Source organism: Macaca mulatta, chromosome 14, assembly GCF_049350105.2.
Source record: "Macaca mulatta isolate MMU2019108-1 chromosome 14, T2T-MMU8v2.0, whole genome shotgun sequence".
Classification (NCBI taxonomy): Eukaryota; Metazoa; Chordata; class Mammalia; order Primates; family Cercopithecidae; genus Macaca; species Macaca mulatta.
In genome coordinates this window covers 32,485,086-32,773,443 of record NC_133419.1, presented here as the reverse complement: position 1 = coordinate 32,773,443, position 288,358 = coordinate 32,485,086, and the positions used below count along the sequence as shown (strand labels likewise).

Sequence of the window (288,358 nt, the reverse complement as noted above, 5' to 3'; positions counted from 1 at the left end):
CAAGCTCCAACACACCCAAACCTGGTGCCTATGCTGGGTACCACCTCAGCCAGCTAAAGAGGATGCTCTCTGATAAGCCTATATTGGGTAAGGCATCATTGATCAGGGTCTAGGATTATTTGGGAGTTTCTATACTGCAACTGGAGACACTGGGGACTTAAAAGCCTCCAAGACACAGGGGAATGGATCTATATGGATGACATTTCATTTATTGTGACAGGATAAGACTTTTGGATAGAAGGGTAGTTTTGTGTTTCACTGTCTTATCCTGTGATGAAGTCCTGTGATCTTCTTTCTTTCTTTCTTTCTTTTTTTTTTTTGAGAGAGAACCTTGCTCTGTCACCCAGGCTGGAGTGCAGTGACATGATCTTGGCTCACTGCAACCTCCACCTCCTGGGTTCAAGCAATTCTCCTGCCTCAGCCTCCCAAGTAGCTGGGACTACAGGCGTGCACCACCACGTCCAGCTAATTTTTGTATTTTTAGTAGAGATGGGTTTCACCATGTTGTCCAGGCTGGTCTCAAACACCCGACCTTAAGTGATCCACCCCCCTCAGCCTCCCAAAGTGCTGGGATTACAGGTGTGAGCCACTATGCCCGGCCTCCTGTGGTTTTCATATGTTCATCCTGCATTTTTAAATTTTCCTTCCTTTTTTGCTTTTTGAGACAGGGTCTCACTCTGCCGCCCAGGTGAGAGTGCAGTGGCTGATCATGGCTCAGTGCAGCCTGAAACTCCTGGGGTCAAGTGATCCTGCTGCCTCAGCCTTAACCTCCCTAGTGGCTAGGACTACAAGTACATTCCATCACACCCAGCTAATTTCTTTTCCTTTTTTTTTTTTTTTTTTTTTTGAGACAGGGGTCTTGCTTTCTTGCCCAGGCTAGTCTTGAACTCCTGACGTCAGCCTCCCAAAGTGCTAGGATTACAGGCTTGAACCACCGCACCCAGTTGATTCATCTTGCAATTAAAAAAAAAATATGATTTTGTAGCTCCCTCTGCAATCTTATCTTCTGTAAATGGTGTAAACAATTACTGCTGTGCAAGGACTCTGATTTCTGACTTCTTCCATGAATTCTGTTGTCATATATTCAACTCATTGCTGGATGCTTCCAACTGGATATACAGTCAGCTCTCTCTATCCCTGGGATCTGCATTTGTGGATTCAACCAACTGCGGATCAAAGATATTTGGAAAAAATAAAAAATAAAAAATAAAAAACTATGACAATTTAAAATAATACAATTTTTAAAAAATGCAATGTAACAATTATTTATATAGCATTTACATTGTATTAGGTATTGTAAGTAATCTAGAGATGATTTAAGGTATATGGGAGGATGTGCCTAAGTTATATGCAAATAAGATGCCATTTTATATAAGGGACTTTGATATATAAAGGATTTTGGTATCTGCTGTGGGTTGTGGAATCAATCCCCTGTAGATACCGAAGGACAACCGTACTCATGGAATCTCAAATTCAATGTATATACAACCAAAGATATCATCTTTTCCCTCACATCAAGTGCTCTTTCTGATATTTCTATTAATGGCACCATTCTCCGTCACCTTCATGTTTACAACCTTCATAAGATCCCTGGTTCTTTCCTTTCCCTTGCTTCCCATATCTGGATAATTGGAACATTCTACAGGCTTGACCTCCATAAGACCTCTCAATCCACTCCTTCCTTTTCATCTCTACTATTAGTCATCTGGTTCTGGCCCTCCTGAGCTCCTCCCTGGACAGTAGCCTCCAAGTTGGTTTATTCACATTGGTGCCTGGTCTTCCCACTATAATCTAAATCAGTCTTCGTGGGTATATTTGTAATTATGTTACTAAACTGTAAGCTGCTTGAAGGCATGGACTGCATTTTACTCATTTTTGTATCCCTAATGCCTAACATAGTACCTGGTACATGGTATATATTCAGTAAAGGCTGAATTGAATTTATGTTACCTTCCGGCTGAAAAATAAAAAATGTTCAATGACCTTGTATTCACTACTGAATGAAGTTGCCCCCTGGCATTTAGAGCTCTCCATGGTATAGTTGCCATTTAACTTTCTGTTCTTTTTTTTGCCATTAATACTGTATTTGCAGAGCAAAACAGAACGACTTGCTTTTCTGCAAACATTCTTTCCTACCTCACTATCTTTGCGGGTACTTTTCTTCCTTTTTTGGAATGCACATCTATTAAAATTCTAGTAATTCTTTTTTTTGTTTGTTTTTTTTGAGACAGAGTTTTGCTCTTGTTGTCCAGGCTGGAGTGCAATGGCGTGATCTCAGCTCACTGCAACCTCCACCTCTCAGGTTCAAGTGATTCTCCTGCCTAAGCCTCCTGAGTAACTAGGATTATGATGCCCACCACCACGCCCAGCTAATTTTTGTATTTTTAGTAGAGACAGGGTTTCACCATGTTGGCTAGCCTTGTCTTGAACTTCTGACCTCAGGTGATCCACCCCGCTTGGCCTCCCAAAGTGCTGGGATTACTTTGGGAGTAACAAATACTATAGAAGGCAATGACTTAGTTGAAAGTGTCCAAGGCTGGGTGTCAGCACCTTGGATTCTGGGTCTGTTACCAGCTAACCACATAGTTAGTTTTAAGTCATTTGTTCTCGGGTTCCTTATTTGTGATATCAGCAACAGGCAGCCCCTTCTGACTCTGAAATTCCATGAATTAAAGGGGCTTGCCTCTTACATTCAGTCATTCAGTGATTTCGCATATATTAAACTCCTACTATATGGCAGTGTGCAAAAGGCTGGGCATATAGTGGTGAGCAAGCTTGGCATAGTTACTGCTTCATGGAGCTGCCAGTTGAGAATAATTTTCTACAGCCCACAATCAGAACACCATTTTGATTTCCAGAATGAAATTTCTTCAGGTTAAAAACTGGTAATTTGCCATCTCATTCATTATGTGTTTCAAGTTGTGACATGAAGCTTTAGAATCTAAACTTACGGTCTATCTAGGTTTATCATTCTGTTTCACCAAAGAGTTCCATTGTAAGAATAAAAAATTTAACGTGATCTCTTAGGTGCATCTAGTTTTTAAATTTCATCTTTAACTTTCTTTGTAAAGATTCAATCCTCTACAATTTAGAAAGCAAATTCTAATGATAGAGCATCAACTGAGAGCTACTGGGCAGGCTCTGTTCTAAGCATTTTGCATGTAATATTACCTCACAAGTGATAATACCATTTCCATTTTGTAGAAGTTAAATAACTTGCCCAAAGTCACACAGCTGGTGAAGCTGGGCTTTGACCACAGGCAGTATGTCTCCCACGCCTGAGCTCTGAGCTCCAATATTAAACTACTACTGTTGTTAATAATTAATTGAATATTGTCCAGTAGATTTTCTGCTGGAAATATAAGGGTTAACAGCTTTGGAACAGCTGAACAGTCATATGGGATTTTTAAATGTCTCTAACTCCAGCCAGGTAGTGTACAAAGGAGGTAATGAAACATTAAAAGCTTTTATTTTTTTGGCTGAGAACTGATCTTCAAGGTTATGGATATATCTATATGCCAGAGAATATTGCACTTTAGATAATAAGTAACTATAAAATTGGTGGTACTGTTTTAAACCCGACAGCTCCATATGTCTGATGTGTTTTCTGAAAGTATTTCAAAGATAAGACTTTACTCTCAAATCTGAAATAGGTTCTTTAAAGATTTCCAACGCTATACAGTATTTATATAATTGGATCAAATATATGGGGAAAAACTATAGTACTAAGAGTAGAAGAGTATTTTAATCATAAAAATATCTTCCTGTCAAAGAGAAACAAAATATAGTCAAGGAAATGCAAACCACACCATGTCAGTGAGAATTCTTGGCATTTCATTTTAGAAGCCATTTTGCATGGAAATGAATAAAATATAAACACAGTACTTTATCTTGGATATGACAAGAAACTTCAAGATTGTAATGTGCATTAAGATAACATTCCAAACCTATCCTTTCAAGTTTTCAGCCAAGAATTTGTTTTTATAATTTCTTTGCAGTTGGCAAACAGCTAACCTCTACTTGAGATATCAATTTTCATGCTTATGATCCCAATCCCATTGTGTGTAACTATTAACTTGCTGTGTGACCTTGACTAAATCGCTCCCCTCCACCCCGACTCAAATGAAGGGGTTAGATCTCTCAGTCTCCTTCCAGTCTTAAAATTCTGTGATTCTAGTCTATAGATTATGACACATGCCATAAAAAATACTATAGAGATTGAATTTTTTTAAACTTGGGCTATGTAAGTATTTTGTAAATGACCAAGCATCAGCTATGAAGAGAATATGAACTGTGGCATCCAGGGTCTGCCGGCAATTTACTTGTCTTTGGTGTTGGTTAGCAGCTGCTGTGCCTATTTCAAGTCACCAAGCACTTTCTTTTTTTCTTTTTTTTTTTTTTTTTTTGACAGAGTCTTGCTCTGTTGCCAGGCTGGATTGCAGTGGCGTGATCTCGGCTCACTGCAACCTCCACCTCCCGAGTTCGAGCGATTCTCCTGCCTCAGCCTCCCAAGTAGCTGGGCTTACAAGCATGCACCACCATGCCCAGCTAATTTTTGTGTTTTTTGTAGAGACGGGGTTTCACCATGTTAACCAGGATGGTCTCGATCTCCTGACCTTGAGATCCACCCGCCTTGGCCTCCCAAACTGGTGGGATTACAGACGTGAGTCACGCACTTTCTGTAGTTTACAGAAACAGTAGACCATCCATGTGCTTCCTAGACTGCCTGACATAGTGGAGTCTGAGAGATTCGGGACAAAAAGAGCAGTGATCACACCCTACTTGGTCCATGAGCTTACTTTGAACACCTTCCTCCTAAGCTGCAGCGGGATGTGGACCTTGTGATATGCTGCTCACATTCCCCTGTGAGACTGAAGCACTGTGCCTGCAGCTGCTGGGAGCCTTGGCAGTTAAGAGCCTCGCTGGAGCTAGCTGTTGGCTGAAAGGAGCTGCTTTGCCCAAAGCCACATACCCTTCTGAGGCAGCCTACATCCAAGGACTGAAGATTCCATGGAAGAGTTGGTTAACCGCAGGCCTCTTGTCCCAGTGGGTCCAACTCTGAAGGGTAACGCCCGTGCCAGAGCTCCTACAAGGTAGGCCGAGGCCTTCATTGTGGCCACTCCCACCACATTGCAGCTCAGCGTTTCCCTCTGGCCACAGGTATTACCCGGAGCACTCCCCACTGAACTCCCTGCACAGAGATCTCTGTCTCACAGTCTGCTTCCTGAGGATCCGGACCTGCTACAGAGACGTACAGACCTGAGTTCCAAATTAACCTCTGCTTACTTCTAGCTGTGGGGCTTGAAGTAAATTCCTTCTTCAATAAAATGGGAATAACAATAACTACCTCATAGCATTTTTTATTATAAGGAAATCACTCCAAAGCACACGGTAGATGATTCATAACAATAAGTTAGCATGCATTGAGGCATACTTCACATTTATCATGTGTCATGCATTGTTTTAAGTACTTTACTACCCAAGAAGAAGTGTGAAGAAGATAATATCCCTATTTTGCAGATGAGAAACAAGTACAGAGAAGTTAAGTAGCTTCCCCAAGTTCACACAGCCAATCAGATGTAGTCAAGAATTCAAACTCAGGCAGCCAGACTGCAGAGCCAGTGTTCATAGTTAAAACTCTGCTGCATCTCATTGGTGAAGAAAAAGTAAAAAAAAAAAAAAAATTTGGATGATGATAAACAAAAGCCCGGTAATGTCACCTTATTTCAGAAGTAGCTTTAAAACAAGGCAACAACTTCCCTTCTGCTCCCTTTAAACTGGTTGTCCATTGGCAGCCGGTAGAAGGTGTTCGTTTCCCATTCCCCTTTTAGTCCAGGCAGTTTTATATCATAATTTTTCTCACATAGAAAAAATGTGTTAACAATGCTGGTTTGGACCCCTGTTATACTTTTAAGGTCAGAGAGATCTCTTTTACTGCTTAAGCCACAAGTCTGTTAAGGTTTTTATGATTTGCAAACGAAGTGGTTTTTTATCTTTTGCTATTAGACAGCTAGGGTATAAGAGAGTGCCTTCTACACCAAATAAATTAATCATTTAAATAATTTACAGCTCCAGGTATGTTTGCCAGACTAGCATAACTGAATAAAGTCAACAGATTAAATGTTCCCTTGGCAATTGGCGAGGGTCTGAGACACAGCACCTGGGCTGCACCACTGGGCCTCTCATTAAATCATAGGTAAGAGTTCAGAATGCTGGGGTCCCAGGTGACAGACAGGAGCTGATTTGGGAGGATAGAGCTTTTGTTCCCATCTAGGCGTCATGGCAGTCATTACCCTTAATTCTAGGCAGTGGAAAACTCTCAGAAAAATTGAGAGAAGGGAAAGAGAGGAGAGAGAAAGGAAAGAGAGACAGAGGTAGAGGTGAGACTTCTTTCTCTTTCTTTTTCTTTTTTCTTTTTTCTTTTTTTTTGAGACGGAGTCTTGCTCTGTTGCTCAGCTTGCAGTGCAGTGGTGTGATCTCGGCTCACTGCAACCTCTGCCTCCTGGGTTCAAGTGATTCTTGTGCCTCAGCCTCCTGAGTAGCTGGGATTACAAGCATGCGTCATCACACCGGGCTAATTTTTCCATTTTTAGTAGAAACAGGGTTTCACCATGTTGGCCAGGCTGGTCTCACATTCCTGACCTCAGGTGATCTGCCCGCCTCCGCCTCCCAAAGTGCTGGGATTACAGGTGTGAGCCACCACACTTGGCTGTGAGTCTTCTTTTTTTTTATTTTGAGATGAAGTCTTGCTCTGTTGCCCCCATTGGAATGCAGTGGCACGATCTTGGCTCACTGCAAACTCTGCCTCCAGGTTGAAATGATTCTCCTGCATCAGCCTCCCAAGTAGCTGGTATTACAGGTGCCTGCCACCATGCCCAGCTAATTTTTGTGTTTCTAGTAGAGTGAAAACACTTTATTTATGTCACTAAATTTGGAATTTATCAATATAATAGTGTCTGTTCATACAATCTCAGAGTAAAAGTCAAACATAATTTGGAAATATTTTGTATACGAAATCACTATTTATCACTGTCATGGTCAGAACAAGAACTAGGCAGAAAAATTGAGAATATTTCCCTCTCTCCAATTTCTAGGTTTTGACCAGAACCTGCTTGTGCCTAGGAAGAAAAGTGTAGTCTATCAAACTGATAGCAACAGCAGAAAAACATCAGAGGACAGGATCCAGGAACCTATGCATAATATCCAGTTTACTTCTTGGGAAGGTTTTAAGTGTCAGAAACCAGTCATTTGATCTGTAGCAAATGGAATTCTTACATGAAAATATGGTTTTAAATTTGCCCATTTAATGATGGGAGGGTTCAGATGACCAGTGAGAAGTTGGGGCGGGGCGGCAGCAAATATATGCGTTTAGCTGGGGGAAATTCCACTTTTAGATCATATTCATTGCACCCAGTAGACACACAAGGCCCTCTCTCCAGGTATCATAGGAAGCTAAGTGCTTTAGGGAACATATGAGAGGCAGAGCTGTGCTTACACTTCTTAACCACTGTTGGCACAGCTTCTCTGGAGATGAACGAGATAGGAAAAATAAAGGAAAAAGCCATTCCAGGTATATTGTACACTGACACTTCTAGTGATTACTAGACCTGGTCCTCTGATTGTCCTTTTAGCGAGGAGGTGAGAATTGGAGGGAAAGAAAGTAAGAGTGGTGGTGGTGATGATTTAGAGTACCTGACTCGTAAAGCATCTGAATTTAAGGTAAAAACATTAAATTGGATTCATTGTTGAATTCTCACTGAACACACAAACCTTGTTATTTTCCCTTAGAAAGAAAAGGTGGAAGAGAAACTTCCCATGCCTGGTTTATGAATATGGCCTTGAAAATGACAACAGATGTATTTTCTTGTTGAGTCTGCAGCCAGGAAGGCAGAAATCAACTGCAGCAAAACAGGTGTGAATGTCCCCCAACTTCAGAGGCAGTTCACTTTGAAGCTGGAAAATCAAGGACGCTGGTACCTTCAAGGAAACAAGAATATAATTATCACAACACCCAATTTGCCAGTGACCTTCCATTCCTCAGGCCTGCCCTACTCCCTTTGCTGGCACCAACCCAGGTCCTCACAGACTGAACTCTGTGTCCCAGGCTGCTCAGATGGAGGAGCAACCCACTCAAGCACCCTTTGAAAGTGTTCTTAATCTCTTTCTACTACACTGCTTTCGCTGACATAAATCCGCCAGCCCAAGGGGCCTCAGACCCCTCCACAGACGGAGGCCCATTCAGGCCAAGTGGAGTCAGAGCGGTTAAGCTGTAGAATTTATGCTTCCTCTCACCTGTGCCGTCTGTCTATGGCCTCAGCCCCGGTCTGTTTTTGAAGGTTTGAGCATAACCCTGCAGCTTCTTGCCAAGTCGGCCATCATCACCTCCATCATAGAAGCAGATTTCGCAAGGCCATTGGAAGCTAATAACAGTGACTCTTAACTTCATTATTGTGTTTGAAATGTTGAAAGCAGAACCCTAATAAAAATGAGTACAGGAAAAAAAGAAGAGCTATAAATTATTATTTGAAAGGAGTGACTAAAAAATTCATCTACTCAAAATATCTAGGGGCCATTTCTCAGTTACAACAATAATTTAATATTTGGTTTCCTTTCCTTCACAGTGCAAAAAGCCCTTTCTCTTAGCATGTACTCTTTTCTGCTTCTACAAGTCAAGTGTCCAGAGTCAAGAGGTACATAACACTCCCTACCCAGCTCCTTTGCACACACATGCACACACACACGTGTGCACATACACACATGCACACATACACACAACCTTGGTCTCAAGGGGTTCACTAAATTGTACCAATTCTTTTAGACTACCAGCAACTTATCCTGCATTGTTACCAGTGAATACATGTTGCAGTTTAACATTTTATTTGGTTTAAAGTAAGAGTAAAATTCTATTTACTTGATTTCACAAAGACTGCCTGTGCTAATCCATATATTCAATGTAAAAATGCCAGAAGCATTTGTGCCCTGTAAAATACAAAACAAACTGTGGATGGCCATATCACTATTATTATTATATAGGGTTTTGAAAAGCACAGATTAGGTCTGGCATGGTGGCTTATGCCTGTAATCCCAGCACTTTGGGAGGGCGAGGTGGGTGGATTACAAGACAAGGAGTTTGAGACCAGCCCGGCCAATACGGTGAAACCCCGTCTTTACTAAAAATACAAAAAAATTATCCGGGCATGGTGGTGCCTGCCTGTAATCCCAGCTACTCCGGGGGCTGAGGCAGGAGAATCGCTTGAACTGGGGAAGTGGAGGTTGTAGTGAGCCGAGATCACGCCACTGCACTCCAGCCTGGGCGACTGAGCGAGACTCCGTCTCAAAAAAAAAAAAAATTTTTTTTTGATTATGTGACAGAGAATAAGTCTTTAATTTTCCTATGAGTTTAATTTATTGTACAAAAATTTTCTGAGAATAAAAGGAATAGTTTTACAAAAGAATACTTAGGAGGTAAGATCACAGTTTTTATGAAGTTATAAGTTACAGTTATACAAAAGTTATAATGCATTTCAAAACTATGAGAATAATTTAGAAATTTTAATGACCTAGAGCAGGGGTCCCGAAGCCCAGGGCTATGGATAGGTACCCATCTGTGGCCTATTCGGAACCTGCCTACACAGCAGGAGGTGAGTGGTGGGCAAGCAAGCATTACTGCCTGAGCTCTGCCCCCTTTCAGATCTCCTGAGGCGGCAGGAGAATCTAAATTCTCATAGGAGAGCAAACCCTACTGTAAACTGCATATGCGAGGGATCTAGGTTGGACAGACACTCTTTATGAGAATCTAACTGATGATCTGCCTGATGATCTGAGGTGGAACAGTTTCATCCCGAAACCGTCCCATCCCCCCACCCCACCCCCTGGTCTGTGGAAAAATTGTCTTCCACGAAACTGATCCCTGATGTCAAAAAGGTTGGGGACTGCTGACCTAGAGTACAACACTGGAATATAAAACATTATAGGATACCCAGTTAGACATAAGTTTCCAAACCATAAGTTAGACTTGAGGACATTTTTTAAAAGGTTGTTTAGGCCTGGTACGGTGGCTCTCGTCTGTAATCCCAGCACTTCGGGAGGCCGAGGTAGGCAGATCACCTGAGGTCGAGACTGAGACGAGCCTGGCCAACATGGTGAAACCCTGTCTCTACTAAAAATACAAAAATTGGCTGGACTTGGTGGCAGACGCCTATAATCCCAACTACTCAGGAGGCTGAGGCAGGAGAGTCGCTTGAACCCGCAAGGTGGAAGTTGCAGTGAGCTGAAATCACACCATACACTCCAGCCTGGGTGACAGAGCAAGACTCTGTCTCAAAAAAGAAAAAAAAATAGGAGGAGGTAGCGAAGGTATGCATATGTGTGTGTATATATGCATGTACACACACACACAAATATACATATATACATACACACACACGCACACATACATACACATACATACATATAAATATATAAATATGCACGTATAGTGTACACATACATACACATGTAAACATCTCTTTTAGAAGAGAACCATTTCCCAAGTGTTTTTGAATGACAGTAGTCTTCCAACGCATCGTTGGAAATCAAGAGATAGTCTACAGCAATAGATCATGATGATCCAGTAGACATAAACTTTTTTAGGGGAAAGCCCATATTTTATTCATCTTTCTGTCTCCATAATTGACACATATCAGGAACCCAGTCAATGTCCACAAATTAATGCAACAATGGAGTTCTCACTACAGCGATGGAGAGGTTCGTGATGCCTGTTAGATATCCAGGAGGAGTAGAGCAAGCCAGGCTGCAGGGATCAATATGCCTCAAGGCCCAGGCTCTAGTTAATACCTTCAGAACTTGAAATTTGAGGATTTGTACCTGTTTACAGGGGTGGAAGGAACAGATTTCCAGAAGTAATGAGAATTAAAAAAAAATTAGAAAAGTTCAAAATCTCAACCAGGCTTGGTGGCTTATGTCTGTAATTCCAGCATTTTGGGAGGCCAAGGCAGGAGGATCACCTGAGGCCAGGAGTTTGACAGTAGCCTGGGCAACATAGTGAGACCCTGTCTCTAAAAAGAGAAAATTAGCTGAGCATGGTGGCACACACTTATAGTCCCAGCTACCTGGGAGACTGGGGTGGGAGGATGGCTTGAGCCCCAGGAGTTTGAGGCTGCAGTGCATTGTGATTGCACCACTACACTACAGCCTGGGTGACAGAGACCCCACGGAAGGAAGGAAGGAAGGAAGGAAGGAAGGAAGGAAGGAAGGAAGGAAGGAAGGAAGGAAGGAAGGAAGGAAGGAAGGAAGGGAAGGGAGGGAGGGAGGGAGGAAGGGAAGGAAGGAAGGAGGGAGGGAAGGGAGGGAGGGAGGGAGGAAGGGAAGGAAGGAAGGAGGGAGGGAGGGAGGGAAGGAAGGAAGGAGGGAGGAAGGGAAGGAAGGAAGGAGGGAGGGAGGGAGGAAGGGAAGGAAGGAAGGAGGGAGGGAGGGAGGGAAGGAAGGAAGGAGGGAGGAAGGGAAGGAAGGAAGGAGGGAGGGAGGGAAGGAAGGAAGGAGGGAGGGAGGGAGGGAAGGAAGGAGGGAGGGAGGGAGGAAGGGAAGGAAGGAGGGAGGGAGGGAGGGAGGGAAGGAAGGAGGGAGGGAGGGAGGAAGGGAAGGAAGGAAGGAGGGAGGGAGGGAGGGAAGGAAGGAGGGAAGGAGGGAGGAAGGGAAGGAAGGAAGGAGGGAGGGAGGGAGGAAGGGAAGGAAGGAAGGAGGGAGGGAGGGAGGGAAGGAAGGAGGGAGGGAGGGAGGGAGGGAAGGAAGGAAGGAGGGAGGAAGGGAAGGAAGGAAGGAAGGAGGGAGGGAGGGAGGGAAGGAAGGAAGGAGGGAGGGAGGGAGGAAGGGAAGGAAGGAAGGAGGGAGGGAGGGAGGGAAGGAAGGAAGGAGGGAGGGAGGGAGGGAGGGAGGGAGGGAAGGAAGGAGGGAGGGAGGGAGGGAGGGAGGGAGGGAGGGAGGGAGGGAAGGAAGGAGGGAGGGAGGGAGGGAGGGAAGGAGGGAGGGAGGGAGGGAGGGAAGGAAGGAGGGAGGGAGGGAGGGAGGGAGGGAAGAAAGAGAAGAGAGAGACAGAAAAGGAGAGGACAGGAGAGGAAAGGAAAGAAAAGGAAAAGGAAAGGAAGAAGGAAGAAAAGAAGTAATGAAGGAAGGAAGGAAAGGAGGGAAGGGGCATGGGGGAAGGAGGGAGGGGAAAGAAAGAAAGAGAGAAAGAAAGAAGAAAATCTCAAAATCTCATTTGAGCTATGACTTTTAAACTTCTGATCTTCCCAAGCTTTTTCTAATTATCTAGGCTTTTTTCCTACCCTAATTGCTACCTCCTCCCACCCCAAATAAAATCTATATATGTTCAAGTTCAAGTTGGTTCCGGCATGGTAACAACAAGGCCATCACTGCCAGCAACACTGAATGGACCTTTTACAGTACACTCCAGAAACCAGTGATTCTCTGTTTGCTGACACTTTCTTAGGACCACCATGAACTCAGGCACTCCTTCCACAATTCAGTTTGTTGGGTTACTGGCTGCCTGGGACTTCTTAGTCATTTCAGAGTTTTTCTAGGTTGGCAAAGGAGGAAGATTGGGGGTCGATCTTATTCAAACAAACCTGCAATGTGTCAGGAGATTCATCAGTGTCCTTATCACTTATGTTTTCTTATATGGGTTGTAAGTCAGGGTCACTGTGATTTTTTTAGACAGCATATGAAAGGGGAGAGGCAATAGATCATTGCAGAAATAAAAGACAGAGCTACCCCTAAAAGCAGATGTCTTTTCTCATGAATGTGGGAGATTTATGTGCCCAACTCTTCACTATTCATTGCTTGGGAGGTGGGTAAGAGATTTGGCTTCAATATTTATTGACCTATGCAGCATAGGGTAAGTACTCTTGCTTATGTTAATTTCATTTAATTCTCAAAGCCACACTGAGGTGGTATTATTATTTCACATGAAAGTAAGAGAAAATGAGGCTCTGAGTGTGAGCAGTTTACCCAAAGCCAAGCCACCTGTGAGTGGCAGAAGCCGGCCTTTGAACCCAGGAATTTAGGGGCTCTTACCCCCATGTCATATTTTAGGCTCACAATATGAGCAAATAATGAAATATCTAAGTGCAAAACAGATAGTTCCTAAGCCCAGTGTTAGCCAAAAATGACCTGTCTTCTCCTTTAAAAGGAAATATCTATGCAGGAACAACTTCACTTTTAAATATGAAGATTACACTCTTAGTTACCAGGAGAAAGTGGGTAAACACTTCATTAAATGCCTGAAAGATATGATAATGAAGACAAGAATTTTCCTTTTTCCATTTGCTCAAAAGCATGTCCAAATTCACACCCATAAGACACACGCACACACACACACACATACACACACACACACAGAATGAGAGAGAGAGAAAGAACTAAAGAATTAATATTCATTAAGTGCATGCTTGGGGAAAATACCATATTAAATGCTTTCCATGCCTCAATTTTTGCATCAATCCTGTGAGGCAAATATTATTATCTCCCCTATTTTATAGATGAGGAAACTGAATCTTTAAGGTCAAATATCTTATTGGCAGTACCCAAAGCTTGTGAGGCCGGACTCCAGATTCCAACCCAAGTGGGCCTAAGTAACATCCCATTTTCTCTGCAGCCTTTTGCACACCATTTGAAAACAGAACTCCTGTTGAAACGGCCACTCTCAAATTTTTACTCATGGTGTGAAAGTTGGTAACTTTCAGGCTGACTCCTTAGTGGTTTTGATCTAATCATAAAAACAGGCTTACTCTTTTGGCCTAGCAATTTCATTTCTAGGCGTTTTTCCTGAGGGAATAGTCAGATACATAAGTGCAAACATTGTACAAGTAAATTCTATACATTGTTACTTAAGTTATTTATTATAGAGTTATTTATATTGTTACATTGTTACTAAGCTATTATTTAAGCTATTAGACTCAAATGTCTAATAAAAGATAGGGCTAAATTCATTATGGTACATTTATACTGCTTTTTTCTTTTTTTTTTATTTTTGGTTTTTTGTTTTTCTCTGAGACGGAGTCTTGCTCTTGTTGTCCAGGCTGGAGTGCAATGATGCGATCTCAGGTCACTGCAACCTCTGCCTCCTGGGTTCAAGTGATTCTCCTGCTTCAGCCTCGTGAGTAGCTAGGATTACAGGCATGCACCACCACGCCCGACTAATTTTGTATTCTTAATAGAGATGGGGTTTCTCCATATTGGTTAGGCTGGTCTTGAACTCCTGACCTTGTGATCCGCCCGTCTCGGCCTCCCAAAGTGCAGGGATTACAGGCTTGAGCCACCACGCCCGGCCTGCATTTTAAAAATGTATATGCATATATGTGTTTGAGATGAGGTCTTGCTCTGTTGCCCAGGCTAAAGTGCAGTGGTGCACTCTTGGCTCACTGCAGCCTTGATGTCATGGGCTCAAGTGATCTTCCCATGTCAGCCTCCTGAGTAGCTGGGACTACAGGTGCACACCTCTATGCCTAGGTAACTGTGATTTTTTTTGTAGAGATGGAGTCTCGCTGTGTTGCCCAGGCAGTCTCAAACTCTTGGTCTCAAAAGAGCCTCCTAGCTCAGTCTCCCAAAGCACTAGGATTACATGTGTGAGCCACTGTGCCTGGCCTTGAAAAAAATATTGAAAGAGATACACTACACTTTATGAAAACATATGACTATGTTTAATTTGGTTCAAGGCTGACAACAGGCCTTCTTTTAGCCAGCGGTTCGATGCAGGGTTTTTATAAGGTTCTGTAAGGGTCAGCATGTCTCCCCATTGCACATGGGAACAAAGTCCATACTGCTTAATACAGGATGCAAACCTTAAATGAATCTGGCCTTCTGACCACCTATGCACTTTTGCATTGTTCATGATGCCTCAGCCACAAGGCCTTTTTGAGCTCCTGGGTTGCACCTGCTCAACCTTACTCCTGTGCAGCGTCTTTGCACATGCTGCCCCTTCTGCCTAGGGCACGTTCCCCCATTCTCCCAAGGCTGCCTTATTTCTTCAGGTCTCAGCTTACATGGCACCTCCTCAGGGCGTCCTTCCCTGACTGCCTACTGTAACGTAGGCTTCCCCTTTTATTCTCTCACACAGCATCCTGTTCCTTTTGTTTTCAAGCACAGACCACAGTTTGTAATTTTTTCATGTGTTTACTTATTCAATGCCTACTTTTCTGTAGAATCTAAGCTCAGTGAGAGTAAGAGCCATGACTTTTTCTTCAGGTGCCTACTAAGAGGTTATTAATGGTAGGCACTCAATAAATATTTGTGGAATGAATGTACAAAATTACTATGAAGTTATTAGGCACTGACTCCATAGCTTGTTGGAGAAAAGGCCAGGTGCGGTGACTCACACCTGTAATCCCAGCACTTTGGGAGGCCGAGGCAGGCAGATCACCTGAGATCAAGAGATCAAGACCATCCTGGCCAACGTGGTGACATCCCGTCTCTACTGAAAATACAAAAATTAGCTGGCCGTGGTGGTGTGCGCCTGTAGTCCCAGCTACTCGGGAGGCTGAGGCAGGAGAATCACTTAAATCCAGGAGGCGGAGGTTGCAGTGACTCGAGATCACACCACTGCACTCCAGCGTAGTGAAAGAGTAAGACTGTCAAAAAAAAGAGAAGGAAGGAAGGAAGGAAGGAAGGAAGGAAGGAAGGAAGGAAGGAAGGAAGGAAAAGAAAAGAAAAAAAAAGAAGCAACTTGTTGGAGAAGGAAGGCAGGGACTAGACAGTAGTAGGCTGTATAATCAGAATAACACACAGGCTGCAAACAGCCCTGCAAGGAAATGCTTCACTTATTTCTAAACCATTCTCCAAAAATGGCTCATTGGATCTGAACTGTCTTAAGTCCTACAAGTAATATGAACTGAAGAGAAATATCACTGAGCACAGGCCTCCCATTATTCTAAAGTGTCTAGGGCCAGGTACAGACACGATGTGGAACCAGCCTGTGCTGCTCTGGAAGTGCTCACAGCTCCTTTTGTCCCACGCAGTCCCTCTAAAGCTGACTCCCTTCTTTGAGCAAGGAGAGAGAAGCTGCTAGACTATAGTCCGAGGGCTTCTCCCCAAATCCTTGAAAACCACGGTGCTTCTCTAGGACCCCGGTTCTCAAGCAGACATCATCACGTGCCTTGAAGAGCCACATGGAAAACTAAAACGGTGGGAAAAGGAAAAGATAAATCCCCTGGGCGGGGCGCAGTGGCTCACACCTGTAATCCCAGTGCTTTGGGATGCCGAGATGGGCAGATCATTTGAAGTCAGGAGTTCAAAATCAGCCTGGCCAACACGGTGAAATCCCATCTCTACTAAAAATACAAAAATTAGTCAGGCGTGGTGGTGCCTGCCCAGCTATAGTCCCAGCTACTCGGGAGGCTGAGGCAGGAGAATCATGCGAACCTGGGAGGTGGAGATTGCAATGAGCAGAGACTGCACCACTGCACTCCAGCCTGGACGACAGAGCAAGACTCCGTCTCAAAAACAAAACAAAACAACAACAACAACAAATCCCTTTTGTGCTGAAAGAAAAAACTTCACATGTAAAATCCCGTAGCAGCTTTAAGGACAATTATGGGAAGAAATAAAACAGATTAAGCTAAACATTAACTTAATACTTTTTCTCCTGTAGATTGGAAAATGACAACCCATATCTGACTCCAGAAGCTAAACATGTAGGAGCAACTTAAGGCCCATCAGTGTTCCTGGGGAATGTTGTCCATAGACTAGAAACTGGGTGTGGGGTGGGGGCTGGGGATGACGTTAATATTTTCCAAGCCTCATTCAAATAGCAACTTCTATCTCCTACCATGTACTCTATGATGCTATCAATTTTTCCAGCAGTTGATGGCAAATTCACCTCATAAATCAATCTATACAAGAGGTCAGAGGCCAGCCACAGCCAATTAAAACCTCTCTGCAATAATTCATCCAAGATCTGAGTAAGGATTTTTTTCAAGTCCTAGGAGGCTCTTGTTTATTCTAATCAGATCAGTAGAGGAAGAACTAAATTCTAATCAGAATCAGTAGGGCAGAACTTGCATTTTTCTCTTATCCTAGAGCACGAAGTCAGATATTTTTATAAGAGAAGGAAGAGGAAAAGGAGAAAGATATGAGGAAAGAGTGGGCTGAAGAAATAGAGGCCTTTTCTCTACGTTAAGAAAAAGCTCTCCCCCAGGTTGGACCTGTTTCTAGTGGTTTCATCCTGGAGAGGTTCTATTCCAACCTGCTGGAGCTCTGAGTCCTGCCAGTGTTATGTTCCACAAATACAACAAAACTGCTATTTAGTGAGTGCCTGCAACATGGAAGGGACCCTGGAAGATTAAAGAGTCCAGTAAGTTTGTTGCTTTTTAGGAAACTTCACACTATAGGTTACCCAGGTGTGAGAAAGTACTGGAAAGCTAGGAGGCTATATGGCATATGCTATAAGTATATAAATATATAACTGCATACACACACACACACACACACACACACACACACACACACACACACACTATAGCGATATGATCATAGCTATATTTTCACCTGGACAAAATACTTAGCTTTTGAAACTTGTGTTTCTCATCTGTAAGATGGGGAGTAATAACAGTACAAACCTCCAGGCATGTGGTAGATTAATGAGATGTTTGCAAAGTTCTAGCATGCTCTCTACCCCTCAGAGTGCTCACTGAATGCTGGCTATACCTTAAAACAACATTAGACTCTAGGCTCTGCTGCAGGGCTCCCTGGTTATCAGTTCATTCGGATTCAAGTTCTTCCCTCCAGCCCCAGGTCCAGCCTGCCTCTTGACTGAGCTCTCCTGGTATTTGCAATGATATCTACTGGAGGTCGGGACTGAGGAACTGCAGGCTCCTGCAGGAGAGTTGGCAATAGCCAACCTCAACCTCCTCCCTGTGGCAGAGCAGACCAATGGACAGCCCAGCACACCCCCATGTGATTTGCAAGGCTCTGATTTAATCTGTCTCCCAGACAGCCTCAGACACATAAGCAGACCTTCTAGCTACTTTTCAAAACAAAATACCTTATTTTTATTTTCTAAATGTAAATATTTTTTAAATTGCTTATTATAACAGTTTGCCCAGATTTGAGGTGTATAATGAAAAAAGTTAAGTTTCTCTATCTCCTCCCCTTTTCTGTTACCTCCCATTCCATTACCCCCATCCTGTGAGTCACGGGTAATGGTTTTGTGAATATCCTTCCGTGACTTGTAAATACTTTTAAAATACTTCTAAAACGTCGATACACACACATGTAATCATGTAGACGTATGACAAATATTACTCTGTAGCTTGCTTTCTTTCTCCCCACTGGCCCAAGTATCATGGACATCTTTCCCAGCTATTATCTAGAAATTCCAGGCAAAGCTGTGAGGTCTTTACCAAGTTCTACAAGAGGCTCAACAAAGTAACTCGAAACATCCGCTTTGTCTTACTCATTGTTACTATCTTCAGTTTCATCCAAGGAGGTCCAGGGCATTAGGTTCCAAAGCCTAGTTTGGGATGAGGAATTACGTCGAAGAACTCATAACTATTTTATTTCTCTATAAAACTAGAGAAGCTATGGCTATTCACAGTCTGTTTCTCTCTTTCCTGGGAAATATTCATTGACATCAGCTTTTCTCTAGATTTTAAGACATATGCAAGGGAAAAGTGGGAGCAAGAGACACTCTTCCTCTTAGAGGTCTCTCTGCAACTACCAACACCACATGGCCCTATCTGAGGGCGAGGAAGTGGTGTGTGTGCTTGTGCAGACAAGTTTCGCCCACTCTGGGGTTGCCATGTACAGGATGGGTAGGACCTGAAAGACATCAGTCAAGTATGCACGGCCCTTAGAAAGCACATCACAATAAAGAGTACAGCCAAGACTTTACTCCGATGTCAGAATAGCTAGCATTTTAATGAAACTGGCTGGAGTGAGTCCAAGAGTAGACTTAGAAGTCACCTTTCTCTTCAAGTCATAGGCAATTTCTGAAAAAGCAAACATGAGGTGGAATCCTGTCCTACACCCAGGACTCCAGAGAGGGAGGAGGAAGAGCAGAAATTCACAGTGGTTGTGCCAACCCAACTGTTCTCTTCTCTTGTTCTGTATCAAGTCAACACCATCAGGAGGGAAAGACCCATCTAGAGGGATAAGGATGTTTTTGGGATGAGAACGTGAGTGTCTCTCAACTCTGCCAGGAAGACAAGATACCAACACACCCTCACATCCACCTCGTGTTGGTACAGGAGAATATGTGAAGAGACACTGGGTGAACCAAGACATACTGGAGACATATGAAAGAGACACAAAGGAGAGTATGTAAAGAGACACACCTGAGTGAATCAAGATAAGAGTAAAAAAAAAAAAGTAAGTATCTTGGGAGAGAAAAGAGTGCTCTGACACCAAACTCAAGCCCCTAAATCCTACCTAGCTCTAACAAGGAGGAGGAGGCTCCTTCCCACTGGAAACAAACCAGCCTTCGTAGAGTTATCACCCATCCACCTTATTTATTATTGTCTGAGAGCCAGAGAAAGGGGCTGTGTTTTTGGTAGGCTAAAGGGAAATCAGAACACTTCACATGGGATTCATGAGCATCGTGGAGCCTGATAGAGACTAAAAAGCAAAGGTCACATGGCATGGAGAACCTCGGCAACAAACACACATGTACATTCTCTAATCACACTCTGGGTCTATGTTTATCACTAGGCCATAAGTTTCCCAAAGAGGGATGGGTGTTTCACTCCCTGTCCACCCTGGGTCAGTCATCCTTTAACAGGAAATGAGATTTATGAATCAGGAGCTCAATAAACATTTGTGAAATGAACTCAGCCAGAGAAGAGGCTCTGTTCTGATTGTCAGTAGAAACAACTTCATCTTCAGCTAATAATGTTCAGAGTCTGGCATATAAGGGACTAGACTAGCCAGGGCATGAGGAATAGACAAGCAAAAGTTAAAGCAGATGTTGCCTCCAGCCTTCCCAATGGATTGAATAGAGTAGCCATCTGCTACTTTGTGGATGACTTCATCTGTTTAAATTTTTTTTTTCAACTTTCTCATTGAAATTATTTTAACATGGTGGTCAAATCTCCTTCATTCCCAATTTTGGACATGAGACTTAAAATATTTATTTATATAATTATTTATTTTTGAGACAGGGTCTCGCTGTGTTGCCCAAGCTGAAGTGCAGTGGTGCGATCACAGCTCACTGCAACCTCAACTTCCCAGGCTCAGGTGATCCTCCCACCTCAGCCTCCTGAGTAACTGGGACTACAGACACACGCCACCATGCCCAGCTTACTTTTTGGGTTTTTTGGAGAGATGGGGTCTCACTATGTTGCCCAGGCTGGTCTCAAACTGCTGGGCTCAAGTGATCCACCCACCTCAGCCTCTCAAAGTGTTGGGATTCCAGGCAAGAGCCACCATGCCTAGCCTAAAAATATGTATATCTTTATAAATACATAAAATATTATTTATAACTATTATAAAATACATATATATATATTTTAAGGAATATGTGTAGGTCCCTTAGCCTAGAACCTGATGTGTGCTCTCAAATCCTGGTTTCCTTCTCTTTCTCCCATGCTTTGAGCTTTACTTCATGAAAATTTGAGTAAAGGCATGCAGATTCTTTCCTGAGAGCATGATTTGACAGGAGAAAGAGGCATGAAGGCCAAAGAGGAGTTCAGTGGGGAGCTGGGGGAAAGGTGCTGTTTTGGTGAGTGCTCCTAGCTTGCTAGCAGACAAGGAGTACTCATGGGAACAGCTGCAAAATCAAGGTCACTGGATGCTTAGAAGCCAGACTGAAGGAACATACACAAGACCGTGTTTCAAGAAAAGTCCAACTGACCAGAACCTAACTCAGACTCTCCTCAGAAAACTCCTTCTGTAGTAGACTTTGTTATGGTTATCATGTATCTAGTTCATTCCCCACTGTAAAAAACAAAAACAGGCCGGGCGTGGTGGCTCACACCTGTAATTCCAGCACTTTGGGAGGCCGAGGGGGGCGGATCACGAGGTCAGGAAATCAAGACCATCCTGGCTAACACAGTAAAACCCCATCTCCACTAAAAATACAAAAAATTAGCCAGGTGTGGTGGTGGGCGCCTGTAGTCCCAGCTATTTGGGTGGCTGAGGCAGGAGAATGGCGTGAACCCTGGAGGCAGAGCTTGCAGTGAGCCGAGATCGCGCCACTGCACTCCAGCCTGGGCAACAGAGCAAGACTCTGTTTCAAAAACAAACAAACAAACAAACAACCTGTTGACACACTTAATGAAGAATGCTGTGCTTACTTTCTCCAAACATGACCCAGAAAAAAGTGACAATGGAAGATGTCCCACTGTAGCAGATAATAGAAAGAGGTGAAATGTTTCTCCAATCCCACCCCCATTTTTAACAATGACATTTACATTATTTAGAAATTTAAATTATCTGTGGCCAATTATAACATTTTCTTTCCACAGATTTATAATGTGAAATAATTAAATGTGTTATTTTGTTTGAAAGTGTTTAAAGTTCTACCGTGAGACACAGGAAACGAGAGGAAGACTCTTCAGTTTCCTTAGAAATAAGGAAACATAAGGATAAGAAAATGGTGTGATGGGGCTGGGTGCGGTGACTCACGCCTGTAATCCCAGCACTTTGGGAGGCCGAGGTGGGTGGATCACGAGGTCAGGAGATCGAGACCATCCTGGCTAACACAGTGAAACCCCATCTCTACTGAAAATACAAAAATTAAGTGGGCATGGTGGTACACACCTGTAATTCCAGCTACTTGGGAGGCTGAGGCAGGAGGATTGCTTGAACCCAGTTGGTGGAGGTTGCAGTGAGTCAAGATCATGCCACTGCACTCCAACCTGGGTAACAGGGTGAGACTCCATCTCAAAAAAGAAACGGGGAAACAAAAAAAAAAGAAGAAGAAAAATGGTATGATGGGTAATTCTGCCTTCTGGCCAACTTAAACTCTGATATAGGCACTACCCAGTCTTTGTGAAGGCTTTGACAACCTGGCATTTCTCAAATTTGTGCAAGATTCCTCAGAACTCCTGGTTGAAAAGGTATAAAATTCAGTGAGGAACTCCAAAGTAAGAATCTCATATTTTTTTTTCCTCTGATTTTGTTTGATTCTGTTAACATTTGTTCTCCTAGTATTTTTTCTTTCCCAGCCACATTTTCCCATGTCATCATTTTAGTTTCCTATACTGCTGCAACTATGCCTTTAGAATATCAAAATTGTTGGCCGCGTGCGGTGGCTCACACCTGTAATCCCAGGACTTTGGGAGGCTGAGGTGGGAGGATCACGAGGTCAGGAGATGAGACCATCCTGGCTAACACGGTGAAACCCTGTCTCTACTAAAAATACAAAAAAAAAAAAAAAAAAGAAAGAAAGAAAACAAATTAGCCGGGCGTGGTGGTGGGCGCCTATAGTCCCAGTTACTTGGGAGGCTGAGGCGGGAGAATGGCATGAACCCAGGAGGCAGAGCTTGCAGTGAGCTGATCGCGCCACTGCACTCCAGCCTGGGCGAGTGACACAGCGAGACTCCATCTCAAAAAAAAAAAAAAAAAAAAAAAGAATAAAAAATTTTTATTCACATATTAATTCTTTTTTTCTTTTTTTCTTTCTTTTTTTTTTTTTGAGACAGAGTCTCATTCTGTTGCCCAGGCTGGAGTGCAATGGCACAGTCTCAGCTCACTGCAACCTCTGCCTCCCAGGTTCAAGTGATTCTCCTGCCTCAGCCTCCCAAGTAGCTGGGACTACAGGCGAGTGTCACCACACCCGGCTAATTTTTATATTTTTAGTAGAGACGGGGTTTCACTATTTTGGCCAGGCTGGCTTCGAACTCCTGACCTCGTGGTCCACCCACCTCAGCCTCCCCAAGTGCTGGGATTACACTGCACCCGGCCCGCATATTAATTCTTTTTTTCTCATTAGAATCACCTAGGAGGCTTTTATTTTTCTCCTAGCTTTATTGAGGTATAGTTAACAAATAAAACTATATAAATTTCAATTATACAATGTGATGATTTGATATACATATACATTGTGTAATAATTACCACAATCAATCAACACATCCATCTCCAAGCATAGTTTGTGTGTGTGTGTGTATGTGTAGTACACTTAAGATATACTCTCTTAATAAATTTCAGGTAAACAATACATTAATTGATTCTTTTATTCTATATATAGTAATTGAATTTCCAAGTACTGTGTCAATAACTGAGTTTTAAAATATTAATAACATCTCTGAATCCATCCGGATATAGAGGGAATTTAGGTTGGGTATGGTGGTTCACGCCTGTAATCCCAAAACTCTGGGAGGCTGAGGTGGGAGGATTGCTTGAGCCCAGGAGTTTCAGCCTACTGTGAGCTATGATTGTTCCACTGTGCTCCAGCCTGAGTGCAATGAAAACTTGAGTAACTGTGGAAAACAGTATCTTGACTGAATACAGTCAGGGTAAAGACAAAAAGAACTATACATAAATGCTGTACTCTATTTAGTAAATGTGTTCCTCATTAAGCATTTACTCTAAACGAACAAAAAAGTAAATAGATTGTAAATAATTGCAGCCAGGTTTCTCAATGTTGGAGAAGGAAGTTTTAAACAAGGAAAGGGGAAAGGTTAAAATGAAGCCTCTGGTGTTGGACTGGAATAGAAGGAATCAGTATTAACCCATCATCATCATTATATATAGAAATTGCATATTAATATATGAAATTATATGTTACTATATATTAATAACAGATACTAATATATTATATATACATATATACACACATACAGAAAGATAGGTGGCATTGATGGATATCTATGCGTGGTTTATACATATATAGTTTTTATTATTATAGACAGCACTTTGGGAGGCCAAGGCGGGTGGATCACCTGAGGTCGAGAGTTCGAGACCAGCCTGGCCAACATGGTGAAACCCCCGTCTCTACTAAAAATACAAAACTTAGCCGGGCACGGTGGAGTGTGCCATGATATATCTCATGTGGCCCAAACAGTGCCTGCTACATAGAAGACATGCAATAAATATTTGCTAAAAGAATTAATATAAAATATTTTTATTAAATGGGTACAAATTACACATCTGAAATTTAAGTAGTGTTTGAATTGTATAAACACTGCTATATTGACTTATACAACACTACAGGTGCATAAAACTAAATTTACTTGCCAGCTACTCGGGAGGCTGAGGCAGGAGAATCACTTCAACCCAGGAGGCGGAGGTTGCAGTGAGCAGAGGTGGTGCCACTGCACTCCAGCCTGGGTGACAGAGAGAGACACCATCCCAAAAATAAAAATAAGGCCGGGCGCGGTGGCTCATGCCTGTAATCCCAGCACTTTGGGAGGCCGAGGCAGGTGGATCACGAGGTCAGGAGTTCAAGACCAGCCTGGCCAAGATGGTGAAACCTCGTCTCTACTAAAAATATCTGGCACAGCGTGAGCAATCAATATATTTGTGTTTAATAAATGAATGAGTAAATATTTGTAAAAGAAATAAATAAATACAAGAAAAACATGTATAGAAGAATGCTGCAAAGTCAAATGCCTTCAGGGGTTGGCCAGGTAACTAAAATATGTGAAGGGGTTTCTGTTTTGTTCACTGATATAGCTCATGTGGCCCGAACAGTGCCTGCTACATAGGAGACATGCAATAAATATTTGCTAAAAAAATTAATATAAAATATTTTTATTAAATGGGTACAAATTACACACCTGAAATTTTAGTAGTGTTTTAATTGTATAAACACTGCTATGTTGACTTATACAACACTAAAGGTGCATAAAACTAAATTTACTTGCCAAGACAAAGATATTCTAAATATTTTTTATTCGATTTGATCCACACTAAATATTTCACTTTTTTTTTTTTTTTTTTTTTTTCAGACGGAGTTTCACCCTTGTTGCCCAGGCTGGAGTGCAATGGTTCGATCTCAGTTCACTGCAACCTCCACCTCCCGGGTTCAAGTGATTCTCCTGCCTCAGCCTCCTGAGATTACAGGTATGCACCACCACGCCCAGCTAATTTTGTATTTTCAGTAGAGACAAGGTTTCTTCATGTTGGTTAGGCTGGTCTCGAACTCCCGACCTCAGGTGATCTGCCGGCCTTGGCCTCCCAAAGTGCTGGTATTACAGTCATGAGCCACCAGACCCAGCCTAAATTTTACTTTCTTTAAGAAAACAAACAAAAAAAAAGTTTGTTGGAAGAAGATATTTCTCAAAAATGCTATAGTAGGCCAGGCATGGTAGTTCATGCCTGTAATCCTAGCACTTTGGGAGGCTGAGGTGGGAGGATCGCTTGAAGCCAGGAGTAACCAACCTGGGCAACAAAGCAAGACCCTGTCTCTACAAAACAAGAAAAGAAAAAAAATAGTGGGACATGGTGGCATGCATCTGTAGTTCCCAGCTACTAGGAGGCTGAGGCAGGAGGATTTCTTGAGCCCAGGAGTTCAAGGCTGCAGTGAGCAAGGATGCACCATTGTACTCCAACCTGGGGGACAGAGCAAGTCCTTGTCTCAAAAAAAAAAAAAAAAGCTTTACTAAGGTGTGGTGACAATATCATATATTGCTGGTGGCAATATTAATTGCTCCTGCCTTTCGAGAGCACAATCCAGCCCAATGTAAAAGATCGTTAAAAAAAAAAAGTGTTTAAGCTTTCACAAAGCAATTCCTCTTCTAGAATCTATCTTCCGAATTGAATCACCCAGCTACAGTCATCTCAGAGTTATACAAATGAAAGAGTGACCAAAAAAGTGAATCGACAATGTGAAAATGGATAAGTAAATAATAATATATCTGAATTACGGACCATTTTGCGGGTGCTAAAATGCGTGTCTATAAAGAGCTTTTAGTACCATGGGAAAGTGCTTGTACCGGAATGTTAAGCAATAAAGAGGAGGATATACAATTGTGTAAGCAGTATTATCATCATAATGTAAAATATGATTTTAAAAAATTAAAATATGCACATATGCAAAATCTTTGGAATTTTTTTCTGCTTTTTACTTTTATCTTCATTTGTCTATAATTAACATATAACACTTAAACTCAGAAGCGAAATCAATAATAAAATATGAAAACACTGAATGGATTAATCCTGAAATATTATGAAATAAACATCAAATGCCAAATTAAAATTGGTTTGAAAAGTTACAGTATTACTGAAATAAATGCTAAATGGATCCAACACCTAAATGTAACAAATAAAATCAGAGAATTACTAAAAGGAAACATGGGCAAATTGCTTCATAACTTTTCTAACTGTGACTCAAAGCGTAGAAGCAATAAAAAAATGATAAATTTAAATGCATTAAAAACTTCTTATGGAGAAACAAAAGAACACCATATGCAAACAGCGGCAATAACAACAAAAGACAAATGGTGGGAGGTATTTGCAACTCTTATTACAAAGGGTCAATTTCCCTAATACATAAAGGCCTCTTAAAATTGAGAGGAAAAACTGCAAAACCTTATAGAAATATGAACATAAAACATGACCATGCAGTTTATAGAGAAAGATATGCAAACAACTCTTTAATATATGAAAAGATGCTCATCTTCTTTCATAGTAAGAAGTCTGCAAATTAAAACTACACTGAGGCTGGGCAAGGAGGCTCACACCTCCCATCCCAGCACTTTGGGAGGCCAAGGCCAGAGGATCACTTGAAGCCAGGAGTTTCAGACCAGCCTGGCGAACATAGCGAAACCCCGTCTCTACTAAAAAATACAAAAATTAGCTAGCATTGGTGGCGAGCCGAGATCGCGTCTCTGCACTCCAGTCTGGGCGACAGAGCGAGACTCCATCTCAAAAATCATAATAGTAATAATAAAACAAAAACAAAACATAGTTCCGATGGGTACAGTGTCTCACATCTGTAATCCCAGCACTTTGGAAGTTCCGGGTTGGTGGGTCACTTGAGCTCAGAAGTTTGAGACCAGCCTGGGCAACGTGGTGAGACCTCTTCTTTACAAAAAATATCAAAATTAGCTGGGTGTGAGGGTGCAGCCTGTAGTCCCAGCTACTCAGGAGGCTGAGGTAGGCAGATTGAGCCTGGTAGATTGAGGCTGCAGTGAGCCATGATTTCACCACTCCACTCCAGCTTGGGTGACAGAGCAAGGCCTCGTTTCAAAAAAAAAGAAGACTTCATCTCATTTTGCTAAACAGGAAACTGAGTCTCAGGCAGGAAGCCAAGTGATGAAAGCAGAGACTGAGAACCACCAGCTCTGGTTGTGACAGTCTTGGGGACCCTGGATGCATCTCTCCACACATGTGGAGCAAAGCTCACCTTTCCTCAACCATTCCAGCCCTGCTGGCCCCTTGCCTACAGGTCTGATATGCTCAGGAGTCATTACAACTCACTGCAGCCTCTTATTCCTAGGCTCAGGTGATCCTCCCACCTCAGCCTCCTGTAATCCCAGCTCTTCAGGAGGCTGAGGCAGGAGAAACACTTGAACCTGGGAAGCAGAAGTTGCAGTGAGCCAAGATGGTGCCACTGCACTCCAGCCTGGGTGACAGAGCAAGACTCTGTCTCAAAAAAAAAAAAAAAAAAAAAAAAGCACAAAAGAATTGGCAAAAATCTGAATGTCCACCAATGGGTGAATGAATAAACAAATTTTGGTAACATCCACATGATGGAATACCGCTCAGCAATCAAAAAGAAGAAACTACTGATGCATGTGGCAATGCGGATGAATTTTAGAAAACATTTTTGCTGGCCGGGCGTGGTGGCTTATGCCTATAATCCCAGCACTTTGGGAGGCCAAGGAAGGCAGATCACCTGAGGTCAGGAGTTTGAGATTAACCTCACCAACATGGCAAAACCCGGTCTCTACCAAAAATACAAAAATTAGGTGAGCGTGGTGGTGGGCACCTGTAATCCCAGCTATTAGGGAGGCTGAGGCAAGAGAATCACTTGAACCCGGGAGGTTGCACTCCAGCCTGGGTGACAGAGCGAGACTCTGTCTCGAAAAAAAAAAAAATTTTGCTGAACGAAAGAAGTCTAATATTAAAGAGTACACACCATGTGCGTCTATGTATATGAAATTCTAATTTATCACAATGGAAAACAGTTGCCTGGGGCTGGAAAGTGGGATGGATTGTGGGGATTGACTGTGACAGAAGTGTGTTGTATCTTGATTGTGCCAGTGGGTTCACCACAGTGTGCATGAGTGTCAAGACTCAGAACTACACACCTAAAATAATGCACTTAATTAAATGTCAATTATGCGTCAATAAAGTCGAATTTTTAAAAAAGCACTCTTGAGTCTCGTTTTCTTTTTATTCCCCCTTGCTGTCAGAACCATGAGCGTGGTTCGTGTTCACGTGTTGTAAAGGTGTTCTGAAGAGATTGAGTGTCAGAGTCGCCACATCCTATAACCCACATCATTCTGGGAAAGATCAGACGGGTCTGTTTGGAAGTCAGTGCTGTTTTCCATCACCAAGGGGACTGCTGCGGAACGCCGCCCCCAAAGTTCATTATCTCAGCACTTCATGTTTTGTTTTTGTTTTTTCAAAATACAGAAAAGTAATTAGAAGACATGATGAGCAATAACCTCTGTGCCAAATTACCTTGTTTTAATTTGATGATGCTTTTGAATTGTTCAAGCTCAAATAATTAATTTTATAACTGCCAGGTCTTGATAGGATTTTTTTTTTTTTTTTGGAATGTGCATGCCAAGAATCATAAGGAATGTTTTTCACAGTAAAATCTTAACCCCCTAAGACACACAATGACCACCGGACCACTGATCTGCTTCAAATATTCGAAAGATAATAAGCCACAAGTTCACAGGAGGAAATTATTGCCTGGCCAACCTCTAGCAGTTGAGGTTTCATGATTTCTTTAGTGACATTTATAAAAGCCCATTGCTTTAATCAGACCATAAGAAGACTGAATCAGGTTTCAGATTCACTCGGGGTTGATAATTGAGCTCATTCCTGAAAGGCCTCAGGAGCACTAAAGCACTGAAGTGAAACCATGGAAATTAGGGATTTGAATAGGAGAATCGTGAACTTTGGTAAAGAAAACATTCCCCATGGAGGGTGCTCCTGGAACAAACTTTGCCAAAACCTATTAATAAGATTAATGAAGATAAAATTAGGGAAAACACTATGAATCTTGTGGTCTATGGGAGGAAAGAAGACAAAGGGGTAAAAAATCAGGCTCATTTACACCCTTGACTATGTCATCACCAGCCCACAAGGAGGGGCCCGATACCATCTTCCTTTCTGCAGAGAGAATGCAATGTCCAGTTCTTTCTCCTGCTGCTGCTAGGATTTGCCTTTGGCATAGTTGGCCTGTCTAAATGAAACCGGAACAAAATTCCAAGCCATCTTTTACAAATGTTTGTTCTCCACAAGGGCAGGGGAACTTCCTAAGTGGGTAAGCTGGCTGAAGATCTGAGCCAAGCTTACAAAAGAGGAGCCAGGCCTGCCCTTGAACTCGCAGAGCTGAGCACAGCAGCACACACATGGTCCACCCTGGCTTGGAGCCCCGAAGTGGAGCCCAGCCCAAAACTTCTCTGGAAAGGTTATGGTGCATTCGAAGCACAGGCCTCACGTCTACCTCTAAGTGTTAGCCATTATTGGTAAGGGCAAGTAGGGGGCAAGCCTTTTTAAATCAGGTTTTTACTGACACAACCTTAGAGGATGGCCTCACAACCCCTAGACACTGCTATTAACTGAAAGAGTGGCCAAGTTTTAATCTCACCTAGAAGATGGCTGACAACCACTGGGGCATCTCATGAAAAATGGATCTGTAAACCACATGCAATCCATCACACTTTCAGACTATTTATCTATTCTATACATTTCTTTCCTTTTCTTTTTTCTTTTTCTTTTGGTGCTTTTTTTTTTTTTTTGAGATGGAGTCTCGCTCTGTCACCCAGCAATCTCAGCTCACTGCAACCTCCACCTCCCGGGTTCAAGTGATTCTCATGCCTCAGCCTTCTCAGTAGCTGGGATTACAGGCATGCAGCCACCACGCTCGGCTAATTTTTTGGATTTTTAGTAGATAAGGGGTTTCGCCATGTTGGCCAGACTGTTCTTGAACTCCTGACCTCAAGTGATCCATCCACCTAGGCCTCCCAAAGTGCTGGGGTTACAGGTGTGAGCCACTGCGCCCAGCCCACTGGCCTTTTTCTATTTTTGTAATGCATATAAGGCATATTTGCACCATAGGGCCTTTGCACATGCTACTCCCTCTGTAGATAACTCCTTTGCAATGGGTCTTCAAACGTCAACCCCTCAACCACTCCATGGCTTTGAGGCCACATACAAATGGAACGAAAGAATGAGTTCATATTTTGGTACTGGTTCCATGCCCAAAATTTGATTATTCTTAAGGATGGATAAGCTGATGTTAGATAAGGAAAAAACAGTCCTACTTACAATAGTCTATCCCATTGTTAGATCATTTTATTCTAGTATGGAGTTCAGAAATCTTAGACATATTACTTCAAAAATCATAAGATCATTAAGATCTACAGAGGTGATAAAAATCACAGAGTTGAAAAAATGTCTTTTATGGAGTTAGTGAGAATTGACTGAAAAGTCTCTGCTCTTTTATTCAGAGTCTTTATCTAAATAGATCACTATCACGGTTTCCAGCAGTGGATGCCTGCGTGACCAATCAAGACCTCTTGAAACGATGGACTGAACTTTTGTCAGTTTTCACATCAGGGTTAAGAATGGCTTAATTTTAAAAGCACCTCAGCAAGATGCTTTAATAATCTTTTCCTTGATTTGTATTTTTAATGTTCTTACTTCTTTAAGAACTTGTGAATATTTGGCTTTGATAACTCTTCACTGCCAAACCTACCAATTTCCTGGTGGGCCAAGGATGCCCATGTTTTACTGATTCTGTTTTCAGTCATTAAAGTGTGCTGTAGCTGACCACATTCTGTTTTCTGTTTTTTTCTAGTCATCTTAACTAATTCAGAAAAAGCTAAGTTGAAGTGGCCTTTGCTGGCTGGTTGGTCCTGGAGCCACTTCCCTGGCTCCTCCAAATCATCAATCCTGTCCCATGCTGGGTCACCAAGCACCACTAAGCAGCCTCTGGGGGCGTGGACAAGTCTCCTTAGACAGAGTGGCCTATCCCAGGTTGGATCCAATCCAGAAATGTCCAGTACAGGCTCAGCCAAGTTGAGGATGGAGTAGAAGCAATGTTAGACCAGGTGGTCTGAGAGTGTGACATTGAAGACCCAAAGTAAAGTAATTATCTGCAGAGGGAACAGCATGTGCAAAGGCCTTACAGAGCAAATATGCCTTATGTGCAAAAAAAAAAAAAAAAAAAAGAAAAGAAAAGAAAAGAAAAAGGCCAGTGGACCATGCACGGTGGCTCATGTCCTGTAATCTCAGCACTTTGGGAGGCTGAGGCAGCAGATCATTTGAAGTCAGGAGCTGGAAACCAGCCTGGCCAATGTGGCGAAACCCTGTCTCTACTAAAAACACAAAAGATTAGCTGGGTGTGGTGGCATGCACCTGTAATCTCAGCTACTTGGGTGGTTGAGGCAGGAGAATTGTTGCACCCAGGAGACAGAGGTTGCAGTGAGCTGAGATTGCACCACTGCACTCCAGCCTGGGCAACAGAGTGAGACTCCATCAAAAAAAGAAAGAAAGAAGGAACGAAAGAAGGACAGGAGAGGAAGGAAGGAAGGAAGAAAGGAAGGAAGGAAGGAAGGAAGGAAGGAAGGAAGGAAGGAAGGAAGGAAGGAAGGAAGGAGCCAGTGAGACCGGTGTATGGTGACTAGAGGTCACATGGACGAATCAATCTAAATACATTCTGATACCCTTTTTTTTTTTTTTTTTTTTTTTGAGGAGTCTCACTCTATCGCCCAGGCTGGAGTGCAGTGGTACAATCTCCACTCACTGCAAGCTCCGTCACTTCCTGGGTACACGCCATTCTCCTGCCTCAGCCTCCCGAGAAGCTGGAACTACAGGTGCCCACCACCACGCCCAGCTAATTTTTTTGTATTTTTAGTAGAGACGGGGTTTCACCGTGTTTGCCAGGATGGTCTCAATCTCCTGAACTCGTGATCCGCCCACCTCAGCCTCCCAAAATCCTGGGATTACAGGTGTGAGCCACTGCGCCCGGCACATTCTAATACTCTTAGTAATAATACAGTCTTGATACAGATGACAGGACCAGCAATGACAGAACTGAAAATTTTGCACTCAGGTTGGGACTCCCCAAGACAGTTAATGGGTCAAAATCCTATTTCTGAACTTCCTGGATTGACTAATCTTTAACTGGTGGTTGTTAAAGTTTCTCTATCATGGCCTCACTTCTGCGTAGTCCCTTTGCATTCTAATACCTGCCTCTCTTTTTCCATCCTGGCCACTTGGGGCTTCCAGCATCCCTACAACGTTCACAGTTCCAGAACCACTCAGGACAGCTTGTATCTCTCTCTTGACCTGCCAGAGCTTCTTATGGCCTAGTAAGTAATTTTCCTGATTATTACCTCTCCTTATCCCTAATATCTAGTAGTTTCTACCCATTGTTCAGCTTCCACTTCTTTGGTTTTTCCCCCAAGCTCCACACCTCTGGAGCAACATAAATACTCTACCTGGCCCAGCCTGCTTCTAGATACACTACTCTACACCTGATGGAGAGCTCGTGCCTAGAGCTCACTACCCAACCCTTAGGACCAGAAAGATGGCAAGGCACTTAGGGAACCAATAATGGTTTATAAGCAATGCCAGAATCAGGATAAAGAATTTGGGCTGCAAGGCCGGGCACGGTGGCTCATGCCTGTAATCCCAGAACTTTGGGAGGCCGAGGTGGGCGGATCACGAGGTCAGGAGATCGAGACCATCCTGGCTAACACGGTGAAACCCCATCTCTACTAAAATACAAAAACATTAGCAGGGCATGATGGCAGGTGCCTATAGTCCCAGCTGCTTGGGAGGCTGAGGCAGAAGAATGGCATGAACCCGGGAGGCGGAGCTTGCAGTGAGCTGAGATCGCACCACTGCACTCCAGCCAGGGCAACAGAGCGAGACTCCATCTCAAAAAAAAAAAAAAGAATTTGGGCTGCAATATCTAAATATGTTCTCAGAAACAACCTGCACAATATTTGCCGACAAATGAATACCAGTCACCTCTACAGCAAAAATTTATTCAGCTCAATCAACTTCTCTAAACTCAGCACCTCCTTATTTTCTGAACCACTCAATTCAATATTGTGTTATTTATAAAGTTTTGCACTTTTTGTCTTGTGAATATTTTAATATTAAACCTGAAAAGATTTAAAGTTCTCAAAGAGCAAGAATGGTGCACTGCATTTTATTTGTAAATTTTGTAAGTTTCACAAGAGTGTTGCACACACATACAGTTAGTGCCTGACAAACACTGACTGATGGATATTTCACTGTTTTAATTCAGCTTTAAGTTTTTGGCAGTAGAGTAGAGGTTATACAAAGTGTAAGCCTCATTGGTAGATTCGTGTCACTGGAGCTAAATGCTACCTCTGAAGTGGTGGCTAAAGTTAGAAAGATGGGAGGCAGAGCAGGACAGCACTCCCACATCCCTGGAAGCCCACAGTTTCACAATTGTGGACAAAAGGGCAGCCCTTCCTGATTTATGTGATGATTAGATTGTTCATTCATTTGTTAATTCAGTGAATTATTTTTGAGTCATGAGCATGCACTATGCATAAGGCAATGTACACATTATGGAAGATACACAAAAAAATTCCAAACCATGATGTCTGTGTGCCCTAGCTCAGCCTGAATTACGATCAGTTAAAAATCCCAGCTCTTCCCCGTGAAGAACCTTGGGAACAGGATCTGCAAACAATGGGCATCCCACGTCAGTGTCTGGGCTGTTGTCCGGACCCCTACCTCCATGCTGGAACAGGTTGTCCTGGTGGAAGTAGAAAGCATGGATCAGGACCTTTGAGTCAGGACACTTCAGAACTTTCCTCTTCTTTTGTAGCAAGATGTCAAAAGCATTCTAGTAAACCACAAGAAACCAGAAGGAGTGAGAAATAAAGATTTTAAGCTACTTCATGTACACCGACTTTATCTTAAGTTGTATTTGGGAATTAACCAATGATCACAAATCAAATGAAAATAAAAAGAACTTAAAAATCTGTTTTGCTACTTCATGGGTGCCAACAGATCAAAGGCAGTGGTAACTACACTCAGCACGCATGCTACATAGAGTTTTCTCTCCCCTTCCTTCCTTCCTTCCTTCCTTCCTTCCTTCCTTCCTTCCTTCCTTCCTTCCTTCCTCCCTCCCTCCCTCCCTCCCTCCCTCCCTCCCTCCCTCTCTCTTCTTTCTTTCTTTCTTTCTTTCTTTCTTTCTTTCTTTCTTTCTTTCTTTCTTTCTTTCTTTCTTTCTTTCTTTCTTTCTTTTTTTCACAGAGTATCACTCTATCACCCAGGCTGGAGTGCAGTGGTGTGATCTCAGCTCACTGCAACCTCCACCCAGCAGGTTCAAGCAATTCTCCTGCCTCAGCCTCTTGAGTAGCTAGGATTACAGGTGCGTGCCATGACATCTGGCTAATTTATAAATATATACATATATATATATATGTATTTTTTCAGTAGACAGGGGGTTTCACCATGTTGGCCAGGTTGGTCTGGAACTCCTGGCCTCAAGTGATCTGCCCGCCTCTGCCTCCCAAAGTGCTGGGATTACAGGTGTGAGCCACCTAGAGTTTTCATTCATGGATTCATTCATTCATTTGTTGGTTCATTTGCTCTTTCTTTCACATATTCATTTATTTAACAAGTGCGTATTAAGTGCATACTCAGTGCCAGGTACTATAGTAGGACCTGAGGGTGATATAAAGATGAATAAGATACTATTAATACCTCTGGCCTTAAAGCACTTGGAGGAAAGAAGAGGTGATAAAATGTGCATTTAAAAAATAGGGATTTAAAATGTGATAAGTTAAAGAGAATTAAAGTGCTACGGGGACAAAGATCTGGCTAAAAAGAAGGGCTTCCCACTTTGGGAGTCCAAGGCGGGCAGATCACCTGAGGTCAAGAGTTCGAGACCAGCCTGACCAACATGGCAAAACCCCGTCTCTACTAAAAATGCAAAAATGAGCTGGATGTGGTGGGCGCCTGTAATCCCAGCTACTCTGGAGGCTGAGGCAGGATAATCACACCACTTCACTCCACCCTGGGCATAAGAGTGAAACTCCGTCTCTGGGAAAAAAAAGAAGGACTTCATAGTGGAGTTAGCTGGGACATTGGAGAAAGGGCAGGAAACGGTTACGTGGATGTGGGAATGGGGCTGAAGATTGCTTACTTGGATGTGGAAAAGTGAATAGTTCCATTTGACAGGAGCAGAATGGGTATTAAAAAGCAGAGATTCATGAATACCCAACTATGGAAGTTTGTGTTACATTCATAGACCAGATGACTATATAATATATTATCCAGATCATGACACATTTGAGAGTGAAAAGGGTCTTAAAAATCATTAACATTGGCCGGGCACGGTGGCTCAAGCCTGTAATCCCAGCACTTTGGGAGGCCGAGACGGGCGGATCACGAGGTCAGGAGATCGAGACCATCCTGGCTAACACCGTGAAACCCCGTCTCTACTAAAAATACAAAAAACTAGCCGGGCGAGGTGGCGGGCGCCTGTAGTCCCAGCTACTCTGGAGGCTGAGGCAGGAGAATGGCGTAAACCCGGGAGGCGGAGCTTGCAGTGAGCTGAGATCCGGCCACTGCACTCCAGCCCGGGCTACAGAGCAAGACTCCATCTCAAAAAAAAAAAAAAAAAAAAAAAAAAAGATTAACATTATATATATATAAATTTATTGACTAAAAAATTTTTATTATATTGGTAATTCTTTTTTAAAAGTTCTTTTTGAAAACTATTTTCAAAAGTGAAATTATTTTAAAATACTAAAACGTATCTATCTACATCTAGATATGTAGATAGATAGTAGGGGACATTCAAGCAGAATTTTTTAAACTTTTAATATATTGATCATCAAAACATTAATAAATAACATAATCAGAACAATCATCCTTGGTGAATGGTCACATACTTGAATCGGTTCCTTGGGTGGAATTTGTTTTTAATACCACAGCACTAGTATTTTTCTGAAAACGGTATTATTTTTAAATTTTTCAGAAAATTATTCTTCAAAGTTGCATTTTAAAGTTAGTTTGTAACTTTTGAACTTTTAGTTGATTACTTTTTGTAGACTGTAATGTTTTTTAAAAAACAGGTTTTCTCGGCTGGGCACAGTGATTCACACCTGTAATCCGAGCACTTTGGGAGGCCAAGGCAGGCAGATCACAAGGTCAAGAGATCAAGACCATCCTGGCCAACATGGTGAAACCCTATCTCTACTAAAAATACAAAAATTAGCTGAGTGTGGTGGCACACACCTGTAGTCCCAGCTACTCAGGAGGCTGAGACAGGAGAATCACTTGAACCCAGGAGGCAGAGGTTGCTGGGAACTGAGATCACGCCACTGCACTCCAGCCTGGCAATAGAGCAAGACTCCATCTCAAACAAACAAACAAACAAACAAAAAAACATGCTTTTTCTGCAGGTCCTGAGGTGCCTGTTAAATCACAGAAGAAAGTATACTAAATGGAAGATATTATCAATTCTATTTTTTAAAGTAAAACTTGTGACTATTTTATCCCTATTGTATAAAATTAGCAATTTATAAAATGCCTTTTTAATCAACTTCAATGAGGTGTAGTTTATCTATAATAAAATAACCTATTTTAAGTGTACAGTTTGATAAATTTTGACATATGCACCTACCCATGACACTACCAACACAATTAAGGTATAGAGTATTTATATCACAAATAATTTTTTCTTTGTTTTTGGACGGAGTCTTGCTCTGTTGCCCAGGCTGGAGTGCAGTGACGTAATCTGCCTTAGCCACCCGAGTAGCTGGGACTACAGGCATGCACCACCACGCCCGGCTAAGTTTTGTATTTTTAGTAGAGAGGGGTTTTCACCATGTTGGCCAGGCTGCTCTCGAACTCCTGACCTCAGGTGATTCACCCGCTTCGGCCTCCCAAAGTGCTGGGATTACAGACCTGAGCCACCATGCCCGGCCGTATTACAAATAATTATTTCGAGAAGTCATTTCCATAATTAGTTTCACCACCCCGTGTCCCCCTCTCAGAACCATTATTTCTTTCCCTTACTGTAGATAAGTTTTGCCTGTTCTGAAATTTCATATAAATGGAATTATACATGATATAGTCTTCTGGATCTGGCTCCTTTCACTCAACATAAACTGTTGTTTTTGTTTTAAGACGGAATCTCACTCTGTCACCCAGGCTGGAGTGCAGTGGCATGATCTCACCTCACTGTTACCTCCGCCTCCCAGGTTCAAGCGATTCTCCTGCCTCAATCTCCTGAGTAGCTGGGACTAGAGACGTCTGCCATCACACCCAGCTAATTTTTGTATTTTTAGTAGAGTTGGGGTTTCACCATATTGGCCAGGCTGGTCGCGAACTCCTGACCTTGTGATCCACCCGCCTTGGCCTCCCAAAGTGCTAGGATTACAGGCATGAGCCACCACGCCCAGCCAACGTAACGTTTTTATTTTCCTCTGTCCCCCAAGCTGGAGTGCAGTGGTCTGATCATGGCTCACTGCAGCCTCAACCTCCTGGGCTCAAAAGATCCTCCCACCTCAGACTCCCAAGTAGCTAGGACTACAGACAGAAGCCACCATGCCTGACTAATTTTTGTATTTTTGTTATTATTATGTAGAGACTGGATTTAGCCATGTTGCCCAAGCTGGTCTCGAACTCCTGGTCTCAAGTGATCTGCCTGCTTCAGCCTCCCAAAGTGCTGGAATTACAGGTGTGACAACATAATGTATTACGATTCTTTCATGCCGTTGCATACTTCATGCAGTTCTTTTTTATTGCTGAGTTGTATGGTTACCGCACAATTTATCCATTCACTCGTTTTCCAACTTTGAATTATAAATAAAGCTGCTATGATTATGGATAATAAATACCTAGGAGCAGAACTGCTGTGTCATACAAAAAAATGAATGTTTAATTTTGTAAGAAACAGCCAGACTCTCTTCCAAAGTAGCTATACATTTTACACTCCCACCATCAGTGTACAGGCGGAGTGAAGAGAATTCCAGTTACTTCACCTGCACTCACACTTGGTATTGTGTCTTTCTATTCTAGCCCTTTTAACAAATAAGTAGTGCCATATCATTGTGGTTTTAATTTGCTTTTCTTTGATGCTAATGATGGTGAGTATTTTTTCATAGGCCTGTTGGCCATTCATATATCTTCTTTAATGAGGTTCCTATTCCAATCTTTTGCCTTTTTTGTTTGTTTGAGATGGGTCTACTCTCATTCCCCAAGAGTGCAGTGGCACGATCACAGCTCAATGCAGCCTCGGCTTTCTGGGATCAAGTGATCCCCCAACCTCAGCCTCCCAAGTAACCAGGACTAAAGTCACACACCACCATGCCCGGCTAATTTTTGTATTTTTAGCAGGGATAGGATTTCGTCATATTGCCCAGGCTGATTTTGAACTCTTGAGCTCAAGTGATCCACCTGCCTTTGCGTCCCAAAGTGAGGAGATTACAGGGGTGAGCCACCACACCTGGCCATTTTTGCCCATTTTAAATTGTTTTCTTGTCTTACAATTGAGTTCTAAAGACCCATTATGTATTTTAGATACGAGTCCCTTTTCAGGTATACGTATTATAAATATTGTGTTTTAGTCAGTAGTTTACCTTTTCTTATTTATTTATTTATTTATTTATTTATTTTTGGAGACAGAGTGTCACTCCGTTACCCAGGCTGGAGTGCAGTAGCACAATCATAGCTCACTGTCATCTCAAACTCCTGGGTTCAGCGATCTTCCCACCTCAGCCTCCCAAGTAGCTGGGACTCCAGGCATATGTCACCACACCTGGCTAATTTTTTTTTTTTTAGAAATGCAATCTTGCTATGTTGCCCAGGCTGGTCTTGAACCGCTGGCCTCAAGCAATCCTCCCACTTCAGTCTCCAAAGTATTGGGTTTGCAGGTGTGAGCCACTGTGCCTGGCAAGTTTCTTAATTTAACACCAGTTTTGTTTCTACCTCAATACTGTGCTCCACCAAAATTCAGATTTGTATTATCGCCAGAAACATAAATAATTTTATCTTCAATGATGGATTTTTAAACTGAATTTATAATAACATTTAGAATAATGGCAGATGTTTCACCTTTGACCAAATGAACTTTCAAATATTTTACTGATTTCATGAATTGAATTAAAAAGTGGAACCACCATTGAAATGAATTTAACTGGGTTTCTAGTTGAAATATCTGATTCACGCTTGAACCCGGGAGGCGGAGCTTGCAGTGAGCTGAGATCGCACCACTGCACTTCAGCCTGGGTGACAGAGCAAGACTCCGTCTCAAAACAAAAAAAAAATAAGAAAGAAAAGAAAAAGAAATATCTGATTCAGTCCCTATAATCAGGTATCATCACTTGACTATAAAGTTTTTATTCATCTAATGGAGCCAACACATTAACAGATTTTGCTGTATATTTTTTACACATGCACAAGAAAAACACACACATATATATATGTATCAGGTACCTGTTGTGCACTGCTTCAGTTTCTCAGCCTCACCAGTTCTGCTCACTCATCACATCAGAGCATCTAAACTTTCACCTCAGCCCTGCACCTTTGGTTTCAGTTTCTTACTTTCTTTCCCAAATCTTCTCTATGAACATCTGGACAGAATGTTCGACATGCACGCACAGCCTGGAAGTGAGAGGAGGTAATTAACCAACAGGGAACAAGGGCCAGTTTTTTTTTTAGACGGAGTCTCGCCGTGCCGCCCAGTCTGGAGTGCAGTGGCGCGATCTTGGCTCACTGCAAGCTCCGCCTCCCAGGTTCACGCCATTCTCCTGCCTCAGCCTCCCGAGTAGCTGGGACTACAGACATGCACCACCACGCCCAGCTAATTTTTTGTATTTTTAGTGGAAACAGGGTTTCTCCATGTTGGTCAGGCTGGTCTCAAACTTGTGACCCCAGGTGATCCCCTGCCTTGGCCTCCCAAAGTGCTGGGATTACAGGCATGAGCCATGGTGCCTGGCCTAGATTCTTATAAGGAGTGTACAACCTAGATCCCTGGCATGCACAGTACACAATAGAGTTTGCACTCCTGTGAGAATCTAATGCTGCCACTGATCTGACAGGAAGTGGTGCTCAGGTGGTAATGCGAGTGATGGGGAGCGGCTGTAAATACAGATGAAGCTTCACTTGTTCGACCACTGCTCAACTCCTGCTATGCGGTCTGGTTCCTAACAGGCCATGGACCTGTACCAGTCCATCAGGTACCAGTCTGTGGGGACCTCCCCTTTGAAGAGTGACACATGAATACAACTTCCACAATTGCCTGTGTTATCGTCTTAAAATGATCACTAACTTAATATTTCTTCAGCAGACTTGTGTCTTCTGGTTTTCATTAGTCAATGATATCACTATGGACTCGGTAACAGACAGTAAATATTCACAGACATTATGTGCAAGTTATAAGTTCATCAACTTTCTTGAAATACAGAAACTCAGTATTTAATTTTTCATGAAACCTTCCTTCTTCCTTTCCTTCCTTGTTTTCTTTCTTCTCACTGTTACTGTAGTGAATACTGTGGTGCACTGCCCAGATCCCCACTGCAGGACTGTGGCAGCTGCTGATGGCTGTTGGCGGCTCACAGTTGATTCCATCTCTAGGAATTGCCCTGGGCTGAAACGAGCTGCCTTATCTAAATATGCTCCCTCCCTGGGGGCAGCCTCCATCCCATAGTGGGTCAATGGCAGGGGTGGGAGGTGGTGATAAAATATAAAGGCCTGGCCCGTGTGCCTCACTTCAGGACAACCCTGATAGGCCATCCCAGCTCTGGGACTCCCACAGGCTCAACGGAGGCCTCTGCAGCACCAGCACTGCAGGTCAATTTCTCCCTCTGCCCAATCCGGCTACCTTCACCCCCTCACAGGCGTTGTTCCCAAGAGTAATCCCCAGTACACTTCCTGCAGGCAAGCCTCCATTTCAGAATCTACTTCTCAGAAACCCAATCTAGGCAACTGCTGAAAAGGTTTATTGCAACATTTTGTTTTTATTTATTTATTTATTTATTTATTGAGACAGAATCTGGCTCTGCTACCCAGGCTGGAGTGCAGTGGTGTGATCTCGGCTCACTGCAACCTCTGCCTCCTGGGTTCCAGGGATTATTGTGCCTCAGCCTCCCAAGTAGCTGGGATGAGAGGCAGGCGCCACCACGCCCAGCTAATTTTTGTGTTTTTAGTACAGACAGGGTTTCACCATGTTGGCCAGGCTGGTCTCGAACTCCTGACCAAGGGTGATTCACCCGTCTCAGCCTCCCAAAATGCTGGGGTTACAAGCCTGAGCCACCACACCCAGCTAATTTTTGCATTTTTAGTAGACAAGGTTTCACCATGTTGCCCAGGCTGGTCTCAAACTCCTGGCCTCAAGTGATCCGCCTGCCTCGGCCTCCCAAAGTGCTGGGATTATAGGCATGAGCCACTGTGCCCAGCCAGTTGCCCACTTTTTAAATGGGATTGTAAAACAACCATTTTAGATGAGATTTAATTAAACAGTTGAATGTGCTGGGTTGAATTCTATTTTTGTTAGAAAAATAGTAAATACTTCAAAGTGCCAAAAAATCAAACAGAGTTTGTTTTATTAACATAGGTTCTGGGCCTCTGTACTAAGAATATGAATTGGTTGTTTAAAATCAAAGCCCTCTGTAGCAACTGTAGAAATATCTAACTTATGCTCTTAGAAGACTAGGAAATAATGTCATTCCCCACTCTCAAATTTAGAAAGGTATCAACTAAATCCTTTAATTTAATTATAGATACAGATTTCCATGTTTGTGTAAGAATTTTACACACTTCTATTATTTTTAGTTATTTATTTATTTTTAGACAGAGTCTTGCACTGTCACCCAGGCTGGAGGGCAGTTCACTGCAGCCTCCGCCTCCCAGGTTCAAGCGATTCTCCTGCCTCAGCCTCGTGAGTAGCTGGGATTACAGGCGCCCACCACCACGCCCAGCTAATTTTTTATATTTTTAGTAGAGACGGGGTTTCACTGTTTTGGCCAGGCTGGTCTCAAACTACTGACCTCGTGATCTGCCTGCCTCTGCCTCCCAAAGTGACACTTTTACCTTTATGGCAATCTCATAGTATTGTGAGAATTACCATTATTAGTTTTCTATTTGGAAGATTTAGAAACAGTGACAAATTTCAGAATAGACATAGTTTACTGGAAACTTTTCAAGCAACCATTCAGACATCTGTTTGGGTTTTTTCTACTCATTATTCATTTACTCAGCAAGCATTTGTTGAGCACCTATTCATTATAACTATTCTGATTATTCGAAGTTGGTTGTCATGCAATCAATATAGTTTAATCACATCAACATATGATCAGTACAATTCTATTGTTGCATCTCATTCTTTTACCAGTCTTAACTGAATCAGATAAACCATATAATAATAAATACTTAGGAATAAATTAGTTTTTAGATTAAATGAACTCACTCTGATGTTCAATTTCCAGACAATAATCGCCCTTCAGAAATGCCAGCAGGACACAAGAAGCTGTAAAGTCAGAGAAATGTGAATATTAACTGAACAGCGGGGTCAGTTATGATGTCATTAAATAAAACCCACACTCACATAACCAAAGCCAAATAGACCATAAAACAGCTGATTTCTTTCCACATGGAAAGACCAAATGCATCTACCTTAAGAGTGAGCACTGGTTTTACCAATTAGGTTGTATATGGTAATTTCCATAAATTAAATGAGTATAATCTGAAGCTCCAAAGATTTGGTAAAAATATATTGAAAGCATGTGGCAATATAAAATAAGTTTAGACCAAAAAAAGCACTAACAAAGGAGTATTGAAATAGAAAAAATTGATATTACCAATGCTTTCTGAATCGATGGTTGAATAGGATACATGATGACATCATAATCAAGAGAATAACAAATATAATTAATAGTCATTTGATAAATTTTGGCCAAAACTTTGGGTTTACCTCCCAAATTAAGACGTCAAATGATTCTAACAGCTGAAGCATAAGTCCTTTTACAGAATTAAAACAGACATAATCTAGTTGTTAGCCAATACAACAGTTTTTTTAAAATTTTGATGCTAGATAATTATGTTATTTTTAACCCATAGTTTGGAAAGAGTTTAAAGTATTAAATGACATTGCCCAAATAAAACTTGTTTTCTTCAATCTGTAAGTGAAGTTTTTTGATGCTTACATACAAAAGAAAAATTAGAATAGAAATATTTCAGAAATTCTGTTTCATTTTAGTCATAATAGTCATCCATGGATCTATAAATTGTTATAAATGTCTATCTGGGTCAGGCATGGTGGTTCCTGCCTGTAATCCCAGGACTTTGGGAGGTCGAGGCAGGCAGGTCACCTGAGGTCAGGAGTTTGAGACCAGCCTGGCCAACATCGCAAAACCCAGTCTCTACTAAAAAAAAATACAAAAATTAGTTGGGCATGACTATGTAATTGTAATGAAGACTTTATCGAGAAAAAAAATTTTAACTCATAGAGGTTTATGATTATAGGAATTTTAAAAATGTTTTCTTTCAATTTACCTATTTCTATGGTAGAGAAATATGAAGGAATGATCAATGAAAGAATTTTGAGGTTAAAATAATTTACATATGATGAAATTCTGTGGCGGGGGAAGTAGAATGAAATATAAGTTCGAAGGCTGGGCGTGGTGGCTCACACCTGTAATCCCAGCACTTTAGGAGGCCAAGGGGGGATGGATCGCTTGAGGTCAGGAGTTCAAGACCAGCTTGGCCAACATGGCGAAACCCCATCTCTACTAAAAATACAAAAATTAGCCCGGCATGGTAGCACACGTCTGTAGTCCCAGCTACTTGGGAGGCTGAGGCACAAGAATCCCTTGAACCCAGGAGGCGGAGGTTGCAGTGAGCCTAGATCACAACACTGCACTCCAACCTAGGCAACAGAGCAAGACCCCATCTCAAAAAAAAAAAAAAAAAAAAAAAAAAATCCATTGGATACACTTACAAGAATAACAGTTTATTTTTAAATGCCAATGTTTAAAATAAGTTAGAAATTACATTCTTTGCAACTATCTAAATGTATGATGACACTTTCTGATGATCAATCAACATAAATTGTGCAAGGGGTACATTGCCTTTCAAAATAAATTCGGTAGATATGAGAGCAAAAGTATTGGAAGATCCCCGCTGTGGGATGTAATATCCACCCTGAGTCTGAAACGGTGAGGGAAGGCTGGCCAGGGAAAAGAGGCTGGGGGCTGGGTGGCAGTCCCTGTAGGGCATGAGCCAAGGCTGGGAGACTGAGGAGAGAGACTGCTGATACGTTTAAAGGAACAGGATTTTAGTAAGACTTGGGGAGGTCTCAGACAGGTGGCCGATGCCATGGGAATAGACAGATCATCTGAGTGAAACATTAGAATAAGCAGAGCAGCAGTCAAAGAACAGAGCCTAAAGCCACATGTGGAGAGGAACCCCTGAGAGCACTAAAGTACAGTTCAAGGGGTGGGAAGAGAATGGGAAGGGATATCCGAGATGGGCTGAATCCGCCAATTCAGAACTCCACAGATACAGAGGACTGAGCTAGTAAGTGACAGGATCAGGACCGACCCAAGCTTTCCTGATTTTTCCTAATCTTGTGTTCGTTCCATTTAGTATGCTACTTCTAGTATTTGACTTATGTGTTGAAGTATAACATGCTATTTCTTCTATATCATTTGTGACTTTTTCCAGTCTTTCCATTACGGTCAAATCTACTTCTTTGGAAGTAAAGAGAGGTCTGGACTGCATAGTCTCAAATGGGAAGAGAAATTTGTGTTAGATCACGAGTCCTTGCCTTCCAATGAGAAGATAGAGAAGTCACACTGGTATAGCTAAAGGGCATGGCTACTCAGGGCCAACAGCAGCTCCAAAATATGCAGCCTTCTTGGGAGCACTGGTCTGAATCTTGGCAGGTTCAGCGTGAGAGCTTAACCTTTTAAGACAGATAAATTGGGTCCTTGGAATGCCCCTGTTTAGTGGGCTCATAGGAGTCTTTCGGATGAGTCCCTTGCTAAGTAAAGCTCAGTCTGTTTTGTGTCAGCTCTACGCAGTCTCAAGATAATCTCAGACTGGATTTTCATGAAGCCAAAGCCAGCAATAGGAAATTCAGTCTGTCAACTCTTTATTTGTCATGACAGAAATTGCTATACTGTTTGCTGCAACACAACCTATCATAGTGAAGTTTGGAAACTGCCTATGCATCCAAAAATTAATAAATATTTGAATAAATTGTGATCCATTTATAGGAAGAAATAACATGCAGCTAGTGAATATTAGACTTTCTGAGAATCCCAGAATCTTACATGGCTAATTTTTAAAATGGCCAAACTTATATATATGTATATATATTTTTTAAACAAGATCTTGCTCTGTTGCCCAGGCTGGAGTGCAGTGGTGCAATCATGGCTCACTGTGGCCTCAGCCTCCTGGGCTCAACTGATTCTCCTGCCTCAGCCTCCCAAGTAGCTGGGACTACAGGCACTTGCCATCACACATGGCTAATTTTTGTATTTTTCATAGAGGTGGGGATCTCCCTATGTTGCCCAGTCAGGTCTTGAACTCCTGGCCTCAAGTGATCCTCCTTCCTCAGCCTCTGAAATTCCTGGGATTATAGGCATGAGCCACCCTGCTCAGCCCCTGAACTTACATTTTTTTTTTTTTTTGGAGACGGAGTCTCGCTCTGTTGCCCAGGCTGGAGTGCAGTGGCTGGATCTCAGCTCACTGCAAGCTCCGCCTCCCGGGTTTACGCCATTCTCCTGCCTCAGCCTCCCCAGTAGCTGGGACTACAGGCGCCCGCCACCTCGCCCGGCTAGTTTTTTTTGTATTTTTTAGTAGAGACGGGGTTTCACCGTGTTAGCCAGGATGGTCTCGATCTCCTGACCTCGTGATCCGCCCGTCTCGGCCTCCCAAAGTGCTGGGATTACAGGCTTGAGCCACCGCGCCCGGCCTGAACTTACATTTTTGACACATATTGTCAACAGTATTTACACAGCATTGGTGAGTACCTTTATAACATCTCCATTTACCAAACATGGTATTAATTTGGCATATCCTGTAGCCTCTTAACCATGACTATGATAGAAAACGTCTAGGTTCCAATGGATTCATGGAATGGGAGGAGTGTAGTTAACTTTAGAAGTGGGGTTTTAATCCTTTACAGTATACTAAAAGATGTGAAACTCTTGAAAAGTTAAAAGTGCCATATAAATGTGTTATCTCTGTTAAATGCTTTTTCTAATCTAATTAAATAATTATTTTTTTGGCCAAGTAAACACTTTTCTAGCATAATGCTTTTTCAGTGTCCAATTCTGACATTGTAACAATAGCGCAAGTGAAGTCAGAGAGGCTATAATGAAAAGACTGTAATGAGTTTCATGGAGGATGTGGAGAAATTGGAGCCCTCATTCATTGCTTGTGGGAATGTGAGATGGCACAACTGTTTTGGAAAACAGTTTGACAGTTCCTCAAAATGTTAAATGTAGAGTTACTGTACAACTTGGAAATTCTACTCCTCAGTATACCTAAGAGAAATTAAAATGTATATCCAAGAAAAATCTTGCATATAAATGTTCACAGCAGCATTATTCATGATAGCCAAAAAGTGAAAACAACCTAAATTTCCATCAACTGATGAATGAACAAACAAAATATGGTCTATCCATATAGTGGAATATTATTTGGCCATAAAAACGAATGAAATACCAATACATGCTACCATGGATGAACCTTGAAAATATTATGTTAAATGAAAACATCTAGTCAAAAAAGACAACACACTGTATGATTCCATTTCTGTGAAACATCAATAGTCAATTTATAAAGACAAAAGGTAGATTAGGGCTGCGTTAGTCTGTTTTTCTCGCTATAAAGGAATACCTGAGGCCGGGTGTGGTGGCCCACACCTGTTATCCAGCACTTTGGGAGGCTGAGGCAGTGGATTACTTGAGCCCAGGAATTCAGTACCAGCCTGGCCAACATAGTGAAACACCGTCTCTACTAAAAATGCAAAAATTAACTGGGCGTGGTGGTGGGTGCCTGTAATCCCAGCTGCTTGGGAGGCTGAGGTAGGAGAATCACTGGAACACAGGGGGTTGAGGTTGCAGTGAAATGAGATTGAGCCAGTGCACTCCAGCCTGGACGATAGAGCGAGACTCCGTCTCAAAAACAAAAAAAAAAAAAAAAAAAAAAGGGGGAATACCTGAGACTGAGTAATTTATAAAGAAAAGAGGTGTATTTTGGCTCACTGTTCTGCAGGCTGTATAGGAGTGCTGCCAGCATCTGCTTCTGGTGAGGGCCTCAGCAAGTTTATAATCATAGCAGAAGGTGAAGGAGGAGCAGGCATCACCTGCCCATAGAGGAACCGAGAGAGAGAGGTGGGGGAGGGGCCACAGGGCCACACTTTTTTTTTTTTTTTTCTCCTGTCACCCAGGCTGAGGTACCATGGTGCGATCTCAGGCTCACTGCAACCTCTGTCTCCCAGACTCAAGCGATCCTCCCACTTCAGCCTCCCAAGTAGCTGGGACCTCAGGCACGCACCACCATGCCTGGTTAATTTTTGGCATTTTTTATAGGGATGGGGGTCTCCTGATGTTGCCCAGGCTGGTCTCGAACTGTGGAGCTCAAGTGATCCGCCCATCTCAGCCTCCCAGCTGTGAGCCACTGCGCCTGGCCTGCACTCTTTTAAACAACCTGCTATTGAGTGAACTCTGAGTGAAAACCATAAAGTGAACTCATTACCATGAGAAGGGCACCACGCCATTTATGATGGATCCTCTCGAAGGACCCAAACATCTCCCACCAGGCCCCACCTCCAACACTGGGGATGACATTTCCACATGAGATTTGAAGGCAACAAAACATCCAAACCACGTCAAGTAGTTGCACAGAGCTGGGGGAATTTGGGGAAAAATCGGAGTGACTGCTAGTGGGTATAGAATTTACTTCCGGGGTTATGACCTGTTCAAAAATTGATTGTGGTGATGGTTACACAACTCTGTGAATATATTAAAAATGATTGAATTGTACACTTTATTTGGGTGAATTCTGTGGTATGCAAATTTGGTAAGAAATACACTCAGAGACAAAATGCTGTTTGATTAAATGCAATGGAAAGTGGAGCATTTGTTTCTTCTCTGAACTTGAAAGCTTAGAAGTACACGAAAGCCAAGATTTCAAAGGAATGGGAAAATGTATATTTGCAGCCACCAGCAATTGGGGACAATACTCACTCTAGAACTTGGATCAGAAATGTAACACATTCAGACTAATTTTATTCATTTATTTATTTTTATTTTTTATTATTTTCTGAGACGGAGTCTCGCTCTGTCACCCAGGCTAGAGTGCAGTGATGCGATCTTAGCTTACTGCCAGCTCCGCCTCCCGGGTTCATGCAATTCTCCTGCCTCAACCTCCCTAGTAGCTGGGACTACAGGTGCCCACCACCACACCTGGCTAATTTTTTGTATTTTTAGTGGAGACAGGGTTTCACCGTGTTAACCAGGATGGTCTCGATCTCCTGACCTCATGATCCACTCGCCTCAGCCTCCCAAAGTGCTGGGATTACAGGCGTGAGCCACAGCACCCGGCCTATTTATTTTTTGAGATAGAGTCTTGCACTGTCACCTGAGCAGGAGTGCAATGGCACGATCTTGGTTCACTGCAACCTCTACCTCCCACATTCAAGTGATTCTCCTCATCTCAGCCTCCCCAGTAGCTGAGATTACAGGTGTGCACCACCACGCCTGGCTAATTTTTTTGTATTTTGAGTACAGATGGGGTTTCACTATGTTGACCAAGCTGGTCTCGAACTCCTGACCTTGTGATCCGCCTGCCTCGGCCTCCCAAAGTGCTGGATTACAGGCATGAGCCACTGTGCCCAGCCATTCAGACTAATTTTTAAGGCACCATCCACAAAGTTGATGCAATTAAACAAACTAAATATAAACCCAAACTGAAGTTTTAGACCTCCCCAGTAAAAATAATTTAAACTATCACCCATCTCAGTGGAAAATCATAATTTGCATGGTATTTAGAAATGCCAGCTCTGCCTATCACGGGAGCCTAATCTGCCTATCAGAAGTGGATGCAATCTTGATTTATCTTTGACTTTAGCCAGGGGGAGGAAGACATTCCCACATAATAATCACATCCTTATAGAAATTGAAAACGTATGTTCGAGCCATGGTGGTCCTGCAGAAATATAACTCAGAAAGGGTCCCTTGATTCATTGTCACCATTCGTTTTGTTCATTGGAATAACCAGAGTTTCACCAGCCTTATACCATGACTGATAGCTCTTTCATAAAAGGATATTTTACAAAATATTGAAATGTACCCTATTTCTACCTGATAAATGCCTGGACCTGTAAACTTTGAACCCTCGTTGGCCTTTGTTGCTTGTGACCTTGTTTAAATGATTAATGTTCTTTTAACGACTGCAGGCTTTATAAGGCAGCACGCATTCGCCATACGCAGGTCCTTTATTCGAGGCAAAATGAAGTTGTTCAAGCACAAAACTGCTGATAATATGCACTCTAGTACATAGTTGCATCATTTTTTAATTTCAGATATCCTACTAAAGAGGAAGGTTTTGTAGGTTATGTATTCTTCAGATATATACTTTTTATTTTAAAGAGTTGTAAAAGGTCCTTCAGTTTTTTAATTTCTGAAAAAAAATATGAACACTATGTTGACACAACTTATTCATCATCTCTAAACTCAAAATGAATGGATAATTAGGATTACTTTATCATACTTTTTTTTTTTTGGACAGGGTCTTACTCTGTTGTCCAGGCTGGAGTTCAGTGACGCGGTCATGGCTCACTGCAGCCTTGACCTCCCAGGCTCAAGTGATCCTCCCATCTCCATCTCCCAAGTAGCTGAGACTACAGGCTGCGCCACCATAGTGGCTGATTTTTGTATTTTCTGTGGAGATGCAGTTTCACCATGCTGCCCAGGCTAGTCTTGAACTCTTGGGCTTAAGGTATTCTCCCACCTCAGCCTCCCAAAGTGAGGGGTTACAGTCATGTCAGAGCCCGTCCTTATCAGACATTTAAAATTTTTATTGTTTGATCAAGGTTTTGCAGCATTTTGTACCACTTTGGTATTATCATCAAAGTTGGTGAGTTATATGATTATTGAACTATGTGAAGTCTCAATCCTCCGCCCAACTCCATCTCCTGTTAAAATTCAAAACTTAAATATCAAAGGTCTGCATTTATCAGAAGTCACTAGAATTATTTTCAGGGACTGGATGAAAAATGGACTGGATCTTTCTTAACTAACGTGTCTCTGGAAATGGTGAAGACATAACAAATTTTTGTCATTGGCTTTATACTAGCCTTGAAAACAAAAGCCAAAAAAAAAAAAAAAAAAAGGAAAAGTAAAGGAAGAAAAAAGGAAAAGAAGTTCTATCAGCCTACTAAATGTTTTATGAGCCCAGTGTCCCCTGAAAAGGTTCACAGGAAACTTTTTTTCAAATAAAATAAGTCTTTAGCAACTTGCTTGGTATATGTCATTATTCTCAGTGGGTAAAAGGATATTTGCAGCTCTGAAAATGAATGTGTTTCATAAAATACATTTTCTTATGACTATGGTAAGAAAAACCCTTTTGTTTATGGATGGGGAGCTGGGTGGAGAGAAGCAAGGGGGTTACCCTGTCACAATTAGGGAGAATGGCTTTGTTTTAAAGAGCCCATTTCCCCTGAAATCAATAGATTATTACCTCAGCACTACAAACAAGGTATTTCCTACCTCACCCAGGATCCACACCACTATTTGTAGGGTTTTTCTTTTTTTTTTTTTTTTAGCAGTTTACATAAAATATTACTAGAGGTAAGTTTTTTTTTCTCTAATGGCTCCAAGGTTAAAGTTGAAAATACCAGCTTGATGTTGTGCAGAGATGTGGCTATATTGAATGTCATTTCCACAGTTTCCAGTAAATCATTTCATTATCCATAATAATAATCTTCACTGGCTTTACAAATAATTGCTTTGCTAAACTTAAAGGAAGTCTGATTTTAATTTGCTATCTACATCTGCATTCTTATATTCTTTTTATAGATTTTTAACAAGTTATCAGTAGAATCTTCCTTCACTCAAACATAAGTGAAAGTTTTATCTATCTTGAGATATCACTGAAATAATTTATTGCTGGGGAAACAAAACCTTTTGTCTCAAAATATATTTCTTCCCGACAGCTGTGGTATTTCAGGGAAAGCACCAAAACTATGATGGTCTGGACTGCAATCAACTGTTCTTAATAGGAAATTTCACAGACTTTTAATAAGATATCCTCAAGTAATTTATGGAGAGAGGTTTTGAAGTGAAGCGGCATTGTTTGGCAATATGTTCTTCCTCTAATCTCAGGAAATTTAAATAAAAGAGTGCTCATTTCCTCTGAACTCAGCAGTTCTCCTTTCATGAAAGACTTAAAAAAAACACCTGCTGCAAGAGTCCCAAAACATGGTTTACTTGCTTCAAACAAAACTGTACAGAAATAAACAAATAAACAAACAAACAAATACACCAGCACTGCAATTCTCTTGTAGATTTCCTGATCTGTGACAGGTTAGGAGTTTTCACTAAGGAATCCAAAAGGACAGGGCTGTTTGAAAATCAGAAGAGAAATATCCTCTGTTTACACACTGTATGTAATCATCCCCAAGTATCCTGTTCCCTCGGTCAGGGGTTTCCAATCTGTCCCATATGGCAGGGATCCCCAACCCCTGATCTGTGGCCTGTTAGGAACCCGGCACCACGGAAGGAGGTGAGCAGCGGGCAAGCAAAGCTTCATCCATATTTACAGCCACTCCCCATCGCTTGCATGGCCACCTGAGCTCCGCCTCCTGTCAGATCAGTGGCAGCATTCGATTCTCATAGGAGCATGAACCCTACTGTGAACTGTGCATGTGAGGGATCTAGGTTGCACGGTCCTTATGAGAATCTAATGGCTGATGATCTGTCACTGTCTCCCATAACCCCCAGATGAGACTGTCTAGTTGCAGGAAAACAAACTCAGGGCTCCCACTGATTCTACATTATGGTGAGTCGTATAATTATTTCATTATATATTACTATGCAATAATAATAGAAACAAAGTGCACAATAAAAGTAATGTGTTTGAATCATCCCAAAATCATCCCAGCACCCTCCACACTCCAAGCTGTTGGTGGAAAAATCGTTTTCCACGAAACTGGTCCCTGGTGCCAAAAAGGTTGGAGACCGCTGCCTATGGGGATCCCTATCCCCCACCAAGCTGTTTTCTTGATGTTATGTTGATACTATCGCTAATTCTTCCCATTAAAGCTTCTACACTCATCTTATTTGATTTATCACCATTTTGTTGCAAGTTTTGTTTGTTTGGTTTGGTTTGGTTTTGGTTTATAACATTGTTGTTTTCCGACTTAAAAATTGAACTTTAGGCTGGGCGCAGTGGCTCACACCTGTAATCTCAGCACTTTGGGAGGCCGAGACGGGCGGATCACGAGGTCAGGAGATCGAGACCATCCTGGCTAACACAGTGAAATCCCATCTTTACTAAAAATACAAAAAATTAGCCAGGCATGGTGGTGGGCGCCTGTAGTCCCAGCTACTCGGGAGGCTGAGGCAGGAGAATGGTGTGAACCCGAGAGGCAGAGCTTGCAGTGAGCTGAGATCACGCCACTGCTCTCCAGCCTGGGCAAGATAGCAAGATTCTGTCTCAAAAAAAAAGAAAAAAAAAATTGAACTTTAAACTCTATTTACCTGTATTTGTAATGATAAGTTCATTATCAGGTTAAGCCAACATTCATTCCATTTGGTTCCTGAATGGTATAGCCAGCAGATGGACTAGATCTGTGCCTGTCATGCTTTAACACAGCATGTGTGCACAAATCACTTAGGCCTTGTGTTTAAAAAGGTGATTCTGTCTTAGCAGGTCTGATTTGAGGCCAGAAACTTCTCATTCCTAACAAGCTCTTGAGTGATGCCAATGGTGCTGGCCCTCAGACTGCACTTAGAGTAGCAAAGAAAGGTCCCTTCCAACTTCAGATGTCATTTCCTAGGGTTCCGGGGGGGTTCTTGCAGAGTCACTGGAGAGTTTGTGAAATGGTCCCAAATCCTGATGAGAAAAGTTAAAAAGTTTTGGCAGCTACATATATTCCCCTTCTTTAGGAAGTGCAAACAGGAGAAGAAAAAGAAGCCCAGCGTTCACTGATGAGCAGCAAGTGTGATGTCTTGGGTCAAGAGAAAACGGCTTTGTTCATTTTCATGTTATCACCTTCTCTCCGTCTCTCCCTTTTCTTCCAATAACCTTGACCTCTCTCCCCCACACACATCCAGCTGCGCAGCTCCTGTACTTACATAAATTTTGCTTTTATTCACCAAGCATCATTCAGAAACTCACAACTGCACTGTTAAAAGAAAAGAAAAAAAGACACTGAGCTGTGCCTCTGATAAGATATATACGAAGTTCCTCAAAGCTTCACTGTGTTCTCAAAGAAGGACGGGAGGCAATGTAGATTCACCATATATGTTCCCGAGATATCCTGAGGCTTTAGCCACTAATACACGAGGCTTCTTTCTCCAATGTAACTCATTCCTACCTTATTCATGGTATACCTGTAGCTAGGGATGAATGATTCTTAAGCCTGCAGCCAAGATATGAATCAAAAAGTTTCCCCAAGGTTAAAAAATAATTGGCTAGCCTAGAATCTACTGTTGTGGGCCAGGTTTCATGGATTATTCTTTTTTTTTCCCTTTAGGGCAAGAGGTATACTAATTTAGAAAGGTAGAAAACTTGTATCTTAGTTTTCTGATATCTTGTTTCCATTTTTCTTTCTTTCTTTCTTTTTTTTTTTTTTTTTTTTTTTTTTTTTTTTTTTTTTTTTTTTTGAGACAGAGTCTCGCTTGGTCGCCCAGGCTGGAGTGCAATGGTGCGATCTCAGTTCACTGCAAGCTCCACCTCCTGGGTTCACACCGTTCTCCTGCCTCAGCCTCCCGAGTAGCTGGGACTACAGGCACCCACCACCACGCTCAGCTAATTTTTTGTATTTTTGGTAGAGACGGGGTTTCCCGTGTTAGCCAGGATGGTCTTGATCTCCTGACCTCGTGATCAGCCTGTCTCAGCCTCCCAAAGTGCTGGGATAACAGGCGTGAGCCACCACGCCTGGCCTTGTTTCCATTTCTCAAAGGTAAAGGTCAAGTGACCAGGCATGGTGGCTCACACCTATAATCCCAGCACTTTGGGAGGCTGAGGCAGGCAGATCACCTAAGGTCAGGAGTTCGAGACCAGCCTGCCCAACATGGTGAAACCCATCTCTATTAAAAATACAAAAATTAGCTGGGCATGGTGGCGGGCACCTGTAATCCCAGCTACTCGGGAGGCTGAGATGGGATGATAGCTTGAACCCAGGAGGTGGAGGTTGCAATGAGCTGAGATTTCACCACTGCACTCCAGCCTGGGCACAAGACTCCATCTAAAAAAAAAAAAAAAAAAAAAGGGCTGGGCATGGTGGCTCATGCCCATAATCCCAGCACTTTGGGAGGCCGAGGCAGGCAGATCACAAGGTCAAAAGGTCGAGACCATCCTGGCCAACATGGTGAAACCCCATCTCTACCAAAAATATAAAAATTAGCTGGGCGTGGTGGTGCACACCTGTAGTCCCAGCTACTTGGGAGGCTGAGGCAGGAGAATTGCTTAAACCCAGGAGGCAAAGGTTGCAGTGAGCCGAGATCACACCACTGCACTCCAGCCTGGTGACAGAGCGAGACTCTGTCTCAAAAAAAAAAAAAAACAAAAAACGAAGTACAGGTAAAGGATAACGACCTGAATTTCCCATTCCACTTTGTAGATGAATACCCAGTTTAATGAAAGAAGAGACTTCAAGAACATTCATGTTACATTGGGTGAATGTAAGTGGAAATAATTTTTAAATCTTTCAAGATACTATTTTTTCTAAAATTCCAAATCCATTCATGTAAGCCTTAGACCAGATCATTTGAATCATTGAGAAACTACAACAACGAATGTCTGACATAAATTCGAAAGCTCTTCAGCAACTGCAACAAAGCAAACAAAATGATGGAGAATGCAGCAGGGAATGAGGGAGGAAAAAGCAGGCTAGAGTTAAATAGTTATCTCTTTCTGGGAAGGTTTCCTGTTGGAGGAACATTTAGAGCTACGAGGGAGAGAGGGAATGCCCACTCAGCCGGTATAATCAATTCAAAGGGTCAGTAGTGTGGCAGAGGATACCGACAGATGACCCTCAGTTCCAGTTATTTATTGCTGCATAACAAGCGATCCCAAGACTCAGTGGCTTAAAACAATAGCTCTTTTTCTTACATCTCACAATTTTGTGGGTCAGGATTTTGACCAGGGTATAGCTGTTCCATGTGGTGTCAACAGAGGTCACTTGGAAGTATTCAGCTGGTGGGTGAGCTTATCTGCAGGATCCAAGATGGCGTCACTCAAATGTCGGGAGACTTGACAAGAGGACATGAGGGATGGCTGTAAGACAAGGCTCAGCTACATTTGTCGACTAGGATGCCTTCATGGGGCTTCTTCAGCATGGCAGCTTGAGGGGTGGGACTTCTTACAAGAGCCACCGCATGAGTGATCAAGCGGGAATCTATATGACTTTTTATGATCTATCTTTGGAGGTCACATAGCATCACTTTCCTGTACTTTTTGTCAAAGCAGTGATAAGCCTGCCTGTTTTCAAACAGAAGTGATACAGACCCCATCTCTTGAAGGGATAGCGTCAAAGAATTTGTGGCCTCTTTAAAAACTGCCACACCGTAAAACTCATGAAATACTTCTAGAAATGGTGGAGCTCAGTAATTAACTATTGGTTACCAAGTGAATGTAAACTCAAACAAATGTACCTTAGTTCTCAGTGTATGCATAAAAATATATATTTAAAATAAAAGCTGCTGCTTCTTTGTCTCATTCTGTCACCCAAGCTGGAGTGCAGTGGAATAATCTTAGTTCACTGCAGCCTCCAACTCCTAGGCTCAAGCAGTCTTCCCACCTTAGACTCCTATAGAACTGTATAGGAATGTGCCACCACACCTAGCTAATTGAAAAATGTTTTTTCTAGAGATGGGGTCTCCTTATGTTGCCCAGGCTGGCCTCAAACTCCTGGCCTCAGGCAATCCTCTGGCCCTGGCCTCCAAAAATACGGGGATTACAGGCATGAGCCACCATGCCCAGGCAAAAATTGGATATTCTTATTCACATTATATTCAGATGTACAAAATAAGTCCTTTAAAATTTTGTTATTCAATTTGGCAAAAATTCAGTTACTTTTTAAAATATTACATCACAGCCCTGTCTTATTTTATTGCCATCTACTTTGTAAAATAAGCAAACAATGGTATCTACTATCAATTACATGACAATAAATTGTAGCTTTTGCTAAGAGCAATACACTATCGCTTATTGTAAAGTATTTTTTGTGTTAGGATTTTATGCACTTCCTCTGAAAAATAGATAATGAGTGGATTACAAAGTGTTTCCATGTCTATGAATTTCATTACATGGGGGAACAAATTCGTGTTGTTAGAAGCAGTAGTCATAGTTTGTTTAAAGGCTTTGTACCACATATCACCTTCATTTCTTTACTAACCATTTCTGAAATCCTGCCCACAACTTTGCAAGTAAGTTATTAAATTTTATTAACTAACAAAATAAATTAAAATTTGGAAAAGATTTTTTTGAAAGAGAATGATGTAAAATGAGGTTCTTACACATCAAGTTATTCACTGTCATATTGGTCTCTCTGCTCTGGCAGCAGCTGAGATTTGCATACAGTTAATAAAAATAAAATTGGCAAGAATGTGAAAAATCGAGACCCTGGAATAGTCTGGCTCATCAGAGAAAGTGGCAGCCTCACACCATCTTAAGGGGACTGCCTAAGCACTTGATTCTCTTAGATGATGTGATCCTAGATAACCTCTCTCTAGCCTTTTATATGTAGGTCAATTAAATATAAATATTCTTGGGGAGTGACTGCTAATGGGTACAGGGTTTCTTTGGGGGGTGATGAAAATGAAATTAGATGGTGGTGATAACTGCGCAAGCTTCTGAAAAAAATACTGAACTGTACATTTTTAAAAAGTAAATTTTATAGTATGCGGATTATATCTTAATAAAAATATAAACATTCTATTAATAATACAGGATCCTTATAGAAAAATGTGGAAAAGAAATGTTAACAACTGAAAACCTTTAAAAATACTTTAACATGTGAAGTTATTATATATAATCTATGTAGAACACAATCTAATTTATATTTTCTACCATGTGTTGACAGTACCGGCAACAGTGAGGTATTAAATTCTGCAGTCAGGGAAAATGAATAGTGAGTTAATCTTTGCCACTTGTCCCCACTTACAATCACCACGCCAACCACCCTCCCTAAACTGCTCATTAAAATGTCATGGAAAGAATGTGACCTGGCCTCTACAGCCTTGCTTTAATAAGACTATCGGCACCACCAAATCAATATGTAAACCCACATACTCCATTTTTATCAACTATTCAAAGCAGTGTTTATGTTGAAACTCATTTGAAGCCACAGCACCCAAAAACTGCCCACTAACCTGAGAATTGCTGCTCGTAGCTGTTAGCATTTGCTTGTTTGTGTAACATGGATAGCTTCCCTTTTTGTCATTTTTTCACTTCAACGGTTTTATCCATTATTAAGGCTCACTTTGTGTTAAAAGTACATTTTTATCAGTCTCTTCACTCCAAAAGGGCCACAAGAATGCCTGCCAATAACTAGTACTTAGAGAATATGATTTGCTACTAAAGTACTGAGGTGATCAAAAAAAAATATCTTTCAAATTCCAAGCATAAATTGTCAAAGAAAAGTTCATGAATTAAGTCATCAAAAACTGGCGTTGTAGCCATAATACAAAAGCCTCCACCATACTCTTCCACCACAAAAACACTGGCCCATTTTCACCACTGGAAATCAATCTATGCTGGATTTGCTTCTGAAAATAGAAGGGACCATGGTGCTGCTAAGAGCACTGAGAGGGCAGGTCAAAGTCATGTACAGCAGCGCAGCCAGCAGGGCAGCAGCTCACTGTGAGTCCGGGGCACAGACACTGAAGTAGCGAAGTCATCGGGGGTGTGCTTTTGCCTGCAGCGCTCCCTCTCTGGTGTTCTCAGAACCCCTGGGGGCTCTGACTACCCTTGTGATGCCTGGAGCCCTTTGATGTGTCTCCCCACCCAAGCTGTCACCTCTGACCATGCCCCGTGCTTCCAAATGAGTCCTCCCATATCCCTATCAAAGCTCCAATTTCCTCATTGACCCCTCCCCATCGATGTTAGAAAAGTGATATAGAACACGTACATGATGATGTTTTGAAAACTGCACAGCTCTATATAAATGGCCTTTGTTATTGTAACCAACATGTTAATCCTCAGTGTGGTTTATGTGCATATTAAAAGGGGCTGCTTGTGGTGATACCGTGACCCAAGGAATAAATCTCTAGTGGTAGAATGGTAAATGGGAGGAACGTTTTGGGAAACAGAGGTTTCCCAGCCAGTCAGCCAGTCAATTAGCTATAAATCACAAGGTATAGGTGTTACCTACTCTGCAACTTTGTTAAACAGACAAGGCTTCTGTATTTCACTGGTGTGTGGTTAGACGCTGAACTTGGCATCTTGAGTGTTAAATTGTTTATTACTGGGTGGATACTATCCACATGGCTTAAAAAATGTCTGTCACCTCAGTGAGTTTTCCACTATATTTATCAAAAATTTATTATTTTCTTGGAGCATTGGTTGTCCAAGGGTGTCCCTTGTACCCTGGCCCTTTGTTTAACCCACCAGGCACCATGACCTCACTCTTCCTGAAAGGAAGGCACAAACAGCAGCAGCCTCCTGGGTCCCAGATTGTCTCATCACTTCTGTCATCTTTCACTCTACTGTCTCAGATTCTTGGCTCCACATCCTGACTTCAGTTATGCTAGTTATGCTGCTGTCTCTTCTGTTTGAAGATCCACCCACACACATCTCCTGGTTTTTTGAGCTTTGGATTTTCACAAGATTCTAAACTCCATTCCCTCTCTTAGTTTTGGTACCCCACTTAGTTTCTGATGAGAAACTCCTTTATATTCACTCATTTAAATTCAGTCTTACCTTGGCCTGGCACAGTGGCTCACACCTGTAATCCCAGCACTTTGGGAGGCCGAAGTGGGCGGATCACTTGAGGTCAGGAGTCCGAGACCAGCCTGGCCAACATGGTGAAACTCTGTCTCTATTAAAAATACACAAAAGGGCCGGGCACAGTGGTTCACGCCTGGAATCCCAACACTTTGGGAGGCCGAGGCGGGTGGATCACGAGGTCAGGAGATCGAGACCATCCTAGCTAACACAGTGAAACCCCGTCTCTACTAAAAATATAAAAAATTAGCCGGGCATAGTGGCAGGTGCCTGTAGTCCCAGCTCCTCGGGAGGCTGAGGCAGGAAGTGGAGCTTGCGGTGAGCCGAGATCGCATTACTGCACTCCAGCCTGGGCGACAGAGCGAGACTCCGTCTCAAAAATAAATAAATAAATAAATAAATAAATAAATAAATAAATATACACCAAAGGTCAGGAGAGGTGGCTCATGGCTGTAATCCCAGCACTTTGGGAGGCTGAAGCAGGTGGATCACCTGAGGTCAGGAGTTCAAGAACAGCCTGGCCAACATGGCAAAACCCTGTCTCTAAAATACAAAAATTAGCCAGGCATGATGGTGCATGCCTGTAATCCCAGGTACTGGGGGGCTGAGGCAGGAGGATCGCTCGAACCTGGAGGGCAGAGGTTGCAGTGAGCCGAGATTGTGCCACTGCACTCCAGCTTGGGCAACAGAATGAGACTCTGTCTCAAATACCACAAAACTAGCTGGATGTGGTGGTGCATGCCTATAATCCCAGCTACTTGGGAGGTGAGGCAGGAGAATCACTTGAACCTGGGAGGCAGAGGTTGCAGTGAGCCAATATCATGCCACTGCATTCCAGTCTGGGTGACAGAGCAAGACTCTGTCTCAAAAAAAAAAAAAAAAAAAAAAAAAAAAGGAAAAAAAGAAAAAGAAAAAGAAACAAAATCTTACCTTTAACCCTGTTGATGGTTACATGAGACAATAATTTGTTATATAATGGCCTACTTAACCTCATTTTACTGGGACAACCTGAGAAAATGATTCTTTTATTTTGTAACATTATAAACACCATTTACCAAACTTATATGGTGCCAAAAGCGTGACATATTTTTGCACGTCTTAAACAGAAAGTATTTTCATCATATGGTATTTAATGCCTCACATTTAACTTGAGGAGACATTCTGTCATTACCATTTGCGCTTGCTGTGCAAGCAGCAGTGGAAATAAAGAATGCCCACGATTTTTTTTTTTGTTTCTTTTGGCAAAAATAAGTTGCTTTTTGACACTTCAAATATCAAGGTAAATTCAGCCAATTTAGACTTGGCCCATCTTTATACAACATTTTTAAAGGAAGAGGGCATGTTATTGGTATTGTACTTTATGTGTGCATGGTTGGTGGCAGTTCTTTTGAGGGGTAAACATCAAGGCTAAATCTGTGGTTTTATAAATGTAAACAGGCCGGGCGCGGTGGCTCAAGCCTGTAATCCCAGCACTTTGGGAGGCCGAGATGGGCGGATCACGAGGACAGGAGATCGAGACCATCCTGGCTAACACAATGAAACCCCGTCTCTACTAAAAAATACAAAAAAAAACTAGCCGGGCGAAGTGGCGGGCGCCTGTAGTCCCAGCTACTCGGGAGGCTGAGGCAGGAAAATGGCGTGAACCCGGGAGGCGGAGCTTGCAGTGAGCTGAGATCCGGCCACTGCACTCCAGCCTGGGCAAGAGAGCCAGACTCCACCTCAAAAAAAAAAATTTAAAAAAAAAAATAAATAAATAAATGTAAACAAACTGGTTTGATTTTAGCTATGACCAAACAGATGTGCTCAGAAGAACTCTTTGTTCCATCCCGATCCATATAACTTCCAATTTCCAAGTGGTACACACGATAGATTAGCACTCCGCATCTGTCCGAGTTCCTTCTAAATAGTAGCGTTCTCATACAGCAGAGGCCAGGAAGCAGAAATGACACCTCCTAGAGTCACTTGAAGCTAAGTTTGTGATTTCCTAGCGTTGCTGTAACAAATTACCACAAATTAGGTGGCTTAAAACAATAGAAATGGCCCAGGGCAGTGGCTCACTCCTGTAATCCCAGCACTTTGGGAGGCTGAGGTGGGTGGATCACGAGGTCAGGAGTTCAAGACCAGCCTGGCCAAGATGGTGAAATCCCGTCTCTACTAAAAATACAAAAATTAGCTGGGTGTGGTGGTGCATGTCTATAGTCCCAGCTACTCAGGAAGCTGAGGCAGGCGAATCACTTAAACCCGGGAGGCAGAGGTTGCAGTGAGCCGAGATTGCCATTGTACTCCAGCCTGGGCAACAGAGCAAGACTCCGTTTCAAGAAAAAGGAAAGAAAAGAAAAGAGAAGAGAAAAGAAACGCAAAGCAAAGCAAAGCAAAGAAAAGAAAAGAAAAGAAAAGAAAGAAAAGAAAAGAAAAGAAAAGAAAGGAAAAGAAAAGAATGATGTCACAGCTCTGGAGGCCAGAGGTCCAAAACCAATGTGTTGTCCAGGCTGTGTCCCTCTGGGGGTTCTAAGGGAGATTCCTTCCTTGCCTCTCCCAGTTACCTGTGCCTCCAGGCATTCTTTGGTTTGTGACTGCATCACTCTAATTTCTACCTCGTCTTCACACACCCTTCCCTCCTCTCTGTGTCTTCTCTTCTGTCTCCTATAAGGACACTTATCATCGGATTTAGGGCCCACTCAGGTAATCAGGATGATCTCATTTAAAATCCTTAACACAAATGCATTTGCAAAGGCCTTTTCCTCCCCAAATAATGCCACATTCTCGGGTTCCCGGTGGACCAGACTTCCGGGGAGCCAGCCTTCAACCCAGTGCGCCAGAGCTTCTGGATGTAAACGAGGCTCTGTCTGTGAGATGCACTGTGTGGAGTTGCAAGGCGGAAGTGAGGAGGGAGCTGTCTTTCTACTGCTCCGGCTGAAGCTGTTGGCAATCATGGGTATGGTGACCTTGGGATTTACTGAAACAAGTTAACAGGAAACAGCCTTTAAATTAGTGAAGGTCAAAGGCAGTTGCAGGACTGTGGGGTGGCTTCTTGATTTCAAGAGTGCAGCTCCAGCTCTGTGTTCTTCAAATCAACAGGGGCCTGATGATCCCCGCCTTCCCAAGTGGAGCAGATACAGCTCCCTTTTGAGTCAGTTCTTCGGTGTTGTGCTGGGAGCTTCTGGGGTCCAACCTAGAACCTACAACTTTAGTATATAATTCCCTGTATTCAATCCCTTTCTGCTTAAAATAATAAGTTAGTCCTGTTTCCTGCAACTGAACTCTGCCAATACATTTTTTTTTTTTGCAGCTGAAAGTAATTTTTTAATATTTAAAATAGTATAATTTTACCCAGCACTTTGGGAGGCCGAGGCAGGTGTAACACTTGAGGTCAGGAGTTCAAGACAAACCTGGCCAATGTGGTGAAACCCCGTCTCCACTAAAAATACAAAAATTAGCCAGGCGTGCTGGTTTGCACCTGTAATCGCAGCCACTCGGGAGGCTGAAGCAGGAGAATAGCTTGAACCAGGGAGGTGGAGGTTGCAGTGAGACGAGATAGTGCCACTGCACTCCAGCCTGGAGGACAGATCAAGACTCTGCCTCAAAAATAAAGTAAAATATAATAAAATAAAATAGCATCACCTTAGATTCAGCTCTATACACTCTCTTAGGTTTGGCTCATGGTGAGCAGGCCAAAAAATGATTTGAATAATGAAGCATAAGAGTTTTTTGTTTTTTTTTTTTTTCTTTAGACTGAGCCTCACTGTGTCACCAGGCTGGAGTGCAGTGGCGCGATCTCAGCTCACTGCAACCTCCACCTCCCAGGTTCAAGCAATTCTCCTGCCTCAGCCTCCCAAGTAGCTGGGACTACAGGAGTGTGCCACCACACCTGGCTAATTTTTGTATTTTTAGTAGAGACAGGGTTTCACCATGTTGGCCAGGCTGGTCTCTAATTCCTGACCTCAGGGGATCTGCCCACCTTGGCCTCCCAAAGTGCTGGGATTACAGGCATGAGCCACCACGCCTGGCCAAAAGCAGTAACTTTTTTATGACAACCATCTAAGCACCATAGGCCTATTCTTGCCCACAAGAGTTTACCTCACTATTCTACCTACTTATGAGCTAGGTGTTAGGCATATTCTCTGTATTGAAGCTTGAGAGGTAGTATGTTCTTAATTAGAATCAAGATTCTCTTTTTTTTCCCTTAAAATAGGTGTAATAACAGTGAAACAGACCAACTAGTGAGTCTTTATCGCTGAAACTACTTGTTAAATTTATTGGTTCTTTGATGTCCAATTCATGGCAAACTCTCATGGTTATTTTGCCAAAGGAAGTCAAAGTCATCAAGTTGCATTTTTTAATGGGGATTGATACACTTTTATGAAAGGAACTTAGTGGGATTTTTAAAGAACATCCATTTCTCTTCTTCCTAAGTACAATAACCTTGCCGTGGCCCCTCTAGGCCACTCAACACCAATGTGAATTTGTTGTTCACAACCCATCTGACAAAGTGTTCTGACTTTTTCACCTAAATATCAACAACTTTCAATTATCCAGGAGAAAAAAACATCATTATCAAAAGTCTTTCTCGTACTGATTCTACGGAAACCACTGGCCATATAGAGGAAAAATAACAAGCAGCAGAATTTTAGATTGGGACATTCATCTTTCCTTTGTGATAAAAAGTTAGGCTGTGACTTGGGAACTCACTACACGCTTCATTGGCAGAAACCCTCTCTTTCTGCTTGAAAGCGTGGGTACTTCAGAAGTGCCTCCCCTTGCTAGGACGAGTAAAAACAATATCATTTTCCCTGATAGCTGCTGAATTGAAGTGAAGGCTTATTTATTTAAACTTTTGAAGCATGAAGCAAAACGCAGCCAGTATGTACAATGTCTGTCTTAGAGACCATAAGTCAGAGATAAGAGTTTATGAAGCGTTGGGTCAGCAGGATGAGTCCTGCTTTCTCATGTAAACCACACAGCGCCCAAGCTTGCAGCATCAGCCTCTGAATCCCCCTTAAAAAGCAATGGTTTCAGCTCCATCATTCCCACTATTACACAATTCCATTACTGCTCCTTTCTTTACAAAAATATGTTTTGAATTATTCCACTACTGATTGTTGGTGAAAAGCTCTTTTATTACTTGCTAACAGCATTTGTTATTACCAAGAGTAGTGAGTCTGAAAGCCTTGCTCTTCATCCATCCGAAGGTCAGCCCCACACAACACCGTGGGGTTGCCAAATCCCATCACATCAGCACCTGACTGCTCCTGTGAGCTTCACATATTTCTTAAAACCTGGCTTGGAGGCCTGCAGCCTGACCTCCTGCAGTGGAACCTCCTAGCGAGTTATCTCCAGAGCTGCTTGAGCAAAAGTTCAAGTTGCTAAAACAGGTGTAAAAGGTGAACTTTAACAACTGCCCTGTTAATTAGTCCTTTTACTTTCACCTAAACACAAGCCCTGCACTAGACCTCAGGAACCTTCTAAGGCGCACAGTTTTTCTTAATTTTTTTGTTATGCTCCAAAATACACTGTCCTACCTCCCATCCCTCATTTTAGGATGAGATTCTACATTCCTTTCCTATTGTGGCTGTAACAAATGGCTACAAATATAATGGCTTAAAATAACAGAAATTTATGCTCTCCAAGTTCTTTGTTTGTTTTTATTTGTTTTTTGTTTTGAGACAGAATCTCACCCTGTTGCCCAGACTGGAGTACAATGGCATGATCTCAGCTCACTACAATCTCTGCCTCCAGGGTTCAAATGATTCTCCCGACTCAGCCTCCCGAGCAGCTGGGATTACAGGCGCCCTCCACCATGCCCAGCTAATTTTTGTATTTTCAGTAGAGACAGGGTTTCACTATGTTGGCCAGGCTGGTCTCGAACTCCTGACTTTGTGATCTGCCCGCCTCGGCCTCCCAGACTTCTGGGATTGCAGGTGTGAACCATCGAGCCCGGCCTAGTCTCTCCTAGCTCTGAAAGACAGAAGTCTAAATTGAGTTTTATGAGGCTAAAATCAAAACGTCCACATGGCTGGTTCTTTCTGGAGGCTCTGGGGGGAGTTTGTTCCGTGTCTGTCCGGCTTCTGGAGTCTCAGGCGTCCTTTGGTTTGTGGCCACAGCACTTCAGTCCCTGCTTCCTTTGTCACACTGTCTTCCCTTTCTGTTGTCAAATCTCCATCTCTCTCTCTCGTAAGGACACTTGGGATTACGTTTAATGTCTACCCAGATAATCCAGGATAATTTCTGCATCTCAAGATCTTTAACTTAATGACATCTGCAAAATGTCTTTTGTCATATAAAATGACATTCACAGGTTCCAGGGATTAAGTTATGGACATCTCTGGTGGGAATGGGGATGCCACACACAATTGGCCTATCTTACGCCCTAAGTGCAAATTAATGCTATTGCTATTATTTTCTTTTATGTGGTACGTTTTCTTTTTAAACTTGGATGTTCAAAGAACACGATGCTTTATTAATGTAGCAATTCTCTAACGAAAAAATCTTCAGGAGTCTGTGGATCCTTACAGATGGATGGAACTCTAAATAGCCAAAGGTTTTGATATTAAATCTAAAAAAATTTAATTCAATTTTAAAAAATTTAATTCCCCTACTTCTCAGATTGTGGTTTCTAAATACCATTTTCCTCTAAAATGACCCAAACCTTCTTGGAGAAATAGCTGATTCCAGGTCCATGGTTGGAAATCCACAAGATGAGCCTGCAGCATCTTTCTGTGAAAGTTAGAATGCCTTCAAAGATGTCTGAGGTGTCTTAAAAGGACCGAAGAGACAACTTGAAAAAGCTCCCACTGGCCAATAATCCCAATGGATGGAAATACATCAAATATACATAAATTCGTGAGTTTAAACTGATATTTTATTTTATTTTATTGTGACAGAGTTTCACTCTTGTCACCTAGGCCGGAGTGCAATGGCATGATCTCAGCTCACTGCAACCTCTGCCTCCTAGGCTCAAGCAATTCTCCTGCCTCAGCCTCCCGAGTAGCTGGGATTACAGGGGTGCACCACCACATCCAGCCAATTTTGTATTTTTAGTAGAGACAGGGTTACACCATGTTGACTAGGTTGGTCTCAAACTCCTGACCTCAGGTGATCCGCCTGTCTCAGCCTCCCAAAGTGCTGGGATTACAGGCATGACCCACCACACAGGCCTCAACTGCTATTTTAAAAAGACCTCCCTTGTTAGCTTTGAAGAATGCTGGGGAATCAATTTACTATTTAAAATTTGGTAGATAAAGGGAAAGAAACAAGAATTTATCGTGCTTTTCTTGTGTGAACTATATCCCAGAGTAATCAAATAGTTGATGAGAGCAAGTTTCTTTTTATAGAATTATTTCGGCCGGGCGCGGTGGCTCACGCCTGTAATCCCAGCACTTTGGGAGGCCGAGGCGGGTGGATCACAAGGTCAGGAGATCGAGACCATGGTGAAACCCCATCTCTACTAAAAATAGAAAAAATTAGCCGGGCGCGGTGGCGGGCGCCTGTAGTCCCAGCTACTCGGGAGGCTGAGGCAGGAGAATGGCGTGAACCCGGGAGGCGGAGCTTGCAGTGAGCCGAGATTGCGCCACTGCACTCCAGCCTGGGCGACAGACCGAGACTCCGTCTCAAAAAACAATAAAAAAAAATAGAATTATTTCAGCTGATACATGATGAAGGAATTCTGGAATTAGAACATCAAGCTAACCCCTAATTAATTAGAGGATTGTGCAACACCTAATGGATTAATAGATCTAGAAAATGTTGATTTGTGGCTGCTAATATCACAAAAACTAAAATAACCAGGCACAGATGCCTGCTGGTAGAAATACACACCCACAAACTATTACCTATAAAGCATCCCTCACACCTGTAATCCCAGCACTTTGGGAGGCTGAGGCAGGGGAATCACAAAGTCAGGAGATCGAGACCATCCTGGCAAACACAGTGAAACCTGGTCTCTACTAAAAATACAAAAAATTAGCCGGGCGTGGTGGCAGGCGCCAGTAGTTTCAGCTACTCAGGAGGCTGAGGCAGGAGAATTGCTTGAATCCGGGAGGCGGAGGTTGCAGTGAGCCGAGATCGCACCATTGTACTCCAGCCTGGGCGAAAGAGTGAGACCCCGTCTAAAAAAAACACCAAAATGAATCTAATCAAAACTCTAGACCTAATTACCATATATATACAGGAAATGCAGGGGAGAAAAGAACATGCTAAACAATACTAGATAGGTGCAGTTTATAACATTCATATGGGAAATACTCTACAGAACCAAATTGCAAGGAAAAAAAAGATGGAGGGGTAAATTTATAAACTAAAAGAGATTCAATGACGAATCACAAAGTTTACATTCTAGTGCATCCTTGTTCAAAAATATGTGAAAATTAAACAATAAGACAATCAAGGAAATGTGGACTCTGACCAGATAGTTGATGATGTTAAGGAATTGTGATTCATTTATTTAAGAGGTTTTTTTTGGGTTTTTTTGTTGTTGTTGTTTTGGTTTTTTTTTTTTTTTTTCAGACAGAGTCTCACTGTGTCATCCAGGCTAGAGTGCAGTTCTTCTGTCTCTGATCACTGCAATCTTCGCCTCCCGGATTTAAGCGATTCTCGTGCCTCAGCCTCCTGAGTAGCTGGGATTAAAGGTGCACGCCACCACACCAAGCTAATCTTTTGTATTTTTAGTAGAGATGGGGTTTCACTATATTGGCCAGGCTGGTCTGGAACTCCTGGCCTCAGGTGATCCTCCCACCTCACCTCCCAAAGTGCTGGGATTACAGGTGTGAGCCACCGAGCCTTGCCTTAAAAGACTTTTTTTTTTTTTTTTTTTTTGAGGCGGAGTCTCGCTCTGTCGCCCAGGCTGGAGTGCAGTGGTGCGATCTCCACTCACTGCAAGCTCCAGCTCCCAGGTTCACACCAGTCTCCTGCCTCAGCCTCCCGAGTAGCTGGGACTACAGGTGCCCACCACCATGCCCGGGTAATTTTTTGGTATTTTTTAGTAGAGATGGGGTTTCACGGTGTTAACCAGGATGGTCTTGATCTCCTGACCTCGTGATCCGCCCGCCTCAGCCTCCCAAAGTGTTGGGATTACAGGCGTGAGCCACCGCACCTGGCCAAAATACTATTTTTAAGTGTAGTTCTAGGTTCACAGCAAGATCCAAAAAACGTACAGAGATTTCCCATATCTCCCGCCATCTCCACACAATCACAGCCCACTCCATTATCAACACCTCCCACCAGAGTGGTACATTTCTTACAACTGATGAACCTACGTGGACATATCATAATCCCCCAAAGCCCCTAGTTGACTTCAGGGTTCACTCTTAGTAAATTCTACGGGTTTGCACTAATATATAATGGCATATATCCAGCATTATGGTATCATCCAGTGTATTGTCACTGCCTTAAACAGTCTGTGCTCTTCCTATTCATCCCTGCCCCACACCCATCCCAGACCCTGGCAACCACTGAGGTTTTACTGTCTCCATTGTTTTGCCTTTTCCAGAATGTCATGTAGTTGGAATCATACAGTATGTAGAGCTTTCAAATTGGCTTTCTTCTCTTAGAAGTATGCATCAAAGTTTCTTCCACGCCTATTCATAGCTTCATAGCTCATTTCTCTTTAGCACTGAATAATATTCCATTGTCTGCATGTGCCACAGCTTACCTGTTCACTTACTGAAGAAAATCCTGGTTGCTTCCAAGTCTTGGCAGCATGAATAAAGCTGATATAAACACTTGTGTGCAGGCTTTTGTGTTTTCAGTTCATTTGGATAAATATGAAGGAGCACAACTGCTGAATCATGTGACAAGAATATGTTTGGTTTCTTAAGACACCACCAAACTGTCTTCCAAAGTAGCTGTAGCAATTTGTAATGGTATGGAGAGTTCTGTTGCTCCACATCCTGGCCAACATTGGGTGTTGTCAGTGTTCTGGGTCATTCTAATAGTTTAGTAGTGGAATCTCCCTACTGTTTTTTGTTTGTTTGTTTTGTTTTCTTTTTTGAGATGGAGTCTCACTGTGTCACCAGGTTGGAGTGCAGTGGTGCAATCTTGGCTCACTGCAACCTCTGCTTCCTGGGTTCAAGTGATTCTCCTGCCTCAGCCTCCTGAGCAGCTGGGACTATAGGTGCGTGCCACCACGCCCAGCTAATTTTTGTATTTTTTAGTAGAAATGAGGTTTCACCATGTTGGCCAGGATGGTCTCAATCTCTTGATCTCATGATCCACCTGCCTCGGCCTCCCAAAGTGCTGGGATTACAGTTGTGAGCCACTGTGCCCGGCCTCTCCTTACTGTTTTAATTTTTATTTCCCTAAGGACATATGATGGGGAGCATCTTTCCACATGCTTACTTGCCACTTTCTCTAGTGAGGAATTTGTTAAGGTCTTTGGCCCATTTTTTTTTTTTTTTTTTTTTTTTTGAGACAGAGTCTTGCTCTGTCCCCCGGCTGGAGTGCAGTGGCGCGATCTCGGCTCACTGCAAGCTCCGCCTCCCGGGTTCCTGCCATTCTCCTGCCTCAGCCTCCCAAGTAGCTGGGACTACAGGCACCCGCCACCACGCCCGGCTAATTTTTCTGTATTTTTTGTAGAGACGGGGTTTCACCGTGGTCTCGATCTCCTGACCTTGTGATCCGCCCGCCTCGGCCTCCCAAAGTGCTGGGATTACAGGCGTGAGCCACCGCGCCCGGCCTTTGGCCCATTTTTTAATGGAGTCTTTTTGTTTTCTTATTGTTAAGTTTTATAATTAAATTTTTAGACGTGGTAAGTTAAAAAAAGGAGTCCTTCTCATTGAGAGCCACCTACATAAATATTTATAGACAAATAACATAGTGTTTGGGATTTGCTTCAGAATAATCTGGGTTGGAGTGAGGACCAATGCATGAAACAAAACTGGCCATTAGTTAATAACTTGTGAAATACTATTATTTTCACTTCGGGGAATCTTGCTTTAACTCTTGGCTTAAACCTAATAGCAACAATGTAACCAAACACAGATCATTGACGACATTCGTTTTAAGTTATACACAGTCAAGCATCATTAGCTGCAGCACATTAGTAATCCAAAATTCCCCATGAACTTGTTAGCAGGCAACATAAGATTCCAAGTTCAGGTGTTGGGGCACCAACTAGCTCTTCCATGTACCTTACATTTTACATGAATTTCACTTGAATGTCCCACTGTGTTTTGTCATATATTAGGACTAAACACAAGATTTAAACATGTTATAAATCTTAATCAAGTTCATAGATTGCTCTTATTACCTGTTCTCAAATGTCTTGATAATAGTCAAGGCTATAAATCTCAGATTGGTTTCTCCCCTACTGTGCCTTGACATTGGAAAGAAAATTACAAGCAAAATTCAGATCATCTCCTAATGTAAACTTTTATTAAGAAGAAAGGATATGGCCGGGCACAGTGGCTCATGCCTGTAATTCTAGCACTTTGGGAGGCCGAGGCAGGGGTGGATCGCCTGAGGTCAGGAGTTCAAGACCAGCCTGGCCAACATGGTGAAACCCCGTCTCTGCTAAAAACACAAAAATTAACCTGGCACGGTGGCATGTGACTGTAATCCCAGCTACTCCAGAGGCTGAGGCAGGAGAATCACTTGAACTGGAGGGGCAGAGGTTGCAGTGAGCTGAGATCGCGACACTTCACTCCAGCCTGGGCATAAGAGCGAAACTCTGTCTCAAAAAAAACAACAAAAAAACCAAAACAAAAAAAAAGGCCGGGCGCGGTGGCTCACACCTATAATCCCAGGACTTTGTGCTGAGATGGGCTGATCATGAGATCAGGAGATCGAGACCATCCTGGCTAACACAGTGAAACCCCATGCCTACTAAAAATACAAAAATTAGCCGGGCGTGGTGGTGGGCGCTTGTTGTCCCAGCACTTTGGGAGGCCGAGGCAGGTGGATCGCGAGGTCAGGGGATCGAGACCATCCTGGCCAACACGGTAAAAACCCATATCTACTAAAAATACAAAAAATTAGCCGGGCATGGTGGCGGGCGCCTGTAGTCCCAACTACTTGGGACGCTGAGGCGGGAGAATGGCATGAACCCAGGGGGCGGAGCTTGCAGTGAGCTGAGATCGCGCCACTGCACTCCAGACTGGGTGACAGAGCAAGACTCATCTTAAAAAAAAAAAAAAAAAAGGAAGGAAAGAAGGAAGGATTAAAAAATTTAAAATGTTCAAAACAATAACATGCTTATTAAATATAAAGATCTTCCAACTAAAGAATTAGCTGTCTCTCAAGAGTTACACCATTCTCTCAGTAAACCAGACTCAACATATTGCAGTCATCATTGATGTATCTTGTGTGCTATTTTGGTTAAATATTTTTTAAGTGTTTTAAGTGGTTACTATTTACATAGCACTGATGATACAGAGGGAATAAACACACTCTTGTCGGTGAAGGAGTAAGCCTAGTGGGCGGGAGAGATGGATGAACAAAACTATCTGGCACTCATTTGACTCAAATGCTTATGGGGAGATGTTGATCAAAGGTACAGACTTTCAGTTATAAGACAAACAAATTTGGCTGGGTGCTGTGACACACACCTGTAATCCCAGCACTTTGGGAGGCTGAGGTGGGAGGATTACTTGAGGCATGGAGTTCACACCAGCCTGGCCAATGTAGCAAGACCCTGTCTCTACAGAAAATTTAAAAATTAGCTGGGTGTGGTGGCACGTGCCTGTGGTCCTAGCTACTCAGGAGGCTGAGGCAGGAGGATCACTTGAGTCCAGCAGTTAGAGGTTACAGTGAGTGGTGATCACATCACTGCACTCTAGCCTGGATAACAGAGTAAAACCTTGTCTCAAAAAAAAAGAAAAGAAAAAAAGATGAACAAACTCTGGGGATATAATGTGGGTGGCAATGGATGTGTACATCGAGGGTTCTGCCACTTTTTTTTTTTTTTTTTTTTTTTTTTGAGATGGAGGCTTGCTCTGTCGCCCAGGCTGGAGTGCAGTGGTGCAATCTCGGCTCACTGCAACCTCCGCCTCCTGGGTTCCAGTGATTCTCCTGCCTCAGCCTCCTGAGTAGCTGGGATTACAGGTGCCCACCACCATGCCTGGCTAATTTTTGTATTTTTAGTGGAGATGGGGTTTCACCATGTTGGTCAGACTGGTCTTGAACTCTTGACCTTGTGACCTGCTGGCATCAGGATCCCAAAATGCTGGGATGACAGGTGTGAGCCACCGTGCCTGGCTGGTTCTGCCACTTTTACAAAGATATATACTTTGTCATAATCTATAAAGGAATTTACAAATGTACATACAATGGAAAATGTAATAATAATACACCTATGGAATTACTTGAGATAGTAGGGGATAGAAAGATATTATTCAAAGGATATTATTACTCAAACTTGACTTCAAAAAGAAGCCTAAGACATAATTTAATGGGGAGTAACTAATTAGTGTAGGCTTTATTTTGGGGATGATGAAAATGTTCTAAAACATAGTGGTGTTCTTTGCACAACTCTGTGAATATATTAAAAACATTGAATTGTAAAAAAAAAAAAAAAGGACATAATTTAATATGCCTAGGATCTGTTTATACCCAGCAAATACCAGAGAAGAAAAGCACTCGGTAGACTGAGCCAAGGTGTTTCTGTAATGAAGCTTACTCAGGTTCGTTACCAAGAAACTCACGATCTTGAAAATATCAAAATGTCATCATTTGTTTATAAAGTATTGCTTTTGGGGAAAAAAATGGATTGCATCATGCAACCAGTTATAAAGTTTTCTACCTGGTAAAATGTCTTCCTGTTTTCTCCTCCCACTCTGCCTCAGCTAAGGGAGTGGAGCCATAGAGGTATTTTCAGCAAATCATCATCACCTAATTAGGGCAAATTACGTGACTTCCATTTCTTCTTTCTTTCTTTCCTTCCTTCCTTCCTTCCTTCCTTCCTTCCTTCCTTCCTTCCTTCCCTCCCTCCCTCCCTCCCTCCCTCCCTCCCTCCCTCCCTCCCTCCCTCCTTCCCTCCTTCTTTCTTTCTTTCATTTCTGTCCTTCTTTCTTCTCTTTCTCTCTCTCCCTTTCTTTATCTCTCTCTCTCTCTCTCTCTCTCTCTCTCTCTCTTTTTTGAAACGGAGTTTCACTCTGTCACCCAGGCTGGAGTGCATTGGTATCATCTTGGCTCACTACAACCTCTGCCGCGGGGCTCAAGTGATTCTCCTGCCTCAGCCTTCCAAGTAGCTGGGATTACAGGCATGTGCCAACACACCTGGCTAACTTTTTGTATTTTTAGTAGAGACAGGGTTTCACCATGTTGGCCAGGCTAGTCTCAAACTCCTGACCTCAAATGATCTGCCCGCCTTGGTCTCCCAAATTGCTGGGATTACAGGCGTGAGCCACTGCAGCCAGTTGACTTTTTTTTTTTTTTGAGACGGAGTTTCGCTCTGTTGCCCAGGCTGGAGTGTGGTGGTGCAATCGCAGCTCACCACAACCTCTGCCTCCCAGGTTCAAGCGATTCTCCTGCCTCAGCCTCCCTAGTAGCTGGGACTACAGGCACACGCCGCCATGCCTGACTAATTTTTGTATTTTCAGTAGAGACAGGGTTTCATTATGTTGGCCAGGCTGGTCTCGAACTCCTGACCTCAAGTGATCTGCCCGCCTTGGCCCTCCAAAGTGTTGGGATTACAGGTGTGAGCCACCACGCCCGGTCAGGGCTTTGCTTTCTTTTAGGGAGTCCAAATGCCCCCAATCTCCATCCCTCTCTAGCTTCTTCCTCTTGCATTGGATCATATCGCCATGTACCTGGGTTTTCTTTGAGTGGGTATGTTTTCCTTTCCTTGAGGTACTGCATCTCTCCAGACTATAATCTCCCCCAAGGGTGGTTTTCTCTCATTTCTGTAAAACTTCCTTAGCTCTTTGTACAGGGGAGTGATGAAATAGGCATTTAATAAATTAAAGTATCACTGGGTTTGATTGTTCTAGGGAGATAGGAATGGGGTTATTCCTCTGCTTCTCTCCTTGATTCTGTGGGCTTCTCTAAAACAACATTCCCAAACACAGCACAGCTGAAATAACAACAGCACCAGCTTGCAGTTTTACAGTACCATATACTTTTCAAAGTGTTTCACATCTCTTATCTCATTTATTTCTCACCAAAGTCCTAGGAGGTAAGCAGAGCAGATATGGTTCTTCTTTGATAGATGGTAAAACAGAGGAAGAGAGAGGTTAAGTGACTTGTCTAGTCTCTCACCACTCCAGTACATCTGCCAGAATTATCTTCCTCAAAATAAATATAAACATGTCATTCTGCTGCATAAAATCATCAACAGGATTCTGGCTGTCTACAGGGTAAAGTGCAAACTCCTTAGCAGGACATGTGAGTCCCTCCGCATCTTGGCCCCTGATCCTCGCCAGTTTCATCTTCCATGACTTCACACAGCCTTCCACACTCTCCCAGCCTCACAGAGCTCCCACCAGCACCCCCGCATCATCAGCTCTCAAGACTGCATGCTTTTGGACACGTGGCTTCTTCCTCTGCCTGGAACACCCTTTTGGGTTTAAAACTCCCACTACCACCTTCCGAACTAAGAAATTCCTGCTGAGTCCCCTACAGGTAGTAAATGAAACCTCCTTTACATTCTCCATTCAGACATCCCCTCTGCTGGCTAAGCTGACCCTTAATTGCAACTCCTACTTTGATGCTTCCCCTGACCCTGTTCTAGTTTTTTCTCCCATAGAAATTACTATCTTCTCACATACTATAGGAGTTGCTTATTTTGTAAGTTTTCTTGTCTGTGTTCCTCTGCTACAATGGGAACCCCACAAATAATGCGGGGCCCTTCGCTGGTCTTGCCCACTGGTGTATCAAAAGCATCTGGAATGGTATCTGACCCATAAGACGTGTACAGTACATTCCAAAACCATTCATTAAGGAACTGCTGCTCTGACACTGATGCTACACTGGTGGAACACAGTCCCTTTGGTCTAGGAGAGAGAGAGAAGTGAATGAAATCATTGCAATACACAGGGTAAAGGCAGGACAGAGGCATGCACGCTGGTGATGGGAACCCAGCTAAGGAGCAGCCCAGGAGACAGGGGCTGGGGGCAGGGTGTAGAGGAAAGCAGCAGTCAGGAAACACTTAGGCTTCATCCAGAGGGCCATATGTGAAGACAGGCTTGACAACCATATATAAGTCAACCAACTTCAGAAGGAGGTGGGGAGAGTCTTTGCATTTGAGGAATTACAAGTAATTTTTAATAGTATAATTAGGTTGTATATGGGAGTAGGATATAAAACCAAAGAAGTGACATGTTTTTATCATTAAGGAAAAGGGAAACAAAACTTCTAAGCAAGAAGGACTGTGTGTGTGTTTGCCTCAGATTCAAATGTAATTGCGTTGTTTCTACCTCCAAAACAACTATGCTTTACTACACACTTTCTCTGTAATGAAAAACTGCCAGATATTGGGAGGCCGAGGTGGGTGGATCACCTGAGGTCAGGAGTTTGAGACCAGCCTGGCCAACATGGTGAAACCCCATCTCTACTAAAAATACAAAAATTAGCCAGGCGTGGTGGTGGGCGCCTGTAATCCCAGTTACTCCGGAGGCTGAGACAGGAGAATCACTTGAACTCAGGAGGTGGAGGTTGCAGTGAGCCGAGATTGTACCACTGCACTCCAGCCTGGGCAACAAGAGTAAAACTCCATCTCAAAAAAAAAGAAAGAAAGAAAAGAAAAGAAGGAAGGAAGGGAGGGAGGGAGGGAGGGAGGGAGGGAGGGAAGGAAGGAGAGAAAGAAAAACTGCAAGATAAGATTAAAGATTAATATTGATGTTAATAGTTTAGAGACAAAAACTGTCTGGATAGGGGCATTTCATCTTGATCCCTGGAGACTTTAGAAGAAAATCCTAGAGCACATATCTTGAAATGTTAATCCTGCTCATTCAAGGAGCTTCTGGATCAGCAGAAATTTGATATATTTTGCCTTATTAGGCCCCTTCTTTTGCCCTTTTTAGTTTGAAAAGAGCTTTCATAGCTAGAGATCTACTGAGTTAGAGATGAATTGTGGTATGTGGCTTGATTTCAAGAAGGTAGTATTTTTATTGTTTGATTGGCCCAATATTTTTAAGCCATCTCATGAATATCAAGGCCCCTTGCTATAAGGGTGAATAACACAGGGGCACTGCTGTTAAGGGCTCATAGACTGGTAGGGAGAGGCATGCTGTAGAGATCAATGCAGAGGGCAGATAAAACAGGGAGTGCTTCATTCCTCTGGGGAGAGGGAGAGAGGGAAGTGGGCATACAAGGTGTTCTAGAGGAGTGTGCTTAATCTGAGTCTTGAAAGTTAGTGTGCATTCATCAGTGGACATTGGACAGTGAATGTCACGGTAAAGAGAGAAGTGCAAGCAAAGGCTTGAGGATCTGAAACAGGCTGCTGTGTTCGGGCAAGTACAAACAGTTCAACGTGTATGTGTGTGTTTGTGTGTGTGTAGGCACTGAGGCATGTGAGTGCTGTATACACTACGTTAAGGAGTTGGGATTGTATTCAATAGGCCAATATTTCTCAAATTGAAATCCAAGAAACACCTGCATCAGACTCTTTTAGAGCTGCCTCCTTAAAATACAAATCCTGGCCAGGCAGGATGGCTCACACCTGTAATCCCAGTACTTTGGGAGGCCAAAGCGGGTGGATCACCTGAGGTCAGGAGTTCGAGACCAGCCTGGACAACATGGCAAAACCCTGTCTCTACTAAAAATACAAAAATTAGCCGGGCATGGTGGTGCGTGCCTGTAATTCCAGCTACTGGGGGGCTGAGGCAGGAGGACCGCTTGAACCTGGGAGGCAGAGATTGCAGTGAGCCGAGATCGTGCCACTGCACTTTAGCCTGGGGAACAAAACAGAGTGAGACTCCATCTCAAAAAAAAAAAAAAAACAAATCCCTGGCTGGTCACGGTGGCTCATGCCTATAATCCCAGCACTTTGAGAGGCCAAGGCGGGCAGATCGCTTGGGTCTAGGAATTTGAGACCAGCCTGGACAACATAGTGAGACTCTGTCTCTACAGAACTTTTTTTTTTTTAATTAGCTGGGCATGGTGGCACAAGCCTATAGTACAAGCTACTCAGGAGCTGAGGCAGGAGGGTAGCTAGAGGCCAGGAGGTTGAGGCTGCAGTGAGCCATGAGTGCACCACCGCACTCCAGCCTGGGCAACAGAGTAAGACCCTGTCTCAAAAAAATTTGCAGATAGCCAGCCGGGCATGGTGGCTCACGCCTGTAATCCCAGCACTTTGGGAGGCTGAGGCAGGCGGATCATGAGGTCAGGAGATCGAGATTATCCTGGCCAACACAGTGAAACCCCGTCTCTACTAAAAAAAAAAATACAAAAAATTAGCCCAGCGTGGTGGCGGACGCCTGACTATAGTCCCAGCTATTCCGGAGGCTGAGGCAGGAGAATCGCGTAAACCTGGGAGGCGGAGCTCACAGTGAGCCGAGATCGTGCCACTGCACTCCAGCCCAGGCCACACAGGGAGACTCCGTCTTGGGGAAAAAAAAAAGTTCCAGGTCACCAAAAAATATGAGAAAAAAATCCATGATACCACACCTGTCAGCTATTCAACATCAATAGGTCCTTATTCTATAAACTTTTTTTTTTTTTTTGAGACAGAGTCTTACCCTGTTGCTCAAGTTGGAGTACAATGGAGCAATCTCAGCTCACTACAGCCCCCACTTCCCAGGTTCAAATGATTCTCCTGCCTCTCAGCCTCCCGAGTAGCTGGCATTACAGGGGGCTGCCATCACACCTGGCTAATTTTCGTATTTTTAGTACAGAAGGGTTTCACCATGTTGGCTAGGCTGGTCTCGAACTCCTGACCTCAAGTGATACACCTGCCTCGGCCTCCCAAAGTGCTGGGATTACAGGCATGAGCCACCGCACCTGACCCTCTATACTTAAACTTTTTCTCTTTTTTTTTTTTTTTGAGACAGAGTCTTGCTCTGTCGCCAGTCTGGAGTGCAGTGGCGCGATCTCAGCTCATTGCAACCTCCGACTTCCTGGTTCAAGTGATTCTCCTGCCTCAGCCTCTCCAGTAGCTGGGATCTCAGGCATGCACCACCACGCCCAGCTAATTTTTGTATTTTTAGTAGAGACGGAGTTTCACCATGTTGGCCAGGATGGTGTCAATTTCCTCACCTTGTGATCCGCCTGCCTCGGCCTCCCAAAGTGCTGGGATTACAGGCGTAAGCAACTGCACCTGGTCTATACTTAAACTTAATAACAACACAAGAACAATGACAAGAAAATTCTCCCATCTAACATAATGCAAGTATGCCTCATACAAATAAAACACACTCACTCTCTGTCTAAAAGAGAGACAATCTTAAAAAAAAAAAAAAAAACTCATCCAAATATTGCATCTAGCTTGTAATCTTAGTGAACGATGTGCAGATCCAGATGTGTTTCCTCAGGGCATAGTGAACTTAGTGCTAAAAGATAAAGTAACTGTCTCCAACACACTGACTGGATAAGAGGAAGGAGCAGGAAGGAGTCACAGCTCCAAGTGAGAACAAGACACTGGGAAACGCATGGCAGTCGCAGCAAATCTCAAACCATGGCTTCTGGCAGAGAGAATGAGGAATCCTTGCCTTGGTGGTGATAAGATCTTGGTTAGTATATTAGGCTGTTTTTGCATTGCTATAAAGGAATACCTGAGATGGGGTATTTCTAAAGAACACAGGTTGAACGGTTCACAGTTCTGCAGGCAGTACAGGCATGGCACTAACACGTGCTCTGCTTCTGGTGAGGGCCTCAGGAAGCCTTCAATCATGGCGGAAGGTGCAGTGGGAGCAGGCATGTCACACGGTGAGAGCAAGAACAAGAGACAGGGAGAAGGGGCAAGTCTCACACTTTTACACAACCAGATCCCTTGTAATGGAGCAAGAACTCAGTGATCACCAAGGGGATGGTGCTAAACCATTCACGAGGGATCCACCCCATCATTCAGTCACCTCCCACCAGGCCCCACCTCCAACACTGGGGATTACATTTCAACATGAGATTTGTAGCAGACAAAGATCCAAACCCTATCAGTTAGCATGTCTGGTAGCCCCTGGTTCTGCCCTCTGAAGGAATCCTCGGAGTTCATTATTATCCATGACCTCATCTGAGAAGAGCTTTGGAAAGGATGCCTTTCCCAGGGGCATCACGGAGCCTTCACAGCCTACTTCTAATTAGTGTGAGTTTAGCGGCCTGGTGTGGCCTTAGGTGTTGAAAAACCAAAGGCTGTTGCCCAACAAATCTGGAGTTTCTTTGCTAATGTACTGCAGGGAGACAGTTTTCCATGGGTCTCTTGTATCTCTACGTATCCTGAGATCAGAATCACTATTTTTTGTTTCAGACTATGTTTTCAAGGATGTTTGTATAGTAGATAGTCTAGGATGATAGAGACGTTTTCATACCGAGCAAAGGGCAGGCAAGCTTACTGTTCATCATAAAATATTTGGGTTCCCTAAGCTTGTGGCTCCTTATCTGTAATGCAGCCTATAGTGTGTATGGACACATGTCTGGGCACATCCACATAGCCCCTGTGGGACTTGGGGATTAGGGAAACCGATGCAGTGTGCTGTTGTGCTCTGTTGCTTACTCTGCTATAATAAAGCCCTTTGTCTCTGATCCATGGATCTTTTGTCTTCTACCAACATCCTTGAAAAATCAGCCGGCCGGGTGCAGTGGCTCATGCCTGTAATCCCAGCACTGTGGGAGGCCAAGGCAAGCGGATCATGAGGTCAGGAGATCAAGACCACCCTGGCTAACACAGTGAAACCCCGTGTCTACTAAAAATACAAAAAATTAGCTGGGCATGGTGGCAGGAGCCTGTAGTCCCAGCTACTCGGGAGGCTGAGGCAGGAGAATGGCGTGAACCCGGGAGGCGGAGCTTGCAGTGAGTGGAGATCACGCCACTGCACTCCAGCCTGGGTGACAAAGAAAAATCAGCCTCGGCAGGGCGTGGTGGCTCACGCCTGTAATCCCAGCACTTTGGGAGGCCGAGGCGGGCAGATTGTGAGGTCAGGAGATTGAGACCATCTGGCCAACATGGTGAAACCCCGTCTCTACTAAAAATACAAAAATTAGCTGGACGTGGTGGTGGGTGCCTGTAATTCCAGCTACTTGGGAGGCTGAAGCAGGAGAATGGCTTGAATCCGGGAGGCAGAGGTTGCAGTGAGCCAAGATCACGCCACTGCACTCCAGCCCAGTGACAGAGTAAGACTCTGTCTCAAAGAAAAAAAGAAAAGAAAAGAAAAATCAGCCTGGTACAGTGGCTCATGCCTGTAATCCCAGCACTTTGGGAGGCCAAGGCGGCAGATCACCTGATGTCAGGAGTACCAGACCAACACGGCCAACATGGTAAAACCCCATCTCTACTAAAAATACAAAAATTATCCGGGCGTGGTGGCACACGCCTGTAGTCCCAGCTACTCGGGAGGCTGAGGCAGGAGATCACTTGAACCAGGGAGGTTGCAGTGAATCAAGATCATGCCATTGCACTCCAGCCTGGGCAACAGAGTGAGACTCTGTCTCAAAAAAGAAAAAAAAAAAAGTGCAAAGCTTCCTGTAAGCTTCACACAACACTAGCCATGGACAAAGATCTTTCCTAGAGTCTTTATGCCTTTTCTTCTACCTACCAGACAACGTGTTCTGCATTCCTCTTGCCCTTAGATTAACAGTTTTTGAGCCAATTTGAAACCATAGGCCCTGGTGGGAAAAGATGTTTAATCTAATTGTTATTAGTAGGTTCAGATGTATTCTGGCTGAGAACTCCTACAAGGAGATTCTTTAGAAAGGCCTGAAGCCCTGTTTTTATCCACTTTCTGCAGCTAGCCTTGCCAATTTCAGGCAGGGGCCATAAACTGGCATTTCAACCCACAGGGCTCTAGAGCAAGGAGTTCTCAGTCAGTTGAGATTGGAGGCTCTAGGCAGAGAGTGGCTCTCACCCTAGCATGCTATTCACCATCCCTTCTTACAAAGTAGCTTTTTACCCCTATCCTTTGGGACTTTGCTGAAAGTGGCAAGAAGTAACCAGGATCTGTCAACATAAATTATATCTACTTTTTCCCCTAACAGCAACATAAAACATCATGGTTTATGTTCCAAGAAACAAAAGGAGACAGGTTTCCATGAAGAATGTTTTGATGTTCTATAACAAGGCTCCTTCTAGCCAGTGAAATCCTTGTGCTCATTGTCAAAGCGTGACTTCTTTCACTAAGCCAGTGCCAAATTTTAGGTTCTATTACTTAAAGCACCCCACTTCTGGGGCCAAATCTGTTGTCCATAACAAAACAAAATTGACATATAGTGGCTTAGGCAAATAAGGTGTACTTTCCTTACAAAATGAGAAATCTAGAGGTAAATTCTGCAAGGCTTAAAAGGCGGTTCTGTAATGAACAGACCCAGGTTCCTTGTAGCTTTCTAGGTGATCCTTTAGCATGTGGAATGCAGCCTCCTCAGCGTGTTACCACCAGGCTGCAAAATGGCTGCCCCACCTCCAGCTCCACCTCTACATCTAAGGTAGGAAGAAGGGGAAAGGCAAAAGGGTAAAGCCTCCTCTAAGTATACCTCAGTTTAAAAGCTTAGCCAGGCGTGGTGGCTTATGCCTGTAATCCCAACACTTTGGGAGGCCGAGGCAGGGGGATTACCTGAGGTCAGGAGTCCAAGACCAGCCTGGCCAACATGATGAAACCCCTTCTCTACTAAAAATACAAAAATTAGCCGGGAATGATGGCGGGGCCTGTAATCCTAGCTACTCTAAGGCTGAGGCAGGAGAATCGCTTGAACTTGGGAAGAGGAGGCTGCAGTGAGCTGAGATCGCACCACTGCACTCTAGCCTGGGTGATGGGAGTGAGACCCTGTCTCTACAACAACAAAAAAAGAGAAAAACTTTTATATGATAGCCATTCTTGCTATTGTCTTTTTTATGAAGTGGTATCTCACTGTGATTTTCATTTGCCTTTCCCTGATGGCTAATGAATGTGTTTTTTTTGTTTTTTAAACCTGAATGATGAGTACTTGTGTATGTTCACTGTGATAACTCACCAAAGGGTACGCTTATTATAATTTGTGCATCTGAATATAGTTATACTTCAATACAAAAGTTTATTTTTAAATTACATGTTTTATATCAAGAAGTCTTACATTCTATTTTTAAAGTGAAATCACCGAAAAGGAAAGAGACAACAGCAGCGGCTATTAAATGAGACAGACCTGAACAGGAATTGCTGGCCAATGCTCTGCATCTCTTAGTAGCAGAGGTGCCTAACTCCTCTGAACCTCTATTGCTTCATCTTCACACACACACACACACCCCCCAAAACAACAACATTAGCTGGGCGCAGGGGCTTGCACCTGTAATCCCAGCACTTTGGGAGGCTGAGGCTGGTGGATCACTTGGGAGTTCAAGACCAACTTGGCCACCATGGTGAAACCCTGTCTCTATTAAAAATATGAAAATTAGCTGGGCGTGGTGGCACGGAATCCCAGCTACTTGGGAGGCTGAGGCAGGAGAATCACTTGAACCGGGAGGTAGAGTGAGCTGGGACTGCACCACTGCACTCCAGCCTAGGTGACAGAGACTTTGTCTCAACAACAACAAACCCTCACAGGGTTGTGGTTAATGTGGCACCTACAGGAACTCAAAATAATAAGATTTTTTTCCCAAAAACTTAAAAATTATTAGCTCATAAAATTACTCTTGCATTCGCATTGTTTGCAGTTGCTAAACCTTTTCCCTAGCACATTAAGTTTCCTACTCTGGTATAGACAAGCCTTGCTAAAATCATTTGAAAAGCATGAATGATGAATATGTCTTCCTCGGATTCAACAAATTTATGCATGTTTCAATAAATGCCTATATCACTTGAAGTGAGGAGGTTAACCTTATGAATTTTCTCTTAATACAAAGACTAATGTGAAGATGAACGCTTTCTAATGGTCAAAGTGTTTGAGATTTATGGTGCTGCATGAGTTCTGCTGCTGGATCTACTGCTCAGGTGCAATATATTTCAGTAAGTCACCAATTAACAGACTTAAATATCCTTTGTTTCACCTATAAAGTCAGTACAATCACATGTTGCATCGCTAGTATACAATTTAATTATTAGCTATAAACCTCTGAGATCCTAAGATGGTAGCTTTGTTAATTCAGTGTGATATTGCAACAGCACTAAGACAGATTCCAAGATTTCCACCATCAATATGCATTATACAAATTTGTTAACTTGCACTAACATAAACCTTTTATGTACAAAATTATGACTTTAGACTTCAAACTTTTCTCTCTGTGTCAATCAAGATTAGTTTCACCTGTATAGAAGAAAAAACCAATATAATAATGCACTAAACAATATGGAGGTTTATTAAATTCATGGGTAGGCCGTCATGGGCTGGCATCACACTCTCCTAATGTCATCAGGGATATGGGCTCCTTCCATCTTTCCTCTCCACCACATGGCCTCCACCAAGGCCAAATCTTAGTTTTAGTTTGGTTGCTGTAGCACCCACCATCAAATCCATGTTTTAGGCAGGAAAAAAAAAAAAATAGTGGGGGGTGGCAGGGGGGCAAGGGCAAAAGAGTCAGTTCCAAGAAAGAGCTTTCCTAGAAACTGCTCTCAAAATTTCCATCCACATCTCACCAGCTACACCTAGGTATAGGAAGGTTGATCAATTTCGTCTCATAGACGGGTGCATTGTGGCACCTACAACTATACCTTAGTTCTGCTCTTAAGGAATAAGAGGGTGGATATCAGGTTGACAGTCTTTGTCACACTTAAAAATCTTTTCCATGTGTTCCTAGAATGTTGTGATCACTCATTTTGATTCAAAATTAAAATTTTTTCATTCAAAATTAAAATTTAAAGCAATTTTCAGAGATTTGTCGCAAATCAATCTAGTGAGTTAACATTTACAGTATCATTCACTAATACAACAAATACTTTTGCACCTTCTCTGTATCAGGCACGTTGATAAAAAAGGGATGGGATGCAATAATGAACACATCTCCACTTTTTCAGAGCTCGCAGTTTATCAGCTCAGTAAAAGTATGATGTGCTAATATATTATAAAAGACACCCATTTAGAATGGATTACCCTCTATACATAGTATTTAGGTAATCCACTACATATACTATTTTTTCTTTCTTCGAGACAGAGTCTTGCTTTTGTCGTGCATGCTGGAGTGTAGTGGCGCGATCTCAGCTCACTGGAACCTCCGCCTCCCGGGTTCAACCGATTCTCCTGCCTCAGCCTCCCAAGTAGCTGGGATTACAGGTACTCACCATCAAGCCCGGCTAATTTTTGTATTTTTAGTAGAGACGGAGTTGCACCCTGTTGGCAAGGCTGGTCTTGATCAAACTCCTGACCTCAGGTGATCTGCCTGCCTCAGCCTCCCAAAGTACTGAGATTACAGGCGTGAGCTACAGCGCCCGGCCACATATACTATTTTAGCATAAAAATATCCTTTCATTTATCAGATGAATAATTCCATTGTTTTGAGATGCTGATACAGACTTGAAAACAAATTTTAGATGTTACTGTCATGCAAAGCATTCTTGTAAAAAAATACAGCTTTGCTCCAATAATAAAATTTCAAGTGAATATATTAATATGGCTCTTGCAAATAGAATACTTAAAAACACAGTTAAATCCACATTTTCCAGAATTTTTAATCAGAAAGGAGATAACAAATGGAACACAGACAAATTGAACAATAAAGAAAAACTGTAAATATTTGGTTGTATTTTTCAGGTAAAAATTAAACTAAGAGAATACCGCCTTGCAGATGATGGGGCTTTGATGGGGCTTTGTTCAACTCCCTGGTGATTTCTTTTGTTTTCCTTTTTTTTTTTTTTTTTTTTTTTTTTAGATGGAGTCTCACTCTGTCGCCCAGGCTGGAGTGCAGTGTCTTGATCTCGGCTCACTGCAACCTCCACCTCCTGAGTTCAAGTGATTCTCCTGCCTCAGCCCACCAGGTCCCGGCTAATTTTTGTATTTTCAGTAGAGACAGGGTTTCGCCATGTTGGCCAAGCTGGCCTGGAACTCCTGGCCTCAAGTGATCCACCTGCCTTGGACTCCCAAAGTGCTGGGATTACAGGCATGAGTCACCGCGCCAGCCAAGCTTTTAAAGAATTAAAGTTAGGTTTATTCAGAGGTCTTACTGAGGATTGCAACCTGGGAGAGTCTTCCAAAGTTTCTGTTAGACTGCTCCAAAGCAGTGTTTCAGCACACAGCTTGTGTACGTCAGTGGTGGCTCTGCCTGTGCTCAGAAGTTACATTAAATGTGCTCAGAAGTTACATTAGAGCGAAATCTCATAATGGTTTGGGTGCCAGGGTCCATCTGGTTACAGATTTTGGAGGCATAATCATTATTGCTGTCAGACATTACCTCATGCACACGAAGAGGCAGAGGCTAGGATCATTGAACTTATCTTTTCTAAAACTGCAGTGATTCAGGCAAGAGAATGGGGACCTGTGCTCTATCCCGTTTATCTTTAGGGTATTCTTCCAGAGGGTTGCCCTCAGTCACAGAGTCAGAGGCTTTGCCAAATTCTCCAGCAAACAGAATGAGCAAACATACCTTCTTAGGTTTGCTACTTTGTCTCACAAGATTCATCCTGACCTAGGTGAGGACAGGCATTTCCTGCCCAAATGTTGCATTTCCCAAGACTACTGGGCCTGCCACACCCTCATCCTGTGTTGTGTGTGTGTTTTCGAATGAATGAAAGTTTAAAGTTTTAAATAACTGTCCATATCCTCTCACCACCCCTCTCAAGAATTTCCTTGGGTGTTCTTTTACTTCACAAGGATCACAGAATGAAAAAAATAATAATAACAATAGTAAAAAAGAGACAAGTCTTTTAAATATTTGATAAAATGGTATTGTATTTTTGAGTTTGTATTCCTCGAACTTTGCAATAATAATTGGAGGGGAGGAGCCCAGGGATTATTCCTTCAGAATCAACTAGTATTTGTTGACTATCTGCTGTGGGCTGGGCACTGAGGTGGGTGTGGAAATGCAGGGTGAACATGACACAGGTTCCCTGCCTTCAGTTTCAGTTTCCACATTGTTAAGGTTATTCCATGCAAGAATGAATCCTTTCAAATTTAGTCTAGCCAGATGTTTTGTGTCCTCTGTCCCCTCAACTTTGTTTTTTTCCTTTGCTTGGCACTTATTTTATATTGTAGTATAATTGTGGTATCAATAAACTGCACATTTTTAAACTGCACAATTTGAAAAATTTTATATATGTATACAATCATGACACAATCACAATCAAAATAATGAACACATCCATAACCCCCAAAAGCTTCCTCAAGCCCCTCTGTATCCATCTTTCCCTCCACTTTACCCAGTCCCTGCCCCCAGGCAACAGCAGTCTATAATGCTGCCATTATAGTTTCTATTTTCTGGAGTTTTATATAAATGGAATCATACAGTATGTCTGGCTTCCTTAACTGAGCAAAATTATTTTGGGATTGTCAACTAAAGAACAAAAATCAAACTTTTATTTTAAGAGATGGAGTCTCACTCACTTTGTCACCCAGGCTGGAGAGACTGAAAAAAAAAAAAAGATTCATCTGTGTTTTTGCATGTATCAATAATTCATCTTTTTTTGTTGCACAGCAGTATTCCATTAAGCAGATGTATAACAATTTCTTGATCCACTTCATTCATCTGTTGATGAACATTTGGGTTGTTTCCTGTTTTTTGGCTATTGAAAATAAAGTGTTAACTTTCTGGAAACTGCCTCCTAAAAAAGCTAAACATAAAGTTACTATATAAGCCACTGATTCCACTCATAGGTACATACCTAAGAGAAATATACGTACACACAAAATCTTGTGCACTAACGTTCATGGAAACATTATTCATAATAGCCAAAAAATAGAAACAACCCAAATGTCCACCAACTGATGAACAGATCAACACAATGTGGTATATCCATAACAATGTAGTATTATAAGCAATAAAAAGGAATATAAGACTGATACATTGGCAAGCCTTGAAAACATTATGCTAAATTTAGTAAGTCAGACAGGCTACTGTGTATTTTGTGATTCCACTTACATGAAAGGTCCAGAAAAGGCAAATTCATAGAGACAAAATGTAGTGTTTGCCAGGGGCTGGGGAGGGGTGGGGCCAGGGGGTCTGGAGAGGGTGGGGCCAGGGGGTCTGGAGAGGGGTGGGGACGGAGAAGGGGGGCCTGGAGAGGGGTGGGGCCAGGGGGTCTGGCGAGGGGTGGGGCCGGGGTCTGGGGAGTGATTGCTGATGGGTAGTTTCTTTTTGGGGTGATGAAAATGTTCTAAAATTAAAGTGGTGATGGCTGTGCAACTGTGAAAATACTAAAAAACTACTGAATTCTATACTTTATGAGATGGAGTGTCGCTCTGTCGCCCAGGCTGGAGTGCAGTGGCACGGCCTGGGCTCACGGCAACCTCCTTCTCCCAGATTGAAGCGATTCTCCTGCCTCAGCCTCCTGACTAGCTGGGATTACAGGCGCACGCCACTATGCCCGGGTAGTTTTTGTATGTTTAGTAGAGACGGGGTTTTGCCATGTTGCCCAGGCTGGTCTCCAACTCCTGACCCCAAGTAATCCGCCCTCCTCGGCCTCCCAAAGTGCTGGGATTACAGGCGTGAGAGCCACTGCGCCCAGCCAAAGCTGCTATTTTTTAAAAGCGGTAGTGAACATTCTTGTACAAGTCTTTGTAAGGACACACAGTTTGGGTAAATACTTAGTATAATAGCTGGGTCATATGCTGGGTGGATGCTGAACTTTTTGAGAAACCGCCGCTCCTCTGCAAAGTGACTGCACCATTTTATGTTCCCAACAGCAGTACAGGAGAGTTCCAGGTCCACACAAACCCATCCATACTTGGTAAGACCCAATAAGCTTAACATTTCAAGGGAAGGTGGACTTGGGGAGGCGCCAGCGGGAGGCAACATCAAAGCAGATAGCTACACGGGCCGGGAACCTGGAGGTCGCGACAAGCGTCGCTGGGTGGAGACCCAGTAAGTCCCACCTACTAGGCCAGCCCGAGCGCGTACGCCACGCCCTGCTGCGCTCCGCGGCAAGAGCGCGCGGTAGGATTGGCTCTCAAGGCCCCGCCCCAACAGGTCCCCGCACAGGGTGACCCGGAAACAGTTGCGCGGCAGCGTAGCGCGGTCCAGTTCCCTTTTCCGGTCGGCGTGGTCTTGCGAGTGGAGTGTCAGCTGTGCCCGGGTCTTCGCCATGAGCGTCCCGGCCTTCATCGACATCAGTGAGGAAGATCAGGTGTGCCTTGGACTGCGGGTGCCGCCACAGTGGGGTGGGGGATGTCTCAGTAGCGCGAGGGACCGCTGCTGAGCCTGGGCCGGGGCGGCCGGGGCTGACACCCGCAGCTGTCCTACACGCCAGAATGGGGAGGCCGCGTGGCTGGGGCGCGCGTTCCTGGCCTCGATTCGCACCAGCTCGCCTGCCGGCCGTCCCAGCGCGGGTCCCGACGCTCCACCGCTAGCTTCCTGGTCCGCGTCGGGACTCACTTCTGACGACATAGTACTTTTAGACTGATTAGGAATGATGTCGGCTTCCTTTCCTCACATGCAGCCACGTCCGGAGTAGGAGGTGGTGAATCTGTAGTCAGCATAAGCAGGATAGGGAAAAGTAATTTTGTGCTAAAGATCAAAATGCCAGTCCGGGCGCGGTGGCTCACCCCTGTAATCCCAACACTGGGAGGCTAAGGCGGGCGGATCACGAGGTCAGGAGATCGAGACCACCTGGCTAACACGGTGAAACCCCGTCTCTACTAAAAATACAAAAATTTACGTAGGCGTGGTGGCACGCGCCTGTAGTCCCAGCTACTGTGGAGGCTGAGGCGAGAGAATCGCTTGAACTCGGGAGGCGGAGTTTGCAGTGAGCCAAGATCTCGCCGCTGCACTCCAACCTGGGCGATAGAGCGAAAGTCCCTCTCAAAAAAAAAAAAAATAATAAAATAAGATCAGAATCCCCGTATTACTGTGCGATCACAGGCGAAGACGACCCGTATTTTATATTTGCTTTTTATTCCTACTTGTACAAGGGTGAGAGTTGTTCTGTACCCCGGAAGTATGGTGTCAGTTCACCTCTTAAATTCTGTGAGGCATACACCTGATGGACCATACTGATATTTTTAAATTTCCCGTTTGGCGTTTGCTCTTTGGTATACAGGGCTGATGGTTCTCATTTTCCCCACAACAAAAGTTTAACCTTAATTGGGAGTTAAACATGACATGGTATTCTTTTAAGTTAATTTTGTATTAACTGAAAACTCTTCTGTGAAGTCCAAGTTTGTCGTTTTATTTCTGTTACTCTACTAACATGGAAGTAACTTCCAAATTATTGAATATCATATAAACTTCGCATGTCTAAGACAACTTACAGAATTGCGGGAGGGAGTGATTACCCCTCCCCCCCATGGTAGGAATGCAGTTCCGATGCTCAGAAGAGCAAAGTAAGAAGGGAAAATGTAAAAGGCGGAGAAAAGATCAAGGATGGGGAGGGGGTTAAACACAGATAGGAAGATATGAAAGACAAAAAAAAAATACCTGATTAGAAATGGAAGCATGTTACCAACAGTTGGCTGTTAGGTTAACTGAGAAAGTGTTTGGATTTTTTTTTTTTTTTTTTTTTTTTTTAACATACGAAGGGATTTGTGAATGGAGAAAGTTCTTGTCATTGATCATATGTTAAAGTGTCTTCTCAGGCTATGCTTCTGTTCTTGTAACATCAGTTGCATTGTAGCCAGTCCTTTCAGGGAAATATGAAATTGCTCAGGATTAGTTTAACTTTGGTCAAATTCTCAGCTTGGTTAGAGTTAAATGGAATTCTTAATCTTTTTTTGTTTTCCTTTGCTTATGCTGCTCCATAACCACTTGTGGCAGTGAGGATGACAGAAAAACAGGAAACGTGGTTGAATAACTCTTAGAAAAAGTTTGCTTTGTATCTGTTTCCTCCATAGAGAAGCATGAAGCATAATTTCTGGTGGTATTTTTGTTTTCTCTGACATGGCGACAGTTTGTTTTCTTTTTTAAATCTTGCTTATAATACCAACTCCTATATGAAGTTACTGTGTGCTTGTTACCTGAAAGGATAGTACCGTCAAATCTGCAGGTTTAATACTTTCCTGAGGCAACTAAACATACTTGGGGGTTTAAAAATCTTGATGGTTTTGATTTTTTTTTTTTTGGCTTGGTCTAGAAAATGTAATGCCAGTGCATTTACTAATGGTATCCTTTCATCTTCCTGTCGCACATTCTCATTTAATTATCTTTAAAACCAGGCTGGGCACGGTGGCTTAGCACTTGGGAGACCAGTGGATCACCTGAGGTCAGGTGTTCGAGACCAGCCTGACCAACATGATGAAACCCTGCCTCTACTAAAAATACAAAATTAGCTGGGCATGGTGGCACATGCCTGTAATCCCAGCTGCTTGGGAGGCCGAGGCTGGAGAATTGCTTGAACCCCGGAGGCAGAGGTTGCAGTGAGCCGAGATTGCGCCACTCCACTCACACCATTGCACTCCAGCCTGGGCAATAAGAGCAAAACTCCATCTCAAAAAAAAAAAGTCTTCATTTGTTTGGCTGCCATAGGTAGAGTCCCAGAAGAAAAATGGAATAGATGTATATAATTTGGTAGTAGGGTAGGAAATGTCCAAGTGACTGAATGTGGTACTGTAGTTGTGTTTTTATAGGTCTGAAGATGCATGCTGACTCAGGTATGCATTTCTAAGAGATTAGTTGCATAGTAGATGGCAGTTCGATGTAATTTTAAGGCAACATTCACAGGCATTACCCTTTTGTGAACCAAAATGCTTATTATCTCAAATAGATTCTCAACTAATTAACAAATGATTACCCTTTTGCCAAGGTAATGTCTGTAACTTTTCTAGTAACCGTGGTTAATTCGTGTACTTGAGAGCAATACTATTGTTCATTTCTTTCAAAAAAGTGAAATCTGCCAAGTCAGATTGATTTCTTCTCCCCAACAGCCACACCCCCACCAAACCCTTTGGGTTATATTATCAAAAAGGTTTTTGCTGTGTGCTGGAAGTCCAGCAGGGTGCGGACTACATGAGAGAAAATCTGAAGGTAATCCATGGGGGCTGTAGCATCTCTAAGGAGCCACTGGACCTCATGGAGGAAAACCTGTGGCTCTTGTGGGATTGCCAAGATGGATGAGGTGAGGGAGGAGTCTTCAACATTATTTGAAATAGTTGTGGAATACAGTATTTGCATTTTAGTTTTTCAGAAAGAGGACAGAATTTGAGATTGTGCTTTGTCATTTATAGTCAGTTTTATAATAGAGCAATCCTCAACAGGCTGCTGAGCTTCGTGCTTATCTGAAATCTAAAGGAGCTGAGATTTCAGAAGAGAACTCAGAAGGTGGACTTCATGTTGATTTAGCTCAAATTATTGAAGCCTGTGATGTGTGTCTGAAGGAGGATGATAAAGGTTTGTTTTTAATTTTTTCTAATATTTCCCAATAAAATCTTTTGAATTTTTCTTGTGAATTATACAGTCGTCCCTCATTATCTGAGGCAAGGAGGATTTGGAACCCTCAGATACAGAAGGCTGACTGTATTTATATGTTTTGAATTTTAGACTTAAGGACTTTTAAATAGATGGGTAGTGGTTGTACATATTTTGGGGGCACAGGTGATATTTTGATACATGTATGCAATGTGTAATGATCAAACCAGGGTAACTGGAATATCACACATCTTTTCTTTATGTTGGAAACATTCAACAGTTCTCTTCTAGCTATTTCAACTATACAATACACTGTTAACCAGGCTCTAAGCACCGTTGTTTTCAATCTTAACCTTCACACATGCTTTCAGTTTGTGTAATCTATTATGCCTATAAAGTAAACCTATTTTGAGAAAACCTCTATTTTATACACAGGTATATTTCTTAAGTGTTATTACACTAAATGCTGATAATCTCAGAATAAAATGAAGAAAAAAATGAAGCTCTTTCCTGTTCATAAATTTTAGATTAACATCAAATGGGATACAATTTCAAGTAATCTAATAGCCATTTAATTACTAGGCCAGTTTCCTATTTATTGAGATAGAATGGGAAATTTTCAGAATTGTGAGTTCAGAAATCTCTAGTTAAGGTTTAGAGATCAAACTTGGATGCTGATTTCAGCAGCACATATGTGAAAAAATTAGAGATTAAATTTGGGATATGATTAATATCTGTAATACTTAAAAATAACTAATTCAAGCAGAGAGTTGACAGCTTTAATTTCTGATTTCCTACATGTATATACAAAGTTTTCCTTAATTAAGAAAATATCCTAGCCCCAAATCATACCAGTAACTTCCAAATGATTGAATATCATGACAGTAAAAATTGAAACTTTATATACATGTAAATCAGTCTCTGTTTTACCTAGTTAGAAACCACATCTTAGGCCAGGTGTAGTGGCTCACACCTGTAATCCCAGCACTTTGGGAAGCCAAGACAGGTGGATCACAAGGTCAAGAGTTCAAGACCAGTCTGGCCAATATGGTGAAATCCCGTCTCTACTAAAAATACAAAAATTAGCCAGGTGTGGTGGCGGACGCCTGTAGTCCCAGCTACTCGGGCGGCTGAGACGGGAGAATCGCTGGAACCCGGGAGGCAGAGGTTGCAGTGAGTGGAGATTGTACCACTGCCCTCCAGCCTGGGCGAGAGAGCGAGACTTCATCTGAAAAAAAAAAAAAGAAACCACATCTTAGGTAACAATTTCCTTCCTCTTTAATAAAATATACAAGTTGCTTTCTGAATGCAAAAGTGTCTTATATTTGATGGTCTTCATTGTATTAAAACACTGGAAATACATACTTAACTAGACGCATTGAGTATTGTAGTATCACTGTTGATTTTGTTATCCATACTTGTGTAGATGTTGAAAGTGTGATGAACAGTGTGGTATCCCTACTCTTGATCCTGGAACCAGACAAGCAAGAAGCTTTGATTGAAAGCCTATGTGAAAAGCTGGTCAAATTTCGCGAAGGTGAACGCCCATCTCTGAGACTGCAGTTGTAAGTTGAAATCTGAAAGAAACTCGGTTTTTCAAGGGGCTGTTTTCATGTTACTAACTTTTTTGCTGCTGTTGTTGAGACGGAGCATCACTCTTTCGCCCAGGCTGGAGTGCAGTGGCGTGATCTCGGCTCACTGCAACCTCTGCCTCCTGGGTTCACGCCATTCTCTTCCCTCAGCCTCCCGAGTAGCTGGGACCACAGGTGCCTGCCACCATGCCCGGCTCAATTTTTTTTCTTTTTTTTTTTTGATATTTTTAGTAGAGATGGGGTTTCACTGTGTTAGCCAGAATGGTCTCAATCTCCTGACCTCGTGATCCGCCTGCCTCGGCCTCCCAAAGTGCTGGGATTACAGGTGTGAGCCACCACACCTGGCTCATGTTACTAACTTTTAATGGTTCAGAGCAGGAATTCTGGAACTTGACTCTCAGCTGTGGCTCTTATTAGCTGTGACCTTCGGCAAGTGGCTTGACCTTTCTGTGCCCTAGTTTCTTTCTTTGTAATATGAAGTTGTTAACAGTATCTGCTACAGGTTTGTGGTGAGAGCTAACCTCAACTTAAAACTGGTTGCTGATTTCAAACATTGTTTGTTTGTTAACCAGGTTAAGCAACCTTTTCCATGGGATGGACAAGAATACTCCTGTAAGATATACAGTGTATTGCAGCCTTATTAAAGTGGCAGCATCTTGTGGGGCCATCCAGTACATTCCCACTGAGCTGGATCAAGTGAGTTACCGTGTGGAATAGTTGTTCTGGTTATAAGAGATGTACTTTTTTTTTGAGACGGAGTTTCACTGTTGTTGCTCAGGCTGGAGTGCAATGGCACAATCTCAGCTCACCACAACCTCCGCCTCCAGGGTTCAAGCACCTCTCCTGCCTCTGCCTCCTGACTAGCTGGGATTACCAGCCTGCGCCACCATGCCCAGCTAATTTTGTGTTTTTGGTAGAGACGTGGTTTCTCTGTGTTGGTCAGGCTGGTCTCGAGCTCCCGACCTCAGGTGATCCACCCACCTTGGCCTTCCAAAGTGCTGGGATTATAGGCGTGAGCCACCATGCCCGGCCAGAAATGTACTTTTATAATAAATATGTTACTCAGTTTTCTCCTTTTGTCAATCTCTTGTAGGTTAGAAAATGGATTTCTGACTGGAATCTCACAACTGAAAAAAAGCACACCCTTTTAAGACTACTTTATGAGGCCCTTGTGGATTGTAAGAAGAGGTATTCAAAAGTAATGAACTAACTTATAACTTAACAGGCAGTATAAGTAGGTGGGGATGTTTTTTAAAGAGAAGTAGGGCCAGTAATTTTGCTTTACTCTGTTCTCCAGAGCTGCTCTAAATCTATTTCTATAAATTTGACCTACTAAGTTAAAGATAACTATAAAGATTAGAAGTAGTTTTCACTCATCTTTGAAGTTTTTAAAAAGTGAAATTTGGCTTTTTTTCCTAAAAAAAGAAGGGATGGGGGGCCTTTCCAACATGGGCTTCAACCTACTCCTGTAGCATGAGCTTGGTGAATGTGGTGAAGCATCCCATCATTTTTGGATGGTGCAGTGGCAGATTACAAAAAACTTTGTGTTAATGTAAAATATTCCCTCTCTCCACCCATGTCCTTCCTCTTGCTTATCACACCCTAGACATAGCGAGCCTATGTCAGGTATAAAAGCACCATGCTCTTTGCCAGTCTGGACCAGGAGGTGGCCCTGGTTCTTGTATAGCCCGTGTACTAAGAATGGTTTTTACATTTTTAAATGATTGAGAAAGAAAATCAAAGAAAGGGTTGTATTTCATGATATATGGACATTATATGAAATTCAGATTTCAGGGTCCATAACATTGGTATTACATCCATGCATATTCATTTACATATTGTCTGTGCCTGCTTTTGCCAAGAGTTTAGTTACGACAGATACCATACAGCTTGCAAAGCTTAAAATATTTACTCTCTGGCCCTTTACAGAAAGTGTGCCTACCCCTTGTCTAAGTAGTCTTATTACAGTCAGCTTCATTCCTCTGTCAGAAACACCCCTCGTATTTCGGTTAGTGCCTCCCTTTTACAGCACCCTCTGCTTGTATCCTAGCATTTAACACCCTTGGTTGAAAGTAAAGTTGTAGGCTAAGTGAAGGCAAGGAACCTCTGCTAACCATTGCATTCCCAAGAAGATAGCACTTATTGGGCACTGAGTGGATAAATGCTATCCACAGTAGGGCACTGGAAGGGGATACTTGCTTAAACATGAAATTTCTGACATTCTGCCGATCTAAATGTTGAGAGTTGGTTTTCTTCTTTAGAACACATAAAATACATATTTTAACATATTTTAATTAGTAAAATTTTGAGAGTTTGCCTAGCAGTTAAGTAAAAATGCTTCACGTTTATAGGTGCCCCCTTCATGACTTTATTTATATTGGTGGTTGATGCACATGGTGTCTGTTGTGCATTTTAAAGGGTGATACTGGTAAGTAAGCCCTTACATGTCAGACACCATGATGTGTGCTTCAAATGGATTAAAAATTTCTTTAGCTGAGAAGATTGAAGTACACTGTGGTTGCTAAAACTGGAAAATGACTTGTACCTGTCCTTACAGTGTGGTACAAGATAATGAGTAAGATGTGATTTTTTAAAAAGTTTTTCTTTGCATTTTTATAGTTAAATCATTATACATTTTAATTTTTATTGAAAAGTTAAAAATTCCTTAGTTTTTTGTTCCTGGTACCACTACACTACCATAATTTACAGGGCAACATACCCAGTGTAATGAAAAGAAAAAGACAAAGCTACAACAGATAAAAGACCTCAGGAATGTACATCTAGTTGACACTACACCGCATTAATGAATAGCTGCACTTTTTGCAAACTTTGGCTATGACAGTCCTGAACAAGGGAAGGCTTTCCTGTGTAAGCTGCAGTAACTTTTCTGACTGTGGATCATCATTCCTCGGTGGCAGATTTGTACAGTTCCTCCAATGCATTTGGATGATTGCCTCAAAGCAACTTGCGGCTTTTCTGACTTCTCCTTGCTTGTGCTCCTGCTAAAAACTGTAGCCCTTTTCTGCTGTTTTTAGAACCTTGTGCTACCATATTTACCACCATAGAGACTGCCCAAGCTTTATCCACCAAAACTGCCCCCTTTCATGCATGGGTCCGTAATTTGATTGTCATTGTCCACTGTAATATCCAAAATCATTATAGTTCTCACCACCACCATAATTACCACTCCCCAAATTTCCTTCTTCATTGTAACTATCATGTCCTCCACTGCTGCCACCATATCTACCACCACCATACCCGCCCCCACTATCAAAACCAGGACAACTGCTGTGGTTGCCACCAGCACCTTCAAATCCATTATATCCAGCAACCCCTCCTCCATAACAACTTCTGCTGCCACCACCCCAGCACCATAGCCTCCTCTTCCACCAGAGTTTCTACCCATGGCCAAAACTGCCATCTCCAGAGTTTCCTCCACAACCCATAAAGTTGCTAGATCCACTCTACAACGGCATCTGTTGTTTAAAAAGGGCCCTTTTCACTTCACTAACGCCTGGTAATAGAGTGTTATTTCTGAACCACAATTTTACCAACTGTATCCTGATCATTAAAAGTTACAAAAGCAAATCCTATCTTTTTTCCATTCTGTCTGTCCTCCATGAACTTCTGTGGTTTCAATCTTGCCATACTTTGCAAAGTAGTCTCTCAAATTATGTTCTTCTGTATCTTCTTTAACATCACCAACAAATGTTGGATGGGCGCTGGCCTTCCCAGAACTCTCTCTACAGCTGTCTTTGGTTCCATTGCATGCCTCAGCTTTGTGTGATCGAGCACACATTGCTGCATCCACCTCTTCAACACAAGAGTAAGTCACAAAGCCACAGTCTCTGGAACATTTTGTTTGGGGGTCTGATTACCACACAACCTGTGAGTGTGCTCCAATTTCTTAAAATATTCTCTAAAACCACTATCTCTGGTTTCAAAGCTCAGACCACCAGTAAACAAGTTTTTCAGCTGCTCTGGCTCCTGTGGATCATGGCCTCTTCCAGGTTGAGTTCAATATTAATTTTTTATTTTTAGAGGCGGGGTGTGACCATGTTGCCCACGCTGGAGTGCAGTGGGTATTTGGCTGTTCACAGGTGCAATTGTAGTGCAAAAAGCCTTGAATTCCTGGGCTCAAGCAAGCCTCCTGAGTAGCTGGGACTATTGGCACGTGCCATTGTGCTTAGGCATTTGTATCACTACATTTAAGATGCGGGTTACTGGCTGGGCGCGGTGGCTCACACCTGTAATCCCAGCACTTTGGGAGGCTGAGGCGAGTGGAACACGAGATCAGGAGATCGAGACCAGGCGTGCTGGTGGGCGCCTGTGGTCCCAGCTACTCGGGAGGCTGAGGCAGGAGAATGGTGTGAACCCGGGGGGTGGAGCTTGCAGTGAGCCGAGATCACGCCAGTGCACTCCAGCCTGGGCGACAGAGCGAGCCTCTGTCTCGAAGAAAAAAAAAAAAAAAGAAAGAAGAATAAGTTGTAGGTTACCACTTAGCCATGCTTATAGTGATATTTCTGAATCTTAGTAAACCTTAGTTTTGAGAGAAGTTTTAGATAGCATTTATCATTTTAAAATAAATGATACAGTTCCTGCTGATTTTGCCCAGGTTGAACTCAGATATGGGGAGTAAGTATTTTTAGAAATTGAAAAAAGGAAAAAAAAACCTCTTCCTCCTCGTTAACAAAGCTTTCTATAAGCTAAAGTTTCCACAGTTTAAAGGAAGTCATGAGGAGTAAAGATAAACATTTTCTAAAAGTCAAGTTTGAATGACTGCATTTATTTTGCCCTGTTTACTGCAGTGAGAACTGATCATCTGTCTAACTGTAAGAATAACTTAATTGGAAGGGTATCTTAAGTAGAGTTATTTAAATATTTGGTCTTGTCTCAACTTCAGCCATACTGTCCTAACAGTTTCTGGGACACAAAACTTTTTTTCCACCTAGGGCCTTTATACTTGGTCTTCCCTCTGCTTGGAAAGTCATCTTACCCCACCTTTCATGAACCCAGCTCTTTTCATGGCCAAGAAAAGGATATTTTACATCCTTTTGGTCTCAGCTTACATGTCATCTCTTCTGAGGGAGACTTTGCTTTCTCACTGTACATAAAGTAGCCTTTCCTTTCTTGTTGCTTTGATTACATCACCATTTATTTCCTTCATAGCACTTATTTTCCTAGTTGTCCATCTTTCCTACTAAAAGGAAAGTTTCATGACTTTTCCCATAGACAGGGATTTTGTCTCTCTTAGTCACCATTACATATGTCATCAGCACACTACCTACCTCTTAAAAATATTTTTAAACGAATGAATAGCAGTAATACTTTCAAGTTCCTAAAGCAGTATTTCTTTTTAGTGATGCTGCTTCAAAAGTCATGGTGGAATTGCTTGGAAGTTACACAGAGGATAATGCTTCCCAGGCTCGCGTTGATGCCCACAGGTACTGTTAAACGTTACTCTAATGAGGGTTTGTCAGCAGTTTAGAGGTGAGCTACAGTATTAAATTATGTAACTGAAATCGTGTTTGCAACCATGAGTGATCCAGAGCCGTTTGATAGTGTGCATTTGCTGGTGATTCTAATGTGGATACTAAAATTCAAGGTTTGATATTGGAAGAACTGTAGCTTGAATATGAAATAGCTGCATGGTGTTTACTGGGTGGGGGTATTGCTGGTATGGGGATAATGATCCCAACCCAAGAATTAGAACCTAATCTTGGGCCAATTAACCTTAATATTAAAGCTTATAGGTGGAAAGTTGATGGCTTGCCAAGAATTAACCCATTGCTAATGAGAATAAGGGCTTTTAACAGTCTTAGATCTAACTGGTAACAAGAATAGAATCAGTTTTCTAAATCTTTGTAATAAGGATTGTGAAACTTCTTTACGTGGTCATTACTTTGTGTGAACCTCTACATGATAGGAGTTGGTAAAAAGGGAAGTTGGTGGTAAAGGTCCTTGACTTTGAGGTCAGACTGCCTCCATTCACATTCTTACTCCATCTCTTAATTAGCACTTCTGAGCTGCTTCATAGTTGATAAAGGGGGCATGGTTAATACTGTCTCCTAGGTTGTTGGGAGGAATAAATGAGATATAAGGCAAGTGAAGCACTTAGTGTCTGGCATATGGTTCTGGCTGCTGCTTGCTATTTGATTACCTTGGTGCTTTCTCTCCAGCTGTGTTTTTTTTCTACAATTAATATATTTCATTTTGTTAAAACAGATGAACCTGATAAATTTATTGGCCTGTCTTAACCCTATCCTGTAACTTTTTAAATGTTGTATATATGTTTTGGACTGTTAGATATTTTACTGAATTAAGTATATTTTATGATCTGCAAAAACTCAGTGAAAAGCTAGGATTTCAAAACCCTGAGCTTACATTTTTTGTTCTCTAATTAAGGTGTATTGTACGAGCATTGAAAGACCCAAATGCATTTCTTTTTGACCACCTTCTTACTTTAAAACCAGTCAAGTTTTTGGAAGGCGAGCTTATTCATGATGTAAGTAGTTTATCCTTTAATGTGAAAAATGTTCTCCTTTCCTAAATTTTCCAAAGAAAAGCAGGACTCTTTTTCTTTGCATTAATAAAAGTGACTAATGGCAAGATACGGAAAGATAAAGAACTATTTATTCTTTTTATATCAGGAACAGACATATTTAAGACCAGCTTTTCTCCAACCACTGAGCACAGTCCTATTCTTCCTCCCTTTCTTTTTTTTTTTTTTTTTTTTTTTTTTTTTGAGACAGAGTCTCACTCTCACCAGGCTGGAGTGCAGTGGCATGATCTTGGCTTACTGCAACCTCTGCTTCTTTGGTTTAAGCGATTCTCCTGCCTCAACCTCCAGGAGAAGTAGCTGAGATTAGAGGCACATGCCACCACACCCAACTAAGTTTTGTATTTTTAGTAGAGACAGGGTTTTGCCATGTTGATCTGGTCTCCAACTCCTGACCTCAAGTGATCTGCCCACTTTGACCTCCCAAAGTATTGGGATTACAGGCGTGAGCCACTGTGCCCGGCCACCTCCCTTTCTTTCATCTTCTCACTTACTCACCATTATAGACTTAGATAATACAAGTTTCTTTTTTATTACATATATATTGTTCCTAGCCCCACTTAGGAAGATAAATCTGATATTTAAAAACACATGAACATTTTTCAAATGCAAGTATAAATATATTTTGGACTGTTGTGCATCTGGACTATGCCATTAGCCACCATCTTTCAGTGTGGATAATTTAGAGCTCAGTGTATTTATTGATTCATTTTAAAAGTGAGCCATATGAAAGCAGATGGTTTGGTAATTTGATGAAACAGAATGATATTTCTGCATTGAACAAAATGTAGGAGTATCTTTAAAATATCTTTACAGTGTCTTAAAATATCTTACAATATCTTAAAATATCTTAAATCTTAATTCTGTATTGATGGTATCTTTTTTGTCTCTTATCTGTATAGCTTTTAACCATTTTTGTGAGTGCTAAATTGGCATCATATGTCAAGTTTTATCAGAATAATAAAGACTTCATTGATTCACTTGGTAAGTTTTGGGGTTTATTCTTTGAGGCACAGACAGAGGTGGGAACATGCTACACTAACAGTTATGTACTGTGTGGTCCAGCAAGTATGGTTGTGGCCTTATTTGTAGATAATCCTAAAAGGAGTCGTGTATGATAGAACAGCACAAAAATAGGTAGTTTAAAATATTACTTAGAGTGAATTGAGAATCAGAAACCAAGAAGGTGTAGGAGGTGGCATTTGTGATAGAGAATGAAACTGGGAGTATGAAAACAAGTTGGGACTGGACGCAGTGGCTCACAGGTGTAATCCCAGCACTTTGGAGGCTGAGGCGGGTAGATCACAAGGTCAGGAGGTCGAGACCATCCTGGCTAACTAACATGGTGAAACCCTGTCTCTACTAAAAATACAAAAAAATTAGTCGGGTGTGGTGGCGGGCGCCTGTAGTCCCAGCTACTCGGGAGGCTGAGTAGGAGAATCAGCCTTGGGAGGTTGAACCCGGGAGGCAGGGTCAGAGGTGGAGGTTGCAGTGAGCCAAGATCCTGCCACTGCACTCCAGCCTGGGCAACAGAGCAAGACTGCGTCTCAACAACAACAAAAAAAGAAAACAACTTGGCGCCCTGTAATCCCAGCACTTTGGGAGGTTGAGGTGGGTGGATCACTTGAGGTCACGAGTTCAAGACCAGCCTGGCCAACATGGCAAAACCCCATTTCTTCTAAAAATACAAAAATTAGTGGGCATGGTGGCACACACCTGTAGTGCCAGCTACTCAGGAGCTTCAGGCAAGAGAACCACTGGAACTCCGGAGGCAGAGGTTGCAGTGAGTTGAGATCGTATCACTGCACTCCAGCCTGGAAGACAGAGTAAGGCTCCGTCTCCACAAGAAAAAGAGAAAACAACTTGGACCCTTTTTGTCTCATTTAAGAGCTTGCTGAACTTTAGGCCCTTCCAGCTCTTCTGTACCAGAATTCTTTGAGGTAAAGTTACAGCAAGAATCGGGTGCTTGGAGAAGATTGAGATAGAAATGGTTCCATTGGTACATTTGTTTTTAAAATTTAGGGATGGGGGAGTGAGCAGAAAAGCAACTGAAAGAATTACCATTACTTTGATCATAATGGTAACTTTCAGAAATGTTTTAAGAGCTGATAAAATTTGATGATTAAAGGTACTTTATTAAGCTAAACATTCTTAAAATAATATTGTTTCTTTGTAGAAGACCTTATTCCTTAGATATATGGTTATTTGTATTTTTGGTTCCTTTTTTTAAGCCATAGCCACAGAATGGTAACAAATAGTTTCTTCCCCCTCTACTGTAGTATTTTATGCTTGGATACCCCTGCCATTAACAAATCACAGAAGTATATATAGTATTGCCAGTTAGATCTGAAAGATGGAATTAGATAATGGAAATGTAATTTTACATGATAGTAAGACTTTTCTAACTGCAGTTTGTTGAAAACAGCATAGTCTTTATTATTTTTTTATCTTTGAATTTTCTTGTGTAGCATATCAGAGTTCAGGAAATGTTTGTCAAATTGAATCAAATCTTATTGAGCAAACCCTATATATGTTCAATATTTTAATTTCCTTCTGGAACATGTTTTTAACATGTTAAAATACAAAGAGAAAACTTAGAAAATCTGCAGTTGAACAGGTTTTAAATGTTGTAAACTACCAGTTTGTTTTACACTGGAGTCAACTGTGAAGCTAAGCTGCTTTGTTTTCCTACTAGGCAATAAGCAAAATACATTAGAGATTGATTATATTTTCCATATTAAGACTGAATTTTTTTTTTTGTTTTTTGAGACTAGTCTTCCTGGTTCTTGAGGATACAGATGAATGTATGATCTACGTTGATTATACTTAGTCTTCAATTTGGTAATCATAAATGTTTGTCACCTGTAAATTATGTGCCTCCATTGGAATTGGGGAAGATTGACTTATTCTGAACATAATAAGGCATTTGAAATACACCAAGATAAAGTAGATGTGTGTTTGTGTATAAAGCTTTGCCAGGTGCACTAGACCCAGAAAACCACATTCTGTCCCAGTTAATTTGTTTTGTGGCATGAAGCTATGTGATGGAATGTTAATGTCAGCAACCTCTTTATTTACGCACCAAGGAAAAAGGAGTAGTAATTAACACTTTGACACTCCCCCATTGATGTGTAATTGACTGTTTCAAAGGAGCACTGGTTCATAAGCTATTGCATGCATTAAAATTGGGTTTTCTATATTGCAGCATTTTAAGACAGGGGTCAGTGACAATGCAGAAATTGCTCAATGATGCACATTTTTTTATTACTGCATTAAGGTTTTGACATATTAGTAATGAATAAATGTTTCCATAAATTAGATTTTTTATAACTTTAAAATTGAAATACAACACAGCACACTGTGACTTCCTCCTTGAAGATAGTATTTTAGTTTTATGAAACAAAGCACGGCTTCCTACAAAATCTTTAACTCACACTGCACTGCCTTAGTAGTTTGATTTTTCAGAACAAGAGTCCTAATGGTTTTAACTTTGGTTCTCTGTTTTAAAGTTAGTTTAAACATCAATTTAAAGTGTTTTTAGATGCAAGTTTTCACGTGTAAAATAGATAACGGTTTTATGGAATTCTGCCTAGAAATAATCTTCGTTCCTCTGATAAGTTTTTTCATTTATGGTAAGATTGTAACTGTAGAAAAGATGAACAGTAAAATAGATTTAATTTTAGGAGTATTTAAAATAATACAGATTTCAGAAGTTTCTATCATTTTATCATATTGAAAGAATTGTCTGTCTACATTTTATCATATTGAAAGAATTGTCTGTCTATGCCAGTAGAACTGAGAATGTTAAGGAATTTTTGAAAAAATCTTGAATACTTGTTCATTGATAGGAAAAAATTCGTAACATTGCTTATTGTGCCAACCAGAATTCAAATTCCTTCATTTGCCTTACATTTCTTGAACATCTGTGCACATCAGTATTCTATTAGAAATTTGTTTATCTGCTTTTCAGAAAACATCTTTATATTAATGTGTATATTTTTTAATTGTATAATTAAACATTTATTACAGCTGAAAGCCTAGTGACAACTATCTAGATTCCACAAGTTGCAATCAGTTTGTCAGAACATTTTCTTTTATTAACACTGACAACTTAGGCCAACAGTAGCATTATCTTGTGTCAACTGAATTGCCCTAACATGTTCACATGTAATCCGGTGTTATCCAGTTGTTACCTTTTGCTTCAGAAAGTTAATCAGCATCTAATTTGCATTTGTTAATTAGGGTTAATGTGCACTAATTGATTCCTTGATGCCTGTAGATTTCCATTAAACCCAGTTAGCAATACTTAGTTGTGTACCTCATTCATTTGAGTTATGATGGCCATGTTTTTGTTGAATCTGTGCCAAATAGGAAGCCTGTATCATAATTATAGCTAATTAACAGATGATCATGCCCTGTGTTAATGGGCTTCCCTAATCTTCCACTAATATAGGAATGTTATAAACTTAAAATTTATTTATGGAGTGTTTAGAGAGATAACTTTTTAAACAATACAGACTTGAAGCTCTGAATGTATTAGAGGGCACTTGATTGATCATTTGCTGATGTTACATAATGTAAAAGTTCAGTGAAAAGGAACATGTAAATCTAGATTAGTTTTAGAAACTTGGTTTTATAATTAATAAATTAGCATCAAAACAAGTATATATGATATTGTGTTAGAATTCTGCTCTTAGGACTAGGTTATATATTTAGGATTCCTAATTTTTAAAGTTTCTAGCCCTTTATTTTAGAAATGAACCTATTCTAGGCCTATCACTGCTACTTTTTTACGATAAGTCACCATTTAATCTCTTTGCTCCCTAGTTTTGTTTTTAGTGAAAGGATCAGGACTGGGTAATTCCTTAAGTTTTCTTCTAGGCCTAACACATTGTTATCTGAATAATTATAACAGCATATTTCATTAGAAATTATAATGCAAGCCGGGCGTGGTGGCTCACGCCTATAATCCCAGAACTTTGGGAGGCTGAGGCGGGCGGATCATGAGGTCAGGAGATCAAGACCATCCTGGCTAACACAATGAAACCCCGTCTCTACTAAAAATACAAAAATTAGATGGGCGAGGTGGCGGGTGCCTGTAGTCCCAGCTGCTTGGGAGGCTGAGGCAGGAGAATGGCGTGAACCCAGGAGGTAGAGCTTGCAGTGAGCCGAGATAGCACCACTGCACTCCAGCCTAGGCAACAGGGCAAGACTCCATCTCAAAAAAAAAAAAAAAAAAGAAAAGAAATTATAATGCAAAATTTGAATTATTTGTGCAGTTTTCTACTTTTGCCTTATAAAGAACAATTATCACTGTTAATAGTACTCTTTATATCTAGTACTAACTGTTTTGGCCTATAAATGTTAAATGACACACACACTTCAAGAGTTTTGATTTGTAAGTAGTTTTGAGTTTTAAATAGTGACCTGAAGCAAAATGGAATGTTTTCATAACTGAAAATGTTTGTGAAAATATTTTAAAACTTCACGTTTACCAGTAATAGTAACACAGAAAAAACTAGTAAGTAGATGAGAAATCCTCTGTGTTTAAATGAAGAGCTATTAGTGCGAAAAATAAGCTTAGGTAATTTAACTAAATAGAAATTGTTCTTATGAAATGTACTTTGTAGATTTTATCTCCTAAAATGTATAACTATTTAAAAATGTAAAATGTACAAAACTTTTAGGGTCTACAAATAATCATTTTATGGCCCATTCTTAACTTTGAATCTATCACCTATGGTACTATAGAAAAATTATTTTTAATACTCCATGGAGTCAGTTTATAGTTTGCAAATAAATATAAGAAGCTTTGTCAAAATTATTCTGTGTAAGTGCCCACACAATAATTTCTGCAATTACAAAAGTAAAAATAATGTCCGCAGCTTAACATGAGATGTAATTGGATCAGGACTGGGTAATTCCTTAAGTTTTCTTTAAAAGTGCAGCTCTTTAATTAGTATGAACACTCATCAGGCTTCACTATTCTGTTATGTAGGCCTATTACATGAACAGAATATGGCAAAAATGAGACTACTTACTTTTATGGGAATGGCAGTGGAGAATAAAGAAATTTCTTTTGATACAATGCAGCAAGAACTTCAGATTGGGGCTGATGATGTTGAAGCATTTGTTATTGACGGTAAGACAGAACATTTTCATTTATTTCTAGAATTTCTCATCTACATGGATCATAGTAAGATTTTTATCTGGAAACTGAACCTTACACAACAAAAATTTGTTTGTAGCAGATGTGTGTTTAGTAGATTAGTGGATGTATTTGTTGTAGGGTAAAAATTAGTAGAAATATAAACTGCTGTATTCTATCCCTTGAAATCACCTAGAAGAAAGACACTTAGGCAATACACCATTATGGTTTTAAGACGTGGATTTAAGACCAGGCCCTTCCTTTGTGAAACAGGAATGTAGGGATTCATTTGTGGTTGTAAGGATTAAATGAATTAATACAGGTAAAGCACAGTGCCTGGCACATAGTAAGTTATCTACAAGTGTTAACCATTACCAGTTTTTTTATGATGAGCCTAGAAAGAACTTCTTCCTGAACAATTGGATTATAAAGCAACTTAACTGCTCAGGAGTTTTATCTGAGTTTTTTAAATTTGAAAGTTGGGATTATGTAATTAAGATTAATAAAAGATACAGAACTATTGACCTTTTTTCCCCTAATGATCTAAGTCTTCTATAAAGAAGTAATAACTTAGTAGGAAATTAGTTTATTTCCCTATATGAGATGGTAGGGGAAGAACACCTAGAATACTTTAAAAAAAAACCCAAAAAACTGTATGCAATATTTATTTAATATAGATGATCCCAGCAGCCATATGAGAAATGCATGACCTTCCACTTGCTTGCCTCATACTGTTTTGCTTATTAGATTTAAACAGTCAGTGTGCAGTGTTGGGAAACAGTGTAAAGTTTTATTATGGCTCACTTGGTCACAGTTTTCATACCTTAGCTATTTTTCTTGGAAATTTTCCATATAACATACAATGTAAAACATCTTTTTTCAGCGGTAAGAACTAAAATGGTCTACTGCAAAATTGATCAGACCCAGAGAAAAGTAGTTGTCAGGTAAGATATTTAATGCTTTGTGGCATTTTATAGAACGATTTAGTTTGTTTCAATTATTTCACTTAAATGTTTAGAGAACCAAGGTGGTGTTATCAGTTGACTGTAGTTAAATAGTTGCTATTTATCATAATTTTATTAAAGTTCAGACTGAATGTGATTAGCTTATTTAATGAAAGAGTCCTATTTTCCAGCACATTTCATTTAATGGCTTAGCATTGGCTAGAATACTAATGACTTTTATGTCTGCTTTATATAATTGTTCAGGAGAATTAGAAGGCTTAGGATCAATATAGTAAAGATTTTTTTAAAATAATTATGTAATTCTTAAATTCTTTTACAATTCTAAACTATGTCTCGTGTATATTTAATATTGCTTTTAACTGGATTCAAATCTGTAGTATTATAAAAAAAAATACCAGAGGATAATAGATTGACTAACACTGTGTTTAATTTTTCAATTTTTAGTCATAGCACACATCGGACATTTGGAAAACAGCAGTGGCAACAACTGTATGACACACTTAATGCCTGGAAACAAAATCTGAACAAAGTGAAAAACAGCCTTTTGAGTCTTTCTGATACCTGAGTTTTTATGCTTATAATTTTTGCTCTATGAAAAAAAATCCCAAAATCATAGTAAAACATTATAAACTAAAAAAATTTGCCTAGTCTGGACAGTTATTGTCTCAAATTTATACTAAAGTCGCAAACTCCAGAGGATATGAAGTAATAAATTACAAAGTGTCACAATGTCTGTCATACAATACATAAATTCTGTTCTGTAAAAAAAGGATATTGAAGAAGCAATGAGCACTTTAAAGAAAGGATAATATACAGAGGGAAGACAGAAGTAGAATAATACAATTTCTTCACATTAGAAAAACTTGGAAAAGTGAAGACAACTATAGAGTTACATTTTATTCTAGTAAAAACTATACCAGCATTTCAGTTATATAATTTCACTGCAGAAAGCACTTATCTATATTATTTTAATCTTTTTTTTTTCCAACATCTCTTCTGCTTTTCTTTTTTTTGGTTGGTTGTCATTTTCTAAAGTTAGTAACTTTTCAGTTTCACTTAGTTGATTTGTAATGAGGCTCTCCCAGTCATCATCACCAGAAGTATTTTTAGTCTTGATTGCCTGTAAATGGCTTTGTAGCGGAGTTGTTATCAGAGGTTTTGTTTTCACCTAGGAAAGACCAAACTAATTTTACCTTTGAAATTATACAAAAGACTTTAAAGAGTCTGTAAAGCCTCTGCAGTTATGAGTATGTGGTAAAACCACCATCTCTTGGCTGATTTTCACTACCTTAGTAGTTGTGGCACCAGAAAACTATACAATGTGAATGTATAGGCTTATGTAGTAGATCTTCAAAATCTCTAATATGTAACGGAAGTAAAGTGTACAAAAACTGCCTTTTACTTCATGTTTCCTCCCATGCTTTAGAGCACCATTGTTGAAGAAACAGGAAGGAGCAGTGAGATATTTGGAAGTTGGCATGGTTTCAAGACACTGTATTGGGTAATTTTAAAAATAGTGTGTTAAATAACTTTTTCATTTTAAGGTTCTTTTCTGATGTTAAAATACTTACTGGAAATTTAGAAAATAGAGTAAAGTAGAAAGAAACTAAAAATCATTAGTAATCCCTTATCCAGAGAGGCTTGTTGACATTTTGGTATTATTTGCTGCTAGCCTTTTTTTCTATTTTTAGCCTATTTGATCATTCTATAGAATTTTATGTATTTTCCTCTGAGCAGTTTCTTAGGTCATTATAAACAATTGTCTGTGGCTGCAAAATACTCCCTTTTATGGATGTTTGATGATTTATCACCTACTATTGAATATTTGTTTCCAGTTTATCCCTACCAAAAATTAATTTTAGTTTTTTTTGTGTTTTTTTTTTTTTTTTTGAGACAGTCTCGCTCTGTCACCCAGGCTGGAGTGCAGTGGCACAATCTCTGCTTACTGCACCCTCTGCCTCACGGGCTCAAGTGAGTCTCCTGCCTTAGCCTCCTGAGTAGCTGGGATTATAGGCGCGTGCCACCACACCTGGCTAATTTTTGTATTTTTAGTAGAGATGGGATTTCACCATGTTGGCCAGGCTGGTCTCGAACTCCTGACCTCGTGATCCACCCACCTTGGCCTCCAAAAGTGCTGGGATTACAGGCGTGAGCCATTGTGCCCGGCAATTTGAGTTAATTTCATGCAAAACAATCTTTGATATTTTTGAGAGATTCCCAGATAAAATGTTCTCTTCAAAAGGAATACTGGGCCAGGCATCGTGACTCATACCTGTAATCCCAGCACTTTGGGAGGCTGAGGCGAGTGGATTGCATGAGCTCATGAGTTGAAAACTATCCTGAGCAACATGGCAAAACCCCATCTCTACCAAAACCTAGCTGGGCATGGTGGCATGCGACTAGTCCCAGCACCTCAGAAGGCTGAGGTGCAAGGATCACTTGAGTCCAGGAGGTGGAGGTTGCAATGAGCCAAGATCATGCCATTGCACTCCAGCCTGGACAACAGAATGAGACCCTTTCTCAAAAATAAACAATAGATAAAAGGAATACTGAATTGTTTTCAAAATAACAATTATGGTGGCCTTTTTTTTAGATAGGGTCTCACCCTGTCACCTAGGCTGGAGCGCCGTGATACAATCACAGTTCACTGTAGCCTTACCTCCCCGGTTCAGGTGATCCTCTCACCTTTACCTCCTGAGTACCTGGGACTACAGACATGTGCCAAAACACCTATCTAATTTTTGTATTTTTTGCCATGTTGCCCAGGCTGGTCTCTCTAACTCTTGGGCTCAAGTGATCCGACCACCTCGGTCTCCCAGAGTTCTAGGATTACAGGAGTGAGCCATACTGTGTTATGTTTTAGTTGTAAGGGGTATACATGTGTATTTTAGAAATCTGGAACAGGATAAGAATTACATTAAAATCACCCAAGATCCCAACCACTATTAAAGAATTTGTGTAAATCTTCTGGTCTCTTTTCTCTATCCACTTTTTAAATATTGGGGTTATATTTTTATTGGCTTATATGCTGTATTAAACATTGTTAGCATTTCCTCCTGTTCTTAAGTTTGTTAAGAGGATAGCTCCATCATATTCTGTGTTCTGCAATTCATTTCTGGACATTTAAATTGTAAGAAAATGGTCACTGTTAACTAGGCGGCAGTGAATATCATTCGTTCATAAATTTTTGTGAAGATCTTTGAGTACTGCCTTACGTTAAAATCTTTTTCAATTTGACTGCTAAAAGTGGCATGTTAGTAACATTGTCATTTTCAGTGTTAAGATTATGTACTAATAAGTTTATTTTATTTTTTTGAGATGGAGTCTTGCTCTGTCGCCCGGGCTGGAGTGCAGTGGCGCCATGTCGTCTCACTGCAACCTCCACCTCCCAGGTTCAAGCGATTCTCCTGCCTCAGCCTCCCGAGTAGCTGGGATTACAGGTACCCACCACCATGCCCAGCTAATTTTTTGTAGTTTTAGTAGAGACGGGGTTTCACTATGTTATCCAGGCTGGTCTTGAACGCCTGACCTCATGATCTACCTGCCTCGGCCTCCCAAAGTGTTGGGATTACAGGCGTGAGCGACTGTACCTGGCCTAGTAATAAGTTTATTTTTAAAATGAACTTAAATGTTTGAATGATAAGTTCACGGCTCCCTAAGGAGTATTCTTTTTGGATTGCTCTTTTTGGTTCCCTCCCTGAAAATTCTGTAGTCAACCACTAGTCCCCTCAGAGTTTTACCTCTGATTTTTGGGGTGATTCTTTGTTCATATTTGTCTAATTGGCTTTGTTCTTCCAAAAGTGTCTGCACAGGACTGCTAAGAGAACCTAGACAAGTCATTTAATTTTTCTGGGCTTCAGTTTATTCATTAGCTTCTTTTTTTTTTTTTTTTTTTTTTTTGAGACGGAGTCTCACTCTGTCGCCCAGGCTGGAGTGCAGTGGCGCGATCTCGGCTCACTGCAAGCTCCGCCTCCTGGGTTTATGCCATTCTCCTGCCTCAGCCTCCTGAGTAGCTGGGACTACAGGCGCCCGCCACCGCGCCCGGCTAATTTTTTGTATTTTTAGTAGAGACGGGGTTTCACCGTGGTCTCGATCTCCTGACCTTGTGATCCGCCCGCCTCGGCCTCCCAAAGTGCTGGGATTACAGGCGTGAGCCACCGCGCCCGGCCTCATTAGCTTCTTTTAGTTCCCAGATGCTATTACCAGAAAGAATAATTGGATAAAAATGTACATAAATATTTCTGATAGTGTCTGCTATGTAAGTGTGTTCACCATACTTCATTTAGCCCATGGGGCCAGAAAGGATTCTAATTCATGCAACATGAAAAACAGACAGGGAAAACTAGGTGAAATCTAAATCTAGGTTGCTACTAATTCTGAAGTAAAATGACTGATGATCTGTATGATTTAATGTTTCTATTTTGCCATCAAAATGCTAGGTCCATTTTGGTGTATTTGCCATCCAATTACAAATTAATAGTTTCCCAAAATCCTGATTCTTTGACTTTTTTATCTTGATGATGGAAAGGAAGAACACATTTACACATAATTGCTTTAGTGTCCTTCCCCTTAACTACCCACTTGCTGAGATGGGTAGGAGCAGGGATTGACTTTAGAGAAACAAGATATAGTGTAGATTAGCTAATGTTTGCACTTAACAAAACTTGTCCTGTTTAACTTACCTGAGGGTTCTGCAGCCTACTGCAGTAATTTTAATTCTAGCTGTTGTCAGATATATTGCCTTGTATCTTTGTTCTTTCCCCTTCTATCCTTTTTAGAAATTTATCACCTGTTTCTCTTTCAGCCTGACTTACAAGATCTAATTTTTGGCCTAAAAATTTCCCCTAGCTTGGTACTAGTCCTTCTATTTCTGCCTGGGATTATATTTTAAAATTTAACTTAAATGAATCTAATTAATTGGATATAAAAAAAAAAAGTAAGTGGCTTGCTTTGCTTACTCCGGTCTTCCATCCTCATTCCTGGATATAATCAAGATTGCAGTAGGCTAACAACCTAATGCCAAAAACAATGAAAAACATACCATCTTTTCAAGTTACTTTGCACCCATAGAGAGAGAGTGGATTGGTACTTAATACTTTCCCTGAATTTAACAGAATTGATGTGGACTGTATACAAAATATGTTGAAAAGTAAAAAACTTTTTTGGCTATAAGTCTTCATAAAATTCATTTATAACAGAGGTTGGTAAACTTTTTCCAAACAGGGCCAGAGTAAATATTTTCAGCTTTGAGGGCCAAATGGCCTCTTAAAACTGCTCAATTCTCAGTGCTGTGCCAAAATAGTCTTTACAGTATGCAAAGGAATGGGTGTGGCTGTGGTCTATTAAATTTGTAAGGAGATCTACTTTTGGATTTGCCCCACATTACATGATAATTTGCAATCAAGCTTTAAGCTGGGACAAGGAAGCTTACCATAGTACTTGCACATAGTAATAAGCACTTAGAAAATGTCTATTCAGCCAGTGAATTGAGTTTGTTTTATATGCACCAATCTTTGAGAAGAAACATTTTTTCTATGTGAAAGTTAAAGTATAATATAGCATTTGACTAACAGCCACGATACCTAGCCTAGGTCCACCACATGTTGTGACTTAATGACCCTGGAAAGTTATTTCACATTTATGTCACCATCCCCTATTAGATTAATTATAAAAATGGGCTTTCAAGTGAGATGTGAAATTTCCGCTGTTTGAAAGTAGAACAGCTATCTTTTAAGGGTTAAGGATTCACCCTAATTAGAAACGGATGTTTAGTTTTGATGCCCTCAAGCTTCATGTTTGTTTTGATTCTATGACTTACCCAATTGGGCAAGGTTAAAACTTAGATTTTCCAATGCCAGAGTTACTGCCGTTTAGTCAACACATTTTAATGATACACACTTATACATACCAAGTGGAAACTATATTGTTGCTTATAAGTTCAGGAAAATGTGAAAAGGGTGTATTAGTTCGTTGTCACGCTGCCAATAAAGACATACCGGAGACTGGAAAAAAAAATAGGTTTACCGGACTTATAGTTCCACATAACTGGGGAAGCCTCATAATCATGGTGGAAGGCAAAAGGCAATTCTTACATGGCGGCAGCAAAAGAGAGCTTGTGCAGGGAAACTCCCACTTTTAAAGCCATCAGATCTCATGAGACTTATTCAGTATCACGAGAACAGCACAGGAAAGACCGGCCCCCATGATTCAATTACCTCCCACCAGGTTCCTCCCACAACATGTAGGAATTGTGAGACCAATTGTAATTCAAGATGAGATTTGGGTGGGGACATAGCCAAACCATATCATTCTGCCCATGTCCCCTCCCAAATCTCATGTCTTTACATTTTAAAACCAATAATGCCTTCCCAACACTCTCCCAAAGTCTTATTTCAGCATTAACTCAAAAGTTCAAAGTCTCATCTGAGACAAGGCAAGCCCCTTCCACGTATGAGCCAGTAAAATCACAAGTCAGTTACTTCCTAGATACAAAGTGGGGGTACAGGCATTGGGTAAACACAGCCGTTCCAAATAGGGTGGCCAAAACAAAGGATCTACAGGCCCTATGAAAGTCCAAAATCCAGCATGGCAGCCAGGTCACGCTAATGCAAGAGGTGGGTTCTCATGGTCTTGGGCATCTCCACGCCCCTGTGGCTTTGCAGGGTACAGCCTCCCTTCCGGCTGCTTTCACGGGCTGACATTGAGTGTCTGGCATTTCCAGGTGCACAGTGCAAGTTGTTGGCAGATCTACCATTCTGGGATCTGGAGAATGGTGGCCCTCTTCTCACAGCTCCACTAGCCAGCACTCCAGCAGGGACTCTTTATAGGGACTCTGACTCCACATTTGTCTTCCACATTGCCCTAGCAGAGGTTCTCCACGAGAGCCCCGCCCCTGCAGCAAACTTCCGCCTGGACATCCAGGCGTTTTCATACATCCTTTGAAATCTAGGAAGAGATTCCCAAACCTCAATTCTTGACTTGTGCACTCGCAGGTTCAACACCACATGGAAGCTGCCAAGGCTTGGGGCTTGTACCCTCTGAAGCAATGGCCTGAGCTATGCCTTGGCTCCTTTTAGTCATGGGTGGAGTGGCTGGGATATAGGGCACCAAGTCCCTAGGCTGCACACAGCAGAGGGACCCTGAGCGCAGCCCACAAAACCAGTTTTTCCTCATAGGCCTCTGGCCTTGTGATGGGAGGGGCTGCCATGAAGACCTCTGACTTGCCCTGGAGACATTTTGCCCATTGTCTTGGAGATTAACATTCAGCTCCTTGTTACTTACGCAAATTTCACAGCCAGCTTGAATTTCTCCTCAGAAAATGGGATTTTCTTTTCTATCATATTGTTCAGGCTACAAATTTTCCAAACTTGTATGCTGTTTCCCCTATAAAATTGAATGCCTTTAATAGCGCCCAAGTCACCTCTTGAATTCTTTGCTGCTTAGAAATTTCTTCTGCCAGATACCTTGAATCGTCTCTCTCAAGTTCAAAGTTCCACAAATCTCTAGAACAGGGGCAAAATGCTACCAATTTCTTTAGCAAAACATGATCAGTAACCTTTGCTCCAGTTTCCAACAAATTCCTCATTTCTATCTGAGATCACCTCAGACTGGATTTCATTTCATTGTCCATTTTGGTCAAAGCCATTCAACAAGTCTCTAGGAAGTTCCAAACTTTCCCTGTCTTCTTATGAGCCCTCCAAACTGTTCCAACCTCGGCCTGTTACCCAGTTCCAGAGTTGCTTCCACATTTTCGGGTATCTTTTCAGCAACACTCCACTCCTGGTACCAATTTACTGTATTAGTTTGTTTTCACCCTGTTGATAAAGACATACTCGAGACTGGGAAGAAAAATAGGTTTAATGGATTTACAGTTCCACATGGCTGGGGAGGCCTCATAATCATGGTGGAAGGCAAAAGGCAATTACATGGCGGCAGCAAGAGAGAAGAGAGCTTGTGCAGGGAAACTCCCATTTTTAAAACCATCAGCTCTTGTGGGATTTATTCACTATCTGGGAACAGCACAGGAAAGACTTGCCCCCATGATTCAGTTACCTCTCACTGGGTCCCTCCCATGACACATGGGAATTGTGGGATTGACAATTCAAGGTGAGATTAGGGTGGGGACAAAGCCAAACCATATCAAGGATAGTTCCTGATTTTTGTCTCAACTCTCCCAGAAGAGTTATACTATCTCACTTGAGGTTTCTCCTATTTATAAAGGAAAATAAAATACATTGTTAAAAGCTGTTATTTGTTAAGGATGTGTTAGTACTATAATAATCGTTTTGTATGTGCTAAAGAGAAAGTTGTTTAATAGTTTGAACACTACAACCTTTTTCTTGCTAAAGTTCTACACACTATGATATAAAACTTATACATTTAACCAGATAACCTTCCTGCTATAGTTAGTTGATTTCCTTATGACAAATAGACTCCTGGAAGCCATATAATTTCTACAAATACTTTAATACATATATCCATACAGTATCACGTGGATACTTGATCCTTTCACACGTGTTCTAATTGAAATAGTTTTAAATTCTTTCCATCTCAGTTTCCGAAAATAATGTAAATTAACTTAAGCATTATTAAAAACAATTGGACTTGATTAGCTTTTAGACATCTTTTATTAACATAAAATTTTAAATGCTCAAATACCACTATTTCCAAATTTAGATGAGTAAAAAATAGAAGTACATATCTGATGCCTCACACTCTCCTTCCCAAAACAGGCTGGATTGTATCTATTTGATTTATACACTGTGACTTTTTCCTGCTGTTTTCTATCAACCTTAATTGTGAAAAATGGTGCCATGTTGCCCTCTTGATATTATTTTGGAGATCAGTTAGGTCTTAAAGCATCCAGATGCATACAGTTCTACACATATCTGTAGAATTAGCTCACTAAGGTCTGCTCGGCAATATTTTTAATTGACTTACATGTTCTGTGGGAAAAGAAGAATCATAAAAAGTCTTTGCAATTGCATTCTTCTCTTCACTGGGTTCTCCCGTGGGATCTGGATGGATACTCCAGTTATTCAAAGTGTCAGCAACTCTGTTAATGCTGGTAGTATCTGATTGACAAAGAGGAAATGGCAGCAACTGAATTTTTCTCTAGGTACTCATTTTAGTGACTGAACTTGTTTCTCCTATGCTTTTGTATTTAAAAAGCAACAAATTTCTATTTTAATGTTGACTATTTTGCAGTTTTCCTAGACTTTGCTCTTATATTAGGCATTTCATTTCTGAAAACAAGCAAGATTTTATTATTGCTACTTTCTAAAACCTAATTACTAGAATTCTACATTAAAAGCAGTGAAAGAAATGGTATAAATGCCTTCTAAAACAAAATAACTCATAAAATGTTATCATTATTCCCCTGGTTACTGTATTTCCCACACATGTAAGCATTTATATAGTGAACATTTTACCAACTGAGATTAATGGAAAAAGTCAGAACCAACTACATGCCAGATTTATAAACTATTTAAAGAAATTGGCCATAGTGAGAAGTCCAACAAAGGGTTATTTAGAAGGGGTCACACTGGGTTTTAATAAATTGATAGAAATTAGTTAGAGAAATATGTAAATTACAAAGGTTAAAAGATACTGATGGCATATTTAAGAGTATTTTACAAGCTGAATTTCTACAGAATTTTAGGTATCGCCCTTTATATCTTATATATCACTGAAATTTAATTTACAAGAAAGGACTTAAGAAAAAATGGCAGATTTTTAGACCAGCACCTAAAGCAGTACCTAACCAAAAGTTAACGGAATTTTAAGTAATATATTTTGTGGCATTGAAAAATTGCAGTTTGGGAAATGAGGTTATACAGTGTTTTGGTTATTTGATTTTTGCCTACATTATTTCCCATTGGTATTAGTAAACAAGATATATTTTTGTTTTTAATCACCAAATATTCTCTTTAACATTTTTCTCAATTTCCTTTTTAAAAGAAGCCTGTTAAATCTGAGGGCCATACAAAAAAAAGCTTTCCTTGGAATCTGCATCTTTTTAAGGTGTCTAAGTGCACAATGTTAAACCCACAAAGCTCCCTTAAAATCTAAGAATGCCTTTAACAACCTCAGCAACTTTTGACTATGAGATTGCTATTAAAGGAAAACATGCTGTCCTGAAAATAAAAACAATAAAAAACCATTTTCCTCATGATCATACTTCTTAAACTACTGCTTTTTATTTTCAATTTACATTTATACAGCACCAATTCATGATAATGTAGTATGTTTTTGTTTTTAAATTCTTTCGTGAAAAATTTCCAGGCCAGGTGTGGTGGCTCCCAGCAATTTGGGAGGCTGAGGCAGGAGGATCACTTGAGCCTGGAAGTTCAACACTAGCCTCGGCAACAAAGTGAGAACTGTCTCTACAAAAAATTTTAAAAATTAGCTGGGTGCAGTGACGTGTCTGTACTCCTAGCTGCTCAGGAGGCTGAGGCGGGAGGATTCCTTCAGCCTGGGAGGTTAAAGTTGCAGTGAGCTGTGATCACACCACTGAACTCCAGGCTGGGTGACAGAGCAAGACTCTATCTCAAAAATCAATCAATCAATAAAAAACAAAACAAAACAAAAATGTAGACAGCCATGTATTTCAATGTATTCCATCAATATTAAGTCACGTATTTCATCCATTTACCTCTCCCCCTATTTTTTTCTGGAGTATTTTAAAATAAAACTTGGACAGTATGTCATTTCATATGGCAGTTTTTAAGAACAGAACAATCCCTCTATTCTCTTTAACATCTGAATGCATTAATATATGTTAAGGAATTCAATTTAAAGTGTTTTCAACTGACAAATACTGGTCGTAGGAAATACATTAATGTTATGCCTCATTATTACTTACAAAACAGAAGGAAGAGGTGGATTTCTGGTGTGGGTGAAGGGACAGATAAAAATAGAAAAATTAAGGAAAGGGAGAGAAAATTGGGCAAAGACAGACAACACAGGAGAGAAACTAAAATGTTCTGAGGGAAGAAAGTTTTTAAGGATGAATGATGAGCATATAGAAAGAAGAGCAATAAATATGCACACTTGGCAGAAGCCTTAACTACTTCACTGCATTTGCTCTAAAAGTTAAAAAACAAAAGAATATTAGGCAGTTGTTCCTAATTTAAAATAATGACCCACATCTGTTGTTTTTGCTATTCCTTAATTAAGACAAACTTTTAAAACAAAATTTACAAAATATGACTGTACACATTCATCAAGAATAAGTAGAAAAATATTTTAAGAATTAAAACATTACTTTTTTCTTACCTGGTCCAATATTCTTTCCAACATCATCCACACCAATATTTTTACAAAGAGCCATTGGAATGATCTTTTTGTTTTCTGATGGATCTAGTGGTCTCTCCTTCAGCAACAAAGAAATACTAGGGGTTGAACTGCTCGCTGTTTGACTTTCAATGTGATTTACTTTTGACCAAGGACCGGGGTCTGAAAAATTCATGTATACTGGAGTTTTCTCAGTTTTTTTATCTGAAGTTGAAAGATCAAAGGTTGACCTTCTGCTTCTGTTTACTAAATCTCCAGATGGCTCTATGTGAAATGAATGTGATTCCTCCAGCTGTCCTTTACTGAACATTTTTCCTGAAACAATGTCATTTAATGACTCTGTTTTCTCTGTATTATTTAACAATGTATGCTGTCTTTCATTAATGCTCACAACAAGGAAGAGGTCATTTTTTGTGGCTTCAGTTACCTGATTCTCATCAATCTGATTATTTTTATTGGAAAACTGTATTTCTGTGCAAGTTTTCATGTGAACAGCAGTTTTCACATTTTTGGCTTGTAAAGAATGACTATTCTCATTGTTAAGATGAAGATGGGAAATGTTCACATTATTGTTTTCTAAGTATCCCAAACAGTTATTAAATTGACTGTTTTGCATATCACTCATATTTTTCCACATAGTTTTTCCCCCAGGGCTTGAGTTGGGTTTCACCAACATAGGCATACTATTAACATTTTTATCTGAGTTCTTAAGAAGTACTTTTGAATTATCACTAAAAGCAGCAGATGAAACGTGGTGGTCGATTACTGTATCACAGGTAACAGTTACTTCAGGTTTCTCTGAAGTATCATTACAGACTTGCAGAAAATCTGAAGTTTGTTTACAAAGTAATATGCTGCACTCACTTTTTTTAGTTAACAGTTGTATTTGTTTTATGTTACATTGTTTATCATCTAACATAACATTACTTGAATTCTGTAAACTATATTTCTGACATGGAACAAGATTTTTTTTTATATCTAGAGATAAATCCAAATCTGCTTTGGTTTGGTCACTATTTGTAATTTCCTTCTCTAGAGCATGTTCTCGAGTCCCTGGACGCGATCTGAATTGTTTGAATGGCTCATTTTCAGAAACATCTTTATTATTATTATTATTATATGTATTGTGTGCTGTCTCATTTAAATTACTGTTAAATGGTGTTTTGTTATTTTCAACCTCCGGATGTACATCTGTATGGTGAACATCTAATCCTCCGGTTCTTTCTAGGTGTATTTTTTCTGTTTCTGTCGTTGTATCTAACACAACAAAAGGATTATTTGGTGATTTAAATTCTGTACATCCATTGTCTTTTTCCAAGCATATCTTGTCTTTTACTTCTGTAGTAACTGATTTTTTATTGTCCGTAACATTTGAGGTTTGTACTTGACTAATTACTTCTTTATCTAAGGAGAGGGTTTTGCTTAAGGACATTTCACTTTGATTTTCATCCTGAGAAACAACAGTATCAATTTCATTCTTGAAGCTTTTTTCAAAAAGCTGTAAATCTGTCATGATGAGAACACAGTAAAATTTTATATTATACACTAAAGCCTGATTTCATAAAACATATTTATCACCTATTTTTATAAAAACAAATTTAACCTTAAATATTTTATGGGTCAATAATTATACAAACTTAATGACATCAACATTACCTAAATACTGGGTTCCCTTTGTTATAACAAGTATATCTTTAGCATGCTAAATATTTGGGTATACCCATATTAAACTTTAATTTCATAATAGCAAAGTATTTTTGGTTTTTTAAAGGGAAAGTGAGTTGAGGTATTACAAAATGGTTTATTTTTCTCGTCTGTTTGCTTCATTTAGGACATACAGTACAATCCCACATAAATACATAGCTGATAAAAATTAACTTATCATAACAGGTTACGCTCTGATTTCCATTACTACCTAGGTCCAGCTGTATCTAGAAATTGCTAGCTGGCTTCTTCAAGACTGACAATCATCACTTTTATTCATTACCCAGTGAATATTTTTAAATTCTTGAATAGTTTTTGGACAAGTATATAGAATTATCTACTTAAGACATAAATTTTATTCATCTATATTCTAACAAAGATTTCAACTTTTTAATATAGTTAATCTAGAATATAAATTTCAGGTTTTTGAAAGATTTTTTTAAAAGTCCAATCATTCTCTCTACAACATCTCCACCAAGTGGTTGTTCAGCCTAGGTTTGAACACCTCCAATCAGTATCATCTTTAAACAATACTTTTTCAAGATGGAAGAATTAATAAATTATTCCAATGGTTACAGAAAGGTTATGTGAATTCAGAAAAATGCCCTAGGTCTAGTCATCAGAAGGTCACTGGTGACTCCAAGAACATTCTCAGCAAAACAGTGAAGGCAGAAACCAGAATGCAAAAAGACTAGGAATAAGTCATGAAGAGGGGAGACAGAAATGTAATTTTCTCAAAAATACTTACTGTAAATATCAACATACAAATTAGAAAATACCAATATAATTTTAAGGTTACCTTCTATAATGATTTCCTCTATAAATGAGCCTTCTTTCTTTTCTTTTTCTCTGTATTCAGTATCTGAACAAAAATTCTCCATATTTTCTTCCCTTATTTCTTGCTCAGTATTACATTTCTGTATAACGGTGTTTTCTGATTTTTCAGTTGACGTTTCACTGTTTTCATTATTTACTTCTGGAGCATTCTAGTGTAAAATGGAAGAGATTCTTTTAAAAACATTGTTTACAAGTATAAAACATTTGAGCAGATGTGATAAATGTGGAATCTGTGTTTCAGTTCAACCATTCAGCAATTTCTATTTGAAAGTCAAATGATTTTTTAGTAAGTTTAATATACCATACTCTATAATGACATCACTTTACATTCCTTTTATATAGTCTATCATATTTAAGCAAAATGGAGACATTTATACATTTTCAAACATGCATACCACATTATTATATAATACCACATGTTACCTGTAATAGAAGAACCACCCTATTATTAAAAACAAGATAGACATGGCAGGTAAATTGTTTTGAGAAGTAGTCTATTTTTTAAAGAGAGAAGCTCTTGCTATGTTGCCCAGGCTAGAGTGCAGTGGCTATTCGCAGGTGCGATCATAGTGCACGACAAGCCTAAAAATTCTGGCCTCACACTATCCTCCTGCCTCAGCCTCCTAAGTAACTGGGATTACAGGTACTCACCACCATGCCAGGTGAAGCAGTATTTTTATGTATCCTTAAAACAGCGAATCAGTCCAACATGCTTTTTCTTCCCCTATATATTAAGCACATGTTATATGTGAAGCACTGTACTAGGCTTTGGGATACAATGATGAACAAACTACAGTCTTTGTCCTCAAAAAACTTATAGTCTGGTATGAAAATAAGAAAATAAGTAACAGGCAACTTTAATAGGATGTGGTAAGTGCTCTGATAGGGATAAATACAGGTTACCATGGGCACATACAGGAATAGTCCTGTCCCTGTTTTGGGGAGTCAAAGAAGGTTTCTTGGAGAAGGTGTTAGCTAAACATACCTGAAGTATGATATGGAGTCACAGATGGGGAGAAGGAGGCACTCCAGAAAGAATAAATGGTATATAGCAATGCTTAAGAGCTAGCAAGATTAAGAATATATTTATGGAACTATAATTTCATTTGGCTAGAGCTTACATGCAGGAAGAAGAATGAAGAGAAATGATGCTTGAGGTAAGCTGGGCCTAGGTCATTAAGGGCCTAACACAGCGTGTTAAGGAGTTTCAACTCTACCAGGAAGACACTGAGAAGTCACTGAAGGGTATTAAACAAGGAGTGAATAACATGATCTGACTGGAAAGACCATTTTGGCTGTAGTACAAAAAAATGGACCAATGTTTTTGAAACGTCATTGATGGAAACCAGTAATGAGAAATATGTTTTATAACTCAATAGGCAAATCAAACAGTACTACTGTTATACACACTAATGTTTCCTATGCTATTTCATTTTAAAAAGAATTCTGGTCACAAACCACCAAACTAATTTCCATGAACCACTGATAGGTTGAACCTAGAAGTCTGAAAAACACTAAAGGGAGAGAACACATGGGGCAGAGTGGTGCATCAGGAGCGTGCTGCAGCAGTCCAGGTGACATCAGTAAAGACGAAGAGCTGTGAACCCATTGGTGATTTATGGAACTAAAGTTAATAGGACTTGGTCAATGATTGCATGTGAAGGCTAAGGGAGAAGGTGAGTCAAGATCGACTCCCGTAGTTCAGATTAGGTAAGTAGATGACTGGTGGATGTCATTCCTTGAGCGAGAAAACAGGCGTAGTAGTAGATTTGGAGGAAAATATCATGAGTTCAGTTTGAACCTGCTGAGTTTGAAGAGTTCGTAATACATTAAGGTGGTGATATCCAATGAACCTGTATTTATTTATTACTTTTGCCTTTTAAATAATTCCAACTTTTAGATTAAGAATATACATGTGCAGGTTGGTTACATGGCTATATTGCATGATGCTGAGGTTTGGGGTATGACTGATCCCATCACTCAGGTAGTGGGCATAGTACTCAATAGTTTTTCAACCATTGTCTCCTTCCCTCCCTACCTCTTCTAGTAGTTCCCAGGATATATTGTTGCTATCTTTATGTTCATGAGTACCCAATGTTTAGTTCCAACTTATATGAAAATTGGTATTTGGTTTTCTGTTCCTCCGTTAATTTGCTTAAGATAATGGCCTCCAGCTTCATCCATGTTGCTGCAAAGGACATGATTGCATTCTTTTTTATGGCTGTGTAGTATTCCATGGTGTATATGTACCACATTTTCTTTATCCAATCCACTGTTGATGGGCACCTGGGTTGATTCCATGTCTTTGCTATTGTGAACAGTGCTGCATTGAACATAAAAGTACATGTGTCTTTTTGGTTGAGTGATTTATTTTCTTTTGGCTACATACCCAGTAGTAGTTTTGCTGGGTCAAACGGTAGTTCTGTTTGAGGTTCTTTGAGCAATCTTTCCACAATTGCTGAACTAATTTACATTCCCACCAACAGTGTATAAGCTTTCCCGTTTCTCTGCAGCCTCGTTGACATCCGTTGTTTTTGACCTTATTTTTATTTATTATTTTTTTTTTGAGATGAAGTCTCACTTTGTCGCCCAGGCTGGAGTGCAATGGTGTGATCTCAGCTCACTGCAACCTCTGCCTCCTGGGTTCAAGCGATTCTCCTGCCTCAGCCTCCCGAGTAGTTGGGACTACAGGAACGTGCTGCTGCGCCCAGCTGATTTTTTACTTTTAGTAGAGATAGGGTTTCACTACGTTGGCCAGCTTGGTCTTGAACTCCTGACCTCAGGTGATCCACTCGTCTTGGCCTCTCAATGTGCTGGGATCACAGGCATGAGCCATCGCGCCCAGCCTCTTCTTTTTTTAATAGTCATTCCAACTGGTGTGAGATGTTATCTCTTTGTGGTGTTGATGTGCATTTCTCTGATGATTAGTGATGTTGAGCATTTTTTCATGTTTGTTGGCAGCTTGTATGTCTTCTTTTGAGAAGTGTCTGTTCATGTCTTTTGCCCACTTTTTAAACAGGTTATTTGTTTCTTGCTTGTTCAGTTGTTTAAGTTCCTTATAGATTCTGGATATTAGACCTTTGTCAGATACATAGTTTGCATGGGTTGTCTATTTACTCTGTTGATAGTTTTTTTTTACTGTGCAGAAGCTCTTTAGTTTAATTATGCTCGACTTGTCAATTTTTGTTTTGTTGCAACTGCTTTTGAGAACTTCATCATAAATTATTTCCCAAGGCCAATATCCAGAATGGTGTTTGCTGAATTTTCTTTTAGGATTCTAATGCCCATTTAGATGTATGGGAAAATTGGCCTATAAATACTATAAATGTAGATTTGAAAATCATTGGCAGACAGATGACAACCAAAAATATACAAGTTGGACCAGGTGAAATGGCTCATGCCTGTAATCCTAGTGTTTTGGGAGGCTGAGATGAGAGGATTACTTGAGGCCAGGAGTTTGAGACCAGCCTGGGTGACATAACAAGACCCCATCTCTATAAAATGTTTTTAAAAATTAGCTGGGTATGGTGGCATACACCTGTAGTCCTAACTACTTGGGAGGCTGGGGCAGGAGGGGTGGTTAAGCTCAGGGGTTTGAGGCTGCAGTGAGCTATGATTGTGCCACTGCACTCCAGCCTGGGTGACAGAGGGAGACCCTGTTGAAGAAAAACGGAGATGGAATAAGAAAGGAGAAGGAGAATAAAGAGGAGGAGAATGAGGAAGAGAAGGAGAAGGAGGAGATGAAGAAGGAGCAGAAGAAGAAGGAGGAGATAAAGAAGGAGCAGAAGGCCGGGCGCGGTGGCTCAAGCCTGTAATCCCAGCACTTTGGGAGGCCGAGACGGGCGGATCACGAGGTCGGGAGATCGACACCATCCTGGCTAACACGGTGAAACCCCGTCTCTACTAAAAATACAAAAAAACTAGCCGGGCGAGGTGGCGGGCGCCTGTAGTCCCAGCTACTCGGGAGGCTGAGGCAGGAGAATGGCATAAACCTGGGAGACGGAGCTTGCAGTGAGCTGAGATCCGGCCACTGTACTCCAGCCTGGGTGACAGAGCGAGACTCCGTCTCAAAAAAAAAAAAAAAAAAAAAAAAGAAGGAGAAGAAGCAGAAGGAGGAGAAAGAGAAGAAGAAGGAGGAGGAAAAGGAGGAAAAGAAGAAGGGGAGGAGAAGGAGGAGGGAAGGAGACGGGAGGGAGGGGGAAGAGGAGGAGAAGAAATACACTGCTTACAGAGAGTGTATTTTGAGAGGAAAAGAACCTAAAGGATAAAATGCTGATGAAAATCTCCAAGGGAGAGGCAAAGAAAGAGAAAATTGTAAAAGAGATTGAGAAAAACAGACCAGAAACTTTGGATTGGATTAATATGAGTTCAAATTTTGGTTTCAATATTTATTAGCTGTGAAATCCTAGAAGGAAACTTGTGGTAGTTTGTATTAATAGTAGCTATTGCTCTATACCAAATGATCCTAAAACGCAGTGGTTTACAACAGCAAACATCTCACAGTTTCAATGGTCAGGAATTCAGGAGTGATTGGCTTGATGGTTCTGACTCGGCATCTCTCTTGAGGTTCCAATCAAGCTATCATCTACAGCTCCATCATGTGAAGCCTTAACTGGTGCTGGAAGAGTCTCACTCATATAGCTGGCAGTTGGTGCCAGCTCTTGGCTGGGGTGCCTAAATTCTCTTCCAGGTGGTCTTTATCATCCAGGACCTCTCTTCACAGGACAGCTTAGACTTCTTTTCATGATGGTTGGGAGGGTGGGAGAAAGAAAAACACATATGCACCCAAGACAGAAACCACAGTTTTCTTATAATGTAATCTCAGAAGTGACATTGTATTACTTCTACTATATCCCATTTATTAAAACCAAGTCATTAATCCAGCTCACACTCAAGTGGAGGGGATTACAAAGGAGCAATGAGTAACAGGAGGTGGGAATCACTACAGGCCATTTTAGAGGCTGACTACAACAATATTTACACTCTGTGAGGCTGTTTTCTCATCTATAACAAAAATGCTGTAAAGACAAAAATCAATGTGCAAAGAACACAAGCATTCCTATATGCCAACAATAGACAAGCAGAGAGCCAAATCATGAATTAACTCCCATTCACAATTGCTACAAAGATAATAAAATACCTAGGAATACAGCTAACAAGAGACGTGAAGGGGACAGGAAGGGGAATAACACACACTGGGGCCTGTCTGGGTAGGGGGCAGCAAGGGGAGGGAGAGCATCAGGACAAATAGCTAATGCATGCGGGGCTTAAAACCTAGGTGACGGGTTGATAGGTACAGCAGACCACCATGGCACACGTATAACTATGTAACAAGCCTGCACATTCTCCACATGTATCCCGGAACTTAAAGTAAAATAAAATTTAAAAAAGAAAGAAAGAAAGAAAGAACCTCTAGGGCATAGCCCACTTGGGCAGGGCAGGAGGGATGCTGTAAAGATTAAATTATGTATATAATACACATAGTGGATAGTTGCCCAATTAATGCTATAACTATTATTATAATAGTTATTATTCTTACCACCATAAAAACGTGGCCTGAGAGGTAAAGAAAAAAAATCAGATGAAAGAAATAGAAGAAAAGGAAAAGAGAATTCAAGAAAGAAATAGTATCAAATGCTTTGAAGGGACTGAAAAGTGTAATATCCAAAGGGACTGGATGCAATATCCATTTTATTTTATTTTATTTTTTAATTTATTTTTATTTTTGAGATAGAGTTTTGCTCTTTCACTCAGGCTGGAGTGCAGTGGTGTGATAGCTCATTGCAACCTCTGCCTTCCAGTTTCAAGCGATTCTCCTGCCTCAGCCTCCCAAGTAGCAGGGATTACAGGCGTGCTACCACATCTGACTGATTTTTGTATTTTTAGTAGAGACAGGGTTTCACCATGTTGGCCAGGCTGTTCTTGGATTCCTGACCTTGTGATCCACCCGCCTCTGGCTCCCAAAGTGCTGGGATTACAGGCGTGAGCCACTGCGCCCGGCCATAATATCCATTTTATGGAGTAAAGGGGCAAAGCCAGACTGCCCTATGTTTTGGTTTGTTTGTTTTTGTGACAGGGTCTCCCTCAGTCCTCCAGGCTGGAGCACATTGGTGTGATCATGGCTCACGGTAGTCTCAGCTTCCCAGGTTCAAGTGCTCCTCCTACCTCAGTCTCCCAAGTAGCTGGGACCACCAGTGTGTACTGCCATGCCCAGCTAATTTTTTTTAAAAAATTATAGATTCAATGCTATTCCCATCAGACTACCACTGACTTTTCACGGAATAGTGAGACAAAGGTCTCACTATGTTCCCCAGGCTGGTCTTGAACTCCTGCACTCAAGCAATTCACCTGCCTTGGCCCCCAAAAGTGCTGGGATTACTTACACGCATGAGCCACCATGCCCAGCCCAGACTGCCCTATGTTGAAGGATAAATGGGAAGTAAGAAAGCAAGAAGTATGAGTTTAAACCAATCTTTCAAGAAACTTTGCTCTACAAAGAAGACACTTAGGGTATTTAGAAATGGGTGTGAGATCAAAAGTATTTCTATTATTTGTTTACTTTTTAAAATGGGAGGGACTTAAGCATGTTTAATTGCAAATGGGAACATATAAACTAACACAAAAGGAATATAACTGATAAACACATAAAATATGTTTAATAAAACAAAAATGCAAATTAAAACTGATGAAGCATTAAGAAGGTTGGAGAAGACAGGTACTCATATACATGGTTGGTAGGACTATAAACTGGTACAACCTTTCCGGAAAGCAATCTGGCAATGTGTGTCAAAAATTGTAAGTGAGAGGGCAGGGCACAGTGGTGCATGCCTGTGATCCCAGCACTTTGGGAGGCCGAGGTGGGCGGATCACAAGGTGAGGAGATCGAGACCATCCTGGCTAATACGGTGAAACCCCCTATCTATTAAAATAAAATAAAAAAAATTAGCAGGGCGTGGTGGCATGCACCTTTAGTCACAGCTACCCGGGAGGCTGAGGCAGGAGAATCGCTTGAACCTGGGAGGTGAAGGTTGCAGTGAGCTGAGATGGTGCCATTATACTTCAGCCTGGGTGACAGAGCAAGACTCCATCTCCAAAAAAAAAAAAAAAAATTATAAGTGAGAAAGCTCTTTGACCCAGCAATACCATTTCTTGAAGTCTATCCTAGAAATAGTCACAAACATACACAAAGACATTTGTACAAGGATGCCCAATAGGGAAGTGGATAGATTAATTACAGCATGTCCTAGTCACACAATGGAAACTGTGATGTAGATCTATTTTTATGGACTTAGAAAGATATCCACTATTTAGTAAAACTTTTTAGCAGTTCCTCAAAAAGTTAAATATAGAATTACCATTCCTCAAGGATCTAGAACTAGAAATACCATTTGACCCAGTGATTCCACTACTAGATATATACCCAAGGGACTATAAATCATGTTACCATAAAGACACATGCACATGTATGTTTGTTGTGACACTATTCACAATAGCAAAGACTTGGAACCAACCCAAATGTCCATCAATGACAGACTGGATTAAGAAAATGTGGCACATATACACCATGGAATACTATGCAGTCATAAAAAAGGATGAGTTCTTGTCCTTTGTAGGGGCATGGATGAAGGTGGAAACCATCATTCTGAGCAAACCATCACAAGGACAGAAAACCAAACACCACATGTTCTCATTCATAGGTGGGAATTGAACAATGAGAACCCTTGGACACAGGGCGAGGAACATCACACACCGGGGCCTGTCATGGGGGCAGGGGGGAAGGAGAGCATTAGGAGAAATACCTTATGTAAATGATGAGTTAATGGGTGCAGCAAACCAACATGGCACATGTATACATATGTAACAAACCTGCACGTTGTGCACATGTACCCTAGAACTTAAAGTATAATAAAAATAAATAAATAAAAAGAATTATCACAGGACCCAGCAATTCTACTACTAGGTATATACCCCAAAGAACTGAAAACATGGACTCCAATAGATGCTAATGTTCATAACAGCATTATTCACACTAGTCAAAGGGTGGAAACAATCCACGTATCCATCAACAGATGCATGGATAAACAAAACGTGATATATCCATACAATGGAATATTATTCCACATAAAAAGGAATTAAATTCTGATACATCCTACAAACAGATGAACCTTGAAAACATCGTGTTAATAAGCCAAACAAAAAGGACAAATACTGTATGATTCCACTTACATAAAATATAGAGAATAGGCAAATTCATAGAGTCAGAAAGTAGACTAGAAGTTACTAATAGCTGAGGAGAGGGGGTAATGGGGATTTACGTTTAATAGTTACTAAGTTCTTGTTTGAAGTGATGAAAAACTTTTGGAAGTAGATAGTAATGATAATTGTATAACACTGAAAATGTAATTAATGCCACTGAATTGTAATTTTAAGTATAACCACTTGAAAATGGTTAAAATGGCAAATTTGTAAATGAAAAAGGCTACAAAACATCACAGTAAGTATATTAATTTTTTAAGTGCACATACATGAGTATCTAGATGTGCTTGTCTCCAGATGAACACATGTACAGAAAAACATCTGGAAGTTTGTATACCAAAATCTTAGCAATCACTTCTTCTAGGTGGTGAGACTGCATGATCTTCACTTTCTTCTTTTAAAGTTTCTATACTGTCTACATTTCCTAAAATGAAAATATATGACTTATGAAATGATTAACAAGCTACTTTTAATTTGAAAGTGAATGGATGCTGAAAGATTTATTTATGAATGCAAGTCTATATTTATTGCTATAAGGAATCAGAGGGTGTATGAATTACTTGCCATTTATCACTCTCAAGCTATGTTGTATTAATGAATATTAAAACGATAATATATATCTCCTGGCTGGACTACTGCCATGTTCTCCAAGCTGGTCTATGTGTCTTTAGTTTTGTCCCACTCTAGTCTATCATATCATCAATAAAATGATCTTTCTGCAAGGTAAATCTGATCATTTTACTCCCTTGCTTTGAAGCCCAAAGTTCAAAGAGTCAAGAATAAACTTCTATGAATGGACAATGTGCCCTCTTTAGTCTGTCTTCTGCCTTTTTCAACTGTTTCTGCTACTTATTGCATTGCCAGCATCCTATATTTGCAACTATTCCAAACTACTTCTAGTTTCTATATTGAATAATGATATTACACATTTCTGTTTGCCTATGTTATTCCACATACTTGAAATGTTATCTCTGTCTGGAAATTTCTTATTTTTGTCAACTCAGCTAAAAATTCTCCTACTGTGTGAGGTCTCCCTTGAGCAGCCCCTCCTCATCTAAATAGAGTTGATCTCTCCTTCCTTTGTGCCACTACTCTTACTCTGAATATGCTGCTTTAAGCACTTTTCACACTACACTGCAATTACTTTTTAACCTGTTTCTTCTACAAATTGGAAATTCCTTGAAATGCCATGTGTTTTTTACTGTATTCCTATAATTTTCCACTGCATATGACACAGACAATAGTCAATAAATATTTATTGAATATGTACACAGATAAAATGAATTAAATGAATGTTAGCAAGCACATGTATTAAGAATATCTACTTTATTAAAGACATGTATATTATAAAAATAAAAATATCTGCTTTAAGGACTAATTACAGAGCTCTTTAAAAATAGTATACTTCCCTAGAACGTATATTACAGGATTTTAAAAATTTAGATTTCCAGCCATACCAGAGCACTTGACTTGCCTTCCCACTGTAAATAGCTAGAAAACTAGATATAGTGTATGAAACAACAGTTTTCAGACAACGAACTACAAACAGGGAAAACTGTGCTCTCTGAGAGAAAGAGGAAAAAGTGAGATGAACCCTATGATTACTCAGGCTTACTACCTAGACACTTTCTACACCACAGCACAAGGAAGGGGCACTCTTGCAAAGCAAGATGGTCTGAGTTGAGAAGACAGACATCAGAATTTAAAGAGACTAAACTGGCTGTCATTTGTGAGGCAATGTACTGAAGATGAAGGAGCTACCCAGAAAAAGAGCTCTAGACATCTGCTATTTAATCTGTTGCTGAATATTAAGTGGGACATGTGAGGAGTAAAAGTCCATGAAGACATACAGGGGAGCCACAAGCTGAGCAATTTCCAGAGCTCCCACAGGTCTAGGTAAACTCTGAGTTCCAACAAGCCAGACAGGAACGAACTTACTGATAAGTTCACAGTTATGATTAAAGATTTCAACATTCTTCTTCCACTAATTGATAGATTACACACACACACACACACACACACGCACACACACACACACAATCTATAAGGATAGAGAAGACTTGGACAATACCAACCAACTTGACCTAATTGACATTTATAAAACATTCCACCAACCAACAGCAGAACACACATTCTCTTCAACAGCACATGAAATATTCACCAAGGTAGACAATACACTTGGCCAAAAAATAGGTCTCAGTTTCTTTCAAGAAAGAAAGGAAGGAAAGGAAGGAAAGGAAGGAACGAAGGAAGGAAGGAAGGAAGGAAGGAAGGAAGGGAGAAAGGAAGGAGGGAGGGAGGGAAGGAAAGGAGAGAGAGAGAGAGGAAGACAGAGAGAAGGCGAGAGAGAGAAAGAAAAAGAGAGAGAGAGAAAGGAGGGAAGGAAGGAAAGAGAAAGAGAGAAGGAAGGAAAGAAGGAAAAAAAGAAAAAGAAAGAGAAAGAAAGAAAGAAAAAGAAAGAAAGAAGGAGGGAGGGAGGGAAGGAAGGAAGGAAGGAAGGAAGGAAGGAAGGAAGGAAGGAAGGAAAGAAGAGGAGAAAGAAGCAAGCTAGCTGGTGTAGTGGTGTGCACCTATAGTCAGGCTGAGGTGGGAGAATTGCTTGAGCCTGGCAGATTGAGGCTGCAGTGAGGTGTGATCACACCACTACACTCCAGCCTGGGTGACAGAGCAAGACCCTGTTTCTCTCTTTCGACAGACATATAGGCAGGCAGGCAGGCAGGCAGGCAGGCAGGCAGGCAGATAGATAGATAGATAGATAGATAGATAGATAGATAGATAGATAGATAGATAGATAGATAGATAGATAGGCAGGTAGGCAGATAGATAGATAGATAGATAGATAGATAGATAGATAGATAGATAGATAGATAGATAGATAGGCAGATAGATAGATAGATAGATAGATAGATAGATAGATAGATAGATAGATAGATAGATAGGCAGGCAGGCAGATAGATAGACAGACAGACAGATAGATAGATAGATAGATAGATAGATAGATAGATAGATAGATAGATAGATAGATAGATAGATAGGCAGGTAGGCAGATAGATAGATAGATAGATAGATAGATAGATAGATAGATAGATAGATAGATAGATAGATAGATATACATAAATGGGGTTTTGCCATGTTGCCCATGCTCAAAATGTTTTAAGATTTCTCTTGTGAGGTCTTCTCTGACCCATGGGTATGAGTATGAGTATGACCCATTGGAAATATGTTGTTAAACTTTCAAAAATTTGAGAATTTTCCAAATATATTTCTGTTAATGACTTCAAATTTAATTTAGTTGTGGTCAGGGAACATTCTAGTTAAGACTTTAATCCTTTTAAGTGTACTAAGACTTATATTTTGGCCAAGTGTATTGTGTACCTTGGTGAATATTTCATGTGCTGCTGAAGTGAATGTGTGTTCTGCTGTTGATTGGTGGAATGTTTATTTTTGTTGTTTGTTTTGTTTGAAATGGAGTCTCACTCTGTAGTCCAAGCTGGGGTGCAGTGGTGCCATCTTGGCTCACTGCAACCTCTACCTCCGAGGCTCAAGCAATTCTCATGCCTTAGCCTCTCAAGTAGCTGGGACTACAGGAGTGTGCCACCATTCCTGGCTAATTTTTTCTGTTTTAACAGAGGTGGGCTTTCGCCATGTTGCCCAGGGTGATCTCGAACTCCTGAGCTCAGGCAATCCACCTGCCTCAGCCTCCCAAAGTGCTGGGATTACAGGTGTGAGCCACCGTGCCCAGCCGGTTGGTGGATTGTTTTATAAATGTCAATTAGGTCAAGTTGGTTGGTATTGTCCAAGTCTTCTCTATCCTGACAGGCTGTGTGTGTGTGTGTGTGTGTGTGTGTGTGTATGTGTGTATACTTGTTCTATCAATTAGTGGGAGAAGAATATGAAAATCTTTAATTATAACTGTGAATTTATCTTTCTCTTTTCAGTTCTGTCAGTTTTTCCTTCATGTTTATATGTGTGTGTGTATGTTGTGTATACTTTACTAAAATACATATATATATGTATTTTAGTATATATATAGTGTATATATATTTTTTTGTATATATATATAGTTTTTTTAACTGAATGGAAAATGAGAAAACTACATATCATAATTTGTGGGATGGAACCAAAGCAGCGCTAAGAGGAAATGTTATAGCTTTAAGTGCTTATATTAGAAAATAAAAAAGGCAAATAATCTATGTTTCAAGCTTAAGCAGCTAGAAGAAAACCAATTTAAACTCAAAGTAAGCAGAGTAAAGGAAATAAGAAAATTAATAGCAAAAATCAGTGAAATAGCAAATAAACATGGCAGAGAAAGGAATGAAACTAAAACCTGTTTTGTTTTTTTGTTTTGTTTTGTTTTTGTTTTTGTTTTTTCCTGAGACGGAGTCTCACTCTGTCGTCAGGCTGGAGTGCAGTGGCATGATCTCGGCTCACTGCAATCTCCGCCTCTCAGGTTCAAGGGATTCCCCTGTCTCAGTCTCCCGAGTGAGCCACTGTACCTGGCCCAAAACCTGATTCTTTGAAAAGGTATCAATAAAACTGAAAACTTCTAACTAAAATGATCAAGAAAAAAAAGAGAGCGAGAGAGAGAAGATATAAATTACCAATACCAAGAATGACAGAGGGACATCAATTTGATCCTAGAGGACTAAATAATAAGAGAATATTATGAGCAACCCTAGCCAATAAATTTGACAACTTATGAAAAGGACAAGTTCTTTGAAAGATAAAAAGTACCCAAACTGGCTCTTTTAGGGGTCCCACAACACCCAAAATCAGTTTCATTAGGAGGACTCATAGGACTCAATATACACCCATACACACAGCTAAGATTTATTATACAGAAATAATACAAAGAAAAACAGGTAAAGAAAAAGGCACGTGAGTTGCAGTCTGGAGGAAACCAGACTTCCAAAGGTCATCTTCTAGTAGAGTCACATAAGACAAGCTTAACTCCCTACAGCATTTAATTGTGACAACATATGTGAATTGCTGTCTACCAGGGAAGTTCATTAGAGACTCAGTGCCCAAAGTTTTTTGGGGGAGGGTGCTGTTCATGCAGGTACCCTCTATCTAGCATGTGCCAAAACTCTAGAATCCCAGGAAGAGTTGTTGTTCAGAATAAACCACATTGTTTGTACTAACAGTTTAGGTACAGTGAGCCACTCTTGTCAGGAAATGGTGAGAATCCCCCCAAAATTCAAGTTTCCAGGCATCAGCCAGGGGCCAACTTTACTAGCTGGACTTTCTAAGTACAGCATTCATAGGGGTGCTATGTTAACTCTTTCCTGCACACCAACATAAGAAGAAATGAGAATCTGAATAGCCCTGTAAATAATTTAAATACTGAATTTGTTATTTAAAATATTCCCACCAAGAAAGTCTACATACCTCCACTGGTGAATTCAACCTAACATTCAATAAAGAAATCATACCAACTCTACACATTGAAAGGAATATATTCCAACTGAGTTTACTTGACCAGTGTTACTCTTGATACAAAAACCAGTTCAAAGATTGCAAAGAAAAAACAAACAAAACTTATAGATCCACATTCCTCATCAATACAAAATCCTTAACAAAGCAGTAGCAATTTAAGTCCAGTCATATATAAAAAAAATAATATATTATGACCAACTCAAGTTTATCCCAGGAATGCAAGGTTATTTTAACACCTAGAAATCAATTGATGTAATTATATGAAAAGAATAAGAAAAACAATCATAATAGACACAGAAAAATGCATTTGACAAAATTTAATGTCCATTCATGATAAAAACTCATTTGTGATAAAAGCTTAGCAAGCCAGATATAAAAGGAAACTTTCTCAAACTGATAAAGAGTATAAACAAAAACATATAGCTAAATTGATAAGAAATGGTGAAAGACTTGTCTCCATTTAAGATGAGAAACAAGGCAAGCATGCCCACTCTCACAATTGTTATTCAGCATTAGAGGGTCCTAGCTAGTGCATACATTGAGAAAAAGAAAATGTATACAGAGTTTTAGAAATAAAGTAAAACTGTCTTAAACTTGCAGACAACATGATCATATATTATAGAAACTCCCAAAGTTCAACAAAAACAACTATTATAACAATAATTTAAGAATGAGGTCAATATACAAAAACCAATTGTACTTCTAAGCTGGGCATGGCAGTTCATCCCTGTAATCCCAGCTACTCAGGAGGCTGAAGTGGGAGGATCACTTGAGCCCAGGAGTTCATGTACAGCCTGGACAACATAGTAAGACCTTGCTTGTCTCAAAAAAATGTACTTGTATATATAAGCAATTAACAATTATAAAAATTTTAAATACTGTTTACATTAGGATCCCAAGACATAAAATATCCAGGAATAAATTTAACCTAAAATTTCCAAGACCTATATGATAAAAACTATGAAACACTTCTGAGAGACATTTTAAAATATCCAAATAAACGGAAGCTATACCATGTTCATCGACTGGAAGACTCAATGCCAAACAAAACCCCACAGACTTTTAAAACAGAAATTGAGACACTGATTCTAAAAGTGATAAGAAAATACAGGACTTAGAATAGCAAAAAACTGTTTTTGGAAAAAGAACAATATTGAAGGACTTAGCTATGTTTTATAGCTTCTTTAAAAGCTACATTAATAAAGACAGTGTTGTATTGGCTTAAGTATAGACATATAATCAATGGATCATAATAAAGAGTCCAGAAATAGATCCACACATATTTGATCAACTGATTTTCAAAGAAAGTACTAAGGTACAATGGGAGAGAAAATAGTATTTTTGACGTATATTTGTGCTGGGACAATTGGAAATTCATATACAAAAATGACCTTCAATCCTTATGTCATGCTGTATACAAAAATTAACTAAAAATGTATTAGAGACCACATGCATATACTCATTTTTTTAAAGTTGAGAAACTTAAAGTATAAAACAGGCAAAAAAATCATAGTGACAGTCTTAATTTCTTTGATAGTTTGTACCCCACAACATACTTAAATTTTACCTGAAACTTTTTGTCTTCCTCAAAAGTTTTTTGATTGCATAATTTGTTATAATGTTCTTGTAACTTAATATGAGTTTCTTTAAGGGATGATAATTCATTTTTAATCTTATTAATTTCTCCATTAAGTTCTTCAGCCTGTTATAAAATGTAACCAGAATAAACAAGTATATCAAGTATATAAACATGTTTTGTCTGAAAATATTTCATTAACGAAAGTTTCAGGAAATAGTCAAAGAATCAAAACAATCACAAAGTCATTATTAATATTAAGAGCTACCATTTATTGGATTGGGCTGACTACTTAATAAGCATAATTGCATACTCATCAAAACGCTGAGGTATTATTATGCCCAATTTACAGGTAAGAAATGTGAGGCTCACAGAAGTTAAGTAACTTGTCCCAGATCAAGCAGATACAAAATGGCAGTGAGGATTTAATTCCAAAGCTAAATCTAAGGACTGTGTCCTTAATGACAACATTAAACTACCTCGTCACATAAAACAAATTTATTTAAATTCATTTAAAAAAAACAAAAAATTAAATTCATAAATAAGAACTTATGAATTTTACATTCTACAAACATTATACTTTCATTGTTTTCTTAAAGTTTAATTTTCTTGTTACAAATTGCATATACAGATTTGAATTCCACTAGATGAATACTAAGCACTAAGTGGTACCATAGAAACTGACATGTCAGCTGGATATTTATATCTATAAATTAGACTTTCACTCCCTATAAAATTTCATAATCTTTATTTTGGGGGAAAGAAATACTCTCACAGAAGTCTCAAATATGAGACAAGGTAAGTTCCACTGAGGAGAAAAATATCCTTTTGTCATGGAAAGGCATATTTGTGGTTTTATAAAAGTTTTAAAAGTTTCTTATAAAAGTTTCTCTTGAATAATTTTAAAACTCCTACCACAGATTCCACCACTGTTTGTAATATTCCTTACTATAAGTACTATAATTACTATTCCTAATATTTTTATAATTAATATTCCTCTATAAAGCCCTATACAGAGGCCAGTAGATGTAAACTCATGTTACTTTCTGTTCATTTCACCTATTTTTAATCATCTCTAAATCTATCTCTGCAAGGCATTTCTTCTCCAAGGCTAAACTTTCCATGTGTTCTTTATTCCTTCCTCTCCTATCTCCCTTCATCCTAATTCTAGAAATTTTCTCTTTCCTTCTGCCTCTCACACTACATCAGCATCTTCTCATCAGCCTATGCATATGCTCTACTCATATTCCCAATATTTTTCCTCTTTGACTCAGTTCCTCTGTCCCTCTCACCTTTTTTTTTTTTTTAAGAGGGAGTCTCGCTGTGTTGCCCAGGCTGGAGTGCAGTGGCGTGATCTTGGCTCATTGCAACCTCCGCCTCCTAGGTTCAAGCGATTCTTCTGCCTCAGCCTCCCGAGCAGCTGGGCTTACAGGCTTGCACCAACACGCCCAGCTAATTTTTGTGTTTTTAGTAGAGACAGAGTTTCACTATGTTGGCCAGGCCAGTCTGGAACTCCTGACCCTGTGATCTGCCCGCCTCAGCCTCCCAAAGTGCTGGGATTACAGGCGTGAGCCACCGAGCCTGGCCCTGTCTTTCTCATTCCTTAAAATAAAGTCTATACTTGCTACTTTCAAATTCTAACCTCCTATCGCTCCTTAATAGCCTGACTTCTGCCCTCATTGTTCTACTGTTTTCTCAAGTATCACCTGAAAATTAGCAAAAGGATTTTTTCCAAGTCTCACACCATTTACCAGCTCTGTAACATTTGACCATGTTGACTACTCTGTTCTTGAAACAGCTTCCTTTCTTGACTTCCATGCTAGTACTCTCTCTTTATCCTCCTACCTTTCTTACTGGCTCCCTCTCCCCTCCTGCCCCCAAACACACACATACACAGACACACACACACACACACACACACACACACACACACACACACCACTCACAAAATGTTGGCTTTTCCCAAGGTTCTTTCTTCTTTTGTCTTGGCTCCTGGGATAAGAAACCCAAGGTTCTTTCTTCTTAAGGAGTCTTCCTTCAAGTGTTCCATTCTTTCCACAGGTTATCTTATTTCACCTATAACTTCAAATTTCACCTTTATGCTAATAAATCTTAAATCTATATCTCCTCCCCAACCTCTCTCCTAAGATTAGATTCACATCTCCAAATGGATAGTATGCACTTCAAGCTAGATGTCGTGAAAGCACCATAAATTCTACAGTTCTCAAATTAAACTAATTATTTTCATCCACCAAATCTGCTTCTCCTTTTACATTCCTTAAGCTAGTTAATGATATTATCATTCTATGAATTATACTAACCTCAGAATCACATTTGATGTCTATTCCTCTCCCAGTACCCATTATATATAAAATGTCACTAACCATGCCAAGTCTACTTCCAAAATTCATCCTACCTCTATCCCTCTTCATTGTTCTATTGTCCTAATTCACACACTCATAGGTTCACGATTAGATTATTACATTCTTCTTATTGATTTCTTTCCATACAGCCAGCCTCCATATTGTTGCAAGAATTATTTTTCTAAAACACAATCTGCCTGTGTCACTTATTTGTTTTAAACCCTTCAATAGTTTCCCATTACTTAAATTCTAATCTCCTAGTAAGGAACTCTTCAAAAGCTGATCTCAATCTATATTTCAATGTCACATTCCACACATCCCATTTTTAATTCAGAGCAGACTATTCATGGTCCTTGAAAATGGACTTTCATGGCTCCATGATTGTTCTATTCTTTCTTAAATGAAATGCCAACAGGATGGAATGGGAAGGGTGGAGATGGGTACCTTTTGCTTAAATCCCATTTCATGGGCTGGGCGCAGTGGCTCATGCCTGTAATCCTAGCACTTTGGTAGGCCAAGGCAAGTGGGTTGCCTGAGCTCAGGAGTTTGAGACCAGCTACTGGGCAACACAGTGAAACCCCACCTCTACTAAAATACAAAAAGTTAGCCAGGCGTGGTAGCATGCGCCTGTAGTCCCAGGTACTTGGGAGGCTGAGGCAGGAGAACTGCTTGAACCCCGGAGGTGAAGCTTGCAGTGAGTCGAGATGGTGCCACTGCACTCCAGCCTGGGCGACAGAGTGAGACTCCATCTCCCCTACAATCCCCCCAAAAAAATCCTATTTCACTTTTCAAGGCCAAATTATAGTCATCTTTCCTCTAAAACTTTCTCAAGCCCAGCTAAAGAAAAATGATTTATTTTGTGCTTTCATAGTACTTTGTTAATAATACTAAAAAGTACCTTGCACTATTGTGATTAATTACGTAGTTATCTGTCCCTGCAGAGTGTAAGCTCTTTGATAATCCTTGTATTTTAGGCATCTTTGAAAACCCAGTGCCTAGAATAGTGCCTAACACATAGTACGTGCTCGATAAGTGTTGTGAATTGAGTTCTGTTTTTCCTTTTTTTTTTTTTTTTTTTGAGACAGAGTCTCACTCTGTTGCCTAGGCTGGAGTGCAGTGGCGCAATGTCGGCTCACTGAAACCTCTACCTCCTGGGTTCAAGCAATTCTCTGCCTCACCCTACCAAGTAGCTGGGATTACAGGCGCCCGCCACCACACCCGGCTCATTTCTGTATTTTTAGTAGAGATGGGGTTTCATCATCCTGCCCAGGCTTGTCTTGAACTCCTGACCTCAGGTGATCCACCCGCCTTGGCCTCCCAAAGTGGTGGAATTACAGGCATGAGCCACCAAGCCTGGCTGAATTGAATTCTTTTTGTGACCTCCCTTTCCCTAATTTCTGAACATTCTCACTTACTGTCTTTTTGTCTCTGTAACAACCATTGGTTATATATCTAGTCAAAATAAAAAGATACACATAACATTGTTATTTTTAATATTTCAATGAATTTTAAATATACTATCTAATAATATGGAAGTTTTATTAGCATAGTATTTTCTTTCACTGTTTATTTTTTTGAATGACCAAATATGAAACAGCAGTTTATATGATTCCAATTTATTTTGATCAGTATCTTTGTTTTTTTAACCTATCTTGATCCAATCTCAGTAGCCACACTACTATTGTCCTTCACTCAAGAATGGTGAAAAACTTACAGATAGAAATACAATTAAAAAGTAAATGTGATCTCTCGCTGAAGAAAACTCTTACAGAACCAAGGCAGCTTTTTCTTACTTATCTATATTCTGTTGAGTACAAAAGCACAATGGAAGCAAAATGATTGCAGAACTTAGAAATTCTAAGATGAAATCAACTTTATCCACATTTATAGATTGAGGCCTCACCAGTGAAATTGTTTATTTTTTCTTAATAGTTTTCTTTTTTTCTTGGGAGAGGAGCATGGTTGTAGTCTCAGAGAAAATGAACGTTTAATTTTCTTAGCTAAACTGATCTTTTTTTGTTTTGTTTTGGTTTGTTTTTTTGTTTTTTTTGCATGTTTGGCATATTTAAGTTTATATTTCCTTTTCACTTAAATAGTTTTCCTTATTCTGATAGCACCATTTCCATGGGCTTTTAAACATTGGGGATGAAAAGAAGGTACAGGGATAAAATGTAGATTAACTGATGCTAAAATGAACATTATTATGCTTGTTGCTTAATGATAAACTGTACTAGTATACCAATTAAGGATTTTTTAGTATTCTGATACAATTAAATACAAAATTTTTCTTAGATTTAAGTAAAACTTATCAAAACCATCAGTGAAGACTTAATCTCTCCAAACTATAAATTGAGAAAACATGTTACTTCCAAAAGAATCAAATCAAGAGTTACTTAGGTAATAATTTGAATCAAACAAAATAATCTACAGGAAATATTATCAAGCTGGTATTTAGATATCCATTACTATAATATATTGTATAGTATAATTAGCACAACAGTCTAAAACATAATCATACTTTTCCAAAATATAGCTTCATAAACTCATAGTGACTTTCTACTCTGTCATTTATTAAAAAAAAATTTTAAATGCAATGAAAATTGATATTAGCATGGAATAATCAGTTTTGGGAGTCTACCAATATTTAAAGTGAAACTTTATATTTCATAACTTGAATTTACCTCATTTTACACTATTATCTACTTTGCTGAATTAAAATTTATTATAAAATAAACAAATGTGATTTAAGGAAATAGCCATGTTTAGAACATATAAACTCTTATGATATGTTGTTAATATGATAAAATGGTAATACTACAGAAATAAACTACTGCACACATGTTCTAAACATGGCTGTAATATAGCTCAACAAAACTGCTAAGAAAAGCAAAAGAGATCAGTTAATGATAGTATAATTATTTATTTTAATCATTTACTAAAATACTATGCAATGGTTTTATGAAAAAGTAAATTAATTTTTCTTTGTCACATATGAGAGCTCAAATTATATATATATATGCATGCATATATACACAAACATGTATTCCTGTGGTCTTCCATGCATAAAAGCATTACAGGGAATTTCATTAAGTTTAGCTTTTAAAAAGCATTCACCTTTTTGGAAATATGAGACCAAGAAAAAAATGTGTCTGATTTTAGTCCTCTAATATTTTTGTAATATTTTCTTAGCATTTATAGTTATTTTAAATGTCTAAAACTATTTAAAATATTTTACTATTTTACTATTTAATAAACGTACATGTCTTTTCCAAGTTCCTAGTGCTTTTTCATGCTCGTTTTGAAGATTAAGAAACTTTTCTTCATTTCCTTTTACCTTCTCCCTTTGCAGCTCATTATCTCTTTCAAGGGTCTGCAATAAAATTAATTATCCAAAAAATAATCAATACCACATTAATGAATTTTGATGTGTTTTATGTTGCTTGGACTTTTGCTTCTAACATGCTGAAAGTGCCATACAGATCAGTGATAATGTGCTATCTCAACAATAATTTTCATAAATTAATGGAAAGGTGCTTATAGTTTAGCTAACAGAAAATAGGGGGAGGTTATGATAAAGAAATGGCTATAAAAGGGTATAAAAACATTGCCATTATTCAGTTTCACTGCATAAGTTTTAATGTGCTGAAAAAGTAATATAAAGTACAGCACTGAAAAGTATGAAATGTAGCACAATCCAGCCTAACTCTACTAAAGAAATTTAACTACCATAGAACATTTTTTCCACTATCTGTTTATTTTAGAAATTAACTGGCTAGAAAACTCTTAAATACAATTTTCATTTTAATTTCAAATTAATACTTTTTAAGCATAACTTAAATATTTACCATATTAACTTAATTACTTCATTGAACTAACATAACAGAATCACTACCACACTCTCCCTCCCACAAAATAAACTTATAGAGTAAAAATACTACCACGTGTTTTATAAGACTAGGTTTTTAAAGCTAGTAAATCAGTGTCATCAATATTATTAGGTTTTTCCAATGTCTGCTGATAATCCAAGTAAATTTCTATAAAAAGATAAACAGTGATAGAACTCCTACCTACATGCCTAATACATCTGGAATCTTTAAGTTGTTTACAGAGCTATGTACATTCAGGTGAAAAATGTCAAGCCACACAAAAGGATATATTTTTTTAAAAAAAGTAAAGTTATTCTCTCAGTTTTCCTCCCCAGAAGTAACCACTTTAGTAGTTTCTTTTATATCTTTCCAGAAATTGCCTATATAACCATAAAAGTATGTAAAAATACATATATATTTTTAAATACAGATGAGACCATATCATACACTGTTCTGTCATCTGCTTTTCTTTTTAAAAAAGTCTTGCTTACTTTCCGTATTACATATATAAATCCATCTCATATGAATTCCATATTATTCATAGTACTCTATTTAGAGAATTCTCAGTTACATCTAGAGTATCAATATGCAAAGATAAATTATGTAAAATTATGGCAACATATCTAATATGTTCTGATAATTCCATCCTTAGGTGATTTTGTCACTGTATGAAGGTCATAGAGTGTACTTACACAAACCTAGATGGTATAGCCTACTATACATGTAGGCTATATGGTATAGCTTATTGCTCCTATGCTACGAACCTGTACAGCATCTTTCTGCACTGAGTAGTGTAGGCAATTGTAACACAATAGTATTTTTATAACTAAGGCTATCTAAATATAGAAAAGGTACAGGAAAAATGAGGTATAAAAGATTAAAAATGGTACACATGTAACTATATAAGGTACTTACCATGAATGTTGCTCTGGGTGAGTCAGTGAGGGAATGGCCAGCGAATGTGAAGGCCTAGGACATTATTACTCACCAACACAGGGCCTAATAAACACTGTATACTTAGGCTACAATAAATTTTTTTTAATTTTTTCTTTCTTCAATAATAAATCAAGCTTAGTTGACTTGATAAACTTTTTTTTTAACTTTTTGATTCTTTTGAAATAACACTTAGCTTAAAACACACAGATTGTATAGCTGTACAAAAATATTTCCTTTCTTTATATTCTTATTCTATAAACTGTCTTTCTATTTTTTAATTTTTTTTTTTTTTTTTGAGATGGAGTCTTGCTCTGTTGCCCAGGCTGGAGTGCAGTGGCACAATCTTGGCTCACTGCAAGCTCCACCTCCTGGGTTCACGCCATTCTCCTGCCTCAGCCTCCTGTGTAGCTGGGAATACAGGCGCCTGCCACCACGCCCGACTAATATTTTATGTGTTTAGTAGAGACGGGGTTTCACCGTGTTAGCCATGATGGTCTCGATCTCCTGACCTTGTGATCCGCCCGCCTTGGCCTTCCAAAGTTCTGGGATTACAGGTGTGAGCCACCACTCCCGGCCTCTATTTTTAAATTTTTACATTTTTCCTTTTTAAACATTTTGGTCAAAAACTAAGACACATCATCACAGCAGTATTCACAATAGCAAATACTTAGAATCAACCTAAATGCTCATTAACAGTAGACTGTACCACATTTTCTTTCTCTACATCCATACACCATGGAATATGACACAACCATAAAAAGAATGAGATCATGTCCTTTGCAGCAACATGGATGGAGCTATTATCCTAAGAAAACTAACACAGGAACAGAAAACCAAATACCACATGTTCTCACTTATAAGTGGGAGCTAAACGTTGAGCACATATAGACACAAAGAAGGGAACAATGGACACTGCGGCCTACTTGAGGGTGGAAGGAGATCGAAAAACTACCAATCAGGTACTATACTTATTATCTGGGTGATGAAATAATCTGTACACCAAACCTATGTGACACTCAATTTACCTATGTAACAAACCTGCACATGTACCTCTGAACCTAAAATAAAAGTTAAAAATACATACATGTAACATAAAATTTACCAGTTTAACCATTTTTAGGTGTATAAGTCAGGGGCACTAAGTATATTCACAATGTCATGCAACTATCACCACTATCCATGTTCAGAACTTTCTCATCATCTCAAATAGAAATTCTGTATCCATTAAACAGGAGTTCCCATTTCCCCTCCCCAATTGTTCATTTTAACAAATACATATGTCATGTAACTCCCAGAAGATATAGAGAGCAGTTTTATTACTCCCAAAAGTTCCCTTGGGCCACTTTGCAGCACCCCTATTCTTCACTGCCCATCAATAATCTGTTTTCTGTCTCTCTAATTGTGGCTTTTGTCAAATGTCCTATAAATGGAATCACGGAACAACACTGTATGTAGCCTTTTGAGTCTGGTTTCATTTACTTAGCAAAATGCATTTGAGATTCATCCATTTTGTTGTGTGAATCAGTAGTTGGTTCTCTTTTACCGCTGAGTAGTCTGTTGTATGGATGCACCATAGTTTGTTTATACATTCACCTCTGGGTTGAACATTTGTGCTGTTTCTAGTTTTTAATGAGTATTAATAAAACCACTGTAAATATTATTTAAAAAAACTAACACACAAACACACACATTAGCCTAGGCCTACACACAGAGTCAGGATTATCAATATTAACTGTCTTCCATCTCTATATATTTTCCCTCTGGAAAGTCTTCAGGGGCAGTAATACCCATAGAACTATCATCTCCTATCATAATACTCCCTTTTCTGGAATGCTTCCTGAAGGACCTGCCTGAGGCTGTTTCACAGTTAACTTTTGTGGGGTTTTTTTGTTTGTTTGTTTGTTTGTTTGTTTTTGAGATGAAGTCGCTTGGCTGCCCAGGCTGGGTTGCAATGGCGCGATCTCGGCTCACTGCAACCTCCATCTCCCAGGTTCAAACGATTCTCCTGCCTCAGCCCCCCTGAGTAGCTGGGATTACAGGTGCGTACCACCACACCGGCTAATTTTTGTATTTTTAGTAGAGATGGGGTTTCACCATGTTGGTCAGGCTGGTCTCAAATTCCAGACCTCGTGATCCACCCACCTCGGCCTCCCAAAGTGCTGGGATTACTTAACAGGCATGAGCCACCGTGCCTGGCCAACTTTTTTTTTAACAAATAGAAGGAGTAAACTAAAATAATGATAAGAAGTATAGTATAGTAAATACATAAACCAGTAACATAGTCATTATTATCATTATCAAGTATTATGTATTATATATAATTGTATGTACTACACTTTTATATGACTGACAGTGCAGCAGGTTTGTTTATACCAGCATTACCAACAAACATGTGAGTAATGTGTTGTGCTATGACAATATGATGGCTATGATGTTAGCAGATAGGAATTTTTATCTCCATTATAATCTTGTGGAGCCACCATCTTATATGCAGTCTGTCATTGACCAAAACATTGTCATGTGGTGCATAACTATAAAACAGAGTAGTTTCTAAACATTTATAGTGTGTATAATAGATGCTTAGTACTTTAACATTCTAACAAATTTTTTTATTGATAACATACTGTATTTTAGAAGATAAATAGAACTTTAGAGAAGACATGGGAGAATAAACCACAGTCTCTATCCTAGTAATAATAAATGACCAAGAACATCATGCTTTTAAAATAGTGCACTAGCAATGTCAATCATTTCTTGTCTGCACCCAATAACTCCATCTAAAGGAAACTGCCTACTTTAGGTATTCTCTCGATTTCAGTTTTTTTGAGACATCCATCCTTCCATTACAATTTTGACCTACTTCTCTCTGTCAGCTGTACAAATTAGGTTATCTCTGAGGATGCCCTTTTTCAGTTCTGTCATGAGTCTCCTGTTTCCCAGATCCCATAGTTTCCTTTCTTGGTTTACTCCCCTGTCTTGGTAGAGCAAACATTCTATTACTTCTTGATAAAGGAGGCATAGGGTGGCAAATGTTTTGAGACCCTATATGTCTGAAGATGTCTTGATTCTACCAATACTTGACAATTTGTTTGGCTAAATACGGTACAACTCTGCTTTGGAAATCAATTTTTTCCCAACATCTGAAGGCATGGTTCAATTGTCTTCTACTTTCCATTGTTGCCACTGAGAAGTCTGAAACCTTATGTTACCATTCTCATTCTTAATCCCTGTATATGACCTACTTTCTTGTACAGTTTTAGAATATTTTCTTTATGTGTTGTACAAAATTTCATAATGATATGCATTGGTATTGAGCAAGACAAACTTACATCTGTCAGGCCTAGATAACTTTTTTGTATTAATTCTTTGGTCATTTCCTTTCCCTCTATTTTCTCTCTTCTCTCTCTGACACTCACCAGACATCTTGAACTGACTCCCCAGTTTCCTTTCCCGTTTTCCATCTTTTTGTCTTTTGGGTCTACTTTTTAGAAGACAATATTATCCTCCAACCTTTCCTTTGCACTTTTTATGTCTGCTAATATATTTATCTGAAGGGGTCTCTTTTATTCTCTAAAAGTTTCTTTATAAACTCAAAATTCTTATTTTGTAGATTAACATGTTCCCTTTAACTAAATATACTTTCTTAGTTTCTACAAGGTTTTTTCATTATCCTATTTGTTTTGTCAGTTTTTCATATTGGAGGCTGTATTAGGTTGTTCTTGCATTGCTAAAGAAATACTTGAGACTGGGTAATTTATAAGAAAAGAAGTTTAATTGGCCCATGGTTCTGCAGGCTGTACAGGAAGCATAGCACTGGCATCTGCTTCTGGCGAGGCCTAAGGAAGTTTTTACTTGTGGTGGAAGGTGAAGTGGGAGCCTGCATATCACATGGTGAAAGCAGGAGCAAGAGCGAGGCAGGCAGGTGCCACGCACTTTTAAACAACCAGATCTCGTGAAAATGAGATCATTCACTATCCTCATTCACTATCCTGAGGACAGCACCAAGCCATGAGGAATACGCCTCCATGACCCACACACCTCCCACCAGGCCCCACCTCCAACATTGGGGATTACATCTCAACATGAGATTTGGGTGGATAAATATCTAAGCCATATCAGAGGCTTTCTCCAAACGTCCAGTAATCCTTAACTACTTATTCATATTTTAAAATGAGGTATTAAAATACCAGCTGAAAGGTTTGTCAAATGGTAGGTTTCACTGTGGATGGATCTGGCTGAGCTATTTCACTGGGAAAGCTTAACTGTATCAGTTAGTCTTTTCTTTTGGGCAGATTAGTTTCCCCTGAAAGGAATCTTCCATTTTTCTGCTGGGGAATTAGGCTAGCTGCCCTCTAAATGAGGATACTGGGCTGGAAGGTCTCACCATTCAGAATTCAGACTTTCCAACCTCTTGTCAATATCATACTCTTAGTAGTAAACTGATAAACTAGCTCTCAAAAAATAAAAAATAAAAAAGCCTGATTTGAAGCATTTGCCATTTTTCATTCATGTTAAATATTCACATCATAGTTAATTTCAAACTACCATTGGTTTAACAACCAGTTCACAAAATTCCTTAATATCTAACAACCAGCTCCCACTGGCAAAAGCTGGCTCCAGCAAACCACTAGATCCCCTTCCCCCCAAACTTCAGCTGTCCCTCAGATTCTACAACAGAAACTTCCAATCTTCTGCAAAGTAGGAGAGGAGCAGTGTCTACTTGTGCAGGATGGGAAAGAGAATATGGGGTTGCAATGACTTCTTACATAGATCTAGTTTCTGGCTTCAGTTGTGATACTTGCAAATCCTGACCATTTCTGCATCTTTGATTTCGTTTCTACTTCTCTTGTGCTAAGTAAATTACCATTGTCTGTCTGGTTCCCACTTTTTAGTACTATTACTGTTTCCTCCCCATTTCCTTGTCCTTGTGGATATAATTAGTGTCATTTTATTGCAGTTTCAAAAATACGTAATGTGGGGTTAAACATGTTTAACTAGAAGTCCTGACCAGGCAATATCTAAACTCGGAAAGACTATGAGTTTATTCATGTTCATCTTTCATTCATTAAGAAAATTTAGTTTATATACTACAAGGCTACAGTAACCAAAACAGCATGGTACTGGTACCAAAACAGAGATATAAACCAATGGAACAGAACAGAGTCCTCAGAAATAATACCACACATCTACAGCCATCTGATCTTTGACAAACCTGAGAGAAACAAGAAATGGGGAAAGGATTCCCTATTTAATAAATGGTGCTGGGAAAATTGGCTAGCCATAAGTAGAAAGCTGAAACTGGATCCTTTCCTTACTCCTTATACGAAAATTAATTCAAGATGGATTAGAGACTTAAATGTTAGACCTAACACCATAAAAACCCTAGAGGAAAACCTAGGTAGTACCATTCAGGACATAGGCATGGGCAAAGACTTCATGTCTAAAACACCAAAAGCAACGGCAGCAAAAGCCAAAATTGACAAATGGGATCTCATTAAACTAAAGAGCTTCTGCACAGCAAAAGAAACTACCATCAGAGTGAACAGGCAACCTACAGAATGGGAGAAAATTTTTGCAATCTACTCATCTGACAAAGGGCTAATATCCAGAACCTACAAAGAACTCAAACAAATTTACAAGAAAAAAACAAACAACCCCATCAAAAAGTGGGCAAAGGATATGAACAGACATTTCTCAAAAGAAGACATTCATACAGCCAACAGACACATGAAAAAATGCTCATCATCACTGGCCATCAGAGAAATGCAAATCAAAACCACAATGAGATACCATCTCACACCAGTTAGAATGGCGATCATTAAAAAGTCAGGAAACAACAGGTGCTGGAGAGGATGTGGAGAAATAGGAACACTTTTACACTGTTGGTGGGATTGTAAACTAGTTCAACCATTATGGAAAACAGTATGGTGATTCCTCAAGGATCTAGAACTAGATGTACCATATGACCCAGCCATCCCATTACTGGGTATATACCCAAAGGATTATAAATCATGCTGCTCTAAAGACACATGCACACGTATGTTTATTGCGGCACTATTCACAATAGCAAAGACTTGGAATCAACCCAAATGTCCATCAGTGACAGACTGGATTAAGAAAATGTGGCACATATACACCATGGAATACTATGCAGCCATAAAAAAGGATGAGTTTGTGTCCTTTGTAGGGACATGGATGCAGCTGGAAACCATCATTCTTCGCAAACTATCACAAGAACAGAAAACCAAACACCGCATGTTCTCACTTATAGGTGGGAACTGAACAATGAGATCCCTTGGACTCGGGAAGGGGGACATCACACACCGGGGCCTATCATGGGGAGGGGGGAGGGGGGAGGGATTGCATTGGGAGTTATACCTGATGTAAATGACGAGTTGGTGGGTGCTGACGAGTTGATGGGTGCAGCACAGCAACATGGCACAAGTATACATATGTAACAAACCTGCACATTATGCACATGTACCCTAGAACTTAAAGTATAATAATAATAATAAATAAATTTAAAAAAAAAAAGAAAATTTAGTTTAAAATTTAAAATTTAATGAGCTCCTATGATGTGCCAGACACTGTTTTAGGCTTTTATGCTACATCAGTCCTTATGGAGTATATATATGTGTGTGTGTGTGTGTGTGTGTGTGTATATATATGTGTGTGTGTGTGTGTGTGTGTATATATATATATATTTTTTTTTTTTTTTTTTTTGAGACAGAGCTTCACTCTTGTTGCCCAGGCTGGAGTGTAATGGTGCAATCTCAGCTCACTGCAACTTCCGCCTCCTGGGTTCAAGCAATTCTCCTGCCTCAGGCTCCTGAGTAGCTGGGATTACCGGTATATGCCACGATGCCCATCTAATTTTGTATTTTTAAGTAGAGATGTTGTTTCACAATGTTGATCAGACTGGTCTCAAATTCCCGACCTCAGGTGATCCACCCACCTCTGCCTCCCAAAGTGCTGGGATTACAGGTGTGAGCCACTGCGCTGGGCCATGGAGTTTATATTCTATCAGGGATTGTTTCCTGGCCTTTTGGCTATATTCCTATATTCTATCAGGAAATTATTTGGAATATTTTGCATCTGGATAACAGAGAGAGCTGATCTAGTAATTTTGTTAGATCAGCTATATTAAGACCACAACTCCTAACTTGCCCCTTCATGAGCTCTAAGTCCAGTACTTATGTACCGTTGAATTCTACAGAGTCTAGGGTAGTCATAAATATACAGTTATGTGTTTCTCTGAGTTAATGGCGACTGTCAATATAATTCCAGGATCTTTTGACTATGACTACCAATAACTTAGATAATGCAAATGCCTCTTTTTTGAAAACCATCTCTGAAAAAAATGGATATTGTGAAAATTCAAAGTGAAACCATTTGCTAATGCTTTAATCTTCCAAAAACTAACTAAATGATCCTAGTTAATACTATGAAAAAATACTATGGAAAAAAATAAGTAAATTATTCTTGTTAATACTATGACTATAGGAACATAACTATGTGTATAACTGGACTAATCTATAACTAAATCACAATAGAAAATATTTCCTATCATGAGAATTTAGCTTTCTGTGCTCTAAATTTTACTACTAGAAAAGTAAGACAGATGACAGCATGATTGCAGAGCACTGAAAAACAGTTGGCCATTATCAAGAGTAATGATCCCTTTTAGTACAGGTGGAATGAGAATGCTCCTCAAGAAAACACTTGAGATATCTATGCAGCATAATCCTCAGCAACAGTTCAACATTAATATTTCGTTACGCTATATTTCAGTGGTTCTCAGATATCAGTCTGCCGACAATATCCATGACAAAATATTCACTAGTCCAAGGCAAAAAATGTCAATATAAGGTCATCAAATGCCTTTTCTTATAAAGGACTATCCTTTATTCTGAGATTATATCCTTAATATATGTTTGATGTTAAAATGTTCTCTTTCATAATATGATAGTAATGATAGATTGTATTGTTTGCATTCTTAATATCTTTACTTATCAAAATAAAAAGCTGACAATTCTATCCTGTTTTTGACAATACTTTAAAATTTTAGTTTACAAAATCTAGCTTCTCTATGTACTATCAAGGTTCAGGTAATACTTGTGGCAGTTAAAGAGAAAGGCATTTGAGGGAAATAGAGAGAGGCATTTGATTATCTAATGATTGGTAGTCATAGTCAAAAGATCCTGGAATTATATTTATAGTCACCATTAACTCAGAGAAACACATAACTATATATAGGCTCTGTAGAATTCAGCAGTATGAAGAGGCAAGTTACGAGTTATGATCTTAGTATAATTGATCTAACAAAATTGCTAGATAAGCTCTCATAGATCTAGGAAAAATATCTTAACAGTATGTTGTAGAAATAGTGCTGGATTAGAATCACAACAGATTTAATCCTAATTTTATCACTAATTTTGAGGCTTTGAACCACACTGCCTACATTTTCTGAGTCTCTCTTTTCATTAAACAAAATGGTTGGATTAGATGATCGTTAATATTTTGTTTGGCCTAAAAATCTATGTTTCAACTCATTTATTTGGATTAGAAGATGCTCTTGGTAACAGCTATTCATAAAGAACCTAGTTAAATTATATCATATGTTGCTTGGGAGAAGGTTCAACACATTAGAGAAATAGTTCCAGTTATCTAACTACAGAGTGGGCAGGGGAGATGGGAGGTGAGTACTTGCTAACAGCTGGACTTTCAGAGAAACTTTTTTTGCTAGTCTTATATTGGAATAGGTGAATGGATTAAAAGAAGGGAGAGGTCTGACGATAGGATACCACCCCTCCCTCCCTCTTCTATAGTATTTGGGACACATAAGAGAAATAAGGAAGGCAAAACTTTCGTTACATGATAAGCCATAGAACATCAATGGTGAGGAGATATTAATAAATTTTGCATTGCTGAGGTTCAATTTGGTTCCATTCAATGATAGACTCTGCATAATTTGTTGGGCCTGGTACAAAATGAAAACCACAGGGAAAAAAGTGCTACTAAAGGTACTAAAATATAAAATTTTTTCCCTTCTTTGCAGCCCCTCTCTCTCTTTCAATTTGTCATGGTGCTTTTTATTTTCTATTTAATATCATGATCCCCTAGGCTTGGGGATACTCACCAGGCAAATGCAGACCCTCATAACGTGCCTAAGGGCCTCATCACACAACTCAGCATGACTGAGAGCCAACAGCTACCAGGGTCCCTGTCCTGCCAGCGGCTAGACCCATCTACTATGTCCTGGACATGGGTGGGGAAGTGAATTCTTCCCTTCCCGTGGGCCCTTCACTCCAACCCATGGCAAATGGGTGACTCTCAAGAGACTGCAACTGCCAGGAGGTATGCACTCAGTACCTGGACTGGGGATTCATCCTCCCTGCACACTCCCACCAAGTCACCTGCCTAACATTTTAAGGCACTGCCAACCTGCTACAAAGACAACTGTTGTTATGCCTTACCCCAAAATACTGTGGGGTATAGGCACCCCACCTAGGCCCTCCCCACCTGCACCTACACCCTAACCAAAGAGTGAAGGTCAACAGTAGAACACAGACCTTTCCTCGCAAATGTGACCCAATCAAACTACACCAGTGGCAGGACAGGAACCAGGAGTAGGAGGCAAAGCAGGATGTAGGTCCCCAGAGGGTGGAAGAGCCAGCAGCCAAGAACCAGTACTGAGAAGTAATGGAGACAATACCTGAGCTGAAGATCTAAGCCCCTAGCACATGCTTCATTACCATTAGACTTCATTTACAAATTGTAAATTCAAAATAAAATCTTCAAGACAGTGACCATGAAACATTAAACCTGAAGCAGGAGGCCCTTCTGAGTCTGGATCCCTATGATGCCAGTGCACTGGTCACATACTCATGAAACTGGCCCTGGCCTTGACTGACGGTAGTTTTTATGTGGGAGGTAATTGTAGTTTTCATGGGAAATGTTCAGCTTTACCCCGAACCCCTTCAGAAGGATAGAAGTATCTTCTACTGGCCACCCCAGTGGAACATACCCCCAACCCCTTTTCTGAATTGGACATCCCATCACTTGGCCCAGTGGCATACAGGGCAGTTCCTGCTCCTCCACTAATCTCCATGGTTCCTTCATGTTAAGCCAAATAACCACTAAGGTTTTTTAAGAATAATACACTTCAAGCTCCACTGGCACAGATTACTCTAAAGACTTTTCTTTTTGAAACTTGTAGACCAAAACTGGGCATCAGTTGATATGTTCTTGGCGAACTTCCAAACTTCAAGAAACCTATGCCTAGCTGGCTGTGGTGGTGGGCACCTGTAATCTCAGCTACTCGGGAGCTGAGGCAGGAGAATCACTTGAACCCAGGAGGTGGAGGTTGCAGTGAACCAAGATCATGCCACTGCACTCCAGCTTGGGTGACAGAGTAAGACTCCATTTCAAAAAAAGAAAGAAAGAAAAGAAAAGAAAAGAAAAGAAAAGAAAAGAAAAGAAAAGAAAAGAAACATATGCCAACCGCTTCCACATGAGCTTATCACATTTTACTCTACTGGTAACACTAGAGTGGACCTTCACCTTTCAACAGCATTTCAAGCATCTAGCCAGGGAACAAATGGCAGTCTCCACTTCTTGTATCTCAATCCCTATAAGAGATTTTCTTGTACATTTCTTCATTTAGCTTCATAAGGGGAAATGCACCGGCCTCTGCTAGGGATGTAAGAGAAAAAGCCTCTCTTTTTGAACACTGCACTCCCAAATTATCAATGGCCAACAATGTCTTCTCCTTCCCAGTCATTTTCTTATATATATTGGAAAGAGGATGATGAGGTGATTATTGTGGTAACCGTGCCAATTTTATCACTATCCTGTGAAGAGAAATCTACCCCAAACTTCTGAGAGCTGGCTGAATGCTCTCTTAAACTGCAGTTGACACTTTCGCCTTTTATTTTCAGTGTTGGATTGTGACCACAATTCTAAGGAAAAAAAAAAATCCTATTCATTCTGTTGTAACAGAGTGGATTTTTCACTTTGTAAAATGAAGTCGGATACTTGATAAAATTTAACATTTCACTAGTGACATAAATGTTGAATAATATATGTTCATTACTTTAGACACTGAAAACAAGTTGATGAAGGAAGTCAATATCTTACCCCTAGCATTCAAAATAATTTCAATAAAACTGGACAGAAGAATAAACTAAACAGGGGAAGTTAATTAGATGAAAATATACTAAAACACAGATAGACAGATAGATAGATAGATAGATAGATAGATAGATAGATAGATAGAACCTGATTATTTTCTTTTAGCCTCTTCAATTCTGCCTCCATTTCAGTATTAGCTTGAATTTGTTGCTGAAGTAACTGCTGCATATGTTGGAAAGAAATGATGATATCCTTTGAAAATACACAAATATGATATATCAATTTAAAAGTTTTAAGATAGTAGGTGTGTTTCTAAGCTCATTCTTCACATACATTTTCTAGTTTCCTCATTGTATTTATAGTTTAATTTTAATACTTTATATTAAACTAATGACACATCTAATGGTATCTAAAATAATTTCTATTACATTATTTTCAAGAGTCCCTCAAATAATTAACAAAGTTTTTTGGAATAAACTGTGGATTCTAAGACACACGTGAATAATTCAAAACTAAAATAAACATTTGTTGGCTACCAACCCCCCAACAGTAAACATATCACTACTAAAATGTCATATAAGGTATAATATTATAAAATGTCATAATGGGCTAGGGTGTCATGGCATACATTCAGAGTCAAATGGAGGAAAAGCAGAAGAGAAAAAAGAAAGAAGAGGAATATTCTTTTACACATCTTTTAAAAAATGGAATAATTATAAGCATCAAATAGACAAATGAGAATATAATGTCCTGAAAAAATATGCACTACACATAAATAAACTTCAATAATTATCTGTTAGGGTATAACTGGTCTAATCTATCAAGGAAAAAATTAAGGTATTTTTAATGAAAGTATATTGAGACTGATTTTTAAAAGTATACACATGTATATTTAATACACATTAGCTGAGTGCCTACTATGTGCTATGCATGATCCACTTAATTTATTTTTCACATTTTATCTGATTTTTAGAATATTTACTGACTTCCAAATGTCTTATGATGGCTTACCTGTTTTTCTTCTTGAATACGTGTAATCTCTTCATTAATCTTCTCATTTAATTCCAGTTCCTTTAAAATTTGAATAGTTTTAAAGTTATGATAGAAAATTCAGCAAATTCTACATTCAATTCAGTACTAAACAAACTTTGGAGTATTATGACCTATTACTACCCCCAGAGTACCAACATTTGTTTTTTTGTTTGTTTGTTTTGAGACTGTCTTGCTCTATCACCCAGTCTGGAGTGCAGTGGTGTGATCTTGGTTCACTGCAACCTCTTCCTCCCAGGTTCAAGTGGATTCTCATGCCTCAGCCTCCCAAGTAGCTGGGATTACAGATGCCTACTAATATGCACAGTTAATTTTTGCATTTTTAGCAGAGATGGGGTTTCACCATGTTGGCCAAGCTGGTCTTGAACTCCTGACCTCAAGTGATCCACCCACCTCGGCCTCCTAAAGTGCTGGGATTACAGGCATGAGCCACTGCACCCAGCCCAAAGTATCCACATTTGTTTGTGGTTTAAACAGTGACTTCAGTGAACTGAAGAAGATATTATATACCAACATAAGTTGGTGCACACTTGTAAATGTTAAAAACTATAAAATTTCTCATCTCCAAAGCTGTCCTGGAAACACCATTGTACCACAAGATTATTCAAAACCATATTCAAGTGGAAATTAAATAGTTCTAGCCAAATCTTATTGTTCTAAAGTCTATGGCAAAAATTATCTAATAAAAAGAAAACAGATTCATAATACCTTTAACTATGTATATTGACTTTGCAAAGAAGGAACATTTTTGTGTTATAATCCTGAAACTCTCATAAGTTTTATTGAAAATATTAATGTTATAAACAAATACATTTAATAAAATACCATGTTGAGTCTTTCTTGAAGTTCTTGAAATTTTTGTTCTTTAATTGTTAGATTGATGTTTTCTTCTCCCATCTTATATTGACATGTGACTTTGGACTTTATCAAGTCTGAGGCTGCTTTTTTTAGTTCCTTAATAAGAAACATATTAAACAGAAAATTCAGTACACATATTTCACTTAAAAAAGGTACTTTCCTGACAGTGTCAAAGTTCATCCTTAAGCCTATAATTACAATTTGTTATATTTCATATATCAAAATAATACTGTTGGTCCATTAAAGTGTATTTTCCCTAGTTCCCTTGCAAGATTAGCCAAGGTGGGAACATAACCTGTGGTTGTGGATCAGGCAAAGTTAATCAATCATAAAGAGATTGACTGCATGACTTTGAATCTTAAAAGGAGTGTACTAACATAATCAACTAACCAGAAGTACAGCCGTTTCCATTATTTATTCAACAAACATCTTCTGAGATAAAAAGATAACAAGGAAATCTCAATTCCCAAATTTATTAGCCTCTAATAGGAAAAATTATGTAAGAAATTATTACAATACAATGTAATGAGTGCTACATTAGAAAAATGTATTAAAAAAAAAAAAAAACAAAGAAACTGGGGGTATCAACAAGGTATTACATGCAAAGGTGGTATTTGAACCGAATCTTTAAAGATAAATTTGCAAAGAAGACAACAAAGGGGTAGGCATTCCAGGCAAAAGGTTCTACACGCACAAAGCCACAGAAACATGAAAGAGCATGATATTCTTCAGGGAAACAGAACTAATAAGATATGACTGGAGCTAATGTGTTATTTCAGGGGACAGAGTAGAATATTGGTAGTTGTGGCTAGAAATTTGGCAGGATTCAAATATTGAGAAGGACTTGTATATCACGCTAAAGAGTTTGAATGTTACACTAAAAAAAAATGAGGAATTAACCACTGAAGGATTTTGAGTAGAAGAATGACATAACAAAATTTGCATTTTAGAAAAATAACTCTGGCAGTGCTGTGGAGGGTAGAACTGAAGGATGTAAAAGCAGTCTACATTTCTACATGTTCTACAGTCTACATGTTCATTAAGTTTAGTAGATACCAATCAAACACACTAAGATCTTGAAATACCAACTTTTGAATTAGTGTGCAATTGATTGTGCTGTTCTTCTGTGTATACTGACTATATTAAATACTCAATAATCTGATTTGAAGTCTTGGCTACACAGTATCTGAACTCCCTTATAAAGTTAGTACCTGGCATCTTTGTTTCTCTGGTAGGCAGTGGGTAGTTTTTCTACATTCTAAGAGCCCACTGCCTATCAGAGAAGCAAAGATGCCAGGTACCAGCTTTATAAGCATGAGACCAGGCTCTGCTAATCTGATGCGCCAGTCTTGGATATCGGATTAGTTATCACAAAAAAGCAAGGACTATTGCAAATCCATCTGTTGGTAGACAGGGAAGTATAGTAACTTCAAGTTCTATAGGTGACAGTGATACAGCAGCAGCAGCAGCAGCAGCAGCAGCAGCAGCAGCAGCAGCAGCATCCACTATGGTCAGCAATGATGATATAAGCTGTGATACACACTATTCAAGAGTGGAAGCTGGTTTTATGCTATGGTCTTTGATACTGCATAACCTCCCTTGTTTGTAATCATTTTTCAAATGTGAAATGACCAATGCCTTTTCAATAAATTCCTTTGCTGACTAAATCAGTGTGCAATTAAGAATCCTGACTACTTCATTTTTTAAAGGTCTTAAGAACTGGATAAACAACAAACTTTTGACTCTTTTGTAGAAACAAGTTGATTTATTAGAGTGGTGAGATTATAGGAAATTTTTATTTTCTTCATTATGTGATTAGCATTTTCTATTTTTCCTAAAATTAAAACATTTTTTGTAGTTTTAAAATAGTATTTAAGCTGTAAAAACAGGTACTATCACTTAGAGAGTTATTAGAGGATAGAAAATGGAAAATGACTTAATCCTAAGGAAAATTCATAGATTAAAGAAGAAGCCAGTATATAAGGGTGAGAAATAAAGTCAACTGAGATAGGAGGAAACCCAAAAGGAAGCTGAAAGAGGAGCAGCAGAAAACAGGGCTACTAAAACCTTCAAAGTTCTACATGTTACAGCTTCAGCCACCCAGGGAGAAACTCACCCAAGTATATCCTAACTCCAAATTCAAAATCCAGGAGAAAGGACTCATTGGTCTTAGTTCAAATACCACCTTTGGATGTGCACACTGCATAAAATGACTGCTAAAGTAACCATGTGAGTCAAGAGATAGGGCTCTATTCTTAGAAAAGCAGGCAGACAAATTGATGTCTGGCACAAAGAGAACAATTAGTATATATCGAAGTAATGAATGAAAGTTTGAATGAAGGGGGTAGACCTTGAGCTAGGCCTTGAAGAATGAGTAGTATACCGGATATCCTTCATTGGTCACTCCTGATTCACTTCCCACCCTTTCTCCACACTGCACTGTGCCCTCTGTGGCTGATCTCTGTGGGTACAGCAAACTCTCTGTCTTCTGGCTCCTGATTGGGTTAAATCTGTGGAAGGTACTAGAATATCAGTAGGCTAGGAAGAGAAAGAGAATGAGGTATTTTACCAGCTCCCTCCCTACCGACCACAAATTGGCAATAGCTGTATATCTTTATCAAAGATCACAGCTAATCCTAGTGATTTGGGAGGCTAAGGTGGGAGGATTGCTTGAAGCCAAGAGTTCAAAGCTAGACTGGGCAATGAAACAAGACCCTGTCTCTAAATAAATAAAAAAATAAGCCAGGCATGATAGTGTATGCCTCTGGTCCTAGCTACTTGGGAAGCTGAAGCTGGAGGATCACTTGAGCCTAGGAGTTCAAAGCTGCAGTGAGTAATAACTGTGCCACAGCGACCCCCTACTCCCACCCCCATCTCTTAAAAAAAAAACCCACCCCCCACCCTCGTCTCTTTAAAAAAAGAGAAAAAGAAAAAAAAGGCCGCAGCTTCTGCCTTGAGGCTTTCTTCTACAGCTATAGCTACAGCTCTTTCCAGATTCCAGCATCTGCTTCATTCCCTTCTCCCTTCTGGTACAGGTGTGTTAATCATTCTCCCACTACTTTTATCTGTGGGGTGCTTCACCATCCCTTGTTGGTTTCCCTTACCTCTGACTACAACTACGTAAATAGCTTATTCATTAATCTTTTCTCAATTACCATTCCAACATGCCATCTGTTTCCTGGCCCAACCCTGTTTGGTACAAGTACATTGAGAGAAAGCATTTCAAGTATGGGAAGGGATGTAGAGAAAAACAAAACCAAAAGGCAGAAAGAACTAAGAATTATACTAATGGCAACAAAGAATTTTGGCTAAAATAGAATGGGAGATGCTTGTTAAGAAGCAATAGCAAACAATATTGAACATGTAGAATGGACCAGATCATGAAAGCTCTGGAAAGCCAATTAAAGAAGTTGGGACTTGATTTGGTAGGCAAAGGAGAATTATTTATCATTCCTTCTACATATACCAAGTACCTCCTGTGTGTCAGGCACATAGAAGTTAAATCAGTATCTTGGTAAACTTAGTCTGGCAAAAAGAATGAATAAAAACTAGAGAAAAGAACACTGGCTAAGAGGCTATTACATTAATCCAGGTATGAGATGATGGGTGTCTATAGTACTGAAAAATGGAAAGTAAAAAGGAAAAGGAGAATAAAGGAAAAAGATGAGTCAAAAATGAGTCAAAGATGATTCTAGAGTGACTGAGTGAAACTGGAAGAAAGGAAAAGGGGACCATGAAATGTGAAAGGAAGAAATATAAAAATGGAAAGGAAATGCAAAGTGTGCTTCACTGATGGAAGAGACAAAAAGTATATTTAAAATTACGTAAAATAAGAGACAGAAAATATCCTGAAACAGACTCTTTAAAAAGCCAAAAACTACAAATTATTAAGCCTGAACGATAGGTTGTTAACTATTCTTTAAAAAGTTCTTCATTTACATTTTTTTCAAATTACAAAAGGCTGAACATGATGAATTCCCTCAAATAAAGTTTCAGGGTATCAGTGATGATTCATTTTCACAGGCAGCAAGATGGCTTCCTTTGAAAGGAGAGTTGCATGAATTTTTTTTTCAGAGGTAGAGTGGATGGGAGAGTAAAGAATCCAGTGTACGACCTGTTAACCCTGAAGTTACAGTAAGTCACAGAAGGAGATGATCTACAGGTAGCTGAACATATAGAACCAGAGATTAAGAGAAATGTGAGATTGAAAAACTATGTATGCCATCATGCACATGAAGTGAATGGTTGATTTAAGAAGTCTGAGCTCACTGAAAGAAAGACTTTGAAAAAAACAAACAGAGACCTTAGGATAGAGTTGTGGAAGAATGGAGGAAAAAGATAATCAGGGAGTCTACTACAAAAGAAATTTATTTTGTAGTAGATGACCTTGGAAAAGTTAATTATGACATAAATGTCATAAAACCAATCATTTTATGTTTTAAATATCCATAACTTTATACAAAACACAATATTTGGTAATAAAAAACACAAAGTGTCAGTAACAGGATGCTTTAGCTATAAATATCAGAAAGCCATAACTAAACCACAAAATAATCAGAAAATGTACTATCCTATAACAGGGACCACAAAGTTAGGCAGGGTGGTTGACCCAGATACTCAGTATAGTTCAATATAGACTAGTTATTTTCATGTCTCCACTTTCCATTCTTGGGCCTCTTCCTTAGACTATTAACAAGAGGCCAATTCAGGTATTATATGGCAACTGTATCATTCTAGGACTCGTTAAAGAGAAAGAAAAGATTTCCTTGAACTACCTCTTGCTTGCCAGAATTGGATCACATGCTCATTCCAGAACCAAACACTGCCATGAGGAATGCAGTAATATTAATTGGCTTGGAGACAGAATGAGGTGAAATGAATGTTGGGGAATTGTCACAATGTCAGTTACAAGAACAGTTTCAGCTAACGTTGTAAAAATTACAGATTGTTTAGAATACTACTGATTACAACCATTATGCAAAACAAAGTGAGGCAAGGTGGAAAATCTTTTTTATAAGCTGCTTGACATTAATTCATCCAGTTTCTTTGGGTTTCAGTTCCCTCTTCAAAAAAAAAAAAAAAAGGAAAAGGTTGGATCCAGTTAGCAATTTTCAAATCATGCCCTGAGAAATTTAAGCAGTTCCATGGTATCCCTCCAGGGCTGCTAACAGAAAAGAGAAGCCAACAAGTATAGCTCCAGGGTTCATCCAACCCTTCCTTCAACCACAAAGGCTCTACCTTTATTTGCTTCAATATTGAGCTTCTACATCTTTTCAAAGTGCTTTTTCATACATTTTATAATTTTATATTTATTACACATATATAAAACAGGAAAAGCAGATATTATTGTATTTACATTACAAATGAGAATATATGTGTGTGTGTGATGGCTCACACCTGTAATCCCAGCACTTTGGGAGGCTGAGGCAGGAGGACTGCTTGAGCCTAGGAATTCAAGACCAGCCTGGGCAACATAGTGAGACCCTATCTCTGAAAAAAAAAAAAATTAGTCAGGCATGGCAGCATGCCTGTGGTGGTCCCAGCTACTCAGGAGGCTGAGGTGGGATGATTGCTTGAGCCCAGGTGTTCACCAGCACTGCAGTGAGTTGTGATATTGCACCACTGCACTCTGGCCTGGGCAACAGAGTGAGACCCCAACTCAAAAAGAGAGAGAGAGAGAGGTCGAGAATACAAAGGGAGTGAAAAAGAAAAGCAACACCACTATGCTCTGGGTCATGTACCTCTTTGGGATGGCTATAGTTGACAGGTTTAAGTTTTAAAGAAAAGGTCAAGTAATAAGTTAATACGAACAAGAAAAAAGAAACATCATGCAGGGAATTCCATGTACGCGGGAACAGTCTAATGGACTGGGTGAAGGTCTAGAGGTAATAGATTTGGGCATGTCATGGTAAAGATGATAGAAAAGGATCCTCTAGTTGGAGAAAGGGGAAGGCTGAATGAAAAAGCCCAAACGAAGCAGAATATCAAATACCTTCAAGGTGGCGACATGCTAGTCTGCAGTTCTGCAGAGTGAAGGAATATAAGGAGCTGGTAGTTTAGGAGTATGAATTGTCAACAATGTCCCCTTTTAATAAATACACTATTCCTAATGAAGAATACAGTAGAGAAAAAACTTATGTGAATGAATTGCTTGTGCTGCTATTATTGTCAGTGGAATGGTTAAGATCACAGGTTCGCCGAGCACGGTGGCTCACGCCTGTAATCCCAGCACTTGAGGAGGCCAAGGCGGACGGATCACGAGGTCAGGAGATCGAGATCATCCTGGCTAACATGGTGAAACCCCGTCTCTACTAAAAAAAATACAAAAAATGAGCCGGACGTGGAGGCAGACGCCTGTAGTCCCAGCTACTCGGGAGGCTGAGGCAGGAGAATGGCGTGAACCCAGGAGGCGGAGCTTGCAATGAGCCGAGATCACGCCACTGCACTCCAGCCTGGGCGGCAGAGTGAGACTCCCTCTCAAAAAAGAAAAAAAAAAAAATCACAGGTTCTAGAAACAAAATTTTTCTGTGTTCCAATCTTGGTTCTCTTCTCCTTGTTGTGTAACTTTAGGCAACTTACTTAATAGCTTCATTTTCCTTTAAGTTCCTCATCTATAAAATGTAGATAATAAATAAAAAGTCCCTGGCACGTAATAATCCATGCAACCAGTATTTGAGCATCTACCATGTGCAAGGCACTGACTGTTACCTATTATTTCTACTAAGCTGAATTCAAGGGATTCTATGATTGCTACAGCTGCATTGTGATGTAGAATTATTTTCCCTACTTGTAAAATAAAGTACTCTCAAGTATTAATAAATGGCATGAATATTTAAGTATTCCTTTTTGTATTTAAATAGTTAAGATTAATAATCTCATAGCTGGTAACAATAAAGATTTTCCTATAGACTATAAGTTCCTCAAGAAAAGGTACAATGTTTCATACTTAAATATCCCGTAGTACCTTAACAGATTCAAAGATCTAAGAGAAACTAAAAATTATAATAAATATAAGTAGAAAAGAGTAATGAACATGATATAAAGAAAAATGTAATTTACCTTTGTCTAATATAAAAGTTGATAAAATCAAAGGTTTGATTTACTCAGGATGAAAGAAAATGGCAAAAAAAAAAAAGAAAAAAAAAACTTGATGAGAGCAGTTGCATCACTTAAACATTTTATTGTTAATGACACAAAGATTCATGGTCAATTTGCAAGGTTGATTAGAAAGTCGTAGGTGTACCCTTCAAAAAATCAATGAATCCAGGAGCCGGTTTTTTGAAAAGATCAACAAAATTGATAGACCACTAGCAAGACTAATAAAGAAGAAAAGAGAGAAGAATCAAATAGACACAATAAAAAATGATAAAAGGGATATCACCACCGATCCCACAGAAATACAAACTACCATCAGAGAATACTACAAACACCTCTATGCAAATAAACTAGAAAATCTAGGAGAAATGGATAAAATCCTGGACACATACACCCTCCCAAGACTAAACCAGGAAGAAGTTGAATCCCTGAATAGACCAATAACAGGTTCTGAAATTGAGGCAATAATTAATACCCTACCAACCAAAAAAAGTCCAGGACCAGATGGATTCACAGCCGAATTCTACCAGAGGTACAAAGAGGAGCTGGTACCATTCCTTCTGAAACTATTCCAATCAATAGAAAAAGAGGGAATCCTCCCTAATTCATTTTATGAAGCCAACATCATCCTGATACCAAAGACTGGCAGAGACACAACAAAAAAAGAGAATTTTAGACCAATATCCCTGATGAACATCGATGCAAAAATCCTCAATAAAATACTGGCAAACCGAATCCAGCAGCACATCAAAAAGTTTATCCTCCATGATCAAGTTAGCTTCGTATCTGGGATGCAAGGCTGGTTCAACATATGCAAATCAATAAACATAATTCATCAGATGAACAGAACCAAAGAAAAAAACCACATGATTATTTCAATAGATATAGAAAGTGCCTTTGACAAAATTCAACAGCCCTTCATGCTAAAAACTCAATAAATTAGGTATTGATGGGATGTATCTCAAAATAATAAGAGGTATTTATGACAAACCCACAGCCAATATCGTACTGAATGGACAAAAACTGGAAGCATTCCCTTTGAAAACTGGCACAAGACAGGGATGCCCTCTCTCATCACTCCTGTTCAACATTGTGTTGGAACTTCTGGCTACGGCAATCAGGTAAGAGAAAGAAATAAAGGGTGTTCAATTAGGAAAAGAGGAAGTCAAATTGTCTCTGTTTGCAGATGACATGATTGTATATTTAGAAAACCCTGTCATCTCAGCCCAAAATCTCCTTAAGCTGATAAGCAACTTCAGCAAAGTCTCCGGATACAAAAATCAATGTGCAAAAATCACAAGAATTCCTATACACCAATAACAGATAGAGAGCCAAATCATATGTGAACTCCCACTCACAATTGCTTCAAAGAGAATAAAACACCTAGGAATCCAACTTACAAGGGATGGGAAGGAACTCTTCAAGGAGAACTACAAATCACTGCTCAGCAAAATAAAAGAGGACACAAGCAAATGGAAGAACATTCTATGCTCATGGATAGGAAGAATCAATATTGTGAAAATGGCTATACTGCCCAAGGTAATTTACAGATTCAATGTCATCCCCATCAAGCTACCAATGACTTTCTTCACAGAATTGGAAAAAATTACTTTAAAGTTCATATGGAACCAAAAAAGAGCCTGCATTGCCAAGACAATCCTAAGCCAAAAGAGCAAAGCTGTAGTCATCATGCTATCTGCCTTCAAACTATATTACAAGGCTACAGTAACCAAAACAGCATGGTACCGGTACCAAAACAGAGATACAGACCAATGGAACAGAATAGAGCCCTCAGAAATAATACCACACATCTAAAGCCATCTGATCTTTGACAAACTTGACAAAAACAAGAAATGGGGAAAGGATTCCCTATTTAATAAATGGTGCTGGGAATACTGGCTAGCCATATGTAGAAAACTGAAACTGGATCCCTTCCTTACACCTTATACAAAAATAAATTCAAGATGGATTAAAGACTTAAATCTTAGACCCAAAACCATAAAAACTCTACAAGAAAACCTAGGCAATACCATTCAGGACATAGGCATGGGCAAGGAATTCATGACTAAAACACCAAAAGCAATGGCAACAAAAGCCAAAATTGACAAATGGGATCTAATCAAACTAAAGAACTTCTGCACAGCAAAAGAAACTACCATCAGAGTGAACAGGCAACCTACTGAATGGGAGAAAAGTTTTACAATCTACACATCTGACAAAGGGCTAATATCCAGAATCTACAAAGAACTTAAACAAATTTACAAGAAAAAATCAAACAACCCCATTAAAAAGTGGGCAAAGGATATGAACAGACATTTCTCAAAAGAAGACATCTATGCAGCCAACAGACCCATGAAAAAATGCTCATCATCACTGGCCATCAGAGAAATGCAAATCAAAACCACAATGAGATACCATCTCACACCAGTTAGAATGGCAGTCATTAAAAAGTCAGGAAACAACAGGTGCTGGAGAGAATGTGGAGAAATAGGAATGCTTTTACACTGTTGGTGGGACTGTAAACTAGTTAAACCATTGTATTAGACAGTGTGGCAATTCCTCAAGGATCTAGAACAATAAATACCATTTGACTCAGCCATCCCATTACTGGGCATATACCCAAAGGATTATAAATCATGCTGCTATAAAGACACATGCATACCTACGTTTATTGTGGCACTATTCACAATAGCAAAGACTTGGAACCAACCGAAATGATAGACTGGATTAAGAAAATGTGGCACATGTATACCATGGAATACTATGCAGCCATAAAAAAGGATGAGTTCATGTCCTTTATAGGGACATGGAAGAAGTTGGAAACCATCATTCTGAGCAAACTATCACAAGGACCGAAAACCAAACACCTCATGTTCTCACTCATAGGTGGGAACTGAACAATGAGAACACATAGACACAGGGTGGGGAACATCACACACCAGGGCCTCCCAGGGGATGGGGGGAGGGGGGAGGATAGCATTAGGAGATAAACCTAATGTAAATGATGAGTTAACAGGTGCATATATACATATGTAACATATGTTATATAACATGTGTAACATATATACATGGCACATGTATACATATGTAACAAACCTGCACGTTGTGCACATGTACCCTAGAACTTAAAGTACAATAATAAAAAGAAAAAAAGAAAAAAAAGAAAATGGTAGGTGTAAGTATAGTGAGAGTTCAATCGCTGATTGAACTAGCTACTTTACTCCATCCAAGGTAACAACCATAGCCCTTTAGATCACCATGTTGCAGATAGATGTTCCTGATTTAAGTGTGAACAGACAAGTGCAGTTTTATTACCAATACTGCCAAAATAAAGGTTAGTAGATGGTAAGTGATAAACATTATGTTAAATATGTTAACAGCATATTTTATGGCTAGAGAAAAACCTTTACTGTTGTAACCAGCAGCCCTACACTGTGAGTTTAAAATAAGTAAATTTTGAATAAGTTCAGATTCAAGTACACAGTAGAAAACAAGTATAATAAATTATTATTCAAGTCCATAGGCCAGATAGTCTTTGACTTAACTTATCGAACAAAATAACTTATTGAATTCATAATTTCCACTGTGGAAAAATATTTAAAGAACATGAGATAATAATTAAAACAACTATGGATACTGAAGGATATAAAAATAAATCTAGTTGTTTCAGTAATTAACATCTTAAAAAATTATGAAATTAATTTAAAGGTAAAATATCTGGTACAGAACCCTAAAGATTTCATCCCAATTCATATTTATAGGATGTTTGACTGATATTTATATTGTTATGCAGTATAGAGTTAAACATCAGAATACTAAAAGGAAATCTTTTATGCTCAACTGATTTTTTAATTTTTAATTTTTATGGGTACATAGTAGGTGTATATATTTATGGGGTACATGAGATGTTCTGATACAGGTATGCTGTGTGTAATAATCACATCATAGAAAATGGGGTACCCATCCCCTGAAGGATTTATCCTTTGTGTTATAAAAAATCCAATTACACTATTTTAGTTATTTTTAAATATACAATTAAATTATTATTGACAATAATCACCCTGTTGTGCTATCAAATACTACGTCTTATTCATTCTTTCTAATTTCTTTGTACTCATTAACCACTCCCACCTTCCCCCACCCTCCCCCTCACTACATTTCCCAGCCTCTGGTAACCATCCTTCTACTCTCTATCTCCATGAGTTCAATTATTTTGATTTTTAGATGCCACAAATAAATGAGAATTGTGATGTTTATCTTTCTGTGCCTGGTTTATTTCACTTAACATAATGACCTCTAGTTCTATCCATGTTTTTGCAAATGACAGGATCTTTTTCTTCTTCATGGCTGAATAGTACTCCATTGTGTATGGGTACCACATTTTCTTTATCCATTCATCTGTTGATGGACACTTAGGTTGCTTTTGAATCTTGGCTATTGTGAACAGTGCTGCAACAAATATGGGAGTGCAGATACCTCTTCAATATACTGATTTATTTTCCTTTGGGTATATGCCCAGCAGCAGGATTGTCAATTGAGTCTACTTTTTAAAAAAGATATTAATCATATTGGCTTTAAAATAATGTATACCTTTCTTTACACAATAGAGTTTCTAACAGCTTGCTTTAAAGGTGCTTTCTTATGCACTAAGATAAGTTTCAAAGGAAAACAAGCAATAATTCCCTGAAATTTTGATTTTTCTCTATTTTTTCCTAAAGCAATATACACCTGGATGAACTAGATATCTACATGACTTAGAAAGTAAATTATTAGATAGCGGCCAGGCCGGTGGCTCATGCCTGTAATCCCAGCACTTTGGGAGGCCAAGGCAGGCGGATCATGACGTCAGGAGATCAAGACCATCCTGGTTAACACGGTGAAATATCATCTCTACTAAAAATACAAAAAATTAGCTGGGTGTGGTGGTGGGCACCTGTAGTCCCAGCCACTCAGGAGGCTGAGACAGGAGAATGGCGTGAACCCGGGAGGCAGAGTTTGCAGTGAGCCGAGATCGCACTACTGCACTCCAGCCTGGGCAACAGAGCAAGGCTCTGTCTCAAAGAAAAAAAAAAATAAAATAAAAATATATATATATATATATATAGAATAGCTTGTTTTATACTAGTGATCTGTTCCAGGTTCAACTCCTAAAACGCAATGTCCTGTTGATAAAAGGTATATGGGTAAAACTTGTATTTGGATAAAATGGCTTATAATCTTCTGCATAAAGATTGGTTTTCTAAAAGTTTTTTCCTCTTCAAGATTACAAAATGGGACAAATGTCTATGTTTTTCTACATTTTTCAACAATTGAAAACATGGAGCTGTTATAATCAGCTAAGTCTTACAGGAGATACTCTAAAATGCATCAATTCCTCTTACAATTATTGCTATGAGACAATAGGGAGGTTGGGAGGAGAAGGGTATAGAAAATCAGTATATGACTGACAAAAGTAAAAACTAATAATTTTTTATATCTTTCTTTTTCTTTTATATATTAATTACTTAATCTCAAGAGCATAATAAATTAAAATCAGAGACCTCACTAAAAGATCTTCCACTGAAAAATATGCTTTTGATTTTATAGACTTTATAAGCCTTTAAATATCTTGAACTTTTAGTACACTGTCTGTTTTCTAACCATTTTATTCAAAGCTATTAGTGCAGCAAATAAACAGCAATGCTTTGATCTCATTAAATTACAACTTACAGTTCCTGGAGTCATAAATATTGCGCTCTTTTCTCCTTCACCCCTCCCTTTCTGGTAAGGGGTAGTCTGTTTAATATCACTATCTCCTTGAGTGCTCTGACATTTACTCAGACAAATAGCAGAGGTTATGAATGCTGCTCATAGATAGTATCAGGAATTCTTCATGATTGCCATAATGGTGAACTCAGCATCCAGAATGGTAATACCTAGTTTTTATCTAACCACTAAGTTTGGTCTGTTTAACTCTGCTCCACAAAAAAAAAAAAAAAAAAGGAATTCCATCTTATCACAATAACAACTGTTCTGGACAAAATCATAGAACAGTATAAGAGAAATGGAAATTACCTTTGGGAAAATTAATGATTAGAAGTTTTAAATAAGTGATACAACCAATGTTACAAAATTTGATTCTCTTCTGAAAAAGTTTAAAAAAAAAACAAGCTTTTCCCAAAGTTAAAAATCAAAGCTACATAAGATATATAAAATATAAAATTAGTGTACTTACAATGTCTACAATATTAAAAATTGGCTCTGAATATGTATTTTAAAATTCTCACCCTTTCAGTTACTTGAACTTTGAAGTCGCAAAGGTAATTAAATTTTCTCACTTTACCCTTCTGTAACAGTCCGTCTTCCAAGAACAACTTTGCAGCATGAACACTGACACTAATGGTTTCTAGAGTGACAGAGACCACTACTACAGGACATGTTAGTACATTTAAGTAGCCCTAGCCTAGGCCCCAAGACCTGAGAGAAAGAGGAAGTGTCCTCATGAGCAACACCATTCTTCTCACACCTAGAAAGACATTCCGCATCTTCTTACATAAATCCACTAAGGGTATCTCTCCATGAATCTACATGAGCCTCATCTCCATCTATAGGTCAGAGTCTTAAATTGTGCATTGGAAATATAATAGGCAGGCTGGGCATAGTGGCTCACATGTGTAATCTTTGGGCAGGCGGATCTTTGGGCAGGCGGATCACTTGAGGTCAGGTGTTCGAGACCAGCCTGGCCAACATGGTGAAACCCCGTCTCTACTGAAAATACAAAAATTAGCTAAGCATTGTGGTACATGCCTGCCTGTAGTCCCAGCTACTTGGGAGGCTGAGGCAAGAGAATGGCTTGAACCCAGGAGCCAGAGGTCGCAGTGAGCCGAGATTGTGCCATTGCATTCCAGCCTGGGCAACAGAGCAAGACTCCGTCTTAAAAAAAAAAAAAGAAAAGAAAAAAGAGAAGTGATTGTCTATTCATATCCTTCGCCCACTTTTTGATGGGTTTGTTTGATTTTTTTTCTTGTAAATTTGTTTAAGTTCTTTGTAGATTCTGGATATTAGCCCTTTGTCAGATGGGTAGACTGTAAAAATTTTCTCCCATTCAGTAGGTTGTCTGTTCACTCTGATGGTAGTTTCTTTTGCTGTGCAGAAGCTCTTTAGTTTAATTAGATCCCATTTGTCAATTTTGGCTTTTGTTGCCATTGCTTGGTGTTTTTGTCATGAATTCCTTGCCCATGCCTATGTCCTGAATTAGAAATATCATTTGACCCAGTCATCCCATTACTGGGTACGTACCCAAAGGATTATAAATCATGCTGCTATAAAGACACATGCACATGTATGTTTATTGTAGCACTATTCACAATAGCAAAGACTTGGAACCAACTGAAATGTCCATCAATGATAGACTGGATTAAGAAAATGTGGCACATATACACCATGGAATACTATGCAGTCATAAAAAAGGATGAGTTCATGTCCTTTATAGGGACATGGATGAAGCTGGAAACCATCATTCTTAGCAAACTATTGCAAGGACAGAAAACCAAACACTGCATGTTCTCACTGATAGGTAGGAATTGAACAATGAGAACACTTGGATACAGGGTGGGGAATATCACACACTGGGGCCTGTGGTGGGGTGGGGGGAGGGGGGAGGGGGGAGGGATCGCATTAGGAGATATACCTGGTGTAAATGACGAGTTAATGGGTGCAGCACACCAACGTGGCACATGCATACATATGTAACAAACCTACACGTTGTGCACATGTACTCTAGAACTTAAAGTATATAACAAAAAAAGAAATATAATAGTCTATTATGTTACAATGAAACATCTGTTTTCATTTAATGCAAAAAAATTAGTACAAAATTTATGAGGCATATTTTCATAAGACTGCATAAACTAATTGTATAAAGGCTTATTAATATGAATTTTATTTTATTAATATGAATATTATTTCATATTCATATGAAATCAATTGATATGAATTAATTTTCATATTAATTAATTCCAAATTAATTATGAATGTTATTTAATTACTAAAGTCATTGTTAAAAATATTAAAACATAAATGAACCAAAGAGACATCAACAAAAATGTGTTTATTCACAACTACTGATTTAATAGTTATTTATATTTGTATTTGAAATCTATATCAATAGAAATGTATGGTCTTTTTAATAATTCTTACTTGGGATTCCAAACAGATTTTTTAAATTATAGCTTTTTCTCTTTATATTAAAAAGAGCCACCTCTAATTTTCGAGGATGTATCTAAAAAGAAATGTTTTCTACATATATATTAATTGTACTCTTAAGTAATTTGCTAAATAGACAGACTTTTAAGGGCCAGAAACATGATTATCACCACCCATTCTAATGTTCTGTACTGAAATACACCTATGCTTTTACTTTCTGATCCCTCAGGCATAAGAATAAAGTCCAAGGAATATATAACCAATATATTGGCAGTTAAAACAGTGAAGATATACATATCACAGTCAACAGTATTCTAATATTAATGGTCTTTGAACTATGACTTAGGATTTAGAAGGTACTGCTACCCAAAATATACAAAGAACTCTTAAAACTCAGCAATAAGAAAACAAAAAACCCAATTAAAAAATGGGCCCAAGGCCTGAACAGACACTTTAACAAAAAATATACACAGATGACAAGTAGGTATATGAAAATATGTTCAATATCATATGTCATTAGGGAACTGCAAATCAAAACAAGATACCACTACACACCAGTCAGAATGACCAACATCCAAAACACTGACAACACCAAATGCTAGTGAGGATGTGATAGTGAGACAGGTTGCGCATGTGTAAGGACAGGGAGTATACGGGAACTCTGTACTTCCCACTCAGTTTTGCTGTGAACCTAAAACTCTCTAAAAATTGTTTATTAATTAAAATATATTAAATTATATTAAAATAGTGAAAGTCTATGTATATATAAAAGTAAAATGCTTGGATTTCTGGTATTTTTTTCCTTTTAAAAATAGAATCCTTTAGAGTCAAGACAACAACATTGACCCAAATTAGTAGAATTTTCCTCAGAATTAATGGTATATCTGAATGATGCCATTCGTATTCATTTATCTCTTGAGTCCAAAATATACAACTAAAAATAAAGATTAGGTTTAGAGTGCAATCTTTGACTGTGAAACAACTTTCTCTGTACTGAATCAATTAGCCAATACAAAACTGAATTCCTAACTTTGGCCTCACTAATGTTTTACCCTAAGTATGTCAGAATCCCAACAGAAACAGATGGCACACATAAACTAGGATAATCTGAAGATGGGTTTATTTGCAAAGGTGCAGGAGGATATAAAGGAACCACAAGGGATGGCACAAGTTCCACTGACTAGCAGCACTGTAGCTGTCACCACATCTAGACCCAGAAGGTCAAGAAGAGAGGTTACTGGAACCCCAAAAAGAGACAGGATCATGTAGATTAGGCCAATTTGAGAGAAGTAGTGATCTATTGAGGGACATGGCCAGCCTGAAGTTATCTCAGAGGGAAGAAACAGGGGAATAAATACCCTGATTCACTCTCTCCTTCCTCCCATCTCCTGCTTAGGCTCTCCACTGGCCCAGCTCAACAGGAAGTCAGAAAATATGGAAGCCCATTGATGCAACCCTTCAAAAGGTAAGTAAGCCTTCAAAAGGTAAGTACAGATCTGGAGGGGCAAACAGAAGACTTTTTTGCATACCAATATAATAAATAACTACAAATTAAGTGCATTTTAAATGATACTTGGTAAATATTGTTTCAAAATATTTATGGAGTGCCAGTAAGCATAGGTACTTAATTCTCTCAGAGGTAGGGAGGTGGTCCTAAAATGATTCAAAGTGGTATTGAGAGAGGGATTGGAAGGGAGTGGAAAAAGGAAAACAGACGTCATTCTCTATGGAAAGAACAAAGCCTTACCTACTCCTATCGTACCAACTCTTCCTTTGTGTCAGTTGGAATATTTTTAGTTGCAAATCTTGGAAAATCGAATTGGCCCTAACCAACCTGGTTTAAGTAATAATGGGGACCTATTGGTTCACATAATTCAAATGTCTAGAGGTAGGACAAGATGCAGGGTTGGTTGATTCAGTTAATAATGTCATCAAAGAACGGGTTTCTTTATGTCATACCAATCTGGCATCCACATTGTCAGGTTCTTATTTGTTGGCTTTTCTCATGGTTGTAGGCTGACTGCCAGCCACGGTAGAGGTTACGTTCTTCCTAGTTTATAACCAGAAGCTAGCTAAAGTCATTTATCCATTCCTGAACCAATGCCTATGGTCAGAGGAAAGAAATATATTTGTGCTCTCCTGCCAATTTGGGGCTCAGCTCTAAAGCTGGAGACATCAAAACAAAAATCTGGATAAGGTTAGGAAGAAGGCAAAGGGATACTGAAGCTCAGTAAGCAACAAACAAATGCTCAATTCAGAGCTTCATTCATGATGCTCCAGCCATATCAGATGTTTTTTAGTTCCTCTAATATACTAAACTCTTTCCTGTCTCAAGGCTTTGGCACATGCTATTCCCCTTGCCCAAAACATTACTCCCTTCCCTCCTCCACCCTCTTACCCCCAATCTAATAAAGTCACCTGTGATGTCATCACACCTTTTACTTTTTCTTCCGCTCATTTATAATAGTTTTATATTACTTAGTCTGTGTAATTATTTGTTTTATGTCTGACTCCACCACCAGACTCTTTCATAAAAGTAGAAACATGTTTTATTTTCTTCATAGCTGTATCCTTAGTGCCACATAGCAACCAGTATATAAAAGTCACTCAATAAATATTGAATGAATGGTGCTAATAGGGATGACATACAATGAATCCTTATAAGGTATTCATGTCACCATAAAAATGCATGCTACTGGTCACAAGTCAAAGAAATAATATTTTGAATGGATTACAACAAATGCACTAATTACCTTTACTGGAATCATAATTCAAAATTTATGCATCTGTATTGAAAACATTTATCCTACCAAAAAATTCTACCCAACTGTCCTCTAGTAATAGCCCATAAGACTATTTTACATTACAATTTTTACTTAGTATGAAACTATATCACTCATACCTTCTTTAAACTGCATATTTCATCTTCTTGTTTTTTATTTAAAGCTGAAAGTCTTTTGTTTGATTGTATTGCTTCCCGTACTGCAACATTAAAGACACTTAAGAAAGCATTATATTCAATGCGTATTTCAAAGAAAGTATTAAGATAAACAGGGAAAACAGTAACAATGCAATACATACGTTATTAAATTTAGGTAACAGTCATTAACTGCCATTTACTATTATCAGTATTATCATAGAAATTCAAAGTATTCCTAGTAAATAAGTCCATTCAAACATTCTCTACTGAATATGTATATTTAAATAAGATAGCACATACCATTTTGTTCTAACTTTTCATGATTCTCTTTTACCAATCCAAATTGACCTGTTATTGTGGCATAGCATTTCTCAATTTCACTCAGTTGCTTATGATAGTCTTCTTTAGCCAGAAGATGTAACTGGACCTTTTGTTCCTATTTTGAGGAGTAATTTTAAATGTTATACATATAACACACACACACACACCCACACAACAAATATATAAAAATATATTGTGGTAAACAACTGCTGTTAGTAATATAAATAAATGTCATTTAAAAGTACTCTCTGAGTAAACTGCAAGGAGGAAATATTTGTTAGGAGACATTTCTAAATCTGTGTAAAACTAAAGCAAACATATTTTTCCTATAGCAAAATAGTCACTTCATGTTATGTTTCCCTTGTTTGCAATTTCTTTTTCAAAATCTTTTTATAAAAAACGCTAATCAGCCTAACACTAAGAAAAGTGAGGAGAAAATTAAAGCAATATTTTTTCTTTCTCTAAATCATTTGAATAATCAGGATCTATCTAGATCACTGTTTTGATTCTTTGTCCTTTCAATTTGCCAGAATAATTTCAATGTGCATTACTAAAATTCAAGTAATTTTTCTGACATAGATTTTAATTAATATAGTACCTTCTCACTGCATTAAGAAATGAAATGATGAGGCAGGAAGAATGCTTGAGGCCAGGAGTTTGAGACCAGCCTAGGCAACATAGCAAGATCCCATCTCTACAAAAATAAAAGTTAGCTGGGCGTGGTGGCACATGCCTGTAGTCCTAGCTACTTGGGAGGTTGAGGTGGGAGGATTGCTTGAGGCTAGGAGTTTAAGGCTGCAGTGAGCTATGTTCGGCCACTGAACTCCAGCCCAGGTGACAAAGCAAGACCTCATCTCTAAAAAAGAAAAAGAAATGACAAGGATAATATCTCTCAGTGGCAGGGAGGCAACATAGGATAGTAGATAGTCTACTTAAACTGGAGACATAATTGGTAAAAATCAGACCCTACTTATATAATATTATATGGGCCTCCACTGCTTTCAGCTAAAGGAACTACTCTTACCATACTTAGGAATATGACTTTTAACTCTTAAAAACTAAATATTATGTTAATAAAAATCAATAACACTTGTTAAAAGTTTTTTTATCTTCACTTGACATTAGCAGAATCATTAATTGGTTTCACATCTTTCATTCATTTTTTTTCCCCATCTGCTTCACCTTCTATGATGAGCAGTTCTAAACAAAGAACAGTATAGGCCCATCCATTGGCACTCAATAATTGTTTTCTGAATGAACCGTTGTTGTCTTATAGAGGGGGTTCTAATAGTAAAAATTTGATTTTGCCTAACCAGCATCCATTTCCCTTATCTAACAGCACCACAATTTACTGTATTGAAATACTTTTTCTTCATTACAACGTGGACTACACATTACAACAGGACTAAAATTCAGGGGTCCTATTCTTCCCTAATTAATAGAAGGGCATGTTCTCAAATTAAACCAATTGATAGCTACCTTCTTGGAATTTGAATGTTGAGCAAAAAGACTATATAAAACTAAAGAAGTTCAGTAGTGATCCTATCCAAACTGATACGAGACCTCTGTTGTGGGTTCCTACATCCTGCCTCATAAACTCTGGAATTACTCTGAGTCCCTGTTCATTCTCAAACAATTCTTTATTCTCTGGCTGATTGTGAATGCCTCCCCTAAATTAACCAGAGGCATTTCTTATTGCTTAAAACCAAAGTACAGGCCGGACACAGTGGCTCACATCTGTAATCCCAGCACTTTGGGAGGACAAGGTGCGTGGATCACAAGGTCAGGAGTTCGTGACCATCCTGACCAACGTGGTGAAATCCCGTCTCCACTAAAAATACAAAAATGTGCCAGTCATGGTGGCGTGCACCTGTAATCCCAGCTACTCAGGAGGCTGGGACAGGAGAATCACTTGAACCCAGGAGGCAGAGATTGCAGTGAGCTGAGATCGTGCCACTGCACTCCAGCCTGGGCGACAGAGCGAGACTCCATCTCAAAAAAAAAAAAAGAAAAAGAAAAGAAAAACCAAAGGACAGGTAGTAGAGCATAGTGGTCAAAAGCTAGTCTGCCTATGTTTAAATCTTGTTTCTGCAATTTAGTGTGACCTTGGGTAAATTATCTACCCTATTTTTAGGATGAAGTTTATAATAGTATTTCACTCATAGGGTTGCCGTGAGGATAAAATGAATTAACATACATAAAGCACTAAAAAACAGAGTTCATCATGGCCGGACGTGGTGGCTCACGCCTGTAATCCCAGCACTTTGGGAGGCCAAGGCGGGCAGATCATGAGGTCAGGAGATCGAGACCATCCTGGCTAACACAGTGAAACCCCATCTCTACTAAAAATACAAAAAATTAGCCGATGTGGTGGTGGGCGCCTGTAGTCCCAGCTACTCGGGAGACTGAGCCAGGAGAATGGCGTGAACCTGGGAGGTGGAGCTTGCAGTGAGCCAAGATTATGCCACTGCACTCCAGCCTGGGCAACAGAGCAAGACTCCATCTCAAAAAAAAAAAAAAAAAAACAGAGCCCATCATATAAATATCACAATAAAATGATTTGTTATTATTCCTTAACTGATAAAAGTATCAATAGTTTTAATTAACTTTTATTTAGAATAAGCATGGCCTTTTAAAAATATTCATGAAGGGCCAGGCACGGTGGCTCATGCCTGTAATCCCAGCACTTTGGGAGGCCAAGGCGGGTGGATCACAAGGTCAGGAGTTCGAGACCAGCCTGGCCAACATGGTGAAACCCATCTCTACTAAAAATACAAAAATTAACCAAGCATGGTGCCGCACACCTGTAATCCCAGCTACTGGGGAGGCTGAGGCAGGAGAATCACTTAAATCCAGGAGGCACAGGTTGCAGTGAGCTGAGATCACGCCACTGCACTCTAACTCGGACGACAGAGCAAGGCTCCGTCAGACACACACACACACACACACACACACACACATATATATATTTATACATGAAGAACACACATTACCATTTTAGTTGTACCTAACTATATTATCTTGGCAAGTCTGATGACAGTCTTAACTTTTTCAAAGCTATTTTTTAAATGATTTTTAAAATGGTAATATTATTGGTAATAATTATGATATATCAGTTGAAAGTTTCTCATGTATGTCATCAGGCTTTTCACTACTTATTTGATTTAATTTTGCAGCAGTTATAAATGCAAACAAGTTGATAAATGTACTTAGTCCTGGAGAGCTTATGCCTACCTGGGTAGTTACTATTATCAGTAATGGTGAGTAATAATGAACCATATTCCTTTCTTCTAAAATACCCCTTAATTTTTGATTGAGAGAATTATATTAGCTCTCAGCAGATGTCTAGAAACCTAACACAATTTCACTGAAAACCGGGTTAATGGCATTTTTTCAATTCAAGGAAGTTTTTACGTATTTATTTATTTTTTTGGAAACGGAGTCTCTCTCTGTCGCCCAGCATGGAGTGCTGTGACATGATCTCGGCTCACTGCAACCTCTGCCTCCGGGTTCAGGCAATTCTCCTGCCTCAGCCTCCTGAGTAGCTGGGACTACAGGCGCATGCCGCTATGCTCAGCTAATTTTTTGTATTTTAGTAGAGACGGGGTTTCACCGTGTTGCCCGGGCTGGTCTCGAACTCCTGAACTCAGGCAATCCACCCGCCTTGGCTTCCCAAAGTGCTAGGATTACAGGCGTGAGCCACCATGCCTGGCCAATTCAAGGAAGTTTTAATTTTTTATTCTAATCAATATTTATGTAGCCTTCTTTAGAATACTATCTACTACATAATACATCATCCCACAAAAGCTTTCTTAACCTTTCAGCTAAAAAGTGATGAATAAAATAGGTAGTCAATGCCTACAAAGGTTAACAATTCTGTTAACTAAAAATGTAGCAAAGATCAAAGAGATTTCATGCATTGAGGTTTGTATACATTAATTTCTGATATACTCTATTCCAACATCCTTTGTTTGAGACAAAAATTGCAGTTTCATTGCATTTGTTTGCATGACATAATTCTGATTTTCAAACACAGTAGCATATTCAATGGCCATGATATATACCATTCAGACTTCTAAATCACATGGGTACCTACAGCTTATTAGCCCATATATGCCTATATGAACCTAGTTTACTACACTGATTTAGTTTTGAAAATGAGATAAAGAGGTCCATTGTCCAGTTTGCCACTAATTTCATGACTATCAACAAATAGTTTAAATTCTCTGAAAAGCAATAACAAAAAGTAATTGGTAATAACACTTTAGAGACGTAAGAATATTTTAAAGAATACAAATAAATTGATTTTTACTATTATTAAAACTTTAATGTACTATAAGGCTATTTTATTGAGATGATTAAGAAATAGTTAAGTACATATTGTTTGGTTCTTTTTACCTGCATGAATCGATTCAAATTATTTTTTCTTTTACACAGTTTTACTATCAAATGCAAAGACAGCCTACAAAAAATGTCAGCATTCATTGCTTTCTAAACACATGTACACCTCGTTTTAAACAAATCTAACCTATGAAAGTCAACATTAGAGGAAAAATAGCATATCCATAATTGTATGTGTGTGTAGTCTAAAAGCTTACTTTAAAGCCTTGAAGCATTTAAAATGGGAATAATGTAAAAATATTTACGCACAACTTTTTAGAAATATATTTACTGACAAAATGCACAGCTTCACATTTCCCCCTTTTTCTGTTTACTTAAGACGACTGATTTGAAAACTTCTGGAGATAAACTTAGTTTCCCTTAAAACAATCAGTTTGTTAAGAGTAAATTTTAGAGGAAAAGATAACAATCAAAAAATAAATTTAACATATTCATTTCCAATTTTGTAACTAATCTTCTAATTTCTTCAATATGAACCCAAACTAAATCAATGGAGTTATAAAACTCAATTTTCAAAAACCTATGGCATCTTTCTTAAGATATCCTTACCTTTTCAGTTGCAAATAAGAGGCATAGATTACTTTAAAAACCTAAAGTCATGCTGCTAATGTATGTGTCTACATATATACATAATATTTATGATCATGAAGTTACTTCCAGATAAGTCTTCAGTTTAAAAATATTCTACTCTGAAAGAAAGTATGTGGTTATTCTTAATCTATCAAAACCTTAAATATTGAAATTGCTTTAATTTCCTAAGGAAAAAAAATCTTTCTTGTAAATCTTTTATTTAGAGGAAAATGATATACAGAAGAGAAATACAGTATGACAATGGTTTGATAAGTTTACTTCCTTCATTAAGCTGTATTAGCTATTCAGTTTTACAACACAGACACCTATAAATTCAATTATTAACCAACATGATCATCTATATAGTAATCACTAAACACAGCAGGAAAAATTTGTATCAATGACCAGATCACAATGATGGTAAATGTAATGTCCTAAGATTTCTCTCTCACATGTTTTTATTGCATCCTTTTTATTGGTAATGATTGAGATTTTTTTTCAAAGGGGAGGTACTTTTAAAGGATGGAAAAATGGTTTGATTTGTGATTATGTTAATTTATCTCAGAACATATCACCACCTCTAAAAGATAATCAGCTTACTGAATCACAGAAGACAGAAACTTACTAGTAGTTAAGTACTCACCTATAGGAGCTCATAAACTTGACATTTTCTTAATACTACTTTTCAAGCTATTTCTTTTAGGACCCTAACTTTATTGCTCCCCATAGCCCTGCCTTCACACTAGTGGCTATCTTGCTTCCTGTCTTGCCCATGGAAACAAATAACATAAAAGAATAATGTACTGCTTGGAATAAAATAAGATTAACTGAATTACTGAATACTATACAGCACTTAGAATAAAGAACAAGTCATCTGAATTATATAATAATAATGTAACAGGAATAACGTAAAATGAATATATGTAAGAATGCTTAGAAAAAGGAGTACTTCTAACTTTTAAATCCAAAATATAAATGTTCTGCCAGAATGAATATAAAATATTAAATATATATCAATATATACTTTTTTAAAAATTAAAATTGATGCAATGCTTTAAACTGTCAGAAAAAAATATTATGACTATAACTGAAATATCATTTTAGTAGGTATAAATGTTGTAATTCACAATAACAAAAAGCTTAGAAGTGACCAAAAACTAGAATAAGTATATACATGTTTTTATGTTTTTTTTAAAGATTGTAAGTATCTGTTTGATGAAATTTGAAAGTGGAATAAAATAAAACACATTTTATGTTGCCTTTGATCTTTAACTTGTAGCCTTATCTCCCAGGTCAAAGGGCACATTATTCAATTTCACTATATTTTGTGTAAAACCACTGTAGCGTTGAAGATGACTTTCAGTACAAATGTCATGGTACTTAAAGCTAAACCAGAATCTAGTTTTTCAGCTTCTTAATTAAAATCATGGTTTAAAATAGTCTGACAACATTATTTTTATTCTTTCCAGTTGAACAGCAACAGATTTTTCACATCTTTTATTCAATCAAGCTTAGCAATCTCTCATGGCTCTTTTATTTTCTAACACACCAAACAATTTCAAGAAGCAAAATACTTTATGTTTTTGTATGTAATGTCAGAAGGGGTGATAGTTCATTTCTTACTTCTCATATATATAATATATAAGCCTTACTCAAAAATTAATTTTACTTGCTTTAAAGTCTGCTCCAAAAAATGAAGACTGAATAGCATAACCCCACCCAAAAAGCCGTTTGACAATTTAAGTGGATATAGGAAAATTTTGGTCAACCAAAAACACAGAAAAGAAAATCCTTCTGAATAAAATAGGGCTAGAAGGGAAAAATACCAAAGTAAATATTCCCTAAAGCGTTATGCTGTAAAAGCAAAAACATTCATTTTTTAATAGACTATAAAAGAGGAATGCACAGCAAATAAATACTTGTTGAACAATGTAGGATCAGTACCATATCCCAAGTGTAGACTGATAAGGGATAAATATTATATCCCAAATACTGCTTCATATATTTTGTTCTTTTCAGGCTATAATTAATAATTACATGTTTACATAAATATCTAGAAGAGATACCATTAAAATAAGAGGTTTTAGAGTTTGTTGTTTGTTTTCACTATAAGACCCTAACAATAATTTGGGAACTGTGTAAAATTTATTTTAAATATACAGGTAGAATATCTCTAATCAGAAATGCTGGGACCAGAAGTATCTCATATTTGGGATATTTTTGGATTTTGGTATATACCTATGGGTTGAGCATCTCAAATGCAAAAATCTGAAGTCCAAAATACTCCAATGAGCATTTTCTTTGAGCATAATGTTGACGCTCAAAACGTTTCCAATTTTGAAGCATTTCAAATTTTGAGTTTTCAGATTTGGGATGCTCAACCTGTATAAGTACTATGTAATCTAGAAATAAATTTGTGAAATAATTCATGTATGCAACATGCGAAATTGCAAATATCCCCTTTAATATTACTGGGGACAGTAATATCCAGTTTCAACAATTAATTTTTTCACTATATATGTCACATTTTATTCACAAAAATACTAATCCCCCTAAGTACTAATCCAGATGGGGGGAAAATATGTTTTGTAATTTCCTTACCATTTCACTCACTTTCTTCTGTAAAGAGTATTTAGAAACCTTGAAAAATAAGGGGGGAAAATCTCATTAAAATACTTTAATTATCTACAACAAATTCCTCTGGTATCAAAATTACATGCTATAAAATGTGGCATTTATCTTCTGTGTACCATTATTGATTTATTCAACACATTTATGGCACCTACTATATGCTAGATACTTTCCTAGACTCCTGGAATATAGCAGTGAACAAAACGAAGTCCTTACCTTTAAGAAACTTACTTTCTAGTGGGGGGTGGTGATAGGACCGACAAATATAAGTAAAATGTATGCATGTTAGAGAGTGATAACCACTAAGGCAAAAATAAAGCAAGAGAGATAGAGAGAGCAGTCTAGGGGAGTTTGTTACTTCATATTAGCTCTTCCCTGAGGAAAAGTATAAAAAAAAACAAGCATAACAACTGTTTTAAACAAACAAATCATCTCATGATCCACAGATAACAGTCATTAACACTTTGGTACTACCAGTTTTTGTTTGTTTGATTCGTTTGTTTGTTTTTAAGATAGAGTCACACTGTATTACCTAGGCTGGAGTGCACTGGGATGATCACAGCTCACTGCATCCTCAACCTCCTAGGCTCAAGCAATCCTCCTGCTACCTCAGCCTCATAAGTAGCTGTGGACTATAGGAACATGCCACCACACCTGGCTAATTTTTAAAATTTTTTGTAGAGACAGGGTCCCACTATGTTGCCCAAGCTGATCTTGAACTCCTGGGCTCAAGAGATCCTCTAGCCTTTCCCTCCTAAAATGCTGAGATTACAGGTGTAAGCCACCATGCCCCACTCTACCAGTTTTTTAAAAACATATATTTATGCTTTAAAAGAGAGCCAGTGGAAAGTGATAATAAATATCTATTTTGTAACCTACTTTACTTAATATACAATAAACACATTTCTGTGACAAATTAATGTACAATATAACTTTTTAATGGCTACACAGTATTCCATTTTTTAACTTTACCATAGTTTACCTAATCACTTATATTTACAGGTTTACTGAATTGAGTTTTTTACTATTATGAAATATTCTGAAATAAACATGCTTATATCTAGACTTTTATAGTTATTCTTTTTATTAGGATAAGTTCCAAGAAGCAGAATTTCTAAGATTTGTTATTTTTTATAGGTTTTTAAAAACCGTTACATAAGCCAGCGCAGGGCCTCATGTCTGTAATTCCAACACTTTAGGAGGCTGAGGTGGGTGGATTGCTTGAGCCCAGGAGTTCAAAACCAACCTGGGTAACATGGTGAAAGTCTGAAAACAAACAAAACTAAGCTGGGTATGATGGTGTGTGCCTGTAATCCCAGTTACTCGGGAGGCTGAGGCCAGGATGATTGCTTGAGCCCGGGGGGATGGAGGTTGCAGTGAATTGAAACCGCACCACTGCACTCCAGCCTGAGTGACAGAATGAAACTCTGTCAAAAAAAAAAAAAAAAATTGTTACATAGTCTTCTAGAGGATTGACCAAGTTAAATGCCAACCAGCCATATATGAGTGCTTATCTTCTTAAATCCTACTTACATTTTTTAAATTTTAAGCAAAAGTACAATAATTACTACACATTTCCTATGAAATAAATTTTTTAGCCTACTGCCATGAATGACCTGATTTTTATTATATTTTATTTTATTTTATATTAATGGATGGGTTGTATATGATTCATTTCTTCCATAAATGTTGAATGCTTATTGTAAGTAAAGCACTGATATAGACACTGGGGGTACAACACTGGACCAAAAGAAAAAATCCTGCCCAGCTTAAATTCTGGGCAAGAGAAAAAGCAATATAAGCTAAAACATATGGTATATTAGATATTGATAGGTGTTAAAGAAAAACAATAAATGAGGGAAGATGATTACACAGGATGGTCAGGAAACTCCTTTCTGAGATAGCAAATTCTGAGTAAAGACCTGGATAGAAGTAAGGAAGAATATTTCAGCAGGTTCTCTAACGTGGAATAAGGTCTAGTGTGTTCAAAGAATAGCAAGGAAGTCCATGTGGCTGGAAGGGAGTAAGCAAGGTGAAGAACAGCAGAGTTCAGAGAGGGGCAAGGGAAGGCAAGGGGACCCAAATCATTGTAGGCCTCGTTATGTGTGATACAGATTTGGTTTTTATAACTAATGAGATGGAAAGCCACTACAGAGTTCTGAGGACAAATGTGACAAAGCCTGACTTAGCCTTTTTTTTTTTTTTTTTTTTTTGGAGACGGAGTCTTGCTCTGTCGCCAAGCTGGAGTGCAGTGGCATGATCTCAGTTCACTGCAACCTCTGCCTCCCGGGTTCAAGCAATTCTCCTGCCTCAGCCTCCCAAGTAGCTGGGACTACAGGTGCATGCCACCATGCCTGGGTACTTTTTATATTATTAGTAGAGACGGGGTTTCACCATGTTAGCCAGGATAGTCTTGATCTCTTGACCTCGTGATCTGCCCACCTCAGCCTCCCAAAGTGCTGGGATTAGAGGCACGAGCCAACGCGCCAGGCCCTGACTTAGCTTTTTAAAGACTCACTCTATTACATTCACATTAGAAGGGAACAGAAGTTGTGGCAAGAAAAATCACTTAATAAGCTACTGTAATAATCCTGATGAAAGAGGATGATGAATGAGGACTAGGATGTTAGTAGTGGATGAAATAAGAAGTGGTTGGAAAGCAGATACACTCTGAAGGAGAGCCAAAAAAAAGTAACTGGAAAAAGAGAGTTGTCATTAATAAGGATGGAAAAGATTAAATAAGCCAGTTTTCAGGAGGCAGGACTTTAGAAACTTAGTTTTAACCATGTCAAGTTTGAGGTGTCTTTTAGATATCCAAGCAGAGACAGCAAATAGTTAATGTAGGATGGATTAGGGGTTAGGAGATAAACATTTAGAAGTCTTCTAACATGTAGATCCCATTTTAAAGACACGAGCCTGGATGAGATCAGAGTACTTGTTAAGGCATTCAGCACAAAAGCAAAGGAAAATGTTTTGAGGTCATCTAGAAAAATAAGAGGAAAAAATGAAAAGACAAAATTCAGAAGACAATATATTACTCTGATCCTGAATTTATTATCTGCTACCATTAGCCAAAGATAAAACTATATCTAGAGCAAATTTACCAAATAATTTCAGGCCACCGTTATTCACACACACCTCTGCATTTATTCTTTCTCAAGTATATCCACAGCTGTATTTTATCAATAGCTCTAGAGCACTGCCCAACTAATAAACTCCCACATAGCTGCATTTCTGACACATAGATGAATCTGAAAATAATATAATTGGATTGACATGCAGTATTTTTATATATGCTATATTTAATATTTTTAATTATTTAAAAATTGGTTAATATCACATATAGGCATACCTCTAATATCAGAACAAAACTATACTAATGCTAATGCATTAACTATAGAAGGCAACTTCAAGAATAAAATACAAATGTTTTCCTATTATAGTTATCCTTCACTTTATGGAAAATTATAAGAAAAGCTGACTGAAAGCACACTGCTTTACAGAAAAATCTTATTTTCCTATTAATTTTCCATTTATTGAATTATTTTAGTTGGGAATAAAGTCCCCCAAATACTATGTTTAAAACATTTAACCCCTTCCTCTTCTTAAAGAGTTCAGCCCTGAAGTCCATTAGGTTAGGTAGTATAAGGTAGGGGTATGTGAGGAAGTGGTGAGGGGGTTGTGTCTAGAGCATTCCAGAACAGAATAACAGGCCTGAATGGAGAAAAGAGGATTTCCCCATGTAAAGGAGGGCAGTCTACTGTGGGGAGTCAGAAACTAAGCAAGGTGAGGAGGGTGACCCTGCAAAAGGGCAACCCTGCTGAAAGTGTCAGAATCCAAGCAGGAAAAGGAGGACATCCACATAAGGAAAGAGGGGGCAGCAGAATGGTGGATTGGTTACGTAACAGGGTGTTTTATGAAACAAGTCAACGTCTTAGTGATAATGAAAGTCAGATTTCTCATTGAAAGAGAAGTACTAAAGAGAAGAAATAAACTAAAATAATCCTTGTAGTTTGGGATTGTAATTTGCAGTAGTGCAAATTAATGGTTTTCAATATACATACATAGATTGATATAAAAATATATGTAACTGTAAGTATATGTGTGTATGTGTGTATGTATGTAAATATATACATATATTTCCTAGCTCTGTCCACTGAGGGGGTCTGAGAACAATGACACTCCAACAGTAATAATTGTAATAGCACTCAGACCTTGGTTTCTATATACCTTTTTTTCTACTAAAAGGAACCAGGGCAACATGGAGAAATGGTTTATTATGGGGCAAGATCAGGTAAAGTACGAGGTGATCCTGGTACATTTTATTTTTATCTGAAAGCAGAAAAATCCTAAATGAATGATGAAGACATGTCAAAAATACCCAGCAGCCAGCTTGAATGGACTCCCACTGGCCAAACCAAGAATAATTTGATAAAAATAAATGATAGTCAAATATTTTAATCCATTGTACAAAACAAGAAACTATGAGCCTATATTGATATAAATAAATCTATTAAAAGTTTGGTGAGAAATGACATATTTACATAGTTTCAAAGTGCCTCTCCACAAAATATGCTGATTACAAAGGAGAAAAGAGTAACCTTACAGTGGAGAAATTTGTCAGATACTTCCTTAGTCAAATTATCAGAGTGAACATCACCAATAATAAAACAAATTGAAACCATTAGCTATCTGATAGGATTCAATAAGAAGAATATGGCATTACTTCTGTGATAAATAAACTGAATCTAACCATGAGGAAACATTGTACAAACAGAAACTAAGGAACATTCTACAAAATAATGGTCTGTAATCTTCAAGACTGTCAAAGTTATAAGAATCAACCAAAGACTAGGAAAGTCTTCCAGACTGAAAGAGATTAAAGAGCTATGACAACTAAATACAAACACAGGATTCTAAACTAGACCCTTTTGTTATGAAAATACTTTAATGTGACAATTGGTGAAACTGAATGAGTCCTGAACATTACAGTTATATACCAGTGTTAACTTCCTGATTTTGATTGCTGTGTTATGGTTTTACAGGAGAATATCCCTGACTGTAAGAAGGATATACTATAGTAATGAGACGATAGAGCATCAGTTTAGCAAATTATTCTAAAATCATTCAGGAAAATAAGTTCTTTCTATTGTACTTCCGATGTCTCTAAAAGCTGATGATACTTTCAAAGAAAAAAACTTAAGTGATTCTTAAAAACATTGTGGAATGAACTAATGTGAAATGTTTGAAAAATATATAGCATCAATAAAAAAAAGTTAACATACAGCTGAAGTTCAAAAGAAAGATAAGGAAATTGTCAGACATCAAAAATAAGACAGGAAACCCATAGTCAGAGTTGTAACTATGCAAGGTGATGCTCTAGTAATCCAGAAACCCCTACAAACAGATATAGGCTGTCATGGCAAAGTCAGGGTTTTAATATCCATGTGGGCACAAAGCCAGGGGATCTAGAACACTGGTATAGAGAAAGGACTCTAGAAAAACAGCTAACTTCAAGAAAGGAAGACTAGAAGAACTCAGCCTACCAGCACAAAAAAAAGTCTGCCTAGATCACTGGTCCAAAACCAAAAATTATTCCATGAGAAATAGAAAAACCTAAACTTGTAGTACAAAAGGGTATAAAGTCCTAATAATAGATGCTCCTGGCATGGTATGTACATCCTAGATGATAAATTAAGGTAACAACCAGAAACTGTTCTGCGAAATCCTTGAGGCTCAGAACAGAAGCAAATACAAAAGAGCTCTGTAGGAACAATTCCACAAGTTCATCAGAAAAATACAACCTCCACTAAAGAGGGGCTCACAATTTAAAATTTATGAACCACATTAAAAAGGAAGATTTACAATGAAGGAGCATTAGCAGGCAGCCACTGCAAACAGGAAGACTTGCACCCACCAATATTTAAAAATAACAGAAGAATCTCAAAGATATTATTAAAAGTATTTTTAATGATTAGAGACATAAAAGATAAATAAGAAATATGAAATAAAATAAGACTAGGAAAAGGCAGATTTTTTAAAGCACCAAATAGAATATCTATAAAAGAAAAAGGTCATTATAAAATAAAAAACTTAAAACATAAGTTATATGGCAGATAAAACATAGTTGAAGAATTAGTGAACTAAAAGATATATCTCAGAAAATTACTCACGCCTGTAATCCCAGCACTTTGGGAGGCCGAGGCGGGCGGATCACGAGGTCAGGAGATTGAGACCATCCTGGCTAGCATGGTGAAACCCTGTCTGTACTAAAAATACAAAAAATTAGCTGGGCGTGGTGGCAGGCACCTGTGGTCCCAGCTGCTTGGGAGGCTGAGGCTGGAGAATGGCGTGAACCTGGGAGGCGGAGCTTGCAGTGAGCCGAGATCGTGCCACTGCACTCCAGCCTGGACAACACAGTGAGACTCCGTCTCAAAAAAAAAGAAAGAAAAAAAATTACGTAAGAAACAGCAAGCTCACAGGCATAAAGAAATAGAAAGTGTATAAGATATAGAGACATGGAGGATGAATGAGAAGATTCAAAATATATCTTCTTAGGAGGCTGAAAGGAGAAAATATAAAGACTCATTGGGGAAGGTAATACTTGAAGTGATAAAGACTTAAACTGTTCTCAGAAATAAATATATTAATTTTCATGTCACAAAAGAACTCTTAAATCGTAAAACAAAGAAAATAAACAAATATTTTAGTAATAAAAATAATTATTGTAATTCAACTTAGAAAGCTGTAGGACTGACAGTGATTTTTAAAAGAATTTTTTAGAGAAGATTGAGGTTCACAGCAAAATCCAGAGGAAGGTAAAGAGATATACCATATACTCCCTGCCCCACACATACATAACCCCCCATTATTAAAATCCCCCACCAGAGGGGTACTGATATGGTTTGGCTCTGTGTCCCCACCCAAATCTTATGTCAAATTGTAATCCCCACATTGTTGGAGGAGGGGCCTGGTGGGAGGTGACTGGATAATGAGGGCAGTTTCTAATGGTTAGCACCATCCCTCTAGTGTTATCTCATGATGGAATTCTCATGAGATCTGGTTGTTTAAAAGTGTGTAGCACTTTCCCCCTTAGCTGTCTCTCTCTCCTGCTCTGCCAAGGTAAGACATGCTTACTTCCCCTCCCACCATGATTTTAAGTTTCCTGAGGCCTCCCAGCCATGCTTCCTATACAGCCTGCAGAACTATAAGTCAATTAAACCTCTTTTGTTCATAAATTACCCAGTCTCAGGTAGCTCGTTATAGCAATGTGAGGATGGACTAATACAGGTACATTTCTTACAATTAATGAACCTACACTGACATCATTATCACCCAAAGTCCACAGCTAACATTAGAATTCATTCTTGATATTGTACATACTATGAGTTTGGACAACTATATGACATGTGTCCACCATTACAGTATCATACAGAGTATTTTTATTGCCGTAAAAATCTTCTGTACTCTGCCTTTTTATCTCTCCCTCCTTCAACCCCTGGAAACCACTTTTTTTTTCTTTCAAGATGGAGTCTCGCTCTTGTCCCCCAGGCTGGAGTGCAATGGTGCAATCTCGGCTCACTGTAATCTCCACCTCCCAGCTTCAAGCGATTCTCCTGCCTCTGCCTCCCAAGTAGTTGGGACTACAGGTGCCCACCACCACACCCCACCAAATTTTTGTATTTTCAATACAAACAGGTTTTCACCATGTTGGCCAGGCTGGTCTCGAACTTCTGACCTCAGGTGATCTGTCTGCCTCGGCCTCTCAAAGTGCCGGGATTACAGGTGTGAGCCACTGCGCCTGGCCACAACCACTTTTTTTTACCGCCTCCATCATTTTTCCTTTTCCAGAATGTCGTATAGTTGGTGAGTAGTGTATCTTTGTTGTTTTAATTTGTATTTCCCTAATGACATATGATGTGGTGCATCTTTTCATAAGCTTATATGCCATCTGTATGTATATCTTCTTTGGTGAGGTGTCTGTTAAGATCTTTGGCCCATTTTAAAATCAGATTGTTTTCTTATTGTTCAGTTTTAAGAGGTCTTTGTTATTTTGGATAGCTGTCCTTTTGCAAATGCTTTTTTTCCTACTCTGTGGCTTGTCTTTTCATTCTCTTGACAAGCCAGAGTAGGTAAAGTTTTTAATTTTAATGAAGTCCAGCTTATCAATTCTTTCAGAAATCATGCTTTTGGTGTTGTATCAAAAAAGTCATCAGCAAACCCACGGTCATCTAGATTTTCCCCTATGTTATCTTCTAGGAGTTTTTTAGATTTGTGTTTTACATTTTGGTCTGTGTTCCATTTTGAATTAAATTTCGTGTAAATCTGTGTCTAGATGCATTTTTTTCCTATGGATGTCCAGCTGTTCCTGTACCATTTGTTGAGAAGGATGTATTTTTTACCTTCCCAACTTTGAGAGCTTTGCTATTTTATTACATTTCCTTCTATCATTCTCCAGACTATAAAATTACCCAAATATCTAAGAATTCCTCATGCATAAATGTATAAACTCAAAGCTCCAGAAATCTAATTTCCTTTTGTCCATGTGATTAGGTATGGCCTAATAAAATTAGGCTTCAAAACTAGAAATAACATGTTCTATATTAAATATCCCTTCAGTTCTATAAGAGGAATTAATATAATATATAAAATTAAGTAAGTTTAAATTTAACGAAGTAAAATAATAAAATAGAGCTTTGGAGCTGAATATCTTAGAGATCATCTATCCCATTACTCCCAATCTGGGTTTTACGACATCTACCTATCCTCTCTTTATTCATGCCTCTTCTGGGAGCGTGAATGGAGCAGTGTTTACATTATTACAGTGTAATACATTATTACAACAGTGTTTACATTATTACAATCAATATAGGTAGCGTTTAATGCATGAGTCTAACAGGGGGTACTAATACATTTCCTTCTATATAGTTCTAGTGTGCTACTTGAAGAACTGTTTTACTATGATCGGGACCTAAGTATCTTCTCTTTTTTACTGCATTCAAGACCTAAATATCTTTTTTTTTTTTTTTTTTTTTGGAGACAGGGTCTCACTCTGTCACCCAGGCTGGAGTGCAGTGGCGCAATCACAGCTCAATGCAGCCTCAACCTTCTGGGTCAAGCGATTAACATCAGCCTCCCATGTAGCTGGAGCTACAGCCACGCACCACCATATCTGGCTGATTTTTGTGTATATATTCTTTTGTACAGATGCGGTTTCACCATGTTGCCCAGGCTGGTCTTGAACTCCTGGGCTCAAGCAATTCGTCCGCCCAAAATGCTGGGATTACAGGCATGAGCCACCACGCCGGGCCTCTTCTCTTCTTACATTCCATCAATTGCTCAGAACCATCCCAAATTTTAACTTGCTTTATATCTTTCTCATATAGTTATGTTTTCCCTAGAGTTTCTGATCACTACTTTTTTGTTGAAAAAAACACAAGGATTTTTTTTTTTTTTTTTGAAACAGAGGGTAGTGGCCTGATCATGGCTCACAGCAGCCTCAACCTTGTGGGCTCAAGCAATTCTTCTACCTCAGCCTCTGGAGTAGCTAAGACTACAGGTGCTCACTACCACACCCAGCTAATATTTTTTTCAATTTTTTATAGAGACAGGATCTCCCTATGTTACCCAGGCTGGTCTGGAACGCAGTCCTCCAGTCTCAGCCTCCCAAAATGCTGGGATTACAAGCATGAGCCACCACACCCAGCCTAGGATGTATGTTAACATTTTCCCATACTTTTCTTTGTGTTTATATATACACATACTTTTCGTTTTTTCTGAACTATCTGAAAGTAAGTTGCAGCTAATAGGTGATTTCACCCTAAATACTTCATCATACATTTTCTAAGAATAAAAACTTTCTTTTATATAACCATAATATTATGCCTAGGATAATATTATACCTAGGACATTACTATATTATTATACCTAGGAAAATAATTCAATAATATAATCTAATATATGGTCATATTCAAATATCCCAATTGTCCTCTCCAAATTTTTATGGCTGGTTTTATTCCTGATCCAGGATCCAGTGAGAGTTCACATACTACATATTCTTTTTTTTGAGATGGAGTCTCGCTCTGTCACCCAGGCTGGAGTGTAGTGATGTGATCTCCGCTCACTGCAACCTCTGCCTCCCAGATTCAAGCGATTCTCCTGCCTCAGCCTCCTGAGCAGTTGGCACTACAGGCACCCACCACCATGCCTGGCTAATTTTTGTATTTTTGGTAGAGACAGAGTTTCACCATGTTGGCCAGGCTGGTTTCCAACTCCTGACTTCAAGTGATCTGCTGCCTTGGCCTCTATTATTTTAATCAAAAGTAGCTCCCCTTTCTTTTTTCATGACACTGAAGTTTTTTTTGTTTTGGTTTGGTTTGAACTTTTAGGTTCAAGGGTACATATGCAGGTCTGTTATACAGGTAAATTGCATGTCACGGGGGTTGGTTGTACAGATGATTTTACCACCCAGGTAATAAGCACAGAACCCAATAGGTCCTTTTTTGATCCTCACCTTCCTCCCATCCTCCATGCTCAAGTAGGCCCCAGTGTCTATTGTTTCCTTGTTTAACAATGAAGTTTTTTGAGTCCAGCCTAGATGTCATATAGAATGTGCCACACATTGTGATTGTGTCTAATTGTTTCATCATAATTAGATTTCAAATAATATTTTTGGCAAGAAAATTATATAGGTGAAGTTCGGTCCTCCTTATTGCATAATAACAGTGGATCCACGGAAAAGCTGTATCATTATTAACATTGCTAGACTCGATCACTTGATTAAAGTGGTGACCTTCAGGATCCTTCTAATGTAAAAATACATTTTGCTATTTGTAATTAATGTTATCTGTTTGAAATTGCATGAATATCGTCTTCCCAACAATCATTATTCCACTAATTACTTCATTTTACTTTATGTCTTCCCCATTAGGCTAAGCTTCACAAGGGCAGAGATTTTGTCTTGTTTATCATTGCTGTATCCTTAATGCTGAGAAAAGTGTTTGCACATAGTAGACCCTCAATATATATTGAATGAATCATCATTAGTTAAATACTTCTGTATTCTCTAAGAGACTATGAACAACTTAAGGACAAAGGTAATGTTTTCTTAGTTTTTGTATTTGTAGAAAATAAGCACAGTACTTAGCACATAGTAAAAATTCTATCTATTTTAATTTTTAAGGACCATGGGTAAGTCAGTTACAATATATATGCCTTACTCATTTTCCTTATGTATAAAATGTTAAAAATGCATCTACTTAACTATATTAATAAGATATACTAAAAATTATTTTAATATTTCTTTCTAAAGTAAAATATAGTAAAGTAAAACTCCTAATTTTAAAACAAGGCTCTCAGGAAAAAGTATTAAATTATGTATTAAACATAAATTTCTGTCAGCTTTTCTTTGTAGCTTACATATCTAAAGGCATTTTACTGATACAATGCTAAAATACCAAACTACTTTTTAAACAGTACATACTTATTTTTACCTGTAGTGCTTTTAATGTTTCCTTCAATCCTTCTATTTCTTTTTCCTTTATTTCTGTAGCAAGCTGATATTTTCCCTTTAAGTAAAAAACTGTATTTCAGTACTTTCCAATGTAAATGATAATACAAAAGGGTAAAATATAAGAGCTCAAGAACGAAAATCTCTATTTTAAACCAAATATTTCACAGGCTTTAAACTTCTATCTGTGCGACAAATTACACTTCTAATGATTTCAAAATATAAAATTACAATAAGGCCTTTATATGGTTACAATGATCATGAAATAGAATATCTTATTATAATGACAAATCATTTTATCAGTAGAGCATCCTACCCGAGAACTTAGACACTTTATAATTACTTAATTAATACAACTAGAATAAATACATTCTAATTAATAAGATACAAATGCATTTGTCTAATGAATATAAAAACATGAGAATTTTTTACAGAAGATCTTTGGCTAAAAATAAACTATAAGTGATTATTACTAACAACATGTTCATTGAGATAATAAAAGCATGTATTAACTATTAAATAGCTAGAGAAAATATTTAGTGTCAGATAAATTTCTAGGTTTGTTGGAGCTTTATCCCCTTTGCCAGTTGGTCTGCACCCAGTTGCAAGTCATTTCCATATTTTTTAAAGACAGTAATTCCAGTGAAAAAGCACTAAAAACATACCATGGTTAATAGAAACACTGCACTGAATGGTAAGAACATTAATTTGGGACCTGAAGAGGTCTGGGTTCTAGTCTCAATTATGCCACTTCAAAGTGACACCTTTGGCAAGCCATTTAGTCTTGTTAGGCCTCTGTATTCTGAACTCTAAAATGACGGAAGTGAAGTAACATGATTATATCTTCAGTCCTTTCTAAGATTTTAAGCAGTTAACCACCTCCATTAGTTTGTTACTAATGCTCTCTTCTGTTATGGCAAACAACGGATAATAAAAGGCATTTAGCTATGTTTTAAATTATTTTGTAAAAATAAATACCTTTTAATAGATAGAAAATTTTTTAAAAAATTATAAATACCTTTTCTTCTTCCAGGGCATACATCTTCATTTGCAACTGATAAACAATTTTAAAAATTAAAATAAAGGGAGATAAACTGTTAACAGTGATCTACACTGGTCACTGAGACTAAAGAAACACGTTATATATCTATATTGTTTGAAATGGAAATAATGTGAATGTTATTTTCAGATTCAGAAAATAAATAATAATGATATAAAATGAGAAAAAAAGCCAGTCAGTAAAGTAAATGAACTTTGTATTTATTTATTTGAGATGAGGTCTTGCTATGTTGCCCAGGCTGTACTCCAACTCCAGGGCTCAAGGGATCTCCCACCTCAGCCTCCCAAGTAGCTGAGACTAGAGGCACACACCACTACACCCAGTTCAAAATTAGCAATTTAATCACACTGATCAGAGACACCAATTATCCTTGAAAGTTTTGTTTTTTCCTCCAGAAGTTTTTCTTAAATGTCTGAATATTTTGCCATCCACTCCTAAATCACAGCTTTTATCATTTTCCAAAGGTACAATTTTGTAAATCAGTATCATTTGTATTATCATTGACAGTATTTATGTTCAAAAATTTGTGCAGCTAACACATTATGACCTGTTTAAAAAAATAATAACATTTTAATGGCCAGGCATGGTAGTTCATGCCTGTAATCCCAATACTTTGGGAAGCTGAGGCGAGAGAATTGCTTGAGCCCAAGAGTTTTGAGACCAGCCCGGGCAGTATAGTGAGACTTCCTTGACAAAAATGTCCCAGCTACTTGGGAGGTGGGAGGATCGTTTGAGTCCTGGAGGTGGAGATAGCAGTGAGCTGAGATCAGGCTACTGCACTCCAGCCTGGGCTACAAGGCGAGACTGTCTCTAAATAAATAAATAAAAATGATGACATTTTAGAACAGAAAAACTAAAGTACACACACCAAAGGAAAATTATGAAATATTCTAAGCAACACAAGAGTATTAGGCAAAATTTTCAAGAAATGAAATTTTTCTTTGGAAATTCCCTATTTCCTTTTTCTTTTTCTTTCTTTTTTCTTTTTTTTTGTGAGACGGAGTCTCGCTCTGTCGCCCAGGCTGGAGTGCAGTGGGGCGATCTCGGCTTACTGCAAGTTCCGCCTCCCGGGTTCACACCATTCTCCTGCCTCAGACACCCAAGTAGCTGGGACTACAGGCACCTGCCACCACGCCCGGCTAATTTTTTCTTTTATATTTTCAGTAGAGACGGGGTTTCACCGTGTTAGCCAGGATGGTCTTGATCTCCTGACCTCGTGATCCGCTGGCCTCGGCCTCCCAAAGTGCTGGGATTACAGGCCTGAGCCACCGCGCCCAGCCGAAATACTTATTTATTTATTTATTTATTTATTTATTTATTTTGAGACAGAGTCTTGCTCTGTCGCCCAGGCTGTACTGCAATGGTGTGATCTCAGCTCATTGCAACCTCCGCCTCCTGGGTTCAAGCAATTCTCCTGCCTCAGCCTCCCAAGTAGCTGGGATTACAGGCTCCGGCCACCATGCCCGGCTAATTTTTGTGTTTTTAGTACAGACAGAGTTTCACCATATTGGCCAGCCTGGTCTGGAACTCTTGACCTTGTGATCTGCCCGCCTTGGCCTCCCAAGGTGCTGGGATTACAGGCAAGAGCCACAGTGCCCGGCCTCCTATTTCCTTTTTCACACTCCTCACATTCAAGATCCCTTTCTTTAAACACACACACAAACACACACAAATTAAAAAACAAAGAACCCAAGAGCACTTTCTCCTCAACCCTTCAGATATCTGAGTATCCTTATCTTGCCCAAAGTCCTTTGTGACAGCAGAGATGTGGACTTGCTCTTTCCTAGAGAATACTGTGATACACTTTGGGCTTTTGCTTCCCTAACCTTCAATTAAAACTCCCATAACCTTGGTTAGTCCTATCTCAGATTAAAGGAAGAAAGTCATTTGCTTAAAAAAATTCATACATCTACACACACTTGTATTATAAAGATGAAGATAAATACAGGAAAGGAAAAATGAAAAAATAATGATGTGAGACAGAGATAAGGAAACTTTCAGAAGATATTTTACATGAGCACATTTTCTTAAACTATTACAATATTTTCTTACTAGGAACTGAAGAGAAATTTTAGTCAAGAAGAGCTACAGAATTCAAATTAGCTGAAGGTATGTACAGCGATTTATGTCTTGATTTTTTTCTCATTTTCATACTACTATTAGTTACTGATGATTGATATTTATGGAGGCTACAGTGCATAATAATCATCTCTTCTAATCCTTGACATCTCCCTACTTGCATCTCAGATTTTGATCATAATGTTATAACTCTACTTTGGTACAGGGGTACTATGGAAGAGGCAAGAGCCTAGGAAGTTCTACTAAAAGAAAGAGGAAAGGGGAAAGAACAACACACACATCCCACTCACCTAAATTATTTAGGACAGATGAAAATATATCTTCATCTCCAAGAAAATAGTTTTCCCAATTTCCCTCCTTAACAAACTCATTCTACTACTTTACATTTTATTCTCAGTTGTGATTAAAAATTATTTTATTCATTTCCTACTTCCCATAATACCTTGTTCTCCTTTTTGTCTTTGGTGAGTATGGAGAACAGCTTGCCATAATATTCATGGGAGGGGGAGGAAATACAATATTTAAAATGGTAGTATTTGTCTATCCTTACGAAATTACCTGCTTTTTAAAAACTGCCATTGCTTCCTTGTGTTGCTCTGCCAATGTTTCCTTTTGATTCTGAAGAGTTTCCTGTTTTAAAAATTATGACAAGTTAAAATATACATTCTAGCAACTCTCTTTCAGCTTTAAATCTTAACTGGGTTCACAATTTAAAGTTAACCATACCTTTTACATATATTATTTTGTGTTCCTGGAATTCCACTTTAAACCAATTTTATGATTATTTTTTGAGAGAGGGTCTCACTCTGTTGCCCAAGCTGGAATGCAGTGGCACAATCACAGCTCACTGCAGCCTCGACCTTCCCGGGCTCAGGTGATTCTCCTGCTTCAGCCTCTCTAGTAGCTGGTATTACAGATGTCTGCCACCATGCCCGGCTAATTTTTGTATTTTTTGTAGAGGCAGGGTTTTGCCATGTTGCACAGGCTAGTCTCAAACTCCTGGAAGCAAGTGATCCACCCACTTCGGCCTTCCAAGATGCTGGGATTACAGGCATGAGCCACTGTACCTGGCCCAATTTTATAATTTTTTAATTGTCATAGAATCATCACATAAGCATTTTGCTTTATGTTGCTTTTTTCATGGAAAAAAAACACATTGCTTCTAAAATTTTTAAACTTTGGACATTATTTGCTCCAAAGCGTTCTCTAAGAAAAATATCTTTTAACCAAAAGTAATTAAAATTAACAAATTAACAGTCCTAGTATACAAGCAGACTATTGTCTTAGAGTTTCAAAAACAACAACAATAACAACAAAAACCAGTTTTATGATCTAAGCAGAAATGCTTACCTGGCAACATATACACCTTTAAGTTCATTGGAATAATTTTTTACAAACCAAAACTACCACAGAGAATTTCTGAAAAAAAATCTATATATGATTCCATTTCTCTTTTTCTCCTTCTCCCACCTTTTTGGTGGAAGTTGCATGTTCTGTTCTTTCTATTCTAGATTAACGTTCTTCTATTTTTATCAAAGTTAATAATTCTCATCATTTAAAAATTAGGTCTAAAAGTGGCAACCACTTTCAAATTTTTCTGCTGTTTGCTCCAGATTTCTAAATAATACATTGAGTTAGCAATTTAAAAAGTTTATCTTTTGACCTCTTATTGATGACAGTAGTGGCCCATCTGGAGCCACCGTTGTGAGGATGCCAGCTGCAGCAAGGGAGGTACAGCCAGGGCTACGACTCTGCGAAGTCATTTGGGGCTGGGAACAGGTGAAGAACCCAAAGCAAATGCAACAAAAACAAAGATAAATAGATGGGACTTAATTAAACTAAAAAGATTCTGCACAGCAAAAGAAATAATCAGCAGAGTTAACAAACAACCCACAGAGTGGCAGAAAATCTTCACAATCTATACATCTGACAAAGGACAATATCCAGAGTCTTAAAAAAAAAAAAGATATGCAAATGGTCAACAAGCATATAGAAAAATGCTCAACATCACTAATGATCAGGGAAATGCAAATCAAAACCATCATGTGATACCACCTTACTCCTGCAAGAATGGCCATAATCAAAAAATTAAAAAACAATAGATGTTGGTGTGGAGGTGGTGAAAAGGGAACACTTTTACACTGCTTGTAGGAATGTAAACTTGTACAACCACTATGGAAAACAGTGTTTAAAGATTGCTTAAAGAACTAAAAGTAGATCTACCATTTGATCCAGCAATTCCACTACTAGGTATCGACCTGGAGGAAAAGAAGTCATGATACAAAAAGGATACTTATACATCCAGGTTTATAGCTGCACAATTTGCAGTTGCAAAAATATGGAACCAGTCCAAATGCCCATCAATCAACAAGTGGATAAAGAAAATATGGTATATACACACCACAGAATACTACTCAGCCATATAAAGGAACGCAATAATGGCATTCACAGCAACCTGGATGAAATTGGAGACTTTATTCTAAGTGAAGTAACTCAGGAATGGAAAACCAAACGTTGTATGTTCTCACTTAAAAGAGGCACCTAAGCTATGAGGACAGAAAGGCCTAAGAAAAATACACTAGACTTTGCAGAATCAGGGGAAAGGGTGGGAGAGGGGTGAGGGATAAAAGAATACACATTGGGTACAGCATATACTGTTCGGGTGATGGATGCACCAAAATCTTGGAAATGACCACTAAATAACTTATTCATGTAACTAAACACTACCTGCTCCCTAAAAACCTACTGAAAAAAAACAAAAACAAAAACCTTAACAGCGCCCCTTTCTGGGTCTTCCAGCTGTCATAAAGCTTTCTACCTATTTGTACCTCAGCAGTATAGACAAGCCCTTAATGCTCTAACAGAACACTATGGGAGTCATCAGGGTCTAATTGCTTATTACAGTCTTCCCTTAGACTTAATGGCAAAAGCCAACTCCTTATCAAGGGCAGTATTAGCAGCTGTCAAACTAGTAGAGGCTTCTACTAATGTGGTTTAAGGATTTATTTAGACTTCATGATACCTCATGCTGTGCAATCCTTGTTATTTACTAAAAACACATTTCTCAGCAAGCAGGTTCACCTCCTATGAACTTTTATTACTTTCTCTCCTACACATCTCCACCCAGTGCTGTAATATCTGAAAGTCTACTAACAGGAAGACAACACATGATCTCACTTATATATGGAAACTAAAAAAGTCAAACTTATACAAGTTGAGAGTAGAATGGTGGTTACAAGAAGCTGGGGAGGTAGAGTCTGGGGTGGAGGGAAGGGAGATGTTGATCAAGGGGTACAAAGTTCCAGTTAGATGGGAAGAATAAGTTTGCGATCTACTGCACAGCATGTAGTAAACATAGTTAATAAATATGTATATTTCAAAATTGGTAAAAGTAGATTTTAAATATTCTCACTACAAAAAAATAAGCATTGAGGTGATGGATACATTAATTAGTTTGGTATAACCATTCCACAAAAATGTATACATATACAGGTATATCAAAACATCACATTGTAGCCCATAAATATATACAATATTTATTTTTCAATTAAAATAAAGATCTAAATGAAAAATAAAGAGGCATGAAAACTGAAAAAGAAAAACTAATTGCTTATTTCTCTTTAATTTTTAATTGCACAAACTATGCAATAATACCGTTTGACAATTGCCCCCTAAAATTGCCAGTAAGTCTGTCATATAATCTTACCTAAGCTTACATACATGTATATAATAATTTACTTTTTATGTGTTATTCATTATAAATATGTATATATATACTGTTCATTTTTTATATAGCATATATAAATGCTTGAATAGAAGCAGGTTAAAATGCTTTTATATCTTAATGAAAAAATATACTAATGTAGTAAGAGAGATGGGGATTGAACAGAACACCCACCAAACTTTCTTTCAAGAAATATTTTGATAATCAATAACTTCCTATATAAAGTATATCTCTTTGATCTCTATTTCTAATAAATGTTACTCATAGACAAGTTTAACAAAAAGCCTGGTACTGTTTTTCCAGTACCCAAAGAAAGGGAAATCTATAACGAGTTAGTCTGTCTGAACAATAACTGTGCTTCAGACAGATTTATTAGAAACTCCCCCAGATTAAATTTACATGTAATCTTGTTTGTTGATAGGTCATTTTTTGAAAGTAAAACGGAAAAAGTATCAGGCAGGATATACTGCAACAGTGTCAACTGACCCCTAAATCGTGACTCCTTACCAGAGGTTAAACCAGCCCAGATGACAAAACTTATTCTACTCATCAAAGCTTGCCAATTGTCAAGACATTAGAGAGTTAACATTAATAGCAGCTATGCCTTTGGTGTAGTCCATGATTTTGGAATAGTGTACAAATAATTAGGGTTTCTGATCTCAATAGGAATCCCAATTTCATTTTAAGTTTTCTAATGCTTCCTTAGGGGATGGCTATCATAAAGTCACACTAAAAGGGATAACATTAAGGCCAGAGGAAATATCCTAGCTAATCTTATGACATACAGTCCTGGCCCCCATGATATCCAAAAAGTCGAATCTTTGAAGACGTTTTAAAAGGTTATTTTGGAATGCCTACAACTGGCTCCAGAGTCTGAAGAAAAAAACGTGATAATAAATTACAAAAAGAAAATATCTTTCAGGACACTTTCAGGACAGACACTTGGTGGCACCAGAGGACCTCAATGGAACTTTGTAAAAATTTTATAGGAAATTACCCATCAGAGCAAGGACAAATTGAACATTATACTCAATTAGCATTGGTGGTGAAATTTTACTAAAATTGCTGAGGATGTCTCTGGTATATAGCTGTCATTAGCACTGTCCTGGTAAAATTGTTATCCTTGTAAATCCAAGCCTTAGGGTGCCTATAAACACTTCCAAATGGATTTCCTAAAATTAACCCCTAGAATGCGTTCTGAATATGTTCATCATTGCTTCCATCTTCTCAGGATGAACTAAAACTTCTTGCCAGAGAGCTACAATTCTGTGAGTAGAAAAAAAAATTACTTGATTTTGTGTTTACAACCTGAGGATCTCCAGGGACTGGGTTACTCATTTTACTGGGACTTCATTAGAGAACTTTGCAAAACCTTGTCATTTACTTAGAAATTCATTGCCCCCATCATCCTCAAACTTGAAGAAAAGTAGAGAGGACTAACGGCACACTGTATCTGACACACTTAAACTTCCATGACCAAGGTTACCTCTAACTCATAACATCATGAAGTCCATACTCCCCTACATTCACTGGCTTTTACCATATAAACTTGTTAAAAGTTTGCCCTATGAAGTTGGCTACTTCGCCCTTCATTTTGGACATTTCTTTACTTCAGAAAAATGTGGCAAAGTACTCCAAGGGACTAATGTAATATGTTTCAGAGTCTAATCACAAACAGATAAAAGTTGCTTTTCTTCTACATGACCAAAAGCTCAGAGGTAGTGTCTTCTGGAAATGACCTCAGAGAGGAAAAACAAACATCCTGAAACCATATTGGAAATAATCCTACCAAGAACTTTGACTGCTAGCCCAGTGGTTTAACCCCTGGGGAATAGATCCTTGAATTCATGTCTCCCAGATGAACAGACACTAGGTTTCACTAATACACAGAATGCCATTCCATCAAGAAATTTAAATCTAAGGAGTCTTGAGAAAGCTTCAGAAGCAGACATCTTCAGAAAGAAACAGCTACCATTCAAGAGGTATGGATCAAGACAGCCTCTACCCAAGACCTACGGAGTCTGTTTTTATATGGACCGTGAACCAAGAATGGTTTTTATATTTTTAATGGGTTAAAAAGAAAAATAAAAAAAGAATAACATTTCAAATCACCTGAATATTGTATAAAATATAAATTTTAGTGTCCATAACGTTTTATAGGAACATAGCCATGCTGATTCATGTAAGTACTGTCCATGGCTGCTTTTACACTATAACAACAGAGTTGAGTGGCTGTGACAGAGACCATACCGTCCACAAAGCCTGAAATATTTACTAGACGGCTATTTACATAAAAAGCTTGCTAACACCCTACCTAGATAATCAGAGCCAAAGATTGCAATGCTTTTATTTGCAGGCTTTTGTTCTTTATTTTCTGAGATACTTTCTTTCCCCTTTCTTAATCCAGCCCCTTAAGTGAGTAAAAACATATCATTTATTAACCATGATGGCTTCAAAGACCCTTATCCTTAATATTGCTCTCTATATTCTTGGCCACTCTATGGTGTGAGTACAATTACTAATGGAAATTTTTGATTTGGGGATGGCCTCTGTTCTCTTGATTTAATATAGGTATTCCTGGCTGCTGGCTTAAAAGTGATCTACAAGTTCTGATAATAAACTTTTCCTTAGTGTTTTTCCATGTTGGTGTGTTCAGAAGTGTGACTTCTGGAGTCTTAAATACTGTTGGATAGCCACGGTCCTATAAAATGATCCAACAAATTATGATCCAACAAAAGGAAAAACTGATACACACACACACACACACCCCCCACCAGAAACCACCTACATGTCATCATGACTCTTCATCAAGCAGCATAAATCTTGATTGATCACATCCTAAATAACAATGGTTTGTTTTTTTTTTCCAGCTCAGGTTGAAGAAGCAAAAGGGGACTGATAACTGAAACCACCTGCATCAATATAACAGAGCTATTTGGAGTAAGAACTGAGAATACCTGTGTCAACACAACTTAGTTTTTTGTTCCAGGAAATCTTTGCCCAGTAAATATAAGACTATAAAAACCAATAAATTATATCACTGTTTGTTTCAGGCAACTGCTGCAAAACAACTTATCTAAGACAATGGTTTATTTGGGTAAACATCTGGTTTATCAAACAACTATTCTCAAGAGTAGCTTCAAGAGCCTCAATGTTGCTACATTCACAATCCTAAATACTACGTTACAAAATTTGCCCAATTCCCATCAACATCCTGCCTTAAAAGAACTGCCTAAATCTACTTGCACCTAGACCCTATAACCCTCTACGTAGTCCAATACTGATTTGCACCTTTTGAAATACTAAGACTCTGTAGTGTTTTCACTTATTGCAATGAGTTTCAATAAACACACCTGCTTTATTAACAAGTTCTTTGGTGATATTTGAGGGAATGCAACGAGGCAGTTCTAATTTACACTCCTAACAACAAATGAAAGTTCTTGTTTTTCTAAAAGTTGGTAAAGGTAGGAATCTGGCTTTTTCTTCAGATGAAATCCAGCTCTAATACCATTTCTTGAATACTCTGTTCTTCCCCACTGATTTAAAAGCCACTGTTAACATTCACTAAATTGTCTTATGTATTTGGATCTATTTCTAGATTCTGTTGTGTTTTACTAACTATGTACACTGCACCAAGCTATTTTAATTATGACAATTTATATTATGTTTAAGAATCAAGTATGACTATTTCATTCCCTTCTTTTTAAATAATTTCCCAGTCACTCTTATATGTTTATTTCCACATAAACCTTAGAATAAGCTTAACATGTTCTTGACATTGTAAATTGGATTTATTTATTTTTAGAGACAGCGTCTCACTTTGCACTCAGGCTGGAGTGCAATGGCACAAACATCGCTCACTACAGTCTCAAACTCCTGGGCTCAAGTGATCCTCCCACCTCAGCCTCTTGAGGAGGTAGGACTACAGGCACATGCCACCATGTCCTGCTAATATATGTATTTTTAAATAGAGACAAGGTCTCACTATGTTGCCCAGGTCTTGAACTCCTGGCCTCAAGTAACCCTCCTGCCTTGGCCTACCAAAGTGCTGGGATTACAGGTGTGAGCTACTCACTGCAGTTGCTTGTTAAATTGGGTTCATTAAACTTACTGATTACCTTAGGGATTGTGATAACTTTATGCTGTTAGCTCTATGCAAAAACAAGATATAACTTTACATTTTAAAATCTGCTTGAAAATTAGTTGTACTTAGTATTTACCTATTCTTTCCCTCCATATTATTTCCCTCCATATTCTTTCCCTCCACAGATAGGTCTGTTTCATACTTGTCCTTCAAATAATTCAACCCTGATTTTACTCCCATAATCTGCACAACCTTTGGATCTGTCTAACCTCGAAATTCCAATTATTTCTAGTTTTGTCTATCCACTATCACCTGACTTCTGATTCTGATGTTACCCCCAATTCCTGTTTCAATATTACCAAACAATGAGAACAGAAATCAGCATAATTACACTTCCAGGTTTTAGTTGTTAAGATTACTCTGATGGAACAGCATGAGAAACACTATCATAAATGCTTCAATACAGATAAAGCTACGGAGAAAATAAGAGCTGACACTATTTTTTAATATTTGGTTACATTATGTAATAACACCCTGGGAAAATATGGTACTACTTATGAGGTTTCATTGCTTTCAAAATATTCTCATTCCCCTGTAACACACAATGTGTTTCTCAGATGTAAAATAGTTTTCAGAGTTATTCACAGTGCTGTATCAAAAAGCCTGAACAAAATTTTTATTCTCAGTTTTCTGGAAGCCTAAATGTTACCAACGGCTTTAGTTGGGATTTTCTTGAGATTTTATTTAAATAATCCACTAACCCCTGAATCTGTTAGAAAATTTAAAAATTAACTTGGCAATAAGGATTAGAATACATTTTAAAATAGATGCTATAAATACGAATCTGAGAGAAAAAAAATACTCACTGTATTAGTCAGCTTTCATACTGCTATAAAGAACTGCCCAAGACTGGGTACTTTATAAAGGAAAGAGGTTTAATTGACTCACAGATCAGCATGGCTGTGGAGGCCTCAGGAAACTTACAATCATGATGGAAGGAGAAGGGGAAGCAAGGCACCTTCTTTACAAGGTGACAGAAAGGAGAAGTGCTGAGCGAAGAGGGAAGAACCCCTTATAAAACCATTAGATCTCACGAGAACTAGCAGGAGAACAGCATGGGGAAACCACCCAAATGATTCAATTACCTCCACCTTGTCTCTCCCTTAACATGTGTGAGTTATATGGATTACAATTCAAGATGAGATTTGGCTGGGGACACAAAGCCTTAACCATATCACTTACCTTTTGCCATTTAAGTTCCTGTGTCTCCACAATAATTTTACCAATCTGCTCTTCATAATGAATTTCTGCTTCCTAAGTCAAAAAGAAAAAGAAAAGTGCTATAAAAATAAAGACTTTAAAACTTCCAGTTTCAGCTCTTTCTGGAGAGATATAGAAATAGCATACTCCCACCTTTACAACAAGAAAAAAATCTAGACAAACTGCAAATTAAATAGACAAGTCCATCATAGAAATGAGGTCCCAGATCAATCAAGTACCCAAAATCTGGATAGAGACACATGCCTAGAGAAACAGAATCCTGACATTTGCTTACCTGGGACATAAGCTACCGAGGACTGGTAAGAAGTTTCAATGAAAAGTCCTTAATAAATTGCTAAAGGTAGAATGTAGGCTACTGTAAAAATATGAATCTCCTGAAATAGAGAGATTTACACTTTCTAGCAGGCTTTTCTTCTAGGAAACATACCAGGTGCTTAAGAAAAGATTGAGAAAAATCCTATAAAAACTTTCCCCTGCAGCACTGGCTATGCAGGGGAAGAGCACTCACAAGCCATCTTCCCTATTTCCTCTACAGATCAAAACCCTTAATCTGCAGAGGGGAGGGCAACAGAAACTATAGCTAAAATCACTAGTGGAAACCCTCTGCAGCTGGGCAAGGGGACCAAAAGTCATCACTAAAAATTCTACCTAGGCAGACCTATCTTCCTTATCTCCTTTAAGCAGCAATTGGGAAGAGGAGGACTGGGAAAACAAGGCAACAACAGTTCTTTCATTGTGAGAGGGGCAGGGATACATGCTAGGCCCAGCATTACATACGAAGGAGGGACCAAACACTCATGAAGATCTCATCCTGAGACTCAGGTTCACCTAAGACTAAGGTTTAATGAGAATATCAGAGAATGCCCTTCTTTCCCTATCTTCCACCACCACCATGCCAATAAGCATCAAGTAAAAAGAACAAGGAGATACAGCAAGGAGAGCTGCAAAGACAGAGTTTCTCTGGGAAGCAAGACAAAGAGAAGATTCAAAGTCAAGTGGGAAGGCCCAATGCCAAGCAGGAAGCAGTCATTTAGAAATATTCTCTGGTTTTGTTTAAAATAATGTAATACTCCTGAATTCGCCCACATCATAAACATAAGGTATCATTAGAGAAATCTGAAGCTTCTGCTGAAAACTTTAACAGGCAGAGTAGAAAACTACCTGGTTTAAGTATTGAAGGTGTGCCTCAACAAACACACACAGAGCCCTTCTGCAAAAACTAGGAGAATTTTTCCCCCTTTGGTTCCTTTGGTATTATTTAAAGAAATCTCTGCAATCACTAGCTGACCACTAAAATAACAGCAAAGTCAGTAGCCACACATAACAAAGACAACAGACTACAAATTAGTTCAAATACACACTAAACAAAGACAAGAAGCAGGAACCCTAGAAAGTGAGAAGAGTCGATTTCCAGAGCTGCCATATATCCAAAATGTTTTCAACAAAAGTTACAAGGCATGCAAAGAAAAAGCAAAGAGTAGCCCATTCTAAGGGAAAAACATTAATGGAAATTATACTTTAGGAAGCCCAGAATTGGACATAAAACTTTTTAAAAAATTATTTTATGTTCTAGGGTACATGTGCACAACGTGCAGGTTTGTTACATATGTATACATGTGCCATGTTGGTGTGCTGCACCCATTAACTCATCATTTACATTAGGTATATCTCCTAATGCTATCCCTCCCCCCTCCCCTCACCCCACAACAGGCCCCAGTGTGTGATGTTCCCCTTCCTGTGTCCAAGTGTTCTCATTGTTCAATTCCCACCTATGAGTGAGAACATGCGGTGTTTGGTTTTCTGTTCTTGAGACAGTCTGCTGAGAATGATGGTTTCCAACTGCATCCATGTCCCTACAAAGGACATGAACTCATCCTTTCTAATGGCTGCATAGTATTCCATGGTGTATATGTGCCACATTTTCTTAATCCAGTCTATCATTGATGGACATTTGGGTTGGTTCCAAGTCTTTGCTATTGTGAATAGTGCCGTAATAAACATACGTGTGCATGTGTCTTTATAGAAGCATGATTTATAATCTTTTGGGATGGCTAGGTCAAATGGTATTTCTAGTTCTAGATCCTTGAGGAATCGCCACACTGTCTTCCACAATGGTTGAACTAGTTTACAGTCCCACCAACAGTGTAAAAGTGTTCCTATTTCTCCACATCCTCTCCAGCATCTGTTGCTTCCTGACTTTTTAATGATCGCCATTCTAACTGGTGTGAGATGGTATCTCATTGTGGTTTTGATTTGCATTTCTCTGATGGCCAGTGATGATGAGCATTTTTTCATGTGTCTGTTAGCTGCATAAATGTCTTCTTCTGAGAAGTGTCTGTTCATATCCTTTGCCCACTTTTTGATGGGGTTGGGCAAGGACTTCATGTCTAAAACACCAAAAGCAATGGCAACAAAAGCCAAAATTGACAAATGGGATCTCATTAAACTAAAGAGCTTCTGCACAGCAAAAGAAACTACCATCAGAGTGAACAGGCAACCTACAGAATGGGAGAAAATTTTTGCAATCTACTCATCTGACAAAGCTAATATCCAGAACCTACAAAGAACTCAAACAAATTTACAAGAAAAATACATAAAACTTTTAATCAAACTATTTTAAATATGGTCAAAGAGCTAAAAGAAACCATGTACAAAAATGTAACTATTAAAAAGATAATAAGCAAATGCTACAAAAAACTTCACAGTCATAAATTTGGCAACTTAGAGAAATTGGCCAATGTCTCGAAAGCCACAAACTATCAAAACTCAACCAAGATAATACAGACAATCTAAACAGCCCTGTAACTATTAAAAGAGTTGAGTTTTTAATAAAAAAGTCTAAGAAATCTTCAGGCCCAGATGGTTTCACTGGAGAATACTACCAAATATTTAAAGAATTAGCACCACTTTTACACAGTCCCTTCCAGAAAAGTAGAAGAGGAGGAAACACATACTAACTGATTTTATCAGACCTATTTACCATAATACCAATACCAAAGACAGCACAAAGGGATTACTCTGACCAATATTTCTCACAAATTTTGATGCAAAAATCCTTAATAACATATTAGCAAATAGAATCCAACAATGTAATTTAAAAATTATACACCATGACAAGTGGAATTCATTGCAGGTATGCAAAGCTGGTTCAACAGTTGAAAATCAATCAGTGTAATTTATTACATCAATATGCTAATCATATGATCGTATCAACTGACACAGACAAAGCACTTAACAAAATTCAACATCTATTCTTGATAAAAACTCTGAACGAGTTAGGAATAAAAGATATTATCCTTGCTTTTTGTAAAGAGCATTTACAAAAACCCTACATTTGGCATCATATTTAATGGTGAAAGATTGAATGCTTCCACTTTAAGATCAGAAATAATGCAGGGATGTCTATTCTCATTGTTCTTATTAAATATAATACTGAAAGTTTTAGCCACTGCTATAAGGCATAAACAAACAAACTGATTGGAAAGGACAAAATAAAACTACCTCTATTTGCAGATGATATGATTGTATGCATAGAAAATACCAAGGAACCTACAAAAAAACTCCCAGAACTAGTAAGTGAATTTAACAAGGTCACAGGATACAAGATTAACACACAAAAAACAATGTCACATTTCTATATTTTAACAATGAATATGCAGAAACCAAAATTTAAAATGCAACTTACAATCACATCAGAGAAAATGAGTTATATAAGTATACACTTTGAAAAGCATTTATAGAATTTGTATGCTACTATATACAACATAAATTAATTAAAAACATGCTGAGTGAAAGCACCCTTACCCAAAACAATACACAATGATGATTCCATTTAAATGAAATGGTGGAACAAATAAAACTAATTGAGTTTGGTAAAAAATCAAGAGAGTAATTATCCCTTGGGGTGAGCATTAAGGATAGCATTTGCCTGGGAAGAGGGATGAGGGAGCTTTCTGGGTTGATGAGAATATTTTACGTCTTCATAAGGTTTCAATTATACAAGGGTATTCATCTGTCAACACTCACTGAATGTACAGCTAAGATGTGTACATTTCATTGTATATAAGCTTTAGTGTAAGGAAAAATGCTGTAGAGAAATAGTAAACTCTTTGTAATAATATTTATTTTATTTTTTATTTTTTGAGACAGAGTCTCGCTCTGTCACCCAGACCCAGCCTGGAGTGCAGTGGTACGATGTCGGCTCACTGCAACCTCTGCATCCCAGGTTCAAGCAATTCTCCTGCCTCAGCCTTTCAGATAGCTGAGATTACAGGTGCATGACACCATGCCCGGCTAATTTTTATATTTTTAGTAGAAACGGGGTTTTACCATGTTGGCCAGGCTGGTCTGGAACTCCTGACCTCATGTGATCTGCCCACCTCAGCCTCCCAAAGTGATGTGATTATAGGAATGAGCCACTGCGCCCGGCCCATGATATTCATTTTAAATATCAGGAGGAAGTATACTGATGTCTGCAATTTACTTTGAAATCATCAGAATGAAGCCAAAAGAGGGATACACAGATATGTGATAAAGCAAAAATAGTAAAATGTTAATGTTGTATGAGTGTTCACTGTAAAAATTCTTTCAGTTTTGCTGTGTGTTTGACAACTTTCATAACAACATGTTGGAGAGAAACCAAAGAGTAGATATTAACAGATAACATATGTGCTTTTTAAATGAAATATTTTTCTATGACTCACTCTTTTATTTTATTTTTATTTTTATTTTATTTTATTTTATTTTTGTGAGACAGAGTCTCGCTCTGTTGCCCAGGCTGGAGTGCAGTGGCACAATCTCAGCTCACTGCAAGCTCTGCCTCCTGGGTTCACGCCATTCTCCTGCCTCGGCCTCCCGAGTAGCTGGGACTACAGGCACCCGCCACCACACCTGGCTAATTTTATGTATTTTTAGTAGAGACGGGGTTTCACTGTGTTAGCCAGGATGGTCTCGATCTCCTGACCTCGTGATCCGCTCGCCTGGGCCTCCCAAAGTGCTGGGATTACAAGCGTGAGCCACCACGCCTGGCCTATGACACACTTTTATGTCCTTTGATTTATTATACATATATACACATATACACACTTATGCTATGTTACTCAAAGGTAGACTTTCATGAAAGTTGTCTCATTTAGAACTTTTTTAGCAGCAAGTAACAACAAAATCCAGCTCACAATGGCTTATGGGAGTTAGCATCTCATATGAACAAGTCTAAATGTAGAGTGCTTCTACAATTGATTATTTCAGTGGCCCACTCAACAATATCATCAATACTATGATTCTGCCCATCTTTCCATTTTGCCATTATCAGTGACTTTCATCATGCTTTCCACCCCTCATGGTTGCAAAATGGTTACTTTCATTTTAGGCATTAATGACAAGTCAGAGAACATCTTGCAGTAGAAAAAGTATATTCTCTTAATAAAAGGTTAACAAAACCTTTCCCAGAAGCTTCCCAACACGCATTCCCTAGTATTTCATTAGCCATAACTGGGTCACATACCCTCTCCTAAGCCAGTCATTGACAGGGGAAGTATATTGGATCTTTATATGTGATTAATACCAGTGAGGACTTATCTGACTCACATTCATGAGAGGTGGACCCTATGACACAATTAGGGTTTTTCCAACATGGAAGAAGGGAGGAAATCCCTACCAACAGTATATACTACAAGATATATAAATGATTAGAGATTACAATCTCTTACAGTAATACCTTTCTATTATCAAAACATATTGAAAAAGGAAATAAATGTACATATATACATTTGTTCTGGGAAGGACTGTACATAAAACATGCATCTCTTCTCAAAGCAGCTGGACTGAAAATGTACAAGATACTGTTTTCATCATGTAGGTCTGGTTCTCTTTTAACCACTTCTCTTTCATTGGTTAGAATGGGTTCTGAGGTCTTACCATGATCTAGATATTGTTCTAAGTACTTTTTATTTATTGATTAATTTAATCTTGGACATAATATGAGGTAGGTTCTCTTATTATTGCCATTGTATACATAAGGAACCTGAGATAGCAAGAGGGTAAATAGCTTGCCTAAAGTCACACAGGAGGTAAACAGCAGAGCCAGTATTCGAACTCAGATCATCTGTCTCCAAAGTCTCTTAAATGCTGCATTACATTACCTTGAAGAGACTGTGGATGCTGCAGAACAGTATGGGTTGTTATGATACATATTCCTTTCCTTCAAAAACTTCAGAAATTAATCTTTATATCCCCTCAAATTTAGGAAACCATTCAAAATCATTTTACCTATGTTAAATATGCAAGCACAATCTGGTTATTTGGTAAAACATCTCAAAATAAAAACTAGAAATATTTGTTGAATGAAAAACAAAAGAATTTAAGAATTGCTATGAATGTTCTAATATTAATAGATACTTTTCTATATCAGAAATCGTTGTCATAGATTAAGTTGACAAATGTGAAAATAGTAGTTTAAATACTATTAAGAAAGAGATTTGTTTAAATATAAACTTTTAGGCTAGCCCATGAATGTTAGAAATATTTATATTGAGTACTTTTCAGACCAAGAAACTATCTGGAAGAGTGATTAGTATTTTCTTAGACAACATGAGAAACTGAGTTGAGCAATTTCGTAGGAGGTGGCTTATGAGTTTGAAAAGGAATGTACAAGTACCCAGTTACAATTTTGCCTGCTTGGACATGTGCCTGGTGTATGTACCTAAATCTGTTCAGGGTCAAGAATTGAAGAGGCCTGACCAATACATAGCCCATCTTGTAAAACTACAGCCTGAAGCAAACACTTTAAAAAAGGCGTGACACTTTCTAAAGGTTATAAAGAGTAAATAAACCATCAAATTACTCCTCTTTTATTGTTTTTGTAAAAACACTTATATCCTTGTAGTCCTAAGGCATCTAATAAAAAATAAACACTTTTAAGATTCTGTATTCTAGGTACTTTATTGAAGTTAGAGATAACATTTTTATTAAATTTAATATTTTTTCTCATTGACATTTAATAATAATTTTTATTAATAACTTTTAAAAGCTGCTTAAAGAATAAATAGAAGAAAAAATTAAGGCTCTAATAAAAAGTTAAATAATAATTTTTAACAGAAAGCATAAAGTTAATAAAATCCTACTCTAGTACAAGTATATTCTAATGCTATTTTTCTGCAATGTGGCTAAAACCCATTTTATCTGTTTTCCATGTGGTATAAAGATATACATTCTACAAATCATAATGATCAGAAAGGGGTATGATTCTATCCATACCGTTTTTAATTTTATGGTGTATTGAAATGCTGCTTAATGTTATTTACCACAAATACCATTAATTACCCAGTTTTCCCTCACACTTTTCTTATAAAGTCATTATTTTAAACCACCCAAAACTCCACTGACTTTTATTTACTGCTAATTTAGAATTCAAAAATTTATTCTTTGGATATTTAACAAATTTAATGTGCCCTTTCTGAACTACCCTAACACTTTGCTCATGATTCTATTATGATACATAATAATACACACTATGTGATAGTATAGTCATTAATTTGCATGGCATGTGATGCCCATTAAATTTTCAATTCTCTTAAGGCATAGATTGAGAAATGGCTTATAAAAGGTTATCAAATTAATGCATAATTTAAAAGCCTAAAAGATTTGTGGTAGAGATCTTTTATCCCCATTGTAGAGATGATTTGGCTCAGAAATATGTTTTGTTTTAAAACTTTCAACTTACTTCCTATTTTTAGAATCCAGTAGATTTCATGTTGAAATCTGGATTTCTAGGTTCTCTTCAATAACTGAAAAAGCTGGATAGCACAGAGCTTATTTTTCTACATGCCAATAATTACTTGGAGCTGAATGGCAGATGTAGGTTGAACTGAAGATATAGGCTTTCCAGGTCAAAAAAATTCCTGCCCTACTCACATCACGTGTCAACTGCCTGAATTCTGAAGGAAGGTGTCTGTTACTTGTTACTTCTGTGCTATATTACTGTGCATCCCCACTCCTTATCAATAATTCTATCTATGTGATAAGGACATGTATCAAAAATGATGTCTAACTTCTAAAATGCACACATTGTGGATTCAATATAAACTATTTTGTTGATTCGGACTGTTAATTTGTAGATCATTATAAATTTTAAACATTCCATTTTATTCAAATATTATTACCATTTTAGGTTAATACAGAAAAAAATGAGTAATGTCCCCTCTTACTTTTATTAATTACTATACAGTTAAGAAGTGAAATACAGTTTAGCGAATTAAGAAGATGTCTTTTTTATTTTTTTTTTACTTTTCAGTAATCCCCCCTTATCCATGGGTTCACTTTCTGAGGTTTCAGTTACCTGCAGTCAACCATTGTCCAAAAACAGGTTAATATAATACAATAAGATATTTTGACAGAAAGTGAGACCACATTTGCATAATTTTTATTATAGTATATTGCTGTAATTATTCTATTTTTAGCTGTTTTTAACTTCTTATATGCATAATTTATAAATTAAACTTCATTACAGGTATGTGCACATAGGGAAAAACAGTATACATTGCACAGGGTGTGATACTATCTGAGGTTTCAGGCATCTGCTGCAGGTCCTGGAACTTACCCCCACAAAAATAAGAAGAGACTACTATATCTTGTTGTCCTACCTTCTAGCTTATAAAACACTTACGTGTTTTGCTCATTACAACTAAAGACATTTTGCTATCTAACCCTTTACAATATAACTCAATTTTATGTTAATAACTTTATTCATTTCAGCTAACTTATACATGTTAATGGAAGAGCACTGGACAAGGAATGGGGAGATGTGAGTATGAGTCTCTGGGTTTTAGGTTGGTCTAGAAGGTATCTCAGGTCACTTTCATCTCTAAATTTCTACAATTTCATGATCCTGCAAAAAGACTGATGATGTAGAATACATCTCCAAGATCATACAGAGAAGAGAACCATAAAGAAGTAATCCTGATAATCAGCATCTGATAGTTCACTAGAGGCTGAGAAACAGGCAGATCCACCAGCAGTCTTATGAGGATAGGCTTAGTGTTCAGGGCCCGCCAAGGAGGAGGGACTCTGGCAAATATCCCAGAATTTTAGTTGGAACTCCAAAGAGCTACACTCTTAGAGTAGAAAGTGGAAATAAACTACTCCTCACAAAGATGAAAACAGCTTCCAGGTAACTCAATCTCTGACTAGTAAAATAATCTGCCCAACTCCAACTTCCAGAAGCAAAAGTAAATCTCTCTAAAGAAAGATAATACCATCCAAAGCCTCAAATTTCCTTTACAATTTTTCATGCACAAAGTCAGTCATTGAATCAAAATTTACTCTATTTCACCGAAGATAAGGTCAAATGACCAAAAACCAAGAAAAAAAGAGAGACAATAGAAATGGATCTACAAGAAGTCCAGATATTGGATTTATTGATATAGACTTTAAAACATATATGATTAACATGCTCAAGGAAATATATAACAAAATGAATTTCCACAGAGGACTGAAAATTATAAAAGACAAACCAAATGGAAATATTAGAACTGAAAAATATAATAAATCAAATTAAGAACTCAATAGATTGAGTTTATCAGCAGATTAGACAAATTGAAGAGAGGATTAGTAAAGTGAAAGGACAGAAAAAAATAGCTAGACTGAAACAGAGAGAAAAAAATACGGAAAACATAGACAAAATAAACAGTAATAATATAGAAGACTTTAACAAGACTGACAAAGTTGATCTATATAATTCATATTCACAGAACACTGCACCTAAGAAATGCAGAATACACATTCTTTTCAAATTAATCAGTGTTAGAATATTTACCAAAATCAATTATATGCTTGGCCAGAAAGCAAATCTCTACATATATTAAGTGGCTGCAATTATATGGACTATATTATCTGATACAGTGGAAATAAGCTAGAAATCAACTTTTTAAGTTAGCAAAAAATAAAATACTCAAATATTCTTTTTTTTTTTTTTTTTTTTTTGAGACGGAGTCTTGCTCTGTCACCCAGGCTGGAGTGCAGTGGCCGGATCTCAGCTCACTGCAAGCTCCGCCTCCCGGGTTTACGCCATTCTCCTGCCTCAGCCTCCCGAGTAGCTGGGACTACAGGCGCCCGCCACCTCGCCCGGCTATTTTTTTGTATTTTTTAGTAGAGACGGGGTTTCACCGTGTTAGCCGGGATCGTCTCTCGATCTCCTGACCTCGTGATCCGCCCGTCTCGGCCTCCCAAAGTGCTGGGATTACAGGCTTGAGCCACCGCGCCCGGCCTCAAATATTCTTAAAAGAACTATACATCTAAATAGCCCATATGTTGAAGAATAAATTATAAGAAAATTAGAAAATAATTTGAATAATAAAAATACAATATATAAAAATTAGGATCCAGCTGAAGCCATATTGAGGAAAATTTATAGTCTTATAAATGCCTTATATTAGAAAAGAAAAAAAGGTGAAAATTAATAAGCTAAATACACATCTCTACAATTTTAAAACAAAAATAACAGCCAATTAAATAAAATAAAGGAATGAAATAATGAAGATAAGAGCAGATATTAATAAAACATAAAACAAATATACAGTGGAGAGAATCAAAGCCAAAACTTAATTCCTCGAAAAGTTTAACACAACTGATAAATCCTTGGAAAGACTGATCCAAAATTCCTACTCATCCATTATATCCCAAATGAGTTATTCCTTCCATGAAGCTTCCCTCAATCCTCCAGTAAAGTTATGCATTTCCTTATCCATACTTTCAGAATATCTTGTGCACACCTTTTTTTTGCATGATACTATAATAAGCGCTAAAACTTGGCATAATAAGTCCTCACTAAATGTTAAATGAGCCACCAAATATAGTTTGCTTGCTTAATATCTCTTAAAAATAAAAAAGAAACCGTATTCAATTTGTACTGTACTATTTATTGAATTTTCACTGTTTCAAAGTCCTAATATTTTTAAATTTTTTATTGTGAAACAATTTTAGATTTACAGAAAAGTTGCAAAGATAGTAGAGAGTTCCCGTATACTCTTCACCCAGCTTTCCCTAATGTTAACATCTTAGGTTACAATGATACATTTATCAAAGGCTGAGAAAATAACATTGGTACTACACTATTAATTAGAGCACAGAGTTTATTTCAGATCTCACTACTTTTTCCACCAGTATCTGTTCCAGGATCCAGTCCAGGTTACCACATTGCATTTAGTCATCGTGTCTCCTTAGATTCCTCCATTCTGTCAAAGTTTCTCAGTCTTTCCTTGTTTTTACTGATTTTGACACTTTTGAAGAGTATTATTGAGGTATCTTGTAGAATGTCCCTCAAATGGGGCTTGTCTGATATTTTTTCATGATTATACTAGGTGTGGGGGAAAAATGTCATAGAGAATAAAGTTTCCTTTTCATCACATCGCATCATGAATATTTGATATTCATGTGAATCACTGATACCAACATGAATTATTTCTGGAGATTTTAACTTTAATCATTTAGTTAAGGTAGTGTCTTCCAGGTATCTCCACTGTAAACCTAGTATTTTTTCCCTTACGTATTCTAGTCATTAGAAACAAGTCACTTATTCCACAATAGGGTGGGGTGTTAGGGCATAGAATTAAGCTCTGCTTCCCGGAGGGAGGAATAGCAAACAATTTTGAACAAGATATAAAATCACTATAGTAAATTACTAAATAATCTGGAAAAAATATTGTGTGACTATGTGACTACCTTGTTTTGCCTTAAAGTTTCAGCCATCAAACTTGGCATTCATCAGTGGATACTGCCTGCAGCAATTTTTTTTTTTTTTTTTTTTTTTTTGAGATGTTGTCTCACTCTGTTGCCCAGGCTGGAGGGCAGTGGCATGATCTCGGTTCACTGCAACCTCCGCCTCCCGGATTGAAGCAATTCCCTGCCTCAGCCTCCTGAGTAGCTGGGATTACAGGCACCCGCCACCATGCCCGGTTAGTTTTTGTATTTTTAGTAGAGATGGGATTTCACCATCTTGGCCAAGCTGGTCTTGAACTCCTGACATCGTGATCCACCTGCTTCGGCCTCCCAAAGTGCTGGGATTACAGGAGTGAGTCACTGTGCCTGGCCTGCAGCAATTATTACTGTGATTTTCTAAGGGTGATTTTTCTATTTCTCCTTTTCCTCCTACATTTAGTAGCTGAAATTCTTTTGTAAATAATTTTCCCAGCTGAGTGTGGTGGCTCACGCCTGTAATCCCAGCACTTTGGGAGGCCGATGCAGGTGGATCGCTTGAGCCCATGAGTTTGAGACAAGCCTGAGCAACATAAGGAGATCTCATCTATACATAAAATTTAAAATTTAACCAGACATTATGGTGCCACCTGTGGTTCCAGCTACTCTGGAGGCTGAGATAGCAGGACTGCTTAAGCCCAGGAGGTCAAGACTGCAGTGAGCCATGTTTGTACCATTGCACTCCAGCCTAGGTAACAGAGCAAGACCTTGTCTCAAAATAATAATAAATAAATAAATAAATAAATAAATAAATAAATTCCCTTCTCCCCAATTTATCTATTTAATCATTTATTTATATTAATAGGGGATCCAATAATATCATTATTTTGTGGTTCAAATTGCTCCAGTTTTAACCGTGGGAGCTCTTTCAGGCTGTCTTGTGTATCCTTTTGACATCATTTTAAGTACTTCCTTACTTTCCAGCACTACAAGATGCACAGCCCTGAAATAAGTCACGTCTCCTGGTTCCTTTTACTAGGAGTCCTGGTTTCTTTTACTAGATAATAATATTTAGATCCCAAGGTCTGGGTGTCAGTTTTTCTAGGCCCCCTCGGCAGAGAAAGCTAGAAAATATATGTATATATGCTAACCCACGTATACACATGTCTATATTTATCTTGCTATCTGTATATAATTAAACCATGAATTCATACTGATATCTCCAATTCTTTTGTTTTTTTTTTTTTAAATGGAGTCTCACTCTGTTGCCCTAGGCTGGAGTACAGTGGTGTGATCTTGGCTCACTGCAACCTCTTCCTCCCAGGTTCAAGCAATTCTCCTGCCTCAGGCTCCCAAGTAGCTGGGACTACAGGAGTGCACTACCACACTCGACTAAGTTTTGTATTTTTAGTAGAGATGTGGTTTCACCATGTTGGCCACGCTGGTCTTGAACTCCTGACCTCAGGTGATTCACCTGCCTCAGCCTTCTAAAGTGCTGGGATTACAGGCATGAGCCACCCCGCCCAGCCCAATCCTTTTTTTTTTTTTCAACTTTAAGTGCCAGGATACATGTGCAGGATGTGCAGGATGTGCAGCTCTGTTACATAGTCATAGGTAAAGGTGTGCCATGGTGGTTTGCTGCACAGATCAACCCATCACCTAGGTATTAAGCCTAGCATCCATTAGCTCTTCTTCCTGATGTTCTCCCTCCCCATCCCTGCCCCAATAGGCCCCAGTGTATGTTGTTCCCCACCATGTGTCCATGTGTTTGCATCATTCAGCTCCCACTTATAAATGAAAATATGCAGTGTTTGGTTTTCTGTTGCTGCATTACTTTGCTGAGGATAACAGCTTTCAGCTCCATTCATGTCCCTGCAAAGGACATGACCTCATTCCTTTTTACGGCTGCATGGTATTCCATGGTGTGTACACACCACATTTTATTTATCCTGTCTATCACTCATGGGCATTTAGGTTGATTCCATGTCTTTGCTATTGTGAATAGTGCTGCAATGAACATACGTGTGCATGTATTAATATCTTTATAATATAATGATTTATATTTCTTTGGGTATATACCTAACAATGGGATTGGTGGATCAAATGGTATTTTTGCCTTCAGATCTTTGAGGAATCGCCACACCATCTTCCACAATGGTTGAACTAATTTATACTCCCACCAACAGTGTAAAAGCATTCCTTTTTCTCTGCATCCTTGCCAGCATCTGTTGTTTTTTTGACTTTTTAATAATCACTATTCTCACTGGCATGAGAGATCTCCAACTTTAATGCAGCAGCAAAGAGCTCATTCTAGACTTCCCCTTTGCTTATTTGTAAATTCTTTCAACTGTGAAAAAATCTACCTAGTTCTCAGTATCTATTTGCTTATTTCTTCAACTCTAGTATACCTGTAGTTTCAGAATTGCTGACATGTATCCACTCAAGAAACAAATTTACCAAGTAGAGACACTGTTTATGTACCCTTCTTTTTGTCTTTAGCCTTACAGTATCCAGTCAAAATGCCATTTTCCCAAGTTACTTAAGTCAACTTCTTTTTCCCCTACTCCGCTCACTGAGGTTTATGTTACATATTTGTGAAAGTTTGTTACATTTTCATAGTATAAATTCCACACTAGAATTCTCCTGCACATCCTTGTAAATTTGCATATAGTACAGTTTACTCTTTATGGTGTCATTTTACGTTTGGCAGAAGAATGCTGTGGTGGACCACTACTATATAATACAGAAGAGTTACATCATCCCCTAAATTTCTCATGCATTCCATATGGCAAACCTCTCTCCTATCCTCCAATACCTAGTAATCACTGATTTATTTTCCATTGCTATAGTTCTGTCTTTTCCAGAATGTCATATAAATGCATCATATAATATATAGCCTCTTGGATCTGGCTTCTCTCAGAAAATTTCATTTAAGAGTCACACCTCCATTTTTGAGGATTTTTTGCTGGGAATAGAAGTCTAGGTTGGTAGTTATTCTTTTAGTATTTCAAAGGTACCATTCTATTGTCTTCTGGGTTGAGTAATTATTACTGAGAAGCCCACTATCCATCTTCATCTTATTGTTGTTACTTTGAAAAGAATGAATCTTTTCCACTTGTGGCTGCTTTCAAGATTTTCTGTTTGTTTTTCAGTTCTTCCATGATGTAGCTGGGTATGATTTTCTGTCTATTCATCCTACTGGGCATCACAGAGCTTCTTGAATCTCTGGGTGGTATGTTTAATCCATTTTGAATATTTTCTAATGCCATGTAGTTCTACAATCCTGTCTTCTACTGTGTCTAATCAGCTGCTAAATCTATTGAGTTATTAATTTGGATATTGTATATTTCACTTTCAGAATAAAATTCTCCACCTCTCTCCCTATTTTTCTCAATTCCTCTCATTTCTTCAATGTATTAATTAATTGTTACAATGATTAATACATTAATACAATGTATTATTCATAATAATATTAAATGACCCTTTCTATTTAAATGTCCTTTTCTGTTCAAGCTCCAATATGTAAATCACATAAGTTTTATTTTTATTGTCTGATTTTTCTACTGGTATTGATCATATAGTGTATCTGGCATGTCTAATCCTTTATTACTTTTAATCTTTATTGTAAAGCATCTCAAATCTAAAGAAAAGGTTCAAGAACACAATGAAGAACTTTACTGAAACATTCGGGGATAATTTCCCAAACATGATAGTCCATTATCTTCAATACTCTAGTGGGTTTTACTACAAAGAAGGACATTCTTTAATAAGTCCATAATACAAACATCAAAATCTGAAAATTAACATTGATACATTACTACTATTTCTCAGCCCTCATCCAAGTGTTACCATCTGTCTCAACTGTGTTAATTAATAATGCTATTTTTTGGTTTTAAAAAATATATAGGTGGGCACAGTGGCTCACACCTGTGATCCCAACACTTTAGGAGAACAAGGCGAGAAAATCACTTGAGTCCAGGAATTTGAGGCCAGACTGGGCAACATGGCAAAACCCCATCTCAACAAAAAATACCAAAAAATTAGCCAGGCATAGTGGCACATGCCTACAGTCTCAGCTAGCTGGGAGGCTGAAGTGGGAGGATCACCTGAGTCCAGAGGTTGAGACTGCAGTGAGCCATGACTGTCACACTGCACTCCAGTCTGGGTGATAGAGTGAGACCCTGCCTCTCTCTATATATATATGTGTGTGTGTGTGTGTGTGTGTGTGTATGCATATATATATGTGTGTGTGTGTGTATTTTAAATTACTTTTACACATTCCAACAATAAATTTTAGTAAACTGCAAATTTTGTAATAGTGTTTATCTAATAAAATGTAACTGAAATAGAATAATTTAATTTTCACCTTACCAAATTCTAACATTGTATCTGTTTCTCAACGTACCTATCTGACCACTGACAGAAGAGTAGTGCTTCTGTATGTATATAAAATGAAAAGTAAAAATTCTTCCCCACATGCACAACACACACACACATACAACACATCTTTCTTTTCTCTCTTCTAAGGTAACCATGGTTAGTGGTTTAATATACATACTTTCAGAACTTTTTTCTATCGTATCCAAACTTCTTTATTTTTATTTTTGCTTTTTACAACTTGTGTTTTTCACTAAACACTATATAGACAGTCCTTACGTTGCAAGTTGCTGAATTTCAGTTACTATGGTTTCTTTAAACAAAACTAATTCCCCAACAATATGGTTCAAATTTCAGTTACCATGGTACATTATTGTGAGTAATTGCACAAACCTTACCGTTAGCTCCTCAGTCCCCAAACCGCTACATAAATAATGCATGTGCATCCTAATCAGTGATCAAACATGTCACTTCTACCACAGTCTGTCAATGACTGGTCACTGTGTATCTGTCATGCAATCCATGTGCAGACAATAAAGTAGGTTGTTATATTCCTTTCTTGCTACCTGTGAAAAATCCATATGACATTTTATGAAAATGGATCATCAAAAATGGGAACTAGCCAATGAAGATGAAACTGCTGCAAGAAAAAGAAGAAAAGAAGGGACAGAGGAAGAGAGGGAAGGAAAGAGAAAAATTTTACTGGAAGTAAAATTCAAATAAAATATAAATTGAGTTATTTAAGAAATGGCTGAACATAGGAATGTTAACACTGCCATTTGAGAGACTAGATATGCAGCTAGAAGAACACAGAAAAGGTGTCTTATCAACATAAGATACCTAGGAACTTATCAACATAAATGAGAAAAGTGACTGTGATAAAAGGATTAAGATATCTCAGAGGAAGTGATGCCAGCAAAGACATCATATTAAACAACATTGAAAGTGCAAAGGACACCATGTAGGAAGCTAATCCAAACTTGAACAGGAGTATTATAATTTGCAAAGGCAGAGAAATTATGCTTATTCTAATATTGTAAGTGATACAACAATAAGGCAAGCATCGTCCAAACTACCTTGGCAAGTTTCTCACAAAAAAAAAAACACTTTAATTTTTAATGTTTCTAATGTTTTGAATTACAGTATACTAAATATTTAATTATTTTTATTATTTTAGTGTATTAACATTTAAATTATAATAAATATATACTGAGAGTATATAATGTTTTCACAAATATTTTTAACAGTCACAAAACAATCATAACTTTGATCATTGATTATTCAAATTGCTTTGCATGAAGCCAGGTGCAGCAGCTCATGCCTCACTTTGGGAGGCCAAGGCACGAAGATCGCTTGAGGCTACGAGTTCAAGACCAGCCTGGGCAATATGGCAAAACCCTATCTCTACAAAAAGTACAAAAAATTATCCAGGTGTGGTGGCATGTGCCTGTAGTCCCATTTATGCAGGAGGCTGAGGTGAGAGGATTGCTTGAGCAGGGGAAGTCAAGGCTGCAGTGAGCTGTGATCATGCCATTGCATTCCAGCCTGGGCAACAGAGTGACAGCACGTCTCCAAAAAAATCAAAATTACTTTGCACAATCTTAGCTTGCAGGGTCATTTTTTATGGTTTCACACTACCATGCAAGCGAAGGACTTCCTCTATCACACACATCTTCCATATCAGTATGTAGGTACCAACCTCATTTTTTTTTTTTTAAAGATATGGGTCTCACTCTATTCCTCAGCCTCCCTAGTAGCTGGGACTCCAGGTGTGCACCCACTTCACCTGGCTCCTTATTTAATAGCAACAAAATATTCTTCATATTTGATTGAATCATCAAATTCTGCACATCAAACTTCCCCAAAATTTCGTGACTTTTTAAACTTTTAAAAAATTCTTTATTTTTAACATCTGTGGGTACATAGTAGGTGTGTGTGTGGGTATATATATATGGTCCATGGGATATTTTGACATGGGCATACATTACATAAAAATCACATCAGGGCCAGGCACGGTGGCTCACACCTGTAATCCCAGTACTTTGGGAGGCCAAGGTGGGCGGACCACTTGAGACCCGGTCAAGACCAGTCTGGCCAACATGGTAAAACCCCATCTCTACTAAAAATACAAAAAATAGCCAGGGAGAGCATGGTGGCACATGCCTGTTATCCCAGCTACTCAGGAGGCTGAAGCACAAGAATCACTTGAACCTGGGAGGCAGAGGTTGCCCGGAGCCAAGATCATGCCACTGCACTCCAGCCTGGGCAACACAGCAAGACTCTGTCTCAAAAAAAAAAAAAAAAAATCGGCCTGGCGCGGTGGCTCAAGCCTGTAATCCCAGCACTTTGGGAGGCCGAGACGGGTGGATCACGAGGTCAAGAGATCGAGACTATTCTGGCTAACACGGTGAAACCCCGTCTCTACTAAAAAATACAAAAAACTAGCCGGGCGATGTGGCGGACGCCTGTAGTCCCAGCTACTCGGGAGGCTGAGGCAGGAGAATGGCGTGAACCCGGGAGGCGGAGCTTGCAGTGAGCTGAGATCCAGCCACTGCACTCCAGCCTGGGCGACAGAGCGAGACTTCGTCTCAAAAAAAAAAAAAAAAAAAAATCACTTCAGGGTAAATGGGGCATCCATCACCTCAAGCATTTGTCCTTTATGTTACAAATAATCCAATTAACACTCTTTTAGTTATCTTTAAATGCACAAGTAAATTATTAGACTATAGTCACCTTGTGCTATCAGTTACCAGATTTTGTCCAGTCTTCCTATTTTTTTGTACCCACGAACCATCCCCTGCTCATCCCTAACCCCACTCCCACTACCCTTCCCAGCCTCTAGTAACCATCATTCTACTCTATATCTCCATGAGTTCAACCATTTTAATTTTTACCTCCCACAAATAAGGGAGGACATGCAAAGTTTCTCTTTCTGTGCCTGGCTTATTTCACTTATAATGACCTCCAGTTCCATCCATGTTGTTGCAAGTAATAGGATCTCATTCTTCTTTATGGCTGAATAGTATACTCATATACACTGTGTATATGTACCACATTTCATTATCCATTCATCTATTTATGGATGCTTAGGTTGCTTCAAAATCTTGGTTACTGTGAATAGTGCTACAATAAACACAGGAGTACAAATATCTCTTTGATATACTGATGTCCTTTCCTTTAGGTATATACCTAGTGGCAGGATTGCTGGATCCTATGGTAGCTTTATTTTTAGCTTTTTAAGAAACCTGCAAACTGTTCTCCATAGTGGTTATACTAATTTACATTCCCACCAACAGTGTTTGAGGGTTCCCTTTTTTCCACATCTTCAACAGCATTTGTTACTGCCTTTCTTTTGGATAAAAGCCACTTTAACTTGGGTGAGATGGTATCTCATTGTAGTTTTGATTTGCATTTCTCTGATGATCAGTGATGCTGAACACCTTTTCATATACCTGTGCGCCATTTGTATGTCTTCTTTTGATAAATATTTATTCAGATCTTTTGCCCATTTTTAAATTGGACTGTTAGATTTTTTCCTATATAGATGTTTGAGCTCTTTATATATTTTGGTTATTAATTCCTTGTCAGATTGATCATTTGCAAATATTTTCTCCCATTCTGTGAGTTGTCTCTTCACTTTGTTGTTTCTTTTGCTGTGCAGAAGCTTTTTAGCTTGATGTGATCCTATTTGTCCATTTTTGCTTTGGTTCCTGTGCTTGTGGAGCATTACTCAATAAATCTTTTCCCAGTCCAATGTCCTGGAGAGTTTCCCCCAATATTTTCTTTTAGTCATTTCATAGCTTGTGGTTTTAGATTTAAGTCCTTAGTCCATTTTGATTTTATTTTTGTATACGAAAAGAGACAGTGGTCTACTTTCATTCTTCTGCACATGTATATCCAGGTTTTCCAGTCATTCCTCAATGTATGTTCTTGGCATCTTTGTTGAAAATGAGTTCACTATAGGTGTGTGACTTTGTTTCTGGGTTCTCTATTCTGTTGCATTGGTCTTTGTGTCTGTTTTTAATGCCAGTACCATGCTGTTTTGGTTACTATAGTTCTGTAGTACAATTTGAAGGCAGGCAATGTGATTCCGGCAGTTCTGTTCTTTTTGATCAGGATAGCTTTGGCTATTCTGGGTCTTTGTGGTTCCATATAAATTTTAGAATTTTTTTTCTGTTTCTCTGAAGAATGCCATTAATATTTTTATTGGTATAGCATTAAATCTGTAGATTGCTGTGGGTAGTATGGGCATTTTAACAATATTGATTCTTCCAAACCATGAATATGGAATATCTTTCCATTATTTTTTGTGTTTTCTTCCATCTCTTTCACCTATGTTTTATAGTTTCATTGTAGAGAGCTTTCAATTCTTTAAGTTCTTCCCTAGATGTTTAATTTTATTTGTAGCTATTGTAAATGAGATTACTTTCTTGACTTCTTTTTCAGATTGTTTGCTGTTGGCATTTTGAAATGCTACTGGTTTTTGTATGTTAATTTTGTATTCTGCAACTTTACTGAATTTGTTTATTAGTTCTAATAGTTTTTGGTGGAGTCTTTAGGTTTTTCCAAATATAAGATCATATCATCGGTGAACAAGGATAATTTGAATTCATCCTTTCCAATTTATTTATTCCTGTCTGATTGCTCTAGCTAGGGCTTCCAGTACTATGTTGAATAACAGTGGGCATCCTTGTCATGTTCCAGATCTTAGAGGAAAAGCTTTCAGTTTCTTCCCATTCAGTATAATACTAGCTCTGGGTCTATCATATATGGCTTTTATTGTGTTGAGGTATGCTCAACATATCCAGTTTTTGAGGGTGTTTAATTATGAAGGAACATTGAATTTTATCAAATGTTTTCTCAGAATAAATTGGAATAATTATATGTTTGTCCTTCATTCTGTTGACATGCTGTATCACATTGACTGATTTTCATATGTGGAAACAGCCTTGGATCCCTGTGATAAATCCCACTTAGTCATGATAAACGTTTCTTTTAATGTGTTGTTGAATTCTGTTTGCTAGTATTTTATTGAGAATTTTTGTATCAATGTTCATTAGAGATACTGGCCTGTAGTTTTTTGTTTTGTTTTGTTTTGTTGTTGTTGTTGTTGTTGTTGTTTTGTCATGTGTCTCTGTCTGGTTTTGGTATCAGAGTAAATACTGGCCTCATAGAATGAGTATGGAGGTATTCCTTCTGCCTGTACTTTTATGGAATACTTTGAGTAGAAATGGTATTAGTTCTTCTTTAAATGTTTGACAAAATTTGGCAGTGAAGCCATTGTGTCCCAGGCTTTTTCTTTGCTGGGATACTTTTTAGTATGGTGTTTGTCTCATTACTTGTTACTGGTCTCTTCAGGTTTTGGATTTCTTCATAGTTTAATCTTGGTAGGTTGTATGTGTCTAGAAATTTATCCATTTTTTTCTAGGTTTTCCAACTTATTGGCATACAGTTGCTTAGAGCCTCTAATGATCCTTTAAATTTCTACAGTATCAGTTGTGATGTCTCCTTTTTCATCTCTCATTTTATTTATTTGGGTCTTTTCTTTCATTAGTCTAACAGATTGTCAATTTTATTTTTTAAAAAAAACTTGCGGCCGGGCGCGGTGGCTCAAGCCTGTAATCCCAGCACTTTGGGAGGCCGAGACGGGCGGATCACGAGGTCAGGAGATCGAAACCATCCTGGCTAACACGGTGAAACCCTGTCTCTATTAAGAAATACAAAAAAAACTAGCCGGGCGAGGTGGCAGGCGCCTGTAGTCCCAGCTACTCGGGAGGCTGAGGCCGGAGAATGGCGTGAACCCGGGAGGCGGAGCTTGTAGTGAGCTGAGATCCGGCCACTGCACTCCAGCCTGGGCGACAGAGCGAGACTCCGTCTCAAAAAAATAAATAAATAAAAAATAAAAAATAAAAATAAAAAAAACTTGCTTTTTTGTATTGTTTTTCTTATTTCAATTTCATTTATTTCTGCTCTGATCTTTACCATTTCTTTTCTTCTACTAACTTTGGGTTTGGTTTGTTCTTGCTTTTCTAATTCCTTAAGATGTATAATTAGGTTGTTTATTCGAAGTTTTTCTTCTTTTTAGATGTAGACACTTAGAGCTATAAACTTCCATCTTACTATTGATTTTGCTGTATCCTATAGGTTTTGGTATGTTGTGTTTTCATTATCGTTTGTTTCAAGACATTTTTCAATTTCCTTCTTGATCTCTTCATTGACCAACTGATCATTCAGGAGCATATTGTTTAATTTCCATGCGTTTGCATAGTTTCCAAAATTCCTCGTTATTGGTTTCCAGTTTCATGCCATTGTTGTCAAAGAAAATGCTTGATATTATTTCAATTTTTAAAATGTTTTAAGACTTGTTTTGTGGTCTAACATATGGTCTAACCTTGAGAATGATCCATGTGCTGAGGAGAATAATTTGTATTCTGCAGCTATTGGATGAAATGTTCTATAAATATCTATTAGATTCACTTGGTCTACAGTACAGATTAAGTCCAGTGTCTCTTTATTGATTATCCGTCTGGATAATCTGTCCAATGTTGAAAGTGGAGTGTTGAAGTCTCCAACTATTTTTGTATTAGTCTATCTCTCTAGCTCTAGTAACATTTGTTTTAAACATATGGGTGCTCCAGTGTTAGTGCATATATTTTTACAACTGTTATATCCTCTTTCTGACTTGACCCCTTTATCATTATATAATGACCTTCTTTGTCCCTTTTTATAGTTTTTGTTTTGAGAAACAAAAACTCTATTTTATCTGATATAAGTATAGCTACTCCTGCTCTTTTTTGGTTTCCATTTGCATGGAATATCTTTTTCATCCCTTTATTTTTAGTCTATGTGTGACTTTATAGGTGAAGTGTGCCTCCTATAGGCAACAGATTGTTGGGTATTTTTTTTTTACTCCATTCAGACACTCTACATGTTTTATATATATACACTTTAAATTCTGGGTTACATGTGCAGAACATGCACTTTTGTTACACTGGTGCTATGGTAGTTGGCTGCACCCATCAACCCATCACCTACATTAGGTATTTCTCCTAATGTTATCCCTCCCCTACCCCCACAGACCCCTGTGTGTGATGTTCCTCTCCCTGTGTCCATGTGTTCTCATTGTTCAACTTCCACTTATGAGTGAGAACATGTGATGTTTGGTTTTCTGATTTTGTGATCGTTTGCTGAGAATGATGGTTTCCAGCTTCATCCATGTCCCCGCAAAGGACATGAACTCATCCTTTTTTATGGCTGTATAGTATTCCATGGTGTATATGTACCACATTTTCTTAATCCAGTCTATCACTGATGGACATCTGGGTTGGTTCCAAGTCTTTGCTATTGTGAATAGTGCTGCAATAAACATATGTGTGTATGTGTCTTTACCGTAAAATGATTTATAATCCTTTGGGTATATGCCCAGTAATGGGATTGCTGGGTCAAATGGTATTTCTTGTTCTAGATCCTTGAGGAATCACCACACTGTCTGCCACAATGGTTGAACTAATTTACACTCTCACCAACAATGTAAAAGCATTCCTATTTCTCCACAACCTCTCCAGCATCTGCTGTTTCCTGACTTTTTAATGATCGCCATTCTAACTGGCATGAGATGGTATTTCATTGTAGTTTTGATTTGCATTTCTCTAATTTTTTCATAGGTCTGTTGGCTGCATAAATGTCTTCTTTTGAGAAGTGTCTGTTCACATTCTTTGCTCATTTTTTTATTGGGTTGTTTGTTTTTTTCTTGTAAATTTGTTTAAGTTCTTTGTAGATTCTGGATATTAGCCCTTTGTCAGATGGATAGACTGCAAAACTTTTCTGCCATTCTATAGGTTGCCTGTTCACTCTGATGGTAGTTTCTTTTGCTGTGCAGAAGCTCTTTAGTTTAATGAGATCCCATTTGTCAATTTTGGCTTTTGTTGCCATTGCTTTTGGTGTTTTAAAGTCTTTGCCCATGCCTATGTCCTGAATGGTATTGCCTAGGTTTTCTTCTAGGATTTTTTTGGTTCTAGGTCTTATGTTTAAGTCTTTGATCCATCTTGAGTTGATTTTTGTATAAGGTGTAAGGAAGGGGTCCACTTTCAGTTTTCTACATATGGCTAGCCAGTTTTCCCAACACTATTTATTGAATAGGGAATCTTTTCTCCATTGCTTGTGTGTGTCAGGTTTGTCAAAGATTAGATGGTGGTAGATGTGTGGTGTTATTTCTGAGGCATCCATTCTGTTCCATTGGCCTATATATCTGTTTTGGTGCCAGTACCATGCTGTTTTGGTTATGGTAGCCTTGTAGTATAGGTTGAAGTCAGACAGCGTGATGCCTCCAGCTTTGTTCTTCTTGCCCAGGATTGTCTTGGCTATGCGGGCTCTTTTTTGGTTCCATATGAACTTTAAAGTAGTTTTTTCCAATTCTGTGAAGAAAGTCAGTGGTAGTTTGATGGGGACAGCATTGACTCTATAAATTACTTTGGGTGGTCAGGCCATTTTCACAATATTGATTCTTCCTATCCATGAGCATGGAATGTTCTTCCATTTGTTTGTGTCCTCTCTTATTTCCTTGAGCAGTGGTTTGTAGTTCTCCTTGAAGAGGTCCTGCACATACCTTGTAAGTTGGATTCCTAGGTATTTTATTCTCTTTGTAGCAATTGTGAATGGGAGTTCACTCATGATTTGGCTCTCTGTTTGTCTTTTATTGTTGTATAGGAATGCCTGTGATTTTTGCACATTGATTTTGTATCCTGAGACTTTGCTGAAGCTGCTTATAGCTTAAGGAGATTTGGGGCTGAGACAATGGGGTTTTCTAAATATACAATCATGTCATGTGCAAACAGAGACAATTTGACTTCCTCTCTTCCTATCTGAATAATCTTTATTATATTCTCTTGCCTGGTTGCCCTGGTCAGAACTTCCAATACTGTGTTGAATAGGAGTGGTAAGAGAGGGCATCCTTCTTTTGTGCCAGTTTTCAAAGGGAATGCTTCCAGTTTTTGTCCATTCAGCATGATATTGGCTGTGGGTTTGTCATAAATAGCTCTTATTATTTTGAGATATGCTCCATCAATACCTAGTTTATTGAGAGTTTTTAGCATGAAAGGCTGTTGAATTTTGTTGAAGGTCTTTTCTGCATCTATTGAGATAATCATGTGGTGTCTGTCATTGGTTCTGTTTATGTGATGGATTACATTTATTGATTTGTGTATTTTGAACTAGCTTTGTATCCCAGGGATGAAGCCAACTTGATAGTGGTAGATAAGCTTTTTGATGTGCTGCTGGATTCGATTTGCCAGTATTTTATTGAGGATTTTTGCATCGATGTTCATCAGGGATATGGGCCTAAAATTCTCTCTTTTTGTTGTGTCTCTGCCAGGCTTTGGTATCAGGATGATGCTGGCCTCATAAAATGAGTTAAGGAGGATTCCCTCTTTTTCTATTGATCAGGATAGTTTCAGAAGGAATGGTACAGCTCCTCTTTGTACCTCTGGTAGAATTTGGTGGTGAATCCGTCTGATCCTGGCCTTTTTTTGGTTGGTAGACTATTAATTATTGCCTCAATTTCAGAACCTGTTATTGGTCTATTCAGAGATTCAACTTCTTCCTCGTTTAGTCTTGGGAGGGTGTATGTGTCCAGGAATATACCATTTCTTCTAGATTTTCTAGTTTATTTGTGTAGAGGTGTTTATAGTATTCTCTGATGGTAGTTTGTATTTCTGTGGGATTGGTGGTGATATCCCCTTTATCATTTTTTATTGCATCTATTTGATTTTTCTCTCTTTTCTTCTTTATTAGTCTTGCTAGTGGTCTATCGACTTTGTTGAACTTTCCAAAAACCCAGCTCCTGGATTCATTAATTTTTTGAAGGGTTTTTTGTGTCTCTATCTCCTTCAGTTCTGCTCTGATCTTACTTATTTTTTGTCTTCTGCTAGATTTTGAATTTGTTTGCTCTTGCTTCTCTAGTTCTTTTAATTGTGATGTTAGGGTGTTGATTTTAGATCTCTCATGCTTTCTCTTGTGGGCATTTAGTTCTATACATTTCCCTCTATACACTGCTTTAAATGTGTCCCAGAGATTCTGGTACATTGTATCTTTGTTCTCATTGGTTTCAAAGAACATCTTTATTTCTGCCTTCATTTCATTATTTATCCAGTAGTCATTCAGGAGCAGGCTGTTCAGTTTCCACGTAGTTGTGCGGTTTTTAGTGAGTTTCTTAATCCTGAGTTCTAATTTGATTGCACTGTGGTCTGAGAGACAGTTTGTTGTGATTTCTGTTCTTTTATATTTGCTGAGGGTGTTTCACTTCCAATTACGTGGTCAATTTTAGAATAAGTGTGATGTTGTGCTGAGAAGAATGTATATTCTGTTGATTTGGGGTGGAGAGTTCTGTAGATATCTATTAGGTCTGCTTGGTCCAGAGCTGAGTTCAAGTCCTGGATATCTTTGTTAATTTTCTGTCTCGTTAATCTGTCTAATATTGACAGTGGGGTGTTAAAGTCTCCCACTACTATTGTGTGGGAGTGTAAGTCTCTTTGTAGGTCTCTAAGAACTTGCTTTATGAATCTGGGTGCTCCTGTATTGGGCACATATATATTTAGGTTACAGCTTCTTGTTGAATTGATCCCTTTACCATTATGTAATGGCCTTCTTTGTCTCTTTTGGTCTTTGTTGGTTTAAAGTCTGTCTTATCAGAGACCAGGATTACAACCCCTCCCTTTTTTTTTTTTTTTTTTTTTTTTTTTTTTTTTTTTTTTTTGCTTTCCATTTGCTTAGTAGATCTTCCTTCATCCTTTATTTTGAGCCTATGTGTTTCTCTGCATGTGAGGTGGGTCTCCTGAATGCAGCACACTGATGGGTCTTGACTCTTTATCCAATTTGCCAGTCTGTGTCTTTTAGTTTGAGCATTTAGCCCATTTACATTTAAGGTTAATGTTGTTATGTGTGAATTTGATCCTGTCTCTATGATGCTAGCTGGTTATTTTGCCCACTAGTTGATGCAGTTTCTTCATAGTCTTGATGGTCTTTACAATTTGGCATGTTTTTGTGGTGAATGGTACCAGTTATTCCTTTCTATATTTAGTGCTTCCTTCAGGAGCTCTTGTAAGGCAGGCCTTGAGGTGACAAAATCTCTCAGCATTTCCTTGTCTATAAAGGATTTCTCCTTCACTTATGAAGCTTAGTTTGGCTGGATATGAAATTCTGGGTTGAACATTATTTTCTTTAAGAATGTTGAATACTGGCCCCCACTCTCTTCTGGCTTGTAGGATTTTTGCCAAGAGATCTGCTGTTAGTCTGATGGGCTTCCCTTTGTGGGTAACCCAACCTTTCTCTCTGGCTGCCCTTAACATTTTTTTCCTTCATTTCAACTGTGGTGAATCTGACAATTATGTGTCTTGGGGTTGCTCTTCTCAAGGAGTATCCTTGTGGTGTTCTCTGTATTTCCTGAATTTGAATGTTGGCCTGCCTTGCTAGGTTGGGGAAGTTCTCCTGGATAATATCCTGAAGAGTGTTTTCTAACTTGGTTCCATTCTCCCTGTCACTTTCAGGTACACCAATCAAGCATAGATTTGGTATTTTCACATAGGCCCATATTTCTTGGAGGCTTTGTTCATTTTGTTTCATTCTTTTTCCTCTAATCTTGTCTTCTCACTTTATTTCATTAATTTGATCTTCAATCACTGGTATCCTTTCTTCCTCTTGATCAAATCAGCTACTCAAGCTTGTGTATGCTTCATGAAGTTCTCATACTGTGATTTTCAGCTCCATCAGGTCATTTAAGCTCTTCTCTACACTGATTATTCTAGTAAGCCATTTGTCTAACCTTTTTTTCAAGGTTTTTAGCTTCTTTGCAATGCATCAGAACATGCTCCTTTAGCTTGGAGAAGTTTATTATTACTGGCCTTCTGAAGCCTACTTCTATCAACTCGTCAAATTCATTCTCTGTCCAGTTTTGTTTTCTTGCTGGCGAGGAACAGTCTTCCTTTGGAAGAGAAGAGGCATTCTGGTTTTTGGAATTTTCAGCCTTTCTGCTCTGGTTTCTCCCCATCTTTGCAGTTTTATCTACTTTTGGTCTTTGATGTTGGTGACCTACAGATGGGTTTTTGGTGTGGATGTCCTTTTTGTTGATGCTGATGCTATTCCTTTCTGTTTGTTAGTTTTCCTTCTAACAGACTGGCCCCTCAGCTGCAGGTCTGTTGGAGTTTGCTGGAGGTCCACTCCAGACCCTGTTTGCCTGGGTATCACCAGTGGAGGCTGCAGAACAGCAAATAGTGCTCCCTGATCCTTCCTCTGGAACTTCATCCCAGAGGGGCACCCACCTATATGGGGTGTCTGTTGGCCCCTACTGGGAGGTATCTCCCAGTCAGGCTAAAGGGGGTCAGGGACCCATTTGAGGAGGCAGTCTGTCTGTTATTGGAGTTCAAATGCTGTGCTGGGAGAACCACTGTTCTCTTCAGAGCTGTCAGGCAGGGATGTTTAAGTCTGGAGAAGGTGTCTGCTGCCTTTTGTTCAGATATGCCCTGCCCCCAGAGGTGGAATCTAGAGAGGCAGTAGGTCTTGCTGAGCTGCAGTGGGCTCTGCCCAGTTCAAGCTTCCCTGCTGCTTTGTTTACACTGTGAGTATAGAACCGCCTACTCAAGCCTCAGCAATGGCAGATGCCCCTCCCTCTGTCAAATTTCAGCATCCCAGGTCGATCTCAGACTGCTGCGCTAGCAGCAAGAAAGCCTCCATGGGCATGGGACCTGCCAAGACAGGCACAGGAGGGAATCTCCGGGTCAGCCAGATGCGAAGGCCGTGGGAAAAGCACAGTATTTGCACAGGAGTGTACTGCTCCTCCAGGTACAGGCAATCACGGCTTCCCTTGGCTAGGAAAGGGAAATCCCCTGACCCCTTGCACTTCCCGGGTGAGGCGATACCCTGTCCCGCTTCGGCTCACCCTCTGTGGGCTGCACCCACTGTCCAACCAGTCCCAATGAGATAAACCAGGTACCTCAGTTGGAAATGCAGAAATCACCCGTCTTCTGCATCGGTCTCGCTGGGAGCTGTAGACTGGAGTTTTTCCTATTCAGCCATCTTGGAAGCGACCCACTCTATATGTTCTTATTGCAGAATTTAGTCCATTTACATTCAATGTTATTATTGATAAGTGAGTACTATCTCTTGTCATTTTGTTATTCTTTTTCTGGTTGTTTTGTGGTTTTCCTGTTATCTTCCTTCCTGTCTTTCTTTCAGTGAAGATGATTCTATCTAGCGGTATTTTTTAATTCCTTGCTTTTTATTTTTGTGCATCTCTTGTACAGTTTTCGATTTGAGGTTACCATTAGGCTTGCAAATACTATCTTTAACCCATTGTTTTAAAGTGATAACAAATTAACACTGATTGCATAAACAAACAAGCTAATTACCAAACAAGCAAAAAGAAAACTTATAAAAACTCAGTAATTTAACTTTGTCTCCTCACTTTTTACATTTTTGTTGTTTCCATTCATATCTTATATACTGTCTATGTCTTGAAAAGCTGTAGTTATTATTTTTGATTGGTTCATCTTTTCATTTTTCTACTTATGAGTATTTTACACATCACACTTACAGTGTTATAATATTCTGTGTTTTTCTGTGTACCTACTATTACCAGTGAGTTTTGTATCTTCAGATGATTTCTTATTGCTGATTAACATCCTTTTCTTTCAGATTGTAGACCTCTCTTTAGCATTTCTTATAGGACAGGTCTGGTGTTAATGAAATCCCTCAGCTTTTGTTTATCTGGGTAAGTCTTTATTTCTCCTTCATGTTTGAAGGATATTTTCACTGTATATACTATTCTAGGGTAAAAGTTTTTTTCCTTCAGCACTGTAAATATATCCTGGCCTGTAAGGCTTCCACTGAAAAGTCTGCTGCCAGATGTATTGGAGCTCCATTGTATGTTATTTGTTTCTTTTATCTTGATGCTTTTAGGATCTTTATCCTTGACCTTTGGGAATATTATTATTAAATGCCTCAAGGTAGTCTTCTTTGGGTTACATCTGCTTGGTTCTCTATAACCTTCTTGTGCTTGAATATTGATATTTTTCTATAGGTTTGGGAAGTTCTCTGTTATCCCATTGAATAAACTTTCCACTCATCTCTTTCTCTACCTCCTCTTTAAGGCCAAAAATGCTTAGATTTGCCCTTTTGAGGCTATTTTTGCGATTTTGTAGATAGATTTTGAGGCTTTCTTTTTTCTTTTGTCTCCTTCGACTGTATATTTTCAAACAGCCTGTCTTCAAGCTCACTAATTCTTTCTTCTGCTAGATCTATTCTGCTATTATGAGACTCTGATGCATTCTTCAGTATGTTAATTGCATTTTTCAATACCAGAATTTCTGCTTGTCTCTTTTAAAATTATTTCTATCTCTTTATTAAATCTATTTGACAGAATTTTAAATTCCTTCTCTGTGTTACCCTGAATTTCTTTGAGCTTCCTCTAAACAGCTATTTTGACTTCTCTGAAAGTTCACATGTCTCTGTTTCTTCGGGACTGGTCCCTGGTGCCTTATTAGTTTGTTTGGTGAGGTATGTTTTCTGGATGGTCTTGATACTTGTGAGTGTTCGTCAGTGTCTGGGCACTGAAGAGTTTGGTATTTTTTGTAGTCTTCGCAGTCTGACCTTGTGTGGACCTATCCTTGGGAAGGGTTTCCAGGTATTTGAAGGGACTTGAGTGTTGTGATCGAAGTTTTTTGTCACTGCAGCTGTATTTGCACTAGGGGGCACCACAAGCTCAGTAATGATGTAGTTCTTGCAGACTCAGAAGTATTGCCTTGGTGGTCTTGGATAAGATCCAGAAGAATTATCTGACTTACTAAGCAGGGACTCATTCTCTCCCCTTACTTTTTTTTTTTTTTTTTTTTTTTGAGATGGAGTCTTGCTCTGTTGCCCAGACTGGAGTGCAATGGCACAATTTTGGCTCACTGCAACCTCCACCTCCCAGGTTCAAGCCATTCTCCTGCCTCAGCCTCCCGAGTAGCTGGGATTACAAGCGCCCACCACCACCCCCGGCTAATTTTTTGTATTTTTAGTAGAGACGGGGTTTCACCATGTTGGCCAGGCTGGTCTCAAACTCCTGACCTCGTGATCCGCCCACCTCGGCCTCCCAAAGTGCTGGGATTACAGGTGTGAGCCACCGCTCATGGCCTCTACTCTTAATTTCTACCAAATAAATGGATTATCTCTCTGTGCTGAGCTTCCTGGAGGTGGGGGACAGGTGACACAAGCACCCCTGTAACCTCTACCACTGGGACTGCACTGGGTCAGACCTGAACCCAGTACAGCACTGGGTCTTACTCAAGGCCTGCTATAGCCACTATCTGACTACCACCAGTGTTCACTCAAGGCCCTAGGGATCTACAATCACCAGGTGGCAAAACCAGCCAGTCTTGTATCCTTCTTTGCAGGGAAGTGAGTGTCCCTGAGCTCTAGGCAGGTTCATGCCATCCAGGAGCCAGGGCCAAGTGAGAAACCTAAGGAATCACCTGGTGCTCTATTCCACTGTGGCTAAGCTGGTACCAAAACCACAAGACAAGATTCTTCTCACTCTTCTCTCACCTTTCCCAAGGCAGAGGAATCTTTCCCCACGGCCACCACCACCACAGCCATTGGGGAGTATTGATAGGGTACCACTGATGTTCACTTAAGGCCCAAGTCCAGGCCAGGACTCACCCTTCAGGACAGTGGGCTCCCCTCTGTCCCAGGGTAGGTCCAGAGTTGCTGTCCATGAGCCAAAGCCTGGAATCGGAACCCCTAGAGCCCACTTGGTGCTCTTCCCCACTGTGGCCAAGCTGGTACCTAAGCTGCAAGACGAAGTTCCCTTTATTCTTCCCCCTCCTTTTCTCAAGTGGAAGGGGTCTCTCCTCATAGCCACCACAGCTGTGAATATGCTGGGTCACACCTGAAGCCCGCATGTCTGAGTCTAACTCAAGGCCCATAGCATGTACTACTTGGTTATTGCTACTGATTATTCAGTGCCCAAGGGCTCTTAAGTCAGCAGGTAGTGAATCCTGCCAGAACTGAATCCTTCCCTTCAAGGCAGCTGGTTTCCTGTCTAATCCAGGGTGTGTCTAGAAATGTTGTCTGGGAGTTAGGGCCTGGAATGGGAGCCTGATGATTCTGCCCAGTGCCCTATCCTACTGTGGCTTAGCTGGTATCCAAGTTGCAAAATAAAATCCTCTTCCCTCTTCCCTCTTCTCTCTTCAAGCAGGAAGGAGTCTCTTTGGGAGCTGTACCCTGCACTGCCTGGGGTTGAGGGAGGGGTGGCGTAAGCACTCCCTTTGCCACTCCGACTGGTGTGTCACTGGGTCGCACGCCATCTCCACTGGCTCCGAGACCAGTCCAAGTCCACTGGCTCTGAGACCAGTACAACACTAGTACTTGCCTAGGAAGTGTAGTCCTTGTGGCCTAGATTGGCATTATTTGGAACCCCCCCAGTGGCAAGGCTTGCTGAAACTCAAGTTCAAACCACTGGGATGGGCTATTCGCCTCTGGCGAGGGCTGGTCTGAATGCACTCTCCATGGGCACCGGCTGAGTTCTGCCTGGTGTTGGGAGCACTGAGTTCCCACAATTCCTGCACTTTCCTTTAACCGCACAGATTTTCTCCACATCATGTGGCCACTGCAGGGGCTGGGGGAGAGGTGGAGTTGGAGATTCAAGACTGTCTTTCCTACTCTCTTGAGTACCTCTTTCAGCAATATGAAGCTAAAACCAAGTACTATGACCACTCACTTGATTTTTGGTCCTTATGAAGGTGCTTTTTTGTATAGATAGTTGTCAAATTTGGTGTTCCTGCAGGGAGGACAACTGGTAGAATCTTCTATTTGGCCATCTTACCCCCACCCTCAAAACTTAGTAATTTTAAACAATATTTTATTAGGTCTCACAATTCTGTACAATGATCGGGCTTAGCAAGACAGTTCTGTTTCACATGCTATGGTCATTCTTGCAGAAGCATTTATATGGTAGCTTGGCTAGGGCTGGGATGACAGTGACTTCTGCTTACACTCCAGTGTCTTTCCCCATGTAGCTTCTGATCATTAAATAATCTATTTTGAACTTTATGACATAGCTCTGGCTTCCAAGAGGATGTGTTCTAAGAGAAAAAGCCCCAATGTGCGAGTATTTATGAAGCCTCTGCTTAGTAACATGATTGCTAATGTTTCGTTGGCCAAGAAAGTCACATGACCAGGGCTAAGTTAATGTAGGAGTGATCTACTTAAGGACATGAAGTATGGTTCATTGGGAGCCACAAATATAACAACATCATTTATTTACTGGCTGTTCACAGATATTTAGACTGCTTATAACTTTTCCCATTACAACAATATAGTAAATATCACTGTAGCAAAATATTTGCCCAAGTAAGCTCACACAAAAAATTATCATAGATAAAAATATAAACTGCTCAGACTTAATGAACATGAAATTTTAAATTCCAATTTAAACAGATAAAACTGAATTTCTATCCATTATCTATATTAATTTACATCAAAAAGGAAAAAATACAGTAGTACTCATTCCTGAAAACTCCAGCCAATGCTGGAAATTATCAATCTTTTTAGTATTTTTCCAATCTGGGAATCAAAAACTGATTATCTCATTTTTGTTTTAATCTGCATTTATTTTATTAGTAGTAAAGTTAAGCATACTTTTGTACATTTTATGATTACTTGTATTTCTTCATTCTGTTCATTCTTCTGTTGGGTTGTTTTGATTTGGAATATTTTGTAAATAAGATATTGATTTTTTTATTATTTTGCATGTTGCAAATATTTTCTCTCCATCACTTTGTTTTTTAAGAGACTAAGTCTTGCTTGTCACCCATGCTGGACTGCAGTGGTACAATCACAGCTCACTGTAACCCTGAACTCCTGGGATTAAGTGATCCTCCTGCCTCTGCCTCCTGCCCGAGTAGCTAGGACTATGGACACACGCCATCATGTCCAACTAATTAAAATTTTTTCTTGTAGAGAAAGGGTCTCATTATGTTGCCCAGGCTGGTCTCGAACTCCTGGCCTCAAGTGATTGATCCTCCCACCTCAGCCTCCCAACGCACTGGAATTACACAGGTATGAGCCACTGTGCCTGGCCAGTCACTTTTTTTTAACTTTATGATGGCTATTACCCTGTAAAAGCTAAGAATCTAGCCATCATATCCAGCCATCTTTTCCTTTATGAAGGATAATCTCTATTCCCAAGAATATAAAACTTGTTTCTTATATTTTCTAGTATTTGTATGGTTTTCTTCTTTGCATTGAGTTTTAGTTTTCTTTTCTTTTCTTTTTTCTTTTTTTTTTTTTTTGAGACAAGCTTTTGCTGTGTCACCCAGGCTGCAGTGCAGTGACACAAACACAGCTCACTGCAGCCTTGATCTTCTGGGCCCAAGTGATCCTCCTACCTCAGCCTCCCAAGTAGCTGGGAATACAGGCATGTACCACCACACCCAGCTAAAATTTTGAGATAGAGTCTCACTCTGTAGCCCAGGCTGGAGTGCAGTGACGTGATCTTGGCTCACTGCAACCTCCGCTTCCTGGGTTCAAGTGATTCTCCTGCCTCATCCTCCTGAGTAGCTGGGATTACAAGCACCCACCACCATGCCCAGCTAATTTTTTGTATTTTTAGCAGAGATGGGGTTTCACCATGTTGGCCAGGCTGGTCTCAAACTCTTGACCTCAAGTGATCCGCCTACCTTGGCCTCCCAAAGTGTTAGGACTGCAGGTGTGAGCCACCACGCCCGGGTCCCAACTAAAATTTCTTAAGTTTTTTGTTGAAAACAACCATGTTGCCCAGGTTGTTTTCAAACTCCTGGCTTCAAGTGATCCTCTCACCTCAGCCTACCAAAGGATTACAGGTATGAGATACCAGACCCAGCCCTGGGTTTTATTTTTGTGTATAAGGTATGTATGAATGCTCCAAATACCACTTACTACTGTTCTTTTCACCCATTGAATTGACTTATCTTTTTAATGATTTATTTATTCCTGCAACTATGTCACATTTTAAATTATTACAGCATTTGAACATGGTTTAATATCTGATAGAGCAAGTAGTACTTCACTCTTCTCTTTTGAAAATGTTATTGGCTATCCTCATGTATTTTTCTTACATATATAACTTTAGAATCATCCTACCGAGCTCTAAAAAACACTGCATTAGGTTTTGATTAGCACTGTATTAAATTTGGGGATTCTTTGAAGGAAACTCTAGAAATGAAAAAGGTAATCATTGAAATTAAAAACTCTAAGGAAGGTTAGATAGCAGGTAAAAACATCTGAAGAGATAATTAGAAAACACCACAATGAATTACACAGAACTCAGTACAGACAGGCAGATAGGAAGAAATATAAGAGAGTTAAGAGTCAAAAAGGATAAGATGGCATGGGCCAATATGCTGTCTATTGGGGTTTCAAGAAAAAGATAATAGAGAAAATAAGGGGCAATACTCAAAAAAAATCACAGCTGAAGTTTTTCGTAACATTCAGGTATCAAAATGAGTCTCTAAAAATATAGATAAATCCACACCTAGACACATTAAAAATAAAGATCATCAATGACAAACAGATCTTAAGAGCGAATAGAAATGATGAATTACCTACAGAGGAAAACTTCTAAATAGCAGCAAAAGAGCTCAATAAAATCTCTTTAAAATACTGACAGAACACAAATGTAATCTACAATTTCATGGCAAAATAAAGACATTTTCTGGAAAAAGGAAAGTCTAAAAGAGTTTACCATTAACAGACTTTTTAGCATTGAATTAGAGGAATGTGAATTAGCTGGACCAGTTTCCGGAGTACACAGAAGATGGCTTCAACTATTTTTTTCTTTTCTTTTGAGACAGAATCTCACTCTGTCGCCCAGGCTGGAGTATAGTAGCGTGATCTTGGCTCACTGCAACCTCTGCCTCCCAGATTTAAGCGATTCTCCTGCCTCAACCTCCCATGTAGCTGGGATTACAGGCACCCATCACCCCGCCCAGCTAATTTCTGTATTTTTAGTAGAGATGGGATGTTGGCCAGGCTGGACTTGAACTCCTGGCCTCAAGTTATCCACCCATCTCAGCCTCCCAAACTGCTGGGATTATAGGTGTGAGCCACCGTGCCCGGCCGGCTTCAACATTTTTTATCTGGATAAAGGCTTAGGAAAATAATTAAGACCTTAAATTATCCTCTTAGAGGCCAGGCAAGGTGGCTCGCCCATATAATCCCAGCACTTTGGGAGGCTGAGGTGGCTGGATCACAAGGTCAGGAGATCGAGACCAGCCTGGCCAACATGGTGAAACCCTGTCTCTACTAAAAATACAAAAATTAGCCGAGCGTGGTGATGCATGCCTGTAATCCCAGCTGCTCAGGAGGCTAAGGCAGGAGAATCGCTTGAACCTGAGAGGCGGAGGTTGCAGTGAGCTGAGATCATGCCACTGCATTCCAGTCTGGGTGACAAAGCAAGATTCCATCTCAAAAACAAAACAAAACAAAACAAAAAACTATATATATATATATATATATGTCCTTTAAAGGTTATTTACAACATCAAGTCCAAGACAATTTATTACAATTGTATATTTTCTCTCTACCATTTGGGAAGATATAAAGCCTATTTCTATTTGTTTAGCAATTACCCTTAACATTTTAATATTCCTACTTAACTGAAGAACATCTGTAGTTGGTCAGTATCTTTATATCTTCTGAATGATACAAGGACCTAAGAATCAGTCCCATCCAGGCTTAATGGTAACTGTGGATCAGTGTTTGAATTCTACTATTTTATCTTTAAAAACTAAATGTAATTATTCATTTTTAATTGTATCTTAATCTTTTTGCACTCTGTTTTAAATGCTAAATAAAAAGATCTCTTCAGAAACTACCAAGGAGAAGTATTAAAAATTTGCGATAAAGATTTGGGAGGGCATGAGACAAAATCAGTATCTCATAAGTAGTTCCTGAATAAGATCTGTTCTTGCTTACTTGTCACACATACCTGCAAAATGTCTGGTACAAGAATATGCACAGCAATATGAATAGCAACTGTTTTCATAAAAACCAACAACTGGAAACCACTTAGGTATCCATAACTATGTTAATGAAAACAACAAACCTTGGTACGTTTACATTATAGATACTACTCAATGATAAAAACAAACTGACTACAAACACGCACAAGAATAAATCTCAAAAATACTACACTGAGTAAAAAAAAAACCCTACACAAAATAATATATACTGAATGATTCCCCTTATATGAAAATCTAGACCAGAGATATACTAATCTATAGGGGAAAAAAATTAGAACAGGGGCTGCCTCTGGATGAAAAGGGGTAAAGAATTTTATTCTACATAAATTTCATATTGAAAGAAAAATAAACAAATACTAAAATCTAGTTAATAATATACATACTGAAGCATATAATTTCCAACTTATTTGGAAATGAATCCCAAAAATAAGACCAATGACAGACAGATATACTATGAGATCAAGTATAGAATCTGGGTAGTAGGTATATTAGGTTCCTATTACTACTGTAACAAATAACAAACTTAGTGGCTTAAAACAACTCAAATTTATTCCGTTGCAGTTCTGGAGGTCAGAAGTCCAAGGTATCTGCAGGGCTGCATACCTTCTATAGTCTCTGGGGGAGAATCCATTTCCTTGCCTCTTCCAGCTTCCACTTACATATGTTCCTTGGCTCATAGCAATTTCCTCCATCTTCAAAGCTAGCAGCGTAACACCTTCCAATCTCTTTCTCTTTGACTATAACATCTACTTCCACTATCACATCTCTTTCTCGGACTCTGATTCCCCTGTCTCCCTCTTGTAAGAATGCTTATGAGTACTCTTGACCCACTCGAATAATCAAGCATAATCCCTCCATCTCAAAATGCTTAGTTTAATCACACCTACAAAATTCCTTTTGCCATATAAGGTAACATATTCACAGGTTCTTGAAATTAGGACATGAACATGCTTGGGTGCCATATTCTGTCTACCACAATGGGTGGATGGGTGCTCACTGTGAAGTTCTTTCAACTATTATGTACGTTTGAAATTTTCCTAAAATGTTAGGGGGAAAATCTAGGAATGCAGGAAAAGTACTGCCATCAGGGTAAATGTGAAAACCAGTAACTGTCTTTTTCTAATGAAAGTAAGGGAGTTTTATCCCCTTTTTAAGAAGAAAGGTCTCTTTTCAATGAGGAATTTCATTGTTAGTATTATGTACTTTTACATTTGATTATTAAAAACATTGTTCCTCTTCATCCAGGGATGGCATCTTAGAGGCACTCAAAATGGTCCAGCATTTGACGCATCATCATGGGCTTTCCTACAATACAGCCTCTAACAAAACGAGTTTGTCCCAATCCCCTGGTAATAGAATTGTTTACCTTTACACCAAGAAGGTTGGGAAAGCACCAAAATCTCCATGTGGCATGCCTCCAAGTAGACTTCAAGGAGTTTGTTATGTGAGACCTAAAGTTCTTATGAGGTTGTCTTGAAAAAACGTGTCAGCAGAGCCTATGGTGGTTCCACGTGTGCTAATTGTGTCCATGACAGGCTCAAACATGCTTTCTTCATCAAGGAGCAGAAAATCCTTGTGAAAGTGTTGAAGGCACAAGCACAGAGTTTGAAAGCTAAATTTTAAAATAAAGCTTTCTTGGGTAATAAAAGAAAAAGAAGAAGAAGAAAACACTATTCCTTTTCTAATCTGAAATTTTTCAGAAGCTTTTTAAAAGAAGCATATTTTTTAAGTTGGAAATATAAACAGACCAAAGTATAAAATTTAAAACATAATAAAACAGAATATTGTTTTAAATGGTGACCAGAAGTTGTTTCACTTAGGAAAGAACATTTTAAGCTAATTTTAAAAAACAGTTTTTTATAATACTTATCCAAAATACTATTTTTAGCAGAATTTCATCTTAAAACAGGCTTTTATTACACTAATAAGTAACTTTAAATAGGATGAACACCATGGTATTTAAATTTTCTTATTGTAACAATAAATTTCAATATTTTTAAATCCTAGAACAATATTCATATTATTATATAATAAAAATGTTGTTTCAGCTCTTTTTCTCTCATTTATAGTTTATTTTCAGAAAGTCAGTAAATTATATTGATTCTTCTTTCTGCCTCTTCTGTTCTATCTTCATGGTCATATATACATCCTAGTGAACTCATTTCTATATCATTATTGCAATAGTTTTATGGTTTATTTTTTTCTCTCCAGAATCTTCCAAGTTCAGTCTATCCTATATAGAGTTAAAATTTAGACCCATACAAGTCTCAGAAATAAAATGCTTTTTAAGGGGATTTGCACAATATAGATATCCTGCTGAAACCAACATTTTTTACTTTTTTTTTTTTTTTTGAGACAGAGTCTTGTTCCATCACCCAGGCTGGAGTTCAGTGGTGTGATCTTGGCTCATTGCAACCTCCACCTCCTGGGTTCAAGCAATTCTTGGGACTCAGCAGCTGGGACTACAAGCATGTGCCACCACATCCAGCCAATTTTTTGTATTTTTAATAGAGACAGTATTTCACCATGTTAGCCAGGCTGGTCTCGAATTCCTGGCCTCAAGTGATCCACCTGCCTCGTCTTTTACAATTTTATACTAGACATATGCTTTAAGAAAAAATCCCAGTTGCCACTTTTTAAAATAAAGATATTTGATTCTTTTAACCCAGAATATTTACTACATACATTTATTTTGTCACTTAATCATATACTGCTTTGTTTCATTATTTAATCATTTCATAGGCATCTGTATAATAACCTTAACAAAAATGTAATCTCCCCAAGAGCGATTCTTTTTCATCAGCCATGTGTCTAAAGAGGGTGCTATCTGTGCACTGCCAGGGATTCAATAAATACTAGTTGAGTTATCAGGTACTTAATCTGAAAACCCCTCTTTTATTTTGTGCTTTAGTTTCCAAATTCTTATTTCCCATTCCCTGATCATTGACTTAATCTGTCCTATTCTCTTTTACTTCATTAATTGGACTATATACTTTATTTCTAAACAAGAGGGATTTTTATGTCTTTTTTATTCTTTAAAAAACAATAAACTAAACAAAATCAAGTTTTCTTATTTAGCAAAAGCATTTTAAAAAGGAGCTTACCCTTCTCATACGCAATTCTTCTAATGCTTCCAGTAAACTTGTTTTGAAATCTAATAGCTGAATAGAAAACAATGTCTCTGAAGAACTTTGAAGAGTAAAAGTAGATGATGACTCAGTATTGAAGTTGTTTTCCATATTAATATTTATTTCCTGTAATGTAAAAAGGTCTTAACTGAAAAAAAATAATTTATCTAGGTTTTTCAAGTAAAAGCATAAGTACCATAAAAATATGACAACCTGTATCCCATAATCCACCAATTTCAGCACCGATTAACAGTTGTGTCATCACTCCACTCTAATGCTGACCAAAAAAACACTTAGCAACAATGGTATTATTCTGTTTCTCTATGGTTGAAGTCTTTTCTGGCAGCTGAGTATGCTCAAAGGCCAAATTTTCCTCACCAGTCTTCTAAAGGCTGGGTTCGTGACGTTGCAGGCAAGTTGCTTCGTGCCAAAGCTGGGATACACATTCTGCTTCCTAAACTTTGCCTTGACATAAAGCTTCTTTGTGAAGATGATGTAAATAGTAATATGAAATCTTTAAACTCAACATAGTTGGAAGATGAAGGCTGTAAAAATTGCCTTTTATTAAAAACCAAGATAGTTAAATACCTTTCTCAACCCAGAAAATGTATGAGTCAGGCTGCAAGAAACTTTTCAACTTTTCAATATGAAACAATTATCAATTCACAGGTAGTTGCAAAAGAATGTACAGTGAGATCCTATACACCATTCACTTAATAACCCCTGCAAATGTTAACATCTTGTACAACAAGAGTACAGTATTAAAAATGTGCATCTGACTTCGGTACAATCCATGGAGCTTATTAGCACTTTACCAGTTATACATGTACTTATTTGTGTGTATGTGTCTGTGTGTATATATGCTTTTGGCAAGTTTATCATATTTATAGCTTCATATAACTATGACCTCAATTTAAGATACAGAACTCTAGCATCAATACAAGCTTCTTCAAGCAGCTTCTTTGTTGTCATACCCACTCTCTTCTCCCATCCTTAACTCCGAGAAAATACTAATCTGTTATCTATCTCCGTAATTTTGTTATTTCAAGAGTGCTCATAAATGGAATCACACATCATGTAACCTATGGCTTTTTTTTTTAGGTTCATCCAAATTGTTACATGTATCAATAACTCATTCTTTTTTATTGTTTAGTAGTATTTTGTGGTATGGATGTATTATTTACTTAACTACTCACCCACGGAATAACATTTTAGTAGTTTCCAGTTTGTGACTATTATGAATAAAGGTGCTATAAACATTTATGTACACATTTCTCTGTGACCATAATTTTTCATTTCTTAGAGATAAATGCCCAAGAGTAAAATTGTTGGGTTGAGTGAATATTCAGTCCATTTTTAGTTGTAAAGGAAACTGCCACATTATTTTCCAGAGTGGCTGTACCATTTTCCATTCCCACTGGCAATGGGCAAGTAATCCAGTTTCTCCAAATTTCTGCCAGCATTTGGTGTTATCACTATTTTTTTTATTTTAGCCATTCTGATAAGTATTATACTAATAAGCATTCTCCAGAGAAACAGAATAGGATAGGTATGTGTGTATATCCATGTGGGGGGGGGTGTATGTATATATGTGAAAGACTCATATGCACATATATATAGACACAGACCTACACACACACACATGCAGAGAGATAGAGACAGACATTTTAGGGAACTGGCTTACACAATTGTGGGGACTGCCAACTCTGAAATCTTTAGGGTCAACCAGCAGGTTAGAGACTCAGGAAAACGCTGATGTTGTAGCTCAAGTTCAAAAGCAGTCTGGAAGCAGAATTCCCACTTCCTTGGACAACCCTAATCTTTTTCTCTTTTGGCCTTCAACTGATTGGATGAGGCCCACCCACATTATGGAGAGTAATTTGCTTTATTCAAAGTCTGCTGATTTGAATGTTAATCACAGCCATAAAATACCTTCACAACATTATCTAGACTGGTATTTGGCCCAGCATCTGGGTACTATGGCCTAGCCAAGTTGATACATAAAATTAACAGCAGTGCATGTGCATAAAAGAAACTTTCTAAAAGGAAAATTTTCATTCCTGAAAATGATGAGGTATGTTATTTGGACCAATCCTCCTACTAAAAACAACTAAAAATTCTAAATGAAACATTTTTAAATCTTCTCAAAAGCATCAAAGACTGAAAAGATAATAAAAAATTATGGAACCAAATTCTAAATTCTAAAAGAGACCAAGAACCAAAAAGTAGACCAAGCACTAACAGCTATCTTTACCCTGTGGGGACTTGACAAATGAGGCAAAATTAAACTATAGCTTTTATGAAGTCTGATTTAAAACATACAGAATTCAAATTTAGGGCTTACCAAAATCTAATAAGAGACTCACTACATTAAGTAGAATTCAAAAGAGTTAAACTCTCACGTAAAGCTGAACCAAAAGTAACCCAGCTTCTACAGGAGAGGTGCCTTGGTGCCAAGCAAATAAAGTATAAAGGAAAAGAAAAGGGAGGGAGAGACAAAGAAAGAGAAGAGGAAAAAAGTCTTATCCCAGAAAGTTGTAAACAGTTTAATTTCATATTAATTTTTAAATAAAAGCTGCTTCATAGGATAGTGAAAGAAACCTCAATCTATTAATATAATTTAAAATGCTTCCAGATTGATAATACCCATAAGAACTTTGCAGATGCAAATGAAAATTTATTCTAGAAGAATACACTTAGCCAGGTGTGGTGGTACACCCCTGTAGTCCCAGCTACTGGGGAGGCTGAGGTGGTAGGGTCATTTGAGCCCAGGAGTTTGAGGCTGCAGTGAGCCTTGATCGTGCCACTGCACTCCACCATAGGCGATAGTGTGAGACCCCTTCTCAAAAAAATAAAAGAAAGAAAGAAAAAAGAAAAAGACAAAGACAAACAAATAGAGACATCTGCAAGATGTCTGAACAGGTACTTCATAAAAGAGGATATCCAAATGGCCAATACACCCAGGAAAAGGTACCTAGCTTCATTAGTAATCAAGGATATGCAAATTAAAATGCCAAGATTCCATAACATACCAGATCAGCCAAAAATTTCGAAGTCTGACATTACCAAGAATTAGTAAAGAAATGAAGCAATAGGAACTCCCAGATACCATCAGTATGTAAACAGGTAAGACCACTTTGGAAAACAGTTTGGTAGTATTACATTGAAGATCTATACCCTTTATGTGTGTAACAAACCTCCCTAAAACATAATGACTTAAAATAACAATGATTTAAATATTTTTTGCTTTATTTAGCTCAGGATTCTGAAGATTGCTAATTTGTGCTGGGCTCAGCTGGATGGTTCCTCTGTTCTCTGCTGGGTTTATTAATGAGTCTGTGATCAGCTGCCTGTCTGAAGGGTCTGTTTCTAGGGGTTCGCTGTCCACTGTGGTACAAGGACAACTGGACCACATATCTCTCATATAGTAAGGTAGTCTTGGTTTATTTATATAGTGGCTGGACTGGGTTCCAAGAGGAAGAGCAGAACATTCAAGGCTTTCTGAGACCCAGGTTCAGATATGGAGTAACACTGCTTCTGTCGCATTCTACTCATCAAAGCAAATCACAAAACCAGCCAAGATTCAAGGGATGGAGAAATACACTCCATCTTTTGATGTAGGAAGACACAAAATGAACATTTCAAAGAGTGTTACTACAGAGAGGGGAGAAATTGTGGCCATTTAAACAATCCACCAGACATCCCTATGACCCAGCAATTGCTCTCTCCCATATTTATCCCTACTCCCATTTTTATCTGTCAAAATCTTACCCATCTTTCAAGGATCCACTAAAATATCTCTTCCTCCAAGAAGTCATTTTGGTCTCACCAATTAAAATGGTCCCTTCATATTGCTGAGCAACCATTACAATATGTAACTATTTTATTACACAATACATTTTATATCTGGAATCCTTGTAATGTCCCAAAGCCAGTGGCATATATTTTAGATTTTTATTATGGTATCCTTTCACTTCCAGTGCTGATTTCTGTATTAGTTATTGCTGTATAACTAACCACCCAAAACCTAATGGCTTACAGCACTAATTTATTATTTGTCATCATTTTGTGGACTGGCTGGGTTGTTTGCTGATTTTATGTAGGCTGTTTTATACAAGTTTATTCAGTTGTTAGATTTGCTTAGTTAGGGCTGAATTCAGCTGGAAATGCTGGAACTTATGGGTGTCTTTCTTCACATGGTTTTCACCCCAGACTTCTACATAGCATGGTGATCTCTGGGGGGTATTTTTAAGAGTTCAAAGGCAGAAACTGCAAATCCCCTTGAAGCCTACACTGTAGAGCTCATACAGTGTCAATTCTGCCACATTCTATTAACTAAAGCATTTCGTAAAGCTATCCTAGATTCAAAAGGGTGAAGAAATTGATTCCAATTCTAGATGGAAGAAACAAGGTCACATTGTAAAGGGGTGTAGATACACAATGGGAAGAATTTGTGCCCATTAAACAATATGTAACAATATATAAATAATTACCAGATAAGAGAGGTTCTTGTGTTTCTAGAACACAACCAGGATACTATGAAAAAAATTCCACAATCACAAAGAGGGTGGCAGAAAGACTGTTTATGGAAACTGGAAAAGCGATAAAGAAACTGTTACTGGAGTCTGCAAAGACATCCAGAAATAACTGGACAAAGTATTGTCTGCAGTAACTTGAAAGAGAGAAAATGTACCTAGTCAAATTGTGGACCTGACTAAGGTGACTTCTAGGCAGAATACTGGAAGTGTAAACTGACTTTTTTTTAGCTGAATATTGAAAGTATGGGGAGAGAGATGAAGTCAAAAAGAAATTGTTCAGGTTCATAAGTCAACTTTGGAGGATATACTACACGAAAAGGCCCAAGATGTGCTGGGTTGGAAAATAAAATCGTTTAACATCCAATCAACAAAAGTTTTCACAGTGAGAAATAGCTCAAATAAATATCAAAACACAGGTAAGAATGTTAAGAACATTTTAAGACCATGGAAAAATTCAAGGCAGCCTTACACAAGGATCTCAAGGGCATTATCTTAGAGCATCCTGACATGCCCAAGGTAGGAGAAATCTGTCCTAAAAAGATTGACTTTGGAGAAAAGATTCATAGAAACCCCAGAAAGTTTTGTGTTTGTTTGGTTTCGGTTTTTTAAAAATTGTACTGGCAGCAGCACTGCCAGCTTGGACTAAAAAGGACTGACACGGTTAAAAAGAGGCCTTTCGACCACCAAAGAACAATGGGTAGAAAACAAGACTAAAACAACAACCATTTGCAAGCAGAGGCCATGTTTTATGGAAAAGGAGGGGCCTTTCAAGCAGCTAAGCCAAGAATTCAAAGGTATGGCCAAGATGAAAACAATGTACTAGGGGACCATTCCCTGGTTGCGGAATGGAGATCTAATCAAGAAATATCCCATGCCCCTGATAACTTGTGCCCACTTGCATTTCAGAAATGCTATGAACTAGTGACTGCTAAATGCCACTATTCCTCCCCTTTTTGAATGAAAGCATCTACTGTGGTTATCATATCCCTGTCTCACCACTGTGTATTGAATGTGTGAGAGGCAAATACTTTTTTAGTCCATAGATCTCTGGATCAAGAGGAATAATACTTGACAAGCTGTAGCCAAAGAGCATGAACCACATTCAAACCAATGCAGATCAAGTAACGCTGGACTTTGAGCCCAATACTGTTTGGGGTTGAGATTTTTTGAAGTCTTGGGACGAAAGTGAACATGTTTTGCTTGTGTGAGAAATGTAAAAGAGGTAAACTGATAAATTGCTTAATGGTGACAAATTCGTCCCATCATCTCATTTGAAATGTAATAGGGTCACTTCTCCATTCCAGAGATGAAATCTATGTCTCCACTCCCTTGAAACTAGGATTGCCTTACAATTTGTTTTGGTCAGTAGGCCTTGAAGTCCTTGCTCTTTGAAAATATTGCTCTGAACCTGCCATGCCATGTCATGCAAAGAACGAGAAGTTCAGAATCAAAGACTACATGGAGACAGGAGGCCCAGCCATCCCAAATGTCCCAGCTGGGGCTAACCCCCACAACAATCTACAAACTCAGGTGCAGTTGCAAGAGAGCCTAGGCAAGACCAGCAGAAAAACAATCCAACAAACTCACAAAATTAGGAGAAATAATAAATCACTGTTATTTTAAACCATTAAGTTGGAGGTAATTTGCTATGTAGCCACAGATTCAATATTTTTAGTTTAATTTTTTTATTCTGCTCTCTACATTGTCTCTTTTCTCCAAGTTCCTTTTCTCCTATTTGGTTTTCATCTCTTTCGTGGTTTTCTCAAATGTCAGATGATCCTCAGCTGTCTGTTTATATTTATAAGTAATGCATTAGTCAATATCATAAAAAACTAAAGCAGGGGGACTGTTCTAGCTTAAAGAACAACAAAGAGACATGACTACCAAATGCAATGTAGGAACTTTAATCAGATCCCAGATTGAAAAAACGAATAGCTATTGAGGGCATTTGGAGGAAAAATGAGGAAATTCGAATATTGAGTATAGTATATTGAGATAATATTCCTAAATCAATACTAGATTTCTTAGATGGCTACAAAGCAGAACATACTTGTCCTTGTTTAAGGAGATACAAGTTTCAAGTATCTCAGAGCAAAATATCATGATGCTTACAAGTTACTTTCAACAGATTCAGGAAAGAGAGGTATATAGAGAGATAACACAAACATAGCAGATTTTTAGTAACTGTTGAAATCTAGGTAAGGTTATAAAGGTGTTAGTTATTCTATTATTTGAACTATTGAAGTTTGAAAATAGAATGACACACTATAATCAAAAAGACAAATAATAACAAATGTTGACAAAGATGTGAGAAATTGGAACCTTCATAAACTGCTGGTGGGAATATAAAATGGTGCAACCAGAAAACAGCCTAGGTAGTTCCTCAAAAGGTTAAACATAAAGTTACCATATGACTCAGCAATTCCATTTCAATTCCCAAGAGAATACTACACACAAATATTCATAACAGCATTAATCATAATAACCAAAAAATGGAAACAACCCAAATGCCTATCAACTGGTGAAGGGATAAATAAAATGTAGCATATCTACAAAATAGAATGTTAGTCCACAATAAGAAAGGATGAAGTAATGATACATGCAACAACATGGATGAACCTTGAAAACGTTACATTAAATGAAAGAAGTCAGTCACAAAAGGCCACATATTTAATAATTCAACTTATATGAAATGTCCAGAATAAGCAAATCCACAGAGACATAAAGTAGATCTGTGTTTGCTTAGGTTGCAGGGTTGAAGCGGGATTGCAGAGGAATAGTGAAAGACTGCTAATGAGTATGGGGTTTCTTTTTGAGGTGTTAAAATGTTCTAAAATTGATTGTGGTGATGGATAAACAGCTGTGAATATACGAAAAATTACTGAATTGCACACTTTGAATGAGTCAACCATATCATATGGAAACTACATCTCAATAAAACTATTCTTAAAAAGTGGAATGATACATTAAAAATTGAATGGAACCAGGAGTGGTGGCTCACCCCTGTAATCTCAGAACTTTGGAAGGCTGAGGCAGGAGGATCACTGGAATCCAGGAGTTCAAGACCAGTCTGGGAAATACAGTGAGACCCCCATCTTTTCTCTCTCTCTCTCTCTCTCTCTCACACACACACACACACACACACACACACACACACACACAAAGTCAGGCATGGTGGCACACATCTCCCGCTACTTGGAAGGCTGAGGTTGGAGAATCACTTGAGCCCAGGAGTTTCAGGTTTCAGTGAGCTATGATGGCATTGCTGCCCTCCAGCCTGGGTAACAGAGCAAGACCCTGTCTCAAAAAAAAAAAAAAAAAAAAAAAAGTGAATAGAAGCACTGAGGGAGGGCTTATTGATTGATAGGTTTCACTACTAGGTGATCAGGTAACAAAACAGATTTTTCATTAGGGCTTCACCTCTGTAATGTCAATATGTAGACATATTTTCTCTCAGGTGTTTCATTTTCCCCAGAAAACTCTACATTTTCCTGTCCTGAAGTTTAAAGAGAAGAAGGTAGGGAATTTTATCTGGCAGTATGCCTTCTGACAGAAGCATGATAGTAGAAGGTAAGGATTCCATAGTTCAGTGAGTAGATTTTTACTTAATTTTCATTTTCAGCCCCATGCTTCATCCCTGTCATCTGCTTTATCTGGTGTACTCCTAACTAGAATTGCCATGGTTCCATTTTTCCAGCACACAAACTCTCATCTTCTGCAGGGAAGGAGACCTGGAAAGGTTCAAGTACTCTATACATATATTTTCAGCAAGTCTCCCTTTTTATTCCCAAGTCTTATTCCTGCCTCACAAAGTACCTGTTGTTTCCAAGTGCTAAGCAAACTTCTGAACTTTTAAGTCAGTCACAATGCTCCTCTATTTGCTTTCTGACAGATTCTGTTAAATCATCACCTGTTCTCTTTTGTCCCTGTGAGTTAAAACCCTTTTTATGTATTTTAATGAACGTGAGAAAAATAAATGGATGTGGTCAATCTACCATCTTCAATTTAAAGTTCTAAAAAGGATTTCAAAACTCACCTCCTATTTAATTATATAAACTCTACCATGCATAGAACAACTTGAACAACACTGGTCCTCAAAAAATACATGATGGCATTTCAGAAAACCATGAAAGAGATGAAAAGCAAATATAAGAAAAGGAACTTGGAGAAAAGAGACAATGTGGACAGCAGAATTTTAAAAAGTAAAACTAAAAACATTGAATCTATGACTATAACAAATAATTCTCAACTTAATTATGTAAAACAATTATTTATCATTTCTCATAATTTCATAGAACAGTTGATTAAAGAAACATTGATTAGCTTCCTAGCATATGTACAGCACAATGCAAGTTTTTCAGGATAGTGTTCACAATCTGGTTGGAGAGACAGACATGGAAGCCAACAGCATGATAAGCACCAGAACAGAAACATATACAAAGTACCTATAAAAATACAAATGGCAAAGCAATTAATTCTGTCCACAGGAAGGTTTTAAGGAGAGTGTTATGGAAAAAGTGATATATATCTAGGCCTTAAATATTCTCTGACAAAAAATATGAGGAAAAAATAACATTTTAAAAATTATATATTTATATAGTTTATCATTTACATTAAGCACATCAATTTACCAATAGAACTGTCTACCAGATGGTGCACCAAATATAGATGATTTCTTTGCCACTCAGCTTTAGGAGCCAGTGTTGCCACTTTAGCCACTGTTGTATCCCCCAGAGCCTAGCAAAGTATTTGGAACACAACAGACACTGAATAAATCTTTCAGTTCAAAAACATACCAAATGTATTCCAGCTTTAAGGCCTACAGGCTTGCTGTTCCTTCTATCTGGAATGCTCTATATCCATATCTTTACACAGAATTTCCTTCATGTTTCTGCAGTCTCAGGTCAAGTGTTACCTCTTCAGTAAGCACCACACCTAATCACTCTTTAGCATATTATCTATCCTGTTTTATTTTCTCCAGAGCACTTACCATTATCCTAAATTATCTTAAATTATGTTGATTACGTGTTAATTTTATTTATTATACCTCCTCCTTTAAACTACTAGTTTTGTGAGGTCAAAATCTCCTCTACTTTGGCCATGCAGTGACTTCAGCACCTAGGACATGACCAGATATAGCATAATACATGAGATTAAATAAATATTAGTTGAATATTAAATAAATCTATCTCACCTAGTTCCTGAGGGTATTTAGTTAGTGACCTCTGCTTCATTCAAAGAGCAACATATTGGGAATCCTTTAATATTAACAAATCTGTTTTATTAACAATAAAATATTAACAAAGCTATGTTTTCACATGCTTTGACCTTTTTGTATCTCCTTTCTTATTTTATCTCTTAATTTATTTCCAGCTCCAAAGTTCTATCACACAACTGCCATGTGACAGATTCCCAATTCATCTTCAGCAATTTCTAAAGTACTCACTTGCATTTTTTCACATCAAATTTAACAAATCAAAATGTATACTTTTTCTTCTCTCTCAAGTCTTTTTGATTTAATTGTTGTCAGTAGTATCTTGTATTCTATTTTAATCTCCAGTGAACATTCACAAAATCTTTGACATCTTTCTCTTTCTCTCTCTCTGCTTCTCCACCTCTTGCTCACTTTCTCTGTCAACCACACTGTCACTTTAACTTTCTCCTTCATCCCCTAAATCTAATCTCTAAATGGACCTGTTTGTTCTTCCTTCTAATTTGCTCTTAGATTCATTCTGCATCACTACTCCTACTGCTATCAACCTAGTCAGATCCTTATTACCTCAGACATGAATTATAATCACCTTTTCCTGTTATCCCTTTATTTAATCTTCTCTCCCACTTCAATCTATTGTGCATATTTTCTCCAGAATTATTTTGCAAAACATCACCCAAACCTCATCAATTTCCAAAGTCAAGAGAATTCTTTTTGTATACAAATCAAGCCCAAATTCCTGTGCCTAATATTTCAGGGTTCCTCAATTTCTAGTTTTATCCCCTTTTTCAACTTTAATCTTCTGGCCCCAAAAGACTTCCTCTATTACAGTTTCCTTACTGTCCCTACTAATCCATGTTCATTTTCACCTCTGTATCTAGAATAATTTTTTACTCACTCCACTTATCTATCCATATTTTATGCCCATTTCAAGGTGTCTTTTCTCCAGGAACCCTTCCCTGGCCATTCTAAACCACAATAACCCTTCCATTTTCTAAATTCATGTTGTGTGCTTAAATTCAACACTATAGTTTAACAAGAATTCTCCAATTCTTTGTATGTTCAATCTGCCTCTCCAATGGGATGTTTCTGAAAGGCAAGAACTGTTTTACTCTCTTTCATTCACTCCCCCAACTCCATGGCATATACCTATATGTATACATATGTATATATATACAACCCTTTACCTAACAAAGCAATTTCCCTTATAATTTTCCTTTGATCCTCAAATTGCTTCTCTGGGGTTTATAGAGTATTTCTTCCTACAGAGTATGGTTAAAAAAAAAAAATTGAACTTAAAGTTAGAAGTCTTAGACTTGAGAGAAAACTTGACTACTTTCTCTATGTAATCTTTTTTTTTCTTTTTTCTTTTTTTTTTTTTTTTTTTTTTTTGAAAGGGAGTCTTCCTCTGTCACCCAGGCTGGAGTGCAGTGGTGCAATCTCAGCTCACTGCAGCCTCCACCTCCTGTGTTCAAGTGATTCTCCTGCCTCAGCCTCCCAAGTAGCTGGGACATAGGCACACACCACCACACCCAGCTAATTTTTGCATTTTAGTAAAGATGGGGTTTCACCATGTTGGCCAGGCTGGTCTCGAACTCCTGACCTCAATGGATCTGCCCACCTCAGCCTCCCAAAGTGCTGGGATTATAGGTGTGAGCTACCACACCCAGCCATCACTGTGTAACCTTGAAGAAATAAAAACCAGTTTTTCTAAAACTGTTTCCTAATCTGACAACAAATGTTAAGTTTAATGCAAAAATACATGCCCACATTTTAAAAGATCAGCACTGTTGAAGGCTTACAACAGATTTTTAGCTGGATTAACAACCCTAATAGGGTAAATTAATAAATAATTCTGAAGACAATACAGGAAAAATCTACAACTACGTCAGATTTCACTTTCTATACTATTGAGACTCTAGAAGTTATTATTATGTATAATAATATTTTAAACATTACTAATATTTTATAAGAAAGGTATATTTCTTTGAATAGATCTTATCTATTACTCATATTCCAACATATATAAAAGAGATTTAAGGTGATGATTTAAGAAGTTTGCTACATGTGTATTTGTGATTTTTATTTATAAAGAAGGCTAAATTATTTTCATCAAACTGTTCCTTCTATTTTCTATGGCAAGTCAATGTCAAAATGTTACTTATTTATCAGAAATATACTTTAAAGTGCATTTGTTATGTGACTTGGTATGTGTTTCTTGCTATATATAGACTATTTGTCTTAAATACTCTACATTCAAAATCATTAGCCAAATATCTTTGGAATCTGGGAATACTATCTCTTTATGTTGAGAGCAGAAAACCATATTACTTATCTGCTTAATAATAAAAAATGTTAAAACAACAATAAAATAATAACATTTCATATTATTATGAAATAAATAAATGGTTTTCAAAGTGCAGTTCCTGGACCAACAATATCAGCAACACTTAAGACCTTGTTAGAAATGAACATTCTCAAATCTATCTCAGATCTACTGAGTCAGAAAATGGGGGTAAGGCCCAGCAATCCTGTGTTTTAACAAACTACTAAAGTGTGACAACCACTGAAACACATTAACATGAGCATGCAAATGCTCATTTGGTCACTGGATGTTTTTAAAATATGTACTGGAAGTTTAAATTTTGTCTAGAAAAATATTTTTTTGTTTTCTTGTTTTAATTTATCAAATGCTGAGTTAAAGAACTAGGCAAGGCCGGGCGCGGTGGCTCAAGCCTGTAATCCCAGCACTTTGGGAGGCCGAGACGGGCGGATCACGAGGTCAGGAGATCGAGACCATCCTGGCTAATACAGTGAAACCCCGTCTCTACTTAAAAAATACAAAAAATTAGCCGGGCGAGGTGGCGGGCACCTGTAGTCCCAGCTACTCGGGAGGCTGAGGCAGGAGAATGGCGTGAACCCGGGAGGCGGAGCTTGCAGTGAGCTGAGATCCGGCCACTGCACTCCAGCCTGGGCGACAGAGCGAGACTCCGTCTCAAAAAAAAAAAAAGAACTAGGCAAAACTGCGAGCACTGTAATCCGGCCTTAACAATGGAACTGAGAAACTTGAGGCCAGTTGTAATCTTTTGTATTAAGAATCAGAGAAGGCCGGGCGTGGTGGCTCCTGCCTGTAATCCCAGCACATTGGGAGGCCGAGGTGGGCGGATCACCTGAGGTCAGGAGTCCATGACCAGCCTGGCCAACATGGTGAAATCCCGTCTCTACTAAAAATACAAAAATTAGCCGGGCATGGTGGCAAGCGCCTGTAATCCCAGCTACTTGGGAGGGTGAGGCAGGAGAATTGCTTGAACTTTGCAGTGCGCTGAGATTGCGCCATTGTGCTCTCCACCCTGGGGGACAAGAGTGAGACTTCGTCTCAAAAAAAAAAAAAAAAAAAAAAAAAAATCAGAGAAAACTGATGCTAAATACCTAAAAATGTGCAAATATTCCCAAAATATGAACCAGGACAAGTAATTAAGAAGATTAAGTATTTCTCCATTCGGTAAACTTTAAAAATGTATAATTGGAGTTAGGAGTGTTATGAAAGGAGCAAATAAGCAAAACATATGGTAATCAATCCTATGGTCTTAAGTAAACAATCTCTGGGCCAACGTTCCAACTGATGTGCTAGGACAATGTCCCATGAATACATCAAAAGTATTCATGTTCCATGAATATGTTACAGGAATTAACAGTCATTGATTCTCTCAGTACTGCAAACTGCTTGGCACAGCCTGGGAAGACCAAAACACCTAGGGCTGGTTGCAACCTGTGAAGAGTAGTTTTGTCCACTTGCCTCTCTGCACTATACAAATACTATGTTATTATTTTCTAATTATGCCTTCATGTGGGGCAAAAAAAAAAAAAAAAAAACATAGGAAGAACTTTTCTAACCATTTCCGCTAACTCAGTGAGTAGGGTACTTTCAGTTCCAAATACAGAAAACACAACTTAAGCCAGCTTTAAGGCAAAAAGTAAATGTATTGGCTTATTTGACTAAAAAGTCTAAAATTAGGTTTGACTTCAGACCAGCAATGTGACCAGCACCTTGATTGTTATCTTTTAATGTTTGCCTATGCTACCTCAATATTGGCTACATTCTCAATAGGCTGTCAATTAATAATGCCAAAAGATTATAGGCAGCTACTGGAGCTAAATATTTTCTTGTTCCTTCTTCCAGCAAGAAAAAGAGAGTTTGTGTCCTGACAAGAGTCCTAAAGTTCCCATTTAGGCCTGTTTGGATTACCTTCCCATTCCTGAACCAATTACCCAATTACTAAGCTTAGGAGAATGACTGAAGCACAGTTCAACAACAGTAATCTTTGGAGCTAGAAGTGAAGTCAATCCAGGTTAATCTCAAAAATATCACATGCCTAAGAAAGTGAAGAGGACTACTTAAGGAAATGCGAGGTGCTATTATCAGGAAAGGGTAAGAATGTATGCAGGTTAATAAACAAGAGCTTTCCATAATAGCTTACCATACATCTCTAAATGAGCTAAAATACAAAATAAAAATAATCACTCTTTTTTCTTTGGATTAAAAGTGAGCACCTCAATGGTAATCTAAAAAAAGTATATGTTAAAATAACACCAGGTTGGGTGCGGTGACTCATGCCTGTAACCGCCGCACTTTGGGAGGCCGAGGCAGGCAGATCACTTGAGGCCAGGAGTTCGAAACCAGCCTGGTCAACATGGCGAAACCCCATCTCTACTAAAAATGCAAACATTAGCCAGGTGTGATGGCACATGCCTGTAATCCCAGCTACAAGGGAGGCTGAGGCATGAGAATCACTTGAACCCAGGAGGCAGAGGTTGCAGTGAGCCAAGATTATACTACTGCACTCCAGCCTGGGCAACAAAGGAAGGCTCTGTCTCAAATAAATAAATAAATAAATAAATAAAATAACACATTTACCTATCAAATTAGCAAAGGTTTTTTTAAAATAACAGTACTGTACTAGTAAAAAAAAAAAATTGTAAAAGAGGCATTCAAATAGTTCTGGTAGAAATGTAAATGGAAGCAATCCTTTCAAAAAACAACTTAGAATGTCTCAAAAGTCATAAACTATTCTACGCTGACTCAACTTCTAAGAATCTATTCAAAAGAAAAAAATCCTAAATGCAGAAAAAGTTTTATGTTAACAGATGTTTACAACTAAATATTTACAATAAAAAACAAGAAAGAAAAGTTGGAAACAACTTAAATGTTCAGTAATAGAAAAATAGTCAATTAAGTTATCACTATCTAATAGAATATATGTAGCCACTTACATAATAATGGCTAATATTTGTTGAGCACTTAATACATGCAAAACTGTCTTCTAACACTTCATATTTAGTTCTCCAAACAACTTTATGAGATGTTTACTATTACCATTTTCATTTCTAAACAAGAAAGCTAAGGCATAGAGAGATTAAGTGACTTGCCCAAGGATATACAGTAAGGTAGAACCAAGACATGAACTCAGCAATCAGGTTCCAGGGTTGTACTCTTAACTACTACATTATAGTGCCTCTCAAAAGTTTATCCCTAGCCTGGGAAACATGGCAAGATCCCATCTCTACAAAAAGTTTAAAAAGTTACCCAAGTGTGGTGGTGCGTGCCTGTAGTCCCAGCTACTCAGGAGGCTGAGGTAGGAGGATTGCTTGAGCCCAGAAGGCGGAGGTTGCAGTGAGCCAAGATCACGCCACTGCATTCCAGCCTGGGCAACATAGTGAGACCCTGTCTCAAAAGAAAAAGTGTTTATGGAGTTTATAACAGAAAATATTTATGTTAACACTTTGTTAGAAACATCAACAATAATAAAAGCAGGACTCAGAGTCTTCTAATTAAAGATAGTGGACTGAACAGAGGTATTTATCTCCAGTCTAATAAAATGACAGTGGGTGATTTAAGGCATAAGCCTTAGAACAAACAAAATGGTATCTAAGACAAAAACAATAAAACTCTGTTTTTTAGCAGACAGATAAAAAAGTAGCAATATTTATCGCACCTAAGAAAGCTAAGCCAGCAATGGGGAAACCTGAGAAGCAATTTGATTTACATCACTCTCTAGTCTTTCTCCCCTCCTCTGCCAACAGAGTCTGCTGATCCCAGGTGCCTCTAAAGGTGAAGGTAAAGGTGAAGCCAAAAATAGGATGATTACTTGAAAGTGAGTTTAAGAAGACCCACAGATTCCCTCTGTCTTTCTGGTTAGGCAGGTGACTGCCCTCTCTCACCTGAGCAGAAGATTGGAAGTTGTTCTGATGATGACAAAACTGAGCCTCTGGAATGGGTTCATTGGGATACCAGGTGCAGCTGAGAAAGGGTCGGGGTGGCTACTATATAGAAAAACGTGTATATCAAATATTGAGATATCCATCAGTCTTCCTTCTCCACAGCTCTAACAGCTGCTAACAGCCAGATAGCTCTTGAGGCAGCAGATTGGAAGTGTGTGTTTTCTAAGGCAGGAGTCCCCAACCCCCAGGCCACAAATGGATACTGGTCCGTGGCCTGTTAGGAACACCCCAGGCCACGCAGCAGGAGGTAAATGATGGCACGAGAGCAAGTGAAGCTTCATCTGTATTTACAGGCACTCCCCATTGTTCGCATTTCCACCTGAGCTGCCTCCTATCGGATCAGGGGCAGCTTTAGATTCTCATAGGAGTGCAAACCCTGTTGTGAACTGTGCATGAGAGGGATCTAGGTTGCATGCTCCTTATGAGAATCTAATACCTGATGATCTGTCACTGTCTCCCATCGCCCCCAGATGGGACGATATAGTTGCAGGAAAACAAGTTCAGGGCTCCCACTGACTCTACTTTATGGTGAGTTGTATAATTATTTCATTATATATTACAATGTAAAAATAATAGAAATAAAGGGCACAATAAGTTGTAATGTGCCTGAATCATCCTGAAACCATCCTCCCCCAGTCCCAGTCTGTGGAAAAACTGTCTTCCACAAAACCAGTCCCTGGTGCCAAAAAGTTGAGGACTACTGTTCTAGGGAATTTGACCAGGCTAAGATAAAAGACATAATAATATAACAGGAGTTTCCTCACCAAATATTCCAGTCAGATAACCCTAAGATGAAGTTCATAGTCAACAGACTATATCCATGCATACATAACCTCTAATTCACTTTCTGGTACCCCATTGTTAAATACAGAGCAGAGGGTGAAAAACCAATAGACTTTTAAGGGAAAGTGTCTAATTTCAAAGACAAAGATTAAAACAAACTGAAATTTTAAAAACCAATTCAGAGGAAGCAAACATTAAGCAAAGGAAACTCTTTCAAAATAAATATTATTAACATTCTTTTAAAAATTATTTTCTTATCCATAGTGTTCAGTACAGCACCAACTTTCTTATGAAGAGATAAGAGTGTATATTACGTTGATGAAAAAAAGATGCTTCACAGAAATAAACAGTTCCTATAAAAACTAAGATAGTAGAAATGAAAAATCCAATAAAAGGATTAGAAGACAAAGTCAAAGAAATCTTGCAAAAAGAAGCAAAAAGTCAAAGAAATAGAAAATCGAAGAAACAAAGATTAGAAAATTAGAGGATTAATCCAGAAGTCCCAATAACTGTACCCTAAAAGTCCCAGAAAGAGTGAACAAAGAAATTGGAGAAGTCATCAAAAAGTTTCTAAATCAATTTTCCCAGAACTAAACAATATAACTTTGCATATTAAAAGAGCCCATCAAGTGCCAGCACCAACACACATCATGGTGAAATAACAGAACACTAGAGGAAATGAAAAGATCCTATATGCTTCCAGAAAGAAAAAAAAAAAATTCTTACAAAAGATCAAGAATTACACTGGAATCTTCAATATCCATAATGGAAGCTAGAATAAAGAAACTAAGCCCTCAGTTTAAAGGGAAAATGATTACCAGATTGTAATTTTAACAGCCATGTCAACAATGAAGACAGAAGATATTTTCAGATATGCAGTGTCTAAAACAATTTACCTTCTATGCACCCTTTCTCAGGAAGTTCCTTAAGGATTTCTGTAAGGAGGAGAAAGGCGCAGGATCCAGGAAACAGGGGATCCTTGTCTTAATCTGTTCAGATGACTATAACAAAGTATCAGACTGGGTGGCTTATAAATAACAGAAATTTATTTCTCACAGTTCTGGAAGCTGGGGAGTCCTAGATCAAAGTGCTAGCAGATTCAGTGTCTGGTGAGGTCCTGCTTCCTGTGTCCTCACATGGTGGAAGGGGTAAGGAAACTCTCTGAGGCCTTTTTATTTTTATTTTTTAAATTTTTTTTCCTGGGGTCTTTTCATAAGGGTGCTAATCCCATTCAAGAGGACTCTGCCCTCATGACCTATCACCTCCCAAAGGCCCCACCAAATACTATCACACTGGGGATTAGATTCCAACGTATGTGTTTGGGGGAGACACAAACATTTATTCTATAGCAATCCTATGCAAGAAAGAGAGGAAAGGAACCCTAGCATGGTGAAGGAAGACAGCAAGAGGACACCTGTACGAAGATGGAGAGCAACCAGTCCAGATTAAAGTGGTTTAATAGGCTCTGGTGGCAACTTCCTCAACACAATGATGTTAATAGAGTATCAACTGTTTTTAAGTTACTAATAAAAGTTTTATGTAACTGAGAGAAGTCTAGTGTTGAATTAGTAATTAATACATTAAAAAAAAAAAAGCAGGCCAGGCACAGTGGCCCACGCCTGTAATCCCAGCACTTTGGAAGACCGAGGTGGGCGGATCACCGGAGGTCAGGAGTTCGAGACCAGCCTGACCAACACAGAGAAACCCCATCTCTACTAAAAAATACAAAATTAGCTGGGTGTGGTGGCGCATGCCTGTAATCCCAGCTACTTGGGAGGCTGAGGCAGGAGAATAGCTTGAACCCGGGAGGCAGAGGTTGTGGTGAGCCAAGATCATGCCATTGCACTCCAGCCTGGACAAGAGTGAAACTCTGTCTCAAAAAAAAAAAAAAAAGAAAGAAAGAAAGAAAGAAAAAAGAAAGCAATAGAGAAAAATAAGACAATCCAAGATGGTAAGGAAAAATAATTACAGAATATTACAATGGTTCAGCTGTGAACCATATTTATTGATGACATTATTACTCTGCTGATATAATCAAGAGTATGCTACAACTATTTATGGAGGATGTAAAGAAGGAGAAGTTCGAGCAAAAGACAAAAGAAAGCTAAGTCCTTATTTTCCATTATGGGAAGTCATTAGATAATGTGTAAAACGGGAAAATTAAGAAGTATCAATTACAAACATACTATTTAAAGATATGGAAGTAAATGTCTAAAGAATCAGCTAAAATAGTTTGAAGTAATTGCTCTGAAAAGGAAGAAATGGCAGAAGTCTCTTTTTCTTAGCAAACTTTATTTTTAGAGAAGTATAAATGATTTTGTCCTCTTCATTCTCCTTTTCTGTAAGGAGTATAAATAACTTCTATAATGGAGGGATAAATTTTATGTATATGTTTTAAGTTGGTAGAGACCCCTTAGACTAAGATACATGAAATCAATTTAGTTTCTTATAATGATAGAACAGAACAGGCAGGGCACGGTGGCTCATGCCTGTAATCCCAGCACTTTGGGAGGCCAAGGCAGGTGGATCATTTGAGGTCAGGAGTTCGAGACCAGCCTGGCCAACATGGTGAAACCCCATCTCTACTAAAAATTAGACGGGCATGGTGACGGGCGCCTATAATCCCAGCTACTTGGGAGGCTGAGGCAGGAGAATCAATCGCTTGAACCTGGGAGGCAGAGGTTGCAGTGAGCTGAGATAGTGCCACTGCACTCCAGTCTGGATGACAGAGCAAGACTCCATCTCAGAAAAAAAAAAAGAACAGAACAGTGTAGATTAAATTAGAATAGATCAGCAATCTCCTCACATATGGTAAGTTTTATAAAACTCCTGTTTCAATTTTATGTAAATGTAAATATATATAAGTATACCAGATTACAATGTAAAATATATTTCTTACAGTGGATCACTGTCAAAAAAAGTTTTACAGTGCTGTTATAGACAGCTTGACAAGGTGAGAAATGCACCAGCTTTTCTTTTATTTTGATTTTGTTTTTTTGACACAGGATCTCACTCTGTCACCCAGGTTGGAGTGCAGTGACGTGATCACAGCTCACTGAAGCCTTGACCTCCAGGGCTCAAGTGACCCTGCCACCTCAGCCTCCCAAGTAGCTGGGACTGTAGGCGTGTGTCACCACACCCAGCAAATTTTTTATTTTTTGTAGAGACAGGCTCTCACTATGTTACCCAGGCTGGTCTCAAACTCCTGGGCTCAAGCAATCCTCCTGACTTGGCCTCCCAAAGTGCTAGGATTACAGGTGTTAGCCACCATGCCTGGCAGAAGTATACCAGTTTTGAAGTTTTGTGGTAAAGTACAGATTTTTGTTATGTGCTTTTGAAAAGGAAATACGCATTTTTGTAGACTCCTATAACAGAATCCACAACAGATACAGATTAAAATTCTATCTTCTCTTACTAGCTGTGTGACTTCTCTGGGTTTCAGTATCCTCATCTATAATACCAGGGATAATGATACTTATTTCACAGGATATGATGATTAAATTAAGGTAACATATGTAAAGACCTGGCTTTACATAAGGGTTCAGAAACGTGAATGGTTATATGTATAAAACATGCTGTTTTTGTAATTTTAAAAAGACATGTAATATTTAATTTGAAGCTTCATCCATATTTTACTTTTAACAGATCAAAATATTCTCACATTTCAGTACTGCTTTTATTACAGAAATATCTAAAAATGCATATGCCTTCCCCTATCCTGAACCACAATTTGAATAAACTCAGTGATTCCATATAGAAGGGTTGCCATTAAAAATGCTGACTGAATCTTTATTTTTAACATTTGGCATCAAATAGTTACTAACGAACTTTTGTAAATAGTTCATTTATTTATAGTAATTTATAATAATAAATCTGTTATTTAAAATACTCAAGTATTTATTATAAAACTATAATATATAATAAATATATTATTTATTTTTATAACACTTATTAATAAATATTTCATTAAAATATATTTTAAAGTAAGGCCAATATAATATTATAAAATGCTTAAAGCATTATCTCAGCATTCATCATATTATTTATTTTTATATAAGTATTACAAGCTTTTTTAAATGCTTTTTTTCAAAAGTACATAATAAAAATCTATATTTTTCACAATTTAAGGATATAAAGGCTTTTATGTCTTTGGAAGTATTTATTTAAAAATTACATCTTAAATACTCTACAGTGGAAAGAAAGTTAGCCTATAATCCTCATAGGGGTCAGAGTAATAACACAGAATGGACAAATTACACTGTCATTCTACTTAAATTATTTAAGTTATTTAATTTGACCTGTAGATAGTCTCTTGTCTTCTTATCATGCCTGACTTTTAAGTGGGAGGTCTTCATTCATGATGATCCTTTAATGGAAGCAAAGCTTTCTCCATTTAACCCATGCTGTTATCAATCATGTACAGGGATAAATGAGCCTGTAAGATTTTGTCAGTATCACAAATGACACTGTGACCTGAGGCCAACATCTTTATTTGCTTCTCCAGTGATTCACTTCAGCGGATATTAACCAATTTTATAATCCATGAAAGGCAAAATTAAAGGACACCATCCATAAAACAGAATAATTCCTATCAGCAACAAAGTGATGTGTATTATCTTATAAATTATATGGCCATACAGTGTGGTAATGTAATGAAGTAAAGACGGTAATAACCAAATGCCTAGGGCAAACGCTAATATGCATTTAATCACACAGCATGAAGCCATTTGTCACTACAGTTGAATGCATGTGTACATAAAATACATGAGTCACGTCCTTATTGTTATACTATAACAGCATCAATTTCACACTATCATTTCACATAATAACAACCAGTAGGCTTTGACATTAGCTAAAACATTCAAAGAATATAAACACAATTGTCTTTTTTATATTTACAAATATAAAAAAATTTTTTGATTTTTCAGTAACTAAAATATTTTTCACAAAAAAAATTTTGGCAAAGAACCATAAGTTTCAAGTTGCTTTTTTCTTAAATATCACATAATTTAGTTTCATCATATTGTTTTTCATTCTTGTGAATACTCTTATAACTTGAAAAGAATGGCAAATTAGTCCAATAAGCCTACCTCCTTCATATGTAATTATTAATTTAGTATGTAAATGTAAAATATGGATGGCATTTGTCACAAAAAGTGAACCTTTGTGTGCAAAATTATACCCATTAATAATACACAAGCTCGTGTATGTGTAGAGTAAAAAAGATTCAGAAAAATCAAAATATGATCTAAAAACATATAAACATGAATTATATGATCTTAGATTGCTACAAGATTCATTGAGAATCTCCTTAACTCCATCAGGACCTTTTAAAACCCAATAGAATTATAACTATTACATTTCCTAAGGTAAAGAACTGAAAGATCTTTTATGTCCCACATAGCACAAGTGCCAAGCTGGAACTGATTACATTTACACTCATCAGATTCTATCTTGTAATAGCAAAAGTTGCCTTATCCATTATATTGCAAATTCCTTGACCAATGACCAAGTCTTACACACATTTGTATTCTCATACTGCCAGATATAATAATTTTAAAAGGTAGGAACTAAATTAACTTTTGTTGCATTGCATATTACACTGAATTGAATACATCACTCATATCCTTTGGAAAAGGCAAGAGAAGGATACTTGAAAACCATGAATCAAAGAAGGTAGCATATACAATCAAAGTGTTCCCTATAACTGTGATAGATAAACTTTTAGAAGGATATTACAAAGCTAGAAAGACCTAGAGAAGAGCAATAAAGGAAGAGCATCCATATACGGATTTTAAAAAATTAATTAGACTTCTCATATACAGGCAATAAAGAATAACAATGATGTAATTCAATAAATCTTTCTGTTTAAGGAACTACAGATGGTACAAATTTGATGGTACAAATCTTTTTTTTTTTTTTTTTTTTTGAGACAGGGTGTCGCTCTGTCATGAAGGCTGGAGTGCAGTGGTGTGATCACAGCTCACTGTGGCTCCAACCTCCTGAGCTCATGAGATCCTCCCACCTCAGCCTCCCAAGTAGCTGGGACTGCAGGCACATGCCACAACATCCAGCTAATTTTTGTACTTTTTGTAGAGACGGAGAGTCTCACTATGTTTGCCCAGGCTAGTCTGGGCTCAAGCGGTCCTCCCACCTCAGCCTCCCAAAGTGCTAGGATTACAGGTATGAGCTACTGTGCTTGGCCAAGTTAATCTTAATCTCCAGGTATTTAAAATCTAGAAAAATTGATAAAGCACATATACAAATAAGTTTAACTCAAGGCATGGTAACACCAGGCATAATATAAAAGACATGGTAGATAAACAAAAAAGGGTGCTCTAAGTGTTCAAAGAGTTCAAAGTCACGGTGCCCAAGCCTTATTCACTTTATCTCTAAAATAAGAATGCTAAACTAAGTTTAATTTTTGTATTGTTAATTTTTAAACATACTATCCCATTGCAAAAATAGTCATAATTTCAACAGCAAATTAGATAAGATAATATCTAGTGCAATTCTAGCTGTCAAATTCTGATCTAATTAACCTATGGAGACTAGATTTTAGGCTACCTATAATTCCAAAAACAGTTAATGGGGAAGGAGTTTTAGAAATATAAAGATTGAACGCTTAGCCTTAGGGGAAAAAAAGAGAATAATACTCCTCTCTTTCTTAGTGAGTACAGTGAAGGATAAGGTGAAAGGGCCAAAATACAAAAATCACTGAGTTTCCAAAGAGATCAATTATAAAATCAAGTGTAAACCTGACCTTGTTAAATAAATTTCAAAATACCAGAACTAAGAAGAAACTTAAATCCTGAAAATATTAATGTAAGTAAATAAAGGAAACAAAGAAAGATGTATTTGTTCATTTAACAAATGTTTATTAGTCTCTTCTATATTCAAAATGTAATTGATTTTTTTAAAAATACAGACATCCAGGCTGGAGGTGTTGGCTCAGTTCTGTAATCCCAGCACTTTGGGCGGCTAAGGCAGGAGGATCGCTTGAGGCCAAGAGTTCGAGATCAGCCTAGACAACATAGTGAGACCCACGTCTCTACAAAAAACAGAAAAATTACCTGGGCATGGTGGTGCACACCTGTAGTCTCAGCTACTCAGGAGGCTGAGGTGGGAGGATGGCTTGAGCCAGGGAGGTAGAGGCTATAACTAGCTATGATCGCACCAATACACTCCAGCCTGTGTGACAGAATGAGACCCTGTCTCAACAAAAAATAAACGCAGACACCTTTTTCTCAAGGAACTCTAGTAGAAAGATACAGATATACAAAATAATTATAATACAATGTGATCATGTGTGAAGATGGACACCCAGTATGAGAAAATCAGGGGTGGCTTGGGAAGGCCAGTCAGCCTGAGGAAGGGGACTTCTGGGCTGAGACTTAAAATCTTAAAAGACAAGACATTAGTAAAATGAAAAATTAGATAACAGTATTTTAGAGGGAAAAACAGCATAAGTAAAGGCACAGATGGAAGGAACATCATTTTAAATGAAGAACTAAAAGTAGCATAGGGAGATTGAAGTCTAACAGGTAAGGCTGAAAGAAGATGAGATGAGGCTTGAGAAGCAGGCAAGTCTTAGGGGGTCTTTTATGTCATGTTAAGGAGGCTGAACTAATACCATCACATATTCTGCTCTATTATACCAAATGCCTTGCCACATATTCTCTGTTTAAACATATTTTAAAATCAGATCAAATTCCATCTCCTCTGTGAAGATTTTCTTACAAATCCCATTCACACCAATTTCTCCTTTTCTGAACTATACTTACTGTCAGATCATATGGTTAGCACTTTATTGTGTATATTGCCCCATTCTGTTATTGTCTATTCCACATAATTTTGCACTTTATCCATTTATAATACTGCCCATAAATAATGTTACTTTTTCATTAACTGCTTCATGTTTGAAGAAGGCTTATTAACCTCCAAGTAGGGAAAAACCTTGAGAGCATAGTGAATACTTGATAAACACTTTATTAAATTGATATAAATTACATAAAATTACAAAAACCACTTTTAGTTTCTTAAAATATTTACACTATTATGAGTAAAACATTCTCTATTCATACTAAAATCTTTACCAAATTGTTCCTTGTTTTAAGAAACAAAGGGAAGATTATATATATAAATTTTAGAAATTTAGAAATAAACAAAACATTAACTGTATGATATGTGTGAAGAGATTGAGAGAATTGGATATTCTGTCCACAAAGATCATTATGAAACCATAACATAAAATAAGCTACTAAATGTACTGTAAATTCAAACAATCTAAGGCAATATACTAGAGACCTTTGGATCAAGTACATAAACACTAATTTTGGCCACCTTATAAATAAAACTTAGGAAAATTCCTTTAAGGATTTTATAAAACACTTACAACTTTTAAGTAAACTAAACTCCATTTTTTAAAAATATGAAACAAGAATTGCCAAATAGCTTAATAAAAGTTGATTCCAACACAGCTACAAATATACTGCTCATTAAACTTAACTGAAAATAAGTTTTAGTTTTATATGAAATTAATCAGTGCCAGAAAATCTCATAAAGGTTTTTCTTGTTACTAACAGAAAATTTCCATAGGTCATCAAGAAATTAAGAAAGCTGAATGACTTCCGATGTGTTTCTCTGTCATGTCAACATTAGCAAATAAATGAATTAGGAAAATGACATGAATAATTTACAATAAAAATTTTCACCTAAATGTGCATTACAACAAAAACATTTCCGCCTTAATTAGCTACATGATTATTTCCCAAAGTATGTTCTAAGGGGCACAAGGCCCACAAGATACATTTCTAAAAAAAGGTTCCACAGTCAAATAAATCTGGGAAATCCCATACACTACCCATTTCAGAGATAAGCAGTCCCATTAGCTTTGTTAGAGCCTGTTTAACTTTAATCCATATTTCCCAAGTTTACCTTGACCATGAAACACTTTTTTTCATAATTCAGAAGACAAGCCAGTATTCTGGGGAACGTGTATTCCAAAGAACATACTTTGGAAAATTCTAATCTACAAAATTGTTATATGTTCTTCCTTCATTAGTGGCCTAAACTGATTGTAAAGAATAATTTCCAATTAAAAAAACACCATTCTCAGACAGGTGTGGTGGCTCATGCCTGCAATCCCAGCACTTTGGGAAGCTGAGGCAGTGCAATTGCTTGAGCTCAGGAGCTCAAGACCAGACTGAGCAACATAGTGAAATCCTATCTCTACCAAAACACAAAAACAAAAAGTATACACTTGCGGTAGTGTGCTCCTGTAGTCCCAGCTATTCATGAGGCTGAGGTGGGAGAATCACTTGAGCCCAAGAAGTGGAGGTTGCAGTAAGCCAACACTACGCCACTGCACTCCAGCCTGGGCAACAGAGCCACATCCTGTCTCAAACACACACACACACACACACACACACACACACACACACACAATCCCCACCACTGTTCTCATTCAACTGTTACCAGGGCTGATAAAAGAACATAATCCATCAACAAAGACATTTACCATTGCATCAATGACTTATTTCAACTATAGACCTAACACAGTTTCCCAAAGTGTGTTCCATTAATAAGCACAGCACAAAAAAAGAGGACTCCATGGTCTAGTGCAGTAAAACTGTAGACTGTGACTCATTCATGAGTCAAAAAAATCAATAGAATGGGTCTTGACCAGAATTTTTTTTAAAGGAAAGGCTGGACTAGTAAAAAATAAAATAAAAAACATAAGTGTACACTGCTTATGGTAAAGGTAAGTATTGACTCATGTGTAAGTATTTACTCATATAGTAAAGGTAAGTATTGACTCTTAATGTCGGCTGTAATCAGAGAAGTTTAAGAACATTCAAAAAAGTTAGGTTAAACAAGTTCCTTTACCGCAGGACATTTTAGAGCCCTTAAATGAATTCCAAGAGTATTTCTGGCCACAGAAACCTTTTTTTATTGAAGCATCTCACAGGACTAGTGCTCCCCAGAACACAATTTAGGAAATACTGCGTTTTGGAAATGGTGTACCTCCAACTGTCTTGAGGTACACTATATAAATAACAGTGCCCACTTTTCACCTCCTTCAGAAAACACACCATCAGACTTCTCATCTTATAGCATCCTTCACAATTTGGTCAAACTTGCAATAACTTTAATTTAGTTAGCATGAAGTGGTGGTTAAGCACCTGGGTTTCAATTCTAGCTCCACCACTTGTCGGCTGTGTAATCAGCCTTGCATTGTTATTTAATCTATTTCCCATGGTTTTCTGTGTAAGGAGAATACTGGGAATACCTACGGTACAGGGTTTGGGGTTTGTTTTCTTAGGATTAAATGAGATAATCTCCAGCCCCTGGCGTGTAATAAGCATTCCACATATGATATCTATTGCTATTAGAATAACACTATCGCCGCACCTGTACAGTTATTACGGGATACACGGCCAGAGCGAAAGAAACTAAAAACACTATGCTGCCGCCTAGTGGACACTCGGAATTTTAAAATCTGTCATTCGCTTCCTTCCTGACACTACGATATGAAGTCGTATGGAAATTAAAACGTTTTCTCAAGCTGCATTAACACATTTTATAAATCAGCAAAATGGGGAATCTAATTTTCCAAAACTAAACAACTACCCCAAGACAACCCTGAAACCAGGGAGGGTTGTAAAGACTCAAATTGGCCGAAGAAATGGCTGAGAAAAGACACCAGTGAAGGACTACAGAGGAAACTCCACCCACAGAGTATTTGCTGATTCTCAGGTTGGGGTATGTCAGTATAGGTTTTTTCTTCAAGGTATAATACAAAGACAGCCATTGGAATTTATCACAACTAAAGCAAAATAACCAATAATCACCAGTTCGAGGATCTCAATGTAAACAGAAGACTCCGTGGAATCTTCACATTTTCTTTCTAAAAGAAGTGCAGTGACCGTAAAGGGTCCCATAACTGACTTAAGGGTTGTCACTTATTTTCAAACCAAAGTGAAGTGGAAGATTGCAGCAATGACATGAGTAATTTATTTTATTTTATTTTTTAGACAGAGTCTCGCTCTGTCGCCCAGGCTGGAGTGCAGTGGTGTGATCTCAGCTCACTGCAACCTCCGCCTCCCGGGTTCAAGCGATTTTCCTGCCTCAACCTCCTGAGGAGCTGGGATTACAGGCGCCCGCCACCTCGCCTGGCTAATTTTTGTATTTTTAGTAGAGCCGGTGCTTTGCCATGTTGACCAGGCTGGTCTCAAACTCCTGACCTCAGGAGATCTGCCCACCTCGGCCTCCCAAAGTGCTGGGACTACAGGCGTGAGCCAACGCCCCGACCAAATAATTTATATTTATAATTCAGCATTATCAGTATTAGCATGGCAGTCATCTCATTCCCAGTGAGATTCCATTTAAATTTGCTCGTGCAAGGCACTTTGGGGGAAACAAAATTACCAGCAGAATGAAGAAAAAAATCGAGAAATGTCCTTGGGAATTTACACACTTCTGCAACTGCACTAGAACTTTCGCACTATACTTAAAACATTCTGCAAAGTAAGGTTCACCAAGGAAAAACTCGAGATTCACCAATAACAGTTCCAAATGTTGCCAACTGAGCCGTCAGTTGTTTGAAAATTTGCACAAGAACAATCGACATTACTACATTGCATTCATAAGGCAAACATGAGGTTTAAAACAAAAACCACCACCACGCAAGGCACATGTACAGAAGGCGCTTCTCCACGATGAACAGACAAGACCCTCATGACTCACCCACAGTCTCAATCCTGCCCAAGCAGAGATCCGGATGGAGGCCTGAGGGTGACTGCTTCTCCTGGGTAGGGAGCGCGGAAGATTCTAGACACAGCCCAAAAGTCAGGAGGCTCCAGGCCAAAGCAGACCCTTGGCAATGAGAGCAAGGAAGGGTAGGTTAGGCAGGTGGAGGTGCAGGGCAAACCCGTAAGTGGACCCAGGGTGAAAAGATTAGGGCTGCTTCCTAAACAGCCCAACTACACGCTTTTGACTGCTCCGAGTTACCTCAGTGAAGCGCGCCTCTAGCGCCTGTCAGCCCTTCCGGTTCACCTTTTCCCGCGCTAGGACACTTCCGGCTTGAAGGTCATGAGCCTAAGATAGGTGGGTCATCTTGAGCATCTGGGGCAAAATATGATTGATTTTATTTTCTTTTTAAGTACAAGCTTCGGAAAAGATCCCTGGATATTTGATGTTTTTCCTTGTTTAAGTATAACATGTATTGGCTTATATATTCCGGTTTTGTTGTTGTTGTTGTTTGTTTGTTTTGAGACGGAGCCTTGCTCTGTCGCCCAGGCTGGAGTGCAGCGGTGCGATCTTGGCTCACTGCAAGCTCCACCTCCCGGGTTTTCACGCCATTCTCCTGCCTCAGTCTCCCGATATATTCGTTTTTTCAAAAAAGTCTTTGGAAAGATGAAAGAAAAACGAGTAAGTGTTACCTGTGGAGAGCAACGGGAAGCATGTGCATGAGAACAGGAGAGGGAGGGAGACTTCACTGAATAGCTTCATGTGAATGTGTTATTAATTCAAAAAGTAAATATTGGCCGGGTGTGAGGGTTCACTGGCTCATGCCTGTAACCCCAACAATTTGGGAGGCTGAGGCAGGAGGATTACTTGAGGTCAGGAGTTTGATACCAGCCTGGGCAACATGGTAAGACCCCCCCCAACTCTACCGAACAAAAATTAGCCGGGCATGGTGGTGTGCGGCTGTAATCCCAGTTACTTGGGAGGCTGAGGCAAGAGAATGGATTGAGCCTGGGAGGTCAAGGCTGCAGTGACCCGAGATGGCACCACTGCACTCCAGCCTGGGTAATGGAGCAAAACTGTCACAAAAAAAAAAAAAAAAAAAAAAAAGTTGCTTAATTTTTAAAGTGAAATATTAGAAAAAAAGGCTGTAGTTCTAGTTATACTGATAATCACACCTATTTTAAGCACCTAACTAATGATATGTTTCAGTATGTTGTGTTGAATAGTTATTCAATACGAATGTAGTATGTTTCAGGCCCACATTGTTTTTGCATGCTGCCAAAATGTGAAAGAACTGTTCCCTACCCTCAAATTTTTTTTTTTTTTTTTTTTGAGACAAAATCTCTTTCTTGTCCCCCAGGCTGGAGTGCAATGGCACAATCTCGGCTCACTGCAACCTCCACCTCCCGGGTTCAAGTGATTCTCCTGCCTCAACCTCCCGAGTAACTGGGATTACAGGCGTCTGCCTCCACGCCTGGCTAATTTTTGTATTTTTAGGAGACAGGGTTTCACCATGTTGGCCAGCCTGGTCTCAAACTCTTGACCTCAGGTGATCCGCCTGCCTCGGCCTCCCAAAGTGCTGGGATTACAGGCATGAGCCACCACACCCAGCCCCCCGGCCTCAAATTTTTAACCATGTTTTCCAGTAAAAATCTGTCTGAAATTCTTTTTACTCCTTCCCTTTCTCCAGGCCTTTGCCCAGATGTCACCTTTTTAGGGAGAACATTCCTGACTACTCCATAGTAACACCCATGCACATCTCATACTTTAACCCCACCTTGTTTTATTCTCCATAGCACAGTCACCATCTCATCTGGTATATTTATTAACTGTATCCTAGGACACAAGCTTCGTGAAAACAGATAAATTTTGTTCACTAGCTTACCAGATTCTAGCACAATGCCTGGCATGCAAATGCCAAATAAATTCAAATGACTGAGTGAACAGACTATGGCTTTTCAATCTGGTATTTACTAACCATAATAGCTATACTCTAATAATAACTAATATTTATGATAATTTACTATGTGCCAGACAATGAGCTAAGTGTTTTTACATACATCATCTCCTCTTAGTCTCCACAACAATCCTATTACTATGTACTTTTTGCATATTAGAAAACTAAGGCGTAGAGAGGCTAATGAGTTGAACGTAATCACCTCTGAATGACCTTCTAACTCTATGCAATTTCCCTAATGATCAGTGCTATGGTTTGAATGTTTTTGTCCTGTCCACAATTCATGTCGAAACTTAATCTCCAAAGCAACTGTGTTATGAGGTGTGGCCTTTAGGAGATGATTGAGTCATGAGGGGAGAATAGGATTTGATGCCCTTATAAAAGGGTTTTCAGCCAACTGTGGTGGCTCACGCCTGTAATCCCAATACTTTAGGAGGCCAAGGTGAGTGGATCACTTGAGGTCGGGAATTCGTGACCAGCCTGGCCAACATAGAGAAACCTTGTCTATACTAAAAATGCAAAAATGAGCCAGGCATGGTGGCAAGTGCCTGTGTAATCCCAGCTGCTCAGGAGGCTGAGGCATAAGAATCACTTGAACCCAGGAGGCAGAGGTTGCAGTGAGCCAAGATTGCACCACTGCACTCCAGCCTGGGTGACAGACTGAGACAGCCTCAAAAAAAAAAAAAAAAAAAAAAAAGTAACAACTTAAAAACTTTAAAAGTTAAAGGACTTAACCATTATTTTCACTTTGGGGATATCACTTTCAAGTCATGGTACATGTGAACATTTAAAGAAACCTAACTGTTTCTATCAGTAGTTAGAAACTGCATATATGAGCCAGGAATGGTGGCACACATCTATAGTCCCAGTTGCTTTGGAGGCTGAGGCAGAAGGATCACTTAAGCCCAGGAATTTGAGACTACAGTGAGCTATGATTGCGCTACTGCACTCCAGCCTGGGTGATAGAGAGAGACCTTGTCTCAAAAAACAAAAAACAAGTTTAGAACTCTGTACATCTTCCTCCACTTGCCTGGCATATCCTGACTCTGCCACAACCAGCAGTTCCCTTCACAATTCTTTGTACATGCTGCTTCCTCTGCCTGGATGCTCTTTACTGTCACTAGGCCTATCTAAAAACACTTTCTCATCCTTTAAATTCCAGTTCACAGGTTCTCTCTTTGAAATTTCATCAACTCTCCACTCCCATCTAAGTAGAACTAATCATTCCCTGCTTGGTACAATCACTCGACTCTACATATCTTTATTGTAGTATTTATCATAGGCCCTTGCAATTGTCTGTATACACTTCCTCTCTCCTAATAGACTGTGAACTTTTTTAGGACAGGGACTTTGTCATATTTACTTTTAAATCCCCAATGGCTAGCACAGTAAATGGCACATAGCATAGAGATTAAGAGCAAATGGCTTGGTGCAAATCCTGACTCTGCCATGTACTATCTCAGGACATTGGGCAAGGCATTTGACCTCTCTGTGCCTCAAAATCCACATTGGTAAAATGGGAATAATGATACAGTATGATCATCCCTAATCCAAAAATCTGCAATCCTAAATATTCTAAAATCTGAAACTTTTTGAGCACCAACGTGATGCTACAAATGGAAAATTCCACACTGGACTTGATATGACAGACTGCCGTCAAAACTTTGTTTCATGCACAAAGTTATTAAAAATACTGCATAAAATCACCATCAGGCTATGTGCATAAGGTGCATAGGAAACATAAATGAATTTTGTGTTTAAATTTGGGTCTCTAACCCGACATATCCCATTGTGTATGTTCAAATATTTCAAAATCCCAAAACCCTGAAATCTGAAACACCAAAGCATTTTGGAGAAAGGATACCCAACCTGTAGTACCTACCTCTAAGATATAAATATGACAGATAAGGTGCACAAAGTGCATAGCACTGTGCTTCGCCGATAGTAAGCATTCAAAAAGTATGAGCTGTTGTATTAATATTAGTATTTTAGAAAGGTCTTGCTCGCCACCCAGGCTGGAGTGTAGTGGCACAATCACCACTAACTGCAACCTCACCTTCCTGGGCCCCAGGGGTTCTGGGCCCCAGTGATCGCCACTTCAGTCTTCTGAGTAGCTGGGACCACAGGCGCATGCCACCATGACCAGCTATTTTGTTTGTTTGTAGAGACAGGGGTCTCCCTGTGTTGCTCAGGCTAGTCTCAAACTCGTGGGCTCAAGCGATCCTTCTGCCTTGACCTCCCAAAGTGCTGGGATTACAGGCGTGAACCACTGTGCCCGACCTTATTATTATTATTCATTATTATTGTCATCACAATTTTTAGGAACTCAGTATGTATAAATTGGTTAAATGAATTCATGAATGAGTAAACAAAGATATTTTCAGTGGCTAATCAGGCATCTAGTTCCAAGCACAGGTAATGGGAAGTTCTTCCTCTTCCTACCACTTGCTCTCTTCTTTCCCTTTTTTCTGTCCCCATTTTTCCCTCTTAGTTAATCTAATGTAACTTTACATATATGCAAATTAAATGCTTTTTTTCCACTACAAAGTCTGTGGGTTTGTGTTTTGGTTTTTGCTTTTTGGGTTTTTGTTTGTTTGTTTTGTGGGGGTTTGAGACAGGGTCTCATTTTGTCACTTAGGCTGGAGTGCAGTGGTGCAATCTCGGCTCACCGCAGACTTACCTCCTGGTCTCAAGTGATCCTCCCTCCTCAGCCCCACAAGTAGCTGGGACCACAGGAGTGCACCACCACACCTGACTAATTTTTTTTTTTTTTTCCCGAGACAGAGTTTTACTCTGTCACCCAGGCTGGAATACAGTGGCACAATCTCAGCTTACTGCAACCTCCGCCTCCCAGGTTCAAGTGATTCTCCTGCCTCAGCTTCCTGTGTAGCTGGGATTACAGGCCTGTGCCACCATGCTTGGTTAATTTTTGTATTTTTAGTAGAAATGGGGTTTCAATATGTTGGCCAGGCTAGTCTCGAACTGCTGACCTCAACTGATCTGCCCACCTCACCCTCCCAAAGTGCTTGGATTACAGGCATGAGCCACCATGCCTGGCCCCATTTTTTGTATTTTTTTGTATAGACAGGGTTTTGTCGTATTTCCCGGCCTAGTCTCAAACTCCTGAGCATAAACCACCATGCCCGACCTGTGAGTTTTTTAATGAATAGAATGTGAATCTGTATTACAATTTGGAATTATTTTTACACTTAACATAGATTAAAGCCTCAGACTGTCTTAATCCAGTCCTAACCATAATCATCAGAGTGAAAGTATGTCATTTTTACTTGATGTAGTAAAGGGAGTAAGCACATTTACATGTCTCCCATACTAGGTTCTCTATAATCACAGTTTTCATATCCTACACTATTAGATCTAGAGCTAGTTAGAATTGGTTGTGAATAAGCACAGTGACTCCCTAGGAGAATAACATGAGATAATATCTACATCAAAGAATAACTTATATACATGACGTAAATGAATAGGTTTCTGCAGCCTACTTAAATGCTAGAGTAAAAACAAGTGAGTGCTTATAACTTGTTATAGTTACAGCACTTACCACATTTCATTATAGTTATTTCTTTCCATGCTTGTGGGCAGAGAATGTATCATATTCATCTTTGTATCTATAACCTCAGCACAGTGCTTGGCACATAACATACATTTAATAAATATTAATGCATAAATATTTATAGTCAGAGTAGCATATAACTTTAAATTTTTCATATAATAATCGGTAGCACCACAAATTGTAGTTGAAATCTTTCTGAAATTTGTTGTATGTACTGAATTTTCACTCTACTTTTTACTTTGTATATAATATAGTAACATGTCAATTAGCTATTGAATTTTAAGTGTCAATATTAGTATGATGGATTAATCAACTACAAATAATTATCTAGAAGATGTACTACATACACCATGGGAGAGGTTTTATGTGAACTTGTGATTTATTTTATTTAACCTTATTTTAGATATAATGTACATGGGAGAAAAAAACGTTATTGTTGAATTCAAAGTTGTAGTGGGCTATGATCAAGCCACTGCACTTCAGCCTGGGCAACACAGTGAGACTTCATCTATATATTTTAAAAAGTTATTCTTATTATAAAATTGGGAGTAGGCATACTCTTAATAAGACTTTTGCTTTTTTCCTAATAGAATAGGTTTTCTTTTGGGTTTCTAATCCAAAATTTAATGAAAAACAATGAAACAAACTCAACACATTTATAAAATTTATCTTTTTTGGCCCCCTCAATTAACTCCTCTTCTGGACCCCTTTACTTATGTTAATGATGGCACCATCCTTTCAGTTAATTAAGATGGAAACTTCAGAGTAATAGTATACTTCTCTTTCCCTCTCTGTTATTCCTCTCCTCCAAGTTGTAGGCCTAGTCAAGGATTTTGGATGAAGTAGGAGAAGAACAGTGAAGTAATGAGTCCTGGGGTTCCTACTTAAGCACTTGGGTAGATAGTATCATCATTTAATAAAATTGAGAAGGAAAGTCAACACTTTAGGGGCAAAAATTGTTATCAGGATGCCTTTGGCTGCAAGTAACAGAAATATTCAACTTAAATTGAGTTGTCAACAAAGTTATTATCTCAGATACTAGGAAGTCAAGAGATGGAGGATTCCTGATGTGGTTTGTGAAATAATTTGCTCTATTCCTTAGTCTTTTTGTTTTGCCCTCTTCCAGTGTTGGCTCCATCCTCACCTAGGCAGTGAGATTGCTTTTAGTTCTGAGCATCTCATTCATACACAACAACATAAAAAGGAAAAAGAAGGCTGAGTAGTCTAGTGACTACTTAAAAGGGAGAAAAATCTTTCCAGAAACTTCCCAGCAGACATCTGCTCATATCTCATCGGCTCAAACTCATTCACATGCCTATCTTAAACCAATCACTGTCAAAAGGAATGGGATATCCATGACTGGCTTATATAAATCAAGATTTACTCCTAGAGCTGGAGACAGAGCCGTCTTCCCCAATCTACATGGTGAGTAGGGGTATAGAAAACTTAACTGGCTGGGTGCAGTGGTTCATACCTATAATCCCAGCACTTTGGGAGGCCGAGGCGGGCAGATCATGAGGTGAGGAGTTCGAGACCAGCCTGGCCAACATAGTGAAACCCCATCTCTACTAAAAATACAGAAATTAGCCAGCTGTGGTGGCACACACCTGTAGCCCAGCTACTTGGGAGGCTGAGGCAGGAGAATCGCTTGAACCTGGGAGGCAGAGGTTGTGGTAAGCAGAGATCACACCACTGCACTCCAGCCTGGGCAACAGAGCAAGACTCCATCTCAAAAACAAAAAACAAAAAAATTATAACTCTGCCAATAACAAAGAAGGAGAAAATTGAGTTAAATAGACAACCAATAGCATCTGCTACAAAAATCAGTGGTTCTATTTTTGCAGATGTCAAGTTTAAGGTATCTATGCGACATCCACATGGAAAAGTCAAAAAGGCAACTGGAAATGTTGAGTCTGAGGCTTAAAGAAGGGTCTCAGCTAGAAATACAAATTTGGAAGTGAATAACATAATGTGTTTAAACCATGGAACTAGGTTAGATCACCCAGGAAGAAAACATAGAGAAGAGGACCTTAAATTATTCATCTTTAAATCAGAGATAAAACATTATATGTTTTATTGGATTATTATGAGAGTCAGTTGAGTCAATGAATATAAAGCACTAGATACACAGTGAAAATTCATTATCTGTTAATCATATGCAAATCAATATCTGTGATAGCCAAATTTCAGTCACAGTAACAGCCTATAAAAAAGATATTTTCTATCAGGTAGGTCCTTCCAAATGTCATACTTCATAGATGACTGCCTACAGCACTAACATTTGTTGTTCTCTCATTCTCTTTTTTTCTGGTATTATTACGATATGAAATGTCTAATTAATTCAAAGTTTTATTTATAAAAAGTTACTAGTATCATGAAGGCATGACCAAAAAACACAAGAAAATGTTCTTAAAATATAAAAACACACCAACCATAATTTAATCTTAGTGAATCAAAAATTTTGTTATCTTCTCATCCCTCAGAGTCTTCATTAGTATCACCAGTTGTGAGAATATTGGTTAATATGACATGACACCATTTTGCTAAGATTGTACACTTCTGTAAAGTGATAGATGATCAAGGAAAAAGCTGTATACCAAAATATAAAAGCAAGTTACAAGCATCAACAAGCAATTGATGGGCTTACATATACTGTATACAGAATTCTTCCTAACAAAATCTCATCCTACATCATAATTTAAAGATTGTTCTAACAAGCAATTCCTGGTGATTATTACACTAAAGTGTGTGAACCACTCACTAATAACTACTGCTATGGAGGAGAACCTCTTGTACCTGGCTATCACAGCTTCTAATCTGAAGCTGTTTTCTGAAACTATTTACCATAATTTTTTTTTTTTGAGACAGAGTCTTGCTCTGTTGCCCAGGCTGGAGTGCAGTGGCATGATCTCAGCTCGAGTGCAGTGGCATGATCTCAGGCTCGCTGAAGCCTCTGCCTCCCAGGTTCAAGCAATTCTCGTGCTTCAGCCTCCCAAGTAGCTGAGACCACAGGTGCGCACCACCATGCCCAGCTAATTTTTCTTTTTTTTTTTTTTTTGGATTTTTAGTAGAGACAGAGTTGCACCATGATAGCCAGCCTGGTCTCAAATTCCTGGCTTCAAGTGATCTGCCAGCCTGGGTCTCCCAAAGTGCTGGGATTACAGACCTGAGCCATGGTATTTACCAAGAAGGTTTTTCTGTTTGTTTTTTGTTTGTTTTGTTTTGTTTTGAGATGGAGTCTTGCTCTGTCACCCAGGTTGGAGTGCAGTAGCGTGATCTCGGCTCACTGCAAACTCCTCCTCCCAGGTTCAAACGATTCTCTTGCCTCAGCCTCCTGTAGAGCTGGGATTATAGATGCATGCCACCACATCTGGCTAATTTTTATATTTTTAGTAGACATGGGCCTTCACCATATTGGCCAGGCTGTTTTCAAACTCCTGACCTCAGGTGATCCACTTGCCTCGGCCTCCCAAAGTGCTGGTATTACAGGCGTGAGCCACCGCACCTGGCCAGTATTTACCATAATTTTTGATACTAGTTTGTCTTCACTAATAACTAATGTACTAAACAGCATGCACCTTTTATTAAATATTAACAAATCACTTATCAGTTTAGTTCATAGGATTCAATTATTTAGTCAATTCCATAAGGGAACACATAAAATTGAATTTTTATACCTTTAGCTTGACTAGATCTTGAACTTTGTATAGTGCCATGAAATTGCAGCTATCCTATATTGCCATGCCGGAAATAGTATGCGTTAATCAATTATCCTAGATAGTATAATGTGACATAATGCTATAGATTTTTCTTTATATTTGAATATTAGACTGCTAATCATGTCTGGATATCTTTAACTAAGTTATGATCTAAAAGGGCAGTATGTAATTATTTTGTGGGTAATTTATTAAACCTGGTTTTTTTTGTTTTGTTTTGTTTTTGTTTTTGTTTTTGTTTTTTTGAGACAGAGTCTTGCTCTGTCACCCAGGCTAGAGTCCAGTGGCACAATCTCAGCTCATTGCTACCTCCCCATCCCAGGCTCAAGCGATTCTTCTGCCTTAGCCTCCTGAATAGCTGAGACTACAGGCGTATGCCACAGCACCCAGCTAATTGGTTTTTTTAGTAGAGACAGGGTTTCACCATGTTGACCAGGCTAGTCTCAAACTCCCGACCTCAAGTGATCCACCCACCTCGCCTCCCAAAGTGCTGGGATTACAGGCTTGAGCCACTACACCCAGCCTAAACCTGGTATTCTTGTCAATTGAAGACATCATTTCTTTTCCGTTTTTCTTTTTCTTTTTTTTTTTTTTTTTTTTTTTTTTGAGACAATATCTCACTCTGTTGCCCAGGCTGGGGTGCAGTGACACAATCACAGCTCACTGCAACCTCTGCCTCCCAAGATCAAGTGATTCTCCTGCCTCAGCCTCCTGAGTAGCTGGGACTACAGGCGCACACCACCACACTCCGCTAATTTTTGTATTTTTAGTAGATACAGGGTTTCACCCAAGCAGGTCTCGAACTCCTGGACTCAGGTGATCTGCCTGCCTCAGCCTCCAACAGTGCTGGGATTACAGGTGTGAGCCACTGGTGCCAGCCAAAGATATAATTTCTAGTAACTTTTCATAGTCAAGAGTTTTCTTTACAAACTAGAAGTGAGTGCTTAAAACACTAGGGGTGACCAGGAGATTTGAATTAGCTCAGTTTTCACATTAATAGCCAACTGACCCTACCTTTTGCCTATTTCAAATACTGAACTATTCCTTTGTGCAATAAGACAAGTTTTTCCCAGAGATAGTGAACGGGTTGCCCTGAGCCTTCCATATTCTCTTCCTTCTTCTTATTTTCACACTGTGGTTAAAGCTGTAGTCCATTTGTTTTATGATAGTCTCTAATGTAAAAACAAACAAACAAGATTTAGTCTATAACCTCAAAACAAAGGTTTACTTAAGCTCTGTTTGGATGCTTTTGATTCAAAGTAGGAATATTCCTCATTGAGTATTTACATTGCGATTAAAAAGAGACTCCACTAATGCCAAAGTATGTAGTGAATGTTCATCCTCTGCCCAACCTTCACCTGCTTCTTCCTCTAAAATTAGTTCAGAATATAGATTAAACACTTACCTGTTCTTTCCCTGACTCAAACTGCAGAATAAAGGAGTGGGTATAGAGACAACCCACCTTAAGAGAACAGAAAAAAAGTCATCAGAAAGTAGTTCCATCTCTGCAATCATTGATACACTAATTCGAACATACAGAATCTTATATCTCAAAGAAGGCTCTTCCATTACTCAGCCTGGATAGAGTGAGTTACTAACAATAGTGTCCCGGCCTTGAGAGTGAAAAAATGAGGCAGTTTCCCAGATAATTAATTCAATTTCCCTTTCAGCTCTCTTCAATTAATGATATAGACATATCTTCCACATCTTATTTTCTGCTTTTCATGTTAATGCTATTTGAACTTTTATTTGATGTTCATAAACAAGTAATACCATTTATATACCTAAAGATTGCTTACAAACTTTCCAAGGTCACAGACTCCCTTTATTTCAATCATAGTAAATCCCTGTGACATTAATAAGCATTCCACATAAGTAAGAAAAGGATGAAAGAGCTCTTAAAACTTATACTGCTATAAAATATACTAAAATGCTTGCTGGGCCCCTTTATTCAGAGAGTTCAGTGAGTCAAGTGTAAGAAACTGTTTCCAAAATGTGGGTCTAAGTTAAACAAAAATATAAAACACAAAGCCAACTTGAGGTAATTTTCTGAAGAACATTCTTCAGATCAGATTTATCTACCATACAAATTGATATTTTGGCTAAATGCGGCTTGAAATACCCATATGAAGTCAGTTAAAAATTTCACAAGACATAGCAAGAGAGACCTAGACCAGTCTTGGGAAAGCTATGGTATTGTTTTTCAGTTAATTTCCACATATTTATGCCTCTCCCCATTGCTCCCGATCAGCCCTCTGAGCCACCAAGTGCTTCTCTGTGGAGACTCAACTGGAGCTGACCAGTGACAGGCCTATACTGAAGTATAGCATTAAAGCATTTTAGAGCCAGAAGGAAATAAAATTCTCAATCCAAACTACAATGCCAATAATTAAAGCGCACAGATTTCAAATACTTTTCCCAAAGTTAAACAAGCTATAACTAATTCCAAATCCGTGGTTCATTTTGTGGCCTTTGCAGGATCTAAGACCCATTTTTGGAAAGTCCTCTTTTCTTGTTATGAAGTAGTAAACTAATTTGACCCAAGATAATAATAGGTTTAACTCACATTGCCCTATGTGAACTTCCTAATATGTGTATAATCTTTGCTGTAAGCAGAAAACTAGTTAAAGGAGGTTAAAAATCCAAGTTTATTTCCATTATTGGTTGTAGCTATTTTTGTGAAAGCCAAACCTCTTAAAATATCACTTAGATTCCTGTTGATTTGTGTTGACACAAAGGAGACACAGGAAAAATCATGGAGAAAAAAGCTAGTCACTGGCCAGGCACGGTGGCTCACCCCTATAATCCCAGCACTTTGAGAGGCTGAGGCAGGGGGGCATCCCTTGAGCCCAGGAGTTCAAGACCTGCTTGGGCAACATGGAAACCCCATCTCTACATAAAATATAAAAATTATCCAGGCGAGGTGGTGCACACTTGTAATCCCAGCTACTCGGGAGGCTGAGGAGGGAGGATTGCTTGATCCTGGGAGGCGGAGGTTGCAGTGAGCCGAGATCATGCCACTGCACTCTATCCTGGCAGCCTAGGTGACAGACAAGACCTGTCACAAAAAAAAAAAAAAAAAAAAAAGGAGAGAAAGAAAGAAAGAAGCAAGAGAAAAGTCTTCTAAGCAGCCTTTTTTCAGGTGGTTAGCCTCCCCAGGTCCAAATCACAGAGCTGGCCTTAAAGGCAAAATGGTTAGGAAATTCTTAGTCAGGATTATGTGAGGTGAAAGGCCAGCACAGTTAAGAATTCTGATCTGATAGGTCTAACATGGGCCCCAGGCAGACAGAATTTGAAAAAGCATCTGTTTGATTCTGGTACTAAGCTGCCACGGTTTGCCACAGTTACTACGGGACTGAGTGAAGGAGACGAACGCAGAAATGAAAACTTAAGACAAAATAATTTGTTTTAAAGAAGGGGTTCAGGGAAGAAAAGGACTCCCTACTTCTAGTGAGCAAGGGCAGCCACCCCGAGCTTCTACAGCCCTTTGTATTTATTGGGTAGAAAGAGCAGGGAGGAGGCGGTAACGACTGGTCAGCTGCTTGATTGATCACAAGTTCACATTATTGCTAACAGGCTTCAAATATACCTAATCACAAGAAACACTGCGCTTGGGCGTGACTGCCCTCAGCATTCCTTCTGGGCAGCGGACGCAGTTTGTCAGTTTGCCAACATCCTACATTTATGAAAACAGTTTGCTGTTTACTCATATAGCTTCCGGTGGTATACTGAGTTGATCACAACCCTCACTCTTTCGACTTGCAACACTAACCCCTGCTGATAATGAAAGGAAATAAAGGAAAATCTCTAGACCCGTGGAAAACATTCTGAAATTGAAGAGTAAGAGCTACCTAGAAATTAGGCCAAAAAAGTTTTTCTGGAAAGGGCCAGATAGTAAATATTTAGGTTTTGCATGCCATATATAAAGCTTGTCCAACCCATGGCTTGCAGGCTGCATGCGGCCCAGGACAGCTTTGAATGTGGCCCAACACAAATTCATAAACTTTCTTACAACATGATGGGATTTTTTTTTTTTTTGCAACTTTTTTTTTTAGCTCAGAAGTTATTGTTAGCGTTAGTGTATTTTATGTATGGTCCAAAATAATTCTTCTTGTTCCAGTGTGACCCAGGGAAGTCAAAAGATTGGACACCCCTGCCATATATCCTGTGTCACAACTCTGTCCTG

At 38.9% G+C, this 288,358-nt stretch overlaps 2 protein-coding genes and 1 pseudogene across 4 annotated transcripts; 2 read left to right on the top strand and 1 right to left on the bottom strand.

Annotated features, from left to right (window-relative positions):
* The first annotated feature begins 88,397 nt into the window (after positions 1-88,397).
* EIF3M (eukaryotic translation initiation factor 3 subunit M) lies at positions 88,398-107,613 on the top strand. 3 transcript variants are annotated; one of them, XM_015114571.3, is made up of 11 exons: positions 88,398-88,498; positions 91,560-91,692; positions 93,137-93,275; positions 93,875-93,998; positions 94,396-94,490; positions 98,663-98,746; positions 99,708-99,807; positions 100,764-100,845; positions 105,860-106,003; positions 106,893-106,953; positions 107,419-107,613. In XM_015114571.3, the coding sequence occupies exons 1-11, from the start codon at positions 88,457-88,459 to the stop codon at positions 107,537-107,539; spliced, it is 1,125 nt and encodes a 374-aa protein (XP_014970057.1). In that variant the 5' UTR covers positions 88,398-88,456; the 3' UTR covers positions 107,540-107,613. The 3 variants fall into 3 exon arrangements, with proteins under 3 accessions (XP_014970057.1, XP_014970059.1, XP_077819238.1); XM_015114573.3 differs by lacking the exons at positions 93,875-93,998; positions 94,396-94,490; XM_077963112.1 differs by lacking the exons at positions 91,560-91,692; positions 93,137-93,275; positions 93,875-93,998.
* Positions 107,382-237,832, bottom strand: CCDC73 (coiled-coil domain containing 73). The gene is made up of 17 exons (XM_077964884.1): positions 237,782-237,832; positions 206,105-206,176; positions 197,613-197,684; positions 194,934-194,969; positions 193,899-193,973; positions 182,377-182,415; positions 174,784-174,919; positions 174,466-174,545; positions 156,252-156,380; positions 155,388-155,447; positions 154,524-154,628; positions 141,701-141,811; positions 136,070-136,204; positions 120,773-120,959; positions 118,252-119,775; positions 115,915-116,048; positions 107,382-108,142 (listed from the first exon to the last, which is right to left on the bottom strand). The coding sequence occupies exons 1-17, from the start codon at positions 237,830-237,832 to the stop codon at positions 107,933-107,935; spliced, it is 3,156 nt and encodes a 1,051-aa protein (XP_077821010.1). The 3' UTR covers positions 107,382-107,932.
* A 6,675-nt stretch (positions 237,833-244,507) lies between these two features.
* On the top strand, positions 244,508-244,860 carry LOC106993294 (large ribosomal subunit protein eL34 pseudogene; annotated as a pseudogene).
* The last annotated feature ends 43,498 nt before the right edge of the window (positions 244,861-288,358 follow it).

Coding starts and splice junctions, on each gene's coding strand:
- EIF3M (XM_015114571.3), top strand. CDS start 88,457: ATGAGCGTCCCGGCCTTCATCGACATCAGTGAGGAAGATCAG. Junction 93,999..94,395: donor TTCCCACTGAGCTGGATCAA/GTGAGTTACCGT, acceptor AATCTCTTGTAG/GTTAGAAAATGGATTTCTGA. Junction 98,747..99,707: donor GCTCGCGTTGATGCCCACAG/GTACTGTTAAAC, acceptor TCTCTAATTAAG/GTGTATTGTACGAGCATTGA.
- CCDC73 (XM_077964884.1), bottom strand. CDS start 237,832: ATGGCTGTGGTGGTGGTGGCCGTGGGGAAAGATTCCTCTGCCTTGGGA. Junction 136,205..141,700: donor TAGGAACTTGGAAAAGACAT/GTACGTTTATTA, acceptor ATTTTATAACAG/GCTGAAGAACTTAATGGAGA. Junction 108,143..115,914: donor CTTCTTTTCCCACAGAACAT/GTAAGTCAATTA, acceptor GGTCTTTCCTAG/GTGAAAACAAAACCTCTGAT.